Source organism: Meles meles, chromosome 2, assembly GCF_922984935.1.
Source record: "Meles meles chromosome 2, mMelMel3.1 paternal haplotype, whole genome shotgun sequence".
In the NCBI taxonomy this organism is placed as follows: domain Eukaryota; kingdom Metazoa; phylum Chordata; class Mammalia; order Carnivora; family Mustelidae; genus Meles; species Meles meles.
The window spans coordinates 46,201,698-46,490,055 of NC_060067.1; positions in this window are offsets into that span (position 1 = coordinate 46,201,698).

Consider the following 288,358-nt stretch of genomic DNA (forward strand, 5'->3'; position numbering starts at 1 on the left):
AAATCCAAAACCTAGAGATTAAGACCTTTTTTTCCTTAATCAGCAACCAAATTTCAAGGAAGGCTATAATAACACACACACACACACACACACACACACACACACACTCAAGCTAGAAGCATTGTGCCTGAGAAAATAATGTGGACAAACCTGAAAACAAAGCCCTAGGCTCTTATTCCCAACCCTAGAAGTCATCCTGTTCTCCTGTCTATTTTGACTGAGAGCTTTAAGGCGAGTTGTAAGTCAAGCTAAGTGTAACTAGCAAAAAAGGGCCTTTAGAACTGATATGAAATCCATAGTTTGAAGAGTAAGAAAAATTACTAGCTAGTGAGAAAAGAACTCATTTCTCTGCAATTACTTGCCTGAAAAAACTAACTGGAAATCTGAAGGATAAAATAGAGCTTCACTCAACCTTGGTGTCACCCCCTCACCCACTTCCTCCGAAGAAAAGCTTATCTAACTTTACAGAAGGAAAATTGACAATCTCTTCAGGCTGACCTTTATCTTTAGACAAGTTTCTTTGTAGTGATGGGGTATTTCTCCAAGGTCTCAAGAGGTGGTTTTCAAGGAGATATCAGTTTATTTTGGAGAGGCACAGAGCTTTACTTTCTAACATTTGTGCTGGATTAAATGTATTCAAATGCATTATCTCCTTTGAAATATGTTTTGAAATGCTTTTCAGCCACCCTGCATTCATCTGTCCTGAAGTAGAAATTAAGTACACACTCCTCTGTGCATTCAGAATATCTGTATATATCCTTCTTATAAAGTCTTTGTATTATTATATTTCAAAGACTATATCAGAGTGGCTTTGCAGAGATATGTTAAAAATGATTATTCAGTTATGTTATTTAACTAGATGGTATTTTGTTGAAACTTTATATTGGAGTTTTAAATGAATTTCATAGTACTTTAAAATACCTTCCCACACTTGAGATAATCCTTGTTCAAGACAGCAGGGAACAAAAAATACCTTATTTCAATGTTCCATTTTTTGCAAATAAATAGGGTCTTGCTGTGTGCAGTTTCTAGGCAGTTCTTGGAACTATTTTCATCATTAATTCAATAAACATCTATTAAATGGCTTCTATATACAAAGCATTGTACTCTATCACTACATTTTTATATTTTATTACACTGCTGCCCTCGAATATAGGCCTATGTGGGTAACTTGGTATTATATATTTCATGTCAGTTCTGTTGATTAGAAATCATTAAATTTTGGAGCTTTACTCATCCCAACACCTTTAACTCTCTAATTTTCAGAAACTCTTTTTAAAATAAATAATTCCTTCATGTCACTTTACTACTGAAAAAAAAGTGGTTTTCTATTATATTTGAGTTAAACTAAATTTTACTAAACTAAAATTTACTAAACTAAACTAAAATTTACTTCAAACTACAAAACTAAACTAAAAATTTACTTCAGAATCTTATCATTTCAGCCTCATGTCATTTTTCTGCCCAAATATGTATGTATATGAACTATATAATACATACATTCACTTACATACACATATACATATAAAATAGTTACAAGTCAGGCTATATATATGTGTGTATATACACACATACTATATATATATATATATATATAGTATATACACATATGTTTGTATATACACATACATCATATATCTATTTCTATGTCTATATATATATATAAAATCTCCATCCATCCCTGTTCTTTGGCTTTATCTTGTTTGTATAGTACTCATTAGTTGGACATTACTTCTTTGAAAAGATCATATTTCCTTCCTTGGACAATAGAATTAGTCACTTAATTCATTATTCTTTTGTATCAAATCCTTATTAGAGAGCTCATTGCATCATTTCATACATTTTTATTTATATTTTTAATCTTATATTATTTTCTGTTGTCCAGTAAGTTCTTTTTTTTTTTTCCCATTGAGTTCTTAGATATAGACATTTTACCTGGGAGTATTTGGAAACTGGTCAGAGCTTGGTATACCATTACTATTCAATACACACTGAATGAGAAAACGATGAAATGAGTAGAAAAACCAAAACCTTAAAAAATTAAGTGATTTACTCAAAGTCGGTGGCAATATCAGAACTGAGTTTTAATTTTTGCTTTGTTTTGTTTGCTTTGTTTTTAAGAGAGAGAGAGACTGTGAATGGGGAGGAGGGGGAGAGGGAGAGAGAGAATCTCAGCTGACTCCAAACCCAGCAAGAAACCCAACATGGGGTTTCATTCTCACAACCCTGAAATCATGACTTAAGCCAAAATAAAATTAGACACTTAACTATTGAGCTGTTCAGGTGCCCCAGGATTTAAGTTTTTATATCCCTTGTACAGGGCTCATATTTTTACTTCCTACTACCTTGATAATGATCAGTGACATTTTCTAGATTTATACTATGTAGAAAAAAATATGATACCCATACCTTTGGACCAGTAGCTTATAAACACAGATAAAGACAAAAAATAAAGATAGGACAAAGATAAGACAAATAATAAAAATGGCAACAATTTTCTCCCAACAGTAATTTGACTGAGATCCACACACTTGTTTTTGATGCCATTCACATACGCACTCTAGATTCTCCCCTATGGAGGAGAATTTGGCTGTGTCTGGGAAGAACTCCTAAGGAGGGCACATGGCCTCTCTGAGAATGCAGTGCCATTTTATTGCAGATTGTGAATCAGAAATGGTCCCACTTTCCTGGAGTTATGGTAGTATGGGAAGTTTTGACACCAGTTACTTAAAAAAAAAAAAAAAAAAAAAAAAGAGAAAAGAAATACCCCACTAGACCTTCTGTAACCTGTTATTACTGTATAGGCAACTATATGTCCATAGTTCTCAAAGTTTCTAGCACTAAGCTAAAGTTTGAGCAGAGAATCAGACCAAAGAAGGAAGGAAGGAAGGAAGGAAGGGAAAAAGGAAGGCAGGAAGAACGTAGGCCGGAAAAATGTACTCTGGGTCACAGGGAGGCAGGGAGGAAGGCAGGAGGCAGGAAAGCAGGAAAGATAAAAGAGAAGAAAGGAAAAAGGAAGGAATGGAAGGAGGGAGGAAGAAAAAGACAATTCACTTTATTTTTCTGAAAGTCTAACTCTGTACCATCTGGAGAGACAGGGATGAATTTGACAACAAATAATCAAAAAGAAGGTGTCAATATTTCATTAATTTGACAAACTTGTCCTGAGCAATTACTGGTCTCCCTCTCTCTCTGCCAGCTGCTCTGCCAACTTGTGATTTCTCTCTCTCTCTCTGTCAAATAAATAAATAAAATCTTGAAAAAAAAAGTTAACTGAGCAATTACTGGTCTGTGCGGTTAGGATTTGAGAATATACACCTTTGTTGGATGAAGTAATCCTCATTAGAGCAGGAATAGGTAAGAGGTCAAGAAAACCATAAACAAAGACACAAAATGTGGTACAGACTAGATGTGGTCTGGTGCTAATAACATCTCTCAGTATTTAGTTAACTAAAAAGGAAAGATCAAAGGAATCCTGGGTCGCGGTTGGGTTAGTTGTGAGGTGGTGTGGTGGTGGGGTTGTAGGGTGCCCCGGGCCAGCAACAGCGCCAGGTGGGGAAGGCGGGAACCAGAGACAGAGGTGGGGTCTGAGGTGGAGCCACGGGGTGTAGGGAGGTGAGGGGTTTGGGAGGGGTGCTGCGTTCCGAGTCTGTCCTGGCTGGAAAGTTCTCTCCAGGTGGTCTAGGACCACTAGTGCTGCCTCAATGCTCCACTAGGGGCCAGAAAAAAAATGTAAAAAAGAAAAAAGTGGGGGGTGGAATGATCTAAATTTGAATTTTACTTTAAATTGCTGTAGCCTCAAAATTAAGAAATTATAAAACAATTTTGTTCTGGTCTCTCTGGCATAATCTAGTCTGTGGATTCACTAGTTTTATAGAGCAGATCAAATTACAGATTATTACCCAGTTTGGGGGATGGGGGGACTCCAACATTAAATCACTTATAGGCAAGAGATATATTAAACTTTTATTTGTCTTTGGGGTTTTCCAAAAAAAATAGGAAAAAAAATCTTCTGATATGATTATAGCTACAGATTTTAGGGATGATACCTGTTTGCAACTGGCAGAATTTTTTTTTTTTTTTAATCAAGATTAAAAAGAGAAAAGAAAGAAAGAGAAACTGCTTAGTGATGTTGGAAAGACTTTAGGGTTCAAAGCCCACAGCTAAGAATTTTTGAGACAACTTTGGTGTAAGAAGGTGATGTTATTAAAGCACAGAGACAGGACAGAAGTGCAGAAAGAGCTGCCCTGGGTCCTGAGGAGTGGCCCATTATATATTTTTAAATTGGGAGGGGGTTAGGATTAGCATAAATCTTTAAGGAATTTTGGAAACAAAGTTTCCATGATCTTGAAGGGGCTAGCTATTGTTGGGACAGGCTCATTTATTACTGTCTAGTAAAACCCGTCACGAGACCCTTCTGAAGTATATCAGTGGGTCATATGCTTGGGAGATGATTGCCAACACATATCTTGGGGCATTTAGAGATAAAGAAAATTTCTGAAGGAATTTTTATATGTTAAAGTAGGCTTACAGAATCCTGGGGGATGGGGTTGGTCAGGCTAGGATTGTCTTTTGCCTTTAGCAAAGTGTCAGCATCCAGGCAGCTGTGTCCCTAGAGGAATGTCATTCTGCCTATTTCAAGGACTTGTCCATGGGGTGTAGGTAATAAGGAAATTTAAAAATATCCCTTCTGCCTTTGTTTCCCACATCACTTAGCAGTAATTGAATACTTAGATGCCAGACATTAGTCTGAGAAATTTGTACATGTTATTTAAAGGTTGAAACAACCTTAAAATAGATACTACTATTATTTTCAATTTGCAGATTTGAAAACTGAGACATGAGACATGTACTCTGGGTCACAGGCAAAGTGTGCCCTCAGTGTTGTCTAGACAGAGGGATGCCAGAAGCTGGGGTCATTACAGACCATTCTATCATGGCATCTTTCATCTAATATGGTCATTGAAGGCATTTTAAATGAGCTGCGCTTGTCTTTTGAGATTATCTTTGTTGAAACTTTACACCAATATAAATAGCTTTCAGAAAGTTAAGAATTCTTGAATTATGCATTACTTCCAACAGAAAACTTTGTACAAAAAAATTTAAAAAATCTAGAATTATTAGATATACCATCCAACCTCATGCCAACTATTCTCTACCCACTACACAATATGACATAGTAGGGAGACTGGAGTAAAAACACTGTGACTTTTAATATAATTTACTAAATATACAATCTGAAGCAGAATACTGTACCTTTTTGAGCCCTAATATTCTAATTTAGCCTGTGAAGTTATTCTGAAGTCTAAGTGGGATAATTTTTTTACAAAATAGTGAAATGTATTTGTATTAGTTTTGATGGTGGCAAAATTCTTTGAGTTTATTTAACAAAAATTTTCAGTGATAACAATATATTCCTTAAATCATGGCTATGGTAAATGCAAAGTGAGGCACAGAAAACGAAATTTCTCTGCATAATAAACGATGCATTTATAACATTTGCTTGTCACAAAAGAGAGGTGAGGTAAATGGCCTGGCAAGGAAACAAGCTGGATGAGGACAAGCATCATTAAGAAACAGGGAGGGAAGAAGGAATCACAATGTAGGATAGGGTTATGTGGAGGGAAGAGCATTCCAGTAGTGAAAACAGCAGGTTGGGATGCCTGGCTAGCTCAGTCTGTTAAGCATCTGCCTTTAGCTCAGGTCACGATCTCAGGGTCCTGGGATTGAGACCTACATCTGGCTCCTGCTTCTCCCACTCTCTGCTGCTGCTGCTCTCTCTGCTTGGGCTCTGTCATCCCATCAAATATATAAATAAAATCTTAAAAAAAAAAAAAAAAGAAAGAAAAAAAAAGAACCATGGCAGGTTTATTTTAGGTCAAAATTGTCTAATAATCAATTTTTTTTCTTTTTTTAATAGCCTGGAAAAAAAAAAAGTCTTCTGACACTCTGCAAATTCAGTCAAAAGTTTGTATACACACAGTCTCATCTTCTTCATATTTTGAATGGGCCCCCCGGGGCACACACATGGCACAAAATACAGCTAACATTCTCTGAAGGTGAGACCAAGAGTGAGATGGAGCATTTCCTAGAAGCAGAATTGTGGTTCAGAAGTTACAAAACGAAATGGATGTTCCTGTCCCCTTCCTCAGGCAATCCCATGTAGGTTTCTTGGCCTGTGTGAGACTACAGAGTAAAGGGAAATGTTAAGCCTTTGGGGAGTCCTGTCCTCAGCATCACATTTATAAAGGTTTTCTGTGGTCACCTGCATAGAAGGATATCCAAAAGACATCATCCATTTTTCTCCTTTTTCACCAAAATAAGGGAAGCAAAAACATTTAACTATGCATCCATCCTTTTCTCTTGTTTCTTTTGGTTTTGTTGATATTACGTGCTGGCCAAAGCTGACAGAAAGAGGGATATCTTTTTCTTGGTGAACACTGAATGTTTAATCCCATGGGCAGGAAAGTGCCTAAGCTGTCACTGTTCTATATCCTGGAATTTCCAAAATTGACCATTAGCTCTCCCTATTCATTTTAAATCCTTAGGCAGGAAATACTATTGAAAAATAAATCAGCTGCAAATCCCACTGCACAGTTCTTCAAGAGTTACATGCTCACATGCTGAAGCAGTGTGCCTGGGTTCTCTGCCAGAGTTCGGGCACAGTGTCTAGCAGCATAGGAAAGAGCTGGAACAAGGTCTTTGGTTTCACCGGAATCATAGACCTGCTGGAAGGGGGTGAGAGCAGAAACGAGGTGTTCAGGATGGGGACGCTGTATCGTAGATTTTTTGTTTTATGTGGTAGTATATAACATCATATGCTATATAATTTATACAACAGTACTACAGTGGCAAGTTCACAACTCTTTTGTCATGTATTTGTTCAAGAAATATTTATTGAGTGACCTCCATGTTCCAAATGCTATTTGGCAGTTTAACACACACAGCCACACATACATTCACACACACCTACATGCACAAGCATGCACACACACACACACACACACACAGAATTCCTGCCTTCATGGAGGTTACATTGTAGTTGAGGGATAATAAATTTAAAAGTAGATGATGGTCATGAGGATAGGTAGGTAGATAGACTGACAGAAAGATGGATAGATAGAAAATTTTAGGTAGTTTTTAGTTTACAAAGGAACTCATATAAGATATATAAATAGTGACAGAAATTAGGTCAGGGTGAGAAACTCAGGAAACTCTCCTGAGAAGGCAATGTTTCAGCTGAGAACTAAGAGATGTGATGCAGGCAGCCGATTGCTATTTGGCAAAAGAGGGATCAGGCTCTGCAGTAACCCTGTTCTTCTGTTTCCTAATATATGTGTAAACATATGTGCAAAATTTATGCATAGACACAAAGGTATATTTAGGATCTATGTGACACACATAGAAACACATGCACATATGTTTGTGTGTGTGTTTTACAATTGTAAATCTCCATAAGAACCTACTAAGGACTAATTCAAGTTTGAGATGAATACAAAATGCAGGATGGCACATTGTTTTTAATCTTAACAAACAGCATATTTCTTTTCTTTCTTTCTTTCTTTCTTTCTTTCTTTCTTTCTTTCTTTCTTTCTTTCAAGATTTATCTATTTAGGGTGCCTGGGTGGCTCAGTGGGTTAAGTCTCTGCCTTTGGCTCAGGTCATGATCTCAGGGTCCTGGGATCCAGTCAGGCATCGGGCTCTCTGCTCAGCAGGGGGCTTGCTTCCCTCTCTCTCTCTCTCTGTCTTCTCTCTGCCTACTTGTGATCTCTGTCTGTCAAATAAACAAATAAAATCTTTAAAAACAGAAAAAAAAAGATTTATCTATTTACTTGAGAGAGAGCAAGCTAGAGAGAGGCCAGGGTTGGGGGTGGGAGGGCAGAGGAAGAAGGAGAAGAAGGCTCCCCACTGGGCAGAGAGCCCAATGCATGGCTCCATCCCAGAACCCCAGGAATAGTAACCTGAGCCATAAGTAGTCACTTAACCAACTGAGCCACCCATGTGCCCCATAAAACAGTATATTTCATCAGTTAAATTGTTACACTTAGCCAATGTAAGTTAATATACATTGGGGAGCCTGGGTGGCTCAGTTGTTAAGCACTACCTTCAGCTTAGGTCAGGATCCCAGGTTGTGGGATCAAGCCCCACATTGGGCTTCCTGCTCAGTGGGAAGCTTGCTTCTCCCACTCCCTCTGCTTGTATTCCCTCTCTTGCTGCCTCTCTCTCTTTTACTTACTGAATTAACTAAATAAAAAATATTTAAAAATATAACTTAATATACATTAGAACTTATATTAAAAATGAACTTAAAACCAGATGAGTTTACAATTGTTGAATGTAAAATTCCAAGTGATTATTACATTGATGTGTCTTTTATTTGTTTGTTTGGAAAGTTTCTTCCAATTGGACTTGTTTTTTATTTTCTCAAAATCATATTATCTCTCTGCTGATAAAATTAACATGTATGTTCTTTGTCTTTGTAACAGAATTACAGAAATTAGCCCATTAAACTAATTGCCTAAAATTATAATAAATATATGGTGCTTTTAAGCTTGATATATGTCACAACAGCAATGGACCATTAAATGAAAAAAAGTCCTCAAATATAAAATAGTTTGTATAGAAAAGAGTATAAAGCAAATAGATAAACCACCTGAAAATGCTGACTCTATGCAGCTATGAGTCTAAGGAAAAGTTTTGACATAACTACCATCAGTGTGATATAAACTGGGGATATTCTGGTGTATAATTCAAAGCAAGCATTGAGCGACTTTTTACTTTCTGGCTGCAGAGGACATTGAGGGAAGGATGGATGAGTACTGATTTAGCTTTGGCCAAGATGTTTGTCTGCCTGGGTTACTACATTACTACTGTGAGTTTATATCTTACTCTTTAAAAAAATGAGTGAGGAGAAATTTCTGAAACAAATCTGTTTCAGAAATTTCACTAGCACATACAAAAAAAATTGTATCAATGATATCAAGACTGGATATTATCTAAAAGTTAATTTCCATCCACAAGTGGCTTTCCAGGGGGAAAATTAACTTTTATAAAAGGACATTTATGAGCTTTCAGAGATAATCATGCAGGTAAACTTAAATTAGCTTCATTTCTTGAATCTTAAAATCTATTAATTGTGGCTTCTTCAGTGAAATAGTAGCTATAGTGTCAATATATATATTTATTATAATGAGTATAAAGGATTTGAAAAAGCTTTTATAAATTTTACTTGATAGTTGATTACTTTCTTTATAAAAAAAAAAATGTTTAACCCAAAGTCTGGTAAAACTTGTAACAAAGTCTTAATCTTGTGCAGTAGTAGAAAGATGTAAATAATTCTGTTAATTGAATATGGGCATGGATAATGTTTTTAAATATAGACAAAGATACTTATTGAAACATATATGCACAATTTATTTAATTTTAGGCCAAACAGTTTTATACAATCTAAAATGTCCTCAGTGGTTATTTAGGTGATTTCTATAGTTAGGTGATTTCTAGTATTAGGTGATTTCTGTACTTAAAATATTTCAATTTTTCCAGGCTACCCAACTATTTGGTCTAAAATTCAAATATAAGGCTTTCGGTTCTATAGTATTTTTCAGTAAGTCATAATTTTATCCATGATATATAACTGTTCATAAGAGATGAGTTAATATTTGGTTATTCCTTTGTAAACTGAGGTTGTTTTCAGTTTGGGATATAGACCTGTTCCTTATACACACAGCATCTCAAAATACCACCTGTAACATGCCAGGGAGTCAAGGCAAAATTTTAAATATAAAAAGTTTTGAAAATGTGTTGGAAAGAAATAAAGGATTCAAAACAAGATCAAACAAACAGGGTTCAGGTGTTCTTACAATACAATGGTGTTTCTTGGACACTAGAAACCCTTATCGTAGGCCAAAGTCTAAAACAGTATAAATAGGAATCTCATAGTGGTTTATTATTCATGTTCTGAAAAGTACAGGCCAAAATACAACCTTTAGTGCACCAATTAGCACATACATACTTGACAAAGTTATTTTTGGGTATGTTTAAATTTCAATGGTGGAATAGTATAATCTCTGATGAAACTGTGAAACTGTTTAATTTTAGTTTTTAGATATATGTGCCTTTGAAGAAGCTAATTAAATCAGTTAAAAATTAAAAATTGGAGCATTAAGGCTTAACAAAAATTATTTTTCTTGAACTCTACTGAAAATGTGTGTCTCTCACAAGCTTTGGAGAAGTAATAATTAGCATCTCCCTTGGGGATCACACAAGCACTTCTCTGAAAGAATAAAATTTATTTTGAAAATATTAGAATTTTTATCAGATTAAATTTATTCAGTATGAATGTCAATCTGTAATTCTTACTTATTTTTACATTTTTTTCTGTTTTTTTAAATTTTTTATTTTATTTTTTCAGTGTTCCAAGATTCACTGTTTATGAACCACACCCAGTGCTCCATGCAATATGTGTCCTCCATAATACCCACCACCAGGCTCACCTAACCCCTGCCCTCCATCCCCTCCAAAACTCTCAGTTTGTGGCCATAATCACCAAACTGTGGAAAGAATCAAGATGCCCTTCAATGGACAAATGGATAAAAAAGATATGGTCCATATATACAATGGAGTATTATGCCTCCATCAGAAAGGATGAATACCCAACTCAGGTTAAAAATGTCACTGAGTTTGTCCTGCTCCCATGATGAGGAGGATATTGTATTGTATTTGTGAATACAAATTTGTTAATTTGTTGTATTTTGTTAATCCATTTGTTTTAATTTGTTAAATCTGTGATCTACAATGTCTTCCTCCAAGTATGTTTTACAAGGTGAATGGTGTTGATGTGGAAAACAGAGGCAGAAGAAAAATTATTAAATTTCCTTACCATCTGACAAGCCCTTGAAACCGGCAGAGTGACATTCCTCTAGGGACTCAACTGCCTCCACCTTAACACTTTGCTAAGGGCAAAGGACAATCCTAGCCTGACCAACCCCTACCCCCAGCCAGGAGCCTGTAAGTCTACTTTAACAATTCTTTTGGAAACTTTATCTCTAAACCCTCCAAGATACATGTTGATAATCATTCCCAAACATATGGCCCACTGATATCCATCTAAAGGGTCTCATGAAAAGGTTTTATTGCTGGTAATGAATAACCTTTTTCCCAATAATAGCTAGCCCCTCAAGGTCCTGGAAACCTTGCTTCCAAAATTCCTTAGAGACTTACACCATCCCTGACCCCTCCCAACTTGCAAGTATAAAATGGACCACTCCTCATAGCCCCCGGGCAGCAGCTCTTTCTGTCCATAGGTCCTGTCCCCATGCTTTAATAAACCACCATTTTGCACCAAAGATGTTTCAAGAATTCTTTCTTGGTCACCAGCTCCGGACCTTTCCTCACGGAACCTCACTTACATTCTAAGACTTCATCAGTGTCTTCCAGGTTTTTGGAGACCTATTCCATGAATGTTAAGGAAGCTTAATGTTCTACAGGGTACTCTGGTGATTCAAACAAATTAAGAGTTTCTAAAAATACCTGTTTCATTCCAAGAGACTTGTAAAAGTTTATAAACTGGTATGTTTCAGGTTTGTTTTTTTGTTCTTTTTAAAGACATAAGCAGTTTTGCTCTATTTACACCCAATGAAACTTAGCAAAGAACAATCCAATGTACACCTGAGACCTGGGTGGGTAAGGCATTCTCCAAGGAACAAAGGACAGGAAGGATTAGGACAAGAGGTGAGCCAGTTCTCCCTGAAAGGAGCTTGGGAATCCTCTAGAACCTTCCTCCTGACCTTCAAGGAGCTACAAACCACTGGACCATGGAGCCCTTTTTCCCCTTCTCTTTCTCAACATCCATAAGAATCTCATAACCCAAGAGGCCTGTGGCTCCAAAATAAATAACTTAAAATAAAAGACAACACTAAGGCAGAAAGGCATCCAGAGGCTTGAGCTCCATCAGCAATTCTAGGAAAGAGGGATCATTGTTGGAATTACCTCTCTCTCTTGCATTCAGGCTGAGGCTCAGTAATTCTTTATCTTTCCAGTTGTTTTGTTTTGTTTTGTTTTTGTAAAACAAAACAAACAATAAATGATCAGGCAGTGTGGATGTGTGGGTACACTGGAGAGGGGATCCTGGCATAGGATGGGGAGCAGAGTTGTTCCTGTTCATACAAAGCCTCATCCGTTGTGAAATTCTGTCCTCCTCCAACATCAGCATGAGCATATTGAGCAGGTTGAAGATAGGGTAATTGTGATTTTTGGTAATAGTGAGTCCTTCTTCCTACTGCCCCCATTCAGAGCCTATGGCTAGGAATGTTTCTCAGTCTGTTTCCAATTCCCCTATCAAAGGAGCAGGGAAGTGAGTTAGCTCTAGAGTCCTTTCTCCCTCACCTCCACACCTCAGGCTGGAGAGGGAAACTTAAGGGTCTGTAGCACTCCAGAGGTGATCCGAAATATTTCTGGCCATCAGTGGTGGCCTTTGGGGTAGGCATCTGTGCCCATTGTTGCCTCCCTTGTGCTTGTTGATGGCCAGCTTGTTGAAGGTGGACTTAGATTTCTTGTTGAAGGCCACTATATTAGCATGGTCCTTGCCCAGAGCAGTCATTGTCAGGAATAAGATCTCATGGACAACGCCCCTCTGTAGGTGCGGTCCAGTGGGAAGAGGCCCTAGAGTTTCCAGGAGGAACCCTACAGCCTTGTGTACCTCATGGAAACCAACATGGCACGGTATCAACTCCAGCAGCTCCAGGCTAAGGGATGTGGGTGGTGGGCCTGACAATACAGCCTCCTATGGAGGTTAATTGTGTACCCTCCAGATTACATAGAAGGGTCAGGATATCCCATATCAGCTGTACCTGCACAGACTCTGAATTAGATGTCCATCAAGGAGATGGGATCCTGGAGGAGCAGGGGTCCATCAAGGGGCCAGCACCAGCCATATCTGAATACTGGGCAGGCACAGCTTCAGGAAATACCACAGAAGGTTCTAGAAGATAACTGTGGCAGGAAGCAGCTCAAGCAACACAAACAGCTCACAGCCCTCATTCTCTACCAACAACTCCAGCTCCTTATACAGCACCAGGAGCTCAGATATGCCCAGGCCCAACCCTCAACCAGCCGGGTGTGCCCCCCATGTGCCCATTGCAAAACTGGGAGTCACTAAGTGCAAGGCAGAGCATGGAGCCTGGGTCCCTAGGGACAGGAGCATCTTTGCTAATGCTGGTACTAGCAGGGACAGGCTTGGAGTTGGGGAAACTGAGTTAGGAATCAAGGGTCTGGACACTGAACAGGGCCACAGAGGGGCAAGCACAGAAAGGGAGACATCTCTAGTTTCTTTAAAGAAGTATCTATATGGATAATCTGATTGTGTTTTAGAGAGAGCAAAACATTTGTTTTATTTGGAATTGAGCAATTCATGTAAATTTAAGGGCACTGAAAAGAATAATAAAATGAGATAGTAATGGCAATATTAAGATCATTCTGGGTTAGAGGAGCCAAGAATCTTCTAATTATGCTTTAATCCAACCACACCTCTCTCCTGACATTTCAAGGAGATGTCTGTGTAAAGGAGCACAAGAAATAGATAAAGGAAATTGTGCTCTATTAATAGGTTCACAGGCCTTATTAATTAGACTGGACCAAAGTGAAAGTGTTCTGTCTAAGCTGAAGGTTCTAACTCTAAAGACTAATTAAAAGCAACACATCCAGTACAGGAAAAATATTAACCAGAGAGATAGGAAGAGGATGCATAGATGCTTAATGCAATGCACCAACCTGGCCAGATATTGCTTTCTCTTCCTCTCCATCAGGTCTCTTCCAGCTGGGACTGAGCTGGGTGGAGGTCCTGAAGAGGCAGACAAAGATGGTTGATTTGACTTCAAGAATCAGGAACTTACTGGGCGCCTGGGTGGCTCAGTGGGTTAAGCCTCTGCCATCGGCTCAGGTCAAGATCTCAGGGTCCTGGGATCGAGCCCCGCATTGGGGTCTCTGCTCAGCGGGAAGCCTGCTTTCCCCTCTCTCTCTCTGTCTGCCCCTCTGCCTACTTGTGATCCCTCTCTCTCTGTTAAAAAAAAAAAAAAAAAAAAAAGAATCAGGAACTTACTTCATCTTCTTTCTCCAACTTTATGGAGAGAATGGAAGATGAGGCACGAAAGCTTGTGCATTGTGAAATTGTTAGGAATGGTTTTGACAATGACAAAAAATAGTTATAGAAAGCCACTTATTTAAGCAAGCAGTTTACAGGCAAGAATAACAAAAGATAGAATGACACCTGTCTTTTGTCAAATCCAATATGGCTTGAGTCTCATGCTATTCACCTCATAACTTTAAGCTTGAAATTAAGAAAACTGAGTAAAGAGAAGTATAGTCAATGATATTGTAATAGTGCTGGATGGTGATGGATGGTAGCTATACTTATGGTGAGCACAGCATAGAGTTGTCAATCGCTACATTATACAGCTGAAAGAATGTAACATTATGTAATTGCTATGCTCAAATGAACAAAAATTAAAAGAAGAAAAAAAACCTGAATAAAAAGAATGGAATTTTTGTCTATAAATTTCTTTTTTTTGTCTATAAATTTCTATATGAAAGTGTTACACTGAATTAAATTTAAATCGTCACTTGAATTGTATATACCCTAAGTAAATTTTACTGATTCCCATATTTTGCTCTTGAGACTATCCTCTTCAGTAGTAGAGAATGTCTGATGGCTCAATTGTATAGTTTATGTAGTTTAAATTAACATTTACTCGCCTAGAGGCACCTGGGTGGCTTGCTCATTTAAGCGTTTGCCCTTGGCTCAGGTCACAATCCCAGAGTCCTGGGATCAAGTCCTGCGTCGGGTTCTCTGCTCAGTAGGGAGTCAGCATCTCCCTCTGCCTGCCACTCTCCCTGCTTGTGCTAACTCTCTCTCTCTCTCAATAAATTAAATAAAATCTTTAAAAAAAATTTACTGTGCCTAACACAATGAAGAAAACAATGGTATTAATATTGTTCTCATGGAGTTTATATGTGAGGGAATACCTCATGAGCATACATATAACAATATAACTATATAATTAAAATTAAGGTAAAAATGAAAGAGTTGTCAAATTTGACAACTCTCTCTCTCTTCTCTCTCTCTCTTTCTTTAGTCTGACCTGCCTTCTTAGGGGAGGTACTGGCATGCTGGAGACCACAAGGTTCCACATAGGAACCTGCGAGTGAGTTCTTGCCAGCAGCTAGCAAAACAAAAACTTGTCCTGTCTTCCTGATTAAGGGTTTCTGGGACCCAAGAGAAACTGAAATATGAAGGACACGTCCTACCTTTCCTATGATTCTTTTCTCAGGTAGCAGGTTTTGAGTAAATCCAGGAATCTTTCTGCCTTGTATTTCACCTGGTCTTCTGATATTTTGTGCAATAGGTTGCTGGAAAAATTCCTGATATTTGGTATAAGTATTCTATATATGACCCTCTTTTGGTTTAGATCCAGCATACATGATTGCTCTCTCTTCAGGAATGGATCCGTCTTTGTAAAACTTTAACTGTTGTTTCTGGAACTTTTAACTACTAGCCATAGTCGGAATAAACCTGTACAATGTGACCCCAGCGCCTACCATCCTAAATATAAGCACTCTTGTACTGACTCCTTAATCTTCCCAGGAAATTTACCCGGTGCTTAGAATCTAAACTTTAAATCTAAACTGTTCAATATGGGAATAACCATTCCCTCCAATAAGTGGACTGGATTCTAACTGAAGATCTCTGTCAGACCAACTCCTACTCAAATTCTCTGTCACCAGTTTTATTTAGATTTCATTAACCAGAGTCAGGTTCTTAAACCCTGGCTATCTCATTTAAAACAAACAAAACAAAACAAACAAATAAAAATAAAACATGTTCCATGTTCTGTTTCCATAAACAACTGAAAAGATGACTTAACTTTTTTAATGCTTCAGTATGCTTCTTTCAAAGTTTGTAGACATTTCAGATAATTTCTTTTTAAATTTCTTCTAATTTTTTCAATACTCCTTCCCTGAGCATTTTATAATCATATTCATTACTTTATTTCGAATGAAATACTAACAGAGGGTGAACAGTTATATTTTAACGTTCCTATTCTACCCTTTCTTCCTAACACCTGTGCTCTCATGCCCTATGTCTGAGATGGGTACTTGTCCACCAACACTTATTAAGTTCTTCCATAGTACAGATTACTTATATATGGCTTTCCAGCCACGTGGTATATTTCTTAGCTCCTACTCCATATTGGTTTACCCACATACCTGGGGACTGACCAAATGAATATAGGTATCACAGTTCCGGCTCAAGAGTTTGAAATACAAATCTGCCCCCTCCATGCTTTGTTATTACTTCTACTAGCTATGTGTTGATAATAAAAGAAATAGGGGATGGTGGAACAATAGCCCCAAAGTGGAAGAATGTTGGGTCACTAAATCACTACAGGGAAGAAAGACACACTACAGCCAAGAATAGCAGACTACAATAATTTTATAAATGATAAATAAGATTTTATTTCAGATATTATGGATTTTAGATAATTTTATTATCACCACACACCTGCCTTGAAAAACAACCCAAACCCCTTTTCCCTGAATAACTTCAATGATTTTCCTTTGGAAAATCTTCTGTGGACTTTCCTGTGCTAGGTTAGGTGTTTGTGCTATGTGTTCACCTCATCCATATTATATCATGTATCACAATCTTCATTAAGCCATACTTCCTTGTTTTAATTCAACTTCTGCAAGTAGGCTGTACTTGTGTTTATGCCAGAATAAGAGCACGTTATTTCTGCCTTGTTTCAGATAACATCTCCAGCAACTAGCCTTGTGACTTGGAACATACGAAGTGTTAAATAAATAGTACTCAAATGACAAATGATTGAAAACAAACAATGAGAAAGCCACATTGATTAAAGATACAAAGACGCCAGTGATAGCTCAAGAAGGCAACAGATACACTATTTTGAAAAGTGTTTTTTCCTTGCTTATTTATTTAATAAAGTCTTATAACTTCATCAAAAATATTTCAATTTGCGAGTCAAGATGGCGGAGAAGTAGCAGGCTGAAACTACATCAGGTAGCAGGAGATCAGCTCGATAGCATATCTAAACATTGCACACACCTACAAATCCAAAGGGAGAGCGAAGAGAAGAAGAACAGCAATTCTAGAAACAGAAAATCAACCACATTCAGAGAGGTAGGACTGGCGGAGAAGTGAATCCAAAACGACAGGAAGATAGACCACGGGGGAGGGGCCGGCTCCGGGCAAGCGGCGGAGCAACGGAGCACAAAATCAGGACTTTTAAAAGTCTGTTCCACTGAGGGACATTGCTCCAGTGGCTAAACCGGGGTGAAGCCCACGCAGGGTCAGCGTGGCCCCAGGTCCCGCAGGGTCACAGAAGGATCAGGGGTGTTGGAGTGTCACAGAGCTTGCAGGTGTTAGAACGGAGAAGCCGGCTACAGAGACAGAGCCGAGGACTGAACTCTTAGCTCCGGGTTACCTTGAACTGGTAGCGGGCTGGGTGAGCTCGGAGCGTGGCTAGAGGCTGGGGATATGGGAGTGATTGGGTGCTGTCCTCTGGGAGCGCACTGAGGAGTGGGGCCCCGGGCTCTCAGCTCCTTCGGGCCGGAGACTGGGAGGCCGCCATTTTCATTCCCGTCCTCCAGAACTCTACAGAAAGCGTTCAGGGAACAGAGTTCCCAAAAGCGAACCCGGGCCGATTATTTAGTCTGGCCCCCGGTAAGGGCGGTGAAATTCCGCCTCGGGCAAAGACACTTGAGAGTCACTACAATAGGCCCCTCCCCCAGAAGATCAACAAAATATCCAGCCAGGACCAAGTTCATCTATCAAGGAAAGCAGGTTCAATTCCTAAGACAGCAGTGGAATTCCAGAGGAGGAGAAAGCAAAGCACAGAACTCAGGGCTTTCTCCCCATGATTCTTTAGTCTTGCAGTTAATTCAATTTTTTTTTAATTTTTTTTCTTTCGTTCTTTTTTCTTCTTCTGCTAAATTTTTTAAAACTTTTACCCTTTTCTTTTTTAACGTTTTTTGACTAGTTTATCTAAATATATATATATTTTTCTTTCTTTTTTATATTTTTTCTTTATTTGTTTTATTTTTTTAATTTTTTACTTTTTTTTTCTGAACCTCTTTTTATCCCCTTTCTCTCCCCCCCACAATTTGGGGTCTCTTCTGATTTGGTTACAGCACATTTTTCTGGGGTCTTTGCCACACTTTTAGTATTTTATTTGATCCTTCATATCCTCATATCTGGACAAAATGACAAGGCAGAAAAACTCACCACAAACAAAAGAACAAGAGGCAGTACCAAAGGCTAGGGACCTAATCAACACAGACATTGGTAATATGTCAGATCAAGAGTTCAGAGTGACGATTCTGAACGTTCTAGCCGGGCTCCAAAAAGGCATGGAAGATATTAGAGAAAACCTCTCTGGAGAGATAAAAGCCCTTTCTGGAGAAATTAAAGAAGCAAAATCTAACCAAGTTGAAATCAAAAAAGCTATTAATGAGGAGCAATCAAAAATGGAGGCTCTCACTGCTAGGATAAATGAGGCAGAAGAAAGAATTAGTGATATAGAAGACCAAATGACAGAGAATAAAGAAGCTGAGCAAAAGAAGGACAAACAGCTACTGGACCACGAGGGGAGAATTCGAGAGATAAGTGACACCATAAGACAAAACAACATTAGAATAATTGGGATTCCAGAAGAAGAAGAAACAGAGAGGGGAGCAGAAGGTATATTGGAGAAAATTATTGGTGAGAATTTTCCCAATATGGCAAAGGGAACAAGCATCAAAATCCAGGAGGTGCAGAGAACCCCACTCAAAGTCAACAAGAATAGGTCCACACCCCATCACCTAAGAGTAAAATTGACAAGTCTTAGTGACAAAGAGAAAATCCTGAAAGCAGCCTGGGAAAAGAAGTCTATAACATACAATGGTAAAAATATTAGATTGGCAGCAGACTTATCCACAGAGACCTGGCAGGCCAGAAAGAGCTGGCATGATATATTCAGAGCACTAAAGGAGAAAAACATGCAGACAAGAATACTCTATCCAGCTAGGCTATCATTGAAAATAGAAGGAGAGATAAAAAGCTTCCAGGACAAACAAAAACTAAAAGAATTTGCAAACACCAAACCAGCTCTACAGGAAATCTTGAAAGGGGTCCTCTAAGCAAAGAGAGAGCCTAAAAGTAGTAGATCAGAAAGGTACAGAGACAATATACAGTAACAGTCACCTTACAGGCTAATTATGGCACTAAATTCATATCTCTCAATAGTTACCCTGAATGTTAATGGGCTAAATGCCCCAGTCAAAAGACACAGGGTATCAGAATGGATAAAAAACCAAAACCATCAATATGTTGCCTACAAGAAACTCATTTTAGACGTGAAGACACCTCCAGATTTAAAGTGAGGGGGCAGAAAACAATTTACTATGCTAATGGGAATCAGAAGAAAGCTGGGGTGGCAATCCTTCTATCAGATCAATGAGATTTTAAGCCAAAGACTATAATAAGAGATGAAGAAGGACACTATATCATACTCAAAGGGTCTGTCCAACAAGAAGATCTAACAATTTTAAATATCTATGCCCCTAAGCGGGAGCAGCCAACTATATAAACCAATTAATAACAAAATCAAAGAAACACATCAATAATAATACAATAATAGTAGGGGACTTTAACACTCCCCTCCCTGAAATGGACAGATCATCCAAGCAAAAGATCAACAAGGAAATAAAGGCCTTAAATGACACACTGGACCAGATGGACATCACAGATCTATTCAGAACATTTCATCCCAAAGCAACAGAATACACATTCTTCTCTAGTGCACATGGAACCTTCTCCAGAATAGATCACATCCTGGGTCACAAATCAGGTCTCAACCAGTATCAAAAGATTAGGATCATTCCCTGCATATTTTCAGACCACAATGCTCTGAAGCTAGAACTCAATCACAAGAGTTTAGCTGGAAAGAACCCAAATACATGGAGACTAAACAGCATCCTTCTAAAGAATGAATGGGTCAACCAGGAAATTAAAGAAGAGTTGAAAAAATTCATGGAAACAAATGATAATGTAAACACAACAGTTCAAAATCTGTGGGACACAGCAAAGGCAGTCCTGAGAGGAAAATATATAGTGGTGCAAGCCTTTCTCAAGAAACAAGAAAGGTCTCAAGTACACAACCTAACCCTACACCTAAAGGAGCTGGAGAAAGAACAAGAAAGAAACACTAAACCCAGCAGGAGAAGAGAAATCATAAAGATCAGAGCAGAAATCAATGAAATAGAAACCAAAAAAAAAAAAAAAAAAAAACAATAGAAAAAATCAATGAAACTAGGAGCTGGTTCTTTTAAAGAATCAATAAGATTGATAAACCCCTGGCCAGACTCATCAAAAAGAAAAGAGAAAGGACCCAAATCAATAAAATCATGAATGAAAGAGGAGAGATCACAACTAACACCAAAGAAATACAGACAATTATAAGAACATACTATGAGCAACTCTACGCCAACAAATTTGACAATCTGGAAGAAATGGATGCATTTCTAGAGAGATATAAACTACCACAACTGAACCAGGAAGAAATAGAAAACCTGAACAGGCCCATAACCAGTAAGGAGATTGAAACAGTCATCAAAAATCTCCAAACAAACAAAAGCCCAGGGCCAGACGGCTTCCCAGGGGAATTCTACCAAAGATTTAAAGAAGAACTCATTCCTATTCTCCTGAAACTGTTCCAAAAAATAGAAATGGAAGGAAAACTTTCAAACTCATTTTATGAGGCCAGCATCACCTTGATCCCAAAACCAGACAAGGATCCCACCAAAAAAGAGAACTAAAGACCAATATCCTTGATGAACACAGATGCAAAAATTCTCACCAAAATACTAGCCAATAGAATTCAACAGTACATTAAAAGGATTATTCACCACGATCAAGTGGGATTTATTCCAGGGCTGCAAGGATGGTTCAACATCCGTAAATCAATCAATGTGATAGAACACATTAATAAAAGAAAGAACAAGAACCATATGATACTCTCAATAGATGCTGAAAAAGCATTTGACAAAGTGCAGCATCCCTTCCTGATCAAAACTCTTTAAAGTGTAGGGATAGAGGGCACATACCTCAATATTATCAAAGCCATCTATGAAAAACCCACCGCAAATATCATTCTCAATGCAGAAAAACTGAAAGCTTTTCTGCTAAGGTCAGGAACACAGTAGGGATGTCCATTATCACCACTGCTATTCAACATAGTACTAGAAGTCCTAGCCTCAGCAATCAGACAACAAAAAGAAATTAAAGGCATCCAAATTGGTAAAGAAGAAGTCAAACTATCACTCTTCGCAGATGATATGATACTATATGTGGAAAACCCAAAAGACTCCACTCCAAAACTGCTAGAATTTGTACAGGAATTCAGTAAAGTGTCAGGATATAAAAATCAGTGCACAGAAACCAGTTGCATTTCTGTACACCAACAACAAGACAGAAGAAAGAGAAATTAAGGAGTCAGTCCCATTTACAATTGCACCCAAAACTATAAGATACCTAAGAATAAACCTAACCAAAGAGGCTAAGAATCTATATGCAGAAAACTATAAAGTACTCATGAAAGAAATTTAGGAAGACACAAAGAAATGGAAAAATGTTCCATGCTCCTGGATTGGAAGAATAAATATTGTGAATATGTCTATGCTACCTAAAGCAATCTACACATTTAATGCAATCCCTATCAAAATACCATCCATTTTTTTTCAAAGAAATGGAACAAATCATCCTAAAATTTATATTGAACCAGAAGAGACCTCAAATAGACAAAGGAATATTGAAAAAGAAAGCCAAAGTTGGTGGCATCACAATTCCGGACCTCAAGCTCTATTACAAAGCTGTCATCATCAAGACAGAGTGGTACTGGCACAAAAACCAACACATAGATCAGTGGAACGGAATAGAGAGCCCAGAAATCGACCCTCAACTCTATGGTCAACTAATCTTCAACAAAGCAGGAAAGAATGTCCAATGGAAAAAAGACAGCCTCTTTAATAAATAGTGCTGGGAAAATTGGACAGCCACGTGCAGAAAAATGAAATTGGACCACTTCCTTACACCACACATGAAAATAGACTCAAAATGGATGAAGGACCTCAATGTGAGAAAGGAATCCATCAAAATCCTTGAGGAGAATGCAGGCAGCAACCTCTTCGACCTCAGCCGCAGCAACATCTTCCTAGGAACATCAGCAAAGGCAAGGGAAGCAAGGGCAAAAATGACCTTTTGGAATTTCATCAAGATCAAAAGCTTTTGCACAGCAAAGGAAACAGTTCACAAAACCAAAAGACAACTGACAGAATGGGAGAAGATTTTTGCAAACGACATATCAGATAAAGGGCTAGTATCCAAAATCTATAAGGAACTTAGCAAACTCAATACCCAAAGAACAAATAATCCAATCAAGAAATGGGCAGAGGACATGAACAGACATTTCTGCAAAGAAGACATCCAGATGGCCAACAGACACATGAAAAAGTGCTCCACGTCACTCGGCATCAGGGAAATACAAATCAAAACCACAATGAGATATCACCTCACACCAGTCAGAATGGCTAAAATGAACAAGTCAGGAAATGACAGATGCTGGAGAGGATGCGGAGAAAGGGGAACCCTCCTCCACTGTTGGTGGGAATGCAAGCTGGTGTAACCACTCTGGAAAACAGCATGGAGGTTCCTCAAAATGTTGAAAATAGAACTACCCTATGACCTAGCAATTGCATTACTGGGTATTTACCCTAAAGATACAAATGTAGTGATCCGAAGGGGCCCGTGTACCCGAATGTTTATAGCAGCAATGTCTACAATAGCCAAACTCTGGAAAGCACCTAGATGTCCATCAACAGATGAATGGATAAAGAAGATGTAGTATATATACACAATTAAATACTATGCAGCCATCAAAAGAAATGAAATCTTGCCATTTGCGACGACGTGGATGGAACTAGAGGGTATCATGCTTAGTGAAATAAGTCAATCAGAGAAAGACAACTTTATATGATCTCCCTGATTTGAGGACATGGAGATGCAACATGGGGGGTTAGGGGGATAGGAAAAGAATAAATGAAACAAGATGGGATTGGGAAGGAGACAAACCATAAATGACTCTTAATCTCACAAAACAAACTGGGGGTTGCTGTGGGGAGGTGGGGTTGGGAGAGGGGGAGGGGGTTATGGACATTGGGGAGGGTATGTGCTATGGTGAGTGCTGTGAAGTGTGTAAACCTGGTGATTCACAGACCTGTAACCCTGAAGATAAAAATACATTATATGTTTTAAAAAAAAAATTGGAAGGGGAGGCAAACCATAAGAGACTATGGACTCTGAAAAACAACCCGAGGGTTTTGAAGAGGCTGGGGTGGGAGGTTGGGGGAACCAGGTTTTGGGTAATAGGGAGGGCACGTATTGCATGGAGCACTGGGTGTTGTGCAAAAACAATGAATACTGTTACGCTGAAAAAAATAAATTAATTAATTAAAAAAATTTCCATTTGCAAATTTGTATAAACTGGTTTTAATTCAGCGTCAGATTTTTAGAATTGAAATATAGTCAATAATATAAACAACACCATGTGAGGGTTAAAAGAAAAAAAATGTAATAAATGACCATTCTTACTTTTCTTATCTGCTGCAAAATGGTAGTCAATATTTGTGTCATGCTCATCAATATGCCTCATATACTTATTTAGCATTGATATATGTTAAATATAAATCAATATTAAAAGTGTTAGTGGCTGTGCATATCTGCATTCAGTATGATTAATTTCCAAAAGAAAAAAAATTATCAGCAACCAAAACACTTCAAAAATGTAGTTTAAAAATGCAAAGAAGCGTTCACTAGATTAGCCAACCATGTGAAAATAGCATCTTTGAACTATAGATATTTTTGCTTAATATGACAGCTAACTAAGCTTTTTTTAAGTGCATTTTTTTCTACGGAAACTGAAAAGCTTTTCCAACTCATTTGTAGATGAGACATTTTTATATATTCAAAGGGAGATGATGCTTGCTTCCTTACCTCTTCAATTTTAGGTACTTGTACTCCTAAATAAAATGGATTTTATTCAGGTTAATCGCCTTTAGCCAGAATCTGAACTGTTTCTTGTTAAGTTCTTTTGCTCTAAGGCTTAAAGTACTTCTTAGATGTCTCCTTTCATAATTAAGATAAAATCCTCAATTAAAATCCCTTCTGAAAGCGTTCTGGCTTATTGTTACAGTGCCAAGACTATAGAATGTAACCTAATTCACTGTGAGATCTCTAGACTTTATAGTGTAACTGAAAATGTCCAGTAATTCATGTTCATCTGAGTACATTTACCAATTACAAGTTGAACATTTCTTTGAGTCTTAATAAGTGTGTCCTTTATTTTAATACTTTTACTTGAGATTCACTATTCACTTTTTAGTTTCCCTAACCTATCAATTCTAAAAGCATCAGCAATTAACTATTAATTCTCCTGAGGTTTTTATTTTTGAATTATTCTAAGAAGGAAGAGACATTCGATATGTTTATCTTATGTCTGAGTCTTGTCTGAAATACCTGGTCAGTATTTGGAACAAGTTACATCATTCATCATTCTTATTTTTCCATACAACCACTAAATAGGAATACAGAATTCTAAATACCACTTTTGCAGTCATGGGTTTTTCTCATGCTTCCACGTATGTATCTGAATTTATCCTATTATCAGTGAACACTTTCTTTTTATGGTAAGTTGTTTGTTGAGTGTTAAAAGCAGGGCATAGGGACCTAAATCATTAGTTATAATTCAGGGAGATCTAAACAAGTGAATTTTTGTAAATTGAATTATAGTATGGCCCTTATGATTGTGTTTGTCTCTTAGTACTTTGGAACATCTAGAAGCTTTAGAAAAATACACAAAATGTCAATACTATAAACATAATGATGAAAAAATAAATAAATATAATATTGAATCCAGGTAATATCAAAATGAAATAAAAGATAATTTTCGTTAGCAAAAAGTAAGCTGACTTCATAAAAGCTCAGGGTGTCAATTATCTTACTTTTTCTTTGTATATTTCCTACATAATAGAAAAAATAATATTTAAATTTTACCCTTTTGGAATATTGTACTGTGTCTGAAATCACCATGCGTGAAGTGATTAAAAATATTTTTGAACAAAAGGAAAAAGCATCCAAGTCTCCCTATGGTGTTAAAGCGTCATTTCCTCTATATAATCATGTTTAAATGGTTTTTCACCATCATACCTCTTCCTTCTTGCTTAACTGCTTTTGGTCTTTTCCAATATCTTGAGAATTAACATGGCATTTTTCATTATTTCACACTTCCAATGCATTGAATCTGTCTTTTCTCTAAGGAACCGTATAGTTCTGTGCATGAAGATAAAATAGATTCCATTTTAAATTGGTTTAATAAATAAACTGCTTATCCAACAGTAATCCAGGGAACATCATATAATAAAATATGGTAAAGGAAGGTCACTGTCACAGATTAGGTTTCCTGGAAACAGACTTGGACATGGAATATGATGGAGCTCTGTTCAGAGCTTCACACCACAGGGCTAAGTTGGCCTATGATAGTCACAAAAAAGACTGTAACTGATCACTGGGATACGCTAACAAGGAAATGATCCTTCAGAGGTTTTCTAAATTTAGGCAAAGAAGTCTTGTCTTTATATCCCAGAGTCTGTCTGTCATTGGATGAGGGCTTTCCAGGAACCGGAGTACTTTGTCTCCTGTAAGGCGATCTTCTTCAGTAGAGGCGGTTTCCAAAGTGAGCTCACAGTGAAGAACTACCAGCCAACAAGCCTTCCCAGGAGCTGAGGGAATAAATCCTCTAGAACTGAAGGTGGTTTCTGGGCAGCACGGCATCCACAGTGGGCAGTATGCATAAAATGATCAACCTGACAGGGAAATAATTGTTCTTTCAACTTTGTATAAATAAAATCATAAACTCAAAGTTTATAGTTATTAATATTTAAAAAGCGGAAGGAACAGTATCATCACATAAACAGAGTTTATGTTCTGTCTCTTCTTCTATTTTTTTTTTTTGGACCTTTCTATTATTAGTAATTTTTCTCTTGTTCTCTCTCTCTCTGCCTTTTTCTGATAAATATCCACTTTCCTCAAATTCTATCTCTGAATTCACATTCTCTCCTCCTTCACACCCTCAAATATCTTTCCTTCAAGGTCTTGATGTTGATTAGCAGCATTGGGGTAAATAATTCTGTAGAAGTAAGGTATGTAATACAAGGTGTATATCTTCCACGACATTAAATTGAAAATAACTCTTCACAAAACAGTTTCTGTAAAATGAAGGTGCTCCTTCTTCATTTATGTCACCTGAACCTTTTGGTCTATCTTATCCTTTACAACTTGATTGAAAGGGCACCCCAGCAGTGATTATTTTCCTAATCTCATATGTATCTCATAAACTCTGATTTTACAGATAAACGTGATGAAAGAGCTTAAGTCACTTTTTCAAGACTGCAAAGCTAGTTACTGATCTTTCCATCGTATCTTGATTTTTACTTAGTGTCCCCATGGTTCTCATGGTGCCCTAAGCATAAGCAGCATTTGAGAAATATTTATCATTGAAAGTAGAAAGAGAGAAAATAAACAACAAAAAATGATTTTCAGTAAGGGAATACCAGGCAACAAACCCAACAGAAAAGAAAGCTTTTCTATGGTCGAGATTTTAGAACACATACGTTATTATAAAATTGACAATGTATATGGTTTCACTCATATATGGGACATAAGGAATAGTGAGAGGACCACAGGACAAGGGAGGGAAAACTGAATGGGAAGAAATCATGGAGGGAGACAAACTATGAGAGATTCTGGACTCCTGGAAACAAATTGAGTTACTGAAGGGAGGGTGAGGGGGATGGGGTAACCAGGTGCTGGGTAATAAGGGGGGCACGTGTTAGGATGAACCCTGGGTGTTATACACAACTAATGAATTGTTGAACCTACAACAAAAACTAGTGATGTACCATATGCTGGCTAATTGAACATAATAAAAATATTCAAAATGTATAAAAACTCATGTTAAAGTTTATTTAAAGGGGTGCCTGGGTGGCTCAGTGGGTTAAGCCGCTGCCTTCGGCTCAGGTCATGATCTCAGGGTCCTGGGATCGAGTCTCGCATCGGGCTCTCTGCTCAGCAGGGAGCCTGCTTCCCTCTCTCTCTCTCTGCCTGACTCTCTATCTACTTATGATCTCTCCCTGTCAAATAAATAAATAAAATATTAAAAAAAAAAAAAAGATTATGAGGTTGTCCCTGCTTATCCACAGTTGGGGTTACTGTGGTCAAGTCCTGGTCAGAAGTAGATGATCCTCCTTCTATCATATTGTCAAAAAGTCAATAGTAGCCTAGTGCCATGCCACCCCACATAGGTCACTCACCTCACTCCAACTCATCCTGTAAGCATTTTGTCATCTGACATCATCCTAAGAAGAAAGGTGAGTACACTACAGTAAGATACTCTGAGACCATATTCACATGACTTTTATTACAGTATATTGTTATAATTGATCTATTATTGTTGTGAATTCTTCCTGTGTCTTATTTACAAATTAAACTTTTAAACTTATAAGTTAAATATACATCAGTGATATGTATAGGAAAAAGCATATATATAGTGTTTGGTACTATTCTCAGTTTCAGGCCTTCACTGGGGTGTGTTAGAACATATCCCATGTGGGGAGAGGGTGGGACTACTATATATTCTGGATCATAAGTACCCTTAGCAGCAACCTAGAACTTGGGAGGAAATTAACTGGACTCCTGGTCATCACAATATCAAGATTCCATCAATATTAGGACAAATAAAGTAAGTAAATTAGGTAGGAACAGGGAAACATTTACTGATTTTATCTTTCCCTTTAGAGGGATTATTCTAAGAAAGTAAGAAATAGAGCGTATCTCTGGTCATGTAAACAGGACTACGTAATTTTAATAATGACTCTAGTAATCTCACGACATCAGTTTGCCTTAGGACTACATCAGTTAAGTCTTATAAGACTTCTGAGGTTCAGTTTCTTCCAGCAGAAAAATGAGGGCTTTCTCTCTGGCCTCCAGGGCTTCCATAAGTACGAAATCTTTAGCTTTAGAGTTCTCTAAATCTATGACTACCTCTTGCTCATTTCTAGTGTATCCCTTCTCATTTGTGTGTCTTACTTCCTTTATACATACTTTTAAGGTTCTCTGTTTATTATACAGTATTTCTTGCAAGCTTACATATTCCTTTGGGCACATTTTCTCATATGTGAAACATGTTCATGAGTAAAACATCAAAATTACACTTTTGAGAATACCTATATGTTTAGCTCCCAAAATATGACTATATTTGATTATGAGATGCTAAGTCAACCACGTAAATGATGTCATGTAAGGCACACCTGTATTGTGTTAACTTTCTATAATAAGGGGGAAAAAACCTGAACTATTCTGAGTAACAAAACACTCTGGCTTTTAAAAATTCATAAAAATATTATCCACCTGGATATTTATTTTAGAAAACAGATAAAGAGTTTGCTCTTGTGACATAGATATGGACTTTTGATTTGAATGGCTTTTACTGATTTTCACAGATTTCCAGTATAGGACTTTTTTTTTTTTTTTTAAAGATTTTGTTTGTTTATTTGACAGACAGAGATCACAAGTAGGCAGAGAGGCAGGGAGAGAGAGAGGAGGAAGCAGACCCCCTGCTGAGCAGAAAGCCTGATACAGGGCTCCATCCCAGGACCCAGGGATCATGACCAGAGCCGAAGGCAAAGGCTTTAACCCAGGCACCCCATGTATAGGACCTTTAATGAACAAAAAATTTCATTGCTCCATTTGGCTAAATCATTACTTGTATAATCCCATCTCCCCATTACTTTTTGTCTTTAATTCTTTGCTGGTTAATCATAGATCCCCACTTATGATTCTCCCACTATATAATGCTAAAGCAAACGTTTCTCTTGCACTTGCCCAACATATTATACGTTTAATTCTTGATTTAAAAGTAAACACTAGGATGAATACAGTTTGCAAAGATTTTCTAGTAACTTAAGTTAGTTCTGGGTTTCCATCTTTGGACATTTTCCCCTTGCTGGTATGATACTTTAGATCATTGTTTCTATTCCTCAAGTCCGAAGAGATCCCTCATTTGAGTGCCAATATTAATTTCCGGAACCAGAACCCACAGAGTACAGAAAGGCTATTTATTGTTACAGAGCAGCAAACCTTGAAATGGTCTCCAGTTCAACATGCTTGCTACAAATTTTCATCTTCCATAGTTGTGCTCAAATTATGAAGTGCTTCTGTATAAATATACAATAAAAAAAATAATTCTCCTAAAGTAGTCCATGGGGAGAAATACAACAAACAAACAAGACACTCACTGAAAGCCATGTTCTGAAATGCAATTTAAAATTGTTTCACTGTAGAGAATTTCATAATTAATTACTGCTATGATTATTCAAATTTTAACATATTCTAGCAAAAGTCCGTCCAGTATAATTATATGTCAAAATAAGTGTCTATTGTACTTTTTAAACTCCAAAATTTTGTTACATTTTGCCATATGAAATCATGTGAATGATATTACTGTTTATTGTGCCAGTTCCCCTTGCTTTCCAAAACTTAAATACTTTCAAATATTTCCACTTGTTCTAAGTCTCTCATCCTTTTCTTTTGTAGAAGGAGTGAAGGTAAGGAAAAAGAATATAGAAACTTCTATAGAGTTGAGTATTGTCTTCATACAGATTGAGACCTTTTCTGAGTTACAATGTGTGTCTTCCTCTCTATGAGTTTGCAGATTAGAAAAGATATCTGAACTTTGAAGTCAGATTGACTTGGTTTTAAATTTCAAATCCTAGCTGTGGAACTTCGGAAAAGTGTCCTTTTCTCATTTATGTAGAAGGGAATATTTGGACCTCCCTCATAATATGACTATGACCTATACATGAATTCATGCTCAGGAGCACATTTGATTGCTGGTACATCTCAGTAAATATTGTTTTGCTCTTTCATTAAGTGGAAGAAGAAGCTCTATGTGAACTTTGTGATCTAAGCTCTGAGGTTTTCGAAAATTTTTTTTTAACTCTGCCAAATAGTTCAGACATAAGTTTTGAAATTCTTGGAATTAATAATAAGAAGCAGCATATATTGAACACTTAATATTCCAGGCACCACAGAATCAGAGAATGGAAAGTCCTTTTACTCAGTATTTCTGTGTTTATTAGGGAAAATTATATATGTATATTTTATAACATATATGATATACATTTTATTAAATATTCTATTAGAGGTAAATTATTCTATTAGAGGTAAACTCTAATTAAAATAGACTTTATTAGAGCACCCGGCTGGTTCAGTTGGTTAAACAAAATGACTCTTGACTCAGGTTATGATCTTGGGATCGTGAAATCGAGTCCTGTGTCAGGCTCCATGCTAACCAGGGAGCCTGTTTAAGATTCTCTCACTCTCCCTCGGTCCCTCCCACCCCTGCTTGTGTCCCCTCTCTCTCTGACCCAAAAAAAAAAAAAAAAAAATATATATATATATATATACACACACACACATTTGTATATATATATATAAAAAATAGATTTTATTTTTCAGGTTCACAGTTTCATACTAGATTTATTAATATTGATAGGTATCTTAGAAACCATGTATCTGAAGGATAAAGGGTATCTCTTTTTGGTGATTAATGATTTTTCACCTTTTGTAACCTCAGAGTGTTTACAAAAGACCTGAGATAACTGATATATAGACCATGTACCTATCACAGGTGGTGCAGAAGGCTATGTTAACACTGATTTCATTATTATGCAATTTTATTTTTTCAATAAATTGAATTGTGTTTTTTTCCAAGAAAAATATGTAAATGTTTGAGATATTTTCTATTTAATATCTTCCAGCTCAACTTAAGCTCATCCATGGACAACAAAATTCTTTCCTTTAGTTATTACTTCTGTTATTTCTGTTACTATTTATTTTCAAATAACATATATGTTTTATTTTTTGATTCATCTATTTTAGATATTCCTACACATTTATTTCATCACCTATTTCTTACTATATAACTTATGTATCTTATCACTCTCTTCTTTTGTCATTTCTTCAAGTATTGGCATATTGCATTCATTCTTACCATGTTGTCACTATCTAATTTTGGTCATTGCAAGTTCAAGTAATCTTTGATGATTATTTTTCCTCTATAAAATATTTTTATGCCCATAGTGATAAAATTTATTTTTTTAAAATCATTTGTTTGAATCAAAAGAATTATCCCTTATTTATTTCAACAAACCAATTTATGTATCAGTTATTTGTCAATATGTAATTTTTAATTCTCAAATATATGAGATAATCTATCAATTTATTTATTCATTTTTCATGTTTGTTTTATTTTCCTGTGGATTTAGTCTGAACTATTTGATTTTTGGACTTATCCGTAAGTTTTACAACCTGAACTTTCTTGCTTTCTAATGTGGGAAATCATGGCACCCAGACACTATTTCTTTATTTTTCTTGGTTTCCTAAGAATGGGTATATGTTAGATAATTTGCAAGCCTTGTGTGTTTGAAAATGGTTTTCTCTCTGAATCTGCGAGTAAGAGTTTGGCTCGGTGTAGAATGCCAGGGTTAAAATGTTTTCCTCTTTTTTAAAAAGACATTGCTCCATCACCTCTTAGACCTATTGTTGCTGGTGAGTGGTCTAATTTCTGCTCTCCACTTTTTGCTATAGAACCCATTTATTCTTACCAGAATAATTTTTGGTCTTTGATTTATCACTTGTCTTCTGAATTCTTGCAATCCAGTAACTAGGCCTGGGCTTTGATTTTTTGTCAGTTTGTCTAACTCCGTGAAGAAAAGAGTCATGTTAGTTAATTAGTATTAGACTGCATCAATTAGTTGATGAATAGCTTGCCTGTGTTAACAGCTACAGCAAATCTCAGGGTCAGAGCCATGAGCATTAACTTCCTCAAACGATACTGGCTTTCTTTTTGTGATGGTAACATCAAGTTTCTTTTTCTAAGATAATTTAATATATGTCAAAAACAAGGTCCATCAAAAATATTCATGATGTAGAAAGGTAGTGAACATGGATGGCCAGAATTACAAGGTGGTACATAGAGGGAGCAAATGCACAAGACAGATCTCACAATGACAAGGCAGAGTGAGAAGGTGGCGCTCCACTTCTGCTTGTGTCCCTTTGTGCATACGCCCAATATTTCCAGTGCTTAAGAGCTATGAGATTTCCCCCAAATAACTTATTTTGAATCACAGGTGCCCTACAATTCAATCTTGGTATTTCTGTTCTGAGTTCTTAGTTTTGTACCACAGAGATGTAGACTGTGATAGGCTCAGCATCCTTTTCCAGTAAAAACACTGTGACTTTGAGGATATCCTGTTTGTTTCTATTACCTAGCTCAATGGCCCTACAGAGAAGGCTTTTATTTGATATTGTCTGACCAAATATTTATAAAACGGTGACCTAAGTTACACTTTTATGGCTCTTAATATCATGTTCTCAGCATACGGATTTGGATTGCTGTGATTTACTCAAAGCCTTTCTGGTGGATGAGAGAGAGAATGATGACATGAGCAAGTGGCTAATGATTCATCATCTGCTCTCTGGCAGGGCTCTCCATTATTGCTCTTTATAGGAAAGTGGACCCAAGATTGATTTTATCTGAGCGTTGATCACCCATCAGAGATTTTCCATGCCTGTATTTGTTCAAAAGGAAAATTGCAGTCATCTGGTTCTCAAACTCTTTGTTTTCTTTAGTTCAAGTAGTTGAATTAGTGATAGACACCCAAATCCCACTTATAAGAACAGCAGGTTATTTTTTCTATTGTACCCATATCAAAGTTTTAGGTTGCCAATCAGAAGTCTTAAGGTCTTTTAACATATTTGTACCATACAAGATACTATCTTTCGGAACTTAGCTTCTGATTGGCCATTTTTTACTACATAGAGGCTCTGATAGGTGGTTCATAAAGCACCAATCCGAATGAAGGTGTTTTAGCTCCTGTGGGAGAAAAATTCGAATGCGTGTGTTTACGTGACTGTACATCCTTATACATGTATGACACAAATACTATGGAAATAGTGAGAATTGGAAGATAAACTTCCTATAATAAATCTCAGCAATCCATACTATATTAAATAAGAACATGTCCAGAATTATAATGAATAATAGAGACTTTGCATTTTAAAAAATCACAATAGTTTCATTTGTTTATTTATTTTACAATAGTTTTAAAAAATAGTTTGTAATTAGAATTTTTTGTTTAGATACACTTTTTTTAAAAGATTTTATTTATTTGTTTGACAAAGAGAGACACAGAGAGAGGGAACAGAAACAGGAAGAGTGGGAGAGGGAGAAGCAGGCTTCCTATTGAGCAAGGAACCCGATCTGGACCTTGATCTCAGGACCTTGGGATCATGACCTGAGCCAAAGCAGATGCTTAGCGACTGAACCACCCAGGCACTTGGTTCATATACACTTTAATCATTACTAGAGTGTTACATTCTGGTAATATCCAACACTGCTTCCTCATAAGTCCGGGAGTACGTTATGTTTTAAAACACTCCATATAAACTTTTAATTTGGGCTGTGTCTTGTTTTAACAATCATTTTCACTTAAGAAATAATGGGAAAACACATATTCTTCCTAAACTGCTCTAAAATTAAATTCTATAAGTAAAATAAAATAATTTTTATCTATTTCTCTTTATCAAATATATTTGGACTTGCTTTTAAACACATAACATTGAAGGAGGCTATCACATAATTTACCATAATTGTTTTTTATCTTTTTGAACTAATTTTTGAATGTTCTTTGTAATACCTCTAAAAAGGTATAGCCTCCAATCAGTATTATCCAGATATTGAATGCTTCCTCTCTCATTTTGTTAATCTCTGAGCTTAAGAAAAATAAGTTTTAACTGGAGATCAGTGGAAACAATTAACCTTGAGAAGAAGTATATAGCACTCTAGTTAATGGAAATATTTTTCACATTTCATTCACATGAATAAGATGACCTTAAAGCACATCCTGGTTATTACTTTGCAATAATAAAAGTTCTATTAAATGACTTTAGGACATGAAAAAAATTCAATTAAATGATCAAAACCTTGTTAGTGGAGAAGTTACTAATACAAGATTATGCACATTGTCACACTGATGTATGTGGCTTGTGTAAGTTGAAAGATAATTTTTTTTAATACAGTGTTTAATCCTCTGTGGGCCATGGGATGGTGTTATTAGAAGAAATGAAATGCATAGTATTAAACACTTTGTATTTTAAAGCCTGGCAGTTTTTGATTAAAAAATGCTGCTTTTTAAAAAATTCATGTTATTTTATTTCATTCTTACATGGTCCTATTTGTTTTTCTTTTTGCTTATTTTATTTTGGCTTTTTTTTTTTTTCCACTGTAGTATCAATTCTCAAGAACTTCACACACACAGAAGTTGCTTATTAAAATATTATTTATTCTTGACCTGGGAATAGCATACTCATCCATCATTATAACAAGTGTCACACCCAAATCATCTTCGAACTAGAACCAGTTGTTCTCAAACTTTAGTATAAGAATCGCCTGGAGAACTTGTTAAAACAAGAATTGCTGGGCCCTTCCCAGAGTTTCTGATTCAGTACATCTTGGCTATTCATATTCCTTTTGATTTCCCAAGTGATACCATGCTGCTAGTCCAGGGATCACACCTTGAAAAACAGTGACTTAAACATCTTCCTATTCTAACTATACTAAAGGACTCTACTAAAAGGAGCACATCAGAATAAGTAGGGAAAACCCCTTCATCTTGTAAATGTCTCTAGAACCAATTACTGATAAAGATTAATATCATGGGGGTGCCTGGGTGGTTCAGTGGTTTAAAGCCTCTGCCTTTGGTTCAGGTCATGATCTCAGGGTCCTGGAATTGAGCCCCGCATCGGGCTCTCTGCTCAGCGGAGAGCCTGCCCCCCCAACCTGTCTCTCTGCCTATTTGTGATCTCTCTCTCTCTCTGTCAAATAAATAAATAAAATCTTTAAAACAAAACAAAAGATTACTATCATGGTCTGAGAAAGACAAAAAAAGTGTTTAACAGGCCCGTGTTAATTTTCCCAGAGAAGTCAATGAAGAATGGACCTAAGAGATCCAGATCCAGTAAGTTGGCAACTGTGATCCTTCTATTTGGTTTGGCCGGTAACACTGTGTTCTCAAAAGATACATGTAAAACTTGGGCACCTGGGGGCACCTGGGTGGCTCAGTGGGTTAAAGCCTCTGCCTTCAGCTCAGGTCATGATCCCAGGGTCCTGGGATGGAGCCCCACATCGGGCTCTCTGTTCAGCGGGGAGCCTGCTTCCTCCTCTCTCTCTCTCTCTCTCTCTCTCTCTCTCTCTGCCTGCCTCTCTGCCTACTTGTGATCTCTCTCTCTGTCAAATAAGTAAATAAAATATTAAAAAAAAAACATAAAAAACAAAAACTTGGGCACCCGAGTGGCTCAATGGGTTAAATCCTCTGCCTTCGGCTCAGGTCATGATCCTGGGGTCCTGGAATCGAGCCCCACAATGGGCTCTCTGCTCCACAGGGAGCCTGCTTCTCCCCTCTCCCTCTGCCTGCCTCTCTGCCTACTTGTGCTCTCTGTCTGTCAAATAAATAAATAAAATCTTAAAAAAAAAGAGAGAGAGAACTGAACTCCCATGGTGACTATGTCTACTCCGTTGATACATTTGGTTCATTCAATAGATACTATTTAGTGTATAATAGCACCTTCCATACTACATTATTATTTTAACTCCAATACTAAGTATCCAGAACATTTTAGGAACTCAGTAAATATTTATAGAATGTATGACTACTACATAGCAGAAATAAAATGCCAAATGAAATATGTTGAAATGACTTCAGGTGTTTATATTCTCCTTCAGCAAGAGGTAATAAAAGTAGAAATAGGTTAAAAACATGCAAAAGTAGTCATGTCTGTTAGGACTTTTGTACTACAAAATTTAGTTACTGAGACTAAGAACCATTCTATAAAAATACTAATTCATGAAAAAAAAATCCATAAGCTGACATTTGAATTTTTCAACTGGGGGAAAAAAAAATCAGCTATTCATCCAAAACAAGCAAACAAGTAAACACCAAAACCCAACACTCTAAGACAATAAATATTATATCATTTTGCCAATTCTTAAATGTTACTGCTATATCTAATACATGAAAATATGACATGATTATGTATTCCAAGGATTGAGAAGGATCTTGTAATTCAATCTTTATGAAAAAAAAAAATGTTGACATTAAAAAGAGAAGAGGGGTGCCTGGGTGGCTCAGTGGGTTAAAGCCTCTGCTTTTGGATCCTGGGATCAAGCCCCACATCATCTGGCTCTCTGTTCAACAGAGAGCCTGCTTCCTCCTCTCTCTCTTTGCCTGCCTCTCTGTCTACTTGTGATCTCTGTCTGTCAGATGAATAAATAAAAAAATCTTTAAAAAAATAAATAAAAAATAAAAAGAGAAGAGCTGCTGTATTTTTTGATTGCAGACAAAATCAGAGAAAGAAAATCTTGTATATTGTTAATTGAATAAATAAATAAAAGAGTAATAACATTTGTACTCTACAGGTTTATGTATTTCATACATATGTACAGATATATCACTTTCTATTTCTACATAGTGGCCAATATATTAACACCAAGAGAAACAGACAATCTTATTACCATCATTTTGCAGATAACACAACTGAGGAATTTAGAGATTAATCCCTGCTCAGAGTCACACTACTAGTAAGGCTTAAGGCTAGGATTTAAACCTAGGCAGTCTGCTTTCATAGCTTTTTCTCTTAAAACACTACATCTCTATACCAGGCCATATGCTAAATAGAAATGCTGTGGCCCTGTGTAGGTAAGTAGTATCTCGTTTCCAAACAGGCTAAAGTATTGCCATCTTTTGGTGTGCTAGAGCTTTCAACTCAGCTCAAATACTCCTTTTCTGTCTTCCTTCCCTGGACCCTTTTATAAACTCCATGCTTCTGCCAACCTTGGCTTTGTACCATTTTCTCAGCACATTTTATCCTTTCCTTTAAACAGATTATTGCTGATAAGTCACTAATTTTGTTCTGTGTTGTTTTGTTTTGTTTTTCCTTTTGGGGAACCTGGGTGGCTCAGATAGTTAAGCATCCAACTAATGATTTCTGCTCAAGTCATGATCTCAGGGTCATGAGATCAAGCTCCACGTCAGGCTCCTACTCAGCATGGAGTCTGCTTGAAGAGTCTCTCCCTCTGTCCCTCCCCTGATCCCACATGGTTTCTCTCTCTCTAGAATAAACAAATATTTTTTTTAAATGTTTTTTTCATCATCACTCCTTCCAAAATCTTTTCCACTCTTTTTTTTTTTTAAAGATTTTATTTATTTATTTGACAGACTGAGATCACAGAGAAGCAGGCAGAGAGAGAGGAGGAAGCAGGCTCCCCGCTGAGCAGAGAGCCTGATGCAGGGCTCCATCCCAGGGTCCTGGGATCATGACCTAAGCCGAAGTCAGAGGCTTTAACCCACTGAGCCACCCAGGCGCCCCCAAAATCTTTTCCACTTTTCACACTGGCTCATTCTCATATCCAATTGCCTCTCTCCTCCCTTTAGCCCAAAGGCCCATTCCCATTCTCTTTCTGTTATATTCCTTCCTATACTCCTCAGCGTCCCTCGTTTGCTTCATCATTAAAAGTACTGTATAGAATGAAAGAGAAAGATTAATCAAAAATTGAAGTAATTAGTCTGGTTCTTATATGCTAATCCCACTGTGACGATGGTTTTAATTTAGTCTCTTTCCTTTTCCCAGCATGATTTCTGCCACACTCTTAACACTGTTAACCTGCTTCAGTCTTACAGTCCTCAATCCAAAGAGATCTTTGGACAGCATTAAAATATACAAAGGTTCCTTGATATTTCAGTGGAATTTATAGTTCTTAGTAAGGCACACAAAATCCTGGGCACTATTTTAATTTCTTTTTTTTTTTTTTTTTTAAGATTTTATTTACTTATTTGACAGACAGAGATCACAAGTAGGTGGAGAGGCAGGCAGAGAGATGGGGAAGCAGGCCCCCTTCTGAGCAGAAAGCCTGATGCAGGGCTCGATCCCAGGACCCGGAGATCATGACCTGAGCCGAAGGCAGAGGTTTAACCCACTGAGCCACACAGGCGCCCCCACAATCTTAGTTTCATCATACACTAATCTTTCTCAGTATTCTTTGCTCTGAATTACAAAACCATTTGCAACTCTGCAAAAGATGATTTGCTCTTTCTCCTTGATGCCTGGGCACAGACTATTTAATTTACTTGAATGTCCTCTTTTTCTCTTTTCTTTCTAACTCTTATAAATTCACTCAGAGTCAGCTAATTTGGAAAGTTTGTCTTCAGTATTTGCAAAAATAAAGTATAAGCCTGTCCTTTCTATTCCATACCTCTTTAGGTTTACATTCCTTAATGTGCATCCAGATTTTAAAATGCATTTAAAACTCATGCATTAAAAATGACATTTTTCCAAATTAATTTTCATCTTGACCTTAAAAGTAATCCATATTAAATTGCTGCAAATTTTAAAATTATAGAACATGTACAAAAAATATTTTATATCATCAATACAATGAAGCATGGCTACTCTCTTCTGGTTACATAATTATTCAAAAATATTTCATTTTAAGTCTGTTAGAATGATCTCATGAATGTATTATGGCCATATTATTGAGCCTAGATTCTCTATTTTTAAAATTAATGATAGTAACAATAAGAAAAATTTTCGTTGAGCATTTACTTTATGCTTGGAACTGTAGGGAAAATATTATGGGAATAATCCCATTTAATTCCCACAATAATCCTATGGGGCTGGTACTATTCTTTCACACATTTCCTGAAGAAGAAATTAATATCAGACAGATTAAATGGCATAAGCAAGGTCACAGAACAGCTAGTGGGATGTCAAGAATGAAATATATTTTTGTTCCAAAGAAGACGTATTTTTAAAACGAAGACCACAGAAACTTCTGTTTCTTTCTTTCCAGTATGCTCTGAAAAATGCTGATTATCTGTTTTACTTGTTAGTCCTGGGAATATGTTTGGTTTGTGTGCTTAGCCCTGCAGCTTTTCCTGACCTGCATGCCCTGTCCTTTTCTTTTTTTTTTCTACCTTTTGTCTAGAATCCTTACACTGCAGTGATGAACAACATGAAAGATTTAACAGCCTCTAGGGAAAAGAGATACTGTGGATTAGTCTTCAAAGAAAAACACAAACAAATAAACAAAATAAAGTAAAAATAATCAGACTTTGTGAAGTCATATGAAGTTTTATGATGGTTCCTTGGCTGAAGAAATACTAGTTTTTTTTTTCTTTTTTAATATATAATCATGAAATAATAGATAACTTCTAAACAGCATATTATACTCTAATTTTTAATTTTTTGTCTTGTCCTTGTTGTCCTTTTGAGTCATTATTGTATTTTCAGAACTGACAAAAATGGTAAGCGTATAGAAAGTCAAGAATTACTTATTTAATCAAGTAATACATGAACAAATTCATGGGTCATATTTTGCAAGAAAGCACATGCCAGGGGCACCTGGGTGGCTCAGTGGGTTAAGCCTCTGCCTTCGGCTCAGATCATGATCGCAGAGTCCTGGGATCGAGCTCTGCATCGGGCTCTCTGCTCGGCAGGGAGCCTGCTTCCTCCTCTCTGCCTGCCTCTCTGCCTACTTGTGATCTCTGTCTGTCAAAAAAAAAAAAAAAAAAAAAAGAAAGCACATGCCACAGCTCCTGGGAAGCAGTGCTCTTGCGTGATCAAACACAGGCTGTATATAAGACATATCTAGTATTGTGCAAAGTCTTAAAGTTCAAAGCTCAGGATGAATATTTCTTTTTACAGCCATTACTGTATAAAAGGTAATCTTTCCTGAATTAAAAGACAATAATGACCAATTTTCCGCATGTCAAGTTTTATTCTTGGAAAAAGTAGTAAAGAGTGTCTACAAAACATGCCCCTGATAACTGAGTCTGTCTACTCACTAATTCACAAAGGCATTACAGAAATCCAGCATATAAATTAGGTTTATGTAAAACACATAATAATCTTTAATATGTAGATATACTTGGCTTACAGAAATGTATGAGATATATTTCTTACCTGTTTGGGTCTACCTAAATAGGTGGCACTAATAGGAAAAAAAAAAACTGTTAGTGTTAGAGGTCCCTATTCACTTCTCTGAAGCAAGGCTTGTCAATCTCAACAATACCGATATTTGGTCTGGATAATTCTTTGTTATTGTTGTCCTGTGTGTTGTGGGATGCTTAGCAGCATTTCTGGCCTTTATATACGCTTCTCTAATTGTGACAAACAAAAATGTTTCTAGACATTGCTAAATCTTCCTGGAGACACAAACCCTCAAACTTTAGGTCATGAAAATCACCCAAAGTACTTGCAAAAACACAGATTGCTAGGCCCCATTTTCAGAAGTTCTGATTCATAGATCTGGGGTGGAGCCCCAATATTTGCATTTGTAACAACTTCTCATTTGATGTTAGTGATGGAACTGCTCACTAAAGGACCTCACTTTGAGAGCCACAACTCTAAACAGTAATGCATTCTTGCAAGGTAATTATTAAACTCAAAGAAAGATTTGCCGATTTTCTGGCATGATTATTTATGTGTGTTTTGGTCGGTTTGGTGTTTGCAAAATAGAAATTATATTAAATTCAAATCACTATAAATCAGTCTTTAAAATTAAACCACTGAGAGTCCAATGTTCCATTAGCTCATGCTACCTTTCTCATCTATAAGAAGTAAAGTGAATGCATATGAATGAAAATGAACTAAATTGTACCCTTTTCTAAAGCTTAAGTCAAATGAAATTGTGATTCTACTACAACCACTCAACAATTGTATCTTTAGTTCTATTTTTTTTTTTCAGAAATTATTTATTATTTGAAAGAGAGAGAGAGAGAGCACAAGGCAGGGAGAAAAGTAGAGGAAGACCGAGAAGCAGGATCCCCATTGAGCGGGGAATCCAACATGGGGCTCGATCTCAGGAACCTGAGATCATGACCTGAGTGGAAGTCAGATGCTTAACAAACTGAGCCACCCAGGTGTCCTTTAGTTCTAAATTTAAACTGAACATAACCAAGTACGTGCCAGGGCTATCAAGGGAGCATTAAGAAATAATGCTAAAATATTCCATATACAAGCTCATTCTGAGCATATATAAAACCATAAACATCTATTGCTTGAATAATTGAAATATCATGCCTCCCAAGTATAAATTATTCTACAACACATGAAAAGTACAAGGGAAGCAAACATCTGAGTAATTTAGGCTAATTGGAGGTATAGAGAATGTTTCTAACAGATTTCAGCTATCCACTTAAGTGCCCTGATTCTTTTTTCTCAATCTGTTTTTGTAATCTCAAGTTAAAATTTAGAATAAAGAAATTAGCATAGAGTCACTGTTATATTTGTAAGGGGAAAGAAATTTAAGGTAGTTTTGTTTTATCTTTCAGCTAGTTATATCTTGGTAAGTATTCACAAAGTTTGACATATTCTTACATTTGGTACGCACAAGGTGAGAAATGCATATATTTATTTAACCAATTATTTTATTATTTTTTCTCATAATAATAATATAATACCATAAGCCAATATAGTATATATACCAAAATCATACATAAATGTGATAGTTTCTGTTTTTCCCAATTTTCCTTCTTTCTTAGAAATCTGATTCAATATATCCTGTGTATAAAAGTACAAACTAATGTTATATTACCCCAAACAGTAGTGCTACAATGTTTTCCTAATATTTAAAAAAAAAAAAAGTTTCTTTGATTCAAAGAACTTTGCAAAACACTGGGTTAAATACAGGTAAATACTTTTCCTTAAAGTGTGACTATCTGAATTTTAATATATGAAATTGTGTATCGCTCATGATAGTTTAGTCTACAAAATCTTTTCTTAATTTATTTGACTGTAGTTCTCCTTCTTTGGGACCATCTCTTGGGATCAATAGCCTTAGGATATTTCTTGAGAAAGGGAACTTTATAATTTTTAAATCATGTCAAATAATTGCCTCTTAGTCAAAGGAAAAGCTACTGTCTCTATAGAAATGCACGAACACTGAAGTTCAAAATATCATATGATGCATGCAAAGCCACCAGGTAGAAACAGTGCTAGAATTCAAACTCTTCAGCCCAGTACTGGTCTTCCTACCATGTTCTTGATTGTGAAGCAAATCTCCAGGCTGACTAGTATTCAGAGAGCGGAGCCCCTACATGCCCCTATGACAGTAATAAGTGCATGGATATTGTCTGAGTAAAGTAAAACAATTGTGTGCTTGGAAGATGCAGAATCTAGATGGGTAGTGAGGAGAGCTAGTCAGGGCATGTTACTTGATAAGAGTATATTTTTATTAAGAGCTGAAAGAAACAGACTCCCTTTAACTTGATTTATAATAATCGCATAATATACCTACTATGGATTCTACCATGGGGGACCAAAAAGATACGCTTTTGCCTTGAAGAAAGTGTTCTGTTCTTGTTTGTTTGTTTGTTTTTCTTAAATACAGGAGCTAAACCATCTTCATTTCATATTGAGGAATATTAAATAGTATTATCTGCATACTTGACATTGTCGTTCTTCTGTGAAAAATATTTAATAATATATAAACATTAGGAAGACCACATGAATATCTTTCTAAACACACTGTGAGCACTTTATGGGCATGTACTGGTCATTCCCTTGTTTATAATTTGTTGAATTAATATTACATACCTAACCCAAATTCAGGAATTTAATGATGGTAGATAGAAATGTGCTTGGCGAACTAAGTTAAATTTTTATCCAGTCCTTCTGGAGCCATGAAAATCATCATTGATAAAGTGTCTTGTCCTTTCTCTTCATTCATTAAGTTGATATATTTTTTAATAGCACCAGCAATGTGACAACAAATAAAGAGAAAGTCCTTTCCATAGAATTGTTTTCTGTGCATGTCTTCGTAAAACAATTGAACTAACAAACAACATTTGGAAAGGCTTAGCAAGGTCAACTAACTGAACTCTCAATGTGATCGGAGCCCACCCAGAGATCAAAAGGTAGAGTGAGACACAGAACACTGGAGCTCTGCTAGATTGTCTGCAAGGACACTACTCTTTAATCCTGAGTTTTGGGTGGCCATGAAAATATTTTAACAAAGCAAATGTCATGAGGAGATTTGAATTTTGAAGACAACTCTTGTTACAGTGCAAGGGAGGAGTTGGAAGGTGCTAGAATGTTTTCTGAGAGATCAGCAGGAGGTTGTTCTTTCACAGTTGAGTGGTGACCAGGAGGATGGGGAAAATAACACTATTTGAGGAATGAAATTAACAGCACATGCTGTGTGAATATAGGCACTGAGGAAGAAGGAAGGTGTCAAGGACGCTTTACCTTTTTAGCTTCTATAGAGTGTTTTTCTTGCCTATGACACTATTTCAGAGAGGAACAATCATTTCTGTATTTAATTAAATCTGTGTTATAATTTTCTGGTAAGTGAAGTTCTTAATACTTTTTAATGATAAAATCAGGACTTCGCATTGTGAAGAAGGATACTCTAATTAGTGGAACTATATGAAAACGAGACAGTGGTAGGGCTGAGTCAATTCTAGTAGTAGAAGGTCCTGGGGTAAAATACACCATGTTAAGTAAGTTATGCCAAGGACAAACCTACACACTATATTCAGAAATTTTTTGATCCACTTCACCTATCCTGGCTTCCCTTGGCAGTTGTACTCTGCCCTGTAACTGAAGAGGTTTTTTCTGAACAATGAAGATGAGTGTATGGTAACCGGGGTTAAACTAATGGAAAGCATTGAATTGATCAGCAGGAAGCTCAAGAAAGGTTAAAATGGCCTCCATTTTTATGTTGCTGTACAGTAGTGAGTAATGTTAATTGAATTCCCCTTGTGAGATTCTAAGAGATTTTTCCACAGGATCCTGTGCTGTATAAAAAGGAAACAATGGCTTGTGGTAACGTTAATTCAAGCTGAGATACATTAACTGCACCACATTATCGGTTGCTAAGAGTGCTATTAACACACATCACCCACTGTGTATATTTGTGAATTAGGAGGTTCCTTGTTAATGGAAATGAGACACTTTACTTGAAAATATCAAACACTGTGGATGTTGAGATTGTTGTTAAGAAGCACAAGAAAGGAAGAGCACATTTACTCTGGACATGTTGTGACCCCTCTCCCTTTTGACCCAGCACTGTTTTTACTATAGTATTGCTTCTCTTTGGATGGCTTGCTATTATTACTTTTCTTGTTTATTTGTTTGTTTATTTGTTCTTCTATTTTGTGTGTGTGTGTGTGTGTGTGTGTGTGAGTGAGTGATGGGGGGATCATTTTGAATAGACTCGCACCATGAAAACATTTGCACTCAAGTGTGCCAACCCATTCTGAATTTTCTAAAATAGCTGCTTGTTATTAAACTTAAACAGAAACATACTAACTAAGGAATCAAGAAATTTAGGTTCAGATCCTGGCTCTGGCTCTGCCTGTCTATGTGCCTGTGACAGTGGGAAAGGGGAAAGAAGTAATATTAATGGGAAGCCTGTAATATGTCAGCAGAGGACTTAGCTTTACTGAGGTCCTTTCCTTTAAATTAGCTCTTTTTTAACCTTGGGAGCAATATACTATTTTCCCCTCTCTTTAGGGTTGAAGAATCTATGACACAGAAAAAGGCAGTTCCTTAAATGATCTATAAAATAAGAGTGTTAATGGGCTAGGTGAATTCTGTGGCCTCTCTAACATACGACACTCATATGTTTACCCCTCCACTCACTGCTCTGCATACTCAAATAGTTATTGTTTTAAAAAATAACAACATTGGATAACTTCATATTTTTGATCATTGTCTCATTGCAGTGACTTTATACAAAATAAATACTTTGGATATTTTTGTTTGTTTAATTAATCTTCTACTTATAAACTCGGGTTATGCATCATTGTTATTCTACCAGATATCCCTTACACTTCACCAAACACCAAAAAGTAAAGCACTTAAAAGCAATAATTCAAAAGTATGTTACTGAAATTTTCATACTACATTCGTTTTATTCCAAAAGTGGACCCAGGGTATGAATATAAATATAATTCTTCACCAAGTACATGGAAACAAATGACAGTACAATTACATGATTAAAAATGAATTTTATTTATGCTTTTCCATGCATGAAATCTACATACTTCTTGTTTGGTTTGTAAATAGGCTCAAAAATGCTCTCACAAACACATAATAACTTCCACTAGTGAATTTCTTATTTGTGGAAAAAATTAGCTGCCAGTAGTCTATGCTAGAAATGGATGGGAAGGAGCATGAAATTCAGATGTGTTTTAAACTCTGTAAATGGTTGTGTCAACTACCTAGATTATGAAGCCACTGATACAATGGGAATAAGCATTTAGTCTATTCACTGATTAAAATAAAAGGGGGGGAGGGCGCCTGGGTGGCTCAGTGGTTAAAGCCGCTGCCTTCGGCTCAGGTCATGATCTCAGGGTCCTGGGATCGAGTCCCGCATCAGGCTCTCTGCTCAGCAGCAAGCCTGCTTCCCTCTCTCTCTGCCTGCCTCTCTGCCTACTTGTGATCTCTCTCTGTCAAATAAGTAAATAAAAAAATCTTTAAAAAAAAAAATAAAATAAAATAAAATAAAAAAAAATAAAATAAAAAGGGGGGGATGGGTGATAGAGTGAAGCGTGGTTCACGGATACATTGATACACCACAGAGAATACTTCGTATTATTAAACATGTAGAACATATTAAAATAGAAAAACCTTGCTGTTATGTGCATAAGCATTTTACATATAGGAAATACTTTTTGGTAGGTGAAGAGAAATAAAAACTTCTCTGGGAGATTTTTTCTGGGAGAAATAATCATAATAATAGTTAAAATTTGGCCCCCCTACCCCACTTTCTGTGCCAAGGGTACAGCTGATTGCACACTAGAACCTGTTTTCTTTTCTTCCTGGGCAGAGATAGAACACATTTTTTCAATTTCTCTGGTGTTAGGTTGATATAGTTATAGTTATAATTGATAGAATATGAGCAGATTACTATGTGCCCTCTCAAGCCTTCCAGGACTGGTTCTTCTTCTTTTTTTTTTTTTTTTTAAAGATTTTATTTATTTATTTGATAGGCAGAGATCTCAAGTAGGCAGAGAGGCAGGCAGAGAGAGAGGAGGAAGCAGGCTCCCTGCTGAGCGGAGAGCCCGATGTGAGAGCCCGAGAGCCCGATGTGAGAGCCCGAGAGCCCGATGCGAGAGCCCGATGCGGGGCTCGATCCCAGGACCCTGAGATCATGACCTGAGCCAAAGGCAGAGGCTTTAATACACTGAGCCACCCAGGCGCCCCCCAGGACTGGTTCTTAATCACTTACAATGCCCCACTATCTCTGCCCCTACCTTGACCTCCTCTCCTGTGATTGATCTTGTTGATTCTTCTCCTTTTTTTCTTTTTTACCAGCTGGACATCTGGCCATCAAAGTTTGCATAGGATTAGAGGCCATGGGTTGAAGAAGGAAGACCACGATCACCTGGCTCTCTAAATAATAACATATATAAGAGCCAGACATCAGCCAATCTAGAATTATCTTGGATTTCCTATGTGAGAAATAACCTTCTGTTTCACTTAGGTCATTATGATTTGGGGGTTGTAAATTCAAGTATTTAGCTTAGTCTAACAATTAGCATATTTAACTGTTTGTTAATCACAATCCAGATGATACATGTAAAAAACAGTCTAACATTAGAAGATCAGAAGAAAGCAATTAACAAACTAGAGATATAATTGCACAATGCATAAAAGAATATAATTTTTGTTAATAGAATAAGAAAATACATGTATAATTGTATCTTTATATATTTCCCTAAATCTCTACTACATTAGCAAATCTATAAGAACTATCAAAAAGATGTTTTACTGCTTAAAAAGGACAGAGAACATGGATGTTCATAAATTACCTAGTCAGAAAACTAATTGAATGAGCAATGTCACATTTCATCCTTACTGACCTTCATGGAAGAACAGATTATCTCAAGGCAACCCACCCTGAGAGGACTTTCCTTAAAAAAACCTAGGCATTTGGCTTACTCTGTGTGATTCAAGAGAAAATAATACAACAAGCAATGTGTTGTGCGTTTGTTTTGTTTTTTTTTTCTTACTTTCAACCATGTTTTGTCTCTCTCACTGCTTATTAGCACTGCCATCAAAATTGGTTAAGGAGGGGAATCTGAAAATCAGCACTTACCGATATTGATCCACAAAACTGTTATTAGTCCTATCGCCTTTACTACCTTCCCTGAATGGCCACTCAATGTCAGTCATGTTTTGACTACACCACTCTAGGGCATGGAATCTAATTTGAAAAATAGAACAAGCATTTGTAGCAGCAGACACTAGACTGCATTTACTGAACACTGGCAACAGAGGAAAGCCTAAAGATGGCATTTTCAAGGCAACGGTCAATCCATTTGTTGCTATGAAGAAAATGTCTCCAGTATTAAGAACCCTGTATTGCAAAAACTGAAAAACATCATTAACTAAAATCAATGCTTTCCTTTTCTTCTAAACAACACTGTTTGCTTTGGGGAAGTGCTGAAATTTTCTGCTGCTCACTAAAATGTATCTCTATCCTTTGTTAAATATAAACATTTTATGAAAGGTCTTGCTTAAGTTATCACTCTAATAGCTGTTTCCTAAGAGACACACAAATCTCAATTTTTTTTAATATTCCATTAGAGCTATTCATTTTTTTTTAAGATTTTATTTTTTGTTTGAGAGAGAGATAGTGAGAGACAGCATGAGCGAGGAGAAGGTCAGAGGGAGACGCAGACTCCCCTTGGAGCTGGGAGCCTGATGTGGGACTTGATCCCGAGACTCCAGGATCATGACCTGAGCTGAAGGCAGTCGCTTAACCAACTGAGCCACCCAGGTACCCAGAGCTACTCATTTTTACTGACTACTATTAGATTAAGCTGTTTTAGTGCATCAAAATTTGAAAGAATTACTGTGTAGCCTTTTTGTTATAATTGTATTGTTAGTATAATCATTTGTACATGGCATTTGTTTAACATTTTTGTTGAGCACCTATTATGTGCAAGATACTGTGATGGGTGCTGGGGATATAAAGATAATATATCACAAACCAGCTTCTTATATGAAACTAAGCATGAAGAACACAAACATAAACAAAAGGCCAGAGATGTGACAATGTTCCTTAGAGCTGGGTCTTGTACATGAGAACCAGTCTCAGGTTTAAAAAGAGGGTCCCTATATTACAGTTTGTGATGTGTTTATGTCCTAGAGGTCTGCTTGGACACTGAGTTTCTCATCTGACTTTAGGAAAAAGATAGCTAAAGAAGGGAAAGATGAGTAATAGTGAGACAGTATTTTCAATTATTTTATATAAAAGTTTAGTCATTCATGAAATATTTTCATTTTCATGTGTTAGGTTGACTAACAAATTAAGAATTAAGATGCATTAAATGTCATTGGTTTCTGTTCTAATTACCTACTTATTTGTTTTGTTTGTTTGTTTGTTTGTTTTATCCTGATTGGTAATCTAATGCCAAAGTATTCTTTCATTGTTCCAAACAACCAAAAATAAATTTTTTGATACCGGGTTAAAAATGAGTCTGCAAATTTGTTCTTAGGGCTTCTTAAAGTTCCTTCAGGGGTATTTAGAATATCATTTGTAAATTAGGTATCTGCATTACATATGGCCAAATCTTTGTAAAAGTTTATTTTTTTTTCATTATATATATACCCAAAATAATAAATAAAAAGCAATCAAATATTGTATAAATGGAAAACTCTTAGATAATTAAAGTAATCTGTTTATTTAAGGGATAATGAAATCTATGGGACTTAAAGCAACCCTGGATTCTACTCCTGAATTCTGATCCCAGGTCCATCAGTCACTATCACTTTAGAGTCATGTTGGATTAGTGAGACATTTTAAAATGTCCACATTGGTAAGTGAGGAAGTTAGGTTTTATTCTTTGGCTATTTCCAATGATAAAATTCTGTGATTCAAAATACCTTCCCCAGGGGGTTCTTAGATATTTAGTGCCAGTTTGAACTTGTGTCTCCTTTCTCAGATCCAACATACCAGATACAGCTTCCCTTTTGCAAACGCAACTCCAGGGGATAGAATGAAAGCATGACCAGGATCCTACATCTTCAGAAACTGAAGGAAAGAGTCTTGTTCTTTTTGTGTATTAAAGCTTGTCTCCTTCTAACACACTATTTCTAGGATTTCTTTTTTGACGGTTCCAGAAAGCAGGTAAGAAATATTTCTCTTCTCCAGATCCTAAATAGTCAGAATTAATTTGGAATCTCATCCTTTTCTTTGGATGCCATGCAAAGTTTTATTTTAATAGTATACTTTAAACAGTCTTATGATAACATTTTGGACTTGGCAATGAAACTAGAGTTAAGGGATTTGCTTGTCAAAAAGACAGGATTATGGGAAAGAGCATGGGTTTGGAATAAGACAGATTTAGGTTCAGATTTTTTTTTTTTTTTTTTAGCTACTTACTGGTTGTTTGTTTAAGTGATCTGAGGTTTGATCATTGGAAATGAATTTGATACAGGTATTGTAAGAATTAATAAAGCAAAATATTGCAAATTATCTGACATGTAAATATAAGTGTTAGTGATTCCTTCATCCCTCCTGTTTATCCTCTTTCCTTTTCTGTGTATTCATTCTACCCATTTCCAGGGGAAAAAGTAATATTGTGTACTGCGAAATATAACCTGTAAATGTTATTGGGTGCTAGAGAGTAGGGTTATGATAATTCAATTTCTCATCATTCTTCTTTTCTGAATTTTACATCTAAGGAAGAATATACACTAAGAAAAATTGCCAGCTGATGAAAATAAAATTTAATTTATTAAACATGGGGAAAGTTTTTAACACCTCACAAAGAGAGTATTCATTAGTAAATATATCATAGCACCCTGTGTAGTTGAAGGAAGGTTGAACATGTTTCCTATTTAATTTACTTTCAATTGATGATTGCCAGATCCATCTAATTTTACCTCTTTACAAATATGTAGTGGAGCAGAAGGGGCTGCCAAAGACAAAGAAAGGATCAGAGAGTTTCACTTGTAGCTATTCCACCTGTTAAGGAAACATTCCCAAGGAATGTTCCATTCTCTGCCCCTTGACATGAATAATATGGGCCTTGCCTGGAAGTTCCAGGGTGGGGTGGGGGGTGGGAATTTCTTCTCTATTCTTCCCAAAGCAACAATTTAGGGAGGAAAATTATTAGGAAAAATGATCCACTCACTTTCTATATTCATTCCCTTTTCAAAGAGCCCAACACTGACAATTGTACCCCAATTCCAGGAGACAAGAAAATATAAGATACACTTCTATTATAGCAAAGTTTTATTGCAGAGATTCTGAAGGAGAATCTGATCATATAAATTTAATTTTTGTAATTTGAGAAACTGAAATGAAACAGGGCCGTTATATTAAATTTTGTAATGCACAATCAGCTGAAGCAAACTGAACCCCTTTAGGAATTCATTCTTCTAAACCTGTATCACCTGGATTCGTACATGGATGGTTACATGTCACCTTGATTTGTTTTTCTTTGATACTGATAGCCATGACACTTTCTTATGAAATTAAGCAATTAATATTGTTGAGGGAACAGAAAGCAAGCTGTGGACAAAGGAGATGCTGACACCCCACAACTCCCCCCCCCCACCTTGGGATATATGTGACATTCCTCAGGCACTCCTGGTTGTCCTAAAGCTAGGGAAAGGAAAAACAAATAATTAACCTATAAAGACCACAATCCTGCAAAACATGAGTCTCCTTCAGTTTACAAATGTCTTAGCAATCTACAAGAACAAAACATTTCTATCAAAAACATAGCTTCCAGAAGGAAATGTAGGTAAAATTAAATGTCCTTATAATCTGCAGCTCATGACAGATACTTGAAGTGGGCAAAGTGTAATGTTCTTTATGTTAATGCCTTGCCATTGGTGGGGGTGTGGGGAGTGATAGGGTTGGTTGGGGGGGACTACCTTAATTTACAATGACAAGCCTCCAGGATCCTGTGAGTCTTCTTTAACATATCAAAACCCTTTTGAAACCTCCCTTTTCCTTACCTCCCCCAACACCATAGTTTATAATCAGCTGCCCCTCATAACCCCGGGGTAGCAGCTCTTTTTGCCCATGGGTTATATTTTAGTAAACCACCATTTTGCATCAGACATCCTAAGAACTCTTTCTTAGTCCTTGGCTCTGGACCTCACCTCACTGAACCTCACCTATATTCCAAAACCATGTCAACATCATGGAAGATTTTAGTATATTTGCTATATAATTCCATTTACTGAAAACAGTTAAAAAGCAAAAACTTCTTGGCTTCATATTTAATAAAGTTATTGTTAATATGGATGAGAACTGGAAAGAGACATAACGCCCTAAGTTATCTACTGCATAACATCTGCTATGATTGCATTAATAGAGTAAAATTCTCCATTAGTTCACATGTGGTACTTGGAAATAGCTTTGACATTCTGAACTCTTATGTTTTGTTTTATTTATTTTATTTTATTTTATTATTATTTTTGCAATAAGACAAAATGATTTAGTAATTAAGAATCAGGCTCTGAAACCAGAATACCAAGAGTCTCCAAATTTTACCACATACTGACTTTGTGACAATGGTCAAGTTACTTCAACCTGCATTACCTGATTATTTTTGCCTTAAAATGTGATAATGAGAGTATAAATGTGATAGTCTCATGAGAATTGAATACATAAATTTTTAGGAATAATGGGAATACAATGCAGTATGTAAGTATGCTAATTCCATTATTAACCAAATCACTTTGAAATTCACTCTTAATGAATCCCACTGATATGTGTTTTTTTGTTTTGTTTTGTTTTGTTTTTCCCCCCAGTAGAAAATAAATGTTAAAAGGGCAAACTTTGGGACTCCTGGGTGGCTCAATCAGTTGAGCATCTGCCTTTGGCTCAGGTCATGATCTCAAGGTCCTGGGATCAAGCCCTGCATAGGGCTCCCTGCTCAGCTGAGAGCCTTCTTCTTCCTCTGCCTGCTGTTCTGGCTACTTGTTCTCTCTATCTCACTGTCAAATAAAGAAATAAAATCTTAAAAAAAAAGAGGGGGGCAAACTTTTTGTCTGTACTGCTGTATCATCAGAGTCTAGAAGTCCCTGATGCATGTATTTTAAAAAATATGCTAAATAAGGTAAATGAAAAAACAAATTCGTTTTAAAAAACATGGGGAAGTTATTGCTCTTATAATAATAATTAATTTAATCATAACACAATTGTTTATTGGTCAATTACTATGCACCATTATTTAACTACATTATTTAATAGAAATCCCACGGAACTTCGTAGTGGTTATTACTACTATCCTCATTTTAGAAATGAGAAATCCGATGTTTAAAAAGATGCAATATAAGCTATTTAAGATTTGGTGTTGATTATCTGAGCCAGGATTTATGCCCGAGTCAAGTATGTCTTATGACAAAATATGATTTTGTTCTCATTGACAGAGAATATTATCATTTTCAGATTTCTACAGAAATTTTTACGCTATAAATTTTAACTGAATTGAATTTCAAAATTTGATGTTATTTTAAAGTATAATGTGTAAAATGTTTTCAGAAATGACTCAGTTATAGCTCAACATGCGTAGAAAAGGGGACTCAGGATGGCATTACAGGAACAAGTATCTCCTTAAACTTTAAAAATGGGAGTCTCATTGATTTTTGTCCTGGCTGAAGGCTGTTTTGAAATAAGTTGGTATGTAGCTTATAAAACATATAATAAAAAACAACCAAATAATCAGAAGGCCAAGTTGAAATTATTCAGCAGCTGGAATTTTCCAGAAGAAAAATATACTCTCTGCCATCAAATATAGGGTAGAAATTAATTGTTTTTTTTTCTGACCAAAAAAAATCAAATAATGTCCATCTATTTGCAGATGTAATTGATGTTTATGTATCAAAACAAAGAAGGAAAAATGAGACATTTTCTTCTCATTTTTGTAAGAATGAGAATTAAGCCCCAAATAAAATATCTGATATTCTGGAGTTAAATTTATAATACTATATTTATCAAAAGTTTTTATGTACTTAACCCTATATAGGGACTTCCGGTGGCTCAGTTGGTTAAGTGACTGACTTGATTTCAGCACCCGTCATCATCTCAGAGTTGTAAGATGTAGCTCCCAAGTCAGGCTCTGAGCTAAGCATGGAGACCACCTAAGATTATCTCTCTCCCTCCCCCTCTGCCTATCCCCTCAAATAAATAAATAAATCTAAAAAAGGATCCCATAGGAAAAGTCTTTATAAGATGATAAAAACTAGACAGGAAGGGTTAAAACAATGAAAAACAGCCATGGTCAGGAGTGCCTACCTAAGTGGATTATTCCCTAAACATCTTTCAGTAGACTTTAGATTACCAAGCATTACTTGTGAAGGAAACTTTAGAAATTCTACAGTAGGAGGATGTGAAACATTTTTGAATCAATTACATGATGACATTAAAAATAACAGCAAATAGTTTATGAAGTCATAGAGATTTATGAAAAGATATAAGAAAAATGGTGATAGAATAAAATATGTTGTTCATTCAGCATCCAACAACATTTATTGACTACCCCGTACCAGCCAGCATGCTAGGGTGGGATTTATAATGACTTCTCTTCTACAATTTGTGATTGTTGAGATAAGATGACTGTCAATGATTCAAGGTAAGGAGGAGAGGTCACAGAGCAACAATGATAAATGATATGTTTAATAGAGGGAACAAAATTCAGAAGTTTTTTGTTATCTTTTCTTTTGTTTATTTTCCTTGCATATTTTATTTTCCTTAGGATTACAGGTATCCATTCAAAGCAGGAAGGCAAATCTGGATGAAAAAAAAAATTGGACTAATTCATCAACTGTATTATATAAATTTTAAATGTCAAGGAGCCAACAACTTAACCAAAAGTACTTAAAATATAACACCATCCATGAAATAGTCTCAGTAAATTAAAGCGGAGCTCTGAACAGCAGTTTCGAAATTCATTTTAGGCACAAAACACCCCAAAATTCCATCTGAAGTAAATATTGGTAAAATATAGTTATTTCTACAAGTTCCATTCTAAACAAAAGGATGACTTACTGTATTCTAGGGATTAAACTAATGGTATCTAGAAATATAATGAGACACAAAAGACAGTCTTGCCCTGCACATGCTCATATTTCATTCAGAGCATTAAAATTACATAGATGATAGATACAGATAGATAGAGAGATGATACATAGATTGATAATAGAGAAAGAAAATTTTAATTGGGCTGGAGAAAACAGTGAAGATTACCTAAAGAGTTGCTATTTTTTTCCTGGATTTTTTTTCCCCCTGAGTTTCAAAGGAAGGGAGACTTTTCAGACAAATGCATTAAGAAAGTTAGACTTTCCAGCAAAGTAAATAGTATATAAAAATGTATATCAAGTTTATGGGGCACCTGGGTGGCTCAGTGGGTTAAAGCCTCTGCCTTTGGCTCAGGTCATGATCCCGGGGTCCTGGGATTGAGCCTCACATCAGGCTCTCTGCTCAGTAGGGAGCCTGCTTCCCCCCTTTCTCTCTGCCTGCCTCTCTGCCTACTTGTGATCTCTGTCTGTCAAATAAATTTTAAAAAAAATTTAAAAATGTATATCAAGTTTAAAAATTATAAGTGGGTTCAGAGAAGAAGGAACCCTGGAATATATGGGAAATTTATAGTGAAATTAGAAAATTGGAAGTGTCAGGTCTTAGCCTCATTCTCACATTTATAGAGTCTGGATGACAAGGAACCACTCTGGTTGAGACTGGATTTTAGAAAGTTCACTATAGCAGCAAGGTAGAGAGTGGTGTGCAAATCAGAGGAAACGAGAGGCAGAGAACCCATAGCAAAGCCATTAAAATGTTTCAAGAAAAAATTAACAGAGTCATGAAATAGGGAGTTACAATGAAGAATAGGTGAAGGGAAGTGACTCAAGCAATGAATTTAAGAAGTTGAACATGAAAGTATCCTTTTATCCATTTAGATATGGGGGCTAACAAAAACAATCTATGTAAGTGACTCTAAAATCATCTCCCTCCCCATTAAATTTCAGGTAGTCTTCCCAGATACTCAAACTCAGCATATCAGTCAGGGTTCAACCAGGGAAGCAAAACTGGTAGGAGATTATCTCTATCTCTATCCCTATCCCTATCTATCTCCTAACTCTATATCCATATCCATATCCATATCTATATCCATATCCATATCTATCTCTATATATTTATATCTATATCTATATCAATCTGCTACAAGGAGTTAGCTTATACAGTTCCATATGTCAGCTGTCAAGAGGGGCGAACTGAAACTCTCTGTTATTGCTGAAGCTGCAGATTATGACAATCTCTCTTTCTTGATGTAATATGATTATTGATTTTAATCACATCTATGAAATAGCTTAGCAGCAACACTAGATTAATGATAAATGAAGTAACTAGGGACGTTAGCCCATTCAAGTTGTCAAAAATACCATCACATGCAAATACAGATTTCAACTTAAAAAAATTCTTTTCTCAAACAACTCCTATATTTCTTGTTTAGAAAATTAGAATGAAAAAAAAAAATTGGAATGAGTGTCCTGTAATTAATCAAAATAGGAGAAAGAAAGAAAAGGGAAATAAGTAGATTTGGGGAGAAGAGGAAGAGTTATATTTTGGATTGTTAATTTTGAAGTCACCAGGGAAGACTGAAAGATTAAAATATGCCTAATATTTTAAATGAGTTTAAAATTTTATGACATACTTTTTCAACAAGCTAATATATGAGAAGGAATTTAACACACTTTTCCTAACGTAGTGTTGTAAGCAAGTGATAATGCGAAACCAAGGTTTTAGTCCTTGATAGGAAACAATGTATTTGGGAAAGATACATAACCTCTCTGGATTTTACTGTCTTGGGGAATTAAGAGATATAGAATAGACTGTTATATCTTCTGCTGTATTCGATGATGAAGGCATTAAAGTGATATTTCCTAAGTGTAATAATAATCAAAAAAATTCTCTTCAGATTTCTTATTAACCAATACTTTACAAAGAGCCCACATCAGTAGAGGATAAAATATGGATAACATAGGTAACAGGATGCATTTGAGAGAGGCAGAAAGGGGTGGGCAGGGAAGGGGGTTCTCTGACAACATCTAATTATTCAACCATTTTTTTTCTTTCTTCTTTTTAAATTTTTCATTCATTGAATAAGATTGGAACTCAACAGTCTCAAAATTTTGAAGCCATATACTTCTAGGCATACTCCCTAGTGGTCTTGATGAAGTTCTGGGAATGATGAAGTTCGAGAACATAGGTGAGGTTCAGTGGGGTGAGGTCTGGAGCCGATGACCAAGAAACAATTCTTGAGACATCTTTGGTGCAAAATGGTGGTTTATTAAAGCACAGGGACAGAACCCGTGGGCAGGAAGAGCTGCTGCCCCAGGGATGTGAGGAGTGGTCTATTATATACTTGTAAGCTGGTGAGGGGATTAGGGATGGTGTAAGTCTCTAAGGAATTTTGGAAGCAAGGTTTCTAGGACCTTGAGGGCCTATTGTCTGGGGAAAGGTTATTCATTACCAGTAATAAAACCTTCTCATGAGACCCTTTACATGGATATCAGTGGGCCATATGCTTGGGAATGATTGTCGACACTATCTTGGGGGTTTAGAGATAAAGTTTCCTAAAGGAATTGTTAAAGTAGACTTACAGGATCCTGGTTAGTGGTAGGGGGTCAGTCAGACTAGGATTGTCCTTTGTCCTTAGCAAAACCTCAAGGTGAGGGCAGTTGAGTCCCTAGAGGAGAGCCACTCTGCCTGTTTCAAGGGTTTGTCAGTAGGTAAGGAAATTTAATGATTTTCTTCTGCTTCTGTTTCCCACATCAACTCCACCACTCTTTAAGTATTGATAATTTCCAATTCATTGTCTGAGACCTGTCCTTGACAGGCATGTCACAGTGGGTGAACTCTATTTGAAGTAAAAGAAACTGAGGGGCTATTACTGAACAGGTGTATTTTCTCTGGGTCTCTCTCTGAACAGTTTATATCATTTCTCACTGTGATTCTTGCAAGACTTACAAAAATTTACAATGAGATGTAGTAAGTAAAAAGAAAATTTTCATATAGTATATATGGATATACAGTATATAGTATATATAGTATATATGGATATAAGGAACAAAAGTGAGCTAAATTTTCTAGGTTCAGCTTTGGTCAGGAGTGGACAAACTCATTAGACATTAACTTAGTTATCTCCAAAGTACTTTTTAATGATATTTACTGAACTGTTGTTTTCCAAAGGGGTCCAGTAGCTCCCTTATATTTTGTCTAACAATCCCCAAAACACTTTTTGCAAATAATACTTCACATAACTGATCCTTTCAACACCTGCTTTTTCTTCTCACAATCATAGTAACTCACTCAGTCACAGAGAGTATTGGGAGCATGATAAAGCAGAAGATTATTATTTGGGGCACCTGGGTGGCTCAGTGGGTTAATACTCTAAGTTCAGATCAGATCATGATCTCAGGGTCCTAGAATGGAGCCCCACATCAGGCTCTTTGCTCAGCAGGAAGCCTGCTTCCCCTTCTCTTTCTGCCTGCCTATCTGCCTATTTGTGATCTCTCTCTCTGTCAAATAAATTAATAAAAAATCTTTTAAAAAAAGAAGATAATCATTTTAATTTTATTAAGATATTTTCTTGTTTATATTGGCTTTTCAACTAGGCTGACTTTTTTAAATTTAAAAATACAGCCTATGAATCGGCATGTTTTTTTAAAGAAGCTTTTGTATTATTATTATTATTTTATTTATTTATTTGAGAGAGGGAGGGAGAGAAAAAGCACAAGATGGGGGAGGGACAGAAGGAGAGGGAGAAACAGCTTCCCCACTGAGCAGGGAACCTGAAGACTTGGGGGCTCAATCCCAGTACCTTGGGATCATGACCTGAGTTGAGGGCAGATGCTTAACTGACTGAAGGACCCAAGAGCCCCTGGCATGATTTTTTTACTACAACTTCAGCTTCCGTGCCTAATGAAGTAAATCAAAGATTAGAATGGTTCAAAATGATGCCCATTGTAGCTCTCTACTCAGCAGGGAGCCTGCTTCCCTTCCTCTCTCTCTGACTGCCTCTCTGCCTATCTGTGATCTCTGTCTGTCAAATAAATAAATAAAATCTTTAAAAAAAATGATGCCCATTGTAAAAATGATGTTGATTTCATTATGAAACGTATTTCTGTTTTCATATATTGCTATCATTACCTAAATGGATGGGCATTCATTTACAACCTTTAAAATAATGAAGCCCCTTGGTCCTCCATCTCCCATTTGCTCTAGGCTGTCATTCAGATTAATTGTAAACAGGATTGGTGATGATATTATCAAAGATTTTACTTGCTCTTAGGGACTGATAATTTCTCTGCGATCGTCTATTTTTTGAGGCTCTTCAAAGCTTAAGTGCTTAATCACATTGGCACCTTAATCATATATAAGGCACTTTAAGATTTTAAAATAACTAAACTTATCTTAGAGATGAACTTGAAAGCAGATTCGTTTCCTCAAAGGACATTAAAACTAGACCACATAGTCTGTTTTATTTACTTATTTTACCACCGTCTATACTCACACGTTAAACATTAATTTTCACACAGTTAACATGCACCTGATTCTTTGTGCGACAAAATTTAAGTTAAATTACAAAATTATGAAAACAAAATAACAAATTAGAAAACCTGCTATTTACCATGATACTCACACATTCACATAAATACAGGATAGAGGCAGTTCTGAAACCACCACAGAGAGTGAGTGAGCTATGATTGAAATACAGGATAGAAAAGACAGCTTTATGTCACATAGGTGGGCGCTACAGTGGAGACGTCCACTGATAAAAATCTATCAACAAATAAAGATACCTAAAATTTCTCCTTGTTTTCTTTTAGTTAAGACATGACACCATCCATAGTCCACTGTATACTTGATTGCTTCTGGAAAATAAAAGCTATTAATATGACAGCCTCAATTACTGTATGTGATGGTTTACACAGCTATTTAAAACTTTGCATGGTAGACATTGTTTATATGGTTGGATTTCCTTATATTCCTGCATTTGATACCACATGTTCTGTTTCACAATAGGTACAAACCAAGATAAATATCTACAAATGTAGAAATAGAATTTCTGACATAAAGATGTCTTTTTTTCTCTATGGTGAAAGGTGAAGTGGGCTCTGCTATGAGGACACTTTGAGCTCCATTCAATCTATTTTTTTCTTTTCCTTTTTTTCTCTCTTATTCTCTGCATTGCAGAGCCAATATTTGAACCTTGAGTCTTACCGAGTTTATTTGGCCACAGATGGTAACTAAATATACTTAGTTGCAAATGTGCAGTATTATAAAATAAAGTGAAATAAATGGCTCAGAGTCTTCATCACAAGAGATGAATGTGTTAGTTGGGTCGGTGTTTTGGGGATGGTGGTGGTGTAGACAGCAACATGTCCTCAAGTAGCTGGACTCCTAGAAATGATAAAATGAATCTAGGGTATATGAATGTTTGTTTAGAATATCCCTATCTATATCTATGTCCCTTTCACTTTCTTTCTTTCTTTCTTTCTTTCTTTCTTTCTTTCTTTCTTTCCTCAATCTATCTATCATCTATCTATCCATCTATCATCTATCCATCCTCTGTCTACCATCAGTTCATTCATCCATCTGCCCATCTACTTACCAATCTTCTATCTAAAATTAATTTAGATGTACTTAGAGTATAGCATGCGCTGTGGGACTCTCACTGCATTAACCTAATGTGATGGTTGTGTTTTTCACATGAATGCTCCAGGCAAGGATATACAACATTCAATGTTCACATATATAATTTAAAGTCCTGATAGGTTTGAGTTTTTTGTTTTGTTTGTTTTTCCCTTTTTTTATAATGCAAGTGCCTCACTCAAGCCTTCATTGCCAAGGCATCTATTTAAAAGATGGATCCCACATTACCAGTCACATTACCAGTCACATGACTAGATAAAGAGCCGGACCATCTTTGTCCACAGAGGCCCCAGTGTTTTAGAGAGCATGCTTGATTTCAATAACATTTGAGCCACTTGCCTTTTCTCCCATGCTTTAAATTCTGGTTCTTGTGTTTTAAATTAACCAATGAAGAGTGAACACACAGAACCCTAGACTTCCACACTTGACCTCTTTAAAAATAGAACCCAGGATCCATGCTCTCTCTCTACCAGTGACCTCACTATGTGGCCCAAGGGGTGCTTGTGTAATTCCCAGGTCTTGTAAGTAAAAACAAACAAACAAACAAAAAAAAACTTTATATTTTTAAAGTTTCCTGATGGTTGTTGCTGAGGAGCATATTTCAGTCATAATAAGAACGACAAGGGCATCTCTGAATATAGCATTGCTTATTGCTAGGCTGAGACCATCACAAAACATATATTCAGAGCCCATGGGCAAGGAACTTTCATAGCTTCTCTAGGCCAGGGCTTCTCAAAGGTCTGTACATAACAACCATATGTAGAAAATAGTAAGGTTTACTTGACACAATGGGGTGGACTGGATTCGGGAACATTTATTTACAAGAGGCTTGCAGAAAAAGTTTCATTTTCTAATAAAACAAATCCAGTTTTAATAAATACATTAAATATTTAGTTTGTTGCAAGTTTTTAAATAAAATACTCTTAAAATTTTAATGAGAAAAATTGTGCTTACATCAGTGAATATGACCATTTTTTTACTTGAAGTAGTTATTCACACCTGCTTAAGATTCTTAATGACAATCTCTTGAAAATTTTCAAAAGATACTGTTTACAATAACAACAGCAAAAACAGAAAACAAAATGAAAAAAAAAAGGACTACAAAACTGATGATAAAACAGATCTTTGAGATCATTTAGAAGTTTATACTTTGGAATTTTTATGTAAATAATCTAATAATTCCTTTGCTTTCATTGACAGATATAATGTTAATATTTCTAGTGCTTACAAAAATAGATTGGAAGTAGATTTGAAATTTCAATGGAAAGGTGAAGTTCTAAGTCAAGAATGGGAATGAATTGTTAGAGTAATCACTAGGCCATAGCATAACTGTCACTGAAAGAGCCTTAGAGATGGGATTCCTGGGTGGCTCAGTGGGTTAAGCCTCTGCCTTTGGCTCAGGTCATGATCTCAGGATTCTGGGATCAAGTCCTGTGTCAGGCTATCTGCTCAGTGGGGAGCCTGCTCCCCCGCCCCCCCCGCCCCTCCTGCCTCTCTGCCTACTTGTGATCTCTGTCTGTCAAATAAATAAATAAAATCTTAATTTTAAAAAAAGAGGCTTAGAGAGAAGGAGACAAAAATGTCTAATAAATATGAATTCAGCCATTCAGATAACCTAGGGGAGTTTCGTCTGCTAGAAGTAACATCATAGCCTTTTCGTCCTAGACTCCAGTTGGCTGTTCTTCATCTTGCAGAACATTCTCCTCTAGTATCTGGACCAAGGGAATGTCCAGTAGCTCCTCTAGTACAGAGACCAAGGAAATGTCCAGAAATTCCATGGGGACCTTGTCTATGGGTGGGCAGGTAAAAAATCAGGGTAGCTGCTGAAGTAGAGAGATACCCAGCTTGGAAATATTTGGCACTTCACTGTGGAATAGATGTTGTTCATCATACTCCCTGCCTGTAAGGATAGCCTGGAGTGCCCTCAGACCCATGTCAGCAAGGCCCATGTTGAAGAGTAAGTACCTAAGGAAGTCAAAACCTGGAATTATGCTTGTTAATGCATTCAGAACAAACTTGAGTGCAATATTACACTGAAATGGAAACTCTATCTTATCAAGTAACTGTCATGGGAAAATTGACTGTGAAAAAAATCAACCAAAGAATTGTGAGTCTTAGCTACTATTTTAAAATGTCAAGTATAGTCAAAGGTAGTTCCCAGACTAAAAAAAAGAAAAAGAAAGAAAGAAATATTTTTATGGATTGGCAGTCAGAGTTTTGGCAATTTGGATTTTATTGAGTGGTGTGGGTGGAAGATGTAGGAAGTGAAGTCATGTGTAAGAAGGGATAGAGAGAAAGTGGTGTAGAGGAAATGGGCATGTGAGAGTCACCATAGAAAATTCTTAGGCCTTCAGGGTTTTATATAATACCACTGTGAATATGTGAAAATCTATGTCCAAGGCTTTCACTTTTCCAGTTCTGTTAAATTTCTAATATTAGTGAAAATAATCCAACCTTTAGAGTCAACCAAATTTTAATGATTAATTTTCATTCTGTCTCCCTCACTTTCTAAAATATATTATTGTACAGGTTAGGCTTCAAGGTTCTCACTCTAAAAATTGTTCCTATGGGCCACTGCAAAGGAAAACAACTGTTTTTACTTTTCTATGTAGGGGAAGAGAATATCTTTTCCTATCATGCCTTTCTTTCCTGTGAGTCTCCTTTACTTTTCACAGAAAACACTGCATTTTGGTCACCAAATGGTCCTCCCACACTAAGCAATTCTCTGCAGCACCAGCTAGGGCTCCTACAATTTAACACAGGCCTGACACTATCAATGGCAGAGAGCATCAGACCCCACAGGTTAAGAGCTCAGTCCCACAAGACTGTTCCCCACTATATGGGGAATTAACACTGGATGTTAATTACAGGTAGTAAGTCTCAAGGTTATATACAACTTCTATCTGATTTGGGTACAAGTCAGAGAGTCCCACAATCCCCTCCTCAGGTTTGACTAATTTGCTAGAACAGGTCAGAACAGAACTGAACAGAACAGAACAGAACAGAACAGAACTGACAGAAACACTTACTTATGTTTACCAGATTATTAAATGATATGATAAAAGTGTAGAGATGAGCAGCCAAATGAAGACATTTATAGGCAAGGTCTAAGAGGGTTCTGAGCACAGAAGCTAATGTGCTCGTGGAGTTTTGTATCATCAACCCTATGTTGATTTACTTGTCTACCTAGAAGTTCTCTCAACCCTCTGCTATTGGGATTTTATGGAGGCTTCCTCACTTACACATGATCAATCATCAACTTCCATTTCCAAGTCCCAGTCCCTCTCTGGAGGATGTGAGATGGGGCTGAAAATTCCAAGCGTCTAGCTATGGCTTGGTCTTTCTCATGACTTGCCCCCCTCCAGGAGCCATCTGGGAGCCTATTCAAAGTCTCCCCAATGGAACAGTGTTCTTAGTCTCTTACTGCTTAAGAGCTTATAAGGGTTTTAGGAGTCCTAGGTTGAGAATGGGTCAAAATTGAGCAAGAGATGTTCCTAGGCTCTTGTCACTTAAGAATTTAAAAAGTTTTCAGGAGCTCTGTGCCAGGAACTGGAAGCAGACATCAATATATCTTTTCTATTATTTCATAGCCACTCTGTGGATTGAAAGAGTAGTATGCCTAAAACACACATGCTTAATGCTGGTTTAGAATAGGCATCCCAATATATAGATTTATCCTTCTCTGTTTTCTTTCTCTTTTATTGTTTTGCTAGGGCAAGATCTTACCAGGTACTAAGAAAAATACTAACTTAGAAGAATGAAAAAAAAAAACAAAAAAATGCAAAACACTTGCCTTCAAAGCATAGTCAAAACCTGTACCTTTACCTTTAAATTTTTCATCTTTCTTGCCTTTAACTCTTAAGTAAAATTACAAGTTTTTGTTTGTTTGTTTGTTTTCCTGAAGGATACAGATTTGGTTTTAGTTGATTAAAAAATGCTTATCAGGTTTAATTGGGAAGGAGGGATCCATTCATCTATTCATCTGTTCAATAGTTATATACTAACTATCTTCCAAGCTGTGTCTGGTAGTTGAGGCTAATCCATGAATCTAAGCCTATACTTTGAAACTGGCATTTTAGAGGGAGACACCTACCATAAACATATAAGTGTATCATATAACAACAAATGGTGATAAGTGGTATGGAGGAAAATGAATCAGTGCAAATGGTAGAGAGGTGCACATTTGGAGAGGGTGGGACTGTTACTTTAGAGAAAGTATACCGGAAAGAGGTCTTTGGATAGTATTTGATCCAAGACATGATGATGCGAGGGAAGACAGGTAAGATGAGATCAGGGAGGCAGCAATGAATGAGAAATAGTATTCTTCTCTCTACCAATCTTAGGTTGATTGGTTGAAGCTTATGAATCAAACTGATAAGAGACAGATTAACAAGAGGAAAAAAAAGTGTTCATAACATGCAATTGCAATTCACAAAGAAAACTGTGGTTCAAGGAGGTTGTCAGACAAGGCTAAAATACCATCTTCGGCTAAAAAAGGAAAAGAAGTTTGAGGATTCTGGGCAGAAGAGGGAAGTTATGGAATGTGATGGTAAAAATATGGTAAACAAGAGCTGCTTTGTAAAGTTTGTTATGTTACTTCATGTTATGTTACAGTATGTTATATTTTGTTATGTAAGTTTAAAGTCAGTGCCTTGCCATTAATAAGAGTTGTTCAGAGCTTTCCTCTTCTTAAAATGGGAGAGGGACATGCCTTTACAAATAAAAATTTCCTTTATAAATGTAAACTCTCTTTGTGCCTTATTTCTAGAAATAGGTGTTTGGCTCAAAATTATCCATATGCCAAAGAGGTATATTTGGAGATGACACACTCTGGTACACTTCATTGTAATATTACATTGTAAAGACTCCTATCCAAGATTTGTTCATATTTTGGGTGATACATGCTACCTGTAGAATTCAGTGTTACAGATGCTAGGGAACATGCAAATAGATCAAATATTATTATTTTTAGATGGGATTTTTCCAAAATCATGAGTCAGTCTTATAAATCTTACCTTATTAAGTTATATACAATACAAAATGAAACTGAATTAAAAAAAAAACCTAAAATAATTAATGAAATAACAGAATTCTTCAAAATGGTGGAGAGAAAAAGGGGATTAGTCAGTAAAGACCAAAAATATCTTGCTATGAGATAATATGAAATATTTTAGGATAAAGCAGCTGACCATTTTTCTTACTTCTCACTTTATCTCTCCAATCAGCTAGTACTCAAATGTCCTGAATATGTGAAAGCATCAATTCCTTCCAGATCTCTTTCCATTGTGCAGCTCAGCAGGTGTCTTTTTAAAGGTAAAACGTTCATAGTTATCATTAACAATAGTAGAGATCTGTGACCAGGGTGAGTGCTTCCTTTGTTCCCTCTGGAACTTTCTCTGACAGATTTTCAATTCTCACTAGTAAAATTGAATCTATCTTTTCCAACTGTTCATCATTGTGTAATTGCATTCCTATTTGGGTAATTATCTCCTTAATGAGAAAATTACAATTCTTCTCAATTTCTGCTATATTTCTGAGAACCAATTTATTTAGTTCAGTAATAGTAAAGGTCAACTACCTAGAAATATTTACCCCTTTTAAATCTTAGAACAGTTTCAGACTCATTCACCTGATTTTTAACTAAACTAATCTCCTCATTCTAGGAACACTTGGGGTCTATCCCTGATCAAATGTTTATTGTCTTTATTTTCCAATTCTGGGAAAATATTATTCTTTGGATAGTCATCAAACAATTAGCTTATTTCCTATATTTCTCAATTTTAAAGACTGGTTCCTGATTTGACCCAGAGAGTAAGCATTTTTTTTTTTGAAAGTAAGCATTCTTTTTTAGTAATTTGGTAAATTTGGGGCTAGAAATTAAATGTAAAGCTATTGTAATTCTGCATTGCTTTATCGGTAATAACAGTTGAAGATTCAAATAGGTGAACTGCAAGAATAGTACATAATTTTTATGTGCTTTCAGGATTTCAAAATCTTATATAGTTCTCGAACACATGGAATGTATTTTTGTTAATACTAAAAAACATTTACTATATACTATAGTAATAAATTTAGAATGACAGTTTGTGCCTCTTCATCAGAGTAATTAATTAAAGCCAGTCTATTCCTTTTGAGACACAATTTAAAAGCTTTCAGATATATACAAAATGTCTTTAAATATTTTTTAAAAGATGGCACAACACTAAAATGCAACTTTTAATTTCAAATATTATCCAGGATAAATATTAATGTCTAGATGTAAAATAGACATGATCTAATTTTTTGCATAAAATCATAAACATTAACTTGATATGTTAAAAGACCATATATAATGTATTTTAGAGTAATAAAGCCATCAGTCTGAGTCCAAATCCTACCAATTTCTAGCTTCATAATTTTGTGAAAATTATAGAACTTCTTTGAGGTTTGGGTTTTAGTTTTTTTTAAAGATTTATTTATTTTATTTTAGAGAGGGGGAGAGGCTGGGGAGAGAAAGAATCTCAAAGCACACTCCCGGCTGAACACAGAGCCCAGCACTGAGGGCAGAGCCCTAAGCAGAACTCTATCTCAGCCATGGGATCATAACATGAGCACTTAACAAGCATTGGACACTTAACTGACTGAGCCGCCTAGGCACCCCTGGGTTTTATACTTGTAAAGCAGAGGTTATAATACCTGCCTAACAAGATTTTTGTAAAAACAAAGTGTGATAAATACATGTAAGTTAAACACAATGCCTGAGAAATAATGAATATGCAATACATTATATTTTTGTTCCTTCTTCTATTCAACATACTGAGTATTTAGTTCTAAGGAAAAAATAGTGAATATATGCATGACAATAACAAGCTTATCTAAAAGATGAGGGTGAAGGGAATGGGAGAGTTATTATAGGGCTGGAAATTTAACTTTAAATATGGTGGACATAGAAACCTCATTAAGAGTATGAAATTTCAGTCAAGACCAAAATCAGATGACAATAGAAGTCACAAGAATATGTGGGGGCTATGAAACTCAAGAAAAGGGAAAAAAAACAAGTGCAAGGGCTTTGAGGCAAGAATATACTCAACATATTTAAGGAGCAAGAAGAGGTCCCTGGGTAGTAGAGACTGAGTGAAAGGAGGAAAGGAGTAGAAAGTAATGTTTATTGAATAGTGACAATGTGTTACAAATGTTCTAGTACTTTGTATTTAATTCATTTACACCTTAAAAAATGCTGAAAAATAGTGTAGATATTATTCCCCCAACAGAGGTTACTGAGGTGTACAGATATTAAATGACACCTGGTAAATGATGGGGCCACCATTTGAACCTAAGAAGTGGGGCCCCTGAGACCATGCTCTAAACCACTGTGTGGTGGGAGATAGAAGCAGAATGGTGATGTCAAGGAGAGCTATAACATGGACTTCAGACTTGTTTGAGATGAGAAGCCACTTGAAGATTTTGAGAACTAGAGCTTCATATTTGCCTTTAATTGTAACAGGATCTCTTTTGCTAAGAACGATTAGCAAAGGTGAAAGCAGGAGAATAACTAAGACATATTTACAGTAATGAAAGTGTCCAAAGGTGGTAGCTTAGGCCAGAGTGACAATGATGGTGACAAAAATGGTGAAAATGTATTTAGAATCAGCATATATTGTGAATTAAAATCAGTAGTATTTGCCAGAAGGGTAAACGTGGGGATATGATATATTCAAATATAACTCTGTTTTCTGTCCCAGCATCTAGGAGAATGGATTTGCCATTGGTTGAGATGGAAGAATAAGACCTAGAGATGTGCAGGTGAAGGGACTAGTTTTAAGCATGCTACATTTCAGGTTTTTTCTTAGACATTTAAGGGGGAATTGTTGGGTGCATTGCAGGACACACAGTCTGGATCTTTTAGCAAATAGATGATTTCAAATCCATGAAACTGAATGAAATTCCTATAAAACTGAATGCAGATCAAAAATACCTAGGAACTTCGGGACGCCTGGGTGGCTCAGTTGGTTAAGCAGCTGCCTTCGGCTCAGGTCATGATCCCAGCGTCCTGGGATCGAGTCCCACATCGGGCTCCTTGCTCGGCAGGGAGCCTGCTTCGCCCTCTGCCTCTGCCTGCAACTCTGTCTGCCTGTGCTCGCTCTCTCTCTCTCTCTCTAATAAATAAATAAAATCTTTAAAAAAAAATACCTAGGAACTTCAAGGAGACATTTGTAGGAGCTGAGAACAGTCTACCCCAGAATGAACCACTTTGACATGAAGATTAGTTTGAGCTGAAAGCAATTAAGACCTCACAGGCTCAAGAAAAATTTTGGTCCTTCATTTACTACATAGAAGAATCTAAATTAGAGTCTTTCTCAGAGTAAGGGTTACTAGCAGAGATAAATTTTATCTGAGTAACCCATTTGTTTCCCAGGGAAAAGATCTAATCACCAAAGATCTGCTCTTCTTATTTCTGTATGAATTGCATCCCTTCCCTCTGTGGTCCCAGTGCCGGATCCCCTTCTCCTTAGTTTAGGATGGCATATCTACCTCATCTTGCCTGACTGTCTTTGGAATTTCCTAGAGAGATAGCCTTAGGTAGGTGAAAGCAGATGAGATTTAATGCTCTCATGGATGAGTTGGGCTTATAATCACAGGGAATTCACGTATAGTGAGATGGGAAGAAATCATCTATTGTTAATGTAGGAAAATGAGTAGATATGGTAGTTTGGATGTGTGGAATTGGTGTTTTGATTGCTTTCATTTACTCAGCAATATAAAATAAAAGAAAAAAAAATGAGGAGAGGGGAAAAAAGCCTAAGAAAAGTACTGTAATTGCCAAATAGAATTAGAAGACCACTCGAAGTTAGTAGTTCTGAATTTAATGTAAGATTAGTCAGCATGGTTTTATATATATATATATATATATATATATATATTTTTTTTTTTTGTCTAGCTCTGTTTAGATACAAGGACTGTTAACTTTTCACCAAAATTTCTTTCATAGTTATCAAACTAAGCCATGTTTATGTCCGTCTAGCTAAAGGTTTCAGTTTCCTTTTTGCCTAGATGTAGAAATGTGATGAAATCTGACCGGGGAATGTACTCAGAGGTTATATGAGAAACTCCTGGTTCACTTGTTCAAAAGAACATTATTGGGAGGAGTCAAGATGGCGGAGAAATAGCAGCCTAAGACTACATCAGGTAGCAGGCGATCAGCTCTATAGCTTATCTAAACATTGCAAACACCTACAAATCCAATGGGAGAGCGAAGAGAAGAAGAACAGCAACTCTAGAAACAGAAAATCAACCACTTTCTGAAAGAACCTGTTTTTATCCCCTTTCTCCCCCCCACAATTAGGGGTCTCTTCTGATTTGGTTACAGCGCATTTTTCCGGGGTCTTTGCCACCCTTTTAGTAGTTTATTTGCTCCTTCATATCCTCTTATCTGGACAAAATGACAAGGCGGAAAAAATCACCACAAACAAAAGAACAAGAGACAGTACCGAAGGCTAGGGACCTAATCAACACAGACATTGGTAATATGTCAGATCAAGAGTTCAGAATGACGATTCTGAACATTCTAGCCGGGCTCGAAAAAGGCATGGAAGATATTAGAGAAACCCTCTCTGGAGATATAAAAGCCCTTTCTGGAGAAATTAAAGAACTAAAATCTAACCAAGTAGAAATCAAAAAAGCTATTAAAGAGGTGTAATAAAAAATGGAGGCTCTCACTGCTAGGATCAATGAGGCAGAAGAAAGAATTAGTGATATAGAAGACCAAATGACAGAGAATAAAGAAGCCGAGCAAAAGAGGGACAAACAGCTACTGGACCACGAGGGGAGAATTCGAGAGATAAGTGACACCATAAGACGAAACAACATTAGAATAATTGGGATTCCAGAAGAAGAAGAAACAGAGAGGGGAGCAGAAGGTCTATTGGAGAGAATTATTGGAGAGAATTTCCCTAATATGGCAAAGGGAACAAGCATCAAAATCCAGGAGATGCAGAGAACCCCCCTCAAAGTCAACAAGAATGGGTCCACACCCCATCACCTAATAGTAAAATTTACAAGTCTTAGTGACAAAGAGAAAATCCTGAAAGCAGCCCGAGAAAAGAAGTCTGTAACATACAATGGTAAAAATATTAGATTGGCAGCAGACTTATCCACAGAGACCTGGCAGGCCAGGAAGAGCTGGCATGATATATTCAGAGCACTAAACAAGAAAAACATGCAGCCAAGAATACTCTATCCAGCTAGGCTATCATTGAAAATAGAAGGAGAGATAAAAAGCTTCTAGGACAAACAGAAACTGAAAGAATTTGCAAACACCAAACCAGCTCTCCAGGAAATATTGAAAGGGGTCCTCTAAGCAAAGAGAGAGCTTAAAAGCAGTAGATCAGAAAGGTACAGAGACAATATACAGTAATAGTCACCTTACAGACTAATAATGGCACTAAATTCATATCTCTCAATAGTTACCCTGAATGTTAATGGGCTAAATGCCCCAGTCAAAAGACACAGGGTATCAGAATGGATAAAAAAACAAAACCCATCAGTATGTTGCCTACAAGAAACTCATTTTAGATGCGAAGACACCTCCAGATTTAAAGTGAGGGGGTGGAAAAAAATTTACCATGCTAATGGGCATCAGAAGAAAGCTGGGGTGGCAATCCTTATATCAGATCAATTAGATTTTAAGCCAAAGACTATAATAAGAGATGAGGAAGGACACTATATCCTACTCAAAGGGTCTGTCCAACAAGAAGATCTAACAATTTTAAATATCTATGCCCCTAACATGGGAGCAGCCAACTATATCAACCAATTAAGATATTTGCAAACAACATATCAGATAAAGGGTTAGTATCCAAAATCTATAAGGAACTTAGCAAACTCAACACCCAAAGAACAAATAATCCAATCAAGAAATGGGCAGAGGACATGAACAGACATTTCTGCAAAGAAGACATCCAGATGGCCAACAGACACATGAAAAAGTGCTCCACGTCAATCAGGGAAATACAAATCAAAACCACAATGAGATATCACCTCACACCAGTCAGAATGGCTAAAATTAACAAGTCAGGAAATGACAGATGCTGGCGAGGATGTAGAGAAAGGGGAACCCTCCTCCACTGTTGGTGGGAATGCAAGCTGGTGCAACCACTCTGGAAAACAGCATGGAGGTTCCTCAAAATGTTGAAAATAGAACTACCCTATGACCCAGCAATTGCACTACTGGGTATTTACCCTAAAGATACAAACATAATGATCCGAAGGGGCAAGTGTACCCGAATGTTTATAGCAGCAATGTCTACAATAGCCAAACTATGGAAAGAACCTAGATGTCCATCAACAGATGAATGGATCAAGAAGATGTGGTATATATACACAATGGAATACTATGCAGCCATCAAGAGAAATGAAATCTTGCCATTTGCGACGACGTGGATGGAACTAGAGCGTATCATGCTTAGTGAAATAAGTCAATCGGAGAAAGACAACTATCATATGATCTCCCTGATATGAGGACATGGAGAAGCAACATGGGGGGTTAAGGGGATAGGAGAAGAATAAATGAAACAAGATGGGATTGGGAGGGAGACAAACCATAAATGACTCTTAATCTCACCAAACAAACTGGGGGTTGCTGGGGGGAGGTGGGATTGGGAGAGGGGGAGGGGGCTATGGACATTGGGGAGGGTATGTGCTATCATGAGTGCTGTGAAGTGTGTAAACCTGGCGATTCACAGACCTGTACCCCTGGGGATAAAATACATTATATGTTTATTAAAAAAAAAAATTTTGGAAGGGGAGGTGAACCATAAGAGACTATGGACTCTGAAAAACAACCTGAGCGTTTTGAAGGGTCAGGGGTGGGAGGTTGGGGGAACAGGTGGTGGGTAATGGGGAGGGCACGTTTTGCAAGGAGCACTGGGTGTTGTGCAAAAACAATGAATACTGTTACGCTGAAAAAAATAAATAAAATGAAAAAAAAAAAGAACATTATTTACCTAGATGTCCTCTTTCCAGATTATATGAACTAAGTCATGCATGCTCCCCAGCTCCAACCAACAGTGAGAAGATAAAGCTCTAGCAGCAGGAAGGGATAAAAGGAACCTAGGTCCCTGAGTGTCCCAGGGGAGTCCAAGTTCTCTATTAAACTGGGCCACACCTTTTGCTATCTTTAGTTAAGAAAGAAAATATACTTCTATCTTGGTTAAGTCTTTATATTTTAGGGGTCTCTTTGTTCTGTTTATCCTTTACCCTAACTAACAATCATAGGAAGAGGCAAGTTAAAACAAGAATTTAGCTTAAATATGATTGGAATCTTGCTAACAGTACAACAAAGCAAAGATAGTGATAGAATTAAAGGTGTATACATGGGAAGACTTACAATGATTAACCTTGAGATTTAAGCTGTGTGAAGAGGGAAATGAGGTATCACTTGAAGATAGTGAATGTAGTAAAGTCAGGGGATACTGAATCAGAGCATTGTGGGAGTTAGCTTTCAGAGACAGTGAGATTAGAGGGAGAGGAAGTGGTGGTGGAAAATGGAATATCTAAAAGTGAAATTAAGGAAGGGTGCAGTTATTTGTAATGACAAGGTTTAGTTCAGGACCATAGGGCTACTTAAGTTGAGGTAGAGGGATTGATACAAGAAAGAACTTGACAGAAAATAGTATTAAAATGACCATCAATCTAGATATTGAAAACAGCCAGAATTATAACAGACGCAGTGTCAGAGACAGGTCATTAATCCCGGAGATAAATTTTCAAAGAGTAAAGAAGGAGTAACTCAGGGATTGCTGAATGATTTCAACAAGGTGGGAATAATTATTATTGTATTATGTGAATAATTATTATTGTATTACGGAGATAAGTGAACTTATCCACTTCAAATTTCACAAACCATGGTGTTCACAAACCAAAGATAATATATCTTTGACTTCATTGCAGCTGAGCATTAAGGATATTCCATAGCAGAGGGACGGACCACAAGTGTTCATATTATCACAACTGCGGATAATGACAAATGTTGAATTTTGGAGATGCGGCAATTTGTTGAAATAACAAATATTTTTCTAGCTGGTGTTCTGAATGTGTGTGGGTTTTTTTTTTTGTTTGTTTTGTTTTGTTTTGTTTTGTTTTTTGTTTTTTGTTTTTTGTTGTTTTTTTTTTTTTGCCCAAAGCAAATGCCAGTCAGCAAGCAAAAGGGAATCATTTGTACCACAGCAGGAAACAGAGAAGATAACAAAAGAACAGTTTGAGCCAACTACAACCTCCTTTCCTGTGATCACTCTCCTTTCATAACTAAGCTCAGTAATTAAAGAGAACTGGGCTTCTTTATTGGAGGCCTTGAAAAAGAAATTGAAGAAAAAAAATTGTAGCTGAAGGGAAAAATAGATTTTTTCCTTTAACCTAAAATATTAGATACTGGAAACAACATTGTAATTGAATAATTTTAGAGAAGTACAGAGCATCCATTTTGATGGCAGCTTTCTGGTAACTGTTTTTCAGAAAAATGCTAGCATCTTTTTCATTGAAAAATGCTTGCATTATTTTTCACCTTCACTATGAAACACCTAAATCAGCAAGGTGTCTGATTTTTTTCTGGAGACCTGGGAACAATCTTATTAACATATCCAAAGAGGGAAGATCTGAAATGTGAATGTGGACCTGGTTTGAGGGAAAGTCTGGAAATTTAGAAATCTTGGGCAACTGTAGATACACACGGCTGGGGTACAAATAGTGTAGATGGTTCTTCCATTTCTTTCGCTTCTAAGAAGTATTGTACTTGACAATAGTCTCTCAAATCATCTTATTGTGATACTCCTGGCCTTCCAAGCATTGTATCTTCTGTAATCTAGAAATGAGTGCTCACTTTAGGCTACCATATATCAAAGGACACCATTACCATATGTCAAAGGACACCTAGGGGCACCTAGGTGGCTCAGTCAGTTGAGCATTCAGTTTCTGATTTTGGCTCAAGTCATGATCTCAGGGCCATGAGAAGGAGCCAAAGTGGGGGCTCTGTGCTCAGCAAGGAGTTTGCCTGAGATTCCCTCTCTTTCTCTCTCTGACCTCCTCCACCCCTGCCTGCACCTTCTCTCTCTCTCTCTTTCTAATAAATAAATAAGTCTTTTAAAAAATAAATTTTAGGTATTAAACAAAGCAATCGTATATTTTGAAGAGGAACATAGGTATTTATTTGTTTCTTGAACCAATAAGTAGAAATACAGGCAGAGAGGAGGAAGCATGCAGTAAATAAACATCTTTAGGAAAAGTAGACCTAAGTGATGTTATATACCCAAAGACAGTCCATCATAGTTGACTAAAATTATGGGACTAGAAAGAGAATATTTGAGATTGAGTTTGAAACTGCTCAGAGTAAGGGGGTGGGGGGCAGGAAATAGTTGCATATTTGTATGATAAATAGGAGGTTTATTTGTTTGAAAGCCCAATCAGCTACCAAATAAAAATGTTATAAGAACAAACATTATGATGATTTATAATGTGACAGAAAATGAAAGCTTTTTATAATCTAACAACCACATGTCACCCTCCATGTTTAAAGCAAAACAGAGTCAATAGGTTACTATATGCTAAAAATTGTACTTGAAAAATAGATTTTTTAGTTTTAAATTAGTGAATACATGTAAAATGTGTAACATATATGAAGCATAACAATAACATTAACAAAGGCACAATTGTAAAATTACATAAACTTGTAGGGTTCGCTATCTGTCCCTTAATGGCCTTAGTTGTTCTCCAAAGATAACACTGAATACTGATTTAAATGTATTTTTAAAAAAATCACTCTCTTGCTTTTCTTTACATTTTTATGGATATGTATGTAACCATAAACAACATATTTTTAAATTTCACCTGTTTTCCTGTAATTTGATTTTTAAACCCATAATTATTCTAATAGTTGTCTGTGTAGATGTGGGTAGCTGTGGGTTCTTCATTTAAAATACTGCATAATTTTCTATTTTTTTTTTATATACTGGAGTCTGTTTATCCATTCTCTTATTGGTATTGGGCTAGTTTTTTATTTGTTTGTTTTGCTATTACAAACATGTCACCTTAATCATTCTTGTGTTTGTCTTCTAGTACATATGGGAAAGAGTTTCTATAAAGTATATACCTCTTATAAAGTGGATTGATGTGTTAAATGATCTGGAATATAGAACTTTTTGGAAGATAACAATTAATTTTACAAATTATTTTTAATTTCACTCCTACCAGTATTGATATCATGGTTTCCATTATATCATATCTTTTAAAATTTATTTTATTTTATTTTTAAGTTTTTATTTTAACTGCAGTTATCTAACATGCAGTGTTATATTTGTTTCAGGCATACAATATAGTGATTCAACATTTCCATACAAATTCTAGTGCTCATCACAAGTGCATCCTTAATCCCCATCACCTATTTAACTCATCCCTTCACCCATCTCTCCTCTGCTAACCATCGTTTGCTGGTGAGGATGTGGAGAAAAAGGAATACTTGTGCACTGTTGGTGGGAATGCAAACTGGTGCAGCCACTATGGAAAACAGTATGGAGTTTCCTCAAAATATTAAAATGTAATTACTGGATCATAGGATCCAGTAATTAGATCACTAAGTATTTACACAAAGAATAAAAGAATACTAGTTCAAAAAACATACATGTACCCCAATGTTTATAGCAGCATTATCAACAATAACCAAACTATGGAGAAAGCTCAAATGCCCATTGAGAGATGAATGGATAAAGAAGATGTGGAATATATATACATATATTGGAATACTACTCAAAAAGAATGAAATCTGGCCATTTGCAATGACATAGATAGAGCTAGAGAGTATAACACTAAATAAAATAAGTCTGAGAAAGACAAATACCATAGGACCTCACTTACATGTGGAATTTATATAACATCTTTTTTTTTTTTTTTAAAGATCTTTTATTTATTTGACAGACAGAGAACACAAGTAGGCAGAGCAGCAGGCAGAGAGAGAGGGGGAAGCAGGCTTCCTGCTGGGCAGAGAGCCCAATGTGGGGCTCGATCCCAGGACCCTGGGATCATGACCTGAGCTGAAGGCAGAGGCTTTAACCCACTGAGCCACCCAGGTGCCCCATATATATAACATCTTTGAAAAGATCTAGCATTATCAGAGTTTTAAAATTGGTGTTAATCTATTGGATTTGACTGTGTCTCATTTAAACTTTCATTTCCCTGATTATTATTGAAGTTGAAGTTATTTTAATATATTCTGTAATCAATGACGTTTCCTTTTTTCTGCAGTGTTTATTGTTATTGACTTTTTTTTTTAATTGGCTTGATGGTCATCTTTTTCTTAAGAATTTTAGGAGTTAGTTCTCAATTCCAATCCTCTATGATGTATGGAAAATATTTTTTCTAAGGTGTGATTCGTTTTAATTTGGACTGAAAAACACATAATATATGGACATTTATTTTTTAAAAATAAGAATGGCTACCAAAAGTTTACTAATGACTGGGCAATATCTTAAAAAAATAAATAAATAAGCTCAAATCCTAGCAAAAATAAATAAATAAATAAATAGCTCACTTAAATGATAAACCACAGGGTAAACCCAAATAAAAAGAAAATTATTGAACCAGTTTTTCAGTCTAAAGAAAGCACACAGAATATAGTACAGTGATAGGGAATAATAAAGAAAACAAGAGATGGGGAGATTAGCTAAAATTTACAACATTACAGTAATTAAAGTTTTAAAAGAAAGAAAGTAGCATGGTTAGGAGGTAGTATTCAAAGGAATAGTGCCTGAGACTTTTCCAAAATTAAAGAAATGAATCCTTGAAATCCAGAATCCTGTTAGGAAGGGCTAACCCATTTGCTGAGACATTTTAATAACATTGAGCAGTGTCAAATGAACATGAACTGCATCGAAGCTTAGAAGTTTTTAGAGTTCTAAAGCCTTACTCTATAGTGACTCTTGGAGACATGGAAGCATATGGCCAGGTCCATTTAGAGTGAGGACTGCCTCACTTCAGGAGTTCCATTTATGTGACTACAACATGACATGTGTTCCTCACAGCTACTCAAAGCATTGCTTTATTGATGGGACAAGAAGAATGCTTAAGAGCATACCCTTGGGATTTAAAAACAGAACCAGAGACATAACTTACATTGTTATCTCATTCCACCAAAACAGAACTGTCCTCTTCTTACAGGTTATATGTGTTAAATGGACACAGTTATTAAGAGTATATGAATTAAAATCTTACACTTGGTGTGACAAGAAATAATTTTGGGGGAAAAAATCATTATTTATCTCCATCCTTCTTACTCTTACCTTTGTCAATTGAAGCCTTCTTTGAAACAGGCTTTGTACCATGGATTTATTAAGCCTCTAGGTGCCAGGTGGGAGAAATCAACTTTATATGTGGAAAACTATCAGTGCTATTGATTGGGTCATCTAGCCCCAGAGAATTACTAAATGTGTTATTTCTCAGCTCTGTCTCCAGGATCTGTCCCATGAAGGGGTCTCCTTTCCTTCAGAAAAGGAAGATGTTCTGCCTGAGTTTTAGGAGACATGATATTTTGTTGTTTTTTTCAATAACTGAGAAATCAAAGAGACAAATTACTAACTCAAAATAAAAAAAAAAGAGCAATTTAATTCTGAAACTGGTGGCAAAGGTTAGAAAGGCATGGAGAAATGAACATTTTTCTTCTGACTTTGTCTGATGTATCTCCATGATTGCTTTGTATAAGGTTTTGGATCTCTACTTTGCTATAGATCTTGTTCACAAGATAAAAAGATAAATCATTTTTTTGTCTCTATTGTAGGTCTCTGTCATGCCTATGTCTCTCAAAGTTTCTTAGACCTGATTTTTCTTCTCTAGATGTACAATAGACAATTATATAAAGGGAGACATCAATTTTATGATTTAAAGGCTCAGCTTTAGCCACTAAATACGGATGTTTTTGTTCAGTTTTGGCTTTTATTGATGGGAGAGGAGGAGATCTTATTCTTGTTCATAAGCTAGTTATCTCCTATAAATTCCTTATGCAACTGGAATAACGGGAGCATTTTGTAAAGTCCTCCAGACACACTTCTTTGCTACTCAACTGTTGTATTGAAGTTCAAATTAAAACTACTTAAATAGGAAGGGAGGGCAGAGTTTCTTTATCCTTTGTACTCTGTAACTTTGAACTTGAAACCAAATGCAGTTGCCTAGTGTATGCTTGCTGTGAGGTAACCTCAAAGGCAAAGTCGTTCAAATGACTGGTTTTCCAGGTTACTTCTTAATGGTACTGCCTAACCTCTTATACACACATTGTATGGCCTTTGTACAATTGGTTTAATGAGTATATCCTCTAATTGCCCCCCAAAGTGACTTTTCATCTGGAACATTAAGGATTTTAAAAGGTTAGTCAACCTTTTGAACTAAAATCTGTCCTTGAATTAAAAATGTGTGTATCCTACTCTATGTATTATTTCTTCACTTCTAATGGGACAATTCCTGATAGAAACCTTTGAAAAATTATTTTCATTATTGAAGAGCAAAACATGTTATTTTTTCTAAATTGTGTGTTTTCTCTCTTCATTTCTTTATTTTGTCTTTATGATTCTCACCTCTTGGGTCAAAACAAACAAGCAGGCAGGCAGATAGTGCAAAATATCCAGTTGCCACCTGAATCCTGGCATTATGCTACAGAAAGGACTCAGACGATGATCCTATAAATGAATAAGTATATTTAAGACACAGAAGAGCAACAAAGAAAACAAATAGGATTATAACATAGTGATGAATTTGAGGGGGCTCTACTTTACAGAGGGAATTCATTGAAGGGTTTTCTGAGAAAACTGATATTTAAAGAAAGTCCTAACTCATGAGAAAGAGGCAGTCATATGAAAATCTGTAGAGAAAGAGAAAGAATGAGGTGGAGGGAGAATCAGGCTCAGATAATGCAATTTCTTGAAGACTTTTTGTGAAGAATCTGAATTTCATTTTAGTTCATTGGAAAGTAAAAAATGCCTTTAACCAAAAGGTGACTCATGTTTTAGAAAGTGAGACTGCTTTCTAAGGAAAGATAGCAGCTGTCAAAGAAAAAGTTGGATATTAGAGCACTAGAGACAGATTTTATTCAGCAACTACCACAGCCAGAGAAAGAGACTTCTGGAGTAAGAAAAGATACCTCGGGTTTATAGCCAACTAGCCCAGGCAGAGGGTCAGTGGACAGAAAGTTATTAAGAGGAGACATCAAGAATAGGGAGATGCTTGCTCAGCTGTCCTAACTGGATTCTTGCTAAAGACAGGCATGGTCTTAGATATCAACATGGAGGAAGAAGAACCTGGTCATGTTTCAAAAGTGATCAGGTATCAAGGACAGTGGTATCTTGTCAAGCCCACTTACTGGAACTCTTCACTAAAACTAGCTTTGGCAGGGGCCAAGGATAACACCTAGTCCAAAAGGGAGTTCAGGGGAGACATTCTAAAGTTTGGTTAAGGAGAGTCTCTGTACTGCTTCTATATGGGTAATGTACTATCAGGGGGCTAAAGAGTTAAGGCAGGGAAACCTCTCAGAAGTCTATGATGTTAGTGTAGATAACAGATAACAGTAGCCTTAGCAAAGAAAATGGGTAGAAATAGCCATTCAGGGATAACAATGTTAAAGGTAAACCTGAATGAACTTACCATCAGAAATGAATCCATCCAAGGAGACCATGTATCCTCCTCTGCTTTTAGATTGAGCAACTGGCTGGAAATAGTATCAATTACAAAGATGGATAGATTTCCTGAGGAATGGCTACTGTGGGGTATGCAGGTTAATCAATAGTCCTTATTGGCCAGGTTATGCCTGAGATACTGTCCAACAACTCAATTAGATGTTAAATGGATAGTTACTTTTGGAGCTGAATTGTTAGAGCAGGACAGGGGATAGAGAGACAGGAGCTCTCAACAGAGACAGGGTTTAAAGTCACAGGATGAGTGAGATCAATCGAGTAACAAACAGGAAGTGATGCAGTTTCCTCCACCTCTTGATCACAAAGGATGGAGAAAGTACTTATGAGCTGTCATAGTGAATTTTTTCATGTGATCACCATGTAAGAACTATCTATGGAAGTACATAATAGTCAGGCACATGCTCTGATTATCCAGTGGTAACTGGATACTCTACCATGAACTGTGATCCATTTTTTTCAAAATTGTCTCATTTAATGGTCTACATGAAGTAGTTGTAAACTTAATTTCAAAGAGGGGTAAACCAAACCTTAAAAAGAAATATGACACTTTTTTTTTTTTAAATACAACCATTTTCTGATAATAATACAGGGCTAGGATTCAAATCCTCATTTGTCTGGTTAAGAAGCTTGTACATAGCTCATCAAAGAAAAATCTCTTGAATCCTGTACAAATGGGAATAAATTAATCCCACCCCCAGCATATAAAATTAAAAATCTCACATTTATTTTTCCCCTGGATTGTAAATAGCTAAAATGAAGATCCATAAAGCAGGAACTGGCTGTATGATGAGCTTTAAATTTGAGCAAACCCCTTTAAAACACTCTATATTCCTAGGTTCTTCAATGTGGCCACTGAAATCAGGGTCATCAAATGGAAGGTGATGTTGAAAAATGGGAAGTCTTACTATAGTTTAAGACCTCATAGACATTTTTCCAAATCAATGATGACTTCAGTTATCCAAAATAAAATAAAGTATTTCATTGTTTTATGTCTCATTATGTTGCATATTTAAGAATTATATATGGACATTTGTTTTATCAGAGTTTATGAGATCCTTGGCCAGCCAACATGCTATTTTATATTTCAGCGTCCTTTTCTCAGAGGTATGTAACAGGACTGACATTTACTTTGGATTCATAATCAATTGACAGTTTATATAATTGACTTCTATTCCCCAGAACCATCTTTCTTATTGAAAGTGTCTGACCTTGTTGTGTCTTTGTCATTCTACTGGAAGAGTCAATAAACATTTCTTCAAATAACACAGTTTGAGGAATATGCCTATGTGAAGGGATCGGAAGCTAACTAAACCACTTATTTAAATTTCTGTATTCAACCCAATTCATTAGTTGCTTTGATATTTTTCTTACCATTTGGTGAAATTTTCATTTTGTACGTGTATTCTTAATTATTCCACTACTCTTTTTGGAGGGAGGTGAGGTGGGGGAGTGAGAATATTTAAGTTCTATTCTCTTAGGAAATTTCAGATATATAATACAGTGTTATTAACTACAGTCATCATGTTTTACATTAGATCCTCAGATTTTATTCATTTTTGACCCGAAAATTTTTACTCTTTTATCAACCACTTCATACATCCTGGCCCCTGCAACCACTTTTCAACTCTTTGTTTCTTTGCGTTTGATTTACTTTTGGATTTCACATCTAAGTCATACCATACGGTGTTTATTTTTCTCAGGATTCTTAACCCATGACACCAAACAAATAATAACTTATTTAAGAATAAGATAATTTTTTAAAAAGATTAAGATAATTCATTTCAAGTGTTTAAACGAATATTAGGTGTGTACTCAATAAATGTGAAGACAAAATGAATTTGAGAGTTCACATGTGGAAAACTGGCAAGAAACAGTAAGTACAAAAGCCCTAAGGCAAAAGTACAAAAGTGTACAAAAATATACTTCGTATTTTAAAACAATAGCAAGAGCCATTGGATGGGTGGGGCAGACTTAGGGATAGGAAACTAATAGATGTAATTTGAGTGGTATTGATGGGCCAGGGGATGAGTAGACTTTTGGTCCACACAGTAAATCCCTTGGGTTTCCTTCTAAGTATAATAGATCAGGGCAGTGACATGATTTGTCTTAATACTTATTTAATGACTACTACTTAACTACTAAGTTATATATACAATTTAGTTAAGTAGTAGACATTAAATATACACACACACACACACACACACACACATATATATGTGCACATATACCGGATGCACACATACATATTTAGCTATGTCTATCTATCTATCCATCTATCTATACCTGATGGGAAACACATTGTATTTTCAAGTTTGAAAGCATAAGCAAAAATATAAAATTGTCCTGAATTCTAAGACACCTACAATCCAATAAAGAAGGTATGGTTTATTTGGGAGACATACAAAAATGTGAATGGCTTAAGGTTCATTTATCTTCATATCTCAAAAATCTAGAGTCTATCATTTGCTAATTCTGTAACTTTGGATATGGTTTTTAGTATCATCAAAGTTTTTTTTTTCCTCTATGAAATACCAAAAATAATAAAGGATAATAGCTACTTTATTTTTTAATTTTATTTGTTTTTAATATTTTATTTATTTATTTGACAGAGAGAGAAGTCACAAGTAGGCAGAGAGGCAGGCAGAGAGAGAGGGAGAAACAGGCTCCCCACTGAGCAGAGAGCCCGATGCGGGGCTCGATCCCAGGACCCTGAGATCATGACCTGAGCCGAAGGCAGAGGCTTAAACCACTGAGCCACCCAGGCACCCCGGATAATGGTTACTTTAGGTAATAATAGTGTGTTGGAAAAAAGTAACAATACTGTATATGGAATGGAGTTGTAATTATCATTAACAAAATATCTTGGATATTAATATATTTGAAAGAAATAAGAAGGGAAGGAAGAAAGAGAGGAAAAGAAATGAATTTTTTTTTAAATAAATGTATGTTAAATTTGTTATCACTTATGAGTATAGAATAATAGCGGATAACTGCTTTCAAAGTGCTGTACCTTAAGTATTTATACCTATTAAGTCAAGTTCATCCTCAAAACTGCTATATGAGGTAAGTAGTATATTTCTTTCCACTCTACAGAAAGGAAAATCGAGGTACATATTTTAGTTGGCTTAGTCAAATGCACACAGCAAATGACTGTGTGCAGCAATGTAGCAACATGATAATATTAATGAAGTTTAGGGTCAGATTATACTTCATCCAAATGCTAATTCTACTAATAACTCTCTGAACCTGTGCTTCCTTTTCTTCAATACGTGGATTTTTTTTTTTTTTTTTTATTTGACAGAGAGAAATCACAACTAGGCAGAGAGGCAGGCAGAGAGAGAGGAGGAAGCAGGCTCCCCGCAGAGCAGAGAGCCCGATGTGGGGCTCGATCCCAGGACCCTGAGATCATGACCTGAGCTGAAGGCAGAGGCTTTAACCCACTGAGCCACCCAGGTGCCCCCAATACGTGGATTTTAATAACAGTCTTGTGCTTATACAAGGGACTGTAGCAAAACATTCTAGTGCTTAAAACTTAGTAATTTTCTATGCTCTGTTAATAATTCATCAAATATGATGTATTGCTTAATATATCTTATACATTCAATATTTTTCTAATTTTCATTCATTAAGCTTATCTTGTGAGTACTCTGCTGGTATCTTTGGAGTGGAAATTTATCATAAATAATACAAAAACAATGTAGTTTCCAAAATAATACCTGTAATCTTAAAGAAGATGAGAAAAATACAATTCCTTCCTTCCCTGGGTCTGTTGGCATTGTCCCTGGGCCTGAGTTCCTGTGAAATAATCTTATTTAACTAACTTATTAAAGAGTACTTCATCATTTTTATTTAAAATACTATAAGGTGATAGTAGCTCATCAAACATGTGTACTAAGAGCCTAGCCAACCTAAGTAGCATAATCTTAGATTCTGATCTTATTAATTCAGTTAATTTCAAGCAATCTATTACTTTCATAAAGCACTTTATTAAATGTGCAACTTAATATGCTTGTGTTTTATATCACTATAACTAAGTATAACTGAATGAATTTTATTTAAATAAAATAAATATAATTTTTTTAAAAACCAAAATGGTGAAGGGAACTGTGGGAAAGTCATGGAGGGAATGGCAGTGTGGAGTGTGTGAGGATTAGTGAATGTCCTTTTCCAGTCACTCACACCATCACCTCACCTCCTTCATGAAGCTATTGTGTATTAAGTGCATAAGGGCTTTCTCCCTTGCATGATTTGCTGATTTTTATTTGTTTGTCTTCTTTGTTCACTTTTTTTTTTCCTTTTTGCAGGCAATGTGGGTTGTCCCCAGGATTCAGAATTTTCTGGGAATTTGTTAGTAGATATATTCAATATGAGTCTCACTACATATATAATTAATGATTCTTGCATATAATTAATGAAATCATGCATTGTTTTTGAGCTACACACATTTTGTTGGAAAACAATAGGCTAAAATGAATAGTTAAAATTTGTAGGACTGATAATTTGACAACATATGGAAAGCCTTACTCAGATTGTCCTCAGACACATAACCTCTTGACTGAGTCCTAAGATGACAGGGTGGAAAGTTTTTAACTGAAAATAATTATGTTTTGCTACAAGGCCCTTGGGATAATGAAAGTTTTATGTATTAAGGGTTAATCATTTTGGTGTTAAACATTTCTGTAAGAATGGGAGGCATTTGTGTGGGAGTTGTGATGGATATAAACACTTGCATGTTCAATATTTCTGATGGAGAGTCAGAAAGCCCATACCAGCTGACTTGAAAGGCAACTAATGAAGTGTGGTTGTCATCCATCAGCACCAAGAGAGCATCATATCCTTGGTCACTGGCATCAAAGTGATAGCTTTGGTTTTGACAGGGTCAAGCCTGCAGAAAATATAAAGGCTAGGTAGAGATTTCCATATGCACTGTACAAATAAAACTGGCAGATTTCCCAAACTTCTGGAAAAATTTGGTGATAAATTCTCATGGAAGATGGAAATAGAGGTAGTGAATTCCTATTTGTGAATATTGCTGTTTACATTTAATCATAGAAATGCATGGCCTGGAAAATACAAATGACTTAAGTGTTCCCAAGGCCATCAAGTTTAGTACCAAGTAGGATATATGTACAGTTGATCCTTGAACAACACCAGGGTTAGGGCATCAAAACCCCTGCACAGCTGAAAATCTGTATAACTTCCCCCAAAACTTAACCACTAGTAGTCCACTGTCTTCTTTTGTTTGTTCTTTGTTTGTTTGGGGGGAGGTTATTTTTTAATATTTTATTTATTAGTTACCTTATTTATGTGATAGAAAGAGAGAGTGTGCCTGTTGGGGGTGGGGCAGAGGGGAAGAGAAAGACAATCTCAAGCAGATTCCACACTGAGCCTGGGGCCCAACACAGGGCTTGATATCAGGACCCATGAGCTCATGACCTGAACAGAAGCTAAGAGTCCGATACTTAACCCCACACCCAAAGTAGTCCATTGTTAACCAGAAACCTTACTGATAACATAAATAGCCCTTTAACATACCTGGTATGTTATAAGCATTATATACTGCTTTCTTGTAATAGAGTAAATTATAGATAAAAATGTTATTAAGAAAAACATAAGGAAGAAAAAATACATTTACATTGCTATGCAGTACTCTCAAAAAACAATCGCATATAATTGGACCCATGCAGTTCAAACCAATGCTGTTCAAGGGCCCACATGCCTACATACCCATACACATAAACACATAGAAACATAACCTCGATATCAGAGTTAGAAATTTCCCTGATCCTTCAGATTCTCAAAAGTACTTGCTCCAAACCCAGTTTTGTACTCTGGAGGAAACAAAACCACCTCTTTCAAATCCCTGGGAATTTTGTGGGTGCTTTAATTCTTACTACCTCCTATGGCTCTGAATTTCTCCTATTTCTACTAAACTCCTTTATGGACTCACTCTGCCATGCATAGCATAACTTTTTGGCAGTTTGGTAACTCAGAAATCGAAAACAGAAAATCCTCTTGCTTATCAAATGAAGCAAAGCAATCCATATAATCAAGTTTATTAAATGTCAAGAAGACCTAAAGATAAAAGTGACTTGCAACAACTAAAAACTGTGACTATTAGCTATTCTAGTTCTTAAAAAAGAGTTCTCTATAATTTCCAAAATTATAAATCTAGGTCCATTTTTGGTTCACTGTCTCTATTTTTTCTTCATTCTGTCCTCTCCTAAGGACCTACTCATCTTTCTCATGTCTTCAAATTTATTTCTATCCTTAACCCAAATCACACAACTGGCTCTCTCTGTGTAAATCTAAGGAAACTGCAGAATCCATGTTTATAAAGCCCCATCTAATTAAATTCTTAAGCATGGGCTTTTAATCTCCTAATTTCAATCATAAAAGAGGAGTTTTCATTTCTTCTATTTTATATGTAGTGTTCCAGATAATCTTATTTTGCAAAATGAGGTATAATGAGAAAAAAAAAACACATAAGTTTTGGTGACAAAGACTGAAGGTGGACTCAAATTAGAATCCTGATTTTGTTATTTGTTTCTTATGTGGAACAAGTTATTTAATATTTCTCTTAATCCATTTCAATGAAATGAGGATAAAACAACTATTCAAATGGGTATTATGAAGAACAAAAAAGGTGATATGGAAGCCAGTAAATAAATGTTAATTCCCCATCTAATTCTCTTTCTTCATCAAATGTGTAAACTGAGTTTCAAAGCAGTTCCATAACTTGCCCAGAGGTCACTAAAATTTTGTCTTTCTATCTTTGAATTCCTTGACTTAACAAAAACGAAAAGGAAAAAAAAAAAAAAAAAGTCTGGCAAACTTCTGGCTAGGCTAGAAGGCTGGATTAATATCCCCTCCACCTCATCAAGATGTTAGAGTTGTGGAAAAAGCCATGACAGGTCAAGTCACCCTCAGAAAATTCCAGTCTGGATTAGTCTAGGGAAAATAGGTCCAAACTATATAGGACTATCCAGATAAATAAAGACAATTTGCTAATTAACCACGTGAAAAAGAGAATAAAAAGAAAGATAAATATATAAAATAACTCGAGTAATTTCTAAGTGGGACTGTGGAGCGTTTCACATACTTTTACTCAGGTTTCTCTTTACTACTGGGATTGCATGCAGCGTCTTGAAACAAAGGGTAAGAGTACACACAGCAGTAAGACTGTATTCTTTTTGGAATGGTAGGGTTTATACCTTATCTGCTTACTGAATATGCAAGAAACATTAGAACAATGTTGATATCTTAGAACTTAATCAATTTTGATTTAGTCTGCTCTATATGCTGAGAAAAATGATATGTCTTACTATTTATTTCATGTAGGCTGTATCTGGATTCTAAACCCATAAGCTTGACAGTCATCAACTATGGAGCAGAGCTCTTAAAGGTGGTTTCACTCTTGCTACTTGGGTCTTCTCTTCACCTGTCAATGTCTTTCCCAGAATGTAAGCATCCTTAATGAGCAGAAACGTTCACTTTTAACCTATTATTAAAAGAGTTCAATTTATTCTTTGGCAAAAAGAAAGAAAAAAGAACAGAAGGAAGGAAGGAGGGATGGAAGGAGGGAAAGAGGAAGGCATGAAGGAAGGGAGAAAGAAAATGAAATTAAGGTGACTTTGTAAAGAATTCGGATATTTTGAATTTTCAAAGACAGGAAAAATGTTCCAAATGATAGGAATTATATCTGAGCTACCTACATTTTCAATTTCTCTTTTCAATCAATTCATGAATCTCTAAAAAAAAAAAAAAGACAGTGTATGCTCATTTGCATGCTAATTTACACTCCTTACCCAAAGAACTTCTGATTTTTCTCTGATAGTAAAATAAAAGAGGGATGGTTATCTAGTATTTCATTTTCACTTATTTTCAGGAAATAATACAGATGCAATACATCTCTAAAAAATTCTCATGATTTTAGAACAGTTATAGCAAAAATTTGTTTTCTCCTCCAAAAATAAACATTCTTTTTCTCTTACAAAATCCTTTAAGTTTGGACATCTTTTTTACTCCCTGGTAAGAATGACAAATCCTGCCTCATCTTTTGGGCAAAGTGGGGTTGTAGTGAGACGGAACCATGGCAATCATCTACGTGTCTGGAGAAATTGTACACAAACAACTCATACTTTCAGTTAGTGTGAAAGCTTATGGTAATCATATAATTACACATGTAGTAAAATTTTGGAGCTCACATGGATCAGTTCTTTCTTTGGGAAAAACAGGAAAAGTTGATGTAGATTCAAGAATGTTATGATATCAGGGTCATAATACCTTAGATGTTGCAGAATAAAACACTACTTCACTTTACATATCCAATAATAGACTTTTCAAACTGTGTCTGAGTTGATTTACAGGTGAATTACAAAAAAGAATTCCAGTTTACCTTAGGCTGTTAAAACTAGTGTTAGTGATAAAACTCCGTGTTTGTATCCTCAGTGGGCAGTTGGGTCAGAGATGAGTCATGGCAGATAAAACTGAAGCAATTTTATGTTCCACTTTAATTCTCTAACAAATGTGAGGACACAGGGAGTACATGGCCCAAGGGCATCCCTATGGTCTAGGCTAGTGGTAAATCACAACACGGATTCAACCTTTCCCTTACTGGATGTTTATATACTGACAAAATCAGGTTAATGTGAACATCAAGATGAACCACAAAAAGAAAAAGACTTTCACAAAAGGGCAGCCTAAGGTAGATGGATAGTTAATAATAGTAAACAACAGTTGCTGGTCAATCTCACACATGCCTAACCCTGAATTCCTTAACATCGTCATTTGGCAGAGCACCCTTTTTTCTACCAACATCTTACCCTTTACCTCAGAGCATTATCCATTGTCTCTAACTCACTAAGAATATCTTTGAAAATCACCAATGAAAAATGACAAGTTCCTAAAATTCCTTCTTACCCTTCAAAAGGAAAGATGAACCGTGAATACAATTCTGATAAACCTTCATTGTTGAAATGGTAATAAACTATATGTTGGATGTTTATATTGGTCTGATAAGATTCCAGCAAGTATCTGAAGGAAGACATATTTACCCAAATCACCACAAAATTCTTTTTCCTTACAGAATGAAATGTACAGGAAGAACCCTCAATTATTCAAAGAAGAAAAATAGAATTCTGTAAAGATTTTTTTATGTGTATGAAGATTCAGATGCCCTATATCTTAATCTATTCATATTTTAAAAGAATAATAAAAGAATGTATTAAATACAAAGAAACTAAAGCATATGTAAAATTATCATAGTAGATGTCTTTGTATGAACTTTAGAACAATTTAGTATCATGACCAGTTGCATTAATCAGTGTTGCTAGAAAGCTTAGCTCTGTTGGCTACTAGGAATGCTGCAAATGTCACAACACCTTGCTTGCTCTTGCCTCCACACTCCCCAGGAAGGAAGCAGATAATTATAAATCTCACAGAATATTCTGCCCAAAGCATTGCAGCAAGCTGGTCTAAGAGATTATGTCTCTGAAGTTGTCAGGTCTGAGATTTTTCTATGGAATGACCTCAAGGAGCGAATACCATTGTAACCACTTACTTTATACAAGAAGGTACGTGAGGTTAAAGGTGAAACTGAGCTGTTCTGTAGTTACACTAAGGCCAGAGTAAGAAAGAACAGGCTTACACTGCACCAGGTGCAAAGAAGTTTGGAGAAAAGAAAGCGTTTCCTGAAAGTGGGTAAAGTTTTACCAATGAAAGCTGTTCTGGGAAACCTTTAGATAGAATTCTCTACACAGAGGAACGATTCTTATAGTTAGCACCCTTACCGTGTGAGGATATGTCTAATTTCCAAACAGGTCAAGAATGGCAAACGAAGTGTGGAGGTGAATCTTCTTTCATCAGCTCTCACAAATATAGAAAAGTAAAGAAAAGGAAGAAAATGCAGCTCGGGGAAATCCACAAGGGTTCTCACAGCTGGCCGGCAGCACCAACCGCCCTGCAGCTCTCTGAACACAAAAATGTAAATACAACCATTTTCAAAGGGTAATCCAAGGATATGTGCACAGGTGCCTCGGCATGCCTGGGTATTTACGTATACATGATTAGAAATATATTTTATTTTTATATTTGCACTAAACACTACATAAATCGTTAAGGAAACATCACCATTAAAAGTAAAGGACTAAGAGGTCGGCTTCATCAGGTCACAATTTATGTAAATATTTTATAGACTTTCTGGACTCACCTCATTCCAGACCAGGACCTCCCTTGCTGTTCCAAATTGGGCTTCTTGTTAACTGGGAGAACAGGTATTTCTGCTGAATTGGACATACTGTGTGGTGGCTTTGTGATTTGAACAAATTTCCATTAGCTTTTAGGAAGAAATCACAAAATTGATTTTCATCTGTGAACTGAGACAGGACGTAAAAAACTCCACAGAGAGACTAGGGGAAAAAAAAAAAAAAGAAGACGAAAGAAAGAAAGAAAGAGTGTAGGCTGTGAACCTAATGCTGAAAATTATTTCAGGATATTTAACGTGGAACATGATTTAATCAGCCCTAATGAAAGCCATGAAGGCTCTAATACTTGTAATATGTTTCTTACAGATTTTGTATTGTTATTTAATATCTGCCCTTAAACAGTGATAAAAGAGGATGAGCAGCACCAAAGGAATATTTAGGTTGAAGAGAGGGTGGTGGGGGGTGGGGGAGGGGGTACTAAAGCACATTTAAATGTTTCTTCAAGTGAGATTTCAATCCTCCCAAACCAATCTTCCAACACAAGTTTCGTGAGCATAAAAACACTTAATAAGTACCATTGAATGATGATTAACTTCCCAAATTACCAGCTAATTAATCTGCTGTGAATTTAATTGGTGAATTCAGCCCTCCAAGTCAGAAGCTAGTAGGGTGGGCAGTCTTAAATTAATTCCTCTTGAAAAACTAGAAAGCTAGAAAAATCCTATTAATTCACGCTAAATATAACTGATTAGAGGAAAACATTTTGATAATGAACATGCTGTTTTGTCCTTCTCTTTTCCTTTAGTACTAAATAGTCTAGATGCCAGGTTGCTTCTACTTTTAATGGAATTTTACAAACAAAGCTTATTTTTTTTTTTTTTTTTTTTTTTTTTTTACAAAGCTTATTTTTAAGCAAATACGATGGTCTTAAAGATTCCACTTAAAATTTTACAATTTGGCCATGCAAAAAATTCTGAAATAAAAATTAGTTCAGCTGGAAGAGGCTCCTGTTATAGGATCTGCTGGAAAACCAATGTGAAAAAGAAACTTCAAAATTGCACCTACGAGAAAGTGTCAAAATACATTCTAAATATTTTCTATCAGTTTGAATCAATAGTTCTTTTTTTTATTTTCAAGAAAACTATAATTAATAAAACAATAACTATTATTTGTTGAATGTATACTAGGTCTGAGGTAAGGTATATTATTTGTAACTTATCAAACTATTTAGATGTTACTGAACACATTTTAGAAATGAAGAAAATTGATCACAGGGTCCTGGGATCGAGCCCTGCATCTGGCTCTCTGCTCAGCAGGGAGCCTGCTTCCCCCTCTCTCTCTGCCTGCCTCTCTGCCTACTTGTGACACCTCTCTCTCTCTCTCTGTCAAATAAATAAAAAATATCTTAAAAAAAAAAAAGGAAAGAAAGAAATGAAGAAATTGGGCAAGGAAGAAGTTAATGGCCCAGGATAGTAGTAGAATTTAAAGGCAGATGCATGTAACTGCAAGACCTATTATTTTAAAATTCTTTCTTACTCTCTCAAAAACAAAATGGAACAGAACAAAACGAAATAAAGTAAAAAATAAAGAAATAAATAAAAATGTGCACATCTCTGTAAACATTAGAAAAAGTTTATGTCTATAAGATTTTAGCTTCTGCTAGAATGTAAAATCAACAAAATGTAACTGTTTTTAAGTTATTTCACAGTTTTTTGCCAGTGATATTGTTTCAAAATGCTAAACTAGGTTAGAGAAGCATAGTCAAGAGACATAAGAAGGAAACCATTGTTGAAAACACATTTTATTTTATGATTGGCTTTCTGGGGGAACACACGAATTTGTGAAAAATAAAATTTATTTTCTGTTAATTATTGGAATCAATAAGACATATAGAGAAGAAATTATCTTCTCTGCCCTAGACTTGTTAATTTCTAAAGGGTCACTTTCTGTTGACTTGGAAATTTCTGTGGTATCCTCTGGCCAAATTTTGAGCAAGCTTAATTAGGTAGTATTTGGAGAAGAGATAGACTTTTCCTTAATCACTTTTAGAAGAGCTCAACAACTGTTTGGCACATATTCTAAATCTCTGGCAAAACTTCACTTCATGCCAGTCTTGGAACTTCCTTACTATGTAAACTAAGCTTCTCTCGATCTGAAGTGAACTGCAGAAGGTATTTCTGTGTTGGTCAAATAGTGTGGTAGAATCATTTCCTTATTTCCTTAAATTCATCCTCAGTATTTTATTGAACACTTCACTAAGTATCAACTTAGAAATTGATGGTGAATTCTATTCTATTTTTAAAGGAGGTGGCAGAGCCGCCTGAACATAAGGGTTTTTTTGTTTTTTTTTAAGATTTATTTATTTATTTTAGAGAGGGAGCCGGGGGAGAACAGTGGGGATGAACACAGGAAGAGGGAGAGAGAGAATCTCAAACAGGCTCCCTGCTGAATACAGAGCCTGATTGGGGCGAGCTGGACCTCAGGACCCTTGAGACGATGACATCAAGTCAGACGCTTAACTGACTGAGCCACCCAGGTACCCTCATAAGTTTTCACTATACAGTCAGAATGAACTTAATAAGCTTTTCACTTATGTGTGGTTATAGACATCAGTGATATAAAGACAAATGTGAGAAAATATTCATCTAAAATGGTTGATCATTGTTTGCATCCACTTAGCTGTCTGCTTTGCCGAAGTTCTTGTTTGTCAAACTTGCCAGTGTATAACCAGGAAAGCTAACCTCTCCTTTGTTCATGTGTAAAGCCTGGGTAACCGAAGTTTAAGCCAGTTGCCTTGGTTCCATCTGATTTACTGGTAATCAGTATTTGGTCCAGTTGTGGCTAGTGTAACTTGGGGGAATTCAGTAGGGAAACTTCTAGAATATTTTCAGTACTTCCCCCAAAAAGGTAGAAATGAAAGAGAGGAAGGAGAAAAGAAAGACAGGAAGGAATGAAGGAGAGGAAGAACAATGGCACTTATTTTTTTCCAGTCTTAATGTGACACACGCTCACACATCGTCTTCTACGAAGGGGGACTGATATTTCTATACAGTTCATCTGAAGTCTATACTGATTCACTACTTTAAATAGCAAGTGATCAGAAAAAAAGATAGATTATAGATATAGAGGTAGATGATAGATAGATACATAGATAGATAACTGGATGAATAGGGAATGGTGATGATGACCACTAAATCAGTAGCTCTGAACTTGTGTTTTGGTATCTATGGTCTTTAAAATACTTAATGATGGGGCACCTGGGTGGCTCAGTTGGTTAAGCTTCTGCCTTCGGCTCAGGCTCAGGTCATGATCTCAGGCTCCTGGGACTAAGTCCCACAGCTGGCTCTCTGCTCAGCAGGGGGCCTGCTCTTCCCTGCCCCCCTCCCACCCCGCCCTGTCTGTCTGCCTCTCTGCCTACTTGTGATCTCTCTCTCTCTGTGTAATAAATAAATAAAATCTTTAAAAAATATAAAATACTTAATGACAATTCTGATTCTGAGCTTTTACACATTTTGTATTCACAATAAATGGCAGTAGTTGAACAAGGTAATGAACATAGTAATCTTATTTATCTTAATGTCTAAGTAAAAATGTATAGCTAATCAGTTGTGAAGGTGTCAGTCTATGAAGGAGATCTAGATCCCAAGCATCAATACAAAGCATCAATACAAAGTGAAATTTCATTGGTATTAAGTGACATCATCAAAAAGGATAATGATTGCAATACAATTTTTAGTCTTCTGAGGTACAATTTATTCAGGTGAATATTTAAGTCACAGAATATTCTACATAGGATTTAATTCATTTTACATTCTTCAAATCAATGAAAATAAGGTGGGAATAATAGATGCTCATTTCAGGTATTCAAAATAAAGTTAAATTTCAAACTCATTTATGAAAACATTTAGCTCCTCGATTTGTATGTGATATTTTGGAGATGATTATAGTCAACTTAAAGAACCAAATTGAACAGTTTGCCCAAGTGATCATTATTTTAATTGACCCAGAAAGCTATGGGGCACTTCATATACTAAAGCTACTTCATTTCATCATTACTTTTAAAAAGAAAAGTGTGTTTTGTCAATAAATATCAAAACTGAACTTCAGGAAGATGGCAGACAGGGCACATAAAAATAATTCTTTTCTCTATAAAGTGTCTAGAAATGAAAATTAAAGTAGTTTCAAAAAAGTGTATTCTCAGGGAAAAATTAAACAGATAACTAAAAATTTAAAGACCTTTCAAGATACAAAGCATGCAGGCACATTCAGCCAAGAGAACAAAAGTCTCAAAACCCTGTCAAAGAAGAGTCACTTTTAGCGTGCTCCAGCTGCAAAAATGATGAACACAAAGAGCAGCAAAAGGACCTGAGACAACCTTCAGAGGGATTATTAAAGAATAATCCATGGCAGATCCGGGCTGATAGGTTCCTTTTTCCTTCTCTGCTTGTGCTCAGCTTTCAATCAGTAAAATCCTTATCCACGGGTTAAAGTAGCCAAGCAATTGGTTGGTTGGCTTAACAAGGATATGAGGTGCCCACATGGCAACTTTCTCAATACCCACAGCAAAGGCTACCATGGGACACTTCCTGAGAGCACACCTATTTCCCAGGATCTATGGAAATAAATTCCTAAAACCAAAAAGCCACTCCTTTGCTTCCATCTCTTGATCTTCTACAAGTTCTTCTGGCCTGCTCCAACCCAGGAACAGAGTGAAGGCAATTTTGTAAAAGTAGAAACAAGGTTACCTCAGTTAGATTAGCACAGTTCAACAGCTGGGAAATGAGAGTGAAGATTGCCAAATTCTAGTTTCTTATTAACAAAGGAGTAAATAAATACATATGTCAAATATTTTTTTTTCTTTCAAGGTAAAGCTAACTTGTTTTGCCTTTTGAGGAAAGACACTCTAACCACTTAGATTAATAATTTGTCAAATAGAAACATTCAAATGAGAAAATAGGTATTGCATTTTGCCTTCCACTAATATTGATACATAAATAAGGAATAGTAAAATGAGGTTTTTAAGTAGGTATTCCCTATGCAATCATGTCATGCACACATTACAAACTCAGGTGGAAAGTAAGTGGCTCGGCGATTGTACATTCTCTGCCATTCATCCTGTCTATGCCTAGTAAAAGGAAACATATGGCGTATGATCAGGTTTTCCTGAGATTGTCTGGACTTGTTCACTATCATACAAAAGGAGAAAAACTAAATGGATACACCAAATTGCAGACATTTCATTCAGGAGTGAAAAGACAGAATGTGCTTAGACATCTCCTTCCCTGTGTTAGGCAGAATGAGGGCATTACAAAGATGCGCATGTGCCTGTCTCTGGAACTTGTCAATATGTTAGGTGAATGAAGACCTCAAATGATTTAAGGTTGCAAATCAGCTGAGATTATCCAGAATCATCTGGATCATGTATCTGTCAGGCCTGATGTAATCATAATGTTCTCCAGGAGTGGGAGAGAGGAGGCAGAAATGGAGGTTGGAGTAATGCAGTGGGTGAAGGACCAAACCGGTTTCAGCTGGCTTGGCAGACAGAAAAGGGGAGCATGTGCCGTGCCATCCTCAGGTCTTGGAGTTACACACATCTCTGGTTAATGTGGAAACAGGTTAAGATGGAGGGTGGTGGTCGTTCTTTTTGGAAAAACAATCAAGAACAGAGGTACAGAGCCTGAAACATGATGCATACATAAAGCTAGGGAATATATGATGTAAACTCTGGAATATTTAGGGACTTTATCACCCAGCCAAGGAAAAATGTGTCAGCAAAAAGGAAATAATCATGTAAGACTTGAGGGACAATATAAAACACTGGAAAGAACATCATTGGCCTTTGGAGTCAGAAAGATTGAGGTACAAAACCCATGACTGCCACTGGCTAGCTGTGTACAGGGACACATGAATCATTTCAAGTACAAGATTTACCATCCATAAAATGGGTAAGGACATTTGGCTTTCTAAGGAATAGTGAAAAGATAAAGCAAAGAGAGTATGTGAGCACCCGGGTGGCTCAGTGAGTTAAAGCCTCTGCCTTTGGCTCAGGTCATGATCCCAGGGTCCTGGGATCAAGCCCCACATTGGGCTCTCTGCTCAGCAGGGAGCCTGCTTCCTCCTCTCTCTATCTGCCTACTTGTGATCTCTGTCTGTCAAATAAATAAAATCTTAAAAAAAAAAGGTAGTATGAAAAGACTAGTATATTGTCTAAGACATAGTAAGATTTTAGCAATACAATATCAGCTGCTGAAAGTGATAGAATAGTTTGGCTGTCATTTGGGGGAAAAAAAGGTTAAAAATTTCATGAGGAAGTAAACTTTGAGGAACTTTAAGGAAAAAAAAAGGGAAGCATGAATTGGTCAGAAGATCTGTAAGTAGTGTGCTATTCTTATTGATTCTGTAAATTGAAATAAATCATTATTATATCCTACTAGAAATACCATCTATTTATTTAATGAATAGTAATGTTTTGTGATAAATTGGTTCCTATCTTAGGCAGTTCATTTTTTAACCACAAAATGATGGCCAGTAATGTAATGCAGTAAAGAATTTTATAAAATAGAATCATAATTGCATAAAACGAGCACAGTATAAATGTTCTCATGATTTGGCCTTGTCTAAGCAAATGTTTTCCAAAATATATTTTGAAAGTCTATTACTTTGATAGTTGTTAAAATAACATATTTCACATGTGATATTCTAAGAGATTCTTCAAAAGAAAAAAGAAAATGTGGAGATCCTGTAGTCATATAAATTCAAGAGATATTACATAATATACCCCTGTATATTATGAGCCAAACTGTTCACACACATTAAGTTTATTAGGGCTGTATGGAGTCCAGCTATCCTAAAGCTATTTAACTTTGCCCAGCATTTTGCCTTAAAAAAAAAAAAAAGTCCATTACTTCATTACCACAAAATTCAAGTACCCCACACTTGATGTACCATGCCATGGAACTATTTTCCACAGAAAAATAATTTGTACTATACAGACTTAAAATTTGGGTAAGACAATGGGATAAATAGACTGCTGAAAATTCATGTTTTTGAGAAAAAACATGTCCAAGGAACATTTCTGCAACAATTAAAATATTCTGTATCTATATTACCCAGTACAGTAGTCACTAGGCAATTGTAGCTATTGAGTATCTGAAAGGTAGCTAGTGAGATCGAGAGATGGGATTTTTTTCATTTCATTTCATTTAAATTTAAATAGCCACATGTGGCTAATGAGTATTTTATTAGATAGAACAGTTATAGACCTTTAGAAGTGTGATTTTAGATAACTAAATCTGTGTCAGTTTTTTCACTAATAATTTTAACATATGTGGAGATACAAACTTTTGATCTTAGGAGTAAACACTTAAATAGTTCAAATCAAAGTTACTGTATGATTGACATGACTTCATTCAATGGGAGTGTTTAATAAGATGAAGAAACTCATTCAAAATAAATTACAGCAATTCAGAAATGAAAGACAAATATACAAATTTGATTGTACATTTGTTAAACAAATCTAATTGAAAATTCATAATCCCTATTTGAAATGTTTTTTCTGTTTATTTGGTTTTCTGGTTTTTTTTTGTTTGTTTTTTTATTTTTGCAAAAGCATTGTAATAACAAAAATCTTGTGAAAGCCTGGAATATATTATCATATATTAGTAGTGAAAATTGTAGTGAAAATTTCAAACTGTAAAAATTTCATTTACATTCATGATCTTATACAACAATTTTGGCTGCAAATTAACCATTTTAAAATTGACAGTGCTTATTAGAGAGATCATTATTAAAAAAATATTTTCAGGTAAACATAGATAACCAGCAGCATATATAGGAGCCATAAAAATCACTTAAGTATAGTAAAGCTTAGCACACCACAGTTCAAGGTGATAGAGAAAGATAGAAACCAATTTTAGTGAAGTAGAATGAAATACAAAAAGCATGCAAGAGTGATGATGATTTGATAAATTTCTTATAAATATAAAACAGTAAGTTTAAAATCAACGGCTGTGCTATAGCTAGAGTACAGAATGCTCTTTTTTACAATATTATGTGGTATCTGATAACTTCTTTTTAATTAGTTCTTCAAATGGTTAAATATGGATTGTTATCTATGTTCAAAGGGTTCAGTATTTGATCTCCATCTATTCATTAAATGTCTCATAAATTTATTTTCTTTTTTATGGGTTTGAAGTATCATGCACATGTGTAATTTTGATTTTTCTGTATATCTCAAACAATTTCTACGTTTGATATGTGATGCCCTACTCATAGTGATACTGCTTCTTAACAAATATGTTTTATGGGAATTTAACTTTGTATAAAGTGAGGCTCTTTTTCCTATTTAGGTTTTGCCCTGAATACTATTTTATAACACATTGTTGTTGGCATCCATGGCAAACCCATCATGGGTTATGTTTGTCTAGGACATCTTTGTCTATTTTTATAAATAACTGCTCCAAAGAAATCTCTCTGGTAAGCTACTTATCAGTGGTATTTGTTCTGCAACAAAGGACATAAATAACCTTTATTTATAAATTTCAGTCAGAATTCCCTCAAGGATGTGTGTGAAACTCTGAGCAATTAAAAGCTTGCCAAGTCAGAGCACCTGGGTGGCTCAGTGGGTTAAAGCCTCTGCCTTTGGCTCAGGTCAGGATCCCATGGTCCTGGGATGGAGCCTCACATCAGGTTCTCTGCTCAGCAGGGAACTTGCTTCCTCCCCGCCCCCTGTCTGCCTTTCTGCCTACTTGTGATCTTTCTCTCTCTGTCAAGTAAATAAATAAAATCTTGAAAAAAAAAAAGGCTCAGTGGGTTAAAAGTTTGCCAGGTAGTTCTGATGCACAGCTAGTTTGGTGAACCTTTCCACTAGGCACCAAAGGAACTGATACATTTTAAAAAAAGATTTAAAATGATCCTGGCCACATGTCATGCCCAAATAGCAACTAATAAAAATTTTAAATATTGACCTAAAAAAACAAGCCTAATTAGTTTTTATACTTTTAGATTGTCAAATGTGTTTTAAGGTGCCACTATGACTCAGTCTATTTTTTTTTTTAATATTTGCATTATTTATAGTACAACTTAAATTGTGGCAAACTTGGACCCCCCAAAACAGAGCTTAAAGATGATACAAAATTTGGGGCACATACTTTTAGATCTGTTATTAAACGAAACAAGTCTGAGACAAAGTGAAAGTTATTTAAAGCTTTATTTTATGATAAGTATTAGAAGTTAGACTGATTGGTCAGGGGAACGAGACTGAGGCAAAGTGAAAGTTATGCAAAGTTCTATTTTTTGCTAAGCATTAGAAGTCAGACTGGCCAGGGCAACCACCCCCAGCTTACAGGCTCCAGAATTGACTGACTGACCAGTCAGGGCCGCCTCCGAAGAGAGAGACCCCTCCCCATCTTAGACTACCTTTTATAGACCAAAAGCCTGGCCACACATAGGTGGCCAATGAGACTGTAACACACAGAGAAAGTTGCATTGTCATGTTAGGTCACATGCAGGTGACCACTTGAATTACAATTTACCCTATAGTAGTTGTTTGAACTAACCTATCACTCTGGTCAGAATTGGCGCTCAAGTTGGCACCCAAAAGGCAGGGTTTACATTCTTTGGTGGTTAGGGAGACAATATGTGTACTTTTACTGATTGGATGTCTCCACCTGGCCTGACTTGTCCTTGTATTCTGGGCTCTGTTATCAGGAACTGGCCGACCTGGCCTTGTATTCTGGGCTCTGTTATTAGGAACTAGCTGGCCATATTTTACTGGCTTCCCAGACTTGCTTCTAAGTAAGTTTCTCTTGGGGTGGGGTGGGGAGGAGGGTCAGTTTAAGTTTTACTGCACAAACAACAAAATGACTTTTAACCAAGATGGAGTTGCTCTGGTTAAATAGGTCCTTACAATACTTTAGAGATAGGTAGTTCAGAGTAGTTATGATGCTCTACTCCATGAGAAAGTACCAGGAACCAGGTTAACCCTGGAATCCTCAACACTCAGTTTCCCTCTGTGCCATCAAGTATGGGCCAGTTCCTGGTCAGGGAGAATGGAGCAGAAGTGACTTCCTTTTAAAATCTGGGAGGTGCCTGGTTTAGTCAGTTAAGTGTCTGCCTTTGGCTCGGGTCATGATCCTATGGGTCCTGTGGTTCAGATCATGATCCTAGGGGTCCTGTGGTTCAGGTCATGAGGCTAGAGGCCCTGGGATCCAGTCCCTGCTCATCATTCCCTGCTCCTTCTTCCTCTGCCCCTCCCCCTGCTCATGCACATGCTCTCTTAGATAATAAAATCGTTTTAAAAAATGGTATCTGAAAGTTGTATATTTCACTTCTGTTCATATCTCACTAGAAGACAATTATTCACATTGAAATGTGCTTCTATGTGGGTAGCTAAGAGCCTAGCTAAATGGAAAGAATTTGTATTTTTAGCTTTTGAGGAACCTCCACACTGTTTTCCAAAGTGGCTATACCAATTTACATTTCTACCAACAGTGTAAGAGGGTTCCCCTTTCTCCATAACTTTTCCAACATTTGTTTTCTTGTCTTGTTGATTTTTGCCATTCTAAAGTGGTATCTCAATGTAGTTCTGATTTGAATTTCCCTGATGGTTAATGATAATGAACACTTTTTCATGTGTCTGTTAGCCAACTGTATGTCTTCTTTGGAGAAGTGTCTGTTCATGTCTTCTGTACATTTTTTGACTTGATTATTTGTTTTTTGGGCATTGAGTTTGAGAAGTTCTTTATAAATCTTGGATATCAGGCCTTTGTTTGTAGTGTCATTTGCAAATATCTTCTTCCATTCTGTGTGTTGCCTCTTTGTGTTTTGGTTATTTCCTTTGTTGTGCACGAGCTTTTTATCTTGATGAAGTCCCCAAAGCTCATTTTCACTTTTTTTTCCCTTGCCTTTGGAGACATGTGTTGATAGAGGTTGTTGTGACAGAGCTACCCTATGATCCAGCAATTGCACTACTGGGTATCTACCCCAAAGATACAGATGTAGCGGAAAAAAAAGGGGGGGCCATATGTGCCCCAATGTTCATAGCAGCAATGTCTACAATAGCCAAACTGTGGAAAGAACCCAGATGCCCTTCAACAGATGAATGGATAAAGAAGATTGTGGTCCAAAAACACAATGGAATATTACTCAGCCATCAGAAAGGATGAATACCCAACTTTTACATCAACATGGATGGGACTGGAGGAGATTTTGTAAGTGAAATAAGTCAAGCAGAGAAAGTCAGTTATCATATGCCTTCAGTAGTTTTGAAACATAAGGAATAACATAGAGGACATTAGGAAAAGGAAAGGAAAAGTGAAGGGGGAAAAAAAGGAGTGGGAGACTAACCATGAGAGACTATGGACTCTGGGAAACAAACTGAGGGTTTTAGAGGGAAGGGAGGATGGGTGAGCCTAGTGATGGGTGTTAAGGAGGGCATGGATTGCATATGGAGCACTGGATATTGTACGCAAACAATGGATTGTGAAACACTACATCAAAAACTAATGATGTACTGTGTGGTGACTAACATAACACAATTAAAAAAAAAAGAAGGAATTTCTGACACAAAATACAGGAGAATGGGTGTAAGGAGGTAATTACCGATGTCATACATAGTTCTTTTCATCTGCCTGAGGCTTAATTGTCCACATTTATCTCTGGTCCTCCAACCCTAACCTCTTTCTATATCCTTCCTTTATACTCTCATGCTCTATTAAATCTTCAGTTTGCTCAAAGTCTTCAACTCCACTCCCAAATTCTTACCTAATCTCTAGACCTTATATCCACCTGACCTGTCCATTTGGAGAGCCAATCACACCCTAAACTGAGTATATTCTGAACCACACAGAAAACTTCTCTTTCCTCATCACAGGTACTTCTTCCTATGTTATAATTTTAGTCATTTATTTCCATATATGCTTCTAGTTACTATGTTAGATTGCAAGCAACTTGAAAGCACAAAGCAGTTGCTTAATCACGCTAGTTGCAAGAATTAAAAAGCAGTGATAATAAAAAAATTTAGAATTCTATAAACCACAGTTTTTTTATAGCATCTTTCCATTTTAAAGAACTTGAAAAGCCACAAAACTCAAACTTTTAACAAGCGCAAGAATTCCAACTATAATACACTATCATATTGGTATTAAACACAACCATTTTGTATTAGAGACTCGTTATCTTAAGATTTGAAGAAATTTCTACCATTTTTGAAAAGCTGTAATTCTTAGAATGCTCTGCCTTATATTGTGCTGAATGCGATCTCTTGTGTATCACACACCTTGATCAGAGTTCTGGCTAACAATAAAATACATTCTACATCTTCTATACCAAAAATTGAAACACGAACTGGCATAGAATATGAAAAGATTTATGTAACTTACATCTCTTCAACTTTAACATGAGACTTTGGAGTGAACTATTGTTAACTATAAAAAATGATGTAATTATCGTAAGAGAAGCAATATTCATATATATTTTTTTTCCTCCAATATTTAAATTAAATGTTAAACTCAGCATCACCTGACCAAGACAGTATAATTTAGATGCAAAACATTTTGGCTCACTGTGAAACCAATATAATTTACTCACACCAATAAAAGTAATTGCTGAAAGGAAAGATTTATTATTCAGTCAATCCAATATATTACAAACACAAACCAATATACAGTGGCAATCAATTTATTATACTATATAAAGCATTTCATGTGGAAACCAATTTATAATAAACCAAAGACTTAGTGCCAACCACATTTTTAAAAAGCTTGATATAATATTCACATAAATTCCATGCAAAAAATTCAGGCTTGACTTTATAGATGTCCCAGAGAGGAACATTGCTCTTCTTTTTTTTCCCCCCCATGTCATCAACTTCCAAGAAAGTCAAAGATTTGTAAAAACTAGTTTTCTTTTCATCCTGAATATGAAACAAAGGAATCATTAACAAAACAGAAGTGGATTCTCCTTTAAAGGCTTAGGAATTCTTCAAATCTGATAAGTCGTGGAACTCACTGTGAAACAGCAGCTGTTTAGAATCACATTTTTGCTGACTTCGATTTTATTTAAAGAAACAATTTAGCAGCATGGATTTTGCAAACACTAACACATTTCTCCAATTCACATTTTAGATTTGCTGTAGCCAAAGGAGCACTTGCCAAAGTAATAAAGCCTTTGCAACTTGAAATGGGTAGGTGTTTCCAAAACATTTCAATTATTCTCCTGATGACTCTGAGAGACGGAGGGCGAAACTGATTTAGGTATGCAAAATGAGACATTTAGAGGCAGTCCCAACGTCCTCTCTCACACAATCCCATCTCTTCTGTCCTTTACACATGAATAATTATGTGCGGGGCTTTCTGGGGATTAACAAGTAAGAAAGAGAAAAATCAGGCAGGGAAACTTTAGGGGACAGCTTTCCAAATTCATTTCAATGCAATTCGACTAACTCACATTCATTACAGTGTGTCCAATCTTACTGCTGATGAGACAACCAGAAATAATAATCTAGTAATCATGGTGGCAAGTCTTTGACTCCCAAGTATCTTTCAGGATTTCCTCTAAAAGTAATGACAAGAGCATTTACTCTCAAACCTGTGAGCATAGATTATGCAGCACTAACTCTAATTTTAAGATGCTTAATTTATACCCAGTATGAGTTATATTTTAAAATTCAGATAAATCATAACTTCTATGTAATCTGCATTTTACTTGGTGATGTGAGCAGATGCCTGCTTTTAAAGTGATCCTTTATTTTATAAAAGTAAGCTTCTCACTGTTCCTTAATTAACAATTGTTAATTTAATTAAACAAGAAGGCTATTGAGATGGGAGGAGGGAGGCTAATACCATGATGACCTGCATAAGCAAACTGAAATGTCATGCCTCAAAATTTCAAGTGGAAAAGTAAGGGCAACCATCACAAATAGCCGACTGGGCTTTAAGCAACAGCCAGTCAATATTTTCCTTACTTTACTTTCACTTTTTCTCTAGAAAAGTCTCTCCTGGAGCTCCTGTCTGTGGAAAGCTCTTGCTTATTTCTGGTTTAGCACTGCTCAGCTGGAATGGGTTTGGATCAGAAAAACTCATAATTTTTAACATGCCTCTCAGTTTATCTTTTAACAGGCTTTACTTTTGTCCTTAAGTTTAAGATGCCTCTGTATACAGTTTCTCAGTCAAATCAAAATCCTGGTCACTTTCTTGATCTCTCAGTCCTCAACTTTGATCTTTTTCTTTCCTTCTTTCTTTCTTCTTTCTTTCTTTCTTTCTTTCTTCTTCTTCTTCTTTCTTTCTTCTTCTTCTTCTTTCTTCTTCTTCCTTCTTCTTCTTCTTCTTCTTCTTCTTCTTCTTCTTCTTCTTCTTCTTCTTCTTCTTCTTCTTCTTCTTCTTCTTCTTCTTCCTCTTTCTTTAATTTCTCCTCCTGCTTACCATTCCTTACTATGAAACTATGGAATTTTAAGTTTGGAAAGATCACTGAAGAGCTCCAGTGCATCCTTTGGTTGTAGGATGTGTAAACTCAGGACTGGGAGTGATCAACACTCAGCTACAATCCAATAGCTATAAGGTCCTCTACCCACAATGGCAATGAATGTATATAGTGATTTTAAATGTTTGGTTTTTTTTTTTTAAAGATTTTATTTATTTATTTGACATAGAAAGACACAGCAAGGGGCGCCTGGGTGGCTCAGTGGGGTAAAGCCTCTGCCTTTGGCTCAGGTCATGGTCCCGGGGTCCTGGGATCGAGCCCCGCATCGGGCTCTCTGCTTGGCGGGGAGCCTGCTTCTTCCTCTCTCTCCCTCTATGCCTGCCTCTCTCCCTACTTGTGATCTCTATCTGTCAAATAAATAAATAAAATCTTTAAAAAAAAAAAAGACACAGCAAGAGAGGGAAGACAAGGAGAGGGAGTGGGAGAGGGAGAAGTGGGCTTCCTGAAGAACAGGGAGTCAGAGGCAGGGCTCAATCCCAGGACCCTGAGAACATGACCTGAGCCAAAGGCAGATGCTTAATGACTGAGACACCCAGGCACCCCCTTATATAGTGATTTTAAAGTAGGCAATTGTTTTGAATTCTATCTGCCAGGCAGCTTGATAAGAATTTCATATTCAGTATCTCACTGAATAAAAACAACAAACTTATCAGTTAAGTTATATTATTTTTCCTATCATTTCAAATAATGAAGCATATTCAGCTAGTAAGTTTATTAGTTGATTAAAAGTCCACAATATTTATAATGGTAACTTTGTTATACAAGATCTATGACTTTTCCTTTCTTTCCATACCGATCTGAGGGTCTAAATAGAAATGCAGAAAAATTTAACTCTGCTTAGCCCCCATTCCAGTCCCCATATTTCCTCATCAGTCCAACTTCTCTACATCACACCCAATTTTTAGGCTACTGCTTTAAAGAAAGACATAAAACACATGCACATGAACAGGTAAATACAAACAATTTCAAGAAGACACACCCTTGGAGATGATATATTTATGTATTATATACATATACTAAATATGTGAGAATGAATTACGTTATTTTTATATACAATTATATAATACAGTAACTATACGAGGATTTATTAAAACACTAACTCATTGATTTCTGGGGGGTTACTGAACAAGTCAACACAAAGGAAAACATTAAAGTGGGATAAAGAGGCACCTGGGCGGTTCAGCTGGTTAAGCATCTCCCTTTGGCTCAGGTCATGATCCCAGGATCCTGGGATCGAGCCCAGTGTCAGGCTCCCTCCTCAGGGGGTTCTTGTTTCTCCCTCTCTCACTCTTCCTACTTACACTCCCTCTCTCTCTCTCAAATGAATAGATAAAATCTTTAAAAAGAAAAAAAAGTGGAATAAAGATAATGAGAATACTGGGCAAGCTTCTGGAGGAATAAGTGGCAATTTCAGCAGGGTTACCACTAGACAGCAAGGTAACTTTGTGTTAGAACACAGTACTCAATCTAGGTGGATACAATGCTAAAAGGAAACTTCTCTAGGCAGACCAATTAGGAAACATGTGCTTCCTCTTGGATGATCAATTGCAAGGACAAGTCCTTCCAGGCAGATGCAGCCCCATGATGGAGCTCAGAGTTTGCCAAGCACAACTGAAACTAGCTGGGTATCATGGTCACTCCCATTCAGTTACTGGGTGCCCTTGAAAAAGATACAATTTGGGGTGCCTGGGTGGTGCAGTCAGTTAAGTCTGACTCTTGGTTTCAGCTTAGGTTGTGATCTCAGGGTCATGATCTCAGGGTCCTGAGATGGAGCCCACAATGGGCTCCACACTGAAGGTGGAATCTACTTGAGATCCTCCCTCTACCTCTGCCTGTCTCCCTCACATTCTCTTGTTCTGTCTAAAATAAATAAATAAATCTTTTTTTTTTTTTTTAAAGGACACAATTTGTACAAATTTATTGGATGGAATAGAGGCTCAGGAGGGTAATAAAAACAATCACCCCTCAAATGCAAATAGAGTAAAATATCATCAGTCTAATCACTGGTAGGCTTAGAAGTATACCCAGTTTGTACTATAACCTTCTTGTTTCCTCTTTGGCCTGCTCTGGTAGAAGGAGCACCTGAACTTGGCTGGGTAGTACAAGATGATCAGAGATAAAAAAGAGGGATACAATCTTAAATGGGAAGAAAATTTTTAATTTTATTATTTTAATGTTATTATTATTACAGTACCAGAGAAAGAATTCAATTGTCTTGTTTAAAATTTTTAAAGATTTTATTTATTTACGAGAGGGTGAGAGAGAGAGAATGCACAAGTAAGCAGAGCAGCAGGCAGAGGGAAAGGGAGAAGCAGGCTCCTGCTGAACAAAGAGGCCAATGCAGGACTCCAACTCAGGATCTCACCAGGAATCATGACTTGAGCCAAAGGCAGATGCTTAACTGACTGAGCCACCCAGGTGCCCTGGAATTCAATTATTTTTTTTTTTTTTAAGATTTATTTATTTGACAGATAGAGATTACAAGTAGGCAGAGAGGCAGGCAGAGAGAGAGAGAGGAGGAAGCAGGCTCCCAGCCAAGCAGAGAGCCCGATGTGGGGCTCGATCCCAGGACCCTGGGATCATGACCTGAGCTGAAGGCAGGGGCTTTAACCCGCTGAGCCACCCAGGCACCCCCCTGGAATTCAATTATATCTTAAGTTTCTACATATGTAGTTCAACTACATATAGTTCATTTTTCCCAATATCATATTGTTATTTCAGTTATTACAAACATTTTTTATGTTACATCAATTCCATAACAGCAAATATTTTATCTATTTCCTGACTACTTTATCTCCAGTATAGCATAGTACTTAAAAGAAATATTTGCTGAATGAATGAACAAATGAATGAATGGGATATATAAACACAAATTTGTGTGGTTAGACAATATGTTGTAACATTTGGGTGTCTTAATCTGTCCAGGCTGCTTCAGTAAAATAGAGTTAAATATCACAGTCTGAGTAGCTTATAAACAACAGAAATTTATTTCTCACAATTCTGGAGGCTAAAAGTTCAAAGTAAGAGTACCAGCACGGTCAAGTTCTGATGAAGGTCTCCTTCTCGGTTGCAGATTGCCAGTTTTGGTTTTGTTTTGTTTTGTTTTGTTTTCCCTGTGTCCTCACATTGTAGAAGGGGCTAGGGAGCTTTGTGGGGACTCTCTTAAAAGGACATTAATCCTAGTCATGAGGGCTCTGGCAAGGACCCTTACATGCTGGTTCCTTACAAAGACCCTAATAACTTTGCATTTGGAGTTTAAGATTCAGCATATGAATTTGGGGGAAACACATTTTCCTTAAAAAGTAAAAGTCCAATAATCTTAACTCCAACTTTCCCATGACTTACTTCTATTCCTCTTTCCTGAATACTCATTGCAAGTATTTCTAATGGATCAAAGAAGGGGTATAAGAATAAAAATAAAGTAGAGTTCAACAGATTTATTTGCAGATAAACTAAATGACCTCATTAGTAAGACATATATAGTGTAAAACAAGAGAAGTAGTCAAATTTAAAATTAAAAGATAGAAAACTATTGTCATGGTAAGAAGTATTAAGTATCTTTTACAATTGATTGATTTTGAATTAATGAATTCCCTATCATGAGTCATGTTTCAGAAAAATGGATAGATACCTTTTCAGAAGTATCCATTCATTTCATCCTTTTCTATTATTCATTCAGTTAATAGATAATTATAGAATACCAACCATTTGTCAGACACTAAATCAAGCACTAATTTTTCGATAAGATAAAGACAGATGTCATTCTTAGCCTAATAAATGCAAATTTCCTTTAAAATCATTAAATACATAATCATAATAAAGAACAACCCAGGATCAGTGTGAAAGTAGTTGACCACCAAGACCCTCCTCCAAGATAATATTCAGTTCTACTATTGGCTGATTTAGAAGTAATGAAGAAAAAATACATGTCTTTATTTATCTAGGTAAGTAATACTAGATGAGCAAAGTCCAATCCCATAGAAAGAACCAATTTTTTTTTTTTTGAGTGTCTATCAGAATTTAGCTATGCAGGATAGGTTATAAGCATATGGCCAGTAGCTTATATAACTGAAGAAGTAAGGACAATACATCTGCTGCTATTACTGAAGAGTACAGAATAATAAGAAATTATATTATAATTAAGCATTACAGACGTCAACTGACATAAGAGATGGAAGAAAATGAAAGAAAGTCGCTTGAGTGGGCCAAATCAGATGTGTTTGACCTCCTTCCACCCCAATTTCACTCATCACCTCTTAAATCCATCTCTCACTTTCATCCTCAAATGGTTCGCTCTTCATGTCTTGTCTTGGGCTTTGTATGTTATAGGAGTGGAACCAAAAATTAACTGCAAATCATTAAATGCTGTGCATTTTTCTTCCCAAGGTAGTTGACCTTGTTTCCTCAGGAGTTTGAATTGGAAATCCATGACTTGTGGAAGCGAACTTCCCCCACTGGACCCTAGAATAGTCTTCTTTGGGAATCTCAAGCCATGAGCAAAGAGCAATTTACATTGTGAAAAATTCTCTTCTCTGAGGAATTTGGCATTTAGGAGTGATTTATTACAACTTAGCCATGCTTGTAACAGTCTTAAAAGTGCCTTATGTATACATATGCCTACATATGCCAACTAGGATTTGTTTTAATTCCCTGGAATTAAATATTATTATGCTAGTTGAATAGAAATATAGAAGCATACTATTTGTTTTATATCCCCCCAAACTATCTTCGTAAATAAGTGGAAATAATAATATTTTTAAAATCTAGCATAGATTTAGCAGTTAAGGTTTCTAAGCTTGTCTGATTGATTGCTTAAGGGTCATTGTAATACAGTTGTTTCAGGGAGACAAACCATTACAAAATAGATTTCATGTCTATTAACTTTCAAATGATATTTGTTATTAAATGGGAAAGGGTGAGAAGGAATTAATAGTTATCCAGCACCTAAATTCCCTTAATCACCAGGTGATTTAAAGGTAGTCTATCACTACTTTTGTATAATAAAGATTTTGCATTTAAAATAACAGCTAACATTTACTGAGAACTTATTACATACCAGGCACTATTCCAAATATTAACTTGTTTAGTATATAATAACTTATTAATGCTTATTCTAATTAATTCTTCTTCTAATAAGTAAATTATTTTTTGTTTGTTTGTTTTTTAATTTAATTTATTTTTTCCAGTGTTCCAGGATTCATTATTTATGCACCACACCCAGTGTTCCATGCAATACGTGCCCTCCATAATACCCACCACCAGGCTCACCCAACATTCCACCCTCCTCCCCTCCAAAACCCTCAGTTTGTTTCTCAGAGTTCACAGTCTCTCATGGTTTGTCTCCCCCTCTGATTTCCCCCAACTCACTTCTCCTCTCCTTCCTCAATGCCCTCCGTGTTATTCCTTATGCTCTACAACTAAGTGAAACCATATAATTGACTCTCTCTGCTTGACTTATTTCACTCAGCATAATCTCCTCCAGTCCCATCCATGTTGATACAAAAGTTGGGTGTTCCTCCTTTCTGATGGAGGCATAATACTCCATTGAATATATGGACCATACCCTCTTTCTTAAAAATGAGCCAGAAGTCTAAGTAACTTGCCTAAGATTATACAGTTGCAGTGGTGGAGTAAAAAACTAACTCAGGGGCGCCTGGGTGGCTCAGTGGGTTAAAGCCTCTGCCTTCAGCTCAGGTCATGATCCCAGGATCCTGGGTTTGAACCCCGCATTGGGCTCTCTGCTTGGCAGGGAGCCTGCTTCCTCCTCTCTCTCTGTCTGCCTCTCTGCCTACTTGTGATCTCTGTCTGTCAAATAAATAAATAAAAAATCTTAAAAAAAAAAAAAAAACGAACCCAGTAGGTATGATCATATTCTATGCTCTTATGTTAAAATGTTTCATATGGACTTATATTTGTATGTATTAGAAGGCAAAATTATTTATATTTTTGCTTTGTTGGACTTTGCTAGTGCCAGAAAAACTTGTCATGATGTGGGAAAAAAAATTTATTATGATGTAGAAGATTTTTTCTTTAGAAGGGAGAACACACTGAGGTCATTTCAGGTGTTTTCTTACCTACTACAAAAAATTAAAAGATAATTTCAGCCACAACATCAGAAGAGTTGCAGAACTAAATTGCTTTGAAGGTCAAGAAGGACCAGTGATACTCTTGGTCCTTGGGTAGCTTTCATCTTACTAGAAAGATTACACTTTAAGGTTCTCCTATTCCAAGTGATGCAACTAGAAATGGATTCTTGCAAATAAATCTTTTAATTGAATGTATATAATTAAAAAAAGAGTAATGAGGAAAGTCTGTTGTTAAAAACTATTTTCTTAGTAAGGAAAGATGTGAGCAAATTTGTGTTTGTTAGGTGGGGTCAATCCAGTAAAAACTTATTTTGTGGTTTTAGATATATATAAAGAGTATATAAGTTTTCAAACTCTCTTCAGAAATAAATTGCAAGAAGGTATTTAAAAAGGAAATTTAAAAAAAACAGCAAATTTAAAGGACTTCAAGTGCATTTTAAAATTTCGTGATTTTCATCATCATTACCCAAGTCATTACATGCTCCTTTGTGCTGTAGGCTAGTGAGAAAACTAGTTGACTACTTCTTGCAGCTTTTCTCATAGTGCAGTGACATCTTACAGGAGTGTGTTTTGACATGCTCATTAACAAGATGGCAGTACATTTTCCCCTCATTATATCTAGTTGGTGGCCTTGAGAACTTGTCTACAGGATTACTGCTTTTATAGAAATGGTAGGAAAGAAATTATTGATATATATTTACTTAAAGTATACATAGATACAAAACACAAGAAAGTGTGTTAACAGGTGTGTACACATCTGGAGAGAATGTTTTGTCCTACGATTATTATTTTAGGAAGGCTTTGATTTTGATAATAATCTTCTATATCCATTTCTTTCTATAAATATTATTGTTGTACTTGAAGAGTTACAAACGTAATAGTCTTCTTCCCCAAGATCTTTTAGTGAGAATTAATTTACTATACTTAACAAACTTTATGATATATTTTTTTAAAGATTTATTTATTTATTTGAGAGAGAGAGAGAGGGAGGGAGTGAGTGCATGTGTTGGGTGTGAGGGAAAGGACAGAGAGAGAGGGAGAGAGAATCTCCAACAGACTCCCCATTGAGCATGAAACCCAACTGAAGCTCAATCCCAGGACACTGAGATATGACCTAAGCCAAAACCAAGAGTGGAATGCATAACCCATTTAGCCACCCAGGGACCCCTACAATATATTCTTAAATGATAAGTCTTTGACACCCATAAAATATTTACAGATAGAAAAAGTTACTACCGTACAATCAAAACCATCCTTCAAATTCCTTCTTCTTCATCATGATCACCACCACTATCATCACCTTTGTGTGTTAACTATCAGCCATCACCAACTTCATTGTTCATTATAGCAGATTCACCAGCATTGCATCTTTCTCCAAACACTTACCCTTCATAAACACCTATATGCAAGTGATCGATGTCAGGTATTTCCCAACAAAAGTGTGCACCCATGTCCTCATATCAGGGAGATCATATGATAGTTGTCTTTCTCCGATTGACTTATTTCACTAAGCATGATACGCTCTAGTTCCATCCACGTCATCGCAAATGGCAAGATTTCATTTCTTTTGATGGCTGCATAGTATTCCATTGTGTATATATACCACATCTTCTTTATCCATTCATCTGTTGATGGACATCTAGGTTCTTTCCATAGTCTGGCTATTGTAGACATTGCTGCTATAAACATTCGGGTACACGTGCCCTTTCGGATCACTATGTTTGTATCTTTAGGGTAAATACCCAGTAGTGCAATTGCTGGGTCATAGGGTAGTTCTATTACCATAAATGACTCTTAATCTCACAAAACAAACTGGGGGTTGCTGGGGGGAGGTGGGATTGGGAGAGGGGGAGCGGGCTATGGACATTGGGGAGGGGAGGCGAACCATAAGAGACTATGGACTCTGAAAAACAACCTGAGGGTTTTGAAGGGTCAGGGGTGGGAGGTTGGGGCAACCTGAGGGTTTTGAAGGGTCAAGGGTGGGAGGTTGGGGGAACAGGTGGTGGGTAATGGGGAGGGCACGTTTTGCATGGAGCACTTGGTGTTGTGCAAAAAGAATGAATACTGTTACGCTGAAAAAATAAATAAAATGGAAAAAAAAGTGTGCACCCTCCTTTTCTTTACATATTTTAAGAAGTAGACTTTGGTTCTCTTCTTCACATTCATTTCTATTTTCATTGGATCTCCTTTCCATCCTTTCCATTTTCTCCCCTCCTTTTTTCCTTCATTTCATGGCAATTGTGACTGGAAAAGTCCCTCTAAGAACTTAACTGGAAATCAACTTTTAGCTTGTAGTTAGTAAGAGTTGACCAGTTCACCTTAACAGTTAAATTAGAATCACAAAGAGGGTCATGATCTATAATCTGCAGTAAATACTAGATAGTGTCATCTTTCAGTGACAGTGAACATATGACGAATAAGGCACTCTGAATCTTTGTCTTATTTTTGCATGTCACTGAAGGAAAATGAAATTGCTTGAAAAATTCAGTGAACATGCTCTCCTATTACTAGGCAGTCTTCAGTGCTACAATGCAAAAGAACTATAGAATGGCAAATGTGAACCTTTATACTGCATTAAATAACATTTTATGAACAGAAATAGAGCATATAATATGTGAGGCAAAGAGATAGAACATGAGAATGTGGAATAAGATGTAATTTATTTTCCTAAAATGGCTCTTGTCTATTATATTTCAGTTCCATCTCACTTTATAATAGATATTCTTATCAGACATTTATCTGCCATCACTTTCTGACATAATACACACCTTGTGATTTTCAATTTTATCACACAATAAACTTCCTTTATGTTCTCAAAAATAACATGAGTTAGAATTGACTAAAAATAATCCACAGTATTGCCATAGGTATTTCAAACTAAAAAACTGATTCTTTGTACTCTAACTAGCTATAAAGAATGGATTTTGGAGGACTTTGAAGCCTTCCACTAAAACATCCTCAAAGAGTTTAATAGCTTTTATTTATAGTTAAATTATAAACAGAATTTGTTCAGACTGTTAAATGGAAACAAAAGAGACAAAAAAGATTTCTCTTTACATTTCAGCTTCTTATGGCAGTTTTCTCCATATTAATAATTGTGGTTAATATAATATTGGAATTATAAAAAATCTTTAAGTTCCTTCATGGTGTTAATTTCTTTATGATGCACTTTTAATTAAAATAGACAGTGACTTTCTGTTTGCTTCTATTACAAAACTAAAACATAAGCTGAATTTCAAAACATCAGAGTGATCCTCTACCAAATCCATCAAACTTGATAATGTTGTCTCATCTGTGAAATGTCTCTGTTTCTCTGACTTTATCTTTACAATCATCACCCCCATCATGTTATTAATAACTTCTAAAATCCTGTTTCATCTAAAAAACCTTACCAGTAAAGAACTCACATCTGTCTTATCTCTCTCAATTAGTCCCGAAATACCCATGGGTCCTTCATCATAATCTCTTACAAATGAAACTAAAATTATGTATTTTCCTACTTTTGGCATATTTAATCACTTTATAAAATGTGTAACAGCAAATAGGCATTATTTTGTCTGTAGATGGTTTATCTGAGTATATGGCAGATTTAATCTGTTGGATTTCATGAACATTTTAGGGAAAATAAACATTGAGACCATATACCCATTCTTTTGCCAAGCAAATTAAAAAAAAAAAAAGCCTACCTAAGTGACAATTGATTTATTAGTGGTAGCAAATTACAAAATCATGCCCTTGTTATTTGCTCATTGTCTTTTTGTTTTCTGTCTCTGCATCATCTAAAGCTGAATGCAGCTTAGCCTCTGTAGTAGTATAAATCCACTTCAAGTAGTCTGATATTTAAGAAAGTTTTTATATGTACATCTATATGAACTCTACTTGCATAAAGAGTATAACTCTTGTGTCAGACAACCAGGGCTTGAATCCTGATTCCAACACCACTAGCTTTGTTACCCTGAACATGAAACAATAAAATGGTAATAGCACAAATTTCATAAATTTGCTGCGTAAATAAAAGAGAGAAAGTACTTAGCACAATCAGTGCCTGGCACATAGTACTTAAATATTAACTGTTACTTTTATGACCAAAGATAGAAAAATCTATTAACAAATAAAATGTTTTACATATAAATGTGTTGGTATATTTATTTTATTAATTTATCCCATATATATGTGTTATATTCATATTCATATACATGAATGTGTCTTAAACTGAAAACTGCGATAAGGCGGAGACAAATCTTGACCTCTTCTTACAAACCATCTAATATAAAATCTCTATAATTAATTTCATACATATAGCTTTTTTTTTCCAAGTTTTTATTTAAATCCCAAGTAGTTAACATACAGTGTAATATTAGTTTTGGGTACAGAGTTTAGCTATTCATTACTTACATACAACACCCAGTGCTCATCAGAACAAATGCCCTCCTTAATGCCCATCACCCATTTAGCCCAGCCCCCACCTATCTCTCCTCCAGCAACCCTCAGTTTGCTCTCTGTGGTTGAGAGTCTGTTTTCTGGTTGATCATACCAATAGCTTTTATACGGTGAGAATAAATACACAAAGCCCATTTGTTCCCAATAAATTATAATTATACTCTAATAGAAAGCTTATTTGACCTTCTATAAAAGAAAACCCTTCTAGCATCTTTCTAAGGAAGACAGATTACCTAAAATTACTATGGGACTCTACTTGTATTCATCATTACCCGGTACTATTATTAAAACTTCAAATTCAGGGGCGCCTGGGTGGCTCAGTGGATTAGGCTGCTGCCTTCGGCTCAGGTCATGATCTCAGGGTCCTGGGATGGAGCCCCGCGTCGGGCTCTCTGCTCCGCAGGGAGCCTGCTTCCTCCTCTCTCTCTCTCTGCCTGCTTCTCTGCCTACTTGTGATCTCTCTCTGTCAAATAAATAAAATAAAATCTTAAGAAAAAAAAAAAAACTTCAAATTCAATGTTATGGATTCAAGTAATTTTTATGCAGAATATTTTTTAAATATTTATGTATTTAATGAATTCAAGGTAAGAAAAGTTTTCAGAAAAGCAAGATAGAAAAAGCAAAACAATTGCTTGACCACACTTAAAATTTTCATAATATAGTGCCATGAAAACTGGTATAGAATTTAAAAATCGTGGCAGACAGCCAAAGAGTTTGCAATAACAGGAGTTTTAGTTAATTAGAACATTCGATTGGCAGTGTTTGGGAATGTGTTTAAGTGAAATATACTACTTATTGTTTGAAATTCATTAATTCTTAGAAACAAACTTCACAAAATTTATTACATATAATTGAATTCTACTACAGAATAACCTTGAGAAAATATATTTTGGAAATCAAGGAAACCAAAGATTTTATTTAAAGCTATCATAAAACTTGGTAGTTTTATTTTGTTTTGTTTTGTTTCAATTATTCTTTTATTTTATTAAAATATTAAGGTCACTTTTCATTAACCTAGTTTGGTGAGAAGTCTGGTTTCAGTCACATTTGGACTTTTTTTTTCAATGGTATGAGATTATATGTTCCTGGAGAGTTTTAGAACTGGCCTGGTTCCTAGTTCCTGACGGTAACCATCACTGATAGAACTCCTTTTACAAAATACCACTGAATTGCCCTCTACCCACCATCAGACAGCATTTTTTATGGCAGTCAGTTCTGATTCCCCCCAGTAACCTTGTTTTCTGACTGTAGGTCTGTCACAATGGAGCATTGATTCTGTCTGCAAGGCAAAAAGCTTAGAGTAAGAAGTTTGCCATCCCCTACTAGAGTATTGTGTGAATGAGTAGAAATCAGCAAAATCACTGTTTTGTGAAACCTTTCACCTAATACAGCAGCCTGGAAAGACTTGAGAAAGTTCTCTTCTCCTTTGGTATTGGACCCCTCTCTTCTTCAAGCACTTAACTGGGGAGCTGTTTTATGGTGGTTCAATAGTACAAAGAAGTTTTTAATCCTCTTTCCACACCTTCTAACCTGTCATTTTGAAGTGCTTTAAAGAATGACTCTTCCTGGAAAGGGAAGCGGGGAGATAAAATCGCCCCGAGGTTTTTTTGTGTCTGATTTTGGTTTTGTTTTTTAATCTGCTATACCAGAGCAAGGGAAAAAAAAAATTAGGTCACAATAAAATATCTTACAACACAGATATGATCATTGCAAAGAAGTAGTTTAGGGAAAATACCTTTTCTTATAGCTAAAATAAACTACTCATTGCTAAAAAAAAAAATAGGGTAAAATGGGATTAGGGCCCAGATACTAATTTTGTTACAACGTTTCCTCTGTTCACTGGTTTCACTGCTTTTGAAGTACTCTTGATTGAAATATGAAGCAGAGCTTATACTGTAAATATAAAATACGTGCTGATACCGAATGAAATATTCTGTTATCCACAGATAGGTCCGTAGTTTAGGGTATTTGTATAAAGAATTCTTGTCCAATATGGAAGTCATTTTGATATGTAGGTCTTGAATATATGTTCATGGACGAGAGTATAATCTCTGATATTAGTATGACTTGGTTTCTGCTTCTCTTCTCCGCCTGCTACACACTTCTGTGTTAGGAGTGGAGATACAGCATTGGATAGGAAAGAAAATTCCCACTTCTCATGGAGCCTACAACCTGTGAGGAAGCCTATAATGAATAACAATGCAATGACACATTGTGACAACCAATGTGGGGGTGATGCTGTGGGGAGGAGGTAAGCTTTAGACAGGAAAGTGAACTCAGGAGAACATTTCCTGTTGAAGTAATACCTGAGCTCACAATTGCAGGAACACGAAGAGTCAGACATATCCATGTGGGGATTATAGCATTTTAAATGAAGGGAATGGTAGCAAGAACAAAGTCATTGAGGTAAGATGAACTTTACATGATTGAGATAAAGAAAGGAACCTAGGCCAGCCCCACTCTCTTAAAGTAAGGGGAGGCTACCAAGACATGAATTTGAAGACAGAAAGAAGAACCAGGTCATATGGCATTTTATAATGCAAAGACAGGAATTTGTATTTTAACTGTAAAGGTGATTTATTATAATGCTTTAATCAGGAAACTTTTTTAAATGTTATTTTTTGTAGTTAAGGAATGGATTGTAGAAGTGTAAGGATAGGAGCAGGAAATCTGACCAGAGGATGATGTTGACGTGGGCTAGAATAATGGTAGTAGACATGGAGAGAATTAGACAGTAGACCTTGCAGTTGAAGCTAATAGTTCTTCCTGATAGATTCAATGTGTGTTATGTTGCGAATAGAGAAATTAAAGATTACCAAGGTTCCGGATTAAAGATTACCCAAGTACCCAAAGCACTTGATTGAATGTGGATGCTGTTTGTTTGCCAGAGAAACTCAAAGATAACAGAAATATGGTATGGAAAAGGGATTAAGAATTGGTTTTTGTCTTTGCATAGTAACACATTTAAACCTATAAGAGAACAACTATAGTCAGCATTTGACAAAAGTTAGGAAACTTTAAAAGACAAAACAACAAAACAAACAACAACAACAAAACTTGCACAATGTCACAGAGGTAGTGGAGGACAGAGCTAGGATTTTAACCGGATTGACTCCAAACACACAGAATCTCTTTGAGTAAAATCACCATGTGGAAGTGGTGGAGGACATGGGAAGAAGAAGTAGGTAGGGAGAGGGTTATAACCGCAAAGTGAAGGAACAGAAATCAGCAACAGAAGACACAGTCCCTAAGGGAGTTAGCTGTTATTAGCCCATCCCACCAAATAGTCTGGTAAATATCCCCTGGGTGAAGACCTGCATTTGATATTTTTGTCGCTATATTGTAATACCTATTCTTTGAACTTACAGTTCAAAGGGATTTTTAGAACCAAAAACAATCTTCACTTTGAGCATTATCTCCCTGTTTTCTGGGGACTCTACAGATGCACTGGAAACATATACTTGCTCAGAAAAGAGAGAGCTTTTATAATTTCCAAGTGTAAAAATGAGCAATTTCTTAGAAAATCAGAGCTTTCATTTAAATGTTATATCAATTTAGTATTTATAATAGAGAAGTTACTGTATGCATTATATACAGAGAATAGAAACTACTGTACACATTAGTAAGTAATTTTAGTACTTGTTCACAATTCTGCTAGGTCACATGGACTTTGCTTTGTGGTCTGCACAGAGTCCTCTTTTAAATGAAGAAATAAAAATTATCCAAAGTGGTGAAAAGCTCTGCAATGCAGACACATTTATTTCAGGGCAATAGATGGAGCTAACCAATGAGTTTCACTTCTGTTTATGAGTCAGGAACTATTGATATTGAGTGTTTATAAATGGGATCAGCTAGATACCTAGACTACCACCTACCATATTGGTAGCTGGTGGTGCAAATGACAGACTAAAAAGGGTTAAACAAAAGTGGAAGAAAAAATTAAAAGACTGTACATAAATGGATAATTTCTCTGACATTCTCTTGCATTTCTTGCATGAGCTCTGTGCAGTGAATAGATCAACACGTTTAGTTTTCAATTCAGTAGCCAAGGTTTGTTATGAAAGTTGAGTAATACAGATGGTAGGCAATTATTCATGCTGCATCAGAAAGCCACTATGAAGACCGTATTAAAATACAACTGTTGATTAGTAATCATGGTTTCTGAAAAAAAAAAACAAAAAACAAAAAAACAAAAAAAAAACTTGGTAAAAAATGAAATCCCCGGTGGGTTCAAATGCTTGCTAATGCATCAGGTTAAGGCAAGGTTAAGATGTCAGTATTATTAACTACAAGATCAAATGACTTGGGTCCTCATTTCCCCCCTTAAAGTCTGCTAATTTAAACTAGTGTTTTTATTATAATTATATTATTATTATCAATGTGCCTTTCTAGCATATCACAACTCTCATGTAGCTGTACAGTAACTATGATGTTTCTTCTTTTTTAAAAAAGAGAACCCTGTCTCTTCCTCGTTAAAACATTCATTTAATTGGATCTTGCTTTTAAGGGCACTTGCTAAGTCATAGTACCTGACTGCAGTTGATAACAATCAGCACATAGTGCAACAATAAATTTCATTGTTAATAATAATGACTTAGGGGCACCTGGGTGGCTCAGTGGGTTAAGCCTCTGCCTTCAGCTCAGGTCATGATCCCAGGGTCCTGGGATCGAGCCCCACATCAGGCTCTCTGCTCACCAGGAAGCCTGCTTCCTCCTCTCTCTCTGCCTGCTGCTCTGCCTACTTGTGATCTCTCTGTCAAATAAATAAATAAAATCCTTAAAAAAAATGACTTAATGAGAGCTCAATATGAGGGGAATGCCTTCAAACTTATACCTTGTAAATCATCTCTAATTTTTCACAATAACATGCCAATGTGTTATAGATTGAATTATGTGCCTCCCATGCCCAGATTCATATGTTGAAGACTATTTGGAGATAGAGATTTATGGAAGAAACTGAGATTAAAAGAAGATATAAAGGTGGGACCCTAATGCAATAGGACTGCTATCCTTATAAGAAGAGGAGGAGGGCACCAGGAGTTCACATACCCAGAGAAAAAGACCACATGCAGACACAGGAAGAAGATGGCCATCTGTAGTCAAGAAGAGGGCCTCAGGAGAAGCAGAAACCCCTGACACCTTGACCCTGGACTTGTAGCCTCTAGAACTGTGAGAAAATACATTTCTGCTACTTAAACTACCATGTCTATGGGATTTTATTTTGGCAACCCTAGCAGACTAATACTACACAAAGTAAAGATCAGTGTGACTATTTGAAAGAAAAGAGAATTCCCCCATCAAATCTCAATCTGGACCATTCCCACTGAGTGCCTGTTACAGAAATCAGCTCTAGTTTGATCAGTCGAAGGTTTTTCTGATTTCATAGCCTGGGTTGATCCACTATATTTACAAACGCTCTCTTTGAGCTGAAAGTTACTCTAATTTAATTCCAAGCACTCTTGATGTACATGGAATTTGAGATAAAGAAGTAAATATGTGAGCTTTGTTCTTGTTTTTAAAATAATGTGGTGTTTGAGTCTTCTTCTCTGGCTCTCCCAAGTCAGATGAGTCTAGGGCTCTTGTGTATTTTGAAAGGATTTCGATTATTTCCCTCACACTTTCAGTGCACTAATATCTAGTAGTCACCTACTATGTTCCTGGGAGCATTCTATTATTATGGATGCAACAATAAGACATAAGCCTGTCGTAAAGATCTCCAAGGTACATTGTCCTATGGGAGGAATAAACACAAGAGCAAGTCATTAAAATATTCTCTGGCAGTGCAACTCACAGTGTGGTTCATGATCTCACACCAGCTTGCAATATCTTACTGGTCTGCCATGCGATTAGCACAAAATATGAGAAGGAACACTTAGAAATTTCTACAGTGATTTGGCATAAGTACAAAAATCCAACCTTTTTGTGAGTGTATATTTACAAAAAATATTAGTCTGGTCTGTGATGAACAGGGTATTAAAACAAGCAAACAGACATATAAAAAATAGTCCGTTACCACAGGTAGATTGAGAAGTTCTGTTCTACCTGATGTCTGTGTTTCCCTCATTTTGAGGAGAGAAGATGGAAAAAAAAATTCAAAACGTGTGAGCTTTTTATAGACAATTGTCTATATATTATTTTTAAAAGATTTTATTTATTTATTTGACAGATAGAGATCACAAGTAGGCAAAGAGGCAGGCAGAGAGAGAGAGGGGGAATCAGGTTCCCTACTGAGCAGAGAGCACAATGTAGGGCTCCATCCCAGGACCCAGGATCACAACCAGAGCCAAAGGCAGAGGCTTTAACCCACTGAGCAACCCAGGCATCCCAATTGTCCACATATTTTTTTATTGAATTTACTTCCACTTAGGTTAAGATGAAATAAAATTAATACTATGATTGGGGTCAGCTACTGAGTGTATTTTATTTTAAAGTAAAAGAAGAGAAAAAAAGATTCTAAGATAACTTTATACAGATTGAGTAACTTTCTTATTTGTGTTAGTTATCTTTTGCCTCAATTAGAAAAATAAAGCATTTGAACTTAGATAGTACTTTGACACCCATTCCTCTCGCTTAGTTTTACAAGGATTTAAAATAATTATCCAGGAACCACTGCTTCTTTTATTATAGTTTAACAGGGAGATGGGCAGGTCAGGAGCTAGATCTCTTTTGAAGGTTTGAAGGTTAAAGTCAGGTAGGAGCTTCCAGAAACATTTTTTTAAAGATTTTATTTATTTATTTGACAGAGATAGCAAGTAGGCAGAGAGGCAGGTGGAGAGAGAGGAGGAAGCAGGCTCCCTGCTGAGCAGAGAGCCCCATTCGGGGCTGGATCCCAGGACTCTGGGATCCTGACCTGAGCCAAAGGCAGAGGTTTTAACCCACTGAGCCACCCAGGCGCCCCTCCAGATACATTTTTGAAGTACATTTTAATTTTTTCAAGTAATATCCAGGCCATTCTTTTCTGGCTTTCTCAAGATGAGAAAGTTGGAATTCATGTACCTTATCTTGGCCTAGGAGAATTCACTAACATCTCACTGGCAATCACTCACATGACTCCTGAAGAAAAGAATGTCTGGATCACAAGAATATCTTGTTTGCAACCAGGAGAGACAGGGGCTTGGATACTTGGTCTATGTCATTATTATTTTCTTGAATTTTAAGTGGTTTGATAAAAAAGAAATTTTAATGTAAAATTATATGTGGGAATGGAAAGGCTTGGGTGAACTAGTCTAGAAATTATTTATCAACCAGTGCAGAAAGACAATGCAAAGTTAAAAGCTGTTATGAACCACCTTGGTGCCATACAGAAAGAAATAATTAACTTATATGTTTATAAGTAGAACAAAGTTCAAAAGATTAAACATACACTTTTGGTAAATTTATAGGAAAAAATTAATACAACAAATTTATATATGGATCATGCCCATAGATACCCAATTACTAATAAACCTTTATCCCTCCTCAAGAATTTCTATCACACCTAGTCTAATCTAAAAAAGCAATTGACTTTTGCCAGTTCTATTAAAAAACTGGTATACCACATTTCCAGGCAGTGCAATCAGCTTTCCTCTTTGATTTCCTCTTTCTACAAGGGAGAACTTGTTTTGTTTTCCTTTTCTCTTGGCAAAACAGGACAGAGTATAATTGCAACTCCCTGCATGTGCCTAGAATGAAATCCTTATGGAGGATTCTTTCCCATTATAAATTAATCATTTTCTAGGACCTATTCTTCTTTTCCAAGTTTTCTTTTTCCACGGAAGAACTTATAAATTCCAATTTAAATTTAGGACATAATTGGTTTCTTTATTAGTTTTTGTGGGCTTTTTGGTACAATTGCAGGTATTTTTCAAAGGGAATAGCCTTTTTTTCTTACATGCCAAGATTCATTTAACTTTGAAATGTCAGAATGTTTGAGCAGGACCTTGGCATTATTAATGTGGATATATGAATAGATTCTTCAAGAAAAACACTATCAATTATGATCCTATTTTTACATTTAATTGAAAAAAAAACTTATCTAGATATAACCTAAATCCTGAAGAAATTGAATGTCATTATGTAATATAGATGAGAAAGTTTATCAAAGTTATAATATTTTAATTTCTATAAATCACATGCAAAATTCTGGAAGTAACAGATGACTATAATTAAACATTATGATGTCTCTTTTCCTTTTACCAATGTATTGTAACACACAAAGAAAGAGAGCATGGAGATGGGGCATGTTAAGTGGCAATTAATGAATAGTTCTCCCATTTGGGAGGAATTATGGAAATTGAAGTTTTTCTATATTAGGACTCAGTTTAGCACCTTGGGTCTATCCTTTATTATATTCTGAAATCTGGAAATTTGCTTACACCTTCTATTTTCAAGTTGGAAGTAATAAATCTACCAGTATTGTTATATAATTTAAATGAGGGAAAACATGAGCGCACATATTGTAAACCGGAAGACTCTATGTAAATGTCAATTATACTTGCATTTTTGATGCTTCTGTCTACTCCTTCTCCATGTAAAACTTGAAACATTTAAGTATATTCTGACCTGGGGGAAATGTGTATATTTTACTTTCGAATTATTGACGGTACAGACTGCATGTGTGCTGGAGAAATTACACCGCCACTTGGTGTCTTTATTTACACTGATCTCTGAAATGATGGATGTCTTCCTCTGTCATTTTTTTTCCTTTGTGAACCAGAATATAAGTATTTTCCATGGATTGATCAGATGCCTTCTTGATCATATTAATATTTTCGTACTTTACTAGCCATTTATTGCACTTTTTCCCCCAGACACTGCTTTTCATTGGCACTGTAATCATAGGCAAATATTCTGGATCCAAAATACCTGAGAGGTCGAAAAATACCAATAGGTCTCCAAATCTAATGGAAGGCATGTTTACTATGGTGTCCTTTCTCCCAGCAAGCTGGCATTCTTTGGCACCTAGGGCAATCTAGAAAAGACAAACCTCTATCTGGTTGCTAAGAACTGGAAGAATTTCATTGCCTCATTTAACAGAGGGACTCTACTGACAAATCACAATCTTTTCAAAGAAGTGCATTTGACCCAAGATTATATGTGTCACAGAAACATTTTCTCTCCTAATGTAACACAGCAGGGTCCTAGATTCTGGTCCCCCTCTTCCGCTGAGCTTTATCAGTTTTATGATTTCCATGACTTACAACATACTGATCTTGAATTCTCAGTTTCTAACCATCCCGGACTGGTGGAATAAAGGTTAGCATTATGCTTTTGAAGACCACAATTTATGGTAATCCTTCTTAGATGTGTACGTGTGTGGGTTAGGGTGGGAATTCATTTGTGAATCTATTGGAGATGACCTTAATAAAAAAATCTATAGACCAAAAACCTGTGAGTGGTTCTGAATTATTTGAAAATAATTACCAGCAAATAAATGTGAATTTGCATCTATTGACTATTCCAGCTGACAAAGCTTCCTCCTATTTCAGGAATCTTTCACTTGCTTCCTTGTACCTGATAAATCCTCCTATCCCCTTCCTCACCATCCCACCCTTCTGGCTCATCCTTCCCCCTGCATGTCTTCCTCATACCCATTGCTAATCACTTCCCCATGTCTAACACCAGATCTAGAAATCCCTTCTTTATACTTGGTAATCTGCTTAAGGCTTTCCCTGATCACTCATCTTCACTCAACTCTCAATGATAGAAAAGCAGTTAATTTAGTCTAAAATTGTACACTTTTAGTTAGGTATTTACAGAATATAGCATTCATTAAGGCAGAGGTATAATCAGTCTTATTCACCATTGAACTGTCAGTATCTAGAAGAAAGTTTAGCATATAATGGTTCCCAGTACATACTGTTATTGAATAACTAAATGAATTCAAGTTCTTTTGACTTTAAGGAAATGCCAGATTTCCCCCAAAAAAAGGAGGATGGATAATTAAGTAGTTCTTCTTCTTGACATTGTATTGGGGTTGATTTATTTTGAATATATAGTCTCTATAACTTAAATCATGTTAAAAGACCGATTATGGGCTGTGCCATAAAAAAATGCTACATCAACTTATAGTTCCATTATTTATAAGCTATGTGGCCTTCAAAGAGGCACCTGTGTAGACCACAGTTTTTCCCATCTGGATATTAGGAAGAATAATATTTTCATTAATAATATTTGTGAGTCTTTATGTATGAATATTCTTTTCTAGTCCTGATCTCACTCAAAACTCAAGATTCTTAGGTCCAAATACCTTCTTGAAATTTCCTCTTGGATATCTAATTGACATCTCAAAACAGCATTCCCTAAGCTGAATTAAGTGATTTCCTCACTTAGTTTTCTTTATTATCTTTTCCACCTCAGTATATGGAAACTCCATTTCACTACTTGCTTCACACAAAAACCTTGAAGACACCATTGTTGTTGTGTTTTTTTTAATCTTTTTAATCTACATGTAGCCATTAAAATAGCCTTTTCTAAGTTTAAGATGTATCCAGAACTCAACTACTATTCGTCAAAATCCCCCTTTACCCTGGATTGTAAAACTGTAGGTGTTTGGGCGTCCTCACTACCTAACTACATTACCCTCCATCAAACTCCTCCTTGCTCATTTCATTTCAGTCATTAATTTTCTCACCTTAGCTTGAGCACTGTTAAACACCTCATACTTCAGGACCTTTTTCCGGAACAATCTTCTTCAGTTAACTATAGGACTAACTCCTTCCTGTCATCCTCTTTTCTGCACACGTGTCAATTTGTCAGAGATGTTTGACCTGCTATGGCTGAATATGTTGAAACCTAATGCAACAATGTTTCGAAGTAGGGCCTTTGGGATGTCATTAGATCATGAGAGTGGAGTTCGCATGATGACATTAGTGTCCTTATAAGAAGAGGGAGAAAGCTAGCACTTTCTCTCTTTGCCATGTGGGGACATAACTAGTAGATATCCATCTCCATTCCAGAAAGAGAGCCCTCACTAAGAACCAAATCTGTGGGCACTTTGATCTTTGAATTCCTACTCCAGAACCATTAGAGATGTTTGTTGTTTAATCCAGCCTGTCCATGGTAAATTTTTATAGCATTTCAAGCTAACTAAGACAATATCCTGTATAAAATAACATACTTCCTGTCATCAGTCTCTATCCCTGATTTATTCTTTCATAAACTTTTAACAGACTGATCTATTCAATATGACTTGATTATTTATTTACTATATGTTTTCTCCCAGTAGAACATAATCTCCTTGAACTTAAAGACTGTTTTGTTCACTGCTTAGGATAGTGACTGGCTCACAATAAGTACACAATTGTTTTTTGAATGAATGAATGAATATATAAATGAATGATCATTTTGACACATAGAAGGTTCTTAGTAACTAACATACTTTATCATAACAATTACTTTCAGGCTAAAGAATATCACGAGTTTCCATTTTAAAGATATATCAAAGGAAATCATGTTTTATTTTTCAAATAAAACTGATTTTCAAATTAGTTTTTTAACTAATGATTATCCTTTATGATAAGTATTAATTCACATGTTTCTCTTTCTCTGTGATGAGTCTGATTTGACTCACAGATGATAACTATCTGTGGAGAATATGTGAGCCACAGTATGTGATTCCTCAAGACTAATCATATTCCTTCTATATGTTTTCATCTGAGGTTACATTTATAGTCAGCAATTCACAAGGAGACAAGTTAATTATAATTTGTTTCTCTTTCACATTTCTTTGTATTTATCAGATATGAAACTTAAGTGGAATTCTTATATCTTATTAAGAAATATCCACTGTAGGCAATCTTTCAAAATTATATTTAAGATTAAGATATTCTGATATAGGCACTTTTCCACAAAATTCAAATGGAACTCTACCACCCCAATCCTAAGTATGCTATATCTCCCTTATTTTCTTAAAGGCTCACTGAGAAATCTCAAAAAAATAATAATTTGATTTATTATGAAACTTTTGAGTATGGGTCAAATCTTTAATTCCAGTAACATCACAAAATAGCATTTTTACGTCTTTTGCTATCTATAGTTGTATAAATTGTGTTAAGTCTCACACAAACTTCCCGGCCTGCCTGCCTTCCTTCCTTCCTCCCCTCCTCCCTCTCTCTCTCTATCTTTTCTTTCCCTTCTCCACCCTCTATCCCTCCCTTCCTTTCTTCTCTTTCTTTTTTTCTCTTAATGAGTCTTTAAATAATGTGCTCTATATTGGTCAGAAATCCAATTCAAATGCAAATAACTAAAGACAAGAAGCTACCTTCTTGGAATAGTGTATATCTGTAAATGGATCTCAGATCTTATTTCAAAAACGAGAACTCACTTAAAAAGGTGTCCACACAGGGTCATTTGCGTGGCTCAATTGGTTAAACATCTGCCTTCAGCTCAGGCCATGACTTCAGGGTCCTGGGTTGGAGCCCCATATAGGGCTCCCTGCTCAGTGAGGAGTCTACTTTTCCCTCTCCTTCTGCCCCTACCCCTCCCTGCTTGGGTTCTTCCTTTGACTGACTGAGCCATCCAGATGCCCCAAATTACATTTAAATTACTAATATTTATTAACTTCTATAGGGTGGGGAATGTTTTATTAATTTCTTTATTCTAATTTCTACCAACAACTATACCATGTGCAGATATAAAGTAGGACTCAATGATTCTGGTTAAAGAATTGAAGAAATGAAAGAATAATGATAACTAATTTCTTTCTTTACAATTATAAATATCTTTTCTATATGTAGACATTATTTTAGTTGATAAAAATAAAGATCTCTTGAGTGAGGAAAGTTGTCACATAGGTAAGGTCCATGCAATGTAATAATCTCAAGGTAATTTTGGTGTTGACAATGATACTTGAAAACACAGTTAAATACAAGCTTAACTGTAATCTTTAACATTCATCAATTTAATTTTGGTAATTCCTCTTCATGCAACACTGTTCTCTCCAAATCTATCTTCCCTATACATAAATACACTTTAGGGGATTAAATTATTCCTCTACAATTAAAAAAATCTCCTATTCATGCAAATATGTGTAATTTATTTTAACATTTTAGGTTCATGAGTACTTTTAGAAACTTCTTGACTGCTCAGTTCCCACTGCAACATCCAGAGAAGATCTCCTTTCATCATTTTGACAATAGGAATGATTTTGTAAATACTGCTTGAATGTATTTCACAGGTCAGCAGTCTCACTCCAATATAGATCTACATCTTAGATTAGATCATAATTTGTTTTCTGCTTTACCTTCACCCTGACGTGCTATTTCATATAATGAAACAGTAAATCAATAGAATCCTTGTGAGTGGGATTCAGTAAAGAAAACAACCTGTGTTCTGCTTAATTATAAACTCATTAAAATGAGAACATGACATTTCCAAAGCACTGATTTATTCTTACAAGTCAAATCTCACTGAAAGCTAAGTGTGAGGCTTACTGTCCTGAAAACAATCTTAATTAACTAAAACCATGCACAAACGATCACTGATCTGGTTGGACCTCAAGAGCCTACTGAGTTTGTCCTCCAAAAGAGTAGACATAGTAGGTCACAGATAAGTAATCCTCTCAATTACAGCTGGAATTTTACCTAGTCCAGGACTCTATAAAGAGAAAAATATATATATTCTCAGAGAAAACTTATTTTCCTCATATGATTTGTGTGTGATTTGATTACAATGTCAAGGAGAAAAACATTAATCTATGCCTTACAAAATAAACTATAGATATGTTTAGAAATGGTGTTCACAGGTCCTAATATCCATAAATAAATAGATAATTCAAAATTTAGTTAGGCACATGAGACACACTTTAATTTGCTAATACTTACTTTTCTTCTCTCTGGTCTCTTATTAATAGGTTAGTATTTTATTTTTTGGAGGTGAGAATTATAGCACCATAAGGCTTGGTGATTGGATCAAGGTCAAATAGGTAGTAAATGATAGAAGAATGTGCTGCTCTTGTTATTTCTGGAAAAGAGATTACCCTGTGTGTCAAAACATTTGGATGCACGGAGCATCTTTTCTCAGAACATATAACTTGCCATGCCTGAGATTATCTTGATTCAATCATAAGGAGAGACTCTTCAAAGGGCTCACTCCCCTGGAATCCTCATTTGGAATTCAATGGCCATTTTGCATTAATAATTTCACTTACCATTGTGCATTACCATTTGCAGGAACTGTACTCTAAAATGTAAGCTAGAATGCACCATATTTAAAAGCAGTTTCTACTTGTCAATATTTTGAAAATGCAAAACAAAACAAAATAAAAACCCATGAATCCTATCAATCTCCTTCCTGATCCATTTTTCTTAACTGATCTGTTCCACAGTTTGGGCACTGAAGGCTTTAGAAATAACTTCAATATGTTTTTATTTGCTGTGACAAGATAACTTTCTGGGTTTCAGCACTTGGCAGATAATTAAAATATGTGGAATACTACTGTCCTGGTAGTTACTTTGCTTTGGAACAGATTTACTTGGGAAATAATGAAATATTGCTAACTTCTAAGTTTTCTCATTACATTAGAAGGTTAATTTATTTAAAAAGAGCAGTGAATTAAACAGCTGGACTGAAATGCACATTTCACATTATCATCAAAGTGTAATGTCTTCCTATGGAAATTGTGAAAACCTGTCCTATAAGCTATTACTCTCCCAATGTAACTGGTCGCCCACTCACTAAGTCTGTCTTATCCTCAGGGAACAATGAAAAGAAGCATCTGCAAGGAAGTAGAAAGTGTTCTTTGGTCACTGATGTAATTGGATCGGGTATATTTATATTCTAGCAGATCAGGGTCAAAGACTTGAATTGAATTTGAAATTGCACTGTAATTCTAGCTAACTGAAAGAAAAATTAGGAAGAAATGATCTCTGAAATTATATATTTAAAAGTTGAACCACCCAAACCTGTAAAATGTTTGCTCTGAAATATACCTCCCCCAAGGGTCAATATTCTAAATAAAGAAATCTACACTTATTCTTCACTACAAATAGCTGATAACCAATAAACTCTGAGTCAAAGAGGGTTATGTTTAAGAAAGCTGCCTTCTCTATGCCCTCTTGATATCAGAAGTAAAGAGATAGACATTGGGGTGAGAAGTAATTACTTTTGAGTTATTATGTCATCTGGAATGTTATGTTTCACATTTTTGTTTTTAGAAATATATTTGGAAATACATAAAAATAATACATATATAAATATATAGATATTTGATATAGATATATCTCTCTATATGTATTTGATGTATATCTGTATACTTAATATAATATATATGCTTACTTAAATAATTTTCAAGCAAAAATGGGTATTAATCCATATATAATTAATCCATTACATATCCAAAAATGGATATAAAATATCCATTAAAATGGATATTAATCAATAACTTTTATTCTTCTTAAAATACTAATTCCCAGAGAAGGGAATAAAGCTGCTGCAGTAAACAAAAAGGGACTTTTCACCAAAATTTAGTTTATTTAAATGTATGCTTATACAGCCAAAATGAATGTGAAGATTAATAATTTTGGATATAGGATTTTTGAAATCCTGGTGTACAAATTTAGATGTGCATAATAATTTTTTATAACCTTTCCATATTTTGGCTTTAGGTACTGCAGAATTTATAAAATTTCCACAATATTATATATTAACTCATTATTCCTAAAAGCTATAATATAGTCATTAGGTCAGAAGACTATAGCTTTCAAAATATCATGCCTCTGGGTCAGCTGAACAACATATGACCCTTTCTATATCAAGACATTGCATTGCAGAAGGAAGCAAAATGTTTCTCTATAATGAGGTGGAATACAGGGGCATCCTCCAAATGGCTCATGGAAGAATAAATTTAGAAATTCATGGTTCACTGATGAATTGAACATCTTTTCACTCAAAAGGCAGTAAATAAAATCAATAATGTGTTTTCATTTAAATGGAAGACTTATACTTCCTAGGTTCAAATACAGTTTTGATATTTAATAGAATGAACAGTTTGATATGTTTATCATTTAGTACCTTCCATTGTGGAGTGCGATTCCTCAAAGATCTTCTAGTTATGATATTTGCTTTATTGCTAATGCGTTTCAAACCATTTTATATGCAAACCGTTTGTTAAACAGTCTTTATCTTAGTTTCTTCCTCCTTCCTTCTTCCTTCCTTCCTCCTAAGATTAATACATCTTAATTATTTAGTCACTAAACTTAAGAGGAGACATTTCTTCAATGCTATTTGAAAATTGAATATCAGTATCTTACCTTTTGGTATTATCTAAATGTGTCCCCCTCTTCCCAAATTCATATGGTAAATCCTAAGCACCAAAAGGTGATGATAGTAGGAGGTAGGACCTTTGGGAGGTGATTAGATGGTAAGTGTGGAGCCTTCATGAATGGAATTAATGTTCTTTTAAAGAGATCCCACAGAGCTTCCCTGTCCATTCTTCATATGAAAACCCAATGAGAAATAATTAGTCTATAGCTAGGAAAAGGGCCCTTACCAGAAGGGACCAGGCTGGCACCATTATCTTGGAGTTCTTAACCTCTAGAATTATAAGAAAGAAACTTATTTATATGCTACCCAGTGTGTGGTATTTTGTTATGACAGCCTAAACAGACTAAGACACCTTTCTAGGTATAAAATTAAAAGAATCTATATGAGTAAAATAGCTAGCACAATTCCTGGCATTTATTAAAATACCATAAAATATTTGGGATGTGGGTGTGCACACGCCCATGTGTGTAGGGACATATACAGAGTTAATATACAGACATTATTTCTGAATAAAAGAATTTATAAAATATTTAGTTACAAATATATTCCCAAGGATTTTTATTTACCCAATGAGACATGGGGGAGTTTATTGAATAATACATTAACTCTATTCCTTCTGTCACTGTTAATAATCTGTACCAAGCATTGTTATGGGTTGAAATATCAACTATCCTGGGCAACATGTAGGTCTTTATAGAATTTGTGAATCTTCTTAACTCAACTTATATTATTCTCTTGTGATCTCCAAGATTTCTCAGCAGCCATGAAAGGGACCCTGGGGAAATCATACAAATCCAGTATGAATCATTTAGACAAGGATTTTTCAGAATCATATCTATCCAAAGAGTATGCAACTCTATTTGGAGATCATGTGCCATCCTGATTGGTTTTTAGTGCCTTCTGTATATCCTGCTCTGCTGTAACTCATCTTCAAACTGTCCCCCAGAAAAATGATGTTTACTCTTTCTTTTTGTTTGTAAAATGCATATAGCTTCCTGTTGATATTTGTCTAGCAAAACATTCTTCACAAGTTATATCTTTTAGCTCATTGAAGAATGCCCTGATGAAGCAATTTGCCATATTGAAAACAATTACACATTAGCTTTATTGCCAAAATCACCAATGACAAACTTTCAGGACATTCTGTGTAAGTCCACTTCTTTTCCTACTTAAATACTAGGTTTGTGTGGATCATAGTATGTGGGCATCTTCTAAAAGTTCCAATGTTACTTGTTAAAAACACAAGTGGTTAACCACAGAAACATTGTTAAATAAGGCTAACAATATGCACACTGATTATGCTGGAGGGCTCAGATAGCTTTTGTCTGTATTTCTCTACCCCAAGTCCATCAAAATATCTCAGCAGAGCACTGTATATTCAGCAGGCAATCAGTAAAATTTAATGAGGGTTCTTATCACTCACAAGGAGACATAACAGCATAAGTAACAGAAATATAAATAATCAACAGATGGACATTTTAAGATAAATGTCCGATATATAATTTGGGTCAATGGTTACCTTCTTTGTGGAGTGAGCTTGATGTAATACTTAAAAATATATAAAATACTGTATGCCGAGGACAGAGCCTTTATATTTCCTCTGGCTATTTTTTTTTTTTTCCAATTGAATGATGTCCTTTGAATCTGAGATCCAATTATCATCATTTGGGGAGAGATTCTGACTACCAATTTAAAATAATTCTTTTTTTAGCAGCCTGCAATGATACATGGAGACAATGTAACTATGTCTTTATTTAGTGCTAAATTATCTACTTTATGTAATAAGCAAATGCTAGAAAAGAAAAAAGGATATTCTGTACAATTTTTCTCCAATGACAAAGATTGGATGTCCAGTAATTGGCCCAAAGTCATGATTTTTGGTCAATTACTTACATTTCAGACCACATTTTATGTATCAAGTTTAGCCTCTCTTTTCTTGAGCTTTTACCCAGTTAACAGATTGCTTTCTATTTATATAATGCCTATTTCTGAAGAATTTAATGTAATTTAGGTTACTCATTAATCCTGATAATGTAACTTCAAATTAGATGATTATGCATTTACAGTGATGGAAACTGAGGCAGAGATAATTTTAGTGAATCCCATAAAGTCCAACCATCTCCGATTTGTGACAATCTGCCTTCTAGGAGGAATTGCCACCTCATACACATTCAGCACTGATAGGTCACCATATTCAAAAGTTTCCATAGAGACTGACCCAAACTTTTATATTCTGCAGCTCATTAGCTGAGAGACATGCTTCAGTTCCTTGCTACTGCATGTACATCTGGCAATAAAATTCTCCTCTGCAGTCACTAAAGTAGGCATGAGGAGAAGATAGAGAGTGCTCAAGAGCCTCACCGGCACAAACAAGGTAACTTTCCTCTCCTCATTATTAATCCATTATATCTGGTTGTGAAGGAGGTATAGTTGGTCCCCAACAGAGGGCTCATGGCTTAATTTCTCAGGCAGTGACATATCATGCCAGCAATAAGACTCCGGATCAAGGCCTAGTAGGGAGAGTCCTTGGAATCCTATTAATGGCTTTCCAATTTTCAACATATTTAGTATATTCAGTAAAATAAAAGCTTCAAGCTTTCAGTGGGAACCATCATAGATGACAGTCACAGCCCCTTACAGCAATGTGAGTCTCTGTGACCCTTATTTTCCTGTATACAAGAAGAAAATAAACACAGATCTTAGATCCTACCTTTTTGAATAATCACGCTGAAAGGAGGAAATCAGGCATCCGTACTGAAATTTTTCCCTATAGAGACAATTTATTTTTACAGAAAAAGAGATACACAGCATGAGCTGATATACTGGGAAAAAATGTTTGTATGAGAACACCGATAGGAATCATGTCAAATTTAAAATGATTGTCCAGTAATAATTACAATGATTATCAATGGTCCTAAAGAAGAGGAATGGGGACATACGATGTAAATTCCAGTTGCTGATCTGAAATAGAGTATGGCTATCCAATACCGGTTTTAAGATGCTACTGTTTTAGAAGAACTCCTTTCTAAGGATTTCTTTCTCCTTATGATTTTCCCCTTTTCTATTAGTGACCTAATTTGAACCAAGTTATTAATATACTATTAGAATGTTATCCTTAACTTTGATATCTTAATAAGCAGTACGAATGTACTGTACCTATTGTATAACTCTAACATTGTTAGAAATTCTGAATGTGTTATATGTATGTAACAAAGACACAATTAGTATAATTTAATAGAATAAAACAGAAGAACAGAGCTGACACCACATAGTTATCATACTCTTCACAGAAGAAGATAAAGAAAACCACCAATAGGGCTCCTGAGTGGCTCAGTGAGTTAAGCCTCTGCCTTCTGCTCAGGTCATGATATCAGGGTCCTGGGATCAAGGCCCACATTGGCTCTCTGCTCAGCAAGGAGCCTGCTTGCCCCTCTCCCTCTGCCTCCCTCTCTGCCCACTTGTGATCTCGCTCTCTCTCTCTGTCAAATAAATGAACAAATAAAAATCTTTAAAAAGAAAAAAAGAAAAGAAAACCACCAACAATCTATGCAAGAGAGAGGAAAGTAAGCTCTGTGGTACGCAGCCAGAGATGTAACACAGACAGGTGACTTTGCTGCCTGCAAATAAATGTGAATGTCTTTGAGAGGTGTGAAATAATACAAGCAGAAATGATAGATGGAGAATTTCTGCTTGAAGCAATGCTTGCAAGGTGTTATCCAAATCACCCTTTGTGAAAGCCATTGTTTTTGTTTTTGGTGTTTTTTTTTTGTTTGTTTGTTTGTTTGTTTGTTTGTAAAAGCAAGAGGAGAAAATCAATATGTAGTTACAGAATATAGTGTTAATAGCTCAGGGTTTTTTGCTTTTTTTTTTTCAGACTTGTTTTCCAAACATTTTTTCACATGGTAAATTGTACTTATGTTTATACCAATCTTGAGACCTTAACACAGCTTTTTTCAAGTATAAAGTGATGCCGTATGTTAGGGTTTGTTAGATAATTTGCTAGATTATAGATATATATTATATGTATATTATCTATATTATAGATTATAGATAATTATTTGCTAGATAATTGTTGCCTCAGGCATTCTGAGTGTACTTAGTAAATTTCAGATTCAAGAATTTATTCCAGATCCATTGAGTAGAACTACCCAATACCTTTTGCTACTGTCATAAATTACAAGCTTTATAGGTTAAAATAACAAACAACGTACAACAAACAACATACAACATACTTTCTTACACTTCTGGAAGTCAGATTCCAAAAACATCTAATGTCAAGATGTCAGCAGGGTTGGATCCTTCTGGAACCTCTAAAGATAATTCATCTTGTCTTCTCCAGTATCTAACGGCTCAGCATTCCTTATATCTTAACCCCTTCCTCCATCTTCAAAGCTAGTGGGTAGGGTAGCATCTTCAAATCTCTCTCTCACTTTCTACTTCCTTAGTCACATTGCTTGTTTTGATTCTGACCTCTTGTTTCCCTCTTTTAAGGGTTACTGTGATTAGTCCCACCTGGATAATCTAGGATAACTTTCTTGTCTCAAATTTCTTCACTTACATCTTCACAGTCCCTTTTGTTATGTAAGGTAACATATTCACATTTGGAGGATTGGGACTTCCAACATCTTCGGCCATTATTCTGTCTGCTACAACAAGTTTTGGTAGAAATAGGTGATCTTATTAAGCAATTAAATTCTATAATTCTGTGTTTACCAACATTTTTGTTAGTGCATGCAACTATTTACTTATTCAGTCATTCATCCAATCATTAATTTATGCATTCATTCATTATCCAACAAGTATGTGTTTTTTATCTGTTGGATGTGAGTCACAAAGCTAGCCTATGGAGACACAAACTGATTAAAAAGAAATGTATATTTCAACATAGTTCTTAAACTGAATTCATGTGTTTATTACCTAGTATGTGCAAGATGTGGTCCACTTAAAAATAAGTAGATATACTCATGTAGTAGACAGAACATGTTATATATTATTTTCATTGAAATTATTATTTTAGAAGTAGATTGCAACATGGTGTATGTATCCCCATACATGGGGATATATCATAGAATTGCTAGAGAGAGAGAGAGAAAGAAAAAAGAAAGGAAGGAAGGAAGGAAAGAAAGAAAAAGGAAGAGAAAGAAAGAAAGAGAAAGAAAGAAGGAAAGAGGGAAAGAGAGAAAGCAAGAAAATGAAGCCTGCAAAACTACAGCCTAGGGAGATATACCCAGCAGTTGACATACTGCTAGAGTGTCAATAAAATCAAATTTTGTCCGTTAGAAGAATAATGAGCTCTTTTCTCTCTGCACCCAAGGGAGATTAATTCAAGAATATGTATTTTATTCATGTTCCTCACCTCTGCCTGTAAAATAAAAGTGCTAAAAGTGGTCATCTGGGGGTGGTTTTACTTTTATTCTCTCTTCTGAGAAGAAACATGTTGCATAACTTCTTTTACACACAGAATAGCATAATAGACATTTTGTTGTTTGGGTTCCTGGCCAAGTGATTTAATGAATGTTCAATTAAAAGATATGTGGGTATTTTTTTTATAATTATCATATCAGAGCTGACAGAAAAGTTCCCTTCCTGTTAAAAATGTCCAAAGTTAGGCAACAATCTGCTAATTCCAGGCACAAAATGAAAATGAGCAAGTTACTGAGAGGAAGCAATATCTCTCCTTCCTTACAGTCAGACTTTTCTGAAAGAGCCCCAGGAACCTCCATCTTACCTCAGCCTCCTGCTATCTGTTTGTCTAAGTTTCTATCTTTCCTGGTGCTGTTACACATTTATACCATAGCTACTGTTTGCTCTTCTCTTGGGATGGAGCAGACATGAGTTGGGTACAACTTCAACCCTAGCCCACGTTAATATTTTCTCCTCACTTCTGCTTCTTCATCCTTAGGTACTCTGTGTTTTGAAGTGGCTCCCTAGATATATAAGTATCCTTTTGAATGTGGTTCACATTTTGAACTTTTCCTGAGTTCCTCTGTTTCCTCAAATTTCTGTGTTGTGCTTTCCACCATCCTTGCAACTAAATGAGGAAAGCCTGAGAGTTAATGCATACTACTGGCTTCATATGATTACATTTTCAGAAAACATGTTTTTTATTTTAACTCAGGAGCCAGCGATACTAAAATCCTGTGCTTCTCAAATACCTGTGGACTAGTAAATTCAGGATATCTAATGTTAAACATGATGTATCTGTCTGAAGCATGCATTTTACTTCATTCAGATTTAATTGATTAGAAGTAAGTTACAACACTGCTCTTGTATTATTAAATAGAATGTACAATTTGTGTTAGAAGTCTTAAAGTCAAGTCTCTAGCTTCAAATAAATCTTCTCCTTGTGATAGGCTATTTCAGATTCGTCTATCTCTAGAACTGTCTCTGCAGAATCCCACAGAAAATGCATTTAACTCATCTGCTACAATGGATATTTTTGTAGAAAAGATTGAGAACAGCTGCCTAAGAAATATTGGGAATTAATTTTGTTGGAGGATGTTTCAGAGTCTCTCATAATCCATTTGTATCACTATCAATCTTAGCCCTGGGATGGAGAAAGCATAATTTGCCTTTGAACTGTATGTTTAAGTAAATTTTTAGTAATTATCTCCTTAATGTTAAAAGAAACAGTTGAGAAACAGAGGCACCAGAATATAAGTTAACTGCAAAAAATTGGATAATACTAAGAGGAAATATTTTCTTACATTCTAGCCACTATCAATCACACTGATGGCAGTCACAGGAAATTGGACTGTGAGTTGAATATTATAAATTATCTAGAGCCATGGCTACATTTTACAGATAAGGAAAAATGAGGCAGTGAGAGGGAGAGGAAGGTGAGAAGGAAATGAGGAAGATGAGATTTCTCTTGGATCTCCTGTCCCTTCATTGGAAGAAGTAAACATATTACTAATGGAGTTAGTTAATAAATCTTTCTGTTATAATTGAGAGCCCCCAGATAAAGTTGGCTTAAGTAAAAAGGAAATTTATTAAGTCATAGAAGTAAATCATGAAATGAGTGAATTGAGTTGTACTGAGGGGTTGAATGGGAGTAAGTGCTTGAACTTACCTCTTCTATCTGCTTTATGTACCACCTTCATGTTCTTTCTATGTATGTGGTCTTTTTCTGAACATCAAAAATAGAGCAGTAGGTGTCTCATTCTTTTATTTAAACAGCTTCGTACTTACAAGGATCATCTCCTATTCTTCCTGTTCCAGAATTTTAAATCATAGGGAAGAAGTCAAGCTGGTCTTCCTTAAGTCATATGACCATCCCTTGGACCAAGGAGATATGTATTAAGTTAATTTTCTCATTCTGTGTAACCAAAAAATAACTTTTAAAGGAAAATAAAGATGGCAGGATGTTGAGCAGATAAAACAAAAACTCCTGACCTAGATGCTGGGACTCTAGTAGGAGAGACACACTGAGTTTCTGAAGTATATGTTCAGGAGTATTTTACACCCAACATGCTCCAATTTTGTCCACCCAGATTATGCATTATAGAAATTAGTTTTAGTAGGGCTAGCAAATTAGCATGGTTAAAAGGGAGTTAGAAGGATCAACTGTTCCTTACATTATCATTCTTAAAAAAAAATTCATTGTATAAAACCCAGTAGCCATATATTGTATGAAACAATGTATACAGATAAGAAAAATGATAATTTAATATTGCATCAAATTACCCATTACTTTTCAGAAGTAGCCTAATTTAGACTTCTCCCCAAATGTTCTCCACCCCCCCCACAACTATGTTTGATGTTTTCTTCAAAAAGATCTTCTTGTCTACTTTGAAATACAAATTAGGATAATGTTTAAGTGAAATGAACCTATCTCTACTGTCTATACACAGAGTATCTTGTGAAAGAGTGTCTTAGGGCTCGTTCATTTTGCCCTTTGATTTTCAAAACAAAAAATATGTTGCTTCCTATAGGCATGTTCTTAAATATCTATAAGAAAGCATCAATCTTAATTGGATAGGATATTAATAAGGATAAATCAAATGTTACTGTGTTTCCAACTACCATAATCAGCATGCTAATGATCAGGTTATTTTTAAAAAAATTTTAAAAGGAAATAAAATTGTTCTGATATAGCTGTTATTTTCTGCCTATATTTAAAACTTTGAAATTGGATTTTCAATATAAGGAAGAAGAAGAAAAAAAGAAAACTGTCTGATGTCTATCCAGAAATGGGATATAGAAATGTAACAGCATATATATATATATATATATATATATATATATATATATTTACACTCATTGATACACACACTAACACATACACACATATTAACAATAAAAGCTTACTTCTAGAGTCCAGCTTCAGACCTAATTGGTGAACCTCAGTGAACTTAATACTGTGTTGATTATGGGTTCTAATTAGGGAAAGAAGAGGCAGCAAATTGTAGAGAAAGGGCTTTATGGGTGTAATCAGGACACTGACCTCTATTTGACCTTCTGTGATCTTGAGAGTGGCACTCTTACAGATGCTAGAACCCTTCTTCCTCATTCCCAGCTGTAGCTCTTTCATATTATGGGGTATCATCAAGGAAAACATGAAAGGAAAAAAAAATTTTCATGAAAAAACTAATCTTGAGAACTTGAGGTATTTCATTAGTCAAATTGTGTTTACCAGGCCATTGGAAAGTTTTGCTTTTCTACCTGCTGTCAGAGAAAGAAACATTCACTAACATCTCACAAACTAAAATATTAGAGTAGCTTCTCCATTCCCCTATCAACTCAGTGCCTCTTGTAACCATAGCAACTCACATGTATAAAGGACCAGGACAAGATGCCCCTGATTCTGGCTTGTCCAAGTGTCCTGTCTAATATTTGATATTCCATGATTTATAGCTCTAGCAGCAAATAAAACATGTCGTGTTCTTATTTTCAAAGTCTGCAATTATTCTTCCTGCTTTTGAAACAACAATGAGAGCATTGGAGATTATCAGCTGTACTTTGGTTTGAATTTCCCCATCTTGAATATTGTGTCTGTGTTCTTATAACTGAGAATACTGTCTGAGAGACTGAAGCTGGTGTCCCCACAGATTTTGTGAAATTGTAATTCTGTCTTCTCAGACAGACATAGAATAAAAGAACAAGAGTAAGAGAGAACACATAGTACAGTAGAAAGAGCTTGAACTTTAAAGTGAGACGGTCTGTTTTGAATCTCAGTCCTGCATATCCTACCAGGAAGAATTTAGGCTAGTCACTTTTGTGTCTGAGTATCTGTTTTCCCATTTTCAAAACAGAGAGATTGATAGACACTTCTTAAGATCATTGACATGATTTAATGAGATCGCATATATAAGTCCCCGAGCATAAAGTGAGCTGAACTACCAAAAATGTAGCAAATGGACTGAATCACAGCCTACCCTCCCTTTCAGTAGTTAAACAGACAGGGTAGACAATGAGAGCTGTGATGCAATATGGAGTACCAGGCAAATAAAAAGTAAAACTTCAGGAAAAAAAATCTCAGATGAATCTGAAATTCCTGGTGGTGCACTGACATTGACTGCAGTGTGGCAGACCCAGACATTGCTCCCCTTAGCAACTGAGCATTCCTCTTGACTAGTCTATAAATCTCCTGAGTCCTTCAGCCAGTGACTCAGTACACCTCTTCTCTTAGCAACATCTGGAGAAGACAGCTTGATGAGATAGCCCCACTGAGCTTTCTAGGGGAATATTGGTGTTATTAACCATTTAAAGGAACTGATCTTTTAAAGTTCAAACTCTCTGGGGTTACCTTAAGAAAGCAGGTCTGGAGACCAGGGAGCATCATACATCAGTGGTTCCCTCAATATCTCATGCTGTTTTGTGAGCAGATACCACCCAGTTGAGCTCTCATACTTCCCACTGATGATAGGACAGGATATTATAGCACAAAGCCATCAGTCTCCCCCAAGAATTCCTTTCCCAGGCACCTATGGGCTTTGGCAAAAGTCACAAATGTCTCTTTGCATTTCCTGTTCGTAAGAGCAACCCCAAATATCCCCAAGTCCTTAAGACTAGCAGTGCAAAAATAAACTTTAAAGCAGCCTCTGGATTACTATGTCAATAATCATGTTATACTTTGAGAAGTGACTTTTTAAGCCACCAAGGTCACGCTGATGTGTTACTAGTCATTTTCTAGTTGCCATAGGGAAGGGTAGCAGAGAAAAAACCCTGCATTCCATGTCAGCTGACAAGGGTTCTAATCCCAGCTCTGTCACTAGGCAATTATGTGAATTTATGTGAATCATTCAATAGCTCTGGACCTAAGGGCCCTCATGTATGCAGACTAAATTATTTCTGAGCTCCCATCCAGGACTAAGATTCTATGATCTGTACTCTCAATTTGCTATTGCTTGGATAGCCAGGTGGATTGAATGCTCTCTCAGAAATGCTAACCAACCTTCCTGGGAACACTTGCACACAAGGTTATTAGGCAAATAAAAAAGTGTTTCTGTTTGCAGGAAAAAAAAAAAAAACTTCTTTGTAAATTAATATTTAATGCATTAATAAAAAGTTCATGCACACATTTTCTATTTCTTTCATTTTATTTGGCAAATGTGGATTCTGTGAGCATGATATGTTAACCAATATATCAAATATATGATAAATATAACATTTGTCAATCATGGGACTCTTTAAATACTTCTAATTGGAGACCCCATTCAATAAATTTATTTTACTTCTAACTATTTAGCAATGATTTCATTCTGTTTTGATGCCCAAATTACATTTATGATTAGTGAATTTTCAGATTTAGTATATATTTCACCAATACCTATGATGAATCATTCATTCACTCGTTAAAATACCAGTGGATGATAGGATGACTTTGGTTTATAAGAACTGTATTCAAGCAATAGCAGATTTCTGCCTTAACTACCACTGTGAAAATATTTAGATAAAAATATACCAATGAACTGTGTGACATAACTTTGAGGGGGTAAAATACTGCAAGTTTTTTTATATTTATATATGCAATCACCTGAGACAGGTAGATATACAATCACTGTGTATATTCAGATCTAATTTTCTCTTATTTTTTCTGTTTTATGTTTTAATTTGTTAGAATTATAGAGTCCCTTTGTAAAACCTGATATTCATAATCACAACAATAATAGATGTTGCAGAACCCAAATATAATTAAGGAAGTTGGACCAATAGTTGCTTTATCAACCAACGGAGGTATATCAAATCTTAATTGGACCGGCTTGTGCTTTCTAATACGTAAATTGCCCATTATCAGAGATAACCTCAAGTAAAGATAAAGCTCATTATCTCAAGAATACTGTTGGAGTCTTAGGTACATTAACAATAACCCCTGGAGAAGACACATAGAAAAAGGTGGTTCATTTTCTTATTTACAATAAAATACATAGATTTTAATACTGATGTCATCTATGGAGTGTCTATAACAGGTTGGCCACTCTGTAGTTGAGTCAAGGGTCTGTCTCAAAGTCCTCAAGAAGAGGAGAAAGCAAGAGAAAATAAGGAGATAGATACTTGCCAATTAGTATGATTGGTTGTCTTTTAGATGTCACGTGCAAACACCTGCTATGATACCTAGCTCTACATCAGGAGGGCAGGGAGGCTTCACAGATAAGGGGCATGTATCCAAAAGAACACTGTCTAAAAGAAGGTTCTCGGATGTACAGAAAGATGTCATCATCGAGGAAATACAAAATTAATAAATTTACATCTTAAACTTACATACACAGACTTTTGTCAACCAATCAAAGCTGGTTTATAGATAAGTGACTTTACTAAAGCAATTTACTAAAGCAATTTTCTACATCAATAAACTGTAACATAGAATTTAGGGTCAGTGGTGACTTTGCATGGAAGTAAAATATTAAAATATTAAAAGTCCCTTCCTATCCTTTTTTTCTCTGCATCCCAGCAACAATGGCATACATGAATCAAGTAGATGATGAATTCACTCAACAATAATCACAGCAATATATATACATATATGTATATCTCATATACAAAGCCCCTATTCTGAGATAGAGAAAATATCCGTATGAACAAAAATGCTTAGTACTATGTGATATGTGATTTAGTAATTCTATATAGAAGAAACTTCAAGAACACAGGGGAAGAGATGTCTACATGAACTTTCAGATTTGGTTTAAGTTAGTGATTCTGACTATATGAACTTTTGTGTGATTTCTCTTCAGTCAGTGATAGACCATTATAAAGCATTGTTTTTAAATGTCCAGTATAAGGCTGCAATAAACAGGGGTGAAATATTTTTTGAATTTGTGTTTTTGTTTCCTCAAGTAAATACCCAAAAGTGAAATCACCAGGTGGTATGGTATTTCAATTTTAATATTTTGAAGAAACCTTTATACTGTTTTCCATAGTGGCTGCATCATTAACAATAGCCAAGATACAAAAACAACCTAAGTGTCCATCGATAGATGAATGGATTAAATAAATGTTGTGTATATGTACAATGGAATATTACTCTCACATAAAAAATAATGAAATATTGCCATTCGTGACAACAAGGTTGGGCCTACAGAGTATTAGGCTAAGTGAAATAAGTCAGACAGAAAACGACAAATACCACATGATTTCACTTACATGTGGAATCTATAAAACAAAACAAATGACAATTAACAAAAACCAAAATAAACTCATAAATGCAGAAAACAAACCAGTAGTTGCCAGAGTGGAGAGGGCTGTGGGGATGAGCAAAATAGATGAAGAGGATTTAAAGATACAAACTTCCAGTAAAAAATAAATAAGTCACAGGGATAAAAAATACAGCAGAGGAAATATAGTCAGTAATTTTGTAATAACTTAGTATGGTGACAGATGATAACCATGTTTATCATCGTGAACATTTTGTGATGTATATAATTGTCAAATCACTATGTTGTACACCTGAAAACAGTATAATATTGTATGTCAATTATACTTCAATTAAAACAATTAATTACTAATAAAGAGGGATTTTAAAAATAAATAAATCAATAGTCCAATATATTCAGCTGGAGACAACCAGGCAATGTTCAAACTGCAAAGTAACATTCAAACTGCAAACCAAAGGGAGCATTTATAGCGTGACTGGTTTCAGAATAATGTGACATGATATATACCCCACATGTGTTCTTGAATACATCTCTTAGCATCACTGATCATACAGAATGTAAATGAACAGATATAAAATTGCCACCAACATGTTATTAGGATGGACTGAATGCTTTCATTGAAACAATGCCAACCCGGGTAAAAATTCACTGGAGTCTGAAGAGGTCTCAGGAACTTTTCTTGGTAGAGTTAAATATGGGTTTCTATAAATAGGAAAGGCAAAGAAGCAAAACCTGTTTCTTACCAACAAAAGAAAAAAAAAAAAAAAAAACTAAGCAAAGATGTAAAGCTACACCCTTTAAGGAGAGAACATCAAATTGAGAAAAAATAGTACTTATATTGTAAGATAGTGGGAACCCATTTAAAAGATCTTGAGATGGGGGCTGTGACCATATCCCAACTAATGTGGATAATATGATTTGATATCAGGAATGGTGATGATTAAGTCTATTCTTTAAAATTGGGTGTGTTTCAAAGTTATCATTTTTTTCATTAATTAATTTGTTCATCTATCCATTCATCCAGCTTTAATTAGGCCTATTCTATGTTTATTTACTCAACATTTCTTAAGTGCTTATAGTTGATGGCTATTTTGCCAAATTCTGTGGACTTTGAGATACTTTTTATGGAGGATGGATAAACAATAGCAACCAACATTAAATTATCAAGTGAGAGATAATCTTATGTTGCATTGAAGAATTATTTCACCTTTTATCTGATGTGGTAGTGTCTGTGCACACACGCACGTGTTTGTGTGTGTGTGTGTGTGTGTCTGTGTGTGTGTGTCTGTGTGTTACCCAGAGTAGGCTGATGTAACTTTATGGTATCCAGAAGCTACAAATGGCTTCTTTTTGAATATGCTTGCTTGAAGGCAGAAAGGTGCATTACTAGTTAAATGTATACTTAATTTGTTAGTAGAAAATGAAATTGCTTCCATGGATTCCATATGTAACAGTTCTCAGAACTCAAAATTATGAAATGAGAGTTTATTTTTTAAGACTCAGACCATATTTGTTGAAGGTTATGGCAAGAGACTGTGTTGACATCATCCTTGTCTGTCTAGTTCATAGAAAGTCAAAATGCTATTATTTAAAAACATGCCCAGCTTAAACACTACCCACGAGCCATCTGATCCTCTTGTCTTTTGAATTTGTCCTCCACTTTGATGTTAAATCTCAAGCACTTTCTCACTAAAGCAAATTTCTGAGTTCTTTTTTAATTGCGGTATAACTGACATTCAGCATTCTAGTAGTTTCAGGTGTACTACATCATGATTCAGCGTTTGTATCCATTTTGAAATGATCACAGTAAGACTCGTCACCATCTGTCACCACACAAATTTACAAATTTGTTTTCCTTGTGATGAGAACTTTTAGAATGTACTTCCTTAATGACTTTCAGATTTGTAATACACTATTATTATTTTTTTAAAGATTTTATTTATTTATTTGATAGAGAGAAATCACAAGAGAGGCAGGCAGAGAGAGAGGAAGGGAAGCAGGCTCTCCGCTGAGCAGAGAGCCCGATGCGGGACTCGATCCCAGGACCCTGAGATCATGACCTGAGCCGAAGGCAGCGGCTTAACCCACTGAGCCACCCAGGCGCCCTGTAATACACTATTATTGACTCCAGTCACCACACTATACATGACACCATGCTGTACCAAATAAATATGGTGTATTCATTTTATAACTGGAAGTTTGTACCCCTTGGTCCTCTTCCCTCTCACCTTCCTACCCTCTAGCAACCACCAACCTACTCTCTGTATCTGTGAGTTCTGTTTTATTTGTTCAGCTGTTTTGCTTTTTAGATTCCATGCACAAGTGAAATCACATGGCATTTGTCTTTCTCTATTTGACTTATTTCACCTAACATAACAGCCTCAAGATCTATCCATATGGTCACAAATGACAAGATTGCATCCTTTTTTATAACTCTATAGTATTCCGTTGTATGTATATGTATGTGGTATATATAATCTTTATGCATTCATCTGTTGGTTGCTTAGGTTGCTTCTGTATCTTAGATACTGTAAATAATGCTGCAAAGAACATGGGGGTTCCTATATCTTTTCTAGTTAGTGTTTTTGTTTTCTTCAGATAAATACTGAGAAATATAGTTGCTGAGTCATGTAGTCGTTCTATTTTTAATTTTTTGAGGATCCTCCAAACTGTTTTCCATAGTGGCTGCAGCAATTTACCTGAAAAGCAATGCAAGAAAAGCAAAAATAAACAAATGGGACTATCTGAAACTAAAAAGCTTCTGGACAGTGAAGGAAACCATGAGCTGAATGGGAGAAGATATTTGCAAATCCTGTATCTGGTAAAGGGTTAATGTCTAAATTTCTGAGTTTTTAGCTGCAGAAGTATGAAATAAAAAATGCACAGTCTTCCAAGCACATCAGGTACATTTCTTCAGTGTGTTCTTGACCCAGTGGGGAGAGATACTATTTACATCCTGACAACAATGAGAACTGAGAGAAAATTAGCATGTTATCACATATTTGCTTGAATGAATTGATCAATAAGAATTTACTGTGTAATGTGCCTTTTGGTTATTACTCAAAAGACAAAATACATTAATCACAAATAATTAAAATAACCATGTTGCTTGATTTACCACTTTGCATATTTGATAAGTAATGATTTTTTAAGACCAATTACTCTACGTAGGATTGGTAGAGTATTATTGTGTATAATTCTAATATCCGAGTTCTTTTTTAAATTTTTTAAAGATTTTATTTATTTATTTGACAGACAGAGATCAGAAGTAGGCAGAGAGGCAGGCGGCGGGGTGGGGGAAGCGGGCTGCCTGCAGAGCAGAGAGCCCCATGTGGGACTCAATCCCAGGACCCTGGGATCATGACCTGAGCCGAAGGCAGAGGCTTTAACCCACTGATCCATCCATGTGCCCCACCAGTGGTTTAAAATATAGAACAGAGATTATGAATATGACAGATTTAGCTCTGCAGAGGTAGCATTTCAATAACAAAGAACAAGATGCATAAGGACAAAACTCCTTCTGTATGTGTGCTGATAATTTAACTGTGGAGGCAAATCAAGACACAGTTATCTACCACAGAGGAATGTACATCCTGAGAGCCAGATGATCAGTTCAGTTGAGTAAGAGATCTTTTCTGCTAGAGCTAAAATGTTCAATTCTTTTCTAATTCTACACAGTTTTTTTTTATTATTATTCTTTAGAAAACAGTTTTTTTCAGAGTACGTGTCTGCCTCTTCTTCAATATTATTAAATGGTCATTAGAGGCTGCTGCATAGGGAACATATAAACGAAATGATATGAAAGGTGTAGCAGTTTCAGTAGACAAGATGATAAATTACTATGCGGAGAGCTGGCTCAAAGAAAAACAGCAATAAGAGCCTATGGTAGAAGCAGCCTTCCCAGAGAACACAATAACTCAGCTGTCACAGGTTCCTGGGCTTTTGGAGGGTTGACAATGAAGTAAGTGCAAAGCTGACTCTATAGAATGACTCAAACCATAGGCTTAGAAATATACTCTCACCAAAGTCAATATGGCCACCTGTTTACCTGGACCACTTTCCAACAAACATAGAAATATCATCACTCAGGATGTTGGTTCCCTGTGTGGAGCATGGACAGGACTTGCCGAATTCTGAAAGGAAAATGAGGTTGAAAAGATGTTTATTTTATTTTACAACAGCTTCGCCTTACTCATTCCTTATAGGTGTTCCACAGGGATATGAGAAAAGAATCAGAATGACAGTGATACTCATCATGTGGCAGAGGAGTGAAGAATCAATTACTAGGAATACTTTAATTCTTGGGGGAGGGGGTTACATCAACTTTCCCATGTTGTTTCCAGAAGAAACTGATAGAGGAAGGCAGGAAGGAGGAGAGATAGACAAGGGGAGGGACAGAAAAAGATAGAAACAGACAAAGACAGAGACAGACAGACAGACACACACACACACACACACACACACGCACACGCACACACAGAGCACGGAGAGTAAGGGAGAGAGTGAGACTTATCAGGAAATCAGGGATGCCAATGAGCTGGTGCTTCCTGCCCCAGTGAAAGTTATGGACAGCCCAGGCAGACTATGAACAATACGGAGAGAATTTTTTTAAGATAGTAGTTTTCAATCCTGACTGCATTTCACCCTGAATGACCTAGAAGAGCTCATTTATAATAATCCATTTCTGGGTCCCAACCCAGACCAATTAAATCAGAAACTCCATTGGTAATTTCAACATAAAGCACAAGTTGGAAAACTACTAGTATAAGAGTATAAAGAATAAAATCAGATGTATTTTGATAGAGTTGACTATCATGTTATTTGAATTTGTGAAGTTTGAATTTGTAAGCGTGCTATGGTAATAAATATCACTGATGCCTCAGCATCAAGAATGGATATAATAAATAATTGTCAGAGAACCCATTGACCTTGAGATACTTCAGATAAATATGAGGTTTCCTCCAGATGCTATATATTCTTCACCTGCTGTGACACAATGCATATCTAAGGGCTGAGCTTACAACATGTTTTCTTATGCCAATATATGTGTTTTTGACCATTTGCTAACAATTGAACAAACTGGGTTCATTATACTTTTGTTTAGTGTTGTCATGTAGAAGAAAATGTGAAGATAACTTGAAATATTCTTTCTAAGATGCATGTGGTTGGCCTGAACTGTCACTAGACTTGAGTTTGAGTCTGTTTCTTATCCCAAGGTTTGGGCGACAACATGAATATGTCTATATATTATTATTATAATTGTTGTTATTATTTATTTTACTTATTTCTAAAATTGAGTTAATAGCATTTCCCATGACCATATGAAAAAATTAGACATAAAATAACAATGTGCAGTGTAGATGCAAAGAATATATAGGAGGAAACTAGTTTGATATACTATTTGGCATATGTTTTCTTTGATATTTCTTTTACATTGGTAGACATTCATTTGGTTTTAATAGCTGAAGACTGGACATAAGATTAAAAAGTTTTAGAAAGATATGTGATGATGCTGAGCTAGTTTTTCCCTCACTCCCTAGAATAAAAAATACAGTTCCCACTTGGAGACAGAAGTGAAAGGGGAAAGCAGAATGTTCATACATTGCGGTTCTCCTGACAAGTGATGCACTATTTCATCCAAACTCAAGAAATAGAAGGATAAGAGAAACTTCAGATAGGTTTTCGGGACTATGAAAGTAAATGGTTCTAATTCTTCACTTTAACAGTGTATTTCAAGGAAATTAAAATTCTGTTCCCAGAAAGGTAAAGAGAAGTCGTTTTGGAAATTAAGACTGATGTCTTGAAAGAGAAAATGTCTGAACTCCATCAGAGTTACTAGCCACAGCAGAGTTGTTCCCAAGGAATCACAAAAGAGCTCTGCTAGACTTGGAGGCAGAGAGCCCTCCTGGTGAGGAGGAAAAGACAAAACAACTGAAACTTCCAGGTGACAAAGAATGAAGTGGACCAAGGAATATTTAGTACATACCATGTCAGATGTTCTCACCCACGACCCTGGGGCCATATTTATGCAACACCACCACTGCCTTATACTTCAAAGAAAACCAAGCAAATGGTAGAGAGAAACTCCATTGCAGCTGACATTATTTTCCCACCATTCCTCAGAGTAGAGTTTAAAATAGAAATCGTTTTGTTGTGCAGTGTTTAAAATCACACTTCCTGCCTGCCTGAAACTGTGCCTTAGATTTGTACCTAATGTGGAATGTGTATCAACAGCATACGAAACAAAGCAAAACAGAATGCACACATGTGTCTACCAGAGGATGGATGCCTCTGACTCTCTGTAGATTGCTGATTATCTATACTTCAAATAATTTTGCTGTGTTAAACCTGTTATATAAAACCTCCTGAATTCTTGCTTTATTTTTTGTGGATTTTGAGCAGTGCTTCCTGTTTCAAAGTCCCTGTCACTAGTTTTTTTTCAGTGTTTGACTCAACTTGGACTTCAAGCATGTCAGAGCTTTCATGTTGATCCTAGAGAGTCAGGTGACCAAACCCAAGACCAGACAGCTCACACATTAGGCAAATTCAAGTGAATTCTAGTTTTTATACAGCATTAGCCATCAAAACAGTCAGCAGTTTCATACCTCCCCCCCACATACACACAGAGTTTACCACATTTCCACTATGTACAAGTAAGATGGAATACCTCAGACGGGCATGGGATGGAGCTGTATCTTCAATGTATTAATTGATTGCAGGACTGGCTTTTCCTTCAGGGAGAATAACACAGCTGGGTCTAAAGAGAAGAGGAGTGAGAAGGTCAATTGGTAACTAAAATTAGATAAAGAGAGAGAATGATCTGGGATCAGGAAAGAGCTGGTTCCCTCTACTGCAGAATCACAAGACGCACAACAGATGTCCTCAGGGGATGAGCTACCTCAGACCAAGGAGCCCCCCACTGCCACTCTGCCCTCCAAGTAACCAGCACCCCCCCACCCCATACACCAAACAAACCCACAAACAAGCTAAAAAAAAAAAAAAAAGTTAGAAGATCTAGATTCCCTGATAGGGAGTGACCAAATACAAGAGACTTTTTGTCTTTCATTTCTGAAGATATGGCAAATTATGTATCTTGACCACCACTTCCACTAACCACTGTTTTTATCTAAGGTGAACCAGAAGATGCTGTAACACAAAGTCAAAATGACAGTGGCTGAAGAAAATGGAATACGTAAGTGTATTTCTCTCACATAGCTGTGTATAGCTCTTAGGTTGCCATACTGCAGGCATGTTTAAGAATTGAGGGGGTTGGTGCCTGAGTGACTCAACTAAGGTTCTGCCTTTGGCTCAGGTCATGATCCCAGGGTCCTGGGATCGAGCCCCTTTTCGGGTTCCCTGCTCAGTGGAGAGTGTACTTCTACCTCTCCTCCCTGGTATCTCTATCTCTCTAACAAATAAAATCTAAAAAAAAAAAAAAAAAGAGGGAAAGGACAGAAGCCCTGTTGCTTACCTACAGTGGAACTGAAATGAAATAATAGGGGTATCCTCATGGGGGGAGGGATAAGCAGTACTCCCACAACCAAAGAATGCCCCAAACCTCACAAAAAGTAACCTGAGTAGGTTGTACTTCCTGCCTCACAACTCATTGGCCACGTGGCAGTTGCAAAGAATAAGACGATATTCATGAGCAAGTCAGAATCTGTCCTGTTTAATGCCTGTGGGATGAAGGTCAGCATCCTCTCTGTCACTTGAATTTGATTACAGAAAAGACAATCCGAACAGAGAATTCTGACCTGGATATCAGAAATATCAGAAAAGGAGAGGATTTTTTTTTTTTTTTTGAGGGGTACAGTAGGAACTGCTATAAGATCATGCAGATCCATCTGCATATCCATGAGCTTGTTGTCATAGGTGGGAGGTTAATTTAAAGTTTCACTTCTTATACATTCTTATACATGAAGCATATTTCCTTTGAATCTAACCTTTATTGACTAATCTGTAGATTTAATAATTTTACTTACTCTGAGCATTCACACTTCCTTCCTCACTCTGCAGTCATAAGCAGTCCTCAATACGCTGTAGTACATTCAGCATTGTACACCTACCACAACACCAAAAAACCTGGAATGCACATCATTTTGAAGAGTGAAAATGGCTGGAGAGCATGAAGTCTCATTATGCATAGGTAAGGGACTGAAATCTGTGTCTAGATATTTAAATATAAATAGTTCCTGATATCTGGACTGTGACAGATGTAAGTCACATTATCACTTCTTAATTACCCCCATTACTAACTTCATTACTTCTCTTTGGCTTTAGGAGGACACCGTGTGAGCTCATGGGGCTCAACTGCTTCGGGTGAGAGAGAAATGAGCACTTTTCCATGGGTACATTGCTGGAATTTTGTTGATACACATCACACTCGGAGCCCAGGTTACATTAGACGAGTGGCTGAAATGATGCTTGGGGAGTTCACTGCGGCGTGGGCTCCCTCAGCACTGCAAGTGCCTAAAGCCAGCCCTGCATATCGCGTTTTCCAGTCTCTGCCTGTTCATATCACCTTGTCTCCTGGAGTCCATGGAGCAGTGTTGTACCTAGAGGGACATTTTGCTTTTCTTAGATAACAGGTCTATTTTGCCATCGACATTCTTTTCCTACCATTGAGACACAATTTATTTTTTAAGAAAAATCTCCATAGTGTCATGCTGTGTTAGGCAATGGGACTTTAACTGTCCCAGAAGTATATGAAGTCTGAAGGGTTGAATTGAAAAAACAAGATCGCATTTCCTTAGTTGCTGATAGAAATGGGACAATTAACTCTGTCTTATACATGCACTTTGGAGCATATTTTGTTGGTGGTTGATATTTTTCAATAATACCCTCTCTAGAGCTTTCCTGTCTCTGATTATCAGCTGATAATCCTCAAATCCCTTTGCCCTTTTCTCTTTCATGCAGATATTTAAGCTCCTTCATTTATGTTTATGTAATGTATTCACCGAGTGCTTGTCAGAGCTGCTGCTTCTATGTTTTTTCAGAATCTTTCTTAGCAATTGATAACTAAGATTTTTACCTGCATTGAAAGAAACAGTCTATGTTGAAATTATGTCAAAATAGTTTACTGGAAAGTGAAAAATTCAAGTTACCTCTTTTGAACTCTGTAAGAGATTATTTAACAGACATTTAAATTAGTTTTTTTGTTTGTTTTTTAAAATTAATTAATTAATTAATTAATTAGACAGAGAGAGAGAGAGACAGCGAGTACAAACAGGCAGAGCAGCAGGCAGAGGGAGAGGGAAAAGCAGGCTCCCTGCTGAGTAAGGAGCCTGACAGGGGGCTCCAACCCAGGACGCTGGGATCATGACCAAAGTGAAGGCAGTTGCTTAACCAACTGAGCCACCCAGGCGCCCAACAGACATTTAAAAATGCTAAGCACTCTGCCAGGCACTAATGTCCAATACACACTCCCTGGTTCCAATTAGACAGCTTGGCAAGGTAGAGCAGGCGGTTAGGTAAGCAGGACTGGAGAAAAGAGGATGACAGGTGGGCCATTGCCAGGAACCACCCAGTCTCCACCCAGAGACCGCCCCTCTTCCATCACACCGAGTCCTTTGGCTGTAAATTTAGCGCAGTTTGATAAGCAAGAGATAAGGGCCAGAGGGACCATCCCAACTTTGAAGCCAGTGTGCCTAAGGAAAACGTTGTCCACTGTAATCCCAAGACTATTATAAAATTATCATAATATCATTTGCATTGCATTCACCCACTTCTCCACACTCCTCCCCCTGCCCGGCCCTGGGTTTCCCTTAGGCGCTCATGGGAAGATGGAGGATGCAAACGGGCGGAAAAATGTTAGGGGTGTGGTAAGAAACCAGGTCAGATCCAGACGGTGGTGTGATACTGAAAACATGGGTAGGAGAAAACCAAAGAGGCCCCCATAAAAAAACACATCGCAGAACTCTGCAGGCTGCTACCTTCCCTCCAGTCCACCAGCTCCCATGGCTCTGGAGTATACTTAGGCTTTGCTAAATATTACCTTTGCTGCTTTAACTCTCTATGCCGTCTTTCCACTGAATTCTTTCAAAAGAACCGAGGAGTTTTACAATCTACAAACTGGTAACAAGCATCACTTGTTTATTGTTTATTTATTTCACACGTAAATAAAGTGTGAAAATGCAAGTTATATGAACTATAAGGAATGATAAAATGAGTGACACTGACTCAAATTCGGTTTTTGCCATACTGTGAAACTCTGGGCCAGTTACTTACTTTGAACTTGGTATTCTCCTTCGCATAATGGGATGATAAAAATAATGCCTGCTCTGAGGAAGAAATGGGAGCATAAACATAAAGTTCTTAGAACAGTATCTGGTACACCGTCAGCATTAAATAAATGTTAGTTTTTTTTTTTTCACAATTATCCTTGAAGCAGAGCCGAAATACAGAATTGTGCTCAGAATCATGGAAGCTAGGGAGGGAGAAAATGTCTCTCTTGAATAAACGTAGGAAAAAAACAAAACAAAACAAAACAAAATAAAACAAAAACAAGTGGCTGCAAAGGCAATGACTGAACTGCATAGAGCTTCATGGATTAGTAGAAACATCCTTTGGTTCCGGCCAGATGTTAAAGATGGGTGTATGGGTTTGTGAGCATATGTGAGTATACATGCATTATGTGTGTGTTAGAGGATTTCAGAGACAGTTTTATTTTGCGTTTTGTATTTTTTCATTGCCAAATAAAAGACTATATTCATTAAATTCATTATATCATTTATAGGCTTTATAACTCTATGATTGCAACATAGTCTAATTTGACTAATTATTTGTAAAGAAATTTATCAGAAGTTTGGGGGAATGCACAGGATCAAATGGAAGGGTGAGGAACCTGGCCCTGAGAAGTGAGAAACCCAGTAGCCATAGTAATAGAGACTATTCAAGGGGATCCTTAGGATTCTTCTGCTTGAATGGAATAAACTCCAGCAGCTTCTCTCATGCTTCCCCTCAAGATTCAAGGTTCTTGTTACTGTCCTACTTCAGTCTCCCTCCAGAGTCTGCTATCCACCCCACTTTAAAGGTGTCAGTGTCAGAAAACACCATGCCAGTGACAGGGTCACAAAGAATTTAGTGTTTAATTCCTCAGAAATATGGAAGTTCCTGAATGACAAGAGCTGCCGGGTCAAGGGGTTCACAACCAGCAAGAAGTAGAAGGAGAAGGAGAGGGAAAGAGTGTGGTTCTCTGCTCATAAGATGTTTGCATAATGTGGGGTGCAGACTAATCATGGCAGGTGTCTCCTGTTAAATGGGAGGAATTCAGAAGTGCAGGGCCAGTTGCCCTGTCTTGATTTATAGGGCTTAATAGAGATGACTAGACTGGGATGTCTGACATGGTGTCTGTTGTGGCTACTGTTAATGGCTTAGCTAGATGCTGTTTTGCTGTGAGTGTCTTACTGCTTCTAGTTCTATTTCTCTACAGTTCCTGTGGGACAGAGACTGATTAGTCATGCTTTGGTAGTCTGACCACCCCCATGTAATTCCCTTTGACTTACAGACCATCACAGCACCACACATTGGAGGATGACTGCTCCCCAAAAGGAGATAATGAATAAATACTGGGCAGCCAGATGGCCAGAAGGAGCAACTCCTAGTCTGAAGGTGTGATGATCCCCAGTCTTTACCGTCTTTTGAAAAGTTTTTTTTGTTTTCCTTTTATGTGTTATAATAAATGCAAAAAAGAAAAGAGGGACACATTTTTGGAGGGAAATAATTTATGTAGGAAGAGACAGGAATAGAGAAGACAGAGGGAGTGAAATAGATTAAAAAAATAGAAAAATAAAAATAAAGTTAGTATTCAGATTTTAAATTTAATTCATGTCTTTCAAATGTGTAATATATACTAAACTGTGCATCTCATTCCCAGGTCCACTGTTGACTAACTTTATATCCTTTGGAAAAGAACTCCTTTTTTGTTTGTTTGTGAAAGGATATGTGACTCTCTCGAGTTTTTTTTTAGATGAAAAGTGCTAAAGTATCTCCTAATAGACACGCAAAATATGGTTATGGGCTTTGGCATGCTCCTATATATCCTTGAGAATAATTGCTTTGTGTTCAATATCCAAGAGAATATAAGGGCAGTCTGGCAATTAAAGGAAAGAGGCACCTACAGCAGGTTGAGATTTTCCCTAAAGTATTGACAAACTCTGGGCATTTGAAAATATGTTTTCATTATGCTCCTGTCTGAAAGTCTTAGAGGCCAGTAAGATGAGATAATTCAGGGAAATTCTTTTAAAAATGTTTATTGAACCTTTTTATCTAGGAATTCTGCTCCTGTGGATATGAGTAAACCAACATAAAAATCTTTTATTCTAAAGAAAAATGCAGACAAGTAAATAAAAATAATAATAATACCAATATGTGACAAATCAACGGAAATACAATGCAAATGCACTAGAGGGTATGTTTGAGTCATTTTTCTCAGGGCATTTGCTCTTGAGATCTTGTGATACAAAATTGTAAAACCAGTGGTGTGCTGGAAACAGCTCCTAAGGCTCATACCTGCTGATTGTGGGCATCTCTTTCCAACTCTTTTTTCAGTGAGGTCATGTTAATAACTTGAAATTGGCCATGGCGGGGACATTTACACCAAAGAAATAAACAGATATTAGAAATAGAGACTTTCCTTTACTGCAACACCTAGAATCATTTTTTCAAATGTTTGTAGGGTGATGTTTTTATGTTACTGTGTACCATTCTAAAATAAAATAGTTGAAGAGAAAAGGAAAATATTTTTATGTCTTTAGGCTAGGACAGCTTAACATTTTACATATTTTTTCTCATATCTGTGAAGTCATGTTTTGCATGCTGATGATAGCTTCAGAGTGATTGTCTTCTTTCTGTGTATCTAGGAACCTCCAGAAAAAAAAAATGCAGTAAATAATTCAAAGCTTTTAATGAATGGTCTTCTTATTAAGGTATCAGATAATTTTATTAGAGTGATAATTTTGTTGGAGGTTAAGTGATTTTTAAGCGTTTTTCCCTTAGCCTATAGTCTCATCATTAAACGTCATGTTACAGATCAATGCATGGTAAACATGAAATACCCAACTGGTAGACTGGGAACTAACCAAGCACTAGCTTCAGTGTTCAAATGACCTGAGGTGATCATCACTTGCCAAAGTACCAACTGAAATTCAGAGGACAGCTTTGTTGGACTGAGTGCAGTTTTGCTTAGTACAAATTAATTTCACAATTTCCCCTTTCACCAGTGATCAACAAGGATCCATGTCCTACTGCCAATAAATAAGACTTCATTTGTTTCTTGAAATAATTATTAGTGTGAAATTGAACTCGCAGAAGCCAGTCGTGGTAGCCTGTGGCTATTTCTCCTCCACTAGAGCACTCTAAATTCGTTAACTTTTAGCAATTACTTTTGTACCAGACGATTATCTTTCTAACCCAATCGATTTGTCCATATTTTCCTCGCTGCACAGTCTGTACGCTGGGGAGAAAAATCTCTACCTGTTTGGAGACCTAGTAGAAGCCAAATTTCCATTGTAGCTTTTACTTTTTGGTTTATGAAATTATAAAAACCTGACTTCTTTGGTAATGTTCGTTCTTTTCTTACTAAGTTATTATCAGTGATGTGTAATGATGAGTAATAATGTGATGTGTAATAATGACTCCACCACTCTTCTCAGGCTTCATTAACCATGGAGAAGGGTTTTAAAGAGTTTTAGGTGAGTAAATATAACCTCCTCCTTGAATTACGGCAGTTGGGGACAAGTTAAAGGATTGAGCTCCTTCTTAGTGATCTGTACACCTAGGGCTGGTCTGTTAGGCTCCCCGAGTTCTGCTGCAGGAAACTCTTGATTCCTGGGGGGAAGGAAAGGTTCTAATTGCTAATACTTCCTGACGGCAGATAAAGGTTAGCAAGTAAGGGAAGGAGAAAATGTCAGGAACACATCACGACCCTTTTCCCCAGAGTCCTCTCCAAAAAATGTATAAAACAGGAGATTCCCTTTGCATTTTTCAGAGGAAATTTGAAAGGCATATTTGTTCTGTTAGAGATCTAAGGTTCTAAAAACATGATGACTCTTGGAAAGGACCTGGATTTATAATGTTTTTTGATCTATTTCTCCTCTAGATTGATGAGAGGTAAGTTTCTATAGGACTGAGAAGCCAATACAGTCTGAGAACAGACAGACACGACCCTCTTCCAAGGGGAGTATTGGAAGACAGTGGACTAATTTGGTAGGGGTAAGTACAGAGATAGGAGAACCACAAGGTTTGAGTGGGAAACGTGATTTACAACTTAGGAAATTTGCGACTTTGGCTAAATTTCTTACTTCTTGAAGCCCTGAATGATTGATTTATAGCATTGTGGTAAAAAGGCTAGCTAGTACAACATCAGCCCTCCACCCCATCCCCTGCCCTTATCCATGGTTTGATATTATGCCTTTCAGTTGCCTGTCTCGAAGCAGATGATCCTCCCTCTGAAGTATTGTTAGAAGACCAATAGCAGCCTAACCCTCATCATGCTATGTCATTCACCATAATTCTCTTCACATAGGCATTTTATCATCTCACATGATGGCAAGAAGGGTGAATAGAGTATAATAAGAAGGATGAATACAAAAAAATATTTTGAGAGAGAAAAATACTACATTAACATAAGTTTTATTACAGTTCATAGTTAGAATTATTTTATTTTATTACAATAAATCTCTTAATGTGCCTAATTTGTTAATCTCTTATTTTACCTAATTTAAAATTACACTTTTTGGGGGCACCTGGGTGGCTTAGCCAGTTAAGTGTCTGACTCTTGGTTTCAGCTCAGGTCATGATTTCAGGGTCTTGAGATCAAGCGGGAGTTGGGCTCCACACTCGGCAGGGAATCTGCTTTTCCTTTTCATCTGCCCCCCACCCTCACTCGCACACTTTCTCTCACAAATAAATAAATAAATCTTTAACAAAGTAAATAAAATTCAACTTTATCATACTACCCACAGTTTTAGGAATCCACTGGGGGTCTCATATCATATTCCCTGCACCCCCTACAAGGAGCAACTTCTGTGTATATTGAACATGTAAATAAGCCTGGCACCAAATTAGAAGCTTTACCTCCACCATCTGTCTTAATCTTTTTAACAATTCTGTGAGTTATATCTTGCCATTACCTATATTTTCAAGTGAGGAATTGGAGTTTTAAGAGTGATTGAATATTTCTCTCAAAGTCACATTGCTAACAAATGGCAGTTCAAATTCGAACCCAGAAAGTCCCTTTCCAAAGATCACACTCTATTGATTAGACTTTAGCAATCACTGTATTTCTCACCTCGTTGATAGCTATGTGAAGAACATATGAAAAGTATTGGTTGACCACTGCTGTGTAACAAAATGTCATAAATTTAATGGCTGGAAGCAACATCTACCTATTATCTCAGAGTTCTATAGGTCAGAAGTCCTGAACAGGCTGGTTTTTCTGCACCAGAATGAAAATAAGGTGTCAGCTGGGCTGGTTTTTCACTCCAAGGCTCAGAACCAAAAAAAAAAAAAAAAAAAAAAGCAAAAATCTTTTTCCAGCTCATTCTTATGGTTGGTAGACAACAATTCCTTTCAATTAAGAGGACTGAAGTCCGTATTTCCCCCCAGAACTCTCTGCTGGGCACTACTGTTAGCTACTATTTCTTCCCTGGGGAGTTTGCAACATGGATGTTTGCTTTCCTCCAGGCCATCCAGTCAGCTATTTCTGATTTCTTGACCAGTAGGAGAAATCTCTTTGCTCTTAAGTGGTCATGAGATTAAATCAGGCTCACTTGGATAAACTCTCTTTCTTAAAGTTACATGAAAGCCCACTTAATATAACTTGGCATGGAAATAAAATGCATCCTATTCACAGCTCCAGGTCTTATGCACGACATTTACACAAGGAGCCAAAAGTGCTGAGGACCATGTTAGCATTCTGCCTACCACATGAGGAATGAGTGACAGTCTCAAGGTGTTGTGAGGATTAAGGGTAATAATTGTTAAGTAGTGAATTGAGCATCTTTATTAGCATATAACATTTGATGCATGGTAACAATAATGATGAGACATCATGGAGGGACATGCATGGAGACCAAATCAGGAAATAAAATCAGACATATAGAGTCAAATAGCCCAGATAAGAAACATGACTGGGATGTGCAGTGAGAGGTTCAGACTTCGTTGTTGGTGACCAAGTATAATATTTATAACCTACAGACTGTATTGATTGGATACTGGTGGTTTGTTAGGTAGGGGTTAGACCAAATTTTAAGATATAGGAATAGGGTCAGCATTATCTGTATTGATTTGCAGGCTTTGCACTGCTAGTTTAGTTGCATCCAAGATATGCTGCTTCTCTGATTCTACATACTATTCTTGGAAAAAAACCACAGCCTTCCCTGTCTTAGAAATTTTCTTTGTCTCTTTCCTATATTACCAAAGTCCCTAGTACTAGTTCATTCTTACATACCATGTGCTATTATCAATTCATACATCTACCAAGGGGACATTTTTTTAAAGAGTTTATTTTTTTATTTGACAGATGGAGATCACAAGTAGGCAGAGAGGCAGGTTAGGGGTGGGGGCGGGGAAGCAGACTTCCCGCTGAGCAGAGAGCCTGATGTGGGGCTCAATCCCAGGACCCTGAGATCATGACCTGAGCTGAAGGCAGAGGCTTAATCCACTGAGCCACCCAGGCACCCCTACCGAGAGGAATTTTATATCATCTCTATGATACATATTTTTAGACACTAAGTTACAGTGAGGGAAAATATACATACATATATATACATCCAAATTATGTCTTATTATGCATAAGTGCAATAAAAGCCATGATAGTTGACTAATATAAATTATGATCTTGTCAGATGAAGCTTTGGCATAGTATCTATTAGATCAGGTTATGGCAGCTGTTATGGGAGCTCATAATTCTTTCTTGTCCATATTTTATCACAGCTTATGTAAAACCAAATTGTAAACAAGAATATAAGTTAGGGTATGCTACTATTAATCATCAGATTTTACAACAAAGCAATAATTATCAAGATATAGAGATTCTATATCAAGAATACTTGGCATTAATGAGAATGGTAATTATTGAATAAAAAGAGCTCCCTTCCTTCATAAAACATTTAAGGAGAGCCTAGTTTGTGCTAGACACTGGTGGTATGTAGCAGGGATAAATAATATCTGCTCTCAAAGAGATTATGATGCATTTAGGGGTAAAACAGAGAAGTAAATCAATGATTAAAGAGTATGTTGAGTTATGTCAGAGTTATGCACAGAGAGCTATAGGGACAAGTGTTATTTTAAAATCCCAGAAGGGTTATAACTTGAGTAGTAGACTGTGACTTGACTCTCTGTATGTGCCGTCGAGGCATAGACTCCAGACTTATCCCACTCTTCGTGTTTCCTATCATATTATTACACATATAATAGATTTGTAATTCATATATGTTCAAGGACTAAATGAGAAAAAAGTTGATTATTTATTTGACTACTAGTGTCTTTGTTTCTTTCTTTTACTTATTTATCCTCAAATAAAAATTACAACCTAACCATACCATTTTCTTCCCAGAATCTGCCTCAGGAGACTCTTGCCCTACCCCTGATTTAGGGTTCAGACCTAACTCCATCAGCCTAATCTAGTGGTTCTTGACAGGGAACATTTTTCATTCTATTCAGCAATACCTAGAGACATTTTTGTGAGGGTACCAATGGTAGTGTGGGTTGTTACTGGCATCTAGAGGGTAGAAGCTCAGGTTGTTACCACACATCCATAATGCAGAGAATCATCCTTCTCCTCATCAAAGAATTATCTGGCCAAAATGCCAATAGTATATATGTTGAAAACCCTGATCTAATTTCATCTTTCTAAACCAGGAATTGGTGCAGGGAAGAGCACCTGATCTAAGCAGATCTACTCAGACAAAAGGTTGGAGGTTTTCCTTGATGTCAAGAGATATGAAGCTCTATCAGTGAAATATAAATCTGAAAGCATCCATTGAATGTGGAAGTGTCTAGAGCTGAGACCTAAAAGAGCAATTTTAGACCATGAAGAGGAAGTTATAGAGGATTAGTATCCATACCAAGGAGGATGAGCTAAGAAACATAAAAAGAGATTAGTATAATTTGAACAAGGAGATAAAACATAACCTGAAGCATCCCATACCTCTGAATGTTTTAGTAATATAATCCAATAAATTCTCTTAAAATTATTTAAATATAGGGTCCTGATAACTTGCAAAAAACCCCCCTTCAATCCAATAAAGAGTAAATGAGTGCATTACAAATAATACATAGGTAAAGGCAAAAAAGAAAACCATAGGTGAAGGCAGGGGTTAGCAAATGTAAAGGGGATTGTGAAACAACATGATTTATTCCAGCTTCTCTTCTCAGACATAGTATAAGCACCACCAAGGACACACGTTATGGAAAGAGAAATGCTGATTCCACTATCATGTTCAGAAAAATCTCATTGATTCTCAACACAATCACCTTGGCATTCAGAAATCCCTTGAACTAAGAGATGCTGTGTCCCCTCCCCCAATTCACACAGTCATAAAGATTTCCCATTAAGTCTTCCCCTTCTATGGAGTCTCCCCAGATACCACTGGTCATAATAAGCACCATCATTTCCCCACCAATACATAGTATCAACTTTTTAAATTTCTTCCATATATGCTATTACAGTCTGAGAATTAAGTGCTATGTTTTTTTTTCCATTCACTAGATTTGAGCTACTGAAAACTAAGAACAGTCTTCATCACCTTTGTGACTCACAATTTAGAAGACTATTTATACCTAGTAGAAACTCATGAGGCCTTGTTTAAATAATGCTATATAGCTCAAAAGCAAAAATAGTTGTTTCATTTTTTTTTCTTCATTTGAGGGTAAAATAACATTTTAAAATCCTTATGGAAGTCTGTCTTTCAAGTTTAAAGCTCTCCCTCTCCTCCTGATGTGATCCTAAAAAAAAAAAAAGTTTTTGGTTCCTCTACATTTATCCATGTTCATTATTTTGGAGCATGGAGATAGAAGAGTATCACAGAACACTGCTATTATCCTCAGAAGGAAGTCAGAGGGCACTGCTATTTCAGTGTATATTTGTCTCAAACAAATAGAGCAATAACAATCCCCTGTGCTAATTGAAGCTGACATTTACATACTTTTAGATTCTTCTTGGGAGTAACACACCGTGCAGACATGGAACGTACCTTCTTTGCTCTATCTCCTACTACCAGGGTATTATCTCTGAAAATCTGTTCAGATCCTGAACTCTGTTCAGATCCTGAAATTTATTAGAATTTTTCAAATCTCAAAGATACAAGCCAGAATGTTTTGTATAGCGTCTTAGGACCATTGGATGCTATTTCTTGCCTCCATCTCGGCCACCCCCTTCCTCATATGCTCGCCTTTGACCATCTGCTAGTATGCATTCATTACTAAAGTACTTTCAACAAAGCATGCTCTTTCCTACATCACTGGATTTGTATATGATGCTTGCTCTATTAGGAAGCATTCTGCACTCCTTTGGTGATATGACTTCTTCCTATCCATACTTATTTAATTTTGAAACTTAAAGATCTTCTGACCATCCCACCATAGGGCAAGATGAGAACTCCCACCTCTGCATTATCAGCACCCTGTGGAATTTCTTTTTCTGATTGCTGTTTCCCTCCCCAAACAATTTGGAAGTCCTTTAAAGAAGGAAACTTTTTGTAATAATGTGTTTATCCATTAAATGAGGGGCTTTCTAATATTTGGAACTGTACTCCATATCAATAATATAGGTTAAATAGAGGCTCAGAACACAGGTGTGTGTGTGTGTGTGTGTTCCTAACTGAAATTCACTGTGAATTTTTCTTCTTTTCTTTTCATCTTCTATACATTTTATATTTAAATAAAAACTACCCTCTCCTCTACTATTCTGTCTTTCACACTTAAGTAGACAGCATCACCATCTACTCAACTGTTCCTACACACATCATAGGGATCTCATTCTTTTCTCATTCCTCCCTAGCACCCAGGCTGCCCTACCTCTAAGGGTTCCATCTCAATTCAAGTGTTAGTCCAGGCCATAACCACTCCTGCTCTAGGTAATGGAAATAGCCACCACGTGGATTTTGCACTTCCATAATTCTCTTTCCATAATTTTCTAAAAATGCAAATATTAGTTTCCTAGGATTTTCATAACAAATTACTACAAAGTTGGTATCCTAAAACAACAGAAATTTATTTTCTCACATTTATAATGGTTCCTCTAATGGAGGACTTCTAATGGACAGAAGTCCTAAATTAAGGTGTTGGCAGGGCTGGACTCCCTCTGAAATTTCTAGGGGAGAACACTCCCTCCCCTCTCTCAGCTTCTGGTTGGATACAGAGTTTTCTTGACTTGTGGCCACGTACCTCCAATCTCTGCCTTCACTTACACATAGCTTCCTCCTTTGTGCATCTTGGTCTCAATATCTCTTTTGCCATGTAACTCTAGTCTCTGTCTTCACCTTCACTTGGGTTTCTCCTTTGTGCATCCTGGTCTCAGTTTCTCCTTTGCCCATTCTTATGAAGACATCTTTTAGATTTAGGGACCACTTCATTCTAGGATGTCCTTATTTTGAGATCTTTAATTTAATTATGTCTTCTAAGACCCATTTTCCAAATAAAATTATAATTACATGTTCCTGGTGGACCTATTTTGGGGGGGGGGTGGGGGAGTGGTACTATTTAACCATTTGATGGTTTCCTTATGCCTAGGTACATCACTTTTTTAAATGTTTACTGTATGCTAATAGTAGGTACAAAAGGTAAAGAAATTCAAGCTGAAAAAAAATAATTAGCTTTAGTTTTTGTGGCTCCTATTAAAATGTGTTTACATATTTTCGTGTGCCCCAGACTAGACAATAACTAAGCTTCATGAGAACACATAACATATATACAATTTCTAGCAGTATAAATCCAGATGTCTAGAACATCACTGACATTCAATAAATATGTTGGACAAGTAAATTAAATAATTATTGAAGAAAACAGGAAATGGATAGTGTTAAAAATAAAAATTCAACTAAGCAAATTTGAAGATCTAGTTGGCTTTATTAAGCAATTCATGAATTGGGTAGCCTCCCATCTAGCAAGCAGAAAGATGCTATGGAAGCTATACAAAATGGAAAAATTTCATAGGCAGAAACAGGAGAGACAACTAGCAAAAGAAAGTAAAAGATTATTTCAGGTAAGATCACCTTCCCTTAGGGGGAAGAGCAGGGGTTCTTATTAGATGGATTATCACATCTTCCTTGGGAGAATGAAAAGGATGCATGTGAGAGATTACTTCACTGGTGATGACCAGAAAATGCCTGACTGACCGGTTAAGACTACATTTCTGGGGGAGGTTGAAACTGTGATTAGATTGGGTATTAAGCCTCAGTTTGGTGATCTGGCCTTCCACAAATGACCTTATTTGGGGCTTGGTGTTTAACAATAGAGAGACAATCTCACTGACCCATTCTAAAATAATTATTACGTGTTCTGCTACTCCCACCATGTCTGAGGAATAACTTGAACACCCTACTAAAGTTAATGTACTGAGAAGGGCTCAGATTAGATCTTCTACCTTATAAATGTTCAAAATTGAGGATTTACAATGAGGGTAGGGAAACTTACCTATTTAGAAACAGAAATAAATCTTGACCTAAATGTAGCTTTATCTATCCTCTTGTTTTTTTCCTAAACAAAAACATTAAATATTATGTAATGAAAGAATTTTTTAAAAGATTTTATTTATTTATTTCTTATTTTTTTATAAACATGTAATGTATTTTTATCCCCAGGGGTACAGGTCTGTGAATCGCCAGGCTTACACACTTCACAGCACTCACCACAGCACACACCCTCCCCAGTGTCCATAACCCCCCTCCCCCTCTCCCAACCCCACCTCCCCCCAGCAACCCCCAGCAGGCTGAGACTACATCAGGTAGCAGGAGATCAGCCTGTAATGAAAGAATTTTAAATCAACTTCATGAGCTTGATTCATATAACACTTCATGTTTTAATATTGTATGTAAAACAGCTTTTATATAGCTCCAAGGAAATTATGGAATATGCTTAACAAAATCAAATAATATTAATACTGCCAGAACAAAATGTTTTATATATATGGTAAGTAGTAAAAAAGAAAAGCCATATAAGATAATTCCAATGACATCAAAGTGATAACATAGCTAGATATTTTATATTGACTAGTAAGAACTTATAGCCTACTGCTTTACCTAAACATTTACCTGAAAAATTAGTCATTGTTTGAATTTTAATCTTTGTTTAAAGCTTATAGCAAGAAAAAGTATTCAAGTTCATTTAGCTATAAAATTGTATTTTTATTTTAATCAAATTAATGAAAAAAATGGTTCCCAATCTATTTAGAAATGTTAACATTTTTCTCAGAGTAATAAATTAGATAGGTTAAACTTTTATAAGTATTTTCAAGTCATTGCAATATTCAAATATCTCTCAAGTATTTATTTAGAATTCTTTTGACCTCAAAAGTTAGAAACAGAATAAGAATTATGATTACAACGTACATTGTTTTTCAGCTTTCACAATTTAAAAGAAGATTGAGCAAATGAGAATATTAATCAATATAACCAATATCAAACAGAAAATAGAACCGCTTCAAAGTTATTCAATTTTGTATTTTTTTTTATTAAATACCCACTGTGTCAAAGAAACTGGATAATGCAGGCTAATATATGTATTTTCATTTTATGAATCAAGTTTGATACAAAAAATAAACATAAAAATAGAAAGTGAAAAGAAATAGCTAAAACTGAAGTATTATTGAATTCTGCAGAAAATGTACTCATTCCTTTCATAGACATTTATTGGACACCAAATATGTGACAGGGAATATTTATTATATAATTTATGCCATTATGGATGACATGCATTTCCTTTCCTCAAAGAAATAACTTTTTGTTCCCTAGGCATTTTGATACCCTTTCTTGCCCTTATTCATTCACTCAATAATTAGTTATTGAGAGCCTACTATGTAATGGACATTATGTTATTTGTTGGGTAAATAATGGTGAACATTAATTCCTCAGCAATCCACTCTTCACCATAATGAGATCATTTGGATTATCAGTAAATTCTTTTGATGTAATACAAATTATTATTATTATTATTATTATTTTTATTACCACCATTATTTTGATCATGGTCAACATCTTAGACCAGTCCACATCATCTCAGAGAATTTGGAAATATATTCAAATTCTCTTATCACGTCTTTGCCAAATCACATTCTATATAGCTTATCACACCTTTGAAACCACTTACACTGAAACAGAAATAAAATACAAACTCTGTTCTAGTGATCAATAAAGATGTGAGATTTAACTGAGGCATTTTTGCCTCCCAACCTATGTAAGTTATCATTCTTTTAGCCTACCCTCCCTTGCCCAGTGAGTCCAATGACTTGTCCTCTCTAGTACTTTAAGTCTCTTAAATATTATTTTCACAGAAAGAGAATCTCTGGTAACTCTACCTTTCTAGCTCCTTATTTCCCAGAATATTATCATCTGGAGTACCATATAAGTTTCTTTCACAATATAAATGGGAAAATAAATTCATAAACTTTTAGTTTATAGGATCTAGGGAAAGGTCTACAGAAACTATAAATAAGTAAACAGACATTTATAAATCCAAGTGATAAAATAGTAAGATGATGTAAGTGCAGGCTGTACAATCACTGAGCAAAATGTTAAGCATAGCTCTGTCTCTAAGTTTCCATTAAATGTATAAATTAATATGCACAGGATAAGTAGAGCTGGCTGTCCAAAGTTAGAAAGTTGGGGTTAAAAAAAAAAAAGAGTTCAAAGAAGGATGGAGTACAAAAATATTAGGAATAAACAAGAATAAATTAAAGAGGTAAACAAGGACTAGGTCATAAAGTACTCTATAATCTATTTGAAGGAACTTAGTCTTCATCCTGAGTACCGTAGGTGCCATTGAACATACTTTAGCTACCAAAAACTTCGGTGTAGAGGTGCTATATTCCTTTTCTACTGCTGCTCCAGAAAATTATACAAATTTAGCAACATAAAACAACACCACTTTGTTTTCTTACAGTTTATTTGGTCAGAAGTCTATGTACAGTTGTGACTCCATCGGCTTTATACTTTGAGTCCACAAAGCTGAAATCAAAGTGTTGGCAGGGCTTTCTTGAGGTTCTGAGAGATCATCTTTTTGCAGGCTTATTCAAGTTTTTGGCAAAATTCAGTTCCATGGGATAAGACTGAGGTGCCTGTTTTCATTCTATTTGTCCTCTAGGGATTCTTCTCAGCTACCAGCCCACTTCCATATTCTCTGGCTCATGTCCCCCTTCAAAGTCAGCAACAGCTGGTCAGTTACCCCTCATGCTTAGATTTCTGCCTTATCTCTCTTACACATCTCGGCTGCCATCCTCTTCTGCTTTTAAGGGCTCATGTGACCATTTTGGCTCATGTGTATAATCCAGCTTGAGGATTCTCTCTCTCTCAAATAAATAAAACTTTTTAAAAAAGTTAGAAGTTTGCCATTTATTTTTCTTGGTTGATTTATTGTTACTTGATGTTTTCATTGAATTTTAATTTCACCGGATCCTATTGTAGAATAGAGATCATACTTCACTTTCCTCCCAACTGATCAACAATAACTAATACTAATGATTATTACCCCTCATTTTCTTAAAATATTTTTTGATTTTTATAGAAATAGAGTTTTCCTTAATTGCTATCATTATTAAAACATTATAAACTATTTTCCACTTAAAAAAATAAATTCGTATATGTATATTTATAAGAATTTTATAGATGTGGCATTATGTTATTGATCCCATCATGAAAGTGAATATATTTTATGTATAAAGGTATTCTCCACTGATATGTTTAATTCACTGCAGAAGAAACATGATTATTAGAAGAAATTTTAAAAAATAGAGAAGAGTGAAAGGACTCAAAGTAGGCAAACATGCATATTCCCTTGGCTTTGACTTAAAGGTGTCAAGTGTCAAGAAAATATGAGGAATGGAAGATAAAATAGGACTAAGTAAAACTAAGCCTAAGGTTTTGGTTACAAAATAAACATCGTTTTCAAAACATTTCCCTTTGAACTATACTATATGGTTTCCATTGATCTCTTTATTATGTATCAGACTAACAAAATGTTTTGTTGGTGTTGTTTTAAAACTCTGATCTATCTCACTATACTTAGAAGTTATGATTGATTATATAAAAGTTATAATTGCAATAGCAACAGAGGAGAGAAAAACTCCTGAAGATGGTAATTGAGACGACTCAATATGTGACCAAATTCATTTCATGTACCTGGAAAGTAGTTGTTAAGACTTAAATTTTGGTGTGCAATTGTAAATAAAGGAGTCAATTCCCTCAAGCAATAATTCTCAACTTGGTGGAATACTGTAATTAGTTTGAGAGCTTTTCAAAATCCCAACTGCCAGGCCACACCCAAGAGCAATTAAATTTGAATCTCTGGGGTTGTCATCCATGGAGACATTAGCACTTTTAAAAGCTTCCCCAGTGATTGTAATGTATAGCCAAGGCTCATGATCGCCGCTTTGGAGTGGTATTACATAGTCTTTCTTAAATCAGATAAGTGAGTGTGCATGTACTTGGGTCTGTATTATGTGTTTATTTCTTGAATTCTGTTCTACTGATTTGTTATCTGATCTTACAATATTTGAATTATTGCTAATTTATTCATCTGCCAACGCAGTTTAGAACTAGACATATTTATTTTAAGTATTTTTATGTTCTTATATTTATTTGCCTTTTTAAACTACCAGTTATTTAGTGTAAATTACATATATATACACATAATTATATATGTGTAATAATATATATATTATTCAAATATGTATATTTATACATTATACATTTGTGCATTAAACATACATATTTATATCCTTATACATATATATTTATATATAAATAATATAATGTCTCTTACATTTATGAATGTTTTGTATTTCCTTTATCATTAAAGTATGCTATATATTCCCTAGATTTTTGTCATTTTTTATTTCTAGTACACAGAAAATATTGATCTTGAATCAAGCTGTTTTATTAAATGGTACTAATTTTTTAGGTTTCTACTTGATTTATTTTAATTCATATCAGATAGGGAAATAATGATATGTACATCAATTTTACTCTGCAAATACTTTGATGATACTGCACTTAAAGTTCCTAGCCCTGGGAAAGAAATATTGCATTTTAAACCTTTTCAAATTAAAGGAATTTTAGAAATCACCTAGTGAAACATTTTTCAACTTTTTGGCCACAATTCATTATAAAAAAACAATGTTTTACATCACATCCCAGTATATTTATATACACACAACCAAACTAAAGCTTCGTAATGTAGCACTTACCTGTTCTATGTGTGATACCCTGTGTATTTTTTTCTTCTACTCTATTTAACCTCACTTCTTTTTTTTTTTTTTAAGATTTTATTTATTTATTTGACAGAGAGAGATCACAAGTAGGCAGAGAGTCAGGCAGAGAGATGAGAGGGAAGCAGGCTCCCTGCCGAGCAGAGAGCCCATTGCGGGACTAGATCCCAGGACCCTGACATCATGACCTGAGCCGAAGGCAGCGGCTTAAACCACTGAGCCACCCAGGCGCCCCTAACCTCACTTCTAAAGAGTGTTTGTTGCAAAATTGTTTTCAAACCCACTTAAGTGTTGAGAGATGTTTGAAGATCATTTTAGTCTAACACTAATTTTATAGGTAAATTAAATGAGAACCATGGCCTGTAAGAAGCTTGTCCCAGGTTATTCAAATAGACATTGAGAATTCATCTGCCCAAAAGAGAAATTTTTAAAAAGGTGAAATGAAAAATAAATAAAAACAGAATTTTTTTCTTTTTACTCTCCAAAGAATCATCTCATCTACCATATTTTAGAGCTCACTGACTAAAAGAGCATTTGTCAAGTATTTCTGGTTATATTTATTAAAAACACATATTTCAGGGCCTCATCCCAGACTTATCGAGCCAAAACTGCTCTAGTGACTAAATAGTATTCTAACCTTTAATAAATGTTCTAATCTGTTAGGTTTCTACCAAATCTCTCACATATTTCAGTAAATTGAACAATGCCAATCTCTACCTGCTCACATTGTATTAGTACATGTGAAATTAGAAATCAACATTTTACCAAGTTGCAATTGATTAAGGCAATTTCTAGCCTCTACTCTGGCAAACACTGACAGAATATATGTCACATATGGACTTTGATTGGTTGGGAAAGTGACTACATGTATGTAACCTCCCCTCCTCTTCATGAAATGTAACCACTTCTTTTTTTTTTTTTCTTAAAGATTTTATTAATTTATTTGACAGAGAGAGAGATCACAAGTAAGCAGAGCAGCAGGCAGAGAGATGGGGGCGGGGGGGGGGGGGGAGGAGGAGGCTCCCCGCTGAGCAGGGAGCCTGATTCAGGGCTTGATCCCAGGACCCTGAGATCATGACCTGAGCTTAAGGCAGAGGATTAACCCACTGAGCCATCCAGATGCCCCTGTAACAAATTCTAAGTTAAGATTTAAAAATATTTTTCCCTTGGGTCATCTGGGTGGCTCAGTCATTAAGCGGCTGCCTTCGACGCAGGTCATGATCCCAGAGTCCTGGGATGGAGCCTTGCATTGGGCTCCTTGCTCAGCAGGAAGCCCGTATCTCCCTCTCCCATTCCTCCTTCTTTTTTTTTTTTTTTTTTTTTTTTAAGATTTTATTTATTTATTTGACAGACAGAGAGATCACAAGTAGGCAGAGAGGCAGGCAGAGAGAGAGGAGGAAGCAGGCTCCCTGCAGAGCAGAGAGCCCGATGCGGGACTCGATCCCAGAACCCTGAGATCATGACCTGAGCCGAAGGCAGCGGCTTAATCCACTGAGCCACCCAGGCGCCCCCTACTCCTCCTTCTTGTGTTGTCTCTCTTGCTCTCTCTCTCTCTCTCTCTGTCAAATAAATTAATAAAATCTTAAAAAAAAATTTTCCCTTGAATTCCTACAATTTCCTTGCTTTCAAGATTAAGTTTTACAATACATTTGTTTTCTGATTATTGTCCACTCACTTTATCAAAATTTAACTTGGAAACTACTGAATGTTAATCACAGAAAATCAGTGTTTGATCTATGTTTTAAAGACTTACTCTTTCATTTGGAAAGTCATATTTTATTGAAGTAAATACATTTAACACTGTAAGATTTGTTAGGTGGAGAACATAGTGTTTTGAAGAATTAATTACAAACTTTACATTATATCTTTCCTTCAAGAAGGGCAAAAGAATTTGTATATATTATCCTACTCACTTCCATACATCTTTCAAATAATCATGGACTCATAGATTACATAAAAACTGTAAACATTTTGCACTGCAAAAGAATGGAATTGGGTCACTTTCTTATATCATATACAAAAATAAACTTAAAATGGATTAAAGACCTGAATCCATAAAATTCCTAAAAGAAAATAGGCATTAAAGGCTTAGACATTGGTCTTAGTAAAAATTTTTGGATCTCTCTCTTCAGGCGAAGGCAACAAAAGCAATAATAAACAATTAAATGGTATCAAACTAGAAAGATTTTGTATTGTAAAGAAAATCATCAACAAAATGAAAATGTAACCTACTGAATGGGAGAAGACATTTGAAAATGATATATTTCAGAAGGGTTTATTATCCAAAATATATAAAGAAGACCTATAACTCAACATCAAAAACAAAATAAAACAAAACAAAAACATCTCATTAAAAAAAAACAGGTCCTGAATAGACTTTTTTTTTTTCAAAGAAGACATACAGATGGCCGATAGGCACATGAAAAGATGCTCAAAAGATGATCATGAGGATAATGCAAATCAAAATCACAATAAGATGTCAAGTCACAACTATCAGAATGCCTATTATCAAAGACAAGAAGTAACAAGTATTGGTGAGGATGTGGAAAAAAGAGAACCTGTGCAGTTTGTGGGAATGTAAATTGGTGTAGCCTCTATGAAAAACAGAATGGAGAGTCCTCAAAAAATTAAAAAGAGAAATACTGTATGGTCCAGCAATTCTATTTCTGGGTATTTATCTGAAGAAAACAAAAACACTAATTTGAAAAAGTCATGTGTACCTCTATGTCTATTGAAGCCTTATTTACAACAGCCAAGACATGGGAGTAACCTAAGTATCCATAAACAGATAAATGAATAAAGAAGGTTTGATACACACACACACACACACACACACACACACACACACCCTGGAATATTATTCAGCTATTAAAAAAATGAAATGTTGCCAATTGTTGCAACATGGATAGAACTAGAGGGTACTATGATAAGTGAAATAAATCAGGCAGGAAAAGAGAAATGCTACATAATTTCACTTATATATGCAATCTAAAAAAAAAAAAAATATCAGGCAAAACAAAACAGAAGCTGACCTATAAACACAGAGAATAAACTGTTGGTTGCCAGAAGGGAGGAAGATTGGGAATATGCATGAAAGAGGTGAAGGGGATTGATTGAGAGCTACAAACTTGTAGTTATTAAAAAAAAAATCAGCTTTAGTGATATGAAATAACAGCATCGGGGACAGCCAATGATGTGGTAAGTTTGTATGGTGACAGATGGTAACTACACTTATTGTGGATGTTTTTTTCGTAATGTATATACATGTTGAATCATTGTGTTGTATACCTGAAACTAATATAATATTGTATGTCAACTACAGTTTAATAAAAAAAAAGTAATAATAGTTGAAAATATTTTAAAAATCATGAACATGTAAATAAAGACATTGTTCCCTGACATTCATTGTAACCTTAAATATTCACACACACTCATATACACACACATATTATAGCATGGTTGTTGACGCATTCAACCAAAAAACACTGCATTTATTATTAATTTCCTGAACTCTACATCTGAAACTAATGATGTACTATATGTTGGCTAATTAAATTTAAATTTAAAAAAGTATTGAACAAGGAATTTTACATGATTGTCTGTTTTATTTTTTTTTAAGATTTTATTTATTTATTTGACAGACAGAGATCACAGATAGGCAGAGAGGCAGGCAGAGAGAGAGGAGGAAGCAGGCTCCCTGCTGAGCAGAGAGCCTGATGTGGGGCTCGATCCCAGGACCCTGAGATCATGACCTGAGCCAAAGGCAGAGGCTTTAACCCACTGAGCCACCCAGGTGCCCCTGATTGTCTGTTTTAAATATGTAAGTACATTTGTCATGATGTTACCAAAATTAGTGATGGCATGTCAATAATTTAAGCTTTCCAGATTTCCAGTCAGCTCTTTTTAATGATCAAAAGGGACAAATAGAATTTATCTTTCAATTTGCTGTGTTGAGATGGATTGTAATCCTGAACACCATGTCCAGCAGGGCAGAGTATGATAACTACTTGGAAGATGAACATGTTTTCCAATGTGCATCCAATGTGGAACCCCGAATGAAATTATTAATTATCAAACTGTTTCCATATGCTTGAATGGTCTTAGTAATCTTGCTTAGAATTCTTGGCAGAACACTCCACAAAAATTATTCTACAAGGGGTGCTAATGTCAAGTTTTATAAATCAATAATTCAAAGTAGCAAAAGGAATTCTAAGGAAACTTTTCTTTTAGGCAAATTGTCCTGGCTTTGGGCAACACTGACTAAACAGAAATCATATCCAGCTTTATTTATTTGTCTGCTTGTTTTTAGGATATCCCTCTACAACATTCTGAGGGAATCCTCTGTGTATCTTGAGTATCCATTCCCAGCATATCATATACTTTTTGTTTGATTTTGCCAAAAACAAAACTAAGGATTTCTCATCAGAATTTAGTCATGGAGGTAACACTAGTAGGTAGGTGACTCTTATTATTCATCATTTCACAGAAGAGCCAAGTTAGGGAGATGGCTGCATTAATTTGTTAGTTGGATGGGAGACCTTGTAACCATTAGCTATCAGTAACAGCAGCTAGAAAATGTTCTGGCGCTTATTTGGTATTTAATTAGTGGAATGCATAAGTGATCAAATAAGTAATTGCCTGAATAGGGGAATGAATAAAACAAACAGAACTTGACCTAATGAATCCATTTCTGTTGTTATTTTATTATTTTATTTACCAGAGGTCTTTAATGCTTTCTGTATTTCTTAGTCTAAATTTTATATTTGCGCTCTCATGTGGTCAGTGAGTCTAACACTACGGTTTCTCTTATATTTTCCTCTAGAGTAGCCTTGTTAATAAATGATAGTGTTTTTTAAAAGAAAGGTGATCTCTATTGATGGACACAAGTTGCTTCCAGACCTTGGCTATTGTAAATAATGCAGCAATAAACATAAGGGTGCATATACCTTTTCAAATTAGCATGGATAAAGAAGATATGGTATATTTATAAAATAGAATATTACTCAGCCATAAAAGAGAATGAACTCTTGCAATTTGTACAAATTGGCTGGACCTGAAGGGTATTATGCTAAGAGAAATAAGTCAGACAGAGAAAAACAAATAACATAAGATTTCACTTACATGTAGAATCTAAGGAAACAGAACCTTCCAACTAACCAACCACCACTATCAGCAACAAAATAGTAACCGTCCATAGAGAATTAATTGTTTTTTTGTCAGAGGGGAGGGGAATGGGAGTATGTGTGAAATAGATGAAGGGGATTTGGAGGTATATTTGTGGAGTGAATAAATCACAGGAACAAAAGGTTCAGCATCAGGAGTATACTCTGTGGTATTATAATAGCATTGTATGGTGACAGGTAAGAGCTCTGTTTGTGGTGAGCAGAGCATAATGCATAGAGTTGTCTAACCTCTATGTTGTACACCTGAAACTAGTGTAACATTTCTTTAAATTTTACTTTATTATTTTTATTAACATATAATGTATTATTTGCCCCAGGGGTACAGGTATGTGAATCATCAGGCTTACACACTTCACAGCACTCACCATAGCACATACCCTCCCCGATGTCCATAGCCCAACCACCCTTTCCCTACCCACCTCCCCCCAGCAACCCTCAGTTTGTTTTGTGAGATTAAGAGTCTCTTATGGTTTGTCTCCCTCCCAATCCCATCTTGTTTCATTTTTTCCTTCCCACCCCCGAACCCCCCACTCTGCCTCTCAAATTGCTCATATCAGGGAGATCATATGGTAATTGTTTTTCTCTGATTGACTCATTTTGTATCAACTATACTTCAATTAAAAAAAAATCCTGGGGGGTTTGAAGGAAGGTCATTTAATAAGGCAGTTTTTACCCATTTCATTAACAGCTAAAACATGTCCTAGGCCTACTGTGATTCTGAACATTCTTAGACAATATTAAAGCTACAACATTTGTTTTATAGGATTCCATCAATTTCTAGGGAGTAGAGTGAAAGTTTTGTTACTCTTCTGAGACAATTGTGGATGCCATTGAATACATTTCTTGCATAAATACAATTCATCTGTATTCTCTAAAGGGATAAAATATTTTTTAAAAAATGACTAGTTTTTACTCAGCACTTCCCACTATAAAGTAGAGAGTTTCATTTTAAGCATTTTGTTATTTGACATATTTCTTATCTCTGATTAGGAAGAGTTAAAGAAAAGAGAAAATATGGTGAAATAATGAACTGAGGATTTGTAGGAAAAGGTACTGAAAATATGTCTCTCACTGAGACTCCCTGAAAGGGATTTGCCCTCTGGCTTACTAAGTACACAGTGGTTACTGGTTTTTGAAGGCTGCCTTAAATATTCAAATTCACTTGTGGCTTAAGATCTATCTGGCATAAAAACTGGAATATTATAATAATTATTAACATTTATTGAATACACACTACATGCTAGGTGCTACCCTGTTTTAAATAATAACTGATCATTACTTTTAAATGTCAGCAACCCTGTGAGGTAGACCTATTGTTCTTTCCATTTTACTTATGAGGACACTGAAGTTCAGAAAATAAAGTAGTTTCTCAACTACTGGGTGGCAGATCTAGGATTTAAAACATTTCTGTCTGATTCCAAATCCCGTGTTACTAATAATCTGCATATTCGTTAATTTCTTCAGGCAGCAAAAGGTTTATTCAAGTCCTGGGCTGCAGAAGACAGGCAAACAAGAGAATGTGCCTACCCTCACGGAGTGATTAATTATGCACCATGTGACTAGTAGATATTTATTAAATCATATAAGTCAATAATTGAATCTTTTAATGATGTTCTTATCTTAAATAAGTACATCTTACATGCATTTTCCCCCCAATTATTCTCCTTAGGTCTTTGATACCATGAAAAATGGGCTAAATTGACATATTCTTTTCTTATCATTCTTGGAATTTTAAAAATGTTACTGATTTGTCTTAGAGTAAGTTAAATACATAAATAAAAAGAAACCTAATTAATTGCTGGTGTTTGAAGTGACACTTGTTCCCTCTCCTTCCCAATGCCTGGTTTTGGTAGTATTAGTTCACTTTCAATGGCTGGAAACACTAGAAACTTCCAAACTGGAATTTCTCTGTCTCATGTCCGGATACATTTGCTCTAATCATTGAACCGCATTTATCCATTTTACTCTCTTGTAACAGTATGATATAATAGTCACCACAATGATGAGCAGATTTGATTTGCTTATTTTTAAATCCATGCCTTATTAAAGCAAATCTCTCATGCTTGATCATTCACACTGTTCCCCTGATTTTATCTCCTAAGTACTTCAGAAATCCATCCATGCTTTCCTGTTACTATTACCACTGCTGTCAGTCACACACTCATGTTGTTTTATGTGAAAAACATGAACCTCCTAACTGGTGTCCCTGTCTACTCTTGCCCTTCCCACAGCACCCCCATGCCATACACTGTATTATCTAGAAGCAATTAGGATGAGGTAAGGTGCAAATCTGTCATAACTCTTTCATAACACAGTATTCCAATGTTTATAAAACTTTACTACATTAGAAAGAGATGGTTGTATTCCCAAATTATTACAGGTTCCTTTAACTAAGGGTGACTATTGACATATTGTAACACTGAGTAATACCTATAGTATAATGTTATTTAGAAAACATTTGTTGAACTGACCCGAAATAAGTATGCATTAACTTTGCATAGAGACTAATTATTTATTTGGCTTAAGATTGCTATCCTTCCTTCATTCCTTGCTTCCATCTTCCTCTTCCTTCTTTTCTCCTTCTTTCCTTCCTTCCTTTTTTCCTTCTTTTCATTCTTTAGTATTTTTATATGCTTATTATTGACAGGATCTTGGTGTTTGGCATCCAGTGAAACAAAAGTCTTTGCCTTGCTGAAGCTAGGCTGTGTAATTAAGAATTAAAAATAAATGCAGAAAATGTAGTAGGTAGATTATATAATATATTTTCAGATTTAAGCCCTATGGGGAAAATAAGTAAAAGCTGAGCAAAGTAGAGATGATCTAGAATGCCAGAGGGGACAGCTGGAACAGGTTGAAGTATGAAACAGGGCTGTCAGAGTAGATCTCATCGAGAAGTAAGATCTGAGCAAACATGTGAGGGAGGTGAAGGGATGAGCCAAATAGATAATCTCAGAAAAACCCATCTCAGGCAGAGAAAAGTGCTGTAGCAAAGCCAGCTCATATTTGGTATCTCCCTTTATTTGATTTTCTAAAGCTAAAGATACAAGTCTAAGCTACACTGAAGACCTTTAAAAAACTGAATTACTACTGCATATGAATATTGATTTGTCCTATAGTTTGTGGCTATAGAACTTGCACTGTCGTTTTCATTCACTTGCATTAGTTCCTGTTTCTAAGCAGCAGCTCTGAGTACTGGAAGGAAGATTGTGCCGGAAGGTAACCATGTGTGGGAGGATGGAGAAAAGCTGTGAGCAATTCAACTGAAGCTGTTGTAGAGGCAGGCTAACACCACAGAAGAACCAGGCAGCAGAGCACCAGATGAATGCAGAGTGGCCTGAAGTGAGGCACCAGATACCAACATGGGAAAATGCAGCTCTAGGAGAAGAGGAAGCTTTTAGGCATATTGACTGTGTAACACGAAGACAGAAGCTCAGGTATGAAGAAACATCGGAGAAAGAAAACAGAGGCAACATTTTTCTTAAGTCGTAGCAAGTCAATAAATAACAAGATTCACCAAAAGTTGCTTTTCAGTTAACAAGGGCTTTCTTAAATATTCATAAAACTAGGAAAACAGATGCAAATGGTGGGAACAATTCATAAGAGCCCCACAAAGTCAGGGGTAGGCATTTATGCACTTGTGATATCTTAGAGAATTTTTTTTTTTGAGAACAGTCAAATCAAGAACTTTTTCCCCTATATACTTATTTTGTTCTTATAGTGGGTGGTGTAGTCTTATTTTAACACTTTAAGAACTCACAGGGGCCTTCCAGAAAAATTTGCAAAGATAAAACATCTAAGATATCATGAATATCATGAAGAGTACTACTTCTTTTTCTTGCAATTTTATAAAACAAACACAAACACAGAGAAATCAGAACATCCAGAAGACAGATCATAAGTTTATGCTTGTTGTCTTCTTCATTGTTTGTTTTTTTTTTCTTTTTTCCCCCCTTTTTTATTTATTTATTCAATTGAGTTACACAGGGAATCCTTTGATGAAAGAGTTTTGCTTCTTGGGTTTACATATGATTTTGGGTTGTCTAGTTAAGGGTGGAGAATGATGGTGATGCCAGTGGTTTACCAGATGGACAAAACAAGCAAATATAAGAAGTGGGTGGGAAAACATTTTCAAGTCAGAGAAAGGGAAGGTTTGTCCATAGTGATTGGCTAACAGAAACTACAGCAAGGGATAAACCAGGAAGATGATGTTTCCAGGGGACATGCATATACAAGGCAAGTATCTAACAAAAACAAACAAACAAACAAACAAACAAACAAAAAAACACTCTCAGGAAACTTGGCAAAGGATGATTTTAAGACCATGTGGTCAATGCTTGCAATTGTTGCAGGAGGACAAAGTAAGATGTGATCTGAGAAGTCTGTCCTGTGAATTCAGGCATTAGAAAGTTGGGACTAAGCAACAATGGGAAAATGAAGAAACAATGGAAGATGAGGCCATGAACTCTGTGAGGGCAGCGAGCAAATAAATACTAGGTTTCAGGGGTTTAGCAATGCAAGAAAAGACAGAAAGGAAGGAATTGTGTAATTGCAGAGTAGTGTCGGTCAGAGAATTATCTATTAAGAACAGAAGAATTTCTTTTTTTTTTTTTTGCTGAGGTTAAAGCAGGTAAAGGGCATAAACTTAAAGCACCAAAACAAAGGATGAAACAATTATGAAATTATACAATAACAGTAATAACCACAATTTGAGTTCTAGGTACTCAATTAAGTGGTTTACATTTTCTACTTCCAAATCTTCCTCCAGAAGTGTTATTAATACCTTCAGTTTTCCAAAGAGGAAACTGAAGTAATTACGACATGGCCCAGATCACATAGCTCACACTCTGTGGAAAGGATATTTAAATCCAATTTTGTTAAAGCAAAAAACCATAGACTTTATTGAAATTCTCATGGTGGGGGGGACGCCTGGGTGGCTCATGGGTTAAAGCCTCTGCCTTCAGCTCAGGTCATGATCTCAGGGTCCTGGGATTGAGCCCCACATCAGGTTCTCTGCTCAAGCAGGGAGCCTGCTTCCTCCTCTCTCTCTCTCTCTGCCTACCTCTCTGTCTACTTGTGATCTCTGTCTGTCAAATAAATAAATAAAAATCTTAAAAAAAAATAAAGACCCTAATTAAAAAAAAAAAAAAAAGAAAGAAATTCTCATGGGGTAGATGGATGGTGTTAGGAGCAAGGGGATGGAGGGAGGGGTTTGTATTGAAGCTGAATAATGATGAAAGCTTGAAAAAAAGTATGGATTTCTCTGTGTGTGTGTGTGTGTGTGAGAGAGAGAGAGAAAGAGAGATAAACAGTAAGGGATTTAAGCCTGAAATGGTACTGAAATTTAGAGAATTTTAAATTTGTGAGGAATCAGGAATGTAGCTGATAAAGCTGAACAAAATATTTGCTGAGCAATATTGAGAGAATAGCTGGTGAAAAATATCAGATATGTAGCATTAGGAAGTCCAGGAAAAAAAAAATGTTCACAATTGATTCTTTTTTTTTTTTTTTTTAGATTTTATTTATTTATTTGACAGAGAGAAATCACAAGAGAGGCAGGCAGAGAGAGAGGAAGGGAAGCAGGCTCTCCGCTGAGAGAGAGCCCAACGTGGGACTCGATCCCAGGACCCCGAGATCATGACCTGAGCTGAAGGCAGTGGCTCAACCCACTGAGCCACCCAGGTGCCCCCACAATTGATTCTTTATACTCACCACCTATAGGGCACCAGGCTCTGGACACTTTCACTGTATCACCTGGAATGAGATAAGAAACACATTTTATTGGAGAATCTCAAACGTTAAAGATTAACAGGAGAGGTTATGAATCAGCTTCTCTTTCATCATCCCCACAATGAAGTGAGTGGGACCAGGTGCACTTAGATCCTCAGAATGTACTTATGGTCCCAAACACTGTGGAATGGTATAGATCTTTTGAAGATGCTTTCTGCATTTTTGGCTTCTTGAGCAAAATGAATTGACATGTTAGAGAATGTCTCCTTTACTTCAGACATATTTGCTCTTTACTTTCAAGCACATTGGATCTAGAGCCATCTGCTCCTGTACAAAAGATAATAAAACTAATTCCACCCCAGCAACCACAGGGAAATTCTAAGAGTCATAAAGTTGCAGACCTACCTTCTTTTCCCTCTGGAGACACTGATTGATATTCCAGAGGGCAAAAACACAGCCTTTACCATCTCTTGCCCAGAAGAATATGTTTACATTAGAGAGATTAAATTTCTCTCCTCTCAAGCGGTGAAAGAAACAAGTGTATAAGTACCAGATTCATATCTTCAGAGTCCCTGCTCTATAATACAGACCCTGGTATGTTTAGGATAACATCTGACTCTTATCACCTTGCTTTGGAAGAGAGGAGAATTGAGCCAAAGAAGAATCAATGTGGTTATTACCTAAACAGTAGTAATATTTCCCTGTCCCAGAAGGACAGGTCTGCTTTTAAATAATATGAATAAATGTAGGTATGAGAAACTCCTCACTTTGCACCCATATGTGATTGCCTTTTCTATTTGAAGTTCAAGCTTGAAATAAAATTATCATTGTGATGACAAGCAATCTGTGGTTGAATGCTGCTATTTCCAGTAGCTGTCTGAGAGCCAGACGTCTAGCATGTAGAGTCAGGGGTCCATGAGGAGTTGTGAACCTTTCACTGGTGAGAGGGAGAAAGACACTGACTCCATGGAAATTCTAGCCTGGTGCAGCACTTTTGCCTGCAGGAGTCCTGATAATGAGCAATAGAGCTTCAAAGAAGCCTGCTCTTTGCATAACAGAAAAGAAAAATGTGGTTGGTCCATCCAGTACATGGCACAATCCACAGAAGATGAAAATGGAGGATGTTAGTGAGAATATCATTGAAACAACTAAGCAAATTTCTGAGGTTAAACTGGAAGGAAAATATGTCAGATGAAATTCTAGAGTATTGGAAAACTGGACAGTAGAGAGTCATTTTGGTAATGTTAAGCTGAACACTACACTGAATTCAGTGGGAGAAGTGTGGAGATTTTGGAGGAGTATTTATTTAGAATTGGCCAAGGAATATCAGATTTTAACACATGAAAGATGTTACATCTCTAGACAGTGAGATAGTCTAGGATGTTATGCTAAGAATAGATTGTTTAAGTAGAAAAGAACAGTAGGTGGTTGAAGGGAGAAAGTTAAGGAAAACCATAACTTCAAATGGTCTCTTTGTGAAGATCTTACTGTTGCCAAGCATTAAAGCAAAGGATGGAAACCAGTCTATGATCCAGGTGTGGAAAGTATGGGTAAGATGTGACAATGAGGGGATGTTATTTTCAAGAACTTTTTGCAGGATGCAATCTAGAAGCAGAAATAAAGTATCCAGGAAAATATTAATTTAATATCAAGACCCTATCTATAAAAGTTGAGAGATGAAGATATGAGAAATGAAAAACCCATATCTGAGACTGTTCTATTAAGCTTCTTCTCTATACATTCTACAAATTATTGTTATCTACAAATAAATTATCTCATCCAACTTGAACTTAACCCTCTTTAGAAGAACTGAGTCTGATTCATCAAACTAGGTTTGAAAACTCTGCCACTCACAAGCAAAGGAAAATCATTTGTCTTCTCTACCGATAACTTTCTTAATCTACAAAACATGGATCTTATAGTCTAACTTATTAAATTGGATACTTCCTTGGATATTAAATGAAGTGATAGGTATAAACTGCATAAATCTTTCAGCACAGGACAAGGCACAGTCTGTGTTCAATCTAGGGCTTTTATCATTATTTTATTAGAGTTTCTTCCTCAGCAATGCCCTCATTACCAAAACCATTGGACTTTTTTGCCATGAGATGTTTTTTTGTTTTTGTTTTTGTTTTTTGTTTTTTTACATCTTTTATAATATTCTCTAGGTATGCTAAAGGTTATGGTTTATGTTTCCCAAAACGAGACACTGAAACAGAGATGCACATTCATTTGGGATCAACACCTGTAGAAGGGAGGGGAGAGAAGAAGAAATTGAATTGCAATACAGACTCAATAAAACCTTGGTCAACTTCCTGAGGAAACGTGGAGTGAATATTGCTTATCACTGTTGACCCATGTTGGGCCAAAATACCGATATTTATATACCTGACTCACCCAGTCACTAGATATGGATGAACAGAGCAATGGAGTAACACCATGAGGTGTCTCCTCTGCAGTTGAGGCAAACCCATAATCATGAAGAGGCCAGTAGGTGGAGGCTGACTACTGATTATATTCCTGGCAGCTGGGACAAGTCCTTCTTTGAGGGAAAATCTGGAAGGCTCTTTCCTGGGTCTTCCACACTGGTTTCTGCCTTACATTAGCCACTTACTTAAAAAGTAGTTTTTATTTATACCATTACTTTACAAGTTTCATTCTTATAATCCTAATTAGAATATAAGCTACATACTACAGGAATCAAGTTTAATTTTTCTCTTATAGGCATCATAGCACCATACAGAATATGCAGCAAAAACGAACTATGAAGAAAGTACCTATATTTTGAATCACAGATAAAATGATTCAAACTGTAACATCTCCTTTATCCAAATTGCATTGTGAATATTGTTAGAATCTTTATTATTATTATTAATTAATTAATTTTTTTAGAGCAGGAAGTGGGGAGGGACAGAGGGAGTGGAAGAGAGAGAATCTTATCTTAAGTAGGGTCCACACCCAGTGAGGCACCCAACCTGGGGCTCCATCTTACAACACTAAGATCACAACCTGAGCCTAAATCAAAAGTCAGACACTTAACTGACTGAGCCACCCAGGCGTCCCATGTTAAAATCTATTCTGAAGTCCCAAAAGTTCATTTTCGCTTTTGTGTCCTTTGCCTTTGGAAACATATCTTTTTTTTTTTTTTTTTTTTTTTTTTAATTTCTCATTTTATTTATTTTTTCAGCGTAACAGTATTCATTCTTTTTGCACAACACCCAGTGCTCCATGCAAAACGTGCCCTCCCCATTACCCACCACCTGTTCCCCCAACCTCCCACCCCTGACCCTTCAAAACCCTCAGGTTGCCCCAACCTCCCACCCCTGACCCTTCAAAACCCTCAGGTTGTTTTTCAGAGTCCATAGTCTCTTATGGTTCGCTTCCCCTCCCCAATGTCCATAGCACGCTCCCCCTCCCCCAATCCCACCTCCCCGCAGCAACCCCCAGTTTGTTTTGTGAGATTAAGAGTCATTTATGGTTTGTCTCCCTCCCAATCCCATCTTGTTTCATTTATTCTTCTCCTATCTCCTACCCCCCATGTTGCTTCTCCATGTCCTCATATCAGGGAGATCATATGATAGTTGTCTTTCTCTGATTGACTTATTTCACTAAGCATGATACGCTCTAGTTCCATCCACGTCGTCGCAAATGGCAAGATTTCATTTCTTTTGATGGCTGCATAGTATTCCATTGTGTATATATACCACATCTTCTTGATCCATTCATCTGTTGATGGACATCTAGGTTCTTTCCATAGTCTGGCTATTGTAGACATTGCTGCTATAAACATTCGGGTACACGTGCCCCTTCGGATCACTATGTTTGTATCTTTAGGGTAAATACCCAGTAGTGCAATTGCTGGGTCATAGGGTAGTTCTATTTTCAACATTTTGAGGAACCTCCATGCTGTTTTCCAGAGTGGTTGCACCAGCTTGCATTCCCACCAACAGTGGAGGAGGGTTCCCCTTTCTCCACATATCTTGAAAGAAGATGCTGTGGCCGATGTCGAAGAGGTTACTGCCTATGTTCTTTTCTAGGATTTTGATAGATTCCTGCCTCATGTTGAGGTCTTTTATCCATTTCAAGTTTATCTTTGTGTATGGTGTAAGAGAATGGTTGTTTCATTCTTCTATACATAGCTGTCCAATTTTCCCAGCACCATTTATTGAAGACACTGTCTTTTTTTCACTGTATATATATATATATATATATATATATATATATATATATACTTTTTTTTTTTCCTGCTTCATTGAAGATTATTTGACCATAGAGTTGAGGGTCCATATCTGGACTCTCTACTCTGTTCTGCTGGTCTATGTGTCTGTTTTTGTGACAGTACCATGCTGTCACGGTGATCATAGCATTGTAAGTAAATGAAATTAGGCAACATGATGCTTCCAGTTTTGTTTTTCTTTTTCAACATTTCCTTAGCAATTTGTGGCCTCTTCTGGTTCCATACAGATTTTAGGATTGTTTATTCCAGCTCTTTGAAAAATGCTGGTAGAATTATGATCAGAATGGCATAGAAAATATTGATTGCTTTAGGCAGTATAGACATTTTAACAATATTTATTCTTCTGATTCATGAGCATGGAATGCTCTTCCATCTTTTTGTGTCTTCTTCAGTTTGTTTCATGAGTGTTCTGTAGTTCCTCAAGTACAGATCCTTTACCTCTTTGGTTAGGTTTATTCCCAGGTATCTTATGGTTCATGATGCTACAGTAAATGGAAACAGTTCTCTAATTTCCCTTTCCATATTTTCATTGCTTTTCATTTAAGAAAGCAACTAATTTCTGCACATTGGTTTTGTATCCCTCCACATTACTGAATGCCCGTATGAGTTTTAGTAGTTTGGAGGTGGAGTCTTTTGGGTTTCCATATAAAGTATTACATCATTTGCAAAGAGAGAGAGTTTGACTTCTTCATAGCCAATTTGAATACATTTTATTTCTTTTTGTTGTTGGATTGCTGTTGCTGGGACTTCTAGTACTATGTTGAACAACAGTGGTGAGAGTGGACATCCTTGTCGTGTTCCTGATCTCAAAGGGAAGGCTGTCAGCTTTTCACCATTGAGGATGATAGTCTCTGTGGGTTTTTCATAGATTTAATGAAGTTGAGGAATATTCCCTCTATCCCTATACTTTGAAGGGTTTTGATTAGGAATGGATGCTCTATCTTGTCAAATGCTTTTTCTGCATCAATTGAGAGGACCATGTGGTTCTTCTCTCTTCTCTTATTGATTTGTTCTATCACATTGATTGATTTGTGAATGTTGAACCACACTTGCATCCCATGGATAAATCCTACCAGGTCATGGTGAATAATCTTTTTTAATGTACTGTTAGACCCAATTAGCTAGGATCTTGTTGAGAATCTTGGTATCCATATTCATCAGGGATATTGGTCTGAAATTCTCCTTTTTTGTGGGGTCTTTCCTGGTTTGATATCAGGGTAATGTTGGCTTCATAAAAAGAGTCTGGAAGTTTTATCAAGATCAAAACTTTTTGCACAGCAAAGGAAACAGTCAACAAAACAAAGAGGCAACCCATGGAATGGGAGAAGATATTTGCAAATAACACTACAAACAAAGTGTTGATATCCAAGATCTATAAAGAACTCCTCAAACTCAGCACACACAAAACAGATAATCATGTCAAAAAATGGGCAGAAGACAGGAACAGACACTTCTACAAAGAAGACATACAAATGGCTAACACACACATGAAAAAATGTTCATCATCATTAGCCATCAGCGAGGTTCAAATCAAAACCACGTTGAGATACCACTTTACACCAGTTAGAATGGCCAAAATTAACAAGATAGTAAACAACAAGTGTTGGAGAGGATGTGGAGAAGGGGGAACCATCTTTCACTGTTGGTGGGAATGCAAGTTGGTGCAGCCACTTTGGAAAATAGTGTGGAGATTCCTTAAGAAATTACAAATAGAGCTTCCCGAGGACCTTGCAATTGCACTACTGGGTATTTACCATGAAGATACAGATGTAGTGAAAAGAAGGGCCATCTGTACTCCAATGTTCATAGTAGCAATGGCCACAATAGTCATACTGTGGAAAGAGCCAAGATACCCTTCAACAAATGAATGGGTAAAGAAGATATGGTGCATATATACAATGCAGTATTATGCCTCCATCAGAAAGGAGGAATAACCAACTTTTGTATCAACATGGATAGGACTGGAAGAGATTATGGAAGAGACTGGAAGAGATTATGCTAAGTCAAGCAGAGAGAGTCAATCATCATATGGTTTCACTTATTTGTCAAGCATAAGGAATAACACAGAGGATATTGAAGATGGAGAGGAGAAGTGAGTTGGGGGAAATCGGAGGTGGAGACAAACCATGAAAGACTATGGACTCTGAGAAAGAAACTGAGGGTTTTGGAGGGGGTGGTGTGATTGGCTGAGCCTGGTGGTGGGTATTATGGAGGACACGTATTGCATGGAGCACTGGGAGTGGTACATAAACAATGAATTTTGGAACACTGAAAAAAAAATGAAAAAAATTTATTCTGAAGGTCAAGTCAGTATGTATTTTAGGATAAGTACCAATTATCCTAAATGTGTGGCAGACATTGTATAAGCACACCCTCAGCCTGACCAAAGTTATCCATCTAACATACATATTAACTTCTGATTTGATGTCTGATGCTGTTCTCAGCCCTGAAAATGCAGCAGCAAATAAGTAGACTACTTATCTGTCCTCACATAAAGGATTTTCTGGTAGTACTATAGTGGCTTTCTGAAGAGGACCACCAGAGCATCCACTATAATACAAAGAAATTTATTACCACAGTTGACCTGACAAAATGGCAGAACAGACACCTACGGACAGTTCTCACTCTGCTTTGTGGAGCAAAGTTTGTTTGCCAATTGAGAAGATTCTTAGCCTTGGTAAAGTGTTTTACGAACAACTTCCGAAGAATGTTCCAAGTATCTGACCTACTTGGGAGGAGAAAGCTGGCACGTCTTTCAGTCCCACTGGAGATCACAGAGCTGGATTTCTAGTATTCCAATTATATATGATTTAACACACAAAGCCCAACCATCTTCCTCCAGTTCCTGACAACAGGTGTTTAGTGGATTTTGCATCCTGCTTCTCTGTGCAAAAACACAGACCACCCGTACCCTGTGTGTTATCTGCCCTCATACAGGTGCTGTATCAAACACTCCTTATCTATGCCAGCATATGGCAAAAACAAGGAGTTGAGATAGCGATCCCAAATCAGAAAAAAAGGATGACATAATACAGTGGGTCAAAGTCTGTCTCCTGGGTAATATTGATTTTCCAGTTGCCCACCATGAGACAATAGTCCATTTACACAATTTTAACAATTATTTGATCTACACTCTTACCTCTGTTCCTAATAAGATTTAGAATTACACAAGTACCAATAAGAATATTGCTTACCTGTCTGTGGTCAGTTAAGTAGCTCTACAGTTGGCGGAAATAAGTTGGAGCTTAAAGCTGTGCTGTGAACAAAAGCAAAGGTTAAAAGCATTATTTAAAAAAGTGCTTCACCCCAGGGATGTCTTCTGGAAATGTAAGCCAGCTCTCCTGGGAGAAGTTGGAGCATGTTGAGCATTTGTGCATCTGTGATTTCATCCCAGAGGAGCAAATTTCTTACACACAAACACGGATCTGTGTTAGCAACAGAGCTCTTTTTGCTGGAACTTCAGTCATGTTGAAGGCACATAAGTTAGTGTAGTGCAGTATGGTGCAAAGGCAGAAAATGATACTAAAGCATCTTCCAAAAAGAGGAAATGAGTTGACATGAAGGAGGCAAAGAAGGGGACTGAGTAGGGGTCACTTGAGAACATAGATTATGCTAACTGTTTATATAAGTTATTACATGTGTGTGCCTTTGAAGGTATAAAGGATATTGTAAATCTCTGTATAAAGGTATCATCATCATCATCATTACCATCATCATCATCATCATCATCGTTATTATATGTCATATGTTATATGTCAACTTCCATCTGAAATATATATTCTTTCTCTTTCAGAAATCCTCTTCTACCAAGGTCATTGTCACTCCAGGAACAACAACGACAAAAAGATTGATTACCTTGCCTGAAATCTCCTTGTGGCCCACAAGTAAAATGCAAAGAATTAAAAAGGTAAACCATCATTGAAAGATCTATGTTGCTCTGCAGAATCTTTCCAAAACCTTTCTTTTAAAATCTTTTCTACATCTAGTGGTCAGCAACATTTTCCTATAGTGGGGGGGACATACTGGGTATTTTTATAGATTATAAAATATCTCCTTCTTTCCTTTTCCCCTTTTATCCTTTTTTCCTTCTTTTCTTAATTTATTTTCTTCCTCACACCTTCCTTCTTTTCTTTAAATACTTGTGTAGCAGTTTATGCAAAACAATCTAGAAGTTATTTATTATGCCTCTGTTCTTGTTTTTGATGACTTACAGTATGAGCAGTGAAGTTTTATCTATACCAAGGATTTGTGCTCAATGGTTTTCTTCTTTGTGCAAATTCATTTGCCTCAAGGTCAAGAGCCAACATATTGATATATAGCTGCCAGCTTGATTGTATTTTCTTGCTAAAATATGCTTTTAAAATATTAAAATATGTTAATTAATTATAATTACTTATATAACCCAATAAGTTTAAATGAAAAACTAACTCATTTCACTTCTTATGATCTGATTCAACATTTTACGCAAATGCTTTTGTCCTTGGGGTTAGGGATAATTGGTGCCCTTTATATAGGACAGGGAAATCTAAAAATAATATAAATGTGTTATATTAGTTTCCTAGGGCTTCAGTAACAAATTATCAAAACCTTGGTGGTTTAAAACGATAAATATTTATTTAGCTCGCAAAAGTCAGGAATCCAGAGGACTGAGATCAAGTTTTCAACAGAGCCATGCTCCTTCCAAAGGCTGTTGATAAGAAAATGTCCTTACCTTTTGCAGCTTCTGGTGTCTGCTGGTGCTCCTGGGTTTGCGGCAGCATAATACAAATATTTGGCTCTGTCTTCACATGACCTTTTTCTTGGTGTCTCTTGTGTGTTCTTTTCTCTTCGAAGCTCATTCACATTGGATTAAGGACCCACTCCAGGCCAGTATGATTTTGTCTCAATCCTTACCTTTATTACATCTGCAAGGGCCCTATTTCTAATCGTATTCTGAGGTTGTGGGTAGACATGAATTCTGGAAGAACACTACTAAAGCCACTACATGCTTTAATGCAAAAGGTGAGCATTCTAGGGTTGTTACAAGATTCGATGGATGCTGGGATAGCCCACTAAGAGCTTTCTTGAGTGAAAGACTCACTGGAGTTGCCACAGGTAGGATACCTTTAAACATCATTAATTCCTTTGGGGAATTATCTCAGCTGAAATGGGCCACCTAGCCCAGAATTCTCTGAGCAGCTTGCATCCAATGACTGATTGATGGGGAAAGGGGATAAAGATGCAAACCTCTTTACCCCACTTTTTAGAGTTCTCAAGGAACATCAGGCCTCCTCAACTCAGGTCTCCACTGAGATTGCATTGCACCTGGACATTTCCATCTACCTAATGCAGTTCTTCTCTCTTCCATCCTTCCCTTCTCCTCCCTTACTGAGTGCCTCCTACATGCCCTGCAAGGGCATGCACTTACAAACCTCCCTAATACTAAACTTGTTCCAGATTCCACTTCCAGAGGATTTCCTCCTGCTATATAAGATATGGATACACAACTTACACCAATGTTTCACAGAATAATACTAATCTTCAATATCTATGATACCTCTTACTATATTATTATTCTGTTTTATTCCATCCTATCCTATCCTATTCTACCTGTCCTATTTATCCTATCCTAACCTAATCTTACCATCTTACCCTATTCTATCATCTTAACTTATCCCATCATAAACTGTCCCATTCTGTCCCATTGTCTATTGTGGGCATAGATTAGAGAATCTTTGTCAAGATAGATTCGGTGGGCACCACAAACAATGGTTGGAAGAAACATTGTTCTTGCTTGCTGGCTGTGAAAATAAAGCACATCTTTCTAACTGCAGTTACGTTGACTCCTAAAAGAAATTTTTTAAATTGACAAATATATTAATAAATAGCCCTCTAGACCGTGCAAATTGTAATTTGGGTTATTAAGTTTTGCCAAAATATTATTATAATTTCTAGAAATGCCTATAAATATGCATGTTAGGAATGTAATGAACTACTCATTAGATTCAAATTAACAAAAATTCATAAAATGTGAAATATAAACTGGAAACATTCTTATTTAAAATATTTAAATGTCTCATTCTGGTCAGGATGGTCAAGAAAGTCTGATTCAATAAACAAATAAGCAAACACATATTTCTTACTCTAAATCAGAATTTGCCCTTATACCTTTAAACTTGCAAGGTAAATAACACATCACACATTTTCTTATGGTAGCAGATCTTTGAGACCAAATTGCATTACCCTTTCTGCCTTCTACCTAGTATACTTTTAGAATGAGTCACATACTCCAACTATGTTAAGTACCATGTTACTATGTTAAGTCAAACTATGTTAAGTACCTCTTTCCCTGCCATTTATTTGCTCTTCCTTTAAATATATCGAATTTTATTGTTTTTATTTTCAAAATATTCTTGCTTTGGTATGGTTGTTTATTGGTCTTTAAAATTAAATAATTGGAAAAAAGTGGTATATGTGCAATACAGTGGGAAAAACTCTAACTTTAGTCTCCAGGTTGCTCAGTTTAAATTCTATTAGTCAATGTGGGGAAAAAAAAAAAAAAAGAATAAATAAGTATTGGGTTTTTCATGTCTGCATTTAAAAATAATTAAAATAAGACTAGCAAGAGTGTTTTAAGGTAGACTGAATGCAAAGATGATTCTTTAAGGAAAGCTCCTGAAAGGAATCAATTTCTAGACACATCTGAGGACCTCGTGGCGCAACGGTAGCGTGTATGACTCCAATTTCTAGACACATCATATGGGCTTGAGAGTAATTAAAATAATTAAAAAAATAAAGTTTCAAAAGTTGATTTTGTTAAGTTGGTGTTTGGTGCTTCCTCTTGCAATACTTCAGGAACTATACTGATTTTAGAGAACTATCTTCTTTCCTTTTTGAGAACCTACTATATGCAGGTTCTGTTAGGACTGAGATATAAAGATATAAGTATGAGTTAGATATTTTCAGAAGCCATTAAAAAAAGAGAGAGGTAATGGAATAAAAGAGATAATTACCAGCCTGAATTTGTTACTATTAATAATGGGAACACTGACATAAGAGAGACACAATTGAGTTTTCAAAAATTAAACAGGAAATCAGGTGTTAAAAGTTCTCCTAAAAGAAAATGGACCGCTGCACATCTGTTATAATGACAAAAGCCAATAACCTGACAATGTCAAATGTTGGTGAGAATGTAGAGAAACAGGAACTCTCATTCATTGCCTATGGTAATGCAACTTGATATAGCCACTTTGAAGGAGAGTTTGGCACTTTTTTTATAAAACTCTATACTCTTACCATATAGTTTAGCAATCTTATCCTTCGATATTTACTCAGATAAGTTGAAAACTTATGTTTACACAAAAATCTGCAAACAAATGTTTATAGCAGCTTTATTCATAATTTCAGAACTTGGAATTACCAAGATGTACTTCAGAAGGTGAAGGGATAAACTGTGGTACATCCAGATGATGGAATATTATTCATCATTTAATAGAAATAAGCTAAGTCATGAAAATACATAGAAGAAATTTGAATGCATACTACTAAGTGATAAAAACCAGTCTAGAAAGGCTACACACTGTATGATTCTAGCTATATGACTTCCTGGAAAAGACAAAACTATTGAGAAAGTTCAACAATCAGTGGTTGGCAGGGATTAGGGAAAGGAGGGCTGAATAGGCAGAATATAAAGTATTTTTAGGACAGTGATATTATTCTGTCTGATACTATAATACTGCATACATATCATGACACATTTATCAAAATCTGCAGAATGTAAAACGCAAGCAATGAAACCCAAGAGAAAGTATGAACATTGAGTGATAATGATGTGAGAATGTAGGTTCATTGATTGTAACAAATGCATAACTCTATCCCAAGATGCAGATCCTGGGAGAGACTGTGGGTGTGGAGAGCAAGGTATATATGTGAACCTGATTTTCCCCTCAATTTTGCTGTGGCTAAAACTAAAACTAAAAGTCTATTAAAATAAAAAATAATATAAAATAAAATAAACCAAAACAAATTTACATAACAAATTCTAGAGAGTTGTAATAAAAACTAAAAGTGTGTCCTTAAAAATAAACCAACAAACTAATAAACAAAAATGCCAGGGGCACCTGGATGCCTCATCTGTTAAGCTTCTGCCTTCAGCTCAGGTCATGATCCCAGGATCCTTGAATCAAGCCCTATATCAGGCTCCTGTTCTGTGGGAAGATTGCTTCTCCCTCTCCCACTCTCCCTGCTTGTGTTCTTTCTTCCACTGTGTCTCTTTCTTTCAAATAAATAAGTAAATTCTTTTAAAAAAAAAAGGCATTAAAAAAAAAAAGGCATTATAGCATTAAGTAACAAAGAATGATCTTAGAAAATATTTCCTTGTTTTTGGTGAAATCAATTTTACATATTATAAATTGTCATAAAGAACTAATGGATATCAGCAAAGATTATTGTATAAATTGACCTAATACTATATTTATATAAGGAATACAATTTAAATTTTTCTCCATATGTAGAAATAGAAGATTCCTTAAATAAAAGATGATTTGTACCACATAGCAGGGTATTTTATAGTCATTAAAAATGAAGATGTAAAGCAGAATTAATGAAGAAACAAGTAAAAAACCAAAAGGATAATTTTATTTTTGATTAGCTCAATGGAGATTTATATATTTGTTTATTAGTATTTAGAAAAACAATTCACTCTCCAGCTCCCAGGAGACTAAGAGAAAGGCATGCCTTTTAATTGCTGAAAACTTAGTAGAGTTGCCAAGAAACCAGCATGGAAATAAACACATACTTCTAATAGGGCCATTTTTTTTTTTCCTCAAAAGATGAAGTAATGTTTAAGATAAATCAGCAGCAAGTTATCTTCCTGTCATCAACAATCCATAAGTAGCAAAAAGAAAGAAGTTGTAGACTGGGGCGCCTGGGTGGCTCAGTGGGTTAAGCCTCTGCCTTCGGCTCAGGTCATGATCTCAGGGTCCTGGGATCGAGCCCCACATCGGGCTCTCTGCTCAGCAAGGAGCCTGCTTCCCCCTCTCTCTCTACTTGCCTCTCTATCTACTTGTGATCTCTCTCTATATATCAAATAAATAAAATCTTTAAAAAAAAATAAAAAAAAAAGAAAGAAGTTGTAGAAAGAGTTGAGCCAATGAATAATGGATAGGTGTGTGTACATTTTGTCAGATACTATATAGAGAGAAAGATACATGTGTATAATAAATACATAATATATATTATATATTCAATCTTTAGGCCCCATTTTGGTATTATATATAACCAAATTATATGTATTTAGTATATGTTGATGTATTATTATACACACACACACACACACACATACACATATAATAATATAAAAATGGGGATCCAAAGATTCAAAATCCATTGCAAAAGAAAGCAAAGTGGGAAAATTAAAGTCACAGATTGATTCACTCAGAATATTCAGAAAAGAAAAGAAATCTTATAAATGTTCTTCAAACCAGCAGCTGAATGATGTCAAGCTCTAAATTAGATTGGATAAAAAATAACAATCTACAGAATGCATTTCCTTTTTCATTAGGCAATATCCTTAAAAAAATCTACATTTTCAACATTGAAGTGTTGAAATATTGACTGAAAAGATTCTATTTCAAGTCACGGGTTCTCATGAATGACCAGAAGTACAAGTTCTGAGATAGCCAGCCAGCTGCCGCGTATTACAAATAAGTGGCAAACGAAAGGAGATCAAAACAAATTCCAGCTCTTATTTTATTTTCTGGCTTCTTTATATGACATATAATATTAGTTTTGTGGTGTTACGTGGGATATTAATACTTGACATATTTCTGCTTAGTTAGGTCATAATCCTGAGTCGCATCCTCCTTGCCATAGATAGGATAGGATATTAAACAGTGTTTTCCAGAGACCACTGGGTGGCTCAGTCTGTTAAACATCTGCCTTTGGCTAAGGTCAGGATCCTGGAGTCCTGGGATCAAGCCCTTTGTTGTGCTTCTGCTCAGTGGGAAAGTCTGTTTCTCGTTCTGCCCCTCACACTGCTCTCACTCTCTCAAATAAATAAAATCTTTAAAAAAAAATTTAGCATTTTCCAGATGTGTGGGTTTATATATTAACAGATAATAAAACCATAATAATATAAAGTGGGGGGGGGGAATCTTAGGAACATTAAGACAACAAAAATGCAAAAAAAGCAAAAAAAAAAAAAGTAATATGCATCAAATTCTTAAGCTGCCCTCAAAATAGCAATCACGCTTCTCTACTTCTGGTAACAAAATAATTTCAAAAACAAACTTTTGGAGTCTGGGAGTAAACTGGGTGTTTGTTTGTTTTAAATTTGAGGACAGAGTTGCCTCCACACTCAGTAAACTAGCGAACCGGTCTAGCAATTTTGGCCCCAGGATCATTAAAATAAAACAAACTAATGACTTACATACAAGCACACAGAAAACAGCAACAAAGTAAAGACACACAAAGTACCAAACAAATTTTAGCCCAAGGCATACCCCAAGTCTAGGATTCTGGCTACTCTGAATTCAAAGTTTTGAGCCTTCAATCTTAAAATTCCTCTGTGATATTTGTTGTCCTAGCACAATCTTTAAACTGTGACAATGACTCTCTCTTGTTACCAAAAGCAGAGACACAGAGCCCAGAAGGGTCATAGTGTTCTAATAAACCCCTCTGAGAAAACAGCACGTACATCCAAGGTTTCAATTCTCTTGAAATCAATAAACTTCCAAATGTCTCTGGGAAGCCACGCTTCTTGTGAGTCAGACTGTCCTTTCCTGATCTACTGGTGTCTTACCTTGGGTGCTCCAGCACTTAGCTGGTCGATTAACTGTTACAAGAACTGATTACCCTAAGAAAATGGGTCCTTATCTTTTTAGCTCAGCGACCTGCAGGATCGTGATTGGGGAGGGAGAAAGTCAGTGGAGGAATTGGGTAGCACAGCACATAGGAAAGAACAGACTGATGGGGTATATGGATGGGATTTGGTTGGCTGCCTGCCTCTTTTCCTTCCTATTCTGTGCTCATATCTCAATATTTTATAGTTCCATTTATTCATAATTTTTTCTCCCCCATAATGGAAAAATATTATAAGCCTGGCTAAGATCCTACATGATAGCAAAAGCAACAAGATCATCTGCAAAACAAAAGCTCCCCTCAGACACATTAGAAGCTGGGCAGAAATTGGTTAATATTTCTCCAGTAACTGTTTTGCTCAATGCTGATTTGCTCAACCTTGTGGACTCTCCCTTGGGAGGGTATAACACTTACTGTAAGTACATTTGCACTCCATGAAATCACAGTCAACTGAGCGAGCTATAAATCAATTAATACTTTGCCTGAGCTATGCCTTATTTCAAATGTAAAATCAGCAAAATCCACATGTTTGAATAGTGCATTTAAAATATACTAATAATGCCTATCTTCAGAATAAATCCTGATTTATGAAAGAGCTTAACTGAAACGTCACAAATCAAAAAAACAAAAACAAAAACAAAAAAACCACACACACACACACACACACACAAGCTTCTTTTCTAAATAATTTACTGTATTTAAACTTCTATAAGTTGAAAATAATTTATATAGGTTAAAAGTATCCTTTTTCTTTTCTTTCTCTTTTGGTCTTTTTCAACAATTTATACTTTGCAATATTTAAATCCCATTTTCTTATGTTTGACCCCCTGATTTCACATACTTTGTAAAAAAGAAATACTATTTTTCATCTGCAGTGTGTTCCATAAATGTATAAACGTATATCCTCTTGCCCATGCATGCCTTTCCTGACCACTACCTATGCTTTAATATTATTAATTAATAAATTAATAAAAATTTAATAATTTTTAAATATAAACCAAACAAAAAATAGCTTTATATTTATGATACAGGAAAAAATAAAGTTTAAGGATATTTGAAAATTTAAAGAAATTTAAAGAAAGAGCTATCTGCCCTTCACTGTTGAATGTCTGGGTTATTTTATCAATGATTGACTGAGTCAATACGTAGCAGTTAAAAGCAGAGATTCTGGAGTCAAATGCGTTTATACCCGATATCTTCCATTTATTTTCTGTGTGACCTTAAAAAAGTCTACCTAACTTCTTTTTGTCCAGTGAGTTCATTTGAAGAAAGGGGATTACAATACTAGTAAATAAATTAAATTATCAGGATTAAATGAATATGCATATAGACACACACTGCTTAGAATTCTCCTTGGTAATGGAAATAGTAGATAGGTGGACAGGTGCAGGCACAATGAATATGTTAGCCATAATTCCTAAATTCATTGGCACAATATATGCCCTATCCAATCTTGAAATTATCTTCAAAACTAGAGACATCATTTACAGTTCAAACTTGTTGCCACAACTTAGAAGAAAGTTACTTGCATACACACATGGGATGACCTTCTAATCACATAACAGCACTACAAATACACATGTTATGAAGGATCTAAAACCTATATGCACAGTTCTTGGTACATAGAAGGTGCATAGGAAATGTTCTGTGACTTGAAGTTAGCCAGGAGGAAAAGAGAGCTTTGTCATTTGAGACTGAGTTTTTTCGTGTGGATAGATTGTTCTGTATGGGACAGTCACTAAAGTTAGTCCAGGACCCAAGAATAGAAAAATGAATAATAAATATGAATGTGTGTGTGTTTTGATGTTGCAAGGGATTATATTCGTAGTATTAGAAGTCTTACTTACAGAACAAGAAGGGAATGAGTATATCTGAAAAAAATATCTAGAATGGTTCACCAAATGAGGTTTGTAGTTGGATTTTGGATAAGCAAGGCAATCTGCATTTGCAAAATGCATATTGAAATGAGAATGAACAGCATTTGAAATGACATAAGAATATTGGTTGAACCTGAGTGACTTGAAAATAATTTTATAGGCATAGCATTTGGACACCTGACATCTAGCAGGAGAAGAGTGTTTTGGAGACAGATAAAGAGAACAGAGCCCACAAACAGTCTTCCACAACATGCTCACAAATTTATTCTTTATTTTATAGTATCTGGGAGCTCCTGCAAATGTTAAATAGAACAGTTTTGTAATCAAATTTCCTTACAGAAAAATCACTTTAGTAACAGTGATGTAGGCACACTCTAGGGAAGGAAGGGTAAAAATTTTGAGGAAATTATTCCAGTAAAACCACTTGAGTATAAATGAATGTATCACAGTGAAAAAAACGACATGAGGTAAGTTAAACATCCTTAAAAACTGGACATATTTGAGATGAACTAGAAAAGATGAACAACTATCATGGTGGGTGCTGGTAAACTGACTCCCTGATAAGAACAAAAACTTGTGTGCTGAATTGTAGGATCTGCCAATTTCCATGGTATAAATATTCCCATGAAAGGGAATTTCAAACTGTCAGCATGATGTCACTGAGGATGGATTTGGGAGAAATGTGCCCAATTGGGTCTCACAAGCCAGGTAAGTGCTGGTTCTAGAACACCAGCAAAAGTCAGGTTGACTAGGAAATAATGAAAACTAGAGCAAATGGAGAGGGAGACACATTTTGAAAAAGAGAGAGATAAGTTGTGAGCTTAGTTTGAAATATACTGACTGTAAATTGTTTATGAGACATCTAGATACAGAGGCTATTGAGCTGGCTATTTAATGGCTATTAAGTGAGTGGAAATCCTGGGGGGCGGAGTGACCTGTTGTTATAATCACCTTAGTGAAAATTGATAAATACCCGATCTATGACTGTATTTGTAGGGAATAGCGTCGAAAGGATGTATTAAAATGATATTCAAAAGAAATAAATAGATTTGTAGAATAAGTAGGAGCCAAGGATGTCTTCAGATTTCTTTCCTAGATGGCTTGGTTCTGTTTTGTTTTGTCTTGTATTTTCCTAATGCTGCTTTAACCAAGTTACACAAGTCATAGACAGAGGCATGTAGGTTTAGGTGCTAACAAAATGATAAATTAAATTGTAGATATATTGTGTTTTAAATACCTATAACATTGCAGATAGCCTGTAGAGAGTTGTCCTCAGCTGAATAACTAAATGGAATATCAATAAACAGGAACTAATGGAAGAAAAACATTCCCAGTGGCGAGAAGGAAGAAGGAAACACTACTGGGAAAGGAAACACAGATGCAAAATAATTTGTAGAACATTTTGATGATGTGAGAAAGTAGTAAAAGATAAGACAAGAAATGTTCTTATCAGGTTGGGGATGGGCTCAAGTGCTAAAGAAAGGAGGATTTGAGAAAAACAGTGAAGATGTTGGAGGAAAAGAGCATGATCAAATACCTTTCTGAAGAATTTGCAATTTCTGAGATGACTTAGAATAGGGAGAGCAAAACAGAAAGCCCTAATGGGACATTTAAAGCAGTTAGTGGGAACTGGAAATATGATGAAAACCCATGATATTTGAAAAGAAGGAAATATTTAAGAATACCGTTTCCTTTTATAGAGTAAAACTACTCACGTAGGATGGGCATTTTTCCCTTTTCTTGGCCAGATGTTCGGAAACGGAAATAGTAGCCAGCAAAGTCATTAATATTTTAAAATTAATTGTAAGTCTTACAAGTTTAGAAAGAGAAAAATAAGAGCAAGGAACTCCATGCCCATCAGCTGAAAAGAGAAAAAAATCAGAACTCAGAGGGTTGGGCTGTAGGTGGGTGGGATGATATGCCTAATGATGAGGACAGACAGGCAGTGTTGAGGTAAGCAAACTAACCTGGGGCATTGCAAGGAACTTCTTTGCCTTGAAACATTGTGTCTCATTCCTCATTCCTTGGAAGCATACTTCACATTTTACTTTGCACTACAGCATATAAAAATATAAGTAGATGAACTCAGAGACATTTATGTATTCCCTCTTAGATTGTATGTCTTTCAGAAAAGCTGGCTTATAATTGATTTTATACATATAATGCATCAGAATAAACAGTTTTTGAAAGTTTGCTATTTTTGAAAGTTTGCTATTCACACCATACAAAATATCAAATGTTATCATTAAGTATCTGATTTCGGAGTATTTGTATTATCTTGCCATTATCATTTAGCCCTGATAGATAAAAACATTAAGTTTATTATAATTTTTACTTATTACTTTTGTATTTTGGAGTACTATTTTTTCCCCACCATATTTGGTTCCTCCTTTTGTTAATAAGCTATAATCATGGTATCACCAAATACAGTGATAAATTACTTTCTTCTCTGACTCTCTTAGACCTCTTCTTACTGAGAAATTATTTAGCAATCACTCTTAAACTATTTTTTCACAATTAATATTGAATATACTGTAGTAAAAATTTATTATCACCTTGAATACTTTGATTATTATTTATTGTTATAGAATAAGTACTTAAATTTTTTCTCTTAGCTACCACAACATTTACCATTATAACTTATTTGTCACACAGGCCAGATCTGAAGCCCAATATTATCATTGTGAATTTATATTAAACCAAGTGTTTGGTACAGAATAATGGTGTCTACATGCATTTTGAAATAGATTATGTGCATTTCACACTCTCTCTTTTGTTCTTTTCTCGACATCTCCCAGAAAATCGTGGTTTTGGATAGTGGGTTCTCACACACATTTTTGGAATTTCCTGATTCAATTCCAATTTAAACATGTCTTTGCTCATAACCTTTTCCAACTGGCATTCTAGTTGGCACATGCACTTTCTTGCCTCTATTTTAGGGGCTAACTCTCCCACAGTTCTTGCTTGCACCTTTACTTAAAGATAGATTCAGGAAAAGAAAGATGTTATTTAGCTCAATCATTTCCCATTTGCTAGGAGTTATTATATGTCACAAGCAAGAAAAAGAAAGAAAAAAAAAAGAAAAAACCCTAAAAAACAGAAATTAGAGAAATTGTGCACATATGTGTGGATTACAATTATCCATGTTAACCTTGCTAACATTCATTTAGATAGTTGAGAATTGATGGCATCAGTAATACTATTATTAGATCTTGCTAAACCATCTAAAGTAATGTAAATTCATGTAGCTTCTACCAAGAAATAATATTGCCATGCAAATATTAAATTCCCCAAGTTGCAAAAGAAGTGTAATTAAACTAGGACTATAAATAAACTATGGTAGATACTAAAATGAATTTTTTAAAGAAATTCACACTATGGAATTAAACATAATTTTTTACATGTAAGAACATGAACTTTATTTCTTACTTAGACCATCATACCTTTCCATTTAATGTCCACCTTATTTCTAACTAAAAATTTGTAACTTAAATAATATTTGGTTTAGATTTATAGACTTTGAGGGAGTTTCTTTGGGTTGACATTAAATATTTTCATATATATTTTAGTCAAGGAGTAGGTGTGATGTTCTGAATGACTAATGAATTAGTAAAAAGTTGTTAATAGAGATATTCCTTTAGGTATATGAAATACCAGCTGACTTGCATTTAACTCTGTATATTTCTCAAAGAAAAAAGTCTTATCCTGTCACAGAAGATAAAGAATTTAAGAAGTTGTCAGCAATATTCAGCAGAACTGATGGTAACTCTTAATGTATGATTTTGTTACAAATTGGAATTAACTAGAATACAATCTTAAAATGATTATCAACTCAAAAATATTATTTCTTAATAGGTATAAAATCAGCAGGTGTATATTATTTTAAAGTGTATAAAGAACTTTTATGAACTCTAGTTCATCTTCACTTCTACTCTGGAAGCCATTGGAAATCTGTTGAAGATCATTTTACTAAGCAGCATTAATTAATACTTCCACTTGATTGAAAGAGTACAGAAAATCAAGAATTTAGTGATTAAGCCCAGTTTAATGGGATTCAGTACAGATATTCTAAATCTAAACCCTCATACTTCTTCTCTGGAAGAAGATGAATACAACAAGACAATTTCCAACTTGTTTATATTAGACTTCAAATAAAAGCTAAAGAGAAAAGGATGGGGTGGTGGATCTGAGCCCAAAGTATTAACAAATAGGTGAATGTGTGCTTCTATTTAATCCTAAAACTTTTTCAGAGACCATAGTTACACCTGAACAACAAAAAACAGCAACCCAAACTAAATTCAGGGGAAAATTAAAAAAAGTTGTTTATGTGAGAAAGAAACGCTCAGCTGTTCTTATCCCTGACGGAGTGATAGAGGGATAAGAAAATAATGAACTTGCCAAAGACTAGAATAAGGAAAAAAACAATGAAATGTTAATAAACCATTAATGTCTTAGTGAAATACATACAAAGCACCTTAGGCTCTTAGGAACCAAGGCAGAGCAGGCAACAGGCAGGAGCATTGAAAGAAACCTTTCTAAGATATTGTTGGCTTTTTCCCCCAGAAGGCTGAATGAGTACTGTATGTGAGAAATAAAACATCTCCAGCATTGCAAAACATAAGATATTCATTTTCTGAATGCTGAGGGAAGAGCAGATCATAGAACCTCTGAGGTATAGAAAGCTCAAGGCAGATCCAGAGAGCAAAAAGAACTATGCAACAATTCTGAAACTTGGTGGCTAAACGTATAGTAAAGAGATAGCTTTTGTAAAAAAATTGTAGAACACTCAACAGTCATGTAAATGCAATCTATATTTAAGAGAAAATAATTAATAGTAATAAGCCTACATATGAAGATGTTAGAATGATCAGATAGCAACTTGAAAAAACAAACATATATGTGGGTTTCATAGGAAATATGGGTATGGGTGTGACATGATGGGAAATTTTAGCAGAGACATAGAATCTACAAAAAAGAGCCAAAAGCAAATGGTAGGGAAAGATAATTATAGAAATATCTATCTATCTATAGCTATCTATCTATCGATATGCATATATATGTATGTACATAAATATATGCATATATATAGAGAGAGATATAGATAAATAGATAGGCAGACATATACATATTCATACAAATGAAGAATTCATTAAATAAACTAATGAATAAACTAAACATAAAGAAGAAAATGAATGACCTTGAGCTTGAAGATAAATAAAAAAGTATTTAAGCTGAAACACGAAGGAAAAAAAAAAGAGTGGAATAAAAGAACTGTACATGTGAGATCTGTCAGATATTATCAGATTGTTCATCAGATATAGAACAGGAGCCATATTTTTCAGGAAACAAAAAGTCTTTTAACATTTCCTGTTGTCAGGTCTATTGGAATTGAAATCTCTCAGCTTTTACATGTCTGAAAATGTGTCTATTTAACTTTTACTTTAAACTGTTTTATTTTATTTGGATATGGAATTTTAGGTTGATAGAGAATTATTTGGATATAGAATTTGAGGGTATTTGAGGTTATTTTACTTGAATATAGAATTTGAGGTTGTTAGGTGGGTTTTTTTGTTTTATATTTTTGTTTTATTTTATTTTTTTAATTTATTTGGCTTATTTTAGGAACAATAAAGATATTATTTCATTCTCATTCAGCCTCCATTCTTCCAGGTAAGAAGTCAACCAGGAGTATTATTCTTCCTGAGTTTGTACGCAATATGCATGTTTTGGTCTCTGGCCACTTAATATTTTTTAATCTTTGTTTTTCATAAGTTTAGTGACAATGTTTCTGGCTGAGTAAGACTTTCTTTGTAGTTTTCCCTTTTTTCAGATTTTATGTTTCCAGGATCTGTGGATTATGGACTGTATGAAATTTTGACATTTTTCAGCTATTATTTTTTTCTGACATTTATTTTTCCCCTGTGGTCTATACTGTCCTTCTCATGATATAATTATATGATGGTAGATTTGACAGATTAAAGATATATTATAACAAAAGCAATTGCTAAAAAAGTAACGGTAAGATTTAGATTAAAACCATGTCAGCTGATAAGGTGGTATTGCATGGGATAAAGGAAGAACATTTTATTAAAATTGCAGATATCGAGATATATGTGTGTGCTGATGGGTATAATCCAACAAAAGGGAGAGGTCAATGTTGGAGGAAATGGAGTAATTAAAGGTACAATTCATTGAATGTTGAGAGACAATAGGATCTACAATGCAAATAGAGGTATTGCAAAGGAATATTATTCAGTCTTAAATTTGCAGTGACGTAGATGGAGCTAGAGGGTGTAATGCTAAGTGAAATAAGGCGGTCAGACAAAGATAAATACCATATGATTTCACTCATATGTGGAACTTAAGAAACAAAACAGTTGAAAAAGGGGAAAGAGAAAAAAAAAAGAGGGAGGGAAGCAAGCCATAAGAGATCTTAACTGTAGAGAACAAACTGAATGAGGGTTGTTGGAGGGGAGAAGGGTGGAGGGATGGCCTAAACATGTTACGGGCATTAAGGAGGGCACTTGGGATGAGTGCTGGGTATTATATGTGAGTGATGAATCACTAAATTCTACTCTTATAACTACTATTAAACTATATGTTAAGTAATTAGAACACAAATAAAAACTTGAAACATAAAACAAGCAAACAAGGGGCACCTGGGTGGCTCAGTGGGTTAAGCTGCTGCCTTCGGCTCAGGTCATGATCTCAGGGTCCTGGGATCGAGTCCCGCATGGGGCTCTCTGCTCAGCGGGGAGCCTGCTTCCCCCTCTCTCTCTCTCTCTGCCTGCCTCTCTGCCTACTTGTGATCTCTCTGTCAAATAAATAAATAAAATTAAAAAAAAAAACAAACAAGCAAACAAACAAACAAAAAACAAATAGAGATATTGGATTTAGATTAAAGCAGGGAGATCCTTTACTTTTTATAGAGAAAAGCAAGGAATTGTTCTAGAGATTAATATAAGCAAAGAGATTTGGTGCTGGTATGATGAACTAGTTCTACTGTAAACCCTTGTGTTTTCATAGAGTCAATAGGAGAAGAATTATGAATAGATTGATTAGAAGAGAGCTAAGGGTGGTTGAATAGGGTTTTCAGCATTGATAGATCCCTAGTAGTTATTTACCCTGATAACTTTGTATATTTTCTATAGTTTCTACCCTGATAAGTTTGTATATTTTCTAGCCATATTCTCCTGCCAGGTATAACAAGAGTTTGAGTCATGTCAGGCTAGTGTAATAGACAGTGACAAAAGAGACAAGGATGACATTCACAGAGATGGCCTAGGAAAGATAAATCGGTTGAGGAGGCATGCAGTGTTTTCACCAAAGCCACAAAGAGTGGAAAACTGATAAAGTCATGGGTTGAATTCCAATGGGAAGGTCATGGAGATGGGACCATGGGTGAGATTAGGATAGATTCAAAACCATTATGGTAATAAAATGTGTTACAATGGGAAATTTTTGAAAAAAATTTTAATATTTCATGGGTTTGACTAAGACAAATTAGGATGCAAGCCACAATGAGATTGGTATTGTTTCCTATAGTAAGTGGTGTTCCGTTTCTCCTTTTCTTCTTCCTATTCTTCCTGCTCCTTTTTATCCTTCTCTTGTTTTGTTTCTTGAGGCAACTCTCAGTACAAGAGTGGTAAGTTATAGTTAGGCCTTCAGAAGTATAGTCTTACCAGACATATACTAGGAAAACTTAAAAAGTTGCCTGAAAACTTTCTATTTCAGGGACTGTTCTCCAGAGAGCAGGCAATATGGAGTTGTGATATCGACCCATGGTTTTACCAAACCATGTTAATGGGTGCTTCACGGGTGCTTCGTTTGTTCAACTAGAGGCTGGAGGCACCATACCTCCATTGTCATTTGGCGTTTTGGAAATGTGAGTGTGGGTTTTAGTTGAAAAATAACTGGAATACATGGACTGCAGGTAGCATCTAAGGTGCATGGATATGACGTGTCCTACAAAACACAATTTTCTTGCCTAAAAGGTCAATAACCACACCAGTAAGAAACACTGATGTAAGGGAAGAAACTTATGTTCCCATCCCTTCCTCCTTTCTCCTGATGGGTCCTTATGTAAATAGACATGGGTCAACTTCAATGTTATATAATTATTTTCTAAAATTTTACCAAAAACATAAATTTTTTACCTTACTTTCAGTATCACTAACGTACAATTTTGTGTTGCCACTAGTATTTTATTTTATAAATGGAATCACATGCAAATTGCCAATGAATTGACTGTATTTGAACCTGCTCCAGGATAAATTCTTCATGAGATTTCAGCTACTTCCTTACCTTGAAATCATCTATTTGTCCTTTACACTCACTAGAAATGTAAATGTCTTTGTGAAGATTTTTCCAAGGCTCTTCTGTCAGAGTTAATCACTCTCTTCAACGTTCCTATAAAACTGTGTACTAAAATTCTATTACATGAGTGGCATTTGTATTGCAGTCTTTCCAATGTATACATCTCACATAGGATTATGAGCTCCTCAAAGAAACGCAGTTTATCCTATTCATTTCTGAATCTCTTCTATCTGTTTCATTGCCTGGAGCTCAGAAGATGCTCCATAAATATTTGCTGAATGAATCTATTTTGTTAAACAAAGAACACTTGCAATAAAATGACTGCCCCAGAGTTTTTAATAAAAGGCATATCTTTCTGCAAATATTGAAGTGAGATCAGATTTCTTTAGGATAGGACATACATATATTAACCAACCACAAACAATCAAACTTCCAAGTTTTTTCTCTCCTTTTTTGGACTGAGAGCTGTCTAAAGTCAAATTCAATTATTCCTATCATTATAACAATAAAAGGATAAGTAATTTGTGCATTTAAAAGGGTACTTTTGTCTCAACAAAGAATTTAATGATCCCCTATTAAATGAAAGACTCAATTAGTGAAGCTGGATTAATCTGTAAACAAAATGTTGGATAATTATTTTGTATTCATTGTTGTTTCTGACCTATTTGCTATTCTGCCTCTCCCCTATTTCTTTATATTCCTGTTCAGAACTCTGAGCCATGATCCACACAGACCTAGAAGCTTGGATAAAAATTAGGAACTACCAAATAATTATTTGATAGGATTGTACAGAGCCCCATAATTCTTAACTTCCTTAAACTGCAATCAATATTTACTTGATTTTTATTTGATCACCTCGTATCCCATTCTTCTTAGAAGCTAACAAAAGAAGGTTCAAGAACAAGTGAAAATGGCAGAAAATATCTTGATGCTTATGTCAGTGCTAAACATCAAGGGTGAAATCCATATATTCTTAATTGATTAGATTTTTCTACCTGTTAAAAACAATTTGGATTTTAAGTGATTTCCTTCACTTATTTGATTGATGGTGAACATTGCAGGAAAAATTCCCAAAGGAGTACTTCAACCTGTTCAAAAGGAACATGTCATTAGAGCAGCTACAATTTGTTGCTGCATTCCAAAGAAACTTGCCTGGTACTGTCATGAATGAAGCAGGAGTGAAAGCAATTGCTTTCCTTTTTGTGGGGTTATAGAAGCCTTGAAAGAAAATAATAGATTGGGGGGATTATCAGGCACAGGGCTGTTGCCCTTCTTGGATAGGCAGCAATACCAGCTTCTGGAATACAGATTTAGAAAATGTGGGATCCTGGGGCACCTGGGTAGCTCAGTCGGTTAAGCATCCACCTTCAGCTGAGGTCATGATTCTAGGGTCCTGGAATGGAGTCCCACACTGGACTTCCTGCTCAGCGAGGAGCCTGCTTCTCCCTCTGCCTACTGCTCATGCTCTCTCTCTTTCTCACAGATGAATAAATAAAATATATTTAAAAAAAACCCAAACAAGAAAATGTGGGATCCTAACTCATTTATCACATGTAGTCACAGACCCATTCTAGGGCCAGAAACTAAGTTCTCCCGTATCACTTTATGTTTAGGATACAGTTGGCACAGTTATTTGCAAGTACTACCCCATGATTTTATTATCACAGATCTAATTCTTTTTCTTTTCATTAATGTGCATGTCTTCCTGTGAGGACAATACTACAGTCATATAACAAACGAATGGATTGTTGTATTCTTAACTGAATAAACTGATAAAACTTAAAAGAGAAAGAGTTTCCCTGTTCCATCCGAATTCAGGGCACTCCTACATGGTAGACATGCTTACTCAGGGTTTTGTGGATTTATATTTTCAGATTTATTTCAGAAAAGATGCTAAAGGAAAGAAAAACTAAAATTAGAACACAAAGAATTGTCACTCAGATTGAGGTAGGGGAAACAAATAACATCATTGTGTCCTAACTCTGAAGTCAGTACAATTTGATAGTCTACCTAGTAAGAATTCATTAATAATGTATTTGTGAGAGGTTTGCAATAGTAAACGTGACTTCTTCTATTTCTGCTTGTAAGACTTTTAATATTAGTGCATTAATTTTTCTAAATACACTCACATAATTAAAAGGACAAGAAATACTATACAGACCTCTTGCCATAAAATCATACTATCTTTACATTTCTCCATGTCCTAGCTGAATTTGGATAAGTCACTTATACTCCCTGTTATCCCCTCTGTATATTTTTGAGTGATTGATAGTTACTTCAAAAATTTGTTTTTATTTTTATTGTTATTTAAAGTTATTTTATTTAAATTCAGTTAGTTAACATATGATATATCATTAGTTTCAGATATAGAATTCAGTGATTTATCCATTCCATAGAACAACCAGTGCTCATTACATCACGTGCCCTCCTTAATGTCAGTTCACCCAGTTATACCATTCCCTCACCCACCTCCCCTTGCACACAGAAAAGTTTGTTTAAAAAAATGAATGGAAAGAATCACTGGGTGCCCCGTTGGAATTTAACCTGTATTAGATTATTTGGGTAGTTTTTCTGAAAATGATCACTGAATTAGAAGGGATTTGTGAATAATATAAGCAGGAAACACAAAACAAAACAAAACTCAGAATCATGGACTATGTTCTTAGTCATTATTGGTATAATGTAGTGTCAGAATATCTATCTATCTCCCATATTTTAAGTCCAATGCAGACCTGATGTTATTGGCACATCATTTAATGAGCTTTTTATTATACCTCTGAGTTTCTACAAGTGCCTTGGAGTATATGACACATTTTCAACTGACATGTGCACTACAAACCTGACTATTGCTTTTAAACCTGAAGAACCAAGCGTTATCTGCCATGGTAACTTGCATATTTGAGAGTTCACGAAGAAGTAAATAATGGCAATACACAAGATATTCATTGTAAGACATTGAATAGATTGCCTCCTTTCATATTAAAAAAAAAAAAAAAAACTGCTTCATTAGCTACAAGAGAAGGCAACATTATTTTCAGATTTTACCTTTGTTTCTCTTAAACAACTGTAGACATCATATGTCATTGTGACCATTTCCCACATCTAACCTTAAGGATGACCTTGGCTTTATGGTCCTTGTCCTCTGACAAACGAAATCTTTGGCAGTAACGGCAATTGATTGCAGCATAGCTCATCAACCTCCCATGAGAGAAGAAACAAGTGTGTCAACTACTTCATTCTCCTCTGGATCCTACTTCTTTAGAAAGCCCACGTTACCAAGCACACAAGTTTGTAAATAGCTTAAGATAATGGAAAGTGCAAGATATGTGATAATTATCCTTTTCCAAGATTCTTAGGTTTCCATTTTCAACCAACTCTTTTATTTTTCTTAGAATGAAAAACTAACCACATTGGTGGGATATATTTGTTTTCTCTCCATGACATAACATTGTTGGGTAATGCTTGCAATTTATTAAGCTCGCTCATGGCTAAATTTGTGGTGGAGTTTCAGAAATAATGGAGGCAATTTTAAGGCTTAATTTATAAGGAAACAATCAGAAAATGAAATTTCTAACCTGGCTATGAGACATAATGAGACTTAGCTTTTGGAAATTTATAATAATAATGCCCAGAAGTGACACTATATTTTGTATTAGACAAACATCAATATCTCAAAGAAGAAGTCTTTGTTTATATCATTTAAGATGGGTCTTTATTTTCAGAATATTTAAATAATGCTGGGCAAGATTTATATATCCGTACTTTTCTTTTACTCTCTCCCTCATATACATCCATACATGAGGCTCTGGCTCTGCAATTGACTTTTAATGAGGCAAACCCCTGAGATTTAGAGTAGAATCCCTACAGGCCCTCTATCAATTCTTTTCTATTAAGATAATGACTTTCTAAAATGAAATTTTTTAGGGAAAAGAACTAATGAGCTTGAAAAACTGTTGTTTTCACCCTAGTCAAAGAATCTTCAGGCAGGACATGCTTTATGAAGGGATACTTTTTCATTTCTAAGAAATGTGCATTCCAATTAGTAATAATAACAATAACAATAATAATAAGATGAGCCCAGGGCTAGGAGTAACTCCTGTGAATCTTGTGATTCTTCAACTTGCTTTTGACCAAAACTGTAAAAAATATTCGGCACAAGCAGAAAAGTATTAATATATTTTATCTACAAATAGCTTTGTTAAAATGCATTTTTATCCTTCCTTTTCAATGTGTTATATTGTTTCAAAAGCCAGGTTAGTTAAAAGTTTGTCTCCAATATAAAGCAGTGTCTATATAATTTTAGTGCAATTCAAACATTGTATTTTCTTGCTCAAGATGGAGGGTTAAATTGTGAGTCCTTTTCCCCTAAAACTTAGTAAACCAACTTATATTTTCCTCGTTGGGTACTTTTCAAGACCATAAACCTGACCCTCTTCTATATATTCCTGTCCCTTTTAAATAATGAAAATTTCATAGTCTATATAAGATATTTTTATCACTAAACATCAAGTAATATGAAACTTAACATGAATTAAAGTAGTTTTAAAGTGGAATTAAAGCAGTTACCATTAGTCTCCTATTTATAGGCAAAGCTGATAAAGAGAAATATGCACCCATAATTGCTGGGTTCATAAATAGAAACCTAGGCCTAGAAGCGAATATAAGGGAATAAAGTGAAATAAGTGGTGGGGAGAGATGTTTGAAGAGAAAGCATTTGAGATTAGAAAAGAATTCTGTCAATAGTGTCTTACATAATTAGTAAAATACACTCTTAAATGATGATTTCCCAAATACTTAACTAGTGAAAAGTTTGTTTAAAAAAATGTTTTAAGGGTGGCTGGGTGGCTCAGTCCTTTAAATGTCTGATTCTTTTTTTTAAATTATTATTATTTTTTAAATTTTTTTAAAAAAATATTTTATTTATTTATTTGAAAGACAGAGATCACAAGTAGGCAGAGAGAGAGAGGAAGAGAAGCAGGCTCCCCACTGAGCAGAGAGCCCGATGCGGGACTCAACCCCAGGACCCAGAGATCATGATCTGAGCTGAAGGCAGAGGCTTAACCCACTGAGCCACCCACTCGCCCTAAATGTCTGATTCTTGATTTCAGCTCAGGTCACGATCTCAGCGTCCTGAGAGAGAGTACTGCATCCAACTCCCTCTTTCTCCACCCCTCACCTCCACTCCTGCTCACTCTCATTTTCTCTCTCTCCCTGGGGAAAAAAGAAAAGAAAAAAAAGAAAGACAAAGAAAAAGAAAAAGAAAAAAAAAGCCGAGGACATAATTTCTGTTTAATCTTGGCCTTTTGAAACACAAATTAAAAAGCCACATAAGAAATTACAAAAAAAAAATCTGAAATTAATGTATGTGGGGCAGTTACCTACCAAAATGAAAAGTTGTTTTGTTTTATTTTGTTTTTTGTGGATTTGGGTATGTAGATACCTTCATCTTGTGTCATGCACGTTCCATTCCAACTCTTCAAGGGTACTGATGCAAATTAAGCCTCTTCTCCTTACTTGATTTACTTTCTTGTCCTTCCCTCGATAATGGCCAAATAAGCCATATGCCAGCAAATGAATCTTCAATGCATAACCCTACATTACACTGCCCTGTGTGTACTCTCTGCTCTTTTGGGAGAGGTAAAATGGGTAATGAGTAACAAGAATCCAGGCTCTGGGGACACACAGTTCACCTACTAGCCGTGTGGACACATTATTCTGTCCCAGTCTCTTCATCTGTTAAAAGGGTCTAATTATTTATATCTTGTAGAGTCATTGTGAAAGGAGACTCGAATTTCTGTCAAGCAGAGATCACACGACACAGCATACTTCTCCATTTTGTTCATCTGTGGATTTCCATCACATAGAACTAGGCTCATCACACAGGATCAATATCAGTTTTTTATTGTGACAGATTACCACAAATTCAGTGGCTTAAAATAATATGAATTGATTATGTTACAGTTCTAAAAATATGGATTTATTATTTCAAGTTTCTAGAGATCAGAAGTCCTAAAATCAAGGGTTGGGCTGTGCTGTTTCTAAAGATGATACAATCTGTTTCTTTGCCTTTCTCAGCTTCCACATGTTGCCTACGTTCCTTGGCCCATAAATGCTTCCACTTGCCATTCTAACCCCTGCGTCCTTCATCACAGCTCCTCTGACTCTGACCCTTCTACTTGTCTCTTGTTAGGTTTATTGTAATTATATTAGGCATACCTGGATAATCTTCCCATCAAAAGATCCTGCACCTAATCCCATCTGCAAAGGACCATTTATCATGTAAATTAACATATTCACAGAGTTGAGAGATTAAGACATGCTGTCTTTAAGAGGCATTCAATATGTCTGCAACACCGTCTTATCAATAAATATCTGTTGCATAAATTATACATTGTGAGTAAAAAGCTGCTTCTTTCATCTATGCATTTGGACAGTCATCAAACAATTATCAATTTAATTCGTGTGCATGGGGTTTACTGAAAGCATGGCTTGGTAAAATACAAGTAGAAATAACATTATTTTTCCACAAGAATGTCTATTGCAAATCATTTTTATCATTTTTCTAACACTGAAAAAGAATTAGGTATCGTAGATATTTCTAGTTATTCTCAATGTGTGTGTGTAAGAGAGAAAGAAATCAAAGGTAATTCCATGGTTTTTAGGTCATGCAAACTGAACAGAATGAAATGAGGTATGTTTGTGAGAGGTGAATGAAGTTGTAGAAACGCAGTAATATAGTTTTATGTTGCTTATTAGTGACTCAACTGGACATGTACTGTGGACAAATGGATATAGAATATTAAGTTAAAAGAAGAGAAATATTTGAATGTGACAAACTTTTATGTGTCATTTGATGGTATTTAAAACCAATCCTAGATGCAATCACCTGGAGAATGAGTATAGACAGAAAAGGCAAGAGACACAAGAATTCAGATTGGGCAATCCAGCATTTAGGGGATAGAGAGAAAAATGTTACCAGTAAAGAGGCTGAAATAAGAGGCCAGTTAAATAAGAAAATAATGACTCCAAAAAAATCAAGTTGTGAAAACAAGAGTTTTACAAGATTAAACAAGTCTATCAAGAACAGATGAGTAAAAGGCAAGGTTGAGATTTGAATAAACAAACAGTCAAATTCTATTTTCCAGGAGTAAGAACATGGCTGTCTGAGCATCTTTTTGAAATGTTATAGAATGCTTATTTGTGGGGTGCCTGGGTGGCTCCGTGGGTTAAAGCCTCTGCCTTTGGCTCAGGTCATGATCCCCGGGTCCTGGGATAGAGCCCCACATCAGGTTCTCTGCTCGGCAGGGAGACTGCTTCCTCCTCTCTCTCTCTGTTTGCCTCTCTGCCTACTTGTGATCTCCCTCTGTCAAATAAATAAATAAAATCTTTAAAAAATTTTTAAAAATTAAAAAAAAAGAATACTTATTTGTCCTTGGTATTTAGGGTAATGTCTCATAATCTTTTCATAGAGAATTCTTAATAGAGAAACTTAATTGGCTTACATTATTAATTTGAAGTATATGATTTATTAGATTTTTCCTTCCTTTCTTAATATTTCTGATTGTATGTGTACTTAAATAGATTAAGATTAAAAATTAAAGAATAGATTTTGAAAATAAATTGTTTTTGTAGTATGCAATATTTAAATAATATTACTTTTTAAATTTTCTACATAATCAAGATTTTTCATTTTCTTTCTATTTCCTATTGTGTTTTAATTTTTCTTCTCATTCTACTTTTTTGGAGGACTTTTTTTAAGATTTATTTATTTGCTTTCTTATTTTTAAAGGTTTATTTATTTATTTTAGAGAGGAAGGAAGGGAAAGAATCTCAAGCAGACTCTCCTCTGAACATGGATTCCCAACATAGGGCCACATTTTAGGACTCTGCAATCATGATTTTAGTTTAAATCAAAAGTTGGGCACTTTTATTTTTAATTTTTTAAATTGTTTTATGTTAGTTGCCATACAGTGCATCTTTAGTTTTTGAAGTAGTGTTCCATGATTCATTGTTTGTGTAGAACACTCAGTGCTTCATGCAGTACATGCCCCTCCTCAATGCCCATCACCAGACTTACACATCCCCCTACTCCCCTCCCCTCTAAAACACTCAGATTGTTTCCCCGAGTCCATAGTCTCTCATGGTTCATCTCCTACTCTGAATCGCCCCCTTCATTTTTCCCTTCCTTCTCCTAATGTCCTCCATGCTATTCCTTATGTTCCACAAATAAGTGAAACCATATAATAATCGTCTTTCTCTGCTTGACTTATTTCATTCAGCATAATCTCCTCTAGTTCCATCCATGTTGATGCAAATGTTGGGTATTCATCCTTTCTGGTGGCTGAGTAATATTCCATTGTGTATATGGACCATATCTTCTTTATCCATTCATCTTTTGAAGGACATATCAGTTCCGTCCACAGTTTGGCTATCATAGACAGTGCTGCTATGAACATTGGGGTCCATGTGGCCCTTCTTTTCACTACATCTGTATCTTCAGGGTAAATACCCAGAAGTGCGATTGCTGGGTCATAGGGCAGTTCTATTTTAAACTTTTTGAGGAAACTCCACACTGTTTTCCAAAGAGGCTGTACCAGCTTGCATTCTCACCAACAGTGCAAGAGGGTTTCCCCTCTCTCCACAATCTCTCTAACACTTGTTGTTTCTTGCCTTGTCAATTTTTTTTAATTTATTTATACTTATTACCTTATTTTTAAATATTTATTTATTTATTTAGAAGAGAAAGGTGGGGAGAGACTCTCAAATGGGCTCCCCACTGAACACAGATCCTAAGGAAGGAGCAGATCCTAGGACTCTGAAATCATGACCTGAGACTAAATCAAAGGTTGGATGCTTAAACAACTGAGAAACCCAGGTGCCCCTGTGGGACTATTTGTTTTTTTCCCGTCTTTTTTTTTTTTTTTTTTTTAAGATTTTAGTTATTAATTTGAGAGACAAAGAGACCAAGAGAAAGAGAGCATGTACAGGGTGGGTGGAGAGGGAGAAGCAGAATCCCTGCTGAACAGGGAGACTGATGAAGGGTTGGATCTCAGAAGTCCAGGATCATCACTTGAGCCAAAAGCAGATGCTTAACTGAGTCACCCAGTCTGTAGGGCTGGAGAACTGTTTTAAAATGTAAAATTGCAGGGGCACCTGGGTGACTTAGTGAGTTAGGCATCCAACTCTAGGTTTCAGATCAGGTCATGATCTCAGGGTTGTGAGATCAAGCACAGGTCAGGCTCAGCATAGAGTCCTCTTGAGATTCTCTCTCTCTTTTCCCCTGCCCCTCCCCCCACTCATGCTCTCTCTGTCCTCTCTCCCACAAATAAATAAATAAAATCTTTTCAAAGTGTAAAATTGTATCATTTCTTTCTCTACTTTTTCTGGCACGATTTCTGTTGATGCTCTCTTTATTTTTTTTTTTTTATAATTTTCTAGTTTGTCTTTTTTTGAGATTTCAGTTGTTATACAATTATTTCTTTAGTTCAAAAAATAGGCACTTTAACAACTATTTAAGTTCATATCCAACCCCTGTTTTATAATCAATGTTAGTAGGAAATCACAACCCCAACATCTAGTCCTAAGATCTTCACAGATTTTTCATAAACTTTTGAGTATCCAGGATGAAGGAATCATGAGCTCCAAAATTTGTTTGTGCATTTACACAATGACAATGGGTAATCTTGGAAAATTCCATAGGAAATGTTGAAGAAGTACACTGTAACATAGGTGATGTTTTAGAGAAAGGGCTCTGTCTTCAGTACTATTGTTTACAAAATGGCACTCACTGAATATTCCTAAGGAAAGAGCTGCAGAGATGTTTTATAAAGCAGTGCTTTCAACCTATCTCTGGTGAAAGATTTTTTTTTTTCACTGTGTTGTTCACCTATATTTCATAAAATACAGTAAAAGTGAATCACTAGAATATGAAATAAAAAACAATGTCATGTAAAATACAGCCCTGATTTTTTATTAGGTTCAACAGACATAAAGTTATTCTGCCAACATTTTGTAAAAAAAAAAAAAAAAAGTCCAAACATTTGCTCTCATTTTTTAAACTTACATCATCATGGGTACTGATCCGTGGACCACACTGTGAGTTGAGCCCTGTGGGGAGGGGGTGGGGGTATGTTTCTATAGAGTCTCCTCTTCTTGAATTACCTTAAAAGATGTTCAATTTTATAAGACTATGTTACAGAATGTTATTGAAAATTATGTTTTAAACCTTTTTAAAAGATTTTATTTATTTATTTGACAGAGAAAATGGGAGAACACAAACAGAGGGGAGCAGCCTATGGAGAGGGAGCAAAGAGCCCATTCAGGGCTTGATTCTAGAACCCTGGGATCATGACCTGAGCTGAATGAAGGCAGTTGACTAACCAACTGAGTCATCCAGGAGCCTCTGAAAATTATTTTTCAGAGACTCTGATCACACAGAAAGATATGCTGATAATGACCATGCCAGTCTTGGAAGTTATATGAGGAGAGATTATGCAATGGAAGCAAATGTTTTCTTCCTACCAAATAACAGTAATTATTTTGATAATGGTAATATCTTTTATTATAATGTGCTTCAAATTCATTTCAAATACTTTTTTTGGGAATCCTTACAACTTTTATAAGCTTGACAAGATTTTTCATATTCTACAGAGGAGAAAAACAGATAGTGAGTTCTCATGGCTTTCCAAGATGAGAAATCTCATCATTGTCAGTCATAGTTCTAGAACACAGGCTTTTTTCCTCTTGTTCTCTTCCAGGTTAATATAATAATTAACACTTGATTTTTTTTTAAATTTTACACTTGATTTTGAAATTTGAGTTGAGGAAATATTGAAGCCCTAATGAGTTAAATTTGAATTGAGGAAATATTGAGAAAGGCTATAGAAAGGAATGTTCTTTATGATGCTCATCTTTATTCATATGGAGGAGGTACACATTAAAGTAAACCACTGTAGTATGGAATTCAGGGTGTTGGAATTAATGCAACAGGGTTTAACCACAATAAATCGTGATAATACTATGGTCTGTGCACAGTGCACTCCCTTGGAAAGAACGCCATGAGTGACATGATACTATACAAATGCAGGCTTCCGTGTGGAAGTACATCTCCATGGTTAGAGCATTAAATTTAGTTAGCTCTCTCAGAAACAGACCTGTTCTTTTTTCATTTTCATTCCAGAAGGATTTTCAGGGATTTCTATTTTAGGTTCAGCTCTATTTTTAGGCTGAGTTAACACAAGTTAATAACTTAACACAACATCCTAGACATTCGCCAAGATGATACTTGAATGTTGCATTTTTGTGCTTACAACCAGACTTTGAGATGAAAAACAGATAGTTGCTGAGATTTCCAACCTGAACTGGTACTTCGCAGATTGGTGACTTGTTAGAACTGGTACTATAGATAATAATTAATGTGCGTGTGTGCACGTAGGTGTGCATGTAGGTGTGCATGTAGGTGTTAGGGAGGGAGTGGTCCAGTGCTGGAAGACGGGTGCAAGATACACCAGGCCCTGAAGACACTGGATTAAAGATTTGACCACTTCCAACATGTAAATGCACTGTGAGAGGGAGTCAACTCTACCGAGTATTAATTCTTTAATATCAAGCATTTTAATCATATTCTCACCCTATTGAAATTAGCCTCAAGAAGTAGGTTTTGAAGATGGAGATGAGATAGAATAAGGAAGAACGAAAAGAGGAACATTTCCTAAAACTGTTCGATCTTCAACTTTCCTTTGAACTTCTTTTCCTTAATTTCCCCCAGAGTTCCCCTCTTTAAATTTTAATGACTCCAATGTTCACCATTGATGCAGTGACACACTCTTCCTGTGCTCAGAGTGCTGAATACTTTCTGTACATGAGACTCCCCCAGTAAAGTACTAATCCATCTTCTAGCTCACCAAATATCATCTACCTGTCTAAAATTCACTATTTCCAAAGTTACCACACTTTTGTAAGCTGGTAATGAAACTCCGGTTAAAATAAGTAAAATTTGTATAAATTGGCAATTTATAACACTGCAAAGCCCATAAAAACCTTTTTTCAAAAATATAGTGGAGTTGGAGTCTTATCAAGTCAGTTAAAAATAATACACACCAGAGTCTACAGAACAAAATTAAAAGAAGTTCACATTACTTTATTTATTCTATCTCTGCTCTATATTGTGGCTGGCATAACATATTTACATTTATTACAAACTTTTTGTTATATTTCCCCTGTCAATACTGTATTATTCATTTTTTTAAAATTTTGCCAACAGAGACTGTAGCAGCTTATTAACAAATACTATTTCCTGATTTATTTGTGAATATAGTAGACATACCTGTGCTTGTACCAGACCTATATTCTATTTCTCATAAAACATTGAATTCTTGGACTGGCGGGATGATAAAAGATTATCACATATTGTCAATTATTTTGTTTTTTTTAAAGATTTTATTTATTTATTTATTTGACAGACAGAGATCACAAGTAGTCAGAGAGGCAGGCAGAGAGAGAGAGGGGGCGGGGAAGCAGGCTCCCTGATGAGCAGAGAGCTGGATCCAGGGCTTGATCCCAGGACCCTGAGACCATGACGTGAGCTGAAAGCAGAGGCTTTAACCCACTGAGCCATCCAGGTGCCACATATTGTCCATTATTACATTCAGCAAAAGAAACCTAAATTCAAATTTATAGATTTTATTCTCATAGTTATGTTGGGCTTAATGTAGAGCATGAAATGAGCCATAATGCAGGGTTTGTTAAAATTTAACATGGAGGCCACTAGGGACAAAGGAAAGCCTTTGAGGACTACCCTGCCTTTGAAATGGCAGGGGAGTTGCCTTCCCTGAGGCTTCCTTAGCCCAAACAGCTGCCAGGTGATCTAAGAGATGTATACATTGTCCCTTAGGCTGTGTTTAGCTGAGATTAGAATACCTTGTCTTGGGATGCCTGGGTGGCTCAGTTGGTTAAGCCTTCAGCTCAGGTGGTGATCTGATTGAGTCCCATATCCCACTCCTTGCTCAGCAGGGAGTCTGCTTCTCCCTCTGCTCTCTCTCTGACAAATAAATAAATAAAATCTTACCAAAAAAAAAAAAAAAAAGAATATCTTGTCCTTCCTGTACACAGATCCTCCTAGTTTCAGTAAGAACCCTTGTCATACCTAGCCAGCTTGAGAAACAGTGATAAGGATTTGTGATTCTCCTTAAAGACCAACAAAAATGAGAGCAAAGAAGAGCAAAGGGTCTTCTCTGAGACTTGATCCTCCTGCCTTCTCCTCTCTTTCACAGCAAAGCAGAGTAATCTTTCACCATCCATACAGGGATTGCTGGCCATTCCCAGCAGGAATACATGAAATAAATCAGAATATTTATTTTGTTGGTCAGTGGTACACAAATATCTGCATACGATGATGAGGGGGGTTGGTATTGAAAGAGCTAATTATACCGATCAGTAGATTGAATTATGCTATATATGAATCTTCTGAAATGATATCAAAAATGTAATAATTCTGGATGTATGTGTGTGTGAATCTGGGTGTGAGGCCGACATCAGAGTATAGTGGTTGAATGCAGATGTGTGTGGGTAAGGGGATAGTTAGAAAGGAGAGAACAGAGACATTGGAAACATCTCATAATTCTTTATTATTATTTTTTAATGAGGGCATTTAGACTCTGAGGGAGTAAAATACTGGACCAGAGTCCCAAATAACAGCCTGTTTTTAATCAACACCGTTTTGACTATGCCTAAATGAAAGGGGAGAGGGGTTACAGAAAGAAAGAGAAGGATGGGGGTGGGGTTGGGGCTTGCAGAGGAATGTAATCACGGTTGTAACATTATACTTTGCATAAGTACTCTCATTATATTCCCTAGGCTCTTGCTTTCAGGATTTTATAAGTGTATATACTTTATGTTATGGATGACATAAAATATTTAAGGATTTTTTTCAAGCCATTATCCTAGTTCAGTAATTGTATACACATTTTTTTTTTAACTATACATTTGAAAATCATGTCTTAATTCTGAGAAATTAAGTCTTCTGGTATTAAATTATCTTAGTCAAAATCATGTTTTTCTTTTTTTAAAAATTTTCTGTCATACCCGAATGCAATAGCGATAACATTATATTGACTGGATTTTTATCTAACGATTTAGATCACAATTTAAAACACTGCAACATCTCATGGTCATCATTAGGAATTAAAACCTATAATTTTGGCAAATTGTTGGCTAACTGATCTGTATTTAGTTATATTTAGATCTACATTCAGTTATTTTCTTGCTTTTCTTTTCATTCTATTCTCCTCCTCATTCCACTAATTAGTATAACTACTTTAACAGAATTACCTGAGAATTTGCTAATTTGGAGATTCCAGCCACACTTATCAAAGTATAATCTCTGATTCAATAATACATATTCCTCAGATGATACTTATAAAGAAAACAGTTTTAACACTTAGATCTTAGTGATATAAATAATATCAATTCAGTTATTTACACAAAGAAGTTAATAATTAAAAAAGGAAGGAAGGAAATTAATTAATTTAATGGACTGCTCTTCTGGCTATTATTTCCATTTTACAATAAGACAGCAGGAAATGAAAGAAAATAAATATGCAGATACAGATTTTCTTCTTGTGGAATTTAGCATTTTTTTTTGTTTGTTTACTACAGATAATAATACTAAGCCCAAATTATTATTGATGGCAGATTTGGAAGCTTTTGAAATAAAAAAAAATTTTGATTGCTAACGTGACAGATAAGTCAATTATTTGTAAGACTTGTACAGCATCACATTTTTAAAAATAATTCTAAAGACTTTGCAAGATATCAATTAATGTTCAAATCCCACTAGCAAATTAATTAGAATGTAGTTAAAAATCTGCCACAGAGATTGTAGAACAAACAAATCAAGTAATTTATGACTACCCACCGGTGACAATAAAGGAATGTCCATTGGGCTCTAGGGAATTGACATATTATTAATTAGTGTTAATTTAGTTGTTCTTTTGCTGTTTAATAATTCATATAGTATGATGCATATTGTATCCAATAAACAGAAATTAAGTACAGTTGACCCTTGCACCACACAGGTTTGGACTGTATGGGTCCACTCATATGCAGCTTTTTTTCATTAAATACAGTACAGTACTATAAACGTATTTTCTCCTCCTTATGATTTTCTTACCAGTATTTCTTTTCTCTAGCTTTCTTTATTATAACAACATAATCTATAATACATATACAAAATATGTGTTAGTCAATTGTTTATGTTAGTGGTAAGGTTTCTGGTCAACAGTAGGCTATTATTTGTAGTTAAATTTTGGGGGAGGCAAAAATTATAAATCATATAAATTTGGAGGGAGTCAAAAATTATAGATTTGCAACTGTATGGGGGTCATCCTAACCCCCATTGTTCAAGGGTCAGTTGTGGATTTTGTACTTCTTCTTTTTTTTTTTTTTTAAAGACTTTATTTATTTATTTGACAGACAGAGATCACAAGTAGGCAGAGAGGCAGGCAGAGAGAGAGAGAGGAGGAAGCAGGCTCCCTGGGAAGCAGAAAGCCTGATGAGGGGCTCAATCCCAGGACCCTGAGATCATGACCTGAGCTGAAGGCAGAGGCTTTAACCCACTGAGCCACCCAGGCGCCCCTGTACTTCTTCTTCTTTTACTCTTTCTTACATTTCCATTTTCCTTTCTAATTATAATTTTTAATGCATTATCTCTTTATTTTTATTTTTAAAATTTTTACTGAATTGGAACTAACATACACTGTTATATTAATTTCAGGTGTATATGAGATTTAACTATAAATATTTTAACTGTGAACCAGATAATAAAAATTTTAAATTGTCTTCTAAATCCTACCATAATTCTACTTAAGTTAGAATGATATAAGTAGCAACTAAAAACATCCCAATTTAGATTTGTCTTAAGTATGAGTAACTTATCTCACAAAAATGGAAGCCCAGACATGATGAAGTTTTCAGGATAGGTTGAGTGAGTGGCTCCCTGCTTTCAAAAAACCAGGACCTTTCTATTTTCAGCTCTGAATTTCACTGGGCTAAATTTATTTTAAAAGTTGTTCTTCTCTTGATTGCAAGAAAGCTAGCAGCATCTGTCAATGCTGTAGGTTTTCTTATTCATTGTGTAACATTGAAGATGACCATGAAAACTTGACCCTCCTTCCATCTTGAGATCAAGACTCTAACCTCTTCTTGAATCTGGGTGGGCTCCCTGACTAACTGAGCAGTAGAATATGGCAGAAGTGATTCTGCACCTGCTTCCAGTACCAGACCTTGAAAGACTGGTAGTTTTGACTTCTTGACATTTGAACACTTGCTTTCCGAAGCCAGTGGCCATATTATGAAAAAGCTCAATCAGCTCTTGGAGAGGCCCACATGAAAAGCAACTGAAGTCTGCCAGCTAGGTTCCCAGGGAGCAGCCAGCACCATTTTACAATCCTTGTAAGTGAACTATCTTGGAAGTCAGTTTTCCATTCCTACTCTTACTGACCAGCTAACACCTCATGGAATACAGACAAGGCATCCCCACCTAGCCTTGACCAAATTGCAGATTTGGATAATATAAATGATTGTTTTAAACACTAAGTTTGGGGGATGTTTGTAATAGCAATAGATGATCACAAGAATCATCCTTGTCAAGAGACAGAGAAATATTAAGTCCTTGTCTTCAGTGTAATGGGCTAACGTAGTTCCAGTGCTCACTCTGGAAGTCACTTGGTGAATTCCAAAGTTGATTGTCTTTGCCTTAACTAACTTAATGCCAAAATGGAAATGAAATCAGTTTTTACAGAAGAAAAATTGATGCCATGAGAAAAACCGTAATGTCCATTTTTATCTATATACTTTCTTTTAGGAAGATAGAGATCTCATATTCCATTATTTAAAACAGAGATGTTGAAACTTTTATAAATGTCATTAAGTCATTAAGGTAAGGAGGCAGTAACGGAGCATATAGAGGTTTATGAAAGATCATGTTAAAATAGAGGATCCATCATTTAGAAACCTTATTCTAAGAGAAAAGATCAGATTTAGGTGACTCAGAAATTCTAAAGGCTTATTCTACTTTGCTTTTGAAAAGACTCTCAAAAACACAACAAATTATTGCACAATATTAAAATAATTGTACAATATTAAGAAAAAACATTTTCTAGATCAACTATCTAGGTAAATAAAAATCATGCCTTCATGTCTAGGTGAAAAAAAAGTTGCCTGAGCCCTTAGGCAAAAGAGCTGACTTGCAAATGAATTTTGAGAACTTTTCTTTCACAAGGCAGATAACCTATACTCAGTACATGCCTTCCCAATTCTCCAAGGGTAGATTATAAACAGGAAGGTGGTCCAGTTTAGAAACTAGAACATGAAAATGACTCACTTTCTATGTGAATCACTTAGTTTTTTAGTTTTCTTTATTCATTTATTACTTATTGAGCAGTTATGCTATAATAGGCATTGTACCTTCATCTATAAATTTTTTAATTGCTATGATTATACGAGATCCTGTTTATTTAAAAGTTTTTTTTTAAGATTTTATTTGTTTATTTGACCAATGAGAGAGTGCACACACAAACTGGGGGATCGGCAGGCAGAGGGAGAAGCAGACTCTGTGCTGAGTCGGGAGCCCAATGTGGGAGTCCAATCTGGGACTCGATCCCAGGCCACTGGGATCATGACCTGAGCAGAAGGCAGATGCTTAATGGACTGAGCCACCCAAGTGTCCCTAAAAAATGTGCTTTTAACAATGTTTGATTATAAATCATGTTTTAAACTTTTACACACCTATAGCTAGAGAGGACTCAAAAGCAGAATACCAAATGTATCTCCAAGCAAACAAAATACCTTAACTGTGAGCAAATTCAGAATTATCAAAGCAGAAGAGAGACCACATATCCAGTGTCCTGTGGAATGAAATGTGATGTTCTGGACCCACTTCTATACACAATATGGAAATTGGAAACAATATGGTTTATCTTTCCATTACTCATGTAAGAAAAATGGCACTGAACACAGAGGAGGACAAATTCATTAACTTGAACTCTAGGGCTTTGTGAGTATTTTACCTTATAACAAGACTTTTATTGAATTACGTATTTTAAAAAAAAGAGTCAACTGAAAATTAGAAATAATAATTTATTATTTTAATCAAGCTTGTAGAAATAAAAACTAGACAGGTCTAATATCTTTAAAACAATTTTATAGAGGTTTTGTTTTTGAAATCAGGGTCAGGTCTTCTTTAAAGGACTCAGGTCCTCGGACTCAGGGGGAAAAAAAATGGGGTTTTACACTTTAGATGGCAGTTGTTTCTTCTTTATTATGCTCTTTCTTAAATAATGATAATTTGTCCATGACCTTTTTGTTTATCCATTTATTTATTTTATACCAACTTATGAGCACTATGCTTGGTGCTGAATAAATTTGTTAATAAGGAATCAATTTATTTTCTTAGCTTTTTAGGGCATGGTGGCAGGGGGCGGAGGGAGGCGGAATATGATTTTAACTAGATTTCCATGATGGAATTGAGTGTTGTGACTTGTAATTATAAATCAGCCTCACCGATACCCTGATTTTAGTCTTCCTTGATTTCCTATTAAATTTAATCTGAACAAATTCCATGAATGGAATTTTTAGCTAGCATTAGAGTTACCATGCATACAACCCAAACAAACATACACCCAGGTGTATTTCCATTTATCTTTGCTGAAAAAAAAAAAAGAAAAATACAAAAATCCTTTTATAACATATGTTATATTCCACTGCATGGTTGCCAGAATGTCTTTCAAGGTAAATTTTCACTTGACAACATCTACCTTTTTCTCTCCAACAGAAAAAGCAAGGTTTTGACCTCGCAGCAAATGCTTTCTTCCACTGTTGCTACAATTTTTCACTCCTGAGTAATTTGGATTGCAACGGTAACGAGTAGCTTTGATGAGCTGAGGTGGAAGGTAAAAGGTTATTTTGCCCTAAATGGAAATCTCCAGCTGTCCCTGTGATAATTGAGAGGTCTACAGTAATAAGTGATTTCAACGGAAAGAATATCCTGAATGTGAAATGAGAGCTTTGATAGGTTTATTTTGTGGTATAAATGAACTGAAGGAAAGCGCACAGTCTGAACTGACTCGCGGCATGCTCTTAATAAAGGTGAACAGTCTTCAGATTTCATACCGAGGGCTTAGGCAGTGCAACTTCCAAATGAAATAACTACTCCAAAGATCTTTTGCTCAGCCGGAGAATTTTGTACACAAACAGGGGACCAGGGGTTACCAGAGAGACACCTTCTCTGCAACAAGTATGTGTTTTAGATGTAGACGATCCAGGTTCAAGTCCTTTGTTAGTCCTTAGTAGCTGAGCAACTTGAGCAAGTTATTTGACATTTTAGAAACTCAGAGTTTTCATCTGTAATAAGAATGTTGGTTGTACTAGTAAACAACTGAGAAATGGCTCAACTCTCAGAAATGTGGATAAAAATTCAAGCAAGATTGGTCTATCTTAAAGAGAAATAAAAAGCCAAATTTTCATGTGGGAGTCACGGAGAGTCCAATTTTAGTTTACATTCAAATATACTTGGGTTTGGAGTACTAAATCCCTGGCCTACCAACTGTGTCAATCCAGTCTTGCTAATTTACTGATTCAAAATTTAGTTCGCTAATGTGTAAACTTTTGGATTTTGGAGGAATTATTGAGACAAATTAATGAGATTATTCATATAGTGTTTCGAATGGTTTTTGCACATTGTTCACACTTAGCTAATAGTAAGTATTTAACTTCAGTTAATAAAATGGTCAATTGAAATGTTAGTTAATGAGGGGAAAATGAATGAAAAAAAAAAAATACAAAGACCAGTGTTATCAGCGTTAAGGGCCAAGAATGCCCAGTAGGCCAACTGACACATTCTTACTGACAGCTATCTCCCTATAAAGAAGATGGTTACATCAGGGTATATATATGTTTGATATTATTAGAAATTCGAGTATTTTAAATAATACCTTTTTCTTTTGATTTCATTATCTCCAGGCAATCATCTATCATCTGATTTCCCACTGACTTGTATAGAGGAAACAAAAATGATGGTCTCCCCAGACCCAAATAAATATCTGATCTGGTTATTAAAATTTTCACTGAAATGAATCCCCAGATCTTCTGAATTTATACATTAGTCTTTGTACATTTCAGTAGAAAGAGTCAGCCACTCTAGGCTTTATAGCTTCTGGATATACAATAAAATTTCTTAATGCCTCCGACTGAGAACATGACTATAATAAACTGGCAGTAAGATATGGCTTCTATTCAGGGATGCATCCTAGAAAAACATGGTATTTTTCTAACACATTAGAAAACTCTAAAACCACAAGCCTGCTTTCCCATGCATATTGTTTTAATTAGGTTAAAAATATATTTGGATATATGTGTATATATACATATATATATTTGGTTTGATATATATATATGTTCAGTTATAAAGTGAAATGATAAAAATTTCATTGTATTTATATGAATTATGAGGCTGATTACAGAATGATTAGTAATGAATATATTATCTGCCATGATTAGGGGATGCACTGAAGTGTGAACAGGATTACATTTTATTACTAGATTACAAATATTGCCTTTTAATCTTACACTAAGCATATTGTAGGTATAAAAATGGAACTTAAGATAAATATTTAAGATTCTGACATTTTATAACAACACAGACAGAGGTACATTGCTAAAACTTTCTGAATGCGATTATTTGGAGGAGGGCTGGTTTGACTTAATTACCTTTATTATATCTACAGAAATATATAGATAAATATGTAGACAACACTACTTTTAAAATCAATGTTATTTAGCAGTTGTTCATCCTCAAGGGATTTATTTTTAATAAGTAACAACTCATAATTAGTGTATCAATATTATAGCATGTAGAAGGTTGCTTCCAACCTGACCTTTGTGTCAATCAAAACAATTGGTTTTGTTAAATATTTTAAACTACATCTGAAACTAATGATGTAGTATAAATTGGATAATTGAATTTAAATTAAAAAAATAAAATACATATTTTAAATAATCATCTTGGATATTATTTGTAAAACCACTTTGCAGAATTTGTAAGTAGGTTTATAAGTAAGGATAAGCTTCTAACAAGCTCTTATTTAAATTTTCATAACTTTGAAATTGTATAATCTGAAATAGATCAAGTTTAACTGTAGTATCTCAAGTGAAAAGAGTACTAGTCACAGAGGAAGAAGTTAATACCTGAGAATATGGCTGTAGAATTATTGTAAGATTATTGTTTTAGCAATGCATTTATAAAGAGTGTATTAGAAATACTAATTTAGAGCCTATGTAATAAATCTCTATACTGAGATATATAATATATTAATTGTCATTTATGTTAATTAAAAAGGTTAGAATTGGCTCAATTTTCAGATTACTAAGTAAAAATAAGAAAAATTATCAGGTAAACAAAAATATAAATATTATTCAAAGTACGGGAATGTGCAAATTTTTTCAAATATCTTTAACACTAAAATAATATTCATAATTGATACATATTAAATTAATGATGTATCATTCTTATTTACTAAATGATTCTCAAGTTAAATCTTTTTAAAATAATCCATTTTATGAATCTTCTATTTATAGGATATGGTACACTGGGTCAAAATGTTGTCTTCTTTTAAATTAAGAAAATCATATTTGTCTTTAATTCTGAGGGCATCTTCAATTTGCCAAAATATTAATTTATTGGTATATAAAACTTTATATATCTTTAAATGAACAAAGTCAAATCTTTGCTTACAAAGACTTAATCTTTTATAAAAGAGTGATGGCCTATATTTCAAAAGTTTAATTATAATATTTCTTTAAAAATAATTGGTATCGTAGAATTTCAAAAAAGTTCTGACATCTAATTTGTCATTGATAATGACCCTGAAAGATGGAGAACAGATGCTATTATTCCTATTTTAAATTTGTGAACATTGAAACTCTGGAATATCTCGCAGCTTATCCAAGGTGATTTAGCTAATGTTCAGGGAAACTACCAACTGTTTGACTCTTATTCTGATTTTTTTTTTTTTCATTTAGGATTCTATTTATTTATTTGAAAGAGAGAACATGTGCTAGAGAGAGAGAGAGTTTGAGTGAGAGAGAGAGCATAAGTAGGGGGTTGGAATCAGGGTCAGAGGGAGAGGGAGGAGCAGACTCCCTGATGAGCCACCTAGGTGTTCCTCCGGTGTTTTCCCTATAATATTAATGAATTATGTGAAATGATGTGATATGATCCAATAAAACATCATGATTACTATAACATAATAAAGAATCCTTCAAGTTCACATGATGATTAATTTGATTTAAAAGGGATCTGGGGTGCTTGGGTGGCTCAGTGGGTTAAGCCTCTGCCTTGGCTCAGGTCATGATCTCAGGGTCCTGGGACCAAGCCCTGCATCTGGTTCTCTGCTCAGTGGGGAGCCTGCTTCCCCCTCTCTCTCTGCCTGCCTCTCTGCCTACTTGTGATCTATCTCTCTGTCAAATAAATAAATAATAAATATTTATTTGTTATTATTATTTAAATAAATAAAATCTTAAATACATACACACATACATAAAAGGGATCAAATTTTGCATGTATATATGTATGTGTGTGTGAGTGTATGGTGTCAGTTTACATTTAAAAAGACAACCCATGTGTACCCAATTGTAACTTTGCTTGTATGCTGCAATCAGGGTGTTGATTTAATATTTGAGATGGGATTTGGAAGAGAAGAACTGGCTTTTATGACATTTTACATCAGCTGAAAGAGTAAAGAAAGACAATTATTAATGATTTTATTTTTTATTTATTTATTTTTTAAAGATTTTATTTATTTATTTGACAGACAGAAATCACAAGTAGTCAGAGAGGCAGGCAGCTAGAGAGGAAGGGAAACAGGCTCCCTGCTGAGCAGAGAGCCCAATGTGGGGCTCGGATCCCAGGACCCTGAGATCATGACCTGAGCTGAAGGCAGAGGCTTTAACCCACTGAGCCACCCAGGCGCCCCATTAATGATTTTAAAAGGAAGATGTCCTTTTGTAGTTTTCATATGCTAGTTCCAGTAGGGATAAATTCAAATGACCATTTTTCTAATTATTATTCATAATATCCTTCTACATAAACAAATAATTGGCAGTTTGTTTCCACAGTCATTTTTTGAATGCTCCTAGTGAAGACATTTCTCCCCTTCTTGTAACTGCGGAGGAAGCTCTTCTGGCTCCTGGAAACCGACTGTGCTCTAAAACAACCACCACAACCAGACTCACCTCAGTGGTTAAATAAAAATCTTCAGAATTGTTTCCAGTCTAGACAATTCATTAAAAATGTTTTGCACCTTCTCAATTGTAAACACAACAGGAGAAAAGAATCAAGAAAAATATAATTGTCTAACTCAGTCATAAAATAATTACACAGAAAGTTAGTTTCATCCCTCTGGCCTCCTTAAACAACAACAACCACCACCACCAGAAAATGGAGAGGGGAAGATCACCGCCATTCCCTTTCTGTAGGGTGATACATAACATTTAAAGAATAACACTATGCCCTGGCTTAATATATATATTTTTTAATATTGTATATATATTTTTATATTATATATATATAATATAAAACTGATTAAGAAGTGCATAAAATTTTATGCAGAGCAGATTTTGTGTATTAATAAGAACTTTCTCACTCTATTCACACAGAGGCTATTTTCCTCCTATGCTTCCCAAATAAGACTGTCTTCTGTAGAGTTAGTAAATCTCTTTCCATCAACATAAACTAAAGTTCCACCCTAGAATCTGGCCTTGCAAATAAAAATTCAAAGATGACACGTAGAAGATGTGACAAAGAAGTTATTGAAGATCAGCTTAAGAGAAGCATTAGAAGGCAAAGCAGGTAGAATTGACTTAACTGTTTGCAACATTTGAGGCAAGTTCCAAGTTTGTTTTTTTTTTTTAATATTATAATGAGGTATGGAGTTCAGTAACATCTGGCACTGAATACATTTTCAGTACATTTGCTGAAGGAATGGAAAATGAAATTTCTTACCTTGTAGTTACAGTTAAGCAAGAAATAACTAGCTGCCCTTCTAACCATTTTGTCCTCTTTAAAACAAAACAAAACAAAACAAAACAAAAACCAAACAAACAAAAAAAGGAAACGTAAAAATGATTAAATCTCTGAGCTTTAGCATAAGAATGAATTGAATTTAAACCCTGGTTTTATCTCACTATCTGGATGATTTGGGGCAGGTTAGCCTAAATCTTTTTCCTCCCTGTTCTCCTCCTATTCTTGCTCCCTTCTTCACTCTCTTCCTTCTGTCTTCTCCTCCCCTCCCCTTCCCCCTTCCTTCCCCCTTCCCGTCCCCTCCCCCTCTCCCTTCTTCTTCTTCTTCTTCTTCACAGAGAAAGTCATGTGCATAATTTATTTAATTGAAAACCACTACAAGTTTAAAAAGGAAAGTCATCATCCTCTATCCTACCATTCCCAACAGCTGAATCCTGCTTCTAAGAAGCAAGCACTTTTCTATTTACCAGGATTTTCCTTAAAAAAAAAAGAAATGTGTTTTTCTTCTTCCATACAAATTTAAGGATATTTTGTTCCAGCTCTGAAAAATGTCAATTACATTTTAATAGGGATTGCATTGAATGTGTAGACTGCTCTGGGTAGCATAGACATTTTAACAATATTTGTTCTTTCAATCCATAAGCATGGAATGTTTTTCCATTTCTTTGTGTCTACCTCAATTTCTTTCATAAGTGTTCTGTAGCTTTTAGAGTACAGATCCTTTACCTCTTTGGTTGGGTTTATTTCTAGGTATCTCATGGTTTTTGGTGCAATTGTAAATGGGATTGGTTCCTTATTTTCTCTTTCTTCTATCTCATTGTTAGTATATAGAAATGCAACTGATTTCTGTGCATTGATTTTATATACTGCTATATTGCTTAATTCCTGAATGAGTTATAGCAATTTTAGGGTGGAGTCTTTTGGATTTTCCACATAAATTACGATGTCATTTGTGAAGAGTAAAAGTTTGACTTCTTTGCCAATTTGAATGTTTTTTATTTCTTTCTGTTGTCTGATTGCTGAGACTAGAAAGGACCCCGAATAGCCAGAGAAATGTTGAAAAAGAAAACCAAAGCTGGTGGCATCATAATTCCAGACTTCAAACTATGTTACAAAGCTGTAATCATCAAGATGGTACTGGCACAAAAAAGACATAAATCAATGGAACAGAATAGAGAACCAAGAAATGGAGCCTCAGTTCTATGGTCAACTAATCTTTGACAAAGCAGGAAAGAACATCCAATGGAAAAAAGACAGTCTCTTCAACAAATGGTGTTCGAAAAACTGGACAGCAACCTAGAGAAAAATGAAACAACCATTTCTTATACCATACATGAAGATAAACTCAAAATGAATTAAAGAGCTAAATGTGAGACAGGAATCCATCAAAATCCTAACAGAGAACACAGGCAGCAAACCTTTTAATGTCGGTCACAGAAATTTCTTGCTAAACACATCTCCAAAAGCAAGGGAAACAAAAGCAAAAATGAACTACTGGGACTTCATCAAGATAAGAAGATTTTGTACAGCAAAGCAAACAGTCAACAAACCTAAAAGGCAACCTACTGGGAGAAGATATTTGCAAATGACATATCAGATAATGGGCTAGTATTCAAAATCTATAAAGAACTTATCAAACTCAACACTCAAAAAACAAATAATCCAGTCAAGAAATGAGCAGAAAATATTTCTTCAAAGAAGACATACAAATGGCCAACAGACCCATGAAAAAATTCTCTCTATCACTTGGTACCAGGGAAATAAAAATCAAAACCACAATGAGAGGAGTCTGGGTGGCTCAGCCCCAATAAATAAATAAAATCTTAACAAAGTACACAATGAGATATCACCTCACATCAGGCAGAATGGCTAAAATTAGCAACTCAGGAAACAACAAATATTAGCGAGGATGCAGAGAAAGGGGAACACTCATATTATTGGTGGGAATGAAAGCTGGTGCAGCCACTCTAGAACACAATATGGAGATTCCTCAAAAAGTTAAAAATAAAGCTACCCTACAACCCCGGAACTTCACTACTATGTATTTATGCCAAAGTTATAAATGTAGTGATACAAAATGGTGCTCACATCCCAATGTTTATAGCAACAATGTCCACAAAAGTCGAACTGAAAAGAGTCCAGATGCCATTAACAGGTGAATGGATAAAGATGTGGGACGCCTGGGTGGCCCAGTTGTTAAGTATCAGCCTTTGGCTCAGGTCATGATGTCAGGGTCCTGGGATCCAGCCCCCATTGTGCTCCCTGCTTAGCAAGAAGCCTGCTTCTCCTCTTCCATTCCTCCTGCTTGTGTTCCCTCTCTTGCTGTCTCTCTCTCTGTCAAATAAATAAATAAATAAAATCTTAAACAAAAAAAAGATGTGATATGTACACAAAATGGAATATTACTCAGCCATCAAAAAGAATGAAATCTTAACTACTTACATTGACATGGATGAAACTAGAGGGTATTATGCTGAATAAAACAAGTCAGTTAGAGAAAGACAATTTTCATATGGTTTCACTCATATGTGTAATATAAGAAAGTGCAAAGGATCATAAGGGAAGGGAAGGAAAACTGAAGGGGAAGAAATCAGAGAGGGAGACAAACCACGATAGACTCTTAATCATAGGAAACAAACTGAGGGGTGCTGGAGGGAAGTGGGTGGGGAATGGGGTAACCAGGGCATATGATGTGATGAGCGCTGGATGGTATATGCAACTAACAAACTACACAACTCTATATCTTGAACTAATGATGTACTTATATGTTGACTAATTGAATTTAAATTAAAACAATGTGTTTTTAAATAAATTATTTTTAGAACACTTTTAAGTTTACAGAAAAGTTGGAAAAGCCTGACTCAGGCTTTCTGCTTCCCAGGGAGCCTGCTTCCTCCTCTCTCTCTGCCTGCCTCTCTGCCTAGTTGTGATTTCTCTCTGTCAAATTAATAAATAAAATATTAAAAAAAAAGATATTTAAATGGACTAAGTCACAGATTATTCTACACAAATGGATTTCTTGTTCTGCCATCTGAGAGATCCTAGAAACACAAACAGTACAGTAGCAAAGACCAAACCTAGTGTACAAATCTAGATTGCTATCATTTTCTCCAATAAAAAGACCTAGAGGCACCTGGGTGGCTCAGTCATTAAGTGTCTGCCTTTGGCTCAGGTCATGATCTCAGGGTCCTGGAATTGAGCCCCACATCAGGTTCTCTGCTCAACGGGAAGCCTGCTTCTCCCTCTTCCACTCTCTGTCAAATAAATAAATAAAATCTTAAACACACACACACATACACACACACACACACACACACACACACACAAAACAACCTAGATCTTCTGGAAAAAATGTCAGATTCAAAGACTGGGGCTGGAAATATATAAGATGATCCTGGAGCATCATCTTATGGTGTCATAAAGTAGACATACTCAAAAATAAAACAAAGCAAACAGCAACAATGACAAACAATAATAACACATTGATGTGGATATGTCAAAAAGGCATGACTTCCCTGAAAGAGGTTTCAGTGGCTGCAGTTGGAAAATTTGAGACATAATAAATCAAGTACTACTGAATTATACTACAAAGTACAAAATAAATGTCTACAAGTCATTCTGATGTAAATAAATACCTGAATATACAAATACATGGAAAGAAATAAATGTGTAAAAAAAAATTCCAATAGGAGTCAGGTAAGCATTTCTCCCCTCTCTACTTTAGAAAAGTTGTTTCATACATGTGTAATGTAGTTAGATTTGGTCTGGCATTCTGCATCCCAACATCATAAAGTCTTTTTTTTTTTTTTAATTTGCATACATGAAGTTTCGCTCTTACTATCTTACTGTAAAGTTCTATGCATTTTAACAAATTTAGAGCACCATGCATCCAAAATTACAGAACCCCACAGAACAAATTCACAGACCTAAAAAAATTATTTGCTTTATTCATTCAATTTTCTCCCTTCCTCCCCAAACTCCTAGTCTAGTAACCACTAATCTTTTTACCCTTAGCTATAGCTTTGCTGTTTCCAGAATGCTATATACTTGAAGTTATATAGTTGATCACCTTTTTAGTTGACTTCTTTCACTGATCATATGCATTTAACACTCATGAATGTGTTTTTATGGCTTGATAGCTTATATTTTAATCACTGAATAATATTCCATTGTACAAATGTGTTATATTTTATTTATCCATTCACTGATTGAAGAGCATCTAAGTTACTTTCAGTTTTTTGATGATTATGAATAAAGTTACTATAAACATTCATGTGAAGATTTTGTGTGTGTGGATGTAAGTTTTCAAGTAAGTTTTGTAAATAATCTGGAGTGTATTTCCTGGATCATACGATAAGACTATGTCCAGCGTTGTAATAAACTACTAAACTGTTTTCAAAGTGGCTCTAACATTTTGCATTCCCATTAGCGGTAAGTAAGAGTTTTTAGTGCTCTCCATCCTTACCTAGCAACTGGTACAGCCAATATTGTTTGGATTATAGACATTCTAGAAATTGTGGAAGAATATTATATTGTTGTTCTAGTTTGAAAATTTCTTAACAGCATACAATATTAAGCAGCTTTTCATGTGCTTATATGCTATATGTTTAGCTTCTTTGGTGAGGTCTCAGTTCAGGTCTTTTGTCCATTTTTAAATTAGGTTGTGTATTGTTGTTTTAATAGCTGTTTGTATATTTTGGATATAATCCTTTATCATACATGTGTTTTGCAGATATTTTCTATTGTCTGTGGCTTGTATTTGCATTCTCTCTCATTATAAAAGAAGGAATTTTTAATTTCAATCTGGTTCAATTTATTATTCTTCCATTGATCATACTTTTGGTGTTATATCTAAAATATCACTGCCAAAACAAAGATCACCTAGATATTTTATTTTTTTGACCTGGAAGTTTTATAGATTTTCATTTCACATTTTCATCTATGATTCTTCATTAGTTACTCTTGTGAAAGTTATAAGGTCTTTATCTGGGTTTATTTTTCTGCATATAAATCCACATCATTTGTTGAAAAGCCTATTTTTTCTCTGTTGAACTGCCTTTGCATTTTTGTAAAATGTCATTTACTGTATTTACGTGGGTCTTCTGGACTCTGTTCCCTGTTTATATTCTTACACCAATTCTATGCTATTTTTTTAGCTTTATAATAAATTTTGTGTGATTTCTTTATAATAAAAAAAAACTTTTATAATTAAGGTTGTTTGACTCCAACTTGATTTCTGTTGTTCAGTTTCGTGTAGTTATTCTAGGTCTTTTGTCTGTGACTTCACAATAAGTTTGTGGGTATGCATAGATTAGGTTCTTGAGATCTGATTGGGATTATATTAAATCTATTCATCAAGTTGAAAAGAATTTGTAGGAAACTGCATGTGAGTCTTGTAGATATTTTGTTAGATTTATACCTAAATATTTTTAAGGGGAAGTCTGCTATAAATTACATTTTTTTTAATTTTAAAAATTTCAAATTTCTATCTGTTCACTGTTGGTATATAGGGAAGTAATTCACTTATGTATAATAGCCATGTATCCTGTGTCTTTGCTATAGTAGCTTATTCTAAAAGGTTTTATTTCTTTATTTTTGTGGATTTTTCGAGATTTTCTACATAGACATTCACATAATCTGTGAACAAAGATGATTTTATTCCTTCCTTTTCAATGTATATATCTTTATTTCTTATTCTTTATCTACTTTTCTTGCTTATTGTACTCTCTAGGAATCTAGTGTGTTGCTCCATATCATTGATAAGAAAAGATATTTTTAAGGTGAAGGAATTCAGTTTCTCACCACTAAATCTATAGTTAGCTGTAGTTTGTTGTTGTTGTTTTTGTAGATGTACTTTATGAACCTGAAAAAGCTCCCCTCCAATCCTTGTGTATTGAGTGTTTTTATCCTAAATGAGTGTTAGATTTTGTCAAATGCTTTTTCTATAATAATTGATACAATCATGATTTTTCTTCCTTGGCCTTTTTATATATGGTGATAACCTCATAGGAAGACTTAAAAAAGTGTTTCTTCTGTTTCTATATTCTGGAAGGTATTTTATGTGTAGAATCTTCTATGTGTATTTCACAATGGTTATTCTTTCACTTTATTTGACAAAGCCTTAAGGTGGTCTTTTTGACTCTTCTTGTCAAAAGAAGTCAAACCATCTGGTGTGGTTCCTGGAGGTAAAACTATTGAAAAGATGTCCCCTTACATCAGCTACACACACAAAAGCCTGCAGCCACCAGGAGTTTTTTCCACTGTTAAATTAGTCTACACCCAACTCTTCCTATTGACTATGGTTCGTCTCTAGTCCAGATAAGCAGCAATCGGCTATGACTCTCTGCAAATACCTGCCTCTATATTTTAGGGTGACTACCCGAGACCTCATTTATTTCATGGATTCTACAAAAGTCATTAATTATCAGGGTTTTTTTTTCCAGTTTTTTTAAAAATATTTATTTATTTATTTTAGAGAGAAGGAGTAAGCTGGGGTTGGGGGCTGCCGCAGGGGCAGAGGGAGAAGGAGATAGAGTCTCAAGCAGGCTCCACTCTGAGCATGGAGTCTAACACAGGGCTTGGTTTCATGACCCTGAGATCAGGACCAGAGATGAAACAGTCAGATGCTTGACTGCACCACCCAGGTGCACCTTAGATTTTTCTTAATGAAGAATGGGAGTGATGACTTCTAAACTCTTTATATATCAGAGCTGAAATTGGAAGAAAACAGTATATTTTAAAATAGAAATGTCCTAGTTTTTTCCTCTAGAAAATTATCTGTGAAATTTTTCTTATAGAAGATGAATTTCAAGACCTTGCTCAAATACACATACACCTGCAATCACATGTTCCATATTTAAAATATGTATATATGTTAAATTTTATATATGTCAATATTTAATACTGAGGTTATTATGAAACGGAGAGGAGGTTGTTTATAGCTGAGCCATATACAACATAATGTAGGCTTTATTTCATGAAAATTTATTTTGCTTTTGTTATTATTTTTCTTGAAATTCATAATTGCCTCAGTTTCCTTGCTAAATTTTAAAAGGAAAGACATTTTAAAAAGGAAAGAAAAAGAAGAAAGAAAGGAAGGGAGAAAGATACAGAAAAAAATAAAAGACGGGGAAAAGGGGAAGGAACTTAATAAAGTTTCTCTCCATGTAGTTATGACATTTTTTTTTCTTTCTCCACTCTCAACTTTTCCTACATAGCATACCAGAAGCCATTATTTCATTTTCTGTACTTTCAGTCAAAATATGGAATCTTTTCCATTCCTGATGTTACTGCTGCGAATCCTGATAACATCTTACTTCTCTTTCTTTGTGCATGATCTGTTTATTCTCTCTGGAAGTTTTGGGATCTTGTTCTTATCTTTTATGACTAAAACATCGATGTTAAAATTAGAGAAGAATCTCCCATATGAAGATATTTTGAGGATTAAATACAGAAATAGGTGAGAATACCTTAATGTAATAACTGGCCAATCTTGCAGATTAAATTAATATTCATGATAATAAAACTGACAATCTTAATGTTGCTTATTTTAATTAGATATCAAAAATTTCATTCTTTTATACATTTAAAAGTAATACTGTTCATTTTTATGAGCAATTAGAGATATCCTTGAGGTCAATAGAACTTTCATTGACCTCACTGAAAGACTAAAGATAATAAATCCCTTTATAAACATTGTATGTAGAAAGCAAACACAAGATCTGGTAACAGAGTGGGTTCTGAAAAGTAGTGCAACCATAGTTTAGGATGTGGTATCAAGAAAATTATGAAGTCATTTAATAAGAAATTTGCTAGTTCCCATGTTTAGTGCAAGTTTACATAAAATGTTGACTATTGAGAACTTGAGCCAGGTGAATGACACAGCATTCAAAGATGCTAATTTCCTCTTTTTTTTTTTTTTTTTGGTTATATTATTTTTTGTTGTTGTTGTTGTTAATTGCCTCTTAAATTTTATTTCTATATTCACTTATTTTCTTTAAATTATGGGACCTATTCTATCATCCAAAAGTTTGCATTTGACTTTGTATATGCTTCATTAAGAGGAACATAATCCAATTAAAGCTTACCAGAATGTTAATAAGTCAGCATGACCATAGAGTTAGGAAGCCTGAAACAGTGTCATCAGAAAGTGATAAACGTATCTATTCAAACTTAATAATGCAAGGATATCACTGACTAATATGACATCAATTGTCAAAATATATTTGAAAAATTAGAAGTTTCATTGTAGTTGCAGAAAACTGAAATAAATGTTTGGAAGCAACAAAGTTTGACAAAGTATAAAGTATATTTATATTTATAATAGAACTACCTAGATTATGAGCATCATTTGTGAGTAGTGTAGTGACACTTTTTTCTTTTTTTTCTACAAAGATATTCAACCATTGGAAAAGTTGTCAAAGAAGGATTTCAAGCCAGCTGGAGTAGTGGTTTGACAATTTTATAATGCATAATATTACTTGGAGTGCCAATTTAAATTCAGATTTCTGGGCTTCACCCTTTTAAGAGTGTGATTTTATGGGTGATTTTGAGATGTGCTGCTGATGGAAGGTTGATACAAAAGCATTTGAGAAATTCTGGTCTAGGGGTATGATATGATGAGTTCTACGGTTTATTCCAAACTTTGTATGCCATGAATTTAATAAGATAAATACCTCTAGCAGAGATGTGATTCAATCTGGGCCTCAAATGATGAGTATAACTTCACAGTGAATCTCAATATTGTACAAAGTTACATTGCCCTGACTTACATTATATAAATCAGAGGACAGATAAAACTTTAGCTGCAACTAACTTTTTAAAATATTAGTGATCTCGTGGTGGGAGAAAAAGAAAATATTTGACTTAATGACAGTATCTTTTCAGTTACCAAAACTTAAACAGAATGAAGCAGAAATCAGATCACATTAATAAACACTGATATAATTCTAACATTGCTAAGAAAATTGCAATATTTATTTCAGAATGCAATTGCTTCTTGAGGTAAGAAAAAACAAATATATTTTAACAAAAGTTGAATTATTTGAAAACTGGCACAAACAGTACTGTACTTTTGAAAACTGACAATACTTTTCATCCAATTGGTTGGAATTAATAACAATAATATTTTATTTCCATAAAATCTGTTACTTATTAAGACTACATAATAGGTGGAGACATGAGACTCTCACAGTTTTATGATTTTTATCCTGGGATAAATTTTACTTTTTCCTTAATGCATTTAAAATAAAGAGAACAAGGATTTTATGTGCAATTCCAATATTTTAGGACATGTAGCAGTAATTCATATCTATTAGGTATTTAAAACATTACTATATATTTTTGTGGTATTATGTAACTAATCTCCTCTTCATTTATCATTCTATTATCTTTAAACAATCATAACCAAGAAGTAAAATCAGCAAGAATATGGCTAGATGTAGATACTTTTGATACTAAAACAGGCACCATGCAAAGATTTTGTTATAGTAGTGAATATTTGAGATTTAAAATAATATGATTTCCAAATATTAAAGAAATAAGTGAAATAGAAATCTATTATGTTTTTAAAAAGGTGCCTTCCACATCCCAAAATTGAAAATTTTATAATCTCAATTAATAAGCAACTGTTATTCAATGTATCAGAGCCACTACTTCACAGCTGAAGAGACCCTAAATTAGCAGAGTACAATTGTCTCACATTTCATGTATCCTAGTAGACAAAGAAAATCATTTCATTCCCAATAGCAGCCACCCATGCAAATGAAAGTTCATCATTTAACTTGGGACTCTTCTGTTTTCCTCATGTTAGAAAAGTCTCATCAATCATATCTTTTTTTTTCATATTTTTCATATTTATTAAATAAGATTGGCACTCTTCCAAAAGTCAGCAAAGAACAGAAACCCTATTTCTGGGACCGCTATGGTATCTTCAAGAATAGGGAGAATTCCAGGATTGGAATCTGCCTTGTGTTTGAAATCAGTAAAGAAGTTTTAATAACCAAATGAATATTACAAAACAGTGAACTAGTGTATGGATTTGTCTACATGTCCAAAATACAAGAGAGGATCCTACTGAGAAAAAGAGGTTCTGGCTAACTCTGAAATTGTGTCTTTTATTAAAGCCCATTGTCTAATATTTTCTTTTTCTGTAACCAACATCGACAATGGATCACATCAGTTCCCCCAACTAATGGCTCCAAAGGAAAAGTTTAAAGTTCTATCTTAGAGGGTCTGCTAGTTTTGGTTTTCCTTCATATTGTTAACTTCTCCTTCATATTTTTAATTTTTCTGTTCCCTTAACTTTTCAAAAATGTTTTATTTATTTTATTGGAGAGAGAGAGGAAGAGTGAGTAGTGGGGAGGGACAGTGGGAGAGAGAGAGAAGCAGGCTCCCTGCTGATCAGGAAGCTGGAAGCTGGGCTCCATCCCAGTGTCTTGGGATCACAACCTGAGCTGAAGGCAGCTGCTTAACAAACTGAGTCACCCAGGTGCCACCCCCCCATGCCTTTTTTAAAACTTTTAATTTTATTTATTTTATTTTTATTATTTTTTATTTTTAAAGGATTTTATTTACTTATTTGTATATAGAGAGAGAATGAGCAGTGGGTAGGGGCAGAGAGAGAGGGAGAGAAGGAAAAGCAGACTCCCTGCTGAGCAGAAAGCCAAAAGCACAGGGCTTGATCTCAGGACCCAGAGACCATGACTTGAGGTGAAGGCAGATTTTTAACTGACTGAGCCACCTAGGTAGCCCTATGACTTTTTTTTTTTTTTTTAATTTATTTATTTGACACAGAGAGAGAGATCACAAGTAGGCAGAGAGGCAGGCAGAGAGAGAGGAGGAAGCAGGCTCCCTGCGGAGCAGAGAGCCGGATGTGGGGCTCGATCCCAGGACCCTGAGATCATGACCTGAGCCGAAGGCAGCGGCTTAATCCACTGAGCCACCCAGGCGCCCCTGACTTTTTTTTTTTAATTGATAAATTCATTAGTGCTATGTTCCAGTTTGTAAATACACAATTTAACTATGCCTAGACTAGTTATTACTCCAGCTATATACTTTCATATATACTTTACATATATACAAGATATATAAATATATATATTTGGATATATTGGATATACTTTTTAATTTTAGTAATTGTATATATGTTCTTTCCAGTTACTGGTTTTCTTTTATGTCATCAGGTCTTGATACATACTCCTTTATTTTGTTTCATTACTTGTGTACTATTTCAAATGTACACTATTATCCCCTCAAACATAGTGGGGACTTTAAACTTACTGAGCTTTTGTTATCTTTTAAGTTATTGTGGCTGTTGCCTACATACCAGTTTGCTTTATAGTGGGAATTAGAGGTAAAGTGAAAATGGCCAGAAAAAGACAACTTGCCTAAATGATGGCTGGTGAGTGAAGCTAGGTGCCAGTTTCCCTTATTCAAAACCTCTAAAGACACATGAGCTCTCAGGGAAAAAGTGAGAAGAATAATCTGCAGAAAACTTTTTTTTTTTTTTTTTTTTTAAATCTTGAGAGCATGGGACTCAGGGAAAATACCTTCCAGTAAGTCAGGGAACTTCATAGCAAAGTAGCTTAACCTTAACCAGTGACCCTCACTGTCATCTACAGTGAATCCTTGTGGAAATACTCTGTATCCCTGTAGAAATACTCTGGAGAGTTGGGAGCCATTTGAGCACACTGGCCACCTAAATTTAGAGGAAAAAAATAAAAACAGAAAAAAAAAATAAATGCAGTAAAATATAGAAGAAGAGAGACTTCAAAATTTGAGGTTTTTTATTTAAGTCCTTTTTTAAAAAGACTTTTACAATTTGGGGAAAGTACATTTCTGAATTTTCAAATCTAAAAGATGAAGATTAAAATGCTACCCTAGATTCCAAGAAGGTCATAGAGACATGTTATTTGTTGTAGCTTTGTGGTTCTTTGGAAACTGTAGAGCTGTAAAAATATACATTGTTATTAAAGTATAACAGAAAGAAATCCAGAAAAAAATCCCTAATCATGCGTTGCCTAAATTCAACTCTGAATTGGTAGTGCCTTAGATAATAAAGTCCCACTGGAAATAGAAGAATATGCCTTAATATGCTTTTAGAAATATGTGCTTTTTTAATATGAACACCACTTCTAGGTTCTCCTAGGAGCTAGTTAAACAGTTACTCATAGGAACTGGGATATAATGCAGAAGAAATCTGAATCCATTAGATTTAGGATCTAGCGCAGCTTTGACATTCACTAAATTAGAGACCTCTAAAAATATGATAGCCTTATAAACTTCATAGGGTTATTATATTAAATGTGACAAGTTATGCATGATTTTTTTCAAGTTATGAATGATTTCTAATGCCTGACTAGCACAAAGTAGGCGCTTAAAATGCTATGCTATTATCAAGGAAACAAAGGAAAATAGACAAAGTAAATTTGCTAGTTCACCTCACTCACCTTCAACCAAAACTTTTCTTCCAGTCAGTGGGGGAAGTGAGTCATTCAACTCCCTGGACTTTGGGATCACATTCAGACGGCCATCTCTGTAATGAGAGCACCAGCATGGAAATCCATTGCCTTGCCATTAAAGCACTGGACCAGCACAGGAGAGAGTTTGAATTACTTGCAGGACAGATGTCTTGCCAGTGGTCATGAGTATGTGCTCCCTTTTAGTGTCTGCCCACAAAGCTTATGGTAGCTTAAACTTGCAAACTCCTCATCACAGTTCCAAACTAAGGAAAGTCAGTTTTAATGGAATCCCTTTCCTAATGAAAACTGCAATAATTTGTGAAACTGAGCCTCCCGTTGTTCAGGTTGTGACTGCTGTTCTCTGTGCCTAATGAATCACTGTGCAACACCTCATTGCATGTGAATTTATGCAAATTGACAATTAAACAAGGGGGTTATTTTAGTCAAATCAATCAGATATTGTATCTATTTGAAACGATAATGTAAGCATAATTGATGGTGCATAATTAATGATTAACCAAGGCTGCTAATAATTAAATGATAAGAAGGTATAAGAGGAGAGAAGTTTCAAGGAACTAGTGTTCTAAATGAGAAACTGAAGGCTTCTGCTTCATTTCCTGAAACCCCTGAAACCATTTCTTGCTGCATTTATAATCATATTTCCATCTCCTAAGCCTGAATATTTGCTCATTGCTCTCTAGGAAACTTCTTGAGGTAGTGAAGTGTATGAATATGCTGGTGGTACAGAACCTTGATGGAGCTGGAGTCTTGGATCTTCCTGTATTGAAATGCTGGCTCTAACATTTACCAGCTGCATGACCTTGAGAGTGCTATTAATCTTTGTGAGTTTTACATTCCTAACTTACACAATGATTACACTGTTATGGTACCATCCGAGTATGATTATGGAGAAGACTAAATCAAATATTAAATGTACAGGTCTTAAATGTTTTCTAGAAACTTAGTATGTATAAATAAATGTTTACTGTAATTATGATTATGATTACTTTTTTTTTTTAAAGATTTTATTTCTTTATTTGACAGAGAGAGATCACAAGTAGATAGAGAGGCAGGCAGAGAGAGAGGGAGGGAAGCAGGCACCCTGCTGAGCAGAGGGCCCGATGCGGGACTCGATCCCAGGACCCTGGGATCATGACCTGAGCCGAAGGCAGCAGCTTAACCCACTGAGCCACCCAGGCACCCCTGATTATGATTACTTTTGAAGTCTCTTTGGTTCTCTTTTTCCCACAGGAAAGATCACATCATGATAAGAATTTGAACTGTATTAGTTCCAATTTCCAGTTAATTCTAGGATGAGAAACCCTAGTTAAAAAATATGGAGTCATGGGGTGCCTGGGTGGTGTAGTCAGTTGGACCTCTGCCTTCAGCTGAGGTCATGATTCCAGGGTCCTGGTATTGAGCCTCACATTGGGCTCTCTGCTTGATGGGGAGCCTGCTTCTCAATTTGCCTCTGCTGCTCCCCTTGCTTGTGCTCGTTCTCTCTCTGTGTTTCAAATAAATAAATGAAATCTTTAAAAAATATATGGAGTCACAACAGTAGAGGCAGAGTCCATGAAATAAATGATTGATAACCTAAACTTCATTAAAATTAAAAATGTCTGCTCTGAGAAAGACAGTGATAGGAGAATAGGAAGTCAAGCTACAGACTGGAAGAAAATATTTGCAAACACCTATGTGATAAAGAACTCTTATCCAAAATATACAAAGAACTCATCAAATTTGCCAGTTTAAAAAAAATTGCAGCCTGATTAAAAATTGGACAAATTACCTCAATAAATACTTTACCAAAGAAGATATACCTTTGGTAAATAGACATATGAAAAGGTGCTTATTATGTCATTAGATAATTACAAATTAAAATAATAATGAGAAACCCCGATATACCTATTAGAATGGCCACAATCCAAAAATAATAACAGCACCAAATGCTGGTGAGGATACAGAGCAATAGAAACTCTTATTTATTGTTGGTAACGATGCAAAATGGTATAGCCACTTGGAAACACAATCTTTTAGTTTCTTACAAAACTAAACACTCTTACCATACAGTCAACAGTAGCATTGCTTGGTGGTTTGAAAATGAATTAAAAATTATGTTCATGGAAAACCTTACACATAGATATATATAACAGATAATCACTGAAACTTGCAAGCAATCTAAATGTCCTTATGTATAGGATGCCTGGGTGCTCAGTCCATTAAGCATCTGCCTTCAGCTCAGGTCATGATCCCAGGGTCTTGGTATCAAGTCCTGTGTTATTCTCCTTGTTCAGTGGGGAGCCTGCATCTCCCTCTGTCTGCTGCTCCCCCTGCTTGTGCTCTCTCTTTCTCTCTGACAAATAAATAAATAAAATCTTTAAAAAAAAGTAAATAAATGTCCTTATGTAGATAAATGGATGAACAAACTCTGGTATATCCGTGCAGAGGAATATTATGTGAAATTTAAAAGAAATGAATTATCAAGCTATAAAAAGAAATGAAGCAACCTTAAATATATATTACTAAGGAAAGAAGCCAATCTTAAAAGACTACATCCTATATGATTCCAGCTATATGACATTCTGGAAAAGGCAAAACTATGGAAATAGAAAAAGATCATTGGTTTCCAGGGGTTAGTAGGGAAGACAGGAAAATTGTGGGACACAGGAATTTTTAGAGCAGTGAAATATTCTGTATGATAGTATAATGGTGGATACATGTCCCTATATGTTTGTCCAAACTCACAGAAGATACAACACCAAGAGTGAACTTTAATATAAACCAGAGATTTGGGTTGATAAATGATTTGTGAATGTACATTCATCAGTTGTACCAAAAACACCACTCTAGTGCAAGATGTTGATAGTGGGGTGTTAGGCATGTGTGGGTATGTGGGAACTCTCTGTATTCCACACAATATTGCTGTGAAACTAAAGTCAATCCAAAATAAATAAATAAATAAAATCCATTAAAAAACAACAAGATGGAGTCTAAATCCCTTCAATGTTTGTGGTAACAGTTCAAATCTCATTTAATGTTATTTTCTTGCCCCTAGAACTACTCAAATTCAATTTCTTTAATAGATAAAGGCCTATCCAGGGGCGCCTAGGTGGTTCAGTGGGTTAAAGTCTCTGCCTTCGGCTCAGGTCATGATTTCAGGGTCCTGGGATCGAGCCCCACATAGGGCTCTCTGCTCAGCAGGGAGCCTGCTTCCCTTCCTCTCTCTCTCTCTGGATGCCTCTCTTCCTACTTGTGATCTCTGTCTGTCAAATAAATAAATAAATAATTTAAAAAAATAGATACAGACCTATTCATATTGACTATTTTCTGTGAGTTTTGGCAGCTTAGATCTTTCAAGGAATTGATCCATTTAATCTAGGTTATCCAGATTAGGAACATAGAGTTATTCATAATATTCCTTTATTACCTTTTAATGTCCACGTGACTTGTAATGATGCCACCTCTTTCATTTCTGGTTGGAAATTGTGTCCTTTCTCGTTTTATCTTAGTTAGCTTGGCAAGAAGCATATCGATTATATTGATCTTTTCATAGAATCAGCTTTTGGTTGTGTCAGTTTTCTCCATTGATTTGCTGTGTTCAATTTCATTGATAAATCTCTTCTAATTCCTCTTCTTCTTCTTTTTTTTCCTTCTCCTTTTACATTGCTTTTAAGCTGCTCTTCTTTTTCCACATTGCTAAGGTGAAAACTTAAGTGATCAATTTTCCAAACACTACTTTTTTCAAATTTTTTTTTTATTTTTTATTAACATAAAATGTATTATTAGCTCCAGGGGTACAAGTCTGTGAATTGCTAGGTTTACACTACACAACACTCACCATAGCACATACCTTCCCTAATGTCCATAACCCAACCCCCCTCTCCAACCCCCCTCCCCCCGGCAACCCTCAGTCTGTTTTGTGAGATTAAGGGTCTCTTATGGGCCAAACACTACTTTTGCTGTGCCCACAAATTTTAATGCATTGTGTTTTCAGTTTTCATGTACTTAAAAAATATATTTTAAATTTCCCTTGAGGTTTCTTCTTTGACCCTCTCTTATGTAGCCATGTGTTATTTAATCTTCACATATTTGGGGATTTTTCCAGGTATTTTTCTGTTACTCATTTCCAGTTAAATTTCATTATAGTTTGAAAGCAGACATTGGATGATTGCTATTCTTTTAAATTTATTAAGGTGCAATTAACAGGAGAGTAGTTTATCTTGTGAAGTCATGAGTGGTATCATGTGAGTTTGAGAAGAATGTTTATTCTCATGTTGTTGGATAAGGTAGTCTATAGAATATCCATTTTTTAATTGGTGTTTTTATTGAAGTCAACTATGTTTACTGATTTTTTGTCAGCTGAATATGTCCATTTTGGATAGAAGTGTTCACATCTCCAGTTATGATAGTGGCTTCACACGTTTCTCCCTTCAGTTCTATTAGTTTTTGCCTCATGTAATTTGTTGTCTATTTTTATGCACACATATGTTAAGGATTGCTATGTATTCTTGGAGAAGTGACTCCTTCACATTATGTAAAGCCCTTCTTTATTTTTAATGACTCTTTCTCTAAAGTCTTTTTTGTCTAAAATTAATATAGCTATTTCTGCTTTCTTCTTCTTTTTTTTTTTTAGATTTATTTATTTGAAGAGAAAGAGAGGGAGACAGGAAAGTGTAGAGGGCAAGGAAGGGAGAAACTAGCAGACTTCTGCACTCAGCACAGAGCCTGACGTGGGACTGATCTCATGACCCTGAGATCATGAGTCATGATCATGAGATCATGAGCGACTGACCAAGAGTCAGTCACTTAACTCACTGCGACACCCAGGCAAACTTATTCCTGCTTTCTTTTGCATAGTATTAGCATGGTGTATTTTTCTTCATTCATGTACTTTTAGATACTTATAGATACTACTATAAGTATCTTTATATTTAATGTTGGTTGCTTGTTGGGACACCCTGGTGGCTTAGTCGGTTAAATGAGCAACTCTTGATTTTGGCTCAGGTCATGATCCTGGGGTCAAGCTCCATGTCAGTCTCCACACTCAAGCATGGAGCCTGTTTGAGATTCTCTCTCTCCCTCTCTTTGCCCACCCCTTCACTGCTCATGCATTTGCCAACCCATGTGTGCTCCCTCATTCTCTCTAAAATAAATAAATGGTAAAAAAGAATAAAGTTTGTTGCTTGTAGCAAACATGCAGTTGCATTATTTTTCAATCCATTGTGATGATCTCTGATTTTTTTCTTATTTGTGTCTTTCATTCCTTTCCTGTCTTTTGTTGTTTTAATTGAACAATTTAGATAATTTAATTTTCTCTCCTTTCTTAGTATATCAGTTATACCTCTTCACTTCTTTTAAAGGTTCCTCCCATTACTTCAGACCCTGTTAAATTTCACCTTCTGGAATTTTCTAAATCCTGAGTGGAGTTATCTTTCTCTGAAACGACTGTATTTCTTATTATACTATAAAGTGTTTTCTGTCATCTGAAATACAGACACCAAAAAAGCATTGCTGAATTATTATGTAAGTAAAAATTCCATCCATACTCTTGTATAAGTTTCTCTCCAATTTAATGTTAAAGCCACTCACTGAAATTTAATACACACTTCATTAATTTCATCGGTGTTACATAATAACCATTCTAAACTCTGCATATTTCAACAATAAGCTTTTGGTCGTGTCATGAATCTGAGAGTAAGAGATTTAAATTGACTTTGGTTGGGTGTTCCTTCCAGTCTGCTAGGTTCAGTCCCACGTCTGGGGTTGGCTGGCTGTCATCTGACTGAGACATGCAAACTCAGGCATATTTTAATAGGATGACAGAAACACAAGTGACCAAGCTGCATATATAAATGTGCTTTGAAGCCTCTCCATGGCTTTAAATCTACTAGCACTTATTGGCCATGAGTTCATAGAGCCAACTTGAAGGTTAAGAGGTAAGGTAGCTCTTCTTGCCCACAAAGAGCTTACTGATGCTAGAAAGTTATGACAAAGTATGGATTAAAGGAAGGTGAAGAAATAGAGCCAAGTGCTTTAATTTTCCATAGCCACTACCTTTTTTTTATTGTTAATTAGCTTATGATCTATAGAGCACATAATGTTTGGAAAATATCAATTGGTAGATCACTTGAATTTTGCTCAGAAAAATGACACAAGGACAATAAATTGCAAGCAAAATGTATTTTACTCTTCTGATGTTTCTTCTATCATGAGTGATTACTTAGAAGAATAAAAGTTTTCTAGAAATCTCAGTTTTGGGTGTATTTCATGTGTGTGTGTTTGAACAGCTAGTACAAACAATAGTCAGTAGGCAAGTCTGTAACTACCCCACTCAGTTTTACAGGATATATTAAGCTTCTAAAATATGTCATGTGGTGCTGTTTATTGAGCAGTACCTATGTGTTTTACTTGCCATGCTGCATATCAAGCCACTGAAAAACTTAGTAGCTTGAAACAACATTTATTTTTCTTACTAATCTGCAATTTGGGCTGGAGATTGCTTATCTCTGCTCCATGTGATATCAGCTGGGTCAGCGAGAAGACTGGGACTGGTTTTGATACCCCTAGTATCTAGGGCTTCATACTATGAAGACACAAAGAACTGAGAACTGAAATAGATGAGACTACTAGAACATCTCTTTCTATTGTCATGTGCTTTCTTCAATAGGGAGCCTTCACAACAGATGGACATGTAGATTTTAACTCATGGACTTCAAGGTCATGTCCCAGGAAAGAAAGAGAGCCAGAGATTAGCTCCACCACCTTTTGTTACCACGCCATGAAATCCATGTGGAGTCCCTTCTACCACACAATGCTTGTCACCATGTACAATCCCCTTTTGAGGGTACAACATTCACACCTCACTTTTTGATCAGAAGAGTAATCAAAGTTCTAAAAGGGTATGGGACAGCAGAGACATTGTCGTGGCCATTTTTGTAAAGTGCAATTAACCTTAGATGCTCAAGACTATGGCCCTGTCACAGTGCTCAGATAGCTAGAGGAAGCTTCTCTCTCCCACAACCATTCCACGGACACTAGCATTTCAGCTGATGCTTTGTACCGTTTATGACTTTACATATTTTTAATAAAATAATCATTGTATGTTCCATTCTTGAGGAATCTGTTCTCTCCTACTACCAAAGCCCTATTAAGGGTTATTAGATAAACATAGTCACTGAATATGTACAATATTTTAAAAATACATCAAGTAATTGATATGTGGGAAAGAAAATATATTCTCCTTTTAGATGAAATGATGATGGATTCCAGTTATCAAATAAAGAAAAAACACTTGGTTCTTTATCAGTTTCAGAAAATACATCTAAAATTAACCTCTTTATTGCTCATAATTTCTGCCTAAAACTATGCCCTTCTATATCATTACCAGAATGTAGGATCTAAATGAACAAAATACAGTATTTTTTTTAACCAATATACTTGTATTTCAATTATATAGAACACTTGAGCAAATGAGTAAAATAAAAGTAAAATCAATTATGACTATAAGCAAATAAGGAAGTCATTGGGGAAGTAGGGCTGACCTTCATGCACAATAGGTAAGAAAATCTGTCTTGCCAACAAGTTTGACAGGACTTGGGAGTTAGAGACCCCACGTGAGTGAATTTCATTTTTGTTTGCAGGCAAGAAAACTGAGGTCATTTTATTTGGATTATGGAGTTAAGATTTATACTACAATAAACAATGAATTGATCCTTTCAATATATTCCCAGTGGCTGAAAAAAAAAATGCTGTAGAAACTTCTGGGTTGTTTATAAAAACATATTTAACTAGGCACGAATCTAAAAACACTTCAATGTTTCTTAGAGCTCTTAAAAGCTAAGATAAGCCATTCCTATTTTTGTAAGAAGTTTTACCAGCTCTATTTATGAGTTAGGTCAAGGATTATGTGGCAGGAGAGTCCATTTAAAGAGGAGACTCTAAACATCTGTCTCTCAGAGATCGTTTTAAGAGGAACTCTGGATGTGAACTTTAAGAAACTGAAGTCTTATGAGAACATCATTCTTTTTTTCCCCACCTGGAACTGACGATTGAATGCTAATGCAAGTCTTTGACACTTCAGATTAAAATTTTGATTTCTGTAAGAAAACAGGTTACACTGAAGTGAATGAATCTTTTGCTGCTATCATTTACCGTAAGGTTTAGAGGGAGAAGGGGTATGTCAGAGGGAAACACACCTGGGTTTATATTCCAATTCCAAGAACTTCTAGGTGAGTGTCTTTGGCCAAGATATCTAATTTTCGTAAGTCTTGATTTTTTTCTTCCTATTCTTTTAACTGAACATGTACAACTTAGCCCATGGTTTGGCTTTTAAGATTAAAATGTGATAGTATATTTAAGCATAAAACAGTGTCTGATTAATAAATAGTAGTTGATTTGCAACTTACTATGTAAAATAAAATAAAATAAATTCAACTTAAAGTTAAATAAAATAATTAAATTAAATTAATTGTATACTTTTCTTTTTTTTTTAAAAGATTTTATTTTATTTATTTGACAGATAGAGATCACAAGTAGGCAGAGAGGCAGGCAGAGAGAGAGGAAGGGAAGCAGGCTCCCTGCTGAGCAGAGAGCCCGATGCGAGACTCGATCCCAGGACCCTGAGATCCTGACCTGAGCTGAAGGCAGAGGCTCAACCCACTGAGCCACCCAGGCGCCCCAATTGTATACTTTTCTAATAAAGGAATAAAAAGTAAGTGAATGAGCAAAGACAATCACAGGGGAGGAGGGGAAAATATGCACCATGAGACCAACTTCTCCGTAATACAAGTGTTGGGGACTATTGGATTTTAGAGGAACTCATGAGGATGGTTAGTTGGCAAATATTTTAATCAACTCATCTAGCATGGCAAGAACCATGGCAAGGAAGATAATATGCCACAGAGCAGAATGCTTTGGTATTCACCATCACATTTAATAATTATCTTCACAGTCTCTTCTGCAACAGTACGTTTTTTTATGAGGTGAATAAGCTCACATACACTTATAAATAAGGGCCTGATATTTGCGTAATGGAGAAATTATATTAGTTCAAATGTGTTTTTTCCTAGCAAGTTAATTTTTGGGTAATACCCATTGAGCACAGCAAGCAATTGAAGAAACAGTCCTGTCCATCGTGTCATGTCCGTTGTCCTCCTGTGGCTTGGATTGACAATCTGTTCTGGGTGCTGTTTTCCTGATGTGTGTGCACTTTAACCTTGTCCTCAGCCCTCTGTCATCCCAGTGATTCCTTAATATGTTTTCTCAAGCTACAGTTTTCTTTTAAAGGTAAAGTCCTATATTTCCTGGATGGATCTGTTTGTTGTTTGTTTCAATAGAATTTATTGTGTCTTCTTTAACTCTGCTGCTATTTTATTTGGATTATTAATTGTGTTTCATCTGCATTGTGTTTACAATAGGTTTAGAGTGATCTGCACCAAGTCTACTTTCTCCATGACACCCATCTTTTCATGCAGTTTTTCAGAATATAGGATTTTTAAGAATGCTAGATCACATCAGAGAAGAAATTTGGTTATTACCTCCCACAAAAGTCAGAGAAGCTGAAGTTATACTTGAACTCTTATGAATCCTCCTCTAGAATTTTACTTTAACTTCTGACAACATGTAGGCAATCACTACCACAACAGCTGATCGCCCTGTTAGAAGGTTCCCTCCTGGAACAGCTGGATTTAGTGCATCACCATCCCCAAGCCTCCTGGGCTTTATATGACTACATTGGTCACTGTCTAATTTCCCTTCATTTTCTCCAGCTCCAATATAGATTCTCTCCTCAACATTTGTGAGTTTAGCACTCCCTGGTACAGCATTCGACCCAGTCCCAGGCACACAGTAAGGGTTCAGAGTGGGTGCTGAAGGTCAAAAGCCACTGACATTTCCTAGTGTGTGCACATCAGCAGGGACACAGAACAGTCCATCCAGAGAAGACACACTCACAGTTATCATAATCACACTGTTGCTATCATTGTCATTCAAATGTACATTTTCTAGCTTCTGAAGATAGGGAGAGTATCAACATTTCAGCATTTCTAGGATCCTGTTCCATTTCACAGCAATCATTCTCAAGGTAAGTTTTATCGTTGATTTTACAGGTGGTTAAATGTGGAGGCCAGAGGGTCAATGCAGTTTATCTATAGGCACACGGGCAGGTACTTGATAGCCCCACTGCGTTCAGAGTCCAGGTGTCCTATTTCTCAGGCCAGATCTTCAGGATCACTATGGTTATTCCCAGGGATTCCTTCTTAGTAAGACGTACGAAAGGCTTATTTAGAACACAAGGTTGTGACTCTTGACACATTATCTTTTCTGTTCCTGCGGGATAAGTAGACCAGGAATTAGCATATTTTGTATGGATTAATGCTTTCATTTAATATCTCTGTGGAGAAGGTCTTAGAGCATTGTGTTATGTTTCATGCATGCTTATTTGAGGAAGCAGGGAAGAGAATACTTATTTGTTGACATTTTGGTTTTGGTAAATAAAGTGACCTTTAGCTTCAGTCACACACTTGAATTTAAGTAAAGACAAATGAAAGTCTGGAAACCCTGGCTAAAAACCAAGTACATTTTGAATGAGGTCTGCCTTGTATGGAAAAGAAAACACTCATTACTCCCTCCTCAGGTCTACTTGGCTTTAAAATACCCAGATCTTCATGAAAGATAGATTAGGTAAACAATTGCTGATCAAACCATTTCATTTTTCTTCGCAAAGTCACTGGTAATATGATTCTTTTCAAAAAGCAGTTTCCTCGAACAGATGGAAAACACCACAGCCCCTGGTACAGTGCCTTTGTGCATTTTATTTTTTTTCCCCAGGAAGATCCCCTCAGTGTGTTCAGTGGCTCAGGCACTGTGCTAAGTGGCGAGGCTATGCACAAGACTAGAAATCAGGATAAGAACCCATGCTTTTTCAAAGAAGCGAGATTTAGTACTTTATTTTTGTATCCACATTTTGAGAGTACACTCACCGTCCAGGTAGTAGTAAGCCTTACAGACACGAATTCAAGCTTCTGTCCATATAAGCAGGGACGGTGCTTATGATTGATGTCAGTGATGTTCTGATCGTGAGCCAAGCATGAGTTATTTTTCAGAGTAAGCCAATGGACTGTCCAAATGGGTTTGGAGATCTTTTTCTTTTAACACTGACCTACATCTCCTGCACAAACCTATTTGGGTTTATGTTCTCATTCTAATTTTTAGGGAAGAATGGTTTTTATTGCATATGCTCCAGTGACAGTTCAATGGAGATACTAACTTCCCCACTTACATCTTGTACCTTGGCTTTGCTCCTGGTAACCTGTTTCAAACTCTCTTCAGAACATCCATCTTGCTTTCACAAGATGGGATTATAGTCATACTGGCCTCAGGTGATACATGAAGCCTACAAATTCTCATACCTCATCGTCATAACTTTCTGCTATGCCACTGATGCATGACTGATACGTGTGGGTTGCAGAGAATGAGACAGAAAACACAATTCTTCTTTAATCTAAATCTAAAGATTTATATAGCAAATATCTCTCCTCTGTGAAGCATCTTAACCTCTGTGCATAGAACTTGGCTTCATCCTCCTCACCCCCTTGACCCGGACAATGGCACATGATAATTCACAGAGTACTTTGGTCTCTGAGAGATCATTCTTGAAGACTACAGAGGGCTTTATCAGAACCATCCAAAAGTGACCCCGTAATGGTTAATGTTATGTGTCAACTTAACGGGGCTACTAGTGCCCAGATATTTGCCAACACAGCATTCTGGACACGTCTGTGAGAGTGTGCCAGGAAGAGATGAACATTTGAATTGGTAGACTGAGTAAAGCAGATTGTCCTCCTAATAAAAGTGGGCCTCACCCAATCAACTGAAGACCTGAACAGAACAAAGAGGCACAGAGGGAAGTCCTCCTGCTTGAATGATGACCTGGGATGTTGTTCTTCTAGCTTTTGGACTTGGACTGAAACGTTGGCCCTTCTTAGGACTCAAGCCTACTGGCTTTCAGACTGGAACTTAGACCCTCAGCTCTCCTGGTTCTCAGGCTGGAATTGCTGATTTGGGGACTTCTTAGCCTCTATAACCTCATGAACTGATGCCTTATGATAAATCTCTTTTTCCGTTTGTCTCTTTCAAAATATATCCTATCCTGTTTTTCTGGAGAACACTGACGAATACAGAGCCCAGTTCCACTGGAAGCCCTGTAGCCAGTGTGAGATAAAGCTGTGTGTCTTTTGAAAAAATTTCTCCTGGTGACCTGGGAAATACTGTGCACAGCACATGTGTGTGCACACACACACACACACACACACTCAAACTTACATATACACTCCAAATGCCCTTTGAATTCATATAAGGAAGAGGGCTGTTTTCCCAAAGGTCATATTATCCACAGGCACTCCCATGAGCCACAGACTGAGCGCATCTTTCAAATGATCACAGAGACTAGTTTTGGTTTCTATTCCTTATCTTTTTCCTTTTCTCTACTCATTTCCAGGCTAGTACTTAAAATAATTCCTAGAGCTCTAAATTGTTGTAGTATTTTCCTCAAAAACTTGGAGCCATTTATACTGCCTTCCCCCAACATATCAAAACCATCTTTTAATTCTGTACCAATCGGCCAGAAGCTTCTCATTTCAAACATTATTCCCTCTGAACATCTAAATTGGATTCTTTAGCATTCATGCCTTTCCTTAGAGAACTCCACAAGAGGAAAGAGAGCTGTGTAATAAGGACATATTCCACCCATTCCAGAGAGAACCCTTAAGCATCCCTGGATCGGGATTCCATGGCGTCTAGACACACCTCTCCTCCACTCGGGACTGGGAATCCCACTCTCCAGTGGGCACCACGTAGCATCACAGATGCAGTGATTATAGCATTATGACAAGGTTAACACACTGAGGCCTGAGTTTGACCTGTGGTGGTCTGCCTTATGCCAGCTTTTTAGGCCATGTCTGAACATAATTGGTGTTCCGTAAATAAGCTCAAAAGAGTTTCAATAATTCATGCATTCAAAACACATTTCCTGAGTGCCCATTCAGAGCCAGGAACTGTGAGAGAAAAAATGAGTGGAATGCACAAGAAAGAATGCTAAGATGAAAAGCCGTCTTAAAGTCAAATAACCAGCACAGACACAGAAATAAAATGCTAAGTGTTGGCTACAGGGAAGGGACTAGTAGAAGGAGCTTCAGTAGCCTGGCATGGTTTTCTGTTTTGCAGCTTGTATTTGGAAGGCAGATTGTACTTTTTCCCCTCAGCGCATCTTCTTTTTATGAGCTGTTAGGCAATGAGGCAGAGCATTTTACCCTATTTTCATCAAATATTTTAGTTCTTAAGTTTTCGATGAATGGAAGTACAAAAATTGAATTATAGGAAGAATAGATACCTCGTAGCAATACCAAAGTGATTTTAGAGTGATTTTTAAAAGAGGATTATTAAATTTAACCATATCAGTATGTCATGTTGTTATTGTCTGGTTGATATTCTTCTTTAGATGCTTTTTTTTTTTTTTATGACAAGAAATACCAATTCAGCTATTTGAAGATACTTGTTATAACGATGATTTCATCTTAGTTTCTGTGGGGGGATAAAGCAAACAAAACAAAACAAAACAACAAAAAAAAAAACTGCTTAAAGTACCTACTGTTAAAGTGGAAGGATTTTAAATCAATTAAAGTGGATGACAGAAAGAGAGGCCTGATGACTATCTACAGAACTTATCTCTAGCGGCCTGGAGAGTAACTGGGAAAACTGGAGCCCTCCAAATTTACAGATGGTCTCTCATCAATGTGAGTGGATTCCAAAAAGAACTGGATGGAATGTTGAAGAGAGGTAAGGAAGCAAAGATTGATTTTGATGTGAAATGTGACTTAAAAAATTCTAAGTGTTTGTTTTTCAAAATCAGTCTGGCTTTTTACTCTAGAAGAGCATTAACAACAGCAATAAAAATAACTAATATGAATTGAGCACTAATGCGATGTCAAGCTCTTTGCTAACTGTAAAGTATCAGCGTTAAACTTCAGAACAAGCCTAGGGGATGTTTACTCTTAATATGGCCAGCTCATGACTGGAGCTATGGCAAGAGCCCGTGAACACTAAACCAGGAAGCGGCAGATTAAAAATGAAAGCTTAATCTAAAAATCTTAAAAACTGAATTAAAAAAAATAATAATAAGCTCTTTGGAGTCAACTTTCTTTGTCATCAGGTTTTATGACCTCCCAGACCTGAAAAGAGAGAGGGGAAAAAACAACAACAACAAAAAAACAAAAACAGGAGTGGAAAGAAAAAATGTAGGTCAGTGCATATTCTGACAGAAATGTATATTCAGAGGTTTCTATCTCTTGTCCCCTACTGTCTGTTTTAGTCCCTCTTCTTGGTCCGACACTGACATTTCAAAAGTATCTCAAGCATACCCCTTTTTGCCACACACGAATGCCAGCATATTCTTACTGTCTTTCCCCAGCCCCCCACACCTCCACGCAGACACTGTTCCAGACCTTCCTAGAATGAGCAAGCATTCAAGGGTATACTGTCCTTAGACACTCCATTCCAAGTGTTTTTAGAAAGTTCATTAAAACAGACTGAGCCCATATTTCCTGACTGCCCTCTATACACTAACAGACAAAACAAAAATGAATTAGAAACAAAACAAAACATAGTTCTCAATGAATCAGAGGAGTGTGGAGCAGCTTAACTTTTTGCCTTTGTTTATTATTTATCTTCACATCAGTATTACAGCTGTGAGTGAAGAGTGGCCGGCCTTTTTTTCTAAAAAATCAAAAACCTTTTTGGGCTCACTTTGCAAAAAGAAACAGATTTGGCACTGCTGTCTCATTTTGTTTTCCATCTGCGCTGCTGTCCATCAGTCCTTTTCAGACTCCTCGAGGTAAGCACAACGCAGGTTTGCCAATCCTGTGGAGTATCAGATAGGGGATTAAATTTCCCTACTGTTTTAGATTGCCCCAGTCCAGTGCCTTCATGCAATTATTTCTCTTGATTATTGAATTATATTCCCAGCGTTTTACAGACAATATCAAATGAGAATTTCATTAAAAAAAAAAAAAGAGAGAGAGAGAGAGAAATACCTTAGTTTGTGAAAGAGGAAAACAGTACTGGGTTTCTTTGTACTTCCCTAATACTTAATTTCAAAAGATTTAGTTTGGAGGGCATCAATAATGTATTGCTACCAAGAGTTAATAGACAATATTCAGAAACCAAGCATGCCATCTTTATTAACAATTATCCGTCCAAAGGTAGTTTGTTGTATAGGGTTTCATGTCTCTGATGATATAGAACTGGTGTTCTGGTGCAAAGGAATAAGTTCAATAATCTTGGGTGACTGTAGGATGGAGTATAGTCTATATCCAAACCCATCCTCTGGGTCACCTTATGATTCTCACAGGCCCTTGTCTTTTCTCTGCTTGTGGGCTCCTTCTTCAACCAACTACATAAATGATAAAATTGCATTTTATGATTATCTGAGTATAAAGATGAATATAAATCAGGTTGGTTGTGTTCACTTCTTTTTCTGATTTTACAAAAATTAAAGCTTTGTTGGTTACCCTTAAAATTACTGTGGGTCCCAAGACATCATGGTTACTGTGCCTAACGGATAAGTTGGAGCTGCCGGCCTCGTCAAGGTCAGGGTGTGAAGCTACACACATGGTACAATTTAAGGGTCATTTTGAGATTGTGACTGTGCAAAACTCCACAGTGTATGTCAGTACTGCTCTCACTTGATGGTTGCTCTAAGATGTTTGCTTTTTACATCGTTCCTTCGAATGGGGATCTGTGGCTCCCATGGACACTGTGAAGGTATTATTCAGCTCAAGGCAACAGGAATTTTCAAGATGAATTTTCTTATTATTTCAGTGGAGTTCTCAATTTCCTGTGCATTTCTAGAACCTGCTCTATTCCCAGTCTTTCTCAACTCATGGAATGTCGATATTTTCCTTCCAGCTTGCTCAGTCATAACCCAGGAGACACCCTTGATTTCTCTCATATCCCATATCAATCAGATAAGAAATCACATTTTCTCTACCTTCAATAAAAGTTCAGTACAGGTCCCCCATATCCCATTGTTATCACTCTCTGGATTATCACAATAGCCTCCTACTCAGTTTCCTAGTGCATATCCTTTTCCCTCTTCTAAGCATTCTCAACCCAGACACCACATTATTCCTTTAGAGTAAAACACTGCATGTCATCCATCTGCTTCATATCCTTTGGTGGCAGTGCTTTTCTCACAAAGTAAAAGCCCAGGTCTTCACAAGGCCTTACAGAGTGCTATATAATTTGGCCCCTCATTCCCTTCTTTTGTCATCTCCTATGTCTCTCCTCCATGTTCACTACCTAGAACCCTACTACTAGGCACTCTCTACCTCAGGGTCTTTGGACTGAGTGTTCCCTCAGATTCCCTTGGTCAACCCCTTGCCTCCTTCAATGCATGTCTCTGTCTATGTCACTGTCTCAGTGTAACCAGTACATACACCAGTATACACCAGAACATAGTTTTTTTTTTTTTTCTAAATTTTTAAAAAATGTTTTATTTATTTATTTGACAGAGATCACAAGCAGGCAGAGAGGCAGGCAGAGAGAGAGGGGGAAGCAGGCTCCCCGCTGAGCAGAGAGCCCCATGCGGGGCTCGATCCCAGGAGCATGGGATCATGACCTGAGCTGAAGGCAGAGGCTTTAACCCAATGGGCTGCCCAGGTGCCCCCAGTACATACTTTTTGAGTGACTGGAATAAATGAATGTAGGGACTGGGTGAAAAGACTACCCATAAAGAGACATCAGAGTGGTGGGCTTGTATATAGTCAATTGGACCTTATGCATTAGTTTCCTGAAAGAAGAGTGTGCTTTGCCATTTTTTAAATATTTTACCTGGGACTGATGCCATAGTCTAAAATTACAAGCATGATCTCCTTCAGGGGCACCTGGGTGGTTCAGTGGGTTAAGCCTCTGCCTTCGGCTCAGGTCATGATCTCAGGGTCCTGGGATTGAGCCTGGCATTGGGCTCTCTGCTCAGCCGGGAGCCTGCCTCCCCCTCTTTCTCTGCCTGCTGCTCTGCCTACTTTTGATCACTCTCTCTGTCAAATAAATAAAATAAAATCTTGGGAAAAAAATGATCCCCTTTATTATTTTTCTTTATCCAATTGGCTCAGCTATAGCCAATATAAAAGTTTTGTTGAGTATAGTCTTTTTTTATTTTCTAAAGATTACTTCTGATTCTGATTTAGAACACATATTGAATGGAGAACAAATACCCCTGTAAGTCCTTGAAACTCAGGGACTTTCCCAACAGATCAATGATTTGTGATGTGGACATTGCTGCACTTGCTCTGTTCAACCTAGAAAGAAACCAGGATCAGGAATGAAGACGGGGCTTCTGACCAGAGAGTCATTGATGCCAGAGAAGAGGGATGTTTTGGTCCTCTGCCATAGATGCATCTGAAAATATTATGTCATTATCCTACCCCAGATAAGATATAGAAGTATTACTATATCTTAGATACAACAATTTAGAGATATAGAACTCCAAATTTTAGGAAACTTTTATAATTTTAAAAATGCTCTGTTTAATAGTTATTTTAACAGTTTAACATTAAAATAAACATTTAACGTTAAAATAACAGTTTACTATGAAACTGTTTTAAGAATATTTTGAGAGTTTTCATAGGGAGGTTTAAGGATTTGTTTCAAGGCACTTTATAAGGACTTCCGGGCTTTTATGAGAAACCCAAAATTCTAACAGGATAAATTGATAATAGTGCAGAGGTTACCCTGAAAAATCAAAATCTATATTTTACTTCAGAAAGTCAAAATGCAAAGAAGCATTGTATTAAAATAGAATAGATCAATTGGTCAGGACAGGCCTTATAACATCCCTTATAAAGTGCCAGGGAGGAAGGGTGCATATTGATTACTCACTTCTGTGCAGTAGAATTTCCTTCTCTCTCTCCCTCTCCCTCTCTTTTGTTCTTGTTTGGGAACTCATGATTTTTTCTTTTCATGACTTTATACTCATACTCCTTTTCTAATCCTACTCCCTTCCCACACTCTCATAAATAGCCAACAAGAGTCACATCCTTATAAACACTGAAAAAAGCCACCACAGTTTTCCTTACTCTCAATTTCCCTTCACCTCATCTCTGCTCAACTTGCTCATTCTTTAGGGTTCACCTAAAATGCCTATTCCTTTTTAGGTTGGATGTTTTCTGGATGTTTCTGGATGTTTTCTCTGCATTTAGTGTGGCACATTTAGGTAGCAATTACTTTGATTAGGCATACACATCACTCTGCCTAACATTAGAGTCAATATTCTATGGTCTTGTCTCACCTGTTGATGGTATGTCCCTTGAAAGACAATTAGTCTGCCTCATAATATTATAACACAAGTCCTTAAGTATAACAAGTTTCCTGGGGATATTTGTTGAGTTGAAATGAGATTTACCAGGAGCCTGATGTCCATCTTCAAAAATTTAAATAACTATCCTTGAAGACAGCTCAGACTTATCTATGATTTCAATAGTCATGTTCGGAAAAATGTGTAAAAGTCAAGGAGAATTTCAACAGTGTTGAGGATACTCAAAAGTTAATGAATATTCTTGATATTATAGTTAAGGCATTCTAACTTATACTAAATGAAAATTTGTCAGAAATTTTTAAGAATCCACGAAGGTATTAAACATTTTGATACTTGAAGCATTCTGTAGCAGACACCTTTAAGTATCTGATTTTCTATGTCTCTGTGATTCTGCAATTCATGTCAGTGGGAAACATGCTTTAATTTGTTAAAGTTCAATCATATTTAACTCAGAGGTCTCTTTGAAGAAGAATATGATACAATGTTTATGAAAATGCTAGGATCATAGGTACACATAATAACTATTTTTCAACAAATCTGAGAAGTGATACAGTATTTATTTATTTAGTTAGTTAGTTTTAGAGAGAGAAAGAGAGCAAGCAGGGGAAGGGGCAGAGGGAAGAGAGAAAATCTCAAGCAGACTCTGTGCTGAGCCCAGAGCCCAATGTGGTGCTCCATCCCACGACCCTAAGTTCATGACCTGAGATGAAACAAAGAGTCTGATGCCTCAACCTACTCAGCCACCCAGGCACCCTGATATATAATATTTAAAGAAAAAACAAAGCAAAAATCAATGTGTTTTTAGAGTTACAGCATTACACACAAATCAGCATATTATCATTTATTAAAATATGCATAAATGTCTCATAAGTGAAGATTCTCATTGGACTGGAAGTGTCAGAGCCAGTCTCATGCAGATTGGAGCTGAGGTGGTAGGACAAAGTTCTGGGTCCTCATGTTCAACCACTTAGCAATGATCTCTATCTGGGTGTCCTTCAAGCATACTAAAATTACCCAAAGCATGGAAATTACTATGCTCCACCAAACCTGCACCTTCTGAGATGTTCTCTGATTTTAAGGATGGCACCATTATCCAAACTGTTGCCAAAAATTTTTGTTGTAGTGCTGATTCCCTTCTCATCTCTTGGTTCTCATTACTTGGTTTTTGCAAGGAGCCATTCAATAAATAAATCCATCTTCTCTGCGTATGTTCTGAGCAAAAAGAAAACTGGAAGGATTTTGAGGGAGTAACCAAAACATTATCTTCATTACTGAATTTGCAGATGTGCTTTGAACTGAACTCAAATGTGCCCATTCACTAACTCCCAGAATTAGGCACAATCTAATTATCCAGAATTATCCACAGGCAGAATTATCCACGCAGTTATAGAAAGAATTGCACAGGTCCTCTCATTTCCAAGGTAAAATTTGGTGTTACACTGTCCAGCAAGATAGACACTAACTACATGCTGTTAATGAACACTTGAAATGTGCTAAGTCCAAACTGATATGTGTAACAGGTATCAAGTACATATCAACTTCCAAGCAGCACTAAAAAGAATGTAGGATATTATACTAGTATTTTTACATTTATTATATGTAGAAATAACAGCATTTTGAATATGTGGTATTAGATAAGCCTCATTATTCTGTTTGCTTTTCATTCCTTTTAAGCTGTCTTGTTTTATGTTCTTCAGCGCAACCTCACATGCCCTTTATAATTAAGTGTAAATTTCAAAGCAAGGTATAAAATGATTTTTATGATATAATCACTCCTTTAGTTTTATCCTTATACTTTCTATTCCAACAGCCAGATCACTTTAAGATTAAAATCTTAAAGTTTTTAAATTTTCCCTTGCCTCTGGGTCCTTGCACATTTTTCCTGGAATAGCTTTAACCAACACTAGGTCTGACTACAGCCTCTTGATCTCTAGCTTTTTAATCCAAATATTATTTCATCTCTGAAATCTCTTAGAATCTCAAGACTGAATATGTGTCCTTCCTATGTCTTCCTGTAGAAACTGTGTGATTAACATTATCATCCAACTTAATCACACAGTACTTAATTGTCCCTAGCCACTTGGTTGTCCTGTCCACTTCATTTTATGTTCTTGGAGGTTACTTTGTGTGTCATTTCTTTCAACCTCTCAGAGCCCAGTACCTTGCCTCATATAATAAATGTTTTAAATGTATATGGGGTATAGAAAATAATCCATGAACAGTGGGGAAAAAGTCACTTCAATTGGTCATAAGAACAAAATCCCATTACACAGATGAAAAAATATTTTATAAACTCTAGCTTGTGATTTTCTTATGGCTACACATACGTTTCTTCGTGCCCTCTGGACCTAGTATTTTCCCTAAACATAGTTTATGTATAATAATGCTGTCTGAATAAACGAGTGACTGAAATAGTCAGTCCCATAGTTTAAAAAACTAATATAAAGTAAATTATCAGAGCATAAAAATGTGTTGTTGCAATATTGTTCTTTTGAAACAAATTAAAAAATGTAAGTCGTTTCTCAATGTGCATTTCTTTACTCAGCTGAAAATATGCATTCTGCAAGTTTTAAAATAGCCGTTACTTTCTATTTGTCTTTTGCCTCTCATGAATTAGGCCAGCACACATCATTTCTACACTACCCAAAGCCAAACTCTTAAACTGTTTCCATTATACATTCATCCCAATGGAAATAATGACTTCCATTTACCACAGTGTCAGAGGCCAGTGAAGCCAAATCAGCCACAGCTGCATTGTTTTATAACAGAAGATAATGCTATCCCCACTGTAGTTACAAATGTGATTTCTTCAGAGTTCAAATACTCTTAGAGCTAAACTGTGATTTGATATCTAATGGTCAACTCATGTTCTGGGGATTAAGTTAATTAAAACAGTTGCCCTACTCTATTAAAGCTCCCCGTAGACTAATTATTAAAGTGCCAAGCACCGTTACAGACCTACAGCAATTGAAAGTCACAAAGGGAGTTGCTTATATTATGGGAACTCCAGAACTCAGTAGATTATCGCCTGTAGTAAAAGAACATGCACACTGAGAAGTAGATTACCTTCTCCACAGCTACTGAGCTATTATAAAATGTACAAAGGAAAAGCCAAATGTACAAGCATTTGGATTCATAGCCTTTAGAATCTGCAATTTCCAAAGCTAGTCAAATACCAGAAAAGCAGCTTGGTAAAGTGCAAAGGGCTCTGTTCTGGGAATCAGGAACATGACTCTGAGTCCCAGATCTCTTCAACTATCAGGGTAAACATTGGTAATTCCCTTCATTCTAGCCATCAAATGCCTCCTCTATGACATGAAGAGTATATGCGACCAGTGATTCTACTTTAATATTTTATTATTTCTGATAAAATATCATTTTAATATTTTAATATTTCTGAGATAATCAGAACCTGAACCAAAGAAAATCTTTAGATGAAAAGGTACAAGAGGGTGGCATAAAGTGGAGGACGCAGGGTCTAAACCACAGTACTTCCTCCTCTTTGGAAATTTTCAAAGAATTTTGTTGTACAGAATATAATTTCAAAGCTTTTAAATTCTTTACTGGTGTAGAAAAGAGGTACTTAGTTTTGTTTTTCTTAGTGAATTTCACCAAAGTCATAAGCAAACAAATCAAAACCACAATGAGTTATCACCTTATACCTGTCAAAATGTCTAGTATCAAAAAGACAAGAAATAACAGATGTTGGCGAGGGTGTAAAGGAAAGGGAACCCTTGTGCACAGTTGCTGGGGATGTAAACTGGTCAAGCTACTATGAAAAACATTATATAAAGTTTTCTCAAAAAATTAAAAATAGAGATACCATAGCACCCAGTATTTCCAATTTGGGATATTTGCTCAAAGAAAACAAAAATGCTAACTCAAGAAGTTATAGGTACCCCTCTGTTTATTGAAGCATTATTTATAATAACCAAGATATGGAAGCAGTCATAGTGTTCATTGGTAGATGAATGGATAAACAAAATATAAGACACCCCTCCACACATACACTAGACTGTTACTCAGCCATAAAAAGGAATGGAATCCTGCAATTAGTGACAATCTGTATGGACCTAAAGGTTATTTTGCTAAATAAAATAAGTCAAACAGAGAAAGACAAATATCATACAATTTCACTTATATGTGAAATCTAAAACAAAACAAAGAAACAAAATCCAAAAACAGACTCATAAATATAGAAAACAAACTGGTGGTTGCCAGAGGGGTAGTGGGTGGGGGAATAAACAAAATAGATGAAAGGGACTAAGAGATACAAACTTCCAGGTAGAAGATAAATTAGTCACGGGGAAGAAAAATATAGCTTAGGGAATATAACCAATAATATTGTAATAACTCTGTATAGTGACAGATGAAAGCTACATTTACTATGGTGTGCATTTTATCATACATGTAATTCTCCAATTACTATGTTGTACACCTGAAACTAATAGAATATTAGTTACAACTATACTTCAATTAAAAATAAGTTACTTGATGAAAAAGAAGTCATAAGCAAATGAATTTAATTTTTTTCTTTATATACGTTTTCAAAACATACACATTTTCTTTCCATAAAAAGTCAATAATAATTAGGGAAATAAATTAAAAATTGTGATACCTGTATTTAAATAATGGGGAAAGCATTGGTTATAAAATTAGACTGACCCAGATTTTAATTCCAAATTTAGTAGCTTTGTGGATCCAGGACAAATTTTATTTTTTCTCCTAGGACTTTGGTCCACATCTCTCTCTCTCTCTCTCTCTCTCCCTTGCTCTCTCTCTCTCTCTCCATATATATATATATATATATATATATATATATATCCCACCTCATAGCTCTATTGCCAGAATTTGGTAGGACATATTCACCCACCTATACATCATGCAGTGGAAACTTAAACTCATTTCCTTTCTACTTTTATAGAGCAAAGAGGTAATATTCTCTTTAGAGTATGCTTAATATGATCAGAGTTTATTTTATTTCTGAAGGCTGGGTTCAAAACATTTAATAGATGGTTGCATGGTATTTCATGCCATATTCTGATAAGATATGCAATTATCACAACAATAAGGACAGAAATTTTGGAGAATATTAGGACAAGAAAAACCAAGGCAAGGAATTGGATAGCTGTGTAGATAATTATTCTCTCAGGGTTATCTATGAGCTATCACAGACATCAGGGATTTGGCTCCTTGTGTTACATGGAGTTGATTTTCAAGCCCGCAAGCCATTAAGATATAAGACTTAGATCTTTTCATTTTAGATATGGCAACACAGAAAAAATTTTAAAAATCAGCTTTCTATATTAACTTCCCATTTATATAAGTTTAATATCAACTGGCAATATTTTTGTTACTTGTCAGCCAGCAAATCAGTTTGGGAATCATTTTGCGTAGTCAATAAATCATCTTGTAAAATCCCGTCTCTCACTAGAGTTAACAGCAATACCCATTAGGAAGCAGCAGTTCTCATTATTACTCCAAGAGGTGTGAGGCCATCAAAGTATATAAGCTCTGGCAGAGCTCATTCATCAAGGTAGGAAATCTGTTTCCAGCATTAAAACAGAGGCTGAGAAACACTAGAGACCAGCAGTTGAGTGAAATAAGTAGAAATAAAAAACTGGAAAGAGAATTACAGAGAGAAAAAAATATAGTTTATCTAATGTTGCATGTGTGAACTGAAATACACAGACATACACACACACACACAATTATCGATATGACCTTGCCCTTTACAAATATATGAAAGTGAATGGCTTATTTTACAGAGTTCTATATTTACAAAAAGAACAAATTAAAGGTACAATTATGTAAAAAGATTTTTTAAGCAGATTCTTCATTTAGTCTGTGATAAGTCTGAAGATTCAGACATTATATCTGATAATATTATTGATTCCTTAATGGTAGATGTGCTATGGAATTCAACAACAAAACAAATTACCCTCTATCTGAAAACATGCAGCTGGAATAACCTCAAGATTCATTCTGACTGGATCGTTCAATCAGGTCAAGCTGCAGAGTACATTTATTTTCTAAGAAGCATGGGTGGCAGAGTAACAAAAAAAAAAAAACAAAAAATACTTATAGTTTCCAACTGGATACAGACCAGAATACTGGTTCGCGAAAGTAACAGATGAGATGACTCTCAGAATCTACTTATTGATTCATGGCTTGAAATGGGCAAAAAAATGTGGGGTAATTTCACACTTATCTTTATTATCAGTTAATTTTTTAAATCCAAAATTATCCAAAGTGAGTAACATTGGCAATGTTTTAAAACATGCAAAAATAAGTAGATCCAAAATGGAATCAGCCTTTTCAGCTGAGTAAACATAATAATGGATAACATTGTCAGATAGTCAATTTGATAATAACATTGTCAATCATTAATAAGGTTTCAGTCAATCGTGGCCTATCATCTACCTCAGTTGATCACATTAACTGAGTAACTGCTAAGTGCCCATTTAAAACTGCTATCATAATAGAAAAAAAATGTTGATGAGATATGCTGAGATATCTGAGATATGATGAGATATGTTCGTTAACTTGAGTTATCATCTGTTTTCACCAAAATGTCAAAGAGATAATATCACACCAATGACCTTGTGCTCTCAAACCTAGGAAATATACCAGTATGATCATTTGGATTTATTGGATGAAAAGGAGAAAAAAGAGAGAATATCAAAGTAATTTATTATCTATAATAGACCAATTTCTTTCTTCTAAATTTTCAAATGAATGGGAATTTTCAAATTCCCAAACTTTGAAATGAATGGGAAGTTCAGTGAGCTTCAGAGAGTGGTTTGGCTACAAGAGATTGGATGAGATTTTCACAGTTGTGGGGACCAGTAAATCTACAAGCAGTCCCTGGCCATGTCTATTGTCATTTTAGCTCCTAAATGACACCCTTCAATGTCTAGAATGGCTGCCATACAAAGATTGCTACTCGTAAAAGATCTTTTTTTATATGGGAGCCTCTTACCTTCATTTTGACATCATAAATCAATATCCGCATCAGGAGCCATGGAGAAGAGAGGAATTATTTAGAGAGTTGTGTTAAATCACCACCCAGAATTTTCTGTAAAGCACTCGGTAAATCAAAAATAAACAGAGTTATTTCATGATAACCCAGTAAATTACCAACAGCACCACCATAAATCAGCCTGTGGCATAACTATATTCTTAGTCCTAACATTTCCCACATGAAAGACTCTCAATTTACCTAAAATGTTTTCTGTTGTTTCCCAGTTGCTGACTGGCTAGTGACACCATTACAAGTTGCAGGGAAAATAAATTTAGAACAAATATGTGTGGAAGGACCATTTCAGTGTCTGACAGCAATTACAATCAGAGCATACTATATTTTCTCATTGTCAAATGAATATGAGCTGGAACATCTTCAATACTGCTGTTTTATTATCATTTAAATGTGTTTCTAGCACACAAGACATTGGCAGTATCGGGCAACTGGGTTTTGATCACAACAGCAAAAATCTAGTTTTCTGCTCTGGGCCATTGCTTTCTGAAAGAACTGCTTGAAGATTGATAGGAAGCAGAGAATGCTCAGTATAATTTGTCTCCATGGCCTCGTTCTCTGTGTCTGTCTGTCTGTGACTCTGTCTCTGTCCCTTTCTTCTCTCCGTACCTTCATTGTCCTACATTGCTGGGAAATTTTTTTTTTTTCATTTTATAGCACTTAAAAATAAATTTACTCTACTTATTTGACTAATTTCTTATTTAATTTGTAGTAGAATACTGGACATTTTCTTTTCTAAACTTATATTTGGCTACGTAGCTAAATAAATAGTCACCGAAGTAGTGAACAAAACAATACATTATAAAAAACATCAGACTCTTCAGAGCTATGGCAAAATTGTGAATCTTGAATTTTCCTGCATCCTCCAATATGAGCTGAATGGCTGATCAGAATAGTTGTGAGCACAATATAAGGGCCACATTCTATTTGATGTAAACAGAGAAATAATTTTTAAAGTATATGAAAATGAATAGAGAAATATATCAGCTATGTTTTTAAATACTTAACCATGTCATTTTCTGATCACAAAATCAGAATTTTCACATTGTTAAAGTAGTCTGACAAACCATAAATGTGTAACTTACGAAGTAAAATGGCAGTTCAAATATTGTTTGAGAATGCATGACTGTGATGCCCTGAATTGCAGAGAAATCACTGAGGTACTGTGGGTGGAACTTGCTGAAATGCACCTTCTGGAGTGTTAGGGAAGGATGTTCACAAGCAAAATTTCCTAAGGAGAAGTTCCTTCCTGTTGCTGAGCCAACTATAACGCTCTGCAGGATCCCAGGGCTGGAGAAATTATGATAGAATCTTGGAGCTGGAGAAGCCACAGTGCCTGAGGATCCAAACACTGGAAAAGTCCCTTGTTCTGCAGGAGACTGCAGAGAGCATACTGGAAGCAGGAAAACTCCTTCCTCCTATAATGTCTCTGGAGTGCTCTTGCCTAACAATTGTTAACGTGGACCAGTGACAAAGAAAAATTTAAAGAGCTCAGCTTCATTTTCTCACAGCTGGCAATGAAGGAGAATTTGCCACTATAAGGAAATAAATTGATAATTGCGATGACACTGTGAAAATTAATTTATTGGAAAAAAATAGTATTTAAGCAACAATATGAAGAGATTGAAAGAATTATCCAGAAGAAAACTTTTCCAGGGAGAGGGATGCATGTTGAAATATGCCCAGTGTTACCAAGGAACAGCAAAGGGATCAATATGGTTAAAATGAGAACAGACAAGAACAGAAAGGAAAAAGCATTTGTATCATGTAGGGTATTTGATAATATTATAAGATGTCAACTCTGAGAGAAGTGGAGAAACTTTACAGAGTTTTGAAAAAAGAAGAGTTATGGTTTGATTTTCATTTATGCAATTAACACTAGCTGCTGTTTTGAAAACAAGAGTGGGGTCAAGTATAGTGGGAAGAACTGCAAGAAAGTTATTGCACTAAGCCAAATGAAAATTAATGATGGCTTGGATGGAAGTATTAGCAATGGAAATTATAAGCCATTGTCAGCTTCTAAATATACTGAGATTTGAAAGAATCAATAGATTTTCATGATGGATTGAATGTAGACCCAAAGATAACTTCAAGGTTTTTGGCCTGTGCAGCTAGAATGATGGCCTGTGCAGCCATCAACTTAGATTGGAAAACTCCCTTTGAGTGAAATGGGGAAAAATTCAGATTTTACTTTTGTTCATACACATTTTTATATGTCTACAAAATGACCATTTGGAGATGACCAGCAAATGTCAAGCAGGCAGTTATATATGAAGATTAGGAAAAAGTCTGAGCTAAAGATAAAAATTTGGGGGTTGCCTGGTGTTTACTAGGTTAAGTGTCTCCCTTTGGCTTAGGACATGATCCGAGAGTCCTGGGATCCAGCCCCTGCTCAGGTTCCCTGCTCAGCAGGGAGCCTGCTTCTCCTTCTCCCGCTGCTCACTCACTCTTGCTCTTTCTCCAATAAATAAATAAAATCTTAAAAAAAAAAAGATAAAAATGTTGGATTTGTGGACATATAGATTAATGATAGGCAACTGAAGAAGTTACCAAAAAAGTAATGGCAGATAGAGATCGTTGAGGTACAAGAACTGAACTCAGGAGTACTCTACTGCCGACATGCGTGGAAGAGGTGACCATGTAGGAAACATAACTGAGGCGGAGCAACCAATGAGATATGCCAAAAACTCAAAGTGCGTGGTGTCCTGTGTACTAGCTGGAACAAGATCCTAACTGAAATGGAATTTTAAAAGCATGGAAGAAGAGTTGTTGACAGCATTAAGCATAGATGACTAGTTTTAGCACTTTCAATGTAAAAGAGCAGCAAAAATGTAATTGTGAGAAAAAAATGGAAATGCATTTTTCTTATCTGTTTTTAAGTGAACATTTATTTCAGAATTAACATATCGGTTAATAGAACTGGTAGACATAGTTTTTATTATTACTGGTAATTTTGTTTGTTTTTGGTTGTTTGTTTTATATAGATTGTGCCTAATTTTCTTCAAATAAAAAATAGAAGTTGAATTTACCAAATTACTTTTTGCTTTCTTATTGCCTGATTTTTTTACTCCCTTAGATTATGACTATATTGAATTGAATTAATCATTATATTAGCTGTATTGAATGAAAGCTAATTTATCAGAATGTATTACTGTTTTGTGTATTATTTTAATTCTTTTATTTCCTAAAGTATAATTTAGGATTTACATCACATTTTAGAGGTAAAATAGAATCAAATTTTGTTTTGTTTTGTTTTTGTCTGTTGTACTCTGTCAGATATTGATTTGAATGAAAATTTTAAAAAGCTAAACTATTGTCTTTATTTTATTTTCTATGTAAAATTGTTCATATTATATGTTGACAACTGAAAGTTTTCATACAAAAATTAGTAATAGATTCCTTATTTTTGACAAATATGTCAATGTTGGGAAACATATTTTTGAAACAAACATTACCTTAAAAGTTATATATATATCATTCAAGTTTTCAAATTGATTAACATATCGTATAATATAATATAATATAATATAATGAATTATGTAATCAGTTACTATAATTATTTTAATCCCAATGTGTTTGTGTTTGAGGACTTCTTTTCTGTTTTCATTATGCATTAATGCATTTTTTTTTCAACAGTGCAAAAAGGGATTTTGGATATTTTGATAATCCTACTTCAAAATATTTTAATTTTATTTATGTTCAATTTTATTTTTATTGCTATTTCTGTTTCCTTAATTTTCTTTAACTTTATGATCCTATATTTAATTTCTCTTTGTATGCCTTCAGTAATGAAAGTGTTGCATACTATAAATATTAATCTCAATATATACCTTACCACGACCCATAGCTTGTATTCTGTAAAAATTTAACCATTGTTATGTTTTAGATATTCTGTATTGTGACTTTTATTTCCTCTTCAAGCGCTTTAAGAGATAGTTAATCTTCATGATTACCTCTCTCCCCTTTCTCTCTGTCTCTCTTTAATCACTCTGTATCATATATATATACACATACATATATATGATATCCATAAAATATATATTATGCAGTATATGTTATTACATATATTGTTATATTTGTATTACATTATATGATACACGTTATATGATATACATTATATAATATACATTATGCATATGTGTGTTTCTTCTTTTTAAGTGTTTGTGATTTCTTTTAATTTTTCAATATTTTTATTTTATTCAGTTAGCCACTGTATAGTACATCATTAGCTTTTGTTGTAGTGTTCAGTGATTGACTGGTTACATATGACACCCAGTGCACATCACAACACATGCCCTCCTCAGTAGTCAACACTCTTACCCCTCCCTCAATCCTACACATGTGTATTTCTAATATTGCATAATAGTGTTTTATTATTGAGTGATTCTTAAGCAAATGTGAATTCCTAATTTTTTTTAATTTTCTGTTCTTATTTCTGTGATAAACATAATTTATTTTATAGAATAATCTCTTGGTCCTAGTAAAAGATGTACTCTGTATGCTCAAAATGGAGGATAGTACTTATCTATTAAATTCATCATACTCTTATTTATTTTCTCCAGTTACTCTTTCAATGTCAAAAAGAGATTTGTTAAAATCCCCTCTTACTAGAAAGTTTCTCTGTTTCTCTTTAAATTCCCTTCATTATCTGCTTATATGTTTCAGTGCTATATTATTGTAGTCAATATAACCAACTCAATTTGTCCTTGATCAGGGCATTTGCCTTTTATCATTATAGAATGACTCTCTCTTTTTTTATTGTTTGTTTTTGCCTGATGTTGGTATCATAACATCTAATTTCTTTTTATTTATTTATGTTGAAACTTCATGGTATAAATGAGGAAGTAGGTGAGAAACAAATCATGAGAAAAGGAGATCAGAAAGACAACAAAAATTTTAAAATTTTGATCAAAATATTAATTTTCACTAATTTTCTTTTTCTTCAACTGCAAACCTATATTTCTATAGAAAGGAATAAGGAGGGGGCAGCCAGTTGGCTCAGTCAGTTAAGTATCTGACTCTTGATCTCAGCTCAGGTCTTGATTTCAGGGCCATGAGTTCACAGGAATCAGAGCTTGTTCAATTTTTTTTTTTTTAAGATTTTATTTATTTATTTGACAGAAAGAGAGATGATAAGTAGGCAGAGAGAGGGGGGAAGCAGGTTCCCTGCTGAGCAGACAGCCCAATGCGGGGCTGGATCCCAGGACCCTGGGATCATGACCTGAGCTGAAGGCAGAGGCTTAACCCACTGAGCCATCCAGGCGCCCCAACTTGTTCAAATTTCTTGAAGTATGTAGGCTGGATGTGATCTTAGAGATAATGTGTGGTGTGATTCATCCATTTTACCCTAACTTAATATGGTCACAGTTGTTCAGGGAAGTTGTCGTTTTTCAGGTGATGAGGAAAAGACCAAATCAGGCAAGATTTATTTGCCTTGCAAAGAACTTTGGACCTAAAAATGTGCAAAGCCATTGAAGAAAATTGATCACAAAGTGCCTGTTTGCATAAAGGAAAATATTAAGCTTCTAACTTAAAAAAAAATGTTTCTTATGTTTTCTTTTGTTTTTGTTTCTTCTAAAATTCAAAATATCTTGAATTAAAATTCTGACTGTTCTGCTTACCACTTGGGAACATAGGCAAGTTCTTATTCTCTATCAGCTTCTATCCCTTTCTTATAAAATGCAGAAAACACTGTCTATCTCAAAGGACTCGGAGGAAGACATTCCAATATTATCTTTGAATAGAGTGATCTTTGAATAGAGTGATCTTAAAACATCTTTTTTTTTAAGATTTTATTTCTTTATTTGAGAGAGAGAGAGAGAGAGAACATAAGCAAGGGGAGCAGCAGGAGAGGAAGAAGCAGGCTCCCTGCTCAGGTTTGTGGTCATGGGCTTGGGTTATGATCCAAGCTGAAGGCAGAGACTTAACTGCCTTAGCCACCCATATTATTAGCCATAATAAAAATGATTCTTAGTCAAGGTAAGTAATATTTGTTAAATGTTAACTGTGTGTCCTCTATACAGATTGTATTAATATTCCTAGCAACACTAAAAAATAAACTCTATTATTATCAGTTTATACACGAGGAAATTAAGGATAGAGCACCGAATTAAACTGCCCAAAGCCCTAAAGCCAGTAAGCACCTATTGCAGCTAGGATTTGAATCCAGGTATTTGACTCCTAACACAGCACAATACCACCTCTACTGATTGACTAAACCTTCGAAGTCATATTGTAGGGGGATTAGATGGGAGACAGTGGCATCATTTCATAGGTGACTGCAAACATTAAGGTAAGAAATAATAATTATCTTTATTTTTTAAAGATTTTATTGATTTATTTGACAGACAGAGATCACAAGTAGGCAGAGAGGCAGGCAGAGAGAGAGAGGAGGAAGCAGGCTCCCTGCGGAGCAGAGAGCCTAATGCAGGTTCGATCCCAGGACTCTGGGATCATGACCTGAGCCGAAGGCAGAGGCTTTAACCCACTGAGCCACCCAGGCGCCCCGGAAATAATAATTATCTTAAAAGCAGTTACACTGGAGAATGATTTACTCCATCTATTTCAGTCATCATCCTTGTCTAAAAAAGGACTTGGAGTTTGAGGGGATAGAAGGTTATCTTTGACATCTCATCACCAGACAAAAACCAGTTAAATTACTACGGCATTTGGAAGATTTAAAGGGCTTCTAGTTCCATCTAAGTTGAAAGGGAGTCAGAAGCCTCCAATAAAACCATTCATAAAGATCAAGGATGCCTAAAATTTAGGCTCGCATCCCATCCCTGGAGAATGTCTATTTAAATAGGAGGTTTGCCGGCCAGCCCTATTTGAGATGTGTAAGCAGGGCATTGGCGAAAGACAGCAGGGCAGAGAAAAGAATGCTAGCAAGAGCACGAGGGGCTTGCAAATGCACATGCATTTTTCAGTAATAATTTGAACAATTAAGAAGACGGGCAAGCTACAGATATTTTGAGGGCGTCTTAACCCATGAAAACCAGCACAGAGCAAAGAGGATGGAGGAGATCTTAGGGGACCTGTGTTTGGAGCAGGTCAAGTCAGAGCAAATCTACCCAAGATAACTAAATAATTTATTCCCCTGCCGGGCTCTGAAAATCTCACAATTGCTCCCCACTATCAAGCCACCCTTTGGATGTTCAACCCGCAAAGGGCAATGATAGTCATTAGTGCCCACCAGAAAAGAAGAAACAGCCACAAAAAAAGGATATTACAGAGGAGTCAGGTATCTCAAGTAACCTCTGAATTCTCTTCTATTTTTAGAAGATTGTGGCAGAAAAGGGGATAAAGGAAGAATGAAAAAATAAAGTTCTCTTCACAACTATACACACATACACATGTGCACATACGAGCATACACACAGCCGTGGGCTGAGGAAAAGAGAGGGGGTGTGTGTGTGTGTGTGTAACTGGAATTCTCACTTGAACAAAAGTTTGTTTTTGCCTTTTTTACATAACTAAAACTACTGTCGAAGTCTTATGGGTTAGGGACAAGAAATCAAGTTACACAGGGTATTAGCCAAAGAACTATCAAGAAAAAAACATTAATTTTGTATTTTCATACAATCAAATAAAGATCACTTAAAAACTGGGTTGCATCTTGAAGAGCATGTACTGTTTTCAGAGCTTTTTGAAAATGTTACAGAAACATTTTTAAAAGCAATTCATTTCGGGGCGCCTGGGTGGCTCAGTGGATTAGGCAGCTGCCTTCAGCTCGGGTCATGATCTTGGGGTCCTGGGATGGAGCCCCGCGTCGGGCTCTCTGCTCCGCGGGGAGCCTGCTTCCTCCTCTCTCTCTCTGCCTGCCTCTCTGCCTACTTGTGATCTCTGCCTGTCAAATAAATAAATAAAATCTTAAAAAAAAAAAAAAGCAATTCATTTCTTTTCCTAGGAGATAGTTAAAAGTGTAAATGAGAAACCACACCCACCTGCCCTTTGTAATTCCAAGAACACTTAGGTTCTTTTTTCAAGTTTCCTTTCCATTTTGACCACAAAAGCAAGTGCCCTGAGTTCTAGGGGCACAATATTTGTAAGCTGTTTTTTGTTTTGTTTTGTTTTGTTTTCTTCATAGTTTTTGATATACCTATGGCTGCTAGCTTCCATAATGAGGAACACCTCATTTAGCACAACTTAGTTATGTTCCGGTTTGTTCCTATACCTCCCCCCGCCACCATTCTTGCATAGGTAACATTGCATTGTGGATAAAATGTTAACAAGACCAGCACACACACGATCTTAAGGAAATAGGGATTATATTCTTACCTGGCAATTTGTTTTAATCTTTTTACTCTTGAGGAAGTTTAATCATATACATAACCAGCAAGAAATCAAGGCTACAAAGTTAATAAAAAATATTACACAAAGGAGGTTTTCTTATTATGGACCTTGAACTCAACAAATATTGAACCAACAATAAAATATTGAATTTCACACTTATTCTCTCTTCTTTGCTTCATTGCCAATTGAAAGCTTTAGCAGCAGATGTGTGAGAAATATCCACTCATGATTATGATTCTCTAAGAGTTGACATAATTTTCTGCTGAAATTAATTAAACTGACATGTTTTGAACTCCGATCCAACTGCAGAATTTTACTGATCTTTATTTACTTGAAAAGCTTTTTCTACCTACTCTTAATGTTATTTTTTCAGTGTTCCGTTTTTACCAGAATTGGCATCATATGTCATTTGATGTGCCAGCCGCTAATTAACTGGGTAAGTAAAATTTGAATTTTTGGTGATTAAAAGACCTAACTCTTTATTCAAATTGTATTTGCTATTTTAATTTTTTTCTTTGATTTAAAATAGAGCTGGCACTGGGTGGTCCTGGAACAAAGATTTGTTTCCCCTGCCCTTGAAAGAGTCCTATTTCATTATAACATTTATAGCCACCTAGGACCTTCCAAACCTACACTTCTTAAGTTTAAGAATTTTGTGAACTATGAAAAAACACTACTTAGCAGTGCTCAAGCCACGGGAATGAACACAGTATTCAGAACCATACATTCCTGGGTGCATTTCACTGCAGCTTTCATTTTTGAATTCTACTCGCCACTTCAATGTGATTATTGACTGAATTATGCTATTCTGTCAAAGGCCAATTTCCACTGCAGTCCTGTGGGAAAGAAGACTTAATATTCAGTTAATTACATTTGTCCTATTAAGCCTGAAAATCTCATTGACTTTCCAAATTCTCAATTTCTATTGCTCGTAGGTGAGCTTATTGATGTCTTACAACACTCTGCCATCCCCACCACCGTGCACACTGTCATTCAATTGTCCCTAATTTAAAAGGAGTCTTAAGTTCAGCTCTGTAGAATTACAGGGGTCAGAAGTTATAAACATGTTCCTGCCTCTCCTGCCAGTCTATGTTTTAGTTTGAGCCATGTCTCAGAAAATGTCAGTCATGTGAATTTGCTTTCCCTTAAAAGTAAATAACATTTTATATGATTAAGGGTTTACAGATTGCTTGCACATATATTGTCTTTCAGTTGTCTAAGTACCCTTATTATCCCAATTTCACAGTTGAAGAAATTGAGGACCCCGAGAGTAGAACTGTTTTATTCAGGTCACTCAGTTAGAAATGTGGTATCAAAGTATAAATGTATGCCCAAAATCTCCTTTATTTAAACAGTTTTTATTTATTTATTTGAGACAGAAAGAGTGAGAGAAAGGATGAGCAGGAGGGAGGGAGAGGGAAAAGCAGACTCCCCATTGAGCAGGGATCGTGATGTGGGGCTCGATCCCAGGATCCTGGGATCATGACCTGAGCTGAGTCAGACACTTAAACGACTGAGACACCCAGGCACCCCCAAACTATTTTTCCCGAGAGATGTATTGAGAGAACAAATTCTAAAGCCAGAGTGCCAAGATGTGAATCCTAGCTCTAGACATTTATCAGTTGGATAGCTTACAAAATTTCTTGTTCTCTTTTGTGCCTTAGTGTCCTCATCCATAACGAGAGAATAAAAATAATATGCCTACTTTACAGAGATGTTAAGATGAGTAAGACACTGAATTCAAAGCATTTGAAACCATTCCTGGCACATCCTCATGCTATTTAAGCATTAGTTTTGATTATTTTCAGACTGAATTCCCTTCCAGTAATTAACTAGAATCAGGGAAAGAAATTATATGATAGCTGGATATCATAGATGTCTCAGACCTTTCTAGAATGATGACCGCATAACAGAGTGGTGCTCCTTGAAGAGTGGACATTTTGCAGGTAAAAGAGCTTAAGACATATATTTTTTTTTCTGTTTTGAGATAAGTAGTCTAATTTAGTGGTGTTCAGTACATTAGAGTGGCTTTCCCACTGTAGTTGTGGAAAAGAAACCTAGTACAACTAATTATGTCATAAGGCATGCCTCAAAGAGCACTTACAAACAATTAACTTGCAAAGTAATGATTGCTATACTTTCACATGATGATCAAAACTCTAGTAGCAAAAGGGGTTTAGAAAATCTGGGGCATCTGGGTGGTTCAGTGGGTTAAGTCTCTGCCTTCAGCTCAGGTCATGATCTCAGGGTTCTGGGATAAGACCTGCATCAGGTTCTCTGATCAGCGGGGAGCCTGCTTCCCCCCACCCTTCTCCCTGCCTGCCTGCCGCTCTGCCTACTTGTGATCTCTGTCTGTCAAATAAATAAATAAAATTAAAAAAAAAAAAGAAAATCATAGTTTGTTGTTGTTGTTGATGGATGTTACTTGTTTTTGACATGAAAGAGCAGAGATTGGGTTAGATGTGAATTTAAATAACTGTGTTTAGTTTTACAAAACTATAAAAATGATAAGTTGTCACTGTTGTTAATGGTTTCTTATTCTCCTTCTTGATTTAAAAGGATGAATTTGCGAGTTAGTAATGTTTCACCCAGACCTTGGTCCAAGGTAGGAGATTCATAGTCAAGGTCAAAGTAAAGGTAAATTTTAAACTCTATATCCATTCAACACCACAGAGGACTAATTGTCATTTCATATTTGACTTATATTAAAGACTTAGCATGCCCTAAATGGTACTTAGAAATTATTAGAACTGTGGAAAGTGAGGGTTAGGCATAAAGGATTTGACACAGTACTTGGTACCTAATGAGACAAGTATTTTAGTACATTCACCTATTTTTACGTCATTTTCAGTATGATTTTTACTTTCCTGTTGACACCTTAAACATTCATGTCACAAAATATTATTATTATTTTTTAAAGATTTTATTTATTTATTTGACAGACAAAGATCACAAGTAGGCAGAGAGGGAGGAGGAAGCAGGCTCCCTGCTGAACAGAAGTCAATGTGGGGCTTGATCCCAGGACCTTGGGATCATAACCTGAGCTGAAGGCAGAGGCTTTAACCCACTGCGCCACCCAGGCACACCACAACATATTATTTTTAAACAGTTATATTTGAAAGTTTCCTGTCAATATTATGCTTAGAGTTGGAAATTTCTCTGTGTTGGAAATTCTCTATTCTGAATCTTACTTTTTTCTTAGTTTATTCCTTATCAGAGGGAAGCGGCTGATCTCTTTGTGTCTTCCTGAGAAAATGTACTTGAGAAATCAAAGCATTGAGAAGGTACATAGATGACAATGTCTTCATTAGTAGTTTGTCAGGCTACAGAATTTATGGTCTGAAATTTCTATTGAAGCAGAGATCCTCTGCTGTTAAGATTATAATAGAACTGAGAAGTTCAATGCCATTCTGATAACCAGATTTTTCCAAGTGCCTGATTACCTGTCCACAAATATAAAGAAGGAAGTTTGTTGGACCTTGGGATGGGCTTTTAATCATCCATTTAGCTGGATGCACTTTGGATCAGGAAAATCTTTAATTTCATGACATTCAATCACAAGAAATTATTCTGTTTTTATAATTTCTTCACATCTGTTTTCTCTTCTCTATATTTCTAAATGTCTATTACTTAGATATTAGATTTCCTGGACTAACCCTCTAAATTTCTTATTTTTATTTTCCTATTTTTCTAAATGTTTTTTACTTTTGGGAGGTGTCATCTATTTTTATCATTTATCTTTTATTCTTTTGTTGACTTTAAAAAATTTCTTACTGTTTTGTGTGTCTAAGTTCTTTCTACATCTCCAAAGTGTTTCGTGTGCTTTGTTTTGTTTTGCTTCAGTTGTTAGTTCTCCTTTTATTTTTCTTTCATGGTCTCTGTAATCTTTCCGAGGACTATTCTGAGAACTTCCCTTTTTTAAATTTCTGTCTTTCTTTCTCATGTTTCTTTCCTCTGATACACTTTCTCTTCTTCTTCTTCTTTTTTTTTTTTTTAGTTTACCCATGTCACTCTAACATGCTAGTGGTTTTATTATTTTATCTATTTATCTTTTAATTTTTATTTTGTGATCTCTTTTATTGTCCCTTTGTCCAATATCTATTGATTCTTGGCTAGCAACTCCCATTAAAGACCTAGAAAATAAATAAAATGCTAATTGGAGCCTCTATGTGTATTTTAGTTTGCTAATTGTTGTACTTCAGTGCAGAGTAAGCTTGCTGATTTTTTTTTTCTGCCTATCCACCAAACTTCACACTATGTAAATATTTTATTTGGCATTTCACCAGAAAGGAGTTCCCCATCCCCTTGCTAGAAGTGTTCTTGCAGTAGAGACAGGGGCTGAGGGAGGTCTCATTCATTATTCAATATAGAGATTTCCATTATTTCCCTGATGATACTTGTGATGTGCCCACCCTCAGAAGAGCCTGTGTCTCTTAACCAAAGCATCATTAGTTCAGCGTCTCCAGTGAGTAAATCTGGTGTTTGCCACAGTTGGGTGGGGTGCGGTAGGGGGTCAGGGGGTCATCATCATGTTCAGGAAGGTTGGAAGGTGTCCAACATTATTTTCTCAAATAATAAAAAGAATCCTCTTTTTAACCCTATCTACACCACCAACTTCTGAGTTAAGCAGAGCCCCTCCCCTCCCCTTTCTGGAGTTGCTTGTTACTCTCCATCCTGCTTCTGGGTCTCCCCTTTGCCAGCTCTGAGATGACTTTGCAGAATCTGCTGTGACTGGCTTGTCTGCATTGGAGCTTTCAAAATGTTTTGCAGCTGTCTTTCCTTCCATTCTCTGTCTGGTGGTCCTGTCCCTTTATTTATCTGCTTATAGTCATTTTAATGGGAGGCAGGAGAACAAGCACGAACAGCCAGTAATAAAATATGACAAATACATGTCCAGTGCAAGCAAAGAGAAATCATTATGGAAATGAGAAGGCACACACACGCCCACCTTTATCAGACGGTTGTCTAGATGCTTTCTACACTTCATTTCAAAAGGTGAAAAGTTACATTTCTATAAAATCCTAATCATTAAAGTGCAGACTAGAGAATTGCCAAGAGGGAATGACCATTGAATAAAATACTGGTTTTGTCATCAAAACTCCCCCCTTCAATATCTATTCCCCCCAAATGCACAAATTGGAATGTTCTTCCTATAGGACCGATTAGATTTTCCAGACTAATCCTCTAAATTTATTATTTTGTATGGCATTTGCCTGTTGGCACTTTCATGAACTACTTAAAAGATATAATAGGTCACAGGAAGGAGTGTGCCTAGAAATTAATATGTCTGTTACTATAATTCGCTAAAACCTTCCTTTTCTGATAATGAAAATTGGGCATATGTTAACATTCTTCGATAGTCTGTGAGGATTAGTTAAGATAATATATGTGAACACACACAGTTACACAAATGAAAGACTTGCATCTTCACGTGAAATGGGCTAGCTTCCTGCCCTTCCCTTGTCCTCCCGCAGTTGCTGGTTTGGGGAATGTATATAAAGAGAGCAATGCACTTCTCCTAAACCAACAGTTGCCTGGCTTGGCTTCAGTATAAAATCTCACTCTGTATCTCGTCATGGTATTGAACTAACTAGCAAGGAAGCAAGAGAAAGTGACAATTTCATACGAGACTCAATGTGTTGAGATAAAGTGCCTGTCAGAATCCCATTCCCTAAGGGAAGAGCAAAGCCTGCACATCAGAAAATGAGCAGTATGACACGCGGCACTCCGCTGTGAACTGGAAGGAGATGGGCCACTTTCTGCCCCCAGGTGTTCATACATGAGGCTCAGGGCCACACACTTAGGTCATGCTGGAAATGGCAATCTATCAAGGCTGAACCAGCACCCTGTCGGCTCACTTATGATAATTAAATGAATCTGTCTTAATATTTTTATGGATAAAATACAAAGATAATTATTTATCAAAATTTTGCACTACAGCATATTACTCAGCCTAAAAATAGATCTTAACATTTCACATGGTATGAATTAGATTGAAAAGCGATTTGAAAAATGAAACCTTTTAATCATGACAGCTAATTATCTTGCCTTTTTTTTTTTTTTTTTTTTGCTGCCCTCCTGGAATTCTCTCACTTCGCCCCCGCTCCCTCTTTCCTCCGTCTCTGCCTTGTTCTCTGCCTCCCACCCCACTCCCTCAAATCTGGCTTTCCAGGCGTCTTTCGGGAACATAGAACAGCCATGTGTGACAGTTCCTAACTACTTTAATTCAGACTTTTACCCTTTCATGTGTTAGATTAAAGCTAAGGCATCAGCACAAATGCAAGGTAAACTCTGCTTTATCCTATGTGGCTCTTTTGACCCAGGATATGACCAAATTACACCATAAATTGGACAGTGGAGAAGCTTGTGCTTTATTTATTTATTTTTCTCTCAATTGCATTTTTTTTCCTTTAAAGAGGGAATAAACTGATAGAGCCAGGATCTCCCAATTACATCCTTATTAATTCATATTTCATTTATCCAACCCCACTTGCTGTTAAAACCCTGCAAATACAAACAACAAGACATTGTTTCTGACTTCCAAGATCTTACTAGTAGTCAGGATTTAAATGAAGGATCCTTTGGTATATTGAAAGTGCTCCAATAAAAGTAGGGTTCTATGTTTCAATTAGAAAGATAAGTTTTAATCATTAGGTTCAGGGCTGGTTCATAAAGGAGGTCAGGCCTGTTTTGAATCTTTAAATGGAAGTAGTTCACCAGGGGATCCAGACAGAAGCATGAAAACTGTAAAGTTTGTAGATATGAAAGAATTTTGCTCATTAGGAAAAAGAGAGAGAGAGAGAGAGAGAGAGAGAGAAATTACATTTAAGGCATTCCTGGAAAACATATCTTAGTCTCAACATACAACCGGAGATTAGAGTTGCCCCAAATAGGACACTTATTAGGTAAAGCTTATTTTGCCAAAGGAAAGGACTTAGACATTACTCTGTGGATTGTGAGGTACATAAGGCAGGTCTGTTTGCAGGGGAGTGTCACGCTGATTGCATTTTAGGAAGATCACTGATTATGGTCTGAAAAACCTGGGAGAAACCAGTGGGAAGGACATTAGCTGGAGACCTATGGTGATAAGCCAGAAGTGATCAGGGACTAATGTGAGGCTATCATTAGAGAGCCAATGGAGGGAATTCTCATGAATGATATGAAAGTGTAGCGTAGACAATATTGGAATGGGAGAAGTAGAGGAGGAATGGATTGTGATCAGGTTTCTGGCCAAGAGTAGAAGCACAGAGAGAACAAGGACATCAGTGACTTCTGTTTTCAGTTTTAGACATGTTTTGTTCATTGATATTCCATTCTTCTTGACCTATTTTCACCTCTTCCAGACACCAAAGAGACTGAAGCCTGGTGGTTTAAGTCCTCACTCTACCTGCTTGAAACTGGATTACTTCGAGCAACCTGCTTAGTATCTTTGTGCTTCAAATTATTCATCTATAAAATAGGATCAATTACAGTACTTATAGGTTTATTTATAGTTTATTTTCAAGGCCTGGCATATCGTAAGCACTAAAAGATGTTTATTGTTGTTATTGTGTTGATATTATTATCATTATCACCATGATGCTTGACTAGAGGCAGGGAGAAAATAGATCTGATACAACTTATCATTCTAATGTCTTAATTGCTACGAGTTTTCACTTTGTAATCATTGCTCCAAGATTAAACTCTATAAACTGTGTTTGTACCTCTTCAAAATAAATTTACATTAGTCTGTTTTCTCAAACTTCATTCATTTACGTAAACTTTTTCCTGAAATCTTAAAATAAATAAATTTTTACCTACCTCTCTCCTCTGATCATCATCTTTAAGAAATATATCATAAAGGTCAAAAAAAATAATACTTTTCCCAAAAGTCTATTCTGGGCTATCTACTCAAGCATTTGCATGATGTTATGATCAATATTCACTTCTTTGTCTGTTAAAGCACTCATATTTCCATTTTATATTTCTATGTATCATACATTGATGTGCACATATAAATAAATATATATATATATATCTCATCCACCTGTTCTTAGTTCCTTTATGGCAGATTTCAAGCTTTAGAATTTTTTTTTTTTAATCATTGAATATACAGAGCATAATGCTTTCTTCATGATGAAGATTCAAAAATATGTATTTAAAAAATAAATGTATTAATTAATTCAAGGATTAACCACTCACTTCTAACTCGACTAACTATATATTATTAAATTTTACACCAGTTTGAATTAAGTTTTTAGAAGTAAACGAGGTAGAGAGTCAGGATCCAAATGAGATTTGTGTGTCTTCTAATCCTGTGTTTTGTTTTTTCTACTTTGTTTCACGTACTGGGAGAAAGGGAGGATTATCTTCAGGACCATATTATGTTTGTTTCTGATTTTAATCATGGGGAACAAAGCATTCTAGTCAATTAACACAAATCCTTTAAAAGCCTTTTTTTGGTATGTATATAAAAGAGGAAAAATTAGAAATATGAAGTAAAAAAAGAAAACTGATCAGAGTAGGAATAAAAAATAATCAACCACTAGGAAAATTAAAGAAACAAAAAGAATGCTAGAGACCATTTCAAAATAATTAACATACAAAACAGTAAATGCAATATAATCCCATATTTATCCTACTTTTACTCATGAACAGTTGCTTAAGTATTATAAACACTGTATTCAATGATGCTTGGGGACTTTGTTCTTATTAACCTGGATAACCTTGACTTGCAGAAATATTTTCATGTTTTATGTAATGCCATTAGTAAGCAGAAGTAATTCTAATTCATAAAACTAGGCCAGGAAGCAATTGACCCGATCAGACTGTAGATTCCCCTTTGCCATTTTCTAATTACAAGTTTTTCAACTTTTTTTATACTTCTGAATTCTAGAGATCTTTTGTATGATAAAAGTCTGATTATTTTATAAAAGTGTATTTTGTGAGACCCAGTTCATGTGACAACTCTCAAAACAAGCCTCTTCTAAACTTAAATTTGTATTCTTTATTTGGTTGCACCAAAATGACTTCTTTTTATTTATTTTTTTTCTAGCTGATGTGCAGGTGGATACATTTCTATAATGTTGTGTTTTATATTTTCATGTGTTCCCTTTCATCTCCTCTGTTTTCTGTTTTTTTGTTTGTTTTTGAGGATTTATGGTAAATTATTTCATTCTGAAAATATATATCTGCTGAGATATGAAATACTTAAATTTCACTCCAGGCATTAGTAATATTATCTAATTATTAAAAGCCACAAGTCTCAAAGGTATAAAAGCCCATGATTAAGGAGAAGGAGGTAAAGAGGGAAAGGAGGGGAAAGTGAGGGAGGAGAAGAATCATCTGTAAGTTTAGAGAAATCATTGAAATATGTAAGATGTAAGATTGAACAGGAAAGGAATGGGAGGTAAAGGCAGGAAATATCTGAGAAGGGATTCTAATGACATTCTTCACAGTGGCTTTGGTAAGCCTTAGATGAATTGGAATTAGAGAATGAAATAATATTATAAGTGACATAATTTTTCTACCTGTTTTTCCATCGGGTGGCCATCACCACTCATGTCTATAATTCAAGAGAACAACAACAACAGCAACATGAAATTCTTTGGGGAAAATTGGAGAATTTCTCTTTTTTCCTTCAGTGGAAAAATTTAAAAGGAAAGTTATCAACTGAAAGGAGCTCAGAGAGTTCACTAAATTATATATTTTATGAGAAATACAGTAAAAAAATCCTTCATCCAGAAATAATTCTAGAAACATCTGTAAAGAAACTCTAGATATATGGAGGCTAAGTAGATAATTTTAATCAATTTTAAACAAGAGAAGCACCAGTCAAGCAGAAAAGTAGACAAATATTTTCTAACTCTGCCTTCTAGGTGAACGCTTTTTCAGAATTGTCCATGATGGTTAGTGGCCACACAATACCTTAAGTATCCAAAACTGAGAATACGATATATATTCTCATCTCCTTCCTCACCGCAATTTGATGTCACTAAGTTTTCATATATTTCCTTTCATTCAAAACACATTTGAGAATCTACTAATTGGCATGTGCTATTGTAGGAGCTCATGACATTCCAGTGAATCAAAGCCTTTTAAATATTAAAAAAAAAAAAAATCCTTCCTTCTGCAAACAAATGAATGTTTTAGGTCAATCGTTGGCAAACTATGGTATTCAGGCCAAATCTAGCTCATTACTTTTTTTTTTTTTATATGATCAGAAAATAAGAAGGCTTTTTACTTTTTAATTATTTTAATTAATTAATTAATTTGACAGAGAGAGAGAGAGAGAGATCACAAGTACGCAGAGAGGCAGGCAGAAAGGGGGAAGCAGGCTCCCTTCTGAGCAGAAAACCCAATGCGTGGTTCAATCCCAGGATCCTGAGATCATGACCTGAGCCAAAGGCAGACGCTTAACCCACTGAGCCACCCAGGCACCCCTTACAATTTAATTATTAAAAAATAAAACAATAATATGTAAAAAATGAAAATGATATAAAATTTGAATCTTAGTTTCCATAAACAAAGTTTTATTTAGAATACAGAGATGGTCATTTGTTTACATGTTGTCTACATTTTGAGCAACAGAGGTAGAGTTGAGTAGTTATAGGAGAGATCCTATGACCCACAAATCCAAAGCATGCAGTATTTAGCTCTTTACAGAAAATAAGTTTGCTGATCTCTTGTATGAGCCCTTCATGTACAGGTCTGTAATACTGACTAACCTTATTCTGACTTCCTTGCTTTTTAATATATTCTTCTCAAACCCATCTTCTGCAGAGCTAGTGAAATGATAACTTTTTAATATATTCTTCTCAAATCCATCTTCTTCAGAGCCAGCAGAATGACCTATCTAAAATGAAAATATAACTTAATCACTCTCTTAATGAAAAGGCTCCATTGACTTACTAGACTCTAGAACAGACCAAGCTTTATAAGTTGGCACATGGACGTTCAGGATCCAGTTGATCTCCTCCCATACACACCATACACATAGCAGTGAGACATTCCTGTTTAGAGGGGAAAAAAGGAACCATAGCTAATCTGTGAAATTACCCATCCTAGTGTAAAAAGTGTGAAGAGCAGGAGAGATAAGACAACCTATAGAGTAAGGGTCCATACCTGAGCAACGGCCCCTGCATCATAAGCAAGACCCCAGCCTTCTTTGATCAGAATAGTAAGGTGCAATAAAGCCAGTGGTAAGTTTCCTGTTGGGAATGGCACTGTCAGTCATGAACATCCAGCGACATCCAACAACAAACAGAACTTTTTGCTAGAACTATGCTGTCCTAGGCATTATGCTAGGTATGAAGAATCAAACAGAAAATTGTGCAGGCACAGATAAATAAACAAGAATGGTCATTAGTTACAGATGTAGTGAAAAGAAGAGCCATCTGTACCCCAATGTTTATAGCAGCAATGGCCACGGTCGCCAAACTGTGGAAAGAACCAAGATGCCCTTCAACGGACGAATGGATAGGGAAGATGTGGTACATATACACGATGGAGTATTATGCCTCCATCAGAAGGGATGAATACCCAACTTTTGTAGCAACATGAACGGGACTGGAAGAGATTATGCTGAGTGAAATAAGTCAGGCAGAGAGAGTCAAGTATCATATGGTTTCACTTATTTGTGGAGCATAACAAAGAACATGGAGGACATGGGGAGATGGAGAGGAGAGGGAGTTGAGGGAAATTGGAAGGGGAGATGAACCATGAGAGACTATGGACTCTGAAAAACAACCTGAGGGTTTTGAAGGGGTGGGGGATGGGAGGTTGGGGAACCAGGTGGAGGGTAATAGGGAGGGCACGTATTGCATGGAGCACTGGGTGTG